This window comes from Ictidomys tridecemlineatus, chromosome 7 (assembly GCF_052094955.1).
Source record: "Ictidomys tridecemlineatus isolate mIctTri1 chromosome 7, mIctTri1.hap1, whole genome shotgun sequence".
Classification (NCBI taxonomy): Eukaryota; Metazoa; Chordata; class Mammalia; order Rodentia; family Sciuridae; genus Ictidomys; species Ictidomys tridecemlineatus.
The window spans coordinates 110,831,006-111,119,363 of NC_135483.1; the positions used below are offsets into that span (position 1 = coordinate 110,831,006).

General features: G+C 35.8%; 1 protein-coding gene, 1 long non-coding RNA gene and 3 pseudogenes across 3 annotated transcripts; 2 read left to right on the forward strand and 3 right to left on the reverse strand.

Annotated features, from left to right (window-relative positions):
• Positions 1–60,670: 60,670 nt before the first annotated feature.
• LOC120883741 (activating transcription factor 7-interacting protein 1 pseudogene) lies at positions 60,671–62,019 on the reverse strand (annotated as a pseudogene).
• Positions 62,020–124,241: 62,222 nt separating this feature from the next.
• Positions 124,242–125,475, forward strand: LOC101954947 (guanylate kinase-like; annotated as a pseudogene).
• Positions 125,476–151,631: 26,156 nt separating this feature from the next.
• Positions 151,632–208,954, forward strand: Spopl (speckle type BTB/POZ protein like). Of its 2 annotated transcripts, XM_013366147.4 has the most exons (11): positions 151,632–151,770; positions 189,036–189,173; positions 189,353–189,474; positions 189,746–189,897; positions 191,317–191,444; positions 196,991–197,168; positions 197,252–197,307; positions 198,685–198,807; positions 200,645–200,787; positions 200,877–200,930; positions 204,658–208,954. In XM_013366147.4, exons 2-11 carry the CDS (start codon positions 189,096–189,098, stop codon positions 204,800–204,802), a joined length of 1,179 nt encoding a protein of 392 aa, XP_013221601.1. In that variant the 5' UTR covers positions 151,632–151,770; positions 189,036–189,095; the 3' UTR covers positions 204,803–208,954. The 2 variants fall into 2 exon arrangements, with proteins under 2 accessions (XP_013221601.1, XP_077873453.1); XM_078017327.1 differs by lacking the exon at positions 200,877–200,930.
• A 16,663-nt stretch (positions 208,955–225,617) lies between these two features.
• LOC144365719 (esterase OVCA2 pseudogene) lies at positions 225,618–226,157 on the reverse strand (annotated as a pseudogene).
• A 24,290-nt stretch (positions 226,158–250,447) lies between these two features.
• LOC144365321 (uncharacterized) lies at positions 250,448–253,900 on the reverse strand. The gene is made up of 3 exons (XR_013423628.1): positions 253,710–253,900; positions 253,398–253,486; positions 250,448–250,569 (listed from the first exon to the last, which is right to left on the reverse strand). It is a non-coding gene; the product is annotated as an uncharacterized LOC144365321 (long non-coding RNA).
• Between the last annotated feature and the right edge of the window lie 34,458 nt (positions 253,901–288,358).

Consider the following 288,358-nt stretch of genomic DNA (forward strand, 5'->3'; position numbering starts at 1 on the left):
GAAAAATAAGATGCAACTAAACAAGAAATAGTATAAAATTAAACTCTCTATTGAAGTATAAAATTATGCCATATAGACAATAAATCTTCACATACTTTGTCATTCTTAAAATTTTTAAAAAACAGTTCCTCTACTTCTAATCTTGGATTTCTTTAGGCTCATTTTTCACATGTTTCTCTACATACTCTTTTGTTCTTTCCTGCAGATAGAAAACCATACAAATTCTGGTGCTTCCCAAATGTATGCATCTAGTACAAACCTCAGATATGATTGCCTGCTGCCTGTCTATACACCTGCTTAGGCATTTCAAATATTCCTAAGATTTAGACAGTAAAATTTTTTAACTCTTGGTCATTTCTTCTCCACACCAAATTGCCCATCTCTAAATTTTTCAGTCTTAACTGTAAAATCTAGACAGCAAAGAATCATCCTTAATAAACTGACATTTTCCCTTAACTCTTCTATATCCAATTCATCTGAAAGTCAAGTCAAATCAACTTCCAAGTATTACTTGACTCCATCCACATCTTTTTTCACTTTTAGTGAAAACTTATTCTCACTAGCATTTAATCTTTTTGCCTCCTCCTTCCTCCAATCCACTCTCCACAGGTGGCTGACCCGTGGATTTAAAGTAAAAATCTCTGTGGTCACTCTTTTTCTTGAAATCTTCAAAGGCTTATCTTGTCTTTTAAGATTAAATCTGAGTCTAAGTCAATTGCATCTGTTTAGATATGTTTAGATATGTTTAGATATGAGGTGTCTCCCAAAAGATCATGTATGCAAGTATTTTCAGAGTTGGGTTGATTAGATTATGAGGTGTGGCCTAATCAGTGAATAAATCTACTGATATGAATTAACTGGACGGTAACTATGAGCAGGTAGGGCATGGCTGGAGGCATGCTTTGGGGGTTTATATTTTGTCCCTGGTGAGCAGAGCCGAATCTGCTTTCTTGTTGCCATGTTCTGATGTGTTTTCCCTAGTTATACACTTCTCCCATGATGTTCTGCCTCATCATGGGTTCAGAGCTCTGTGGTCAGCTGACCATGGACTGAACCCCTGAAACCATGAGTCCCAAGTAAATTTTGTCTTCTATTGTTCTTGTCAGGTGTTTTGGTCACAGCAACAAAGAGGCTGGGTAAAACTGAAATTGGTACCAAGAAGCCGGCATGTTACTGTGACTTATCTGACCATGACGTTCAGAAGCATCTGGAGCTGGTTTATCCAGGGGAAGAGATTTGAAAAGTTTAGAGATGCAAGCTGGAAAAGCTTTAGAATGCTCTAAGAGAAGACTAATGGGCAATTCTGGTGAAAGATCACAAGACCAGAAGGCTATAGAATTAGCTGACCTAGGACTGAACCTTTGAAACTGTGCCCCAAATAAACTTTTCTTTCTTTAAAATTGTTCTTGTCAGGTCTTTTGGTCATAGCAATGAAAAAGCTGACTGAAACTACATCCTTTGGCATCTTTATGTCTCAAATGAAATCACTAACAAAATCTATTATAATTTATTGTAAATTCTTTTTTGCTTTTTTGTATGGTTTTGATTTTGACTTAGTTTTATTGGTTCTTCAGTTTGTTTATTCATCTCCTTCTGGGCTTTAAGTGCCAGGTAGCAAGGATCATGCCTCTTTATATACACAATCTCATTTACACAAAGTAACCCTACTTTATTTTTTATCCTAAATGTACAGATGAGGAACATGTGACTTAGAGAAAATGAGTGATTTCCCTTAGGACACACATCTGATATTATAAAAAACTAGATTGAAACCAAGATCTATTGTAAACTGAGGGTTATATACCATCATCCCCTAAAAACCTCCTAAAAATCAGTTTTACTAAGTAATGTCTGCATATTATCAACATATTAAAATAAATATGAAAGGAAGCCTGCAAAATGTCAAATGTCAAACACTTTTTTTAGTGGTACAATTGTGAGGAAGGTCAGGTAAGAAACTGGCTGCTTGCCTTTTTAGGGGAAGCATACAGAGTATTTTCATATACAAAAACCTCAAGCACCAAGAGCTTTTAAATCCTAGTTCCTCCATTTTAGTTTCCTACTATGTAAACGGTTTTAAGATTTTAAAATTAAATTAGATAATATGTATGAAGCATTAACATAATCTTAAACTCAAATATTATTTATTAATCAGTCTTTTGAAAAACTAAACAACCATCTACTGGAGTAGGGGAAGAGTCATAAGAAGGTGAGTTTTCTGCTTTAAATCAGAAGGTTCTAATAGTGCAGAGATGGGTTGACTGTACCCTAGCAAAATGGAATCTCCAAGTTTTAGAGTCTAAGAAGAATAAATCCCTGGGAAAAAATAACTCCAGAATCTATGGAGAACTTTACAGATGACTTGGTATTTTCAAGTCTCGACTCTCTCAGCTGTAATTGTAGAGATCCTTCCTACTTTATTCTATGTGCTCATTCTCTCTGGCCAGGTCCTTCCAGGACTGGCTCATGACTGGTTCTTTTCTGTAGTCCCTTGAAATTGGTTGTCTCAGGTCTGCCTACCTGAACCATGAAATATCATATAGGGAAATACTGGATTCCCTGTTACTCTAATCTGCACTCCTGCTGGGAATGCTTTACCAGTTTTAGTGATCATGATTTGGACACCTTGTTCTACTGCTCACACTCTGCTCCTCCTCCCCCTTCTCTGTCCATCAATCAAGGGGTAGGTTTTGATAATCACCAGTATACCATGTGTGAGTGTAATGCTGAGATCATGTTAAGTCCCTTTATTCCCTAATGAAATGCACTTAACTTTTTTGCTAATTAACCCCAATTAAAAAGTTAAAATTCTACATATGCAAGACACACACAGTGGATACTTACAGGGGGAAATATTTGGGAATGGGGAGAATTTTCAACATCCCTCCAAAATATAGCTAATATATTCAAAATAGTTAATTAATAGCATAGTTTTTTTTTTAATCACAGAGAAACTGTCATTTCTTTAGGACTAATGTTAAAATCTAGTTAGGAATTAAAATCATTAAAAATAACCACTAAAAATAGTTTTGGAAAAATTTTTAAATGCTCATTTGTATTACTGGCCTAGGGGAAAAGCAAGGAGGGAAATCAGATTCTGAAGCCCTCTCAGTTTTTCTGAAATTGGCATGCTCTTATTTTTGATAATCCTTTCCCTTTCTCTTGTGATACATAATCATCTCCACTGGGGATATTTCTCCAGTCTGTTGTTTGTATTCAGCAGGACTCCCCACCCTTATCACAGACCTTTCCTTCCCTGGCCAAACCCTGAACACACTTCTCTAGCCCCTGGTAATAACTGCTTTGAAATCTTCTTTCTGGGTCAAGTATCACAAGGCACAGAATGGGCCCAGGACCCGGACACTCATGGACTTCTATCATGACTTTCTAATGTACTTATGTATTTTCATTTAACAGTTAGATTCAGCCAGATTACTAACTTTGCTTCTTAATTGTAACTATTTATGGCAATTTAATAAATGACAAGTAGGGCTTATGGAGGAAATGGGACTGATCCCTTTCCACTAACCTCCAAAGATATTAAAACAAATCAATGTACTTGCAAGGGTGGGGCCAAATGCAAATTCTAACTTGGAACAATAGCCCCTGGGAAGAAACCTAATTATTAGAATGGAAGGGGTTTTGAAGCAAGAGTTTTTCTACTCATCACAGCTATGGATGTGTTGAGTGTGCTGATCTTCCCCCACATACTGTGGAAAATTTAATTGTTACTACCATGATTAGTTTTAGTAATGTGAGTATATTTCAAGGGTCATAGCAAAATGAAGGCCTCTGAACTGAAAGAGATTTTACCACTTATGAAGCTATTATCACTGGAAAAAATCAACTTGAGATTCATGGCAGAAAGATATACAGAACCATACATGGGCAGATTTCTTGATGCATTGATTGGAAGTCGGAGTCTCAGAAATAGGGACTAGTATTGTGTTCTCCCACAAGGGACATCAATTTCTGCTCCTCCAGAAAACAAAAAAAGTATCAGTGGTAACAAATGGTTCATGAACATTTAGATACTTCTCTGGGAAGGGTCAAAAATATTTAGGGGCAAAATTACAGATATATTAGAAATATTCTAGTAAATTTGAAAAACAGAACAAAATTCTTATAATTTACAATAATAATGTAAATGTGTTCTTTTTTTAATCTGTAGGTTGGAAAGTTTGTAAATAAGTAGCTCAGGGATCAAAAATCACACAGTCAACTAGTTTGCTTGTTCAGTACTATATTGTTAAGTATTTGAATTTGAAGGATTGACAGGTGCTATTGTTCAAATATGGTTTATCCTCCCCAAAATACTGCAGGAATTTAATCCTCATTGTCTTCTGTTAATAGTATTAAGAGGATGAACACTTAATTTCCTTGTAGAAAGTGGAGGGTACCTTGTACTAGTAAGTTTTTGTCTTTATTGTTGTTTGTTTCTGTAAATGACATACTTAAGGCAGGCTATTTTACCAATAAAATAGGTTAGGGTTCAAGGTCCTGGAAATTAAAGGTCCACAAAGCATTGTGCAGGTTCTGGCAAGGGCTACCACATTGTGCATATATAATCCCCCTATTTTGTTTACAAATAGAACCTTTGGGAAGGGACTAAGTTACAAGAGGTAATTTGGGTGGAGCCTTCATAATTGAATCCTGCGGCTTTCTAAAGAGAGGAATAGAGACTGCCCAGATACGGAGACATATACATGTGCTCCCAGCACAATGTGGTAGCCCTTTCCAGAACCTGTACCATTCTTTTTGGACCTTATAGCTCCAGAACCCTGATCCAAAACCTCCTTTATTTGTAAAGTAGCTTGCCTCAGGCATTTCATTCCAGAAACAAAAAGCTGACTAATACATACAAAGACAACCTCCAGCTTTCCCTGTTGTATTATTCCTTCTTTTCACATATTCACAAATTAAGTCCCTGGCCCAGCTGTTATTGCCTAAATCAAATGCCTTAGAGAACAGAGATCACAGTCCCTATTAAATAGTCATTCAAGAAGTATTAAGGCAAAATGAGATAAAAATCATCCTTGCTGTTTTTGCTCTATCTAGGGACTAAGCTCAAGAAAAAAAAGAAAAAAAAAGAGGAGTTATAATATCCCTGGAGTGTTTGCATTCTAACAAGTTATTTTGATACCATAAAATCTTCAATAACTCCTCAAAATAAGGATTTAAGGATAGAGCTATTTTAAAGATACAAAACAACTAACACTAAAATAGTTCAAGTGCTTTCCTGAGTTCTTCACTGCACCCCAGGAATACCAGAACAGAAGGTGGAGGAACAGGGAACAGGCTTTGATTATGACCAGTTTTATAAAAGGAATAGCAATCACTACTGCCTCCCCAGCAAGTGATAGAAACTCCCAGTCAAATTGTCACCTTCCTCTTCCTCTTAATTTTTGGCAGTATCCACAGTGGAGCTGAGAGGTGTCTCAAAACACAAAATTGCTTTTGCTAGACTTTCTAACAGTAAACGAGAAGATGAACACACATTTGGAAGTGGGGGGTTTTACTTAACCCATTTAAACTTGGTATATATCATTATATAAGAAAAAGAAAGACATACTGCCTAGGAATATGAATACGTTTTTACAATTGCTTCAAGATTCAGAGCATGAATTTTTTAATACTTAATATCCTAAGTTGTTTTCTTCATTTCCACCAAAATAATTCTGCAAGTTCAGAGTTTATTTTTTAGACTATTTTTCCCAAATCAGTGGGATAAAATTACCATATCTTTCATCAATATAAAATAGTTTTACAGTTTAGCACTTGAAAAACAACCCCATCAATCACCAGCAGTAACCTATGTGCTTTATATACCAGACAATTTTAGGCCTTAGATTGGAACCTCACTGATTGGTGACAAAACAGTTTTTTGCCTTTCTACTTTCTGGCATGTCTTCTCATCAATAGGTGTTAAGTCTAAGGTAAAGACAACCTTGTGGCTTTATTCAAAATATTTCTAGGCCTTGGTGTAGGTGGTGAGAAAATCCTATCCAGTTATTAAAAAGTGTAACTACAAATGTTTTCCTGTAAGTACTGCTTGAGGAAAATTCCTTGAGGTCATTATTATCTGTCTAACACCTTCACAAGAAGAAGTGTTTAGTGATCTTATTAAAAACTGGTGGAATCTGCTAAGTAATAAAAGTACATTTTTTAAGGAAATGAAGTTGCTTATTCCTTGCATGTAAGTGTATTAACATGAAAACCAGTTATCCTCCAAACCCCGCAAAAGGAAAAGTCAGTTTCTATTCTTGCATACTACTCTCTGTCAAAGTGTCTGTTTCTGTTCAGTAGTTAGGAACAAAGTTACTTTTGTGAGAAACATGCTGGAATAGTGTTTTAGAACATTATTGTTAACAGATATCAAACTTCAGTTAAGAAATGTGAATGTTACATGAACACACTTAATTTCAATCCATGTTATATTGTGTATGTATACGTATTATTAGTACATATCTTACATTGGGAACTCAAGACAGAGACACAGATCATATATAATGAAAAATATCAAATTTTAAAAATGTTCTCAAGCTAGTAAATATTTTCCTTTTATCTCTCCTAAACTGGAGACCAACCAATTTCACAGTCAGCAGCACTGGAGAAATACCCCATATAAAGAAAGAACAGGGCTAAGTAGCAAGTTTTCTCTCTCATATTTTTTCATTTAAGAAATATCTGTTAAGCATCTTCTCTGTGCCAGGCAGGGTAACTGCTGATCCACTATGGCATATAAAACAGACAGTTCAAGGAATAGTTTGTGATCCTTGGAAACTACATAATAATTCAGGAAGGTCATTCCACGTCTTCTCCTAGGGTCGAAGAGGAAGATCCTCAGGCACATAAAACAAGTTCCACTTCCTCTCCCTTTATGACCCAGTCAGTGTAATACATCTTCCCCAAAAGAAAGTAAACCAGGAATGTAGACTACATTGAAACATGATGAAAGTGTGGAGGTTTTCATGGGTTGCAATTTTCATTAGATTTTTGTAATAAATTATAGAGACAGTGTTAAAAAATTGAACAGTTTATAAATATGAGCTCTCATTAGCATATATTAAATGTTATTTATTAGAATGTTAATAATTTATTAATTTTAAAATTAATTATCAATGCTCTTTACACAATTAAGTCTAATTAATGCAGAGGGATTTTAGAGGGAAGATGTTGTAAAATCCTTTCACATTTTAAAAAATTATTATTAGGGACATAGCGTGAGTCAAGGTTGTGAAACAGCCCTTAAGTACAACTCAGTTATTGGGCAAGGAAAGAGTTCTGTGGAACAGCATTTTCATTGTTTAGTACTAGGATCACTTGGGGCTCAGGAAACAAACTGCTCTCAGGGTAATCACGCAATAAGGTGAGAAACTGAGGGCTGTTGCGTGGCTTTGTGCCAGTTTGAGAGAAACTCCTATAAGGAACTCTAATGTTCCTATTTCTGAATCCTAGAGTTGCAAACTGCCACACTGGACTCTATGCTTCTCAGGGAGAGGAAAGCGTCTCATTCATCTCTGCATATTGACCTTCATAACAACAGCTGACATGAGAGTAGCCCCGTGATTAGTTGTCAGGTGAAAGGACAATTTATTTCCCAAACACCAGGCTTTCTCTTTCAAATAAACATTTTGTCCATCTACTGTATATCAGATATCTCATAGCAAGCTGTTATAGAAGACAGTTAAGATTATCTGTTTCTGCATTTAAAAATATGAAAAGAGTGCCTCCTTAGTGTTATCAGAATAAATGAAATAAAGAGAACTTAGCTTAGTGTCAAATATGGGAACCACTCCAAAATTTTAGTTTTCATACTGTCTCAGGGTGCCATGCCACAGATCAAAACTAGATTTTTTTTTTCTGATGACAGATGCCAGGAATTTTCATAGGTTTACTCCTTTTATTGTACAGTAAAACTGGGGCTAGGGGAAGATAGGAAGAGAAGGAAGACCCAAAATTTAAATATAAGAGTTCGTGTCAGGGTGTCAGTGCCACCCTGTACCAGTACAACATGGAGAAAGCGCACCTCCTTAAATTTTGCACTCTGGGTGCTTCCTCGACTTCCACAGTATTGAGGAACCTCACTGATGAAGATGAGTCACCTGAGAACTATTGAAATTAGCCTTCTTCAGGAGGGCGGGAAGCTATCCTCACTTTGTGGAAGAGGTATAAGAAAATGTTTCTATTTTGAAGACTTAAGAGGAGACTGCTTTTATTTATTTATTATTTATTTTAGGAAACTGCTTTTAATGGGTTGCATAGTGTCCCCCAAAATTCATGTCATCAGGAACTTGTGAATATATGATCATATTTAGAATTCAGGTCTTTCCAAGGTAAGATAAAGTCATAATGGATCAGGGTGGGTCCTCAATCCAATATGACTGTTGTCTTTATAAGAAAGGGGACTCCAGACAGAGACACAGATCATATTGGAGAAGGCCATGAAAAGACAGGGACAAAGATTGGAGGGATGCATCTATAAGCTAAGGAATACTAAAGATAGCCCACAACTACCAGAAGTTACAAGAGGAGAGAAATAATTATTTCCTACAGCCTCTGAATCATGGCCCTGCTGACACCTTAATTTCAGATTTCTAGCCTTCAGAACTGTGAGACAATAAATTTTTGTTGTATAAAGCTACCCATTTTGTGTTAATCTATTATGACATCCCTAGGAAACTACTGCATTGTTTCATCATTAAGTGTGAATCCCTGGAGAGGGAAGGAAGAGCATATTCTGTATCTGCAAATTATAGGACAGAAACAATTTCGACACAGTGTTTTCAGGGCCTTCTCTTTTTCTAAGAGAGAGCTATGCATACAAACTGAAAGAAAAAACCAATAAGTTCTGAAATCATGGGAGCCAAAAGTAGGGGCACCTGTGGGGTACTTAGCATTGATGTGGGAGGTGCCTCCCTTCTTCAATGGAAGTCCCTGGAAGAATCTCACTATGAATGTCAGGTAAGTAGAAGAGCATTCTAGGGCAAGGGCTCATCAGGGACAAAAGTACCAGCAAAGATCAAAAACACAGAAGTTGTATCTCTAAATGATTATGGAAGTTCTCCCTTCTTTGGGCTAACTATACTCTTGCAGGCCCTGGGCAATTTGAAGATAAACAGTACTAAGAAAATTTGATGCATGAAAAGAAAAAGCTATGAAAGATTTTGCAGAAAGGTGACCAACTCTGAAAGACAAATGGAAGCTAACCAAAAGAAGAATAGATGGAAGGACATTTCAGGTGGAAAAGATAACAAAAATAAGGACCTAGACTTGGTAGTGAAATGGCACACTGGACCTCTAAAAAGAACTGAGAAAGACCAACACATAGATGAAGAGCAGGAGTTTCCAGGCATAAGATGAAGTAAATTTCTATGAGGCAGACTGGGGAACATGCGGACTTTGTGAGGGTAGAGGAAAAACACTGGATCTTAAAACCAATGATATACTGGAGATAAACTCCAAAACTATTTCCAAATGTAAACCATTGTTTGTTTCATTAGAACTTTAGTATCACCTGACAACTGCATTGTGGGCTTAATGGGTGTTAGTGTGCTAGCCTAAGAATTATATCAATACTTTTGATAATATTTCTATATGCTCCTGAATTCCAAATAGCCAATTTAAAAACAAACGTACTCTATTTCTAAAAGGCAAGCTAGCTATCCCTAGAAAAGTGCCACACCCAGAGACAGGCTTGAATCTGAAGAAGAAAGACAATTCATCATAAATGATCCTCTGGTACCATAGCTTTCTGAATAGCTGATGAACAAATCTATCACTTTTCTTTAATATTCACATGCTCTTTTTCATTGGTAAAGCCAGAAATGCCACCACAGGTCTTGATAAAATTGAACCAGGAACCATAATTAAAATGGTTTGAAATATTCCCTGATCTCCCTACTCCTAACATGAAGCTGTAATAGAGCCGAGAAGGTAAAAGGCAAGAGAATCCCTTCTAATCCCCTGACCAAACCGGGTGATTCTTGGACAACCATATTTTCATAAGAAACCCTAGAAAATTTCATTCTCTTAGTTTTAATACAAAGGAAGCTACATGCCTATGCTCCCAGACTTGCCAGTAAAAAGCAATGGAGATTGAATAAGGGCGACAGCGGCCTTCCTTGAATTCTCTTCCTGTCCATGAATTAAATCCTCATAGAGGTGAGACTCTCATCACCACACAGCCCCAGGAAAGGACATGACTGATTGAGTTTATATTATAATACCTGGTACCTCTCATGCCTCCAGGAAGGAGACATAAAATAAAGATGCCTGTACCATGAAATCATCAAATATGTTCTTCAGAATTCAAGGACTTAAATTATTCATTGACTAGGGCATTTCTTTTTTTTTGAAGGAGAATTAAAGGTGAAAAAAACCCTAATCTTTCTGTCACAAAATAAAATATCATCCCTAATGTTCAAATTCACCCTCAGAACACAGTATAATCCCATATTATAACCAATTTTGCAAAAGTGAAAGTGTATGCAAAATAATATAAACAAAAGGAAAAGAAAGCAACTGAGTATGAGAAAATAGCTAACAGCAAATGACATTTGGAATGAAAGATAGAAAACCCACACTGTTTTGTTTTATATATAAATAGATCGGGAGCAGAAATTCACTAGAGACATTTGATAATCAATATAACATTACCCTGAAGGCCATATACAACTATAATCTTAAAAACAAAACTCAAGGAAATGGAACATTTAAATTAGAAGGACTTTTAGAAACAAAATGGCAAAAAGAAATGCCTTAATGTACTTCAATATCGGGGAATTTTTAACTTTAGGATTATTTTTCACAACCAGTTTTGCCAAGCAATGTTAAGGAGAGAGGGGGAAAAATGTCTTCAGTCTTTCCTGTCACTGTAGCCTTCGTAATCACCACAACTCAACATGACACCATAACTTGTAAGAAATTCTCCCTGGCATCCATTTAAGTGGACACTAATTGGAAAGTTCAGTGAACAGAAAAAGGCTGTGAACAATATATATTTCAACATGCTACACCCAATCCTGACCTTAAATGACAAGGAGGAGAAAAAAATGGCTCAACACAGCCTCTGCCTTCATTTTTATGCTGTGAAAACATGGTGTGCATTTGTTCCAGAAAACAATGCCAAGCCCATGGTGAGACCTCAATAAAACCCAAAATCCCCATGAGAATCGATCTGCTCCACACACGTCTCTACAAAAGGAGTATCTGTGTCCCCTGCAATGAAGTTAAGGGCTCCATGTGTGAGGAGGCAATGGTAAGACATTCTCAAAGACCTGAGCTCTGAAGACAGGCAAGCAAGGAGGTCAACTTTGCTCCACCTATTCTTGGGAAAAGCACTTCTCCTCCGAGTTTCCATCTGTGAATTGGGCCCAGAGAGGACAGTTGGGTAAGCTATTGTGAGGGATGTTGTTGATGATGTGAATACAGCACAGCACCTACCAAATAGTTAGTGCTGCCTTAATTGTGGTAACACACACTGAAAATCACATTAAGTCTTAAGATCCCTGTTCAAGTTTTCAGAAAATGTATGCCTATCTGAAATATTGTTGGCTTATGTAGCTTGTTATCACTTGGAAAAACTACTCTTGTCTCTCACATTAACCTTATAAGATAAATAGTATGACTATCTCCATTTTGCAAAGGAAAAGACTAAGACACCGTGTGAAAGAATAATTTGCCTACCATGGCACAGTTGTTGACCGATGATACCCTGACACTTTAGTAGGCATTCTGTTTTCAGCTTTTACATGCTGCATCTCTTTCCATTTTATTGAATAAATAAAAGGAAGTAATGGTATTTATTCAGGGAATAATTCTGGGAATTCTAAGAATTTTAGGAGGCTGTTGATGAAAACAATTTTGGGAGAAACTATCCCAAGGCTGCTGGATCTTCTGATGAAACAAGGAGAACTGTAGGAGACTATGGAATGCATTGTTTCTATGGCCCAGCATTCTTTGTAAACGTTGACTTCTGTGAACAGATTCTACCCCATCGTCATTGGGTTTAACATTCATTCAGGCCCAATCAATTACAGAACTTGTTTTCTGGGCACAGCGAGTAACTTCAGAGAAGGACACATAAGGGAAGCTAGTCAGAATCCTCTCCTGGAGCTGCCAGAGTTACAGGGAGAGAAAAGTTTCCTTTCAAGTAAGATTTCAAAGATGTAAGTCCAGGGTATTTAGTGTCAATCTTCTGATTCTTCAGTGTCCATATTTCATGCTGTGGGTCAAAAGTCTATTTTCAATGCAGGCAAGACAGAACAAGGAAAATAAGAGATGCAAAGTGAGATTCCTAGTAAGAACCAGTTCTCTAGTGCTCCGTGGCTCAGTTCTTTTAATCCTCTGAGCTTGCCCCAGTACTCTTCCCAGCCAAGTGAGGTAATATAGTTCTTTTTTTTTTGTAAAAGATAGTCTGCCACTAGAGTCTTAAGGTCCCTGTTCAAAGTTTTCATAAAATGTAGGCCTGTCTGAAATCTTAAATGTAGGCCTGTCTGAAATCTTGTTGGCTTATGTAGCTTGTCATCATTTGTCTCCACCACTGCTCCCTGCATTGGAATGTCTGTTAGTCAGCTTTATGTCACTGTGACCAAAATACCAAGATAATTTAGAGCCAGATGAGAAAGTGCATGCCCATAATCTCAGCGACTCAGGAGGATAAGGCAGGATAATTATAAGTTCAGTTCAAGGACAGCTTCAGCCACTTAACAAGACCCTGACCCAATGTTAAACATTTAAAAAAAAGCGGGGGGGGGGGGGCTTGGAATGTATCTCTGTAGTAAATTACCCCTGGATTCAATCTCCAGTACCAGAAAAAAAAAGAAGAAAAGAATATATATATCATATGTATATAAAATTTAAAGAAGGGAAAATTTATTTTGGCTTATGGTTTCAGAGTCCATGGTTGGTTGGTTTCATCGCTCTGGACCCAAAATGAGGCGGAGTATCATGGCTGAAGGGTTCAGGGTAGGAAAGCTACTTGGCTCATGGTGGGATCAAGAAGCTGAGAGAGGAAAGGAAAAAGGCCACAGGGAAGATGAACCCTCCTTCCAGGTTATGCTCTCAGTAACCCACCTCCTCCAGCCATGCCCCATGTGCCTACAGTTACCACCCAATCCATTCAAACAAGGATGGACTGATTAGGTTTCAATTCTCATAATCTAAACATTGCACCTCTGAATACTTATGCCCTGACAGGAGTTTTTGGAGGACACCTCAACACAAACCATAACAGAATGTGATCTCTATGAGAGAAGAAATCTGGAGTGTGTTTCATTTAGGCTCTATCTCCAGCACATAGAAGAGAGATCAGCATATAGGAAGACTCAGTAAAATGTGGAAAAGTGAGTGGACAGATGAACAAGTAAGTGAAGCATATTCAAAGTCCAGGACTAAATTATCTCCAATGATGCATCTTATGAAGACACACTCTGAAGCTAATGAGGTCAAGATAGCTCAGCAGAACTCTGTGCAGACCAAGCCACTTTAGGTACTCAAAAGAGGCAAACCTCCCATCCCTTTGCATGGAAAGTCAGTGAACAGGGTTTTCTCCAGCCACTAGGAAGCCTCAGGCAGACATCTATTGACTAGGCAAGAGGTCTGTCTACACTTGATGGGCCTTCTCACAGAACCAGAAGCAATTCAGAAGGGTGGGTTTTTTTGTTGTTGTTGTTTTTGTTTTCTTTTGTTTTAAGCCCATATAGGTTGTGTTAAGGATAATAAAAAGAGGCTTTAGAATTGCCTATGTCTTAAATACCATAAAATTCAACTCTGCCTTCTTTACCAGGGTTGTGAGAAATGATCTTGCATACTAGGTAGTAAATGATAGTAAATAATGGATACAGGTTTCTCCAGTGGAAAAGAAGAAAAAGGTGAAAGAATAACTAGAATAACTGCACAAATTTTATTTCCAAACCTACTTTTGTGTTATTAATATTCTCAAGACAAAACAATTTTAACTCAATTGAGATTTTTTTTGTGTCTGTCTGCCATTTGATTTATTGGGTTTTCTTTTGTACTCTTTTTTTTAAGAAGGATACAAATTCAAATAAATGACAATAGACCATGGGGGTCCTGTTAAAGGGATTGTTATGGTGGAGAAGAAATTTACATTTGAATATTTAAAAACTTGATTTCCCACAAGTATTTGTTAAAATTGGCCTTATAAGGTATTTTGCAGGACACTTTCATAGGATTTGAAATTTTGAGAAATGTAAACGTGTTTTTCCTCCCAAAGGAGGAAGAATAGAACCTAACATTTAGGGAGTACATATGTTGTCAGATGCTGTAAGTGTATTATCTCATTTAACTGTTATAACAAATGATGAAAATGTACTAGTTTTATATCTGCTTTTGAGGGAACACTAAGCAACTTGTCCAAGTACACACAGCTAGGAAAGAGCAAAACTGGGATTTTAAAAAAGTCAGACTCCTACACCTTTGCTTGTATCTGGTAAGTCTTTTCAATACTAAGTTGCCTAGGGAGGGATGTTTGATAATAAGAGCACAAACAGAAGAGCCAAAGAAAGCAGAAGCTGTTTTTGCAGGTTTGTTTGTTTAATTATTTGACCCACCTTGGCAGCACATATTGAAGGGCTGATGTAATCTGAAGGAGACCGGGTTGTTGAGGCTCCCAAGCTTATTTTATACATGAACCCTACATCTGCACGAAGTAAAACCATCTCCCAAAATTAACTACAAATGCTTTAGGAGTCTTCCAGACTTTGCTGATGTAGTCCAGAAGATGGCAGGCTCCAGAAAAGGGAGTCTCCTCATATAAAAGAAGACCCCAAAGGCATGATTTTTTTTGTAAGAGAGAGTGAGAGAGGAGAGAGAGAGAGAGAATTTTTAATATTTATTTTCTGGTTCTCGGCGGACACAACATCTTTGTTGGTATGTGGTGCTGAGGATCAAACCTGGGCCGCACGCATGCCAGACGGGCGCGCTACCGCCTGAGCCACATCCCCAGCCCAGGCATGATATTTTTAAGCATATTTTATGCCCTGGATATTATTCTTGGTCCTTAGGACATAATCATAAACAAGACACCCTGGGGCTTACATGGAGGTACACACTAAAAAATAACTAAACAAATTTATCAAACAAACCATTGCAGCTTAGTAAGTGTTAGAAGGTTCAAGAATGGGATGCTATCATAATAAGGAACAGAACCGTGGGAACAGCTACTTTTGTATTTTGTGGTCAGCAAAGGCATCTTTGAGAAAGGGACTCTTGATCTGAATCCTAACAAGAAAAATAAAGCCATGCCAAGAAGGGCATTGTAGACAGAGAATTCAGCAAACAAAAAAAAGGAATGAGCCTATGCTAAGAAACAAAAAGAGACTGGGGTAAAGCAAAGGAGTAAGAGGCAGAGAGGAGGATGAAGGGATATGGGCAGGACCTTGTGGTCTATAATAATCTGGATTTCATTCAGTAGGGACTCAACAGATGCAAACCTCCTGTCCCTTTCAGTAGAATGAGAAGCTCTGTAGAATTTTCTCTGGTGTGACTAATATTTGTTAAAAGATATTCTGGCTGCTGTTTAAAGAATCACTGAGGAGGGCTGTTGAGGAAGGGTAAATGGAAGTCCCCCATACCTTCAATCTGTTTGACATTGCTTTTCAATTTGTTCATAGCATTCAATTGGTTTATTAGATTAGGTGCCTATTGCAGGAACCCAGTTACCACAGGGTTAGATTACAGTGATCTTTTTCTATGGGAAAGTAGATGCATTTGTTAAGGGTAAGCATCCCTAATCTAAAATCTCATATGCCCCCAAATTCAAAACTTTTTGTGTACCACTGTGATGCACAAGGGAAAAATTCCACACTTGACCTCATGTGCCATATTAGTCAAACTATAGTAAACTAAAAGTATTCTATAAAATTACCTTCCTGCATTATGTATAAGGTATATTTGAAACAGAAATGAATTTTATGTTTACTTGAGTCCTGTTTCTAAGGTGTCTCATTATCATGTTATGGTTTAGATGTGAAGTATCCCCCAAGTTCATTAAAACAATTAATTGCTATCCTATGGAGCAATTAATCCATGTGCATGAGCAGAGGAAGTTCATGTGTGAAACAATGCAAGGTTTGGGTTATGAAAGCCTTAACCTAATCTAGTGAATTAATCCCCTGATAGGTAGGGTATAGCTGTAGGTGGGTTCTTGGGGGTGTGCCTTTGGGATTTGTATTTTGTCCTTGTTGAGCAGAACTTCCTGATGATCATGTCCTTAGCCACTTTCCTCTACCATACACTTCTGCCATGATGTTCTGCCTCATCTCAGGCCCCAAGCAATAGAGTCCGCCCTCTATGAAATGAGACCTCTGAAACCATTAGTCCCCAAATAAACTTTCCTCCTCTAATTGTTCTTGCCAGGTCTTTTGGTCACAGCAGCAACAATGTTGACTAAAATACATATGCAAGTTTTCTAATATCTGAAAAAAAATTCCAAATCTGAAATACTGTCCCAAGAGTTTCAAATAAGGGGTACAATAATCTAAGTCCACCAAATCTGCTGTGATAGACTAAGAAAGAGATGAAAGATGACTCTCATGTTTGGACATGGTTCACACTGGTATGTACACAGAGGAGTAAGGAAGGGGGAGGGTTGAAAATTTTTAGAGCTCTATTTTATCTGAAGGAATTTTGACTTTATTTACTAGATATTAAAAGAACTTTGAAAAGATACTTATTCTTTTACTTTGTTTATAATAAAATGTTAGTGAAATATAATTAATGAAAGAATAATTAATAAAGGGCTATGGTTCTTCCTATGGAAATGTCCCATCTCAAAAGAGCATGTGGTGACTTACTACTCTCCTACTGCTGTCTTGATATTCTTAATAATTTTATCATTATGTGTGTATGATTTTTTTTTGGGGGGGGGGAATGTTACTGAGGATTGAACTCAGGGGCACCCTGACACTGAACCACATTCAGAATTCCTTTTTATTTTTTATTTTGAGACAGGTCCTTGCTGAGTTGCTGAGGCTAGCCTTGGACTTGAGATCCTCCTGCCTCCCAAGTCACTGGCATTACAATTGTGTGTTACCATGACCTGCAATAATTTCTTCTTTGAACTCGTGTTTTGTAATGATAGCCTATGGAGCAATTAATCCATGTGCATGAGCAGAGGAAGTTTGCAGAATATGATATCTACTGTTTCCTTGCCATACCATTTGCATATAGCATTTGTGGTGCTCCATGAGCATGGAATTTCAATAGGCCCATGAGCCACAGAAGTTTAAGAAGATGCAAGTGAATACAAAATAAGTGTACATGTAAATCAAGCTTCCAAAGAGTTTTGGTAGTATATGAACATATCAAAAAATGAAGCAAAATTTATTTATTATTATACTATTGATAGATACTGAAGTGTCTTCAATTTGGGACTGTTATGAATTGTGCTACTATGAATATTCTTGTATATAACCTTTAATGTACACATATATCCATTTCTGTGGAGTGTTTATCTACATATAGAATTGCCATGTTATAGGGAATGTATATATTCAGTTCTAGATGATAATAGTCAGTCTTTCAAAGCAAATGATGTAAATTCTCGTTCTCTGCCATGGATGATAAATATTCTACCTGCTTCCATGTCTTTTCCAGCCCTAGTATTGTTGGGGTTTGTTAACTTTCCTGGTGGGTGTGTGGTGGTATTTAATTGTGGGTTTAGTTTGTAGATCCTTACTTTTTAAAAAAGACTTAGCATTTTTCAGACTTTTATTGGTCATTTGTATATCCTCATTTATATAATGCATGTTACCCACATTTTACTAATTTCCTGCTTTTTCTAATTCTTTTGTAAAGTTTTTATATAGGTGATACTGCACCTTCGTTACATGGGTGTATTACAAATATCTTCTACTCAGTAACTGGAATTTTCACTTCTTTGTGTTTCTAGTTTTAAAATAATTTGATTTATTAATATTTTCTTTTTGGTTAATGATTTTTGTGTATGTTCCTTAACTGCCTTATTTTCCACATTTATCTCAATGTCCCATGTGGAATTGATTTTTTATATGTGATATGAGAGAAGTGTCAGCATTTCATTTTTTTCCACATGGATAGCCAATTGACCCAACACTATTTATTGAAAAAACACCATCTTTCTCCACTGCACTGAAGAATTATCTTTCTCATAAATCAGGGGAATATATATGTATGGGTCCATTTCTAGAATTTGTTATGTCTATACTATTGCAACAGTTCTTTTGTTAGATCAGTTTCTCATTCTCATGCTTTTTATGTATCCCAAAACTATTTGTCTATCCTTGCCAAATATCATATTTTCAGAATTCCATTTGATTTCTTGTAGCATAGCTTATTTGAAGTATATATTGGTATCTAGTATTACAGACCTTCAATTTTGTTATTCTCCCTGGATTGTCTTGCCTATTCCTGGCCACCATCAAATGTTTTTAACAAAGAAAAAAAATGATTATTGTAGTATCTTAGGAATTTTATGTCATCAGTGATATTGTGACAGTGATCAAAAAAATGGATTTCTAAGAGCCAAAACACACAAAAAAAATGAATGAGAATAAGGATCTACAAGTACCTTGACATCAGAAATAAAAATTAACAGATCAAAAGATGTTTCAAAAATGGGATCATAAGGACTCTGCCTGATTGAATGTAGGAAAGGAAATAAAGGATGAAGTTAACCACGACTGCAAGGTTTGAAGCCTAGATATCTGTAAGAATGGTAAAAACAATCATTGAAATAGGAAACAGCAGAGCAAGAGTTGGTTTGAGGAATAGGGGGAAAAAAGAGTTCCACAAACAGCATGTGAAATTTAGAGGATTTAAAGAACCATACCCTCAAGCATCCAGTAAGGAGTTGGAGATGTCGGATTGGAAGTTGAGAGAGATCAGGACTAGAGAGAATATCATAATTATATGAACGTATTTCAAAATGTCATAGATTAAATGTGAATTCAAGGGGAGAACACATGGAGAAAAGATAGGAGAAGAAGGGCTGAGGTTGAAGCTCAGTGGTAGAGCACTTGCCTAGCATGTGAGAGGAACAGGGTTTGATCCTTAGCACCACATTAATTAATTAATTAATTAATTAATTAAGGTATTGTGTCCACTTACAGCTAAAAAATTTTAAACAGATAGGAGAAGAAGGGATAATTGATGGTGAAGATAAAAATAAAGATATCCAAAACAGAAAGAGCTAAATGAAAATTGAACCAAGAATGAAGGAAAAAAGGAACAAGGGAAAGAACAAATAGGAAGAGAAAGAAAAATAATTTAAACATGAGTTTATAGAAAGAGTTTAGCTTCATCTTTATTGCAATGTTAGATCCATATAGTGATTCAAGCATCCTACTACAAAGTTATTTTGGCAGGACATTCATGTGGCAGAGCCTTTAAAAATTGTACCACCCTCTGGCTGTACTATTGTTACCATTGCTGCTGCCTTGCCAGCCGAAAGTAGAGGTTTGGGGCCACTGGGTTTCTTGTTGACATGTGTAGAACTGAAGTATAGCAGATGTGGGTAAGTATAGCAGATGTCCTGTTTCCTTACATTATTGGAGTGTTCTTCTGAAGAATTAATGCCTATAAACTGATCAGAGATCATAAAAAAAGTGTTACATATTAAATCATAAAAATAATGTTTTGCTTCCTGATTACACTTGAGAATTTTTATTATATTATCTTTTATTCTATGTAGTCCAATTTGGGGATGTTGATCATTTACAAATAAAGACTATTAAATGTTCTTGAAGCCTGTGTATCAGATTAATTTATACTCTGGAAGCCAGATGAGGTGTTAACTACATTCAGGTTGCACTTCAATGGTTTGAAAGGTAATTGTTTTATATTCCCAGAACTTAAAGGAGACTTCCAAAAATAGAGTAGACTGTCAAACACAGAGACAATAAAACATTTGAATTGTTATTTTCTTAACATTCCTTTCAATTCTGTGATTTATCTAACATTAAAATACTTCACCAAAAATAGACAACAGTGAAAGGTAACATCATAAAGTTCCACCATCGTTGATTAGAGTTGTGTACTGATATTTTTTCTGCTTTAGAAAAAAGTAGAAAATAGGGTTTAGAAAATGTGGAAAAAGTTGAAATTCTAAATTTGGAAAATGCTTTTGCATCTCAATAGACTCTCAGTATAAATGTGATGACCTGAATCATATTCAGCAGCCGTGCTCTTTCCTCTGTTATCTGTCTGATATTTGGGATATGGTATATAACATGTGAAGACACATTAGCCCATATGACACTGTGGTATTGAAAAAAAAGCAGCAAGCACACTCATTTCCCCCTCACTCATTCTTCCTTGAAGCAGACCATTAAATAAGTTATGAAATTTTTCATTCCAGAAGTGCCTATTCTATACTGAGCGGACAGAAATGGTTTTTTTTCTCTGAAGACACAGGGACATAGAAAAAACTCTCTGAACAAATAGGCTGTGCTAAGTTCCCTCTAGTTTATTGTCATTAGATCATAACCCCTTTGGCCAATCATATTTCTGCATAAGCATATATTTTATCACCAAAGTTAGCTTTAAAATACACAGATTTTCCTGGTTGGTTTTTTTGTTTGTTTGTTTGTTTGTTTTAGTTTTTCCGAAGCCCCTTGTGTCATACAAAATTTATGCTAATTATGCTATGTTTTCTTTGTATATAACCTTTTATTATTATAGGGGTCTCGGCTGTGAACCTAATAATAGGTGAGAAATCTTTTCTCCCCAACAGGAAAGAGAAGTTGGAGGTAAATAATGGAAGATTTCTCTTGAGTAGCCTTAGTTTGTGTTTTGCTCCTATAATAACATATCACAGGATGGGTGCTTAGTGTGGACTGTGAATGTCCTCCAAAGGCCCATTTGTTGAAGGCTTGGTCCCTAAGATGTCACTACTGGGAGGCAATGGAACCTTTAAGATGTGGAACCTAATGGAAGGTCCTTAAGTCACTGGGTGTTATAGGACCCTAGCCATTCCTCATTTTCTTCACTCCCTGGATAACAAGGGTTTTTTGTTTGTTTGTTTGTTTGTTTTGCTCTGTCATCTTCTCCCCATCATGGTGTGCTGCCTCACCCTTGGTCCCAAGCCATTGAGCCAACTACCCATGGAGAGGAACCTCCAAAACTCTGAGCCCAAATAAACTTTTTTTTCCTGTATAAGATAATTATATGGATATTTTGCTACTGTGATAGATAACTAAGACATTGAGAAATTTATAAACAATAGAAGTTTATTTGGCTCATACTTCTTATGGGTGGAAAGGTCAAGGCTGAAAGGTTGCATCTGGCAGGGCCTCCTGGCTACATCATAACACATTGGTAGGCGTCACATAGTAAGGAGTCCATACACACATGTGCACAAGAGAAAGAGAGACAAGGTAGGAGAGAGCATGCAAATAAATAAATTCACTCCCATAATAATAGTATGAATGCAAATTTGAGAGCAAAGCAGTCATGATCTCATCACCTCCTAAAAGTCCTGCCTCTTAAGTCTGTTGCACCAGGAATTAAGTTTCCAATACAAGATCTTTGGGGGACATATTCAAATTATAGAAAGTAGCTTGCACTAAAAAGTGCATTCCTTCCTTGGACATCAAGATATAAATAAACACCAACAAATAAGTTCCCTGACAACATTTTTCTCCTCTCCCCATTTTCTTAAGAATAACTGTTGAAAATACAAATAGTGAACACATCAAGGTACACACACACACACACACACACACACACACACACAAATTCCAGTGGTCCAGAGATGCTGTATCATGTCTAATAACTTGATTTCTAGAGTAATTATCTCAAAAGACAGTTACTATTGTGGTCAACATCCAAGATATTTCTACATACATTGACAGTTCTCATGACTAGATAGGAAATCAAAATATAGCATTTTAAAAAATATATTACCAAAACAAAACAAATTATTTGGACAAATAAATAAATCTAGGCCAAAAATTCATAATTACTCTGGCTTATAGATATTTTTACTACTAAAACCTCAAACATCATGCCTTATTATTGTCTTTGCATTCTTGAAGTAACAGATAAGAGTCAAATATGTATTACTTTTGCTTGCCATTCAATTACCTATAAGTATATGATTCATTATTCTGTAGTCAACTTGATTAATGAAAGTCAAATATTTTCAAGTGAGCATTTCAGATTTCCAAAATTAATTTGTTAAAAATAAGAATTAATGTTTAAAACAATCTAAAAGACATTGGGAAACTATCTCAAAATGTTGATTTTCTAACCAAGCAATTGATCCTGAAAAAAAACATTCACAACCCAATTAGCATCACTCATGACTTTATAAAGTCTTTCTTTAATATTTTCAGGAATAAAACAGCTTGAGTTAGATGAAAATTAAAATTCAGAGGTTGAATTCAGCTGTGTACTTGAACATTGTGTAAATTCACTGAGCTCAGACACACATTTGTTTACTTGAGAACTTTTCAATAAGATTCTTATAATATGCTTGCAGCTCCAAATAAGCTGTGAAAATCACAAATTCTAAAACTATGAATATATTTTTGTGAAGTGATACACTGAAATTAACACTATACTTTTTGAATAAAAAGCTAAGGAGATACAAGAAATGTCTTCAATTTTCTTGGCTAAGGAAACACAGCTGAGGCTGTGTCTGTCATGTTGCTGGGTAGCAATTTCTTAAGGTAGCACAAAAGTAACTTCCAGTCAAAGATAAAAGTCATGCTATGCTGAGCATGCTGTGAAGGCTTCTACTTCACTCATTCCTTTGACTTGTGAAACACCTGGCAGTTTTCCTAATATCACCTATTAAATTTTCCCCTACTCTTCAGGAAATCACAAAACCACACTGTATTTTCAAATCGAGTAGATCCCATTTGAATTGTTTCCAATCCCCATTAATCTAATAGAGAGCACATATAAAGATGAAAGACCTTTCTAATTTGATACTAAAAAAAAAAGAGAATGGCTAACATATGACATACTTACTGTGTATTAATCAAGGCAGTAACATGTGACTTTATTTCATGTAATCCTTATACTAGCATACGAGTTATATTCTATATTTCATCAGTGCTTTATGACTTTTTTAAATATACAACTTAAAAAGGGGGAAATATTGCCAAATAAACTATAATTTGATGTTTTCTTATCACTTTGAATTTTTATTTTATACTCGTTGAGAGAATTCTCATGTTATACAAGTCTCTCTGTTGCTTTGCTTTTTTTTTTCTCATCTATTTCAAAGAAACTTGGAATTTCTCCTGCCTTCAGTTGCATAGCTTGGTGGTGATAAGTATTTCTCTTGCTGCACCTCAGTAACAAAATGTAATTCAGGATCAACTACTTGTGGATATCTTCTTTTCTTGAGTATCATAAAGCATTTTTTTTCTTTGCAAGAAAATTTGGCATGATGATCATTCTTTTTTTTTAGGAAATGGTTAACCAATTACTTCTTATGCACTTCTTTTTTTTTAAGAGAGATTGTGTACTTTATTTCTCGTCTTTTTTATTTACATATAACAGTGGAATGCATTAAAATTCTTATTACATATAAAGAGCACAATTTTTCATATCTCTGGTTGTATACATAGTCTATTCACACCAATTCATGTCTTCATACGTGTACTTTGGATAGTAATGATCATCACATTCAACCACCATTAATTACCCCATGCCACCTCTCTTCCCCTCCCACCCCTCTGCCCTATCTAGAGTTCATCCATTCCTCCCATGTTCTCTCTCCCTATCCCACTATGAATCACCTCCTTATATCAAAGAAAATATTCGGCAAATGCCATGATTTTATCCTATTTTTTTGTTGAGTAATATTCTACTGTGTATATATGCCACATCTTTTAATCCATTCATCTGTTGAAGGGCATCTAGGTTGGTTTCACAGTTTACCTATTGTGAATTATTCTGCTATAAACATTGATATGGCTCAGCAGTAGAGCATTCACTTAGCAGGGCCCAGGTTCGATCCTTAGCACTACATAAAAATAAAGGTATTGTGTTGTGTCCATCTACACCTAAAAAATAAATATTAAAAAAATTGATGTGGCTGTGTCCTTGTACTATGCTGTTTTTAAGTCCTTTGGGTTTAGACGTAGGAGAGGTATAGCTGGGTCAAATGGTGGTTCCATTCCCAGTGTTTCAAGAAATCTCCATACTGCTTTCCACATTGACTGCACCAATTTACAGTCCCAACAGCAATGTATGAGTGTACCTTTTCCCCCACATCCTCGCCAACACTTATTGTTGTTTGTATACATAATAGCTGCCATTCTGACTGGAGTGAAATGAAATCTTGAGTGGTTTTGACCCTGTGTCTAATAGAAGAAAAAGTAGGCTCTAATCTCCATCATGTGGAATTAGTCCCCAACTTCCTTAATAAGACTCCTATAGCACAAGAATTAAAACCAAGAATCAATAAGATGGATGGAATCAAACTAAAAAGTTGCTTCTCAGCAAAAGAGACAATCTGTGAGGTGAATAGACAGCCTACATCTTGGGAGCAATCTTTACCCCTCACACATCAGACAGAGCACTAATCACTAAGGTATACAAAGAACTCAAAAAACTAGACACCAAAAAACCAAATAACCCAATCAATAAATGGGCAAAGGACCTAAAGAGATAGTTCTCAGAAGATGATGTACAATCAATGAAAAAATGTTCATCATCACTGGCAATTAGAGAAATAAAGATCATTCTTCTAATGACAAATATTTGTTTCCCAAATATTGAAATTTAAACTCACTGCTCTGCTTCTGCTTATATAATAACTTTTTTTTCCTGAATCTGATTTAAGTAGCAAACTAAACCATCATGTGCAATGACATTAATGCATGTAACTGAGGTGAAGTGATGACACCATGAACAATAATGACCAATATTTGTGCTCAGGCAATGCCAACAACACTTCAGCTGCCATGTGGCAAATTATTATGGGCTAGACATGAGCTGTCCCCAGAAAGTTCAGAGGCAAAATGATTCGATTATGGATCCAAGACCTAATCAGTGGATTAACCCACTGACGTGGATTAACTAGGTGAGAACTGTAGGCAGGTGGGGTGTGGCTGGAGAAGGTAGGTCACTGGAGGCATGCCTCTGGGGTTTATATTTTGTCACTGGTGAGCAGAGCTCTCTACCTCCTGAATGTCATGTCCTAAGCTACTTTCCTGTGCCACTTCAGCCAAGTTGTTCTGCCTCATCTAGGGCCCATAGCTACAGACTCAGCTGACCTTGGGCTGAGACCTCTGAAATGTGAGCCAAAATGAACTTTTCTTTCTCTAAGCTGCTCTTATTGGGTCTTTTGTTCACGGAAATACAAAGCTGACTAAAACACCAATAGCGATCATAACATGCCATCAACTGTACCAATAATATGGGTTTCTGACATGTGACAATGCAAAACACTGTGTTTCTTAGAATCTAAAATGTATGGTGTGTTTAAAGTGTCCCACAAGTATTAAGAGGCCAAGCCAGAATGGTCATTTAGGAAATCCAGCTTTGGGCTCTGCTCTATGAATTGTCACATTATACTACTATTAGAGAAATAAAGAAAATAAATCCATGCCCTTAACTTTTCCATAATGAACGAAAGTTGGAACTTAATATAAATTTTCACCTTAGGTCTGTGGATTTAACTTCAAACCTTTGCTACTGCTGCTACTGCTGCTGCTGCTACTTATATTTTTATTAAGTAGTGTTACCAGTATTTGCATAAAGAAGCAATAGTTTCAGACTGGAGAGTTTATGATCTAAGTTAAACAGGACAAAACCAGAAAGACAAAAGAAGAGACAGTGAGAAGCTGGTGTTGGTTTCAATTTGCTTCATTTTCATGGTGCCAATTTTTGTAACACTCTCAAATCAAACTTCCCATCTCTTTTTCTGCCAATAATTTTTGAAGAATGTAAAGCAGGTAATATGCTTCCTTGCTTTAAGTGAAGAATCTGAGCAGTATACCTATATTCACACAACTAACAAGACAGTGAGATACTCCTAGCTCTGATACACTTAGTAAATGGGTGAATACAATCATCATATCCTGTCACACAAAAAGTCTCCTGCAAAAGCAGAATTAGACCAAGCACTAGATTCTAATTATTTACCTTGAAGTTTAATAAGAAAAAAAAAAGGTAGAGTAATTAAGAGCAGGTACACTGGAGCCAGCCTGTCCCTATGCTGGCTCTGTCACTAACCAGCTTTACAAGTTTGGTCAAGTTATTTAACTTCCCTGTGCCATAGTTTCCTTATCAATAAAGTGTGAATAATAATAGCAACAAAAACATTAAAAAGGCTAAAATTCTCAATAAATTTTAATATAAGATACTAAAAAGAATCATCTTTAAAATAGAAATAGTGAATAAAGAAATTCAGGGACTCTTATTATTGTTTTAAACTAGAATTGACAAGTAGCTCTCCTTCGTTTTTTATATATGCTATTATTCATATATATATATATATATGAATTTTCTACTGAGCCCTTAAAGGTTATCAATTCCCAGACACAAGTCTTTTGCTCACTGAATAATACTTCTGTTTAAATTTCAAGAAACATACCCACATATCATTTCCATAGTCCCAGTACTATTTGTTTATGCACCTCAGCACGTACATCTGATAAATACATGCTTTCTTTCCTTAAGCCATGCAGTCTTCTTCATATTTGTGAGTATACTCAGGAGACTTAGCAGCAAGTGAATGCCCTTTGAATTTCCGCTTTCACCTCTTCCCCTTTTAGAAAAAGAGATAGTTCCACCTCTTTTCAAGATTTTAAAAGTATGTCCACATGAAGGTAGTGTATAGAAAAGCAATATCTGATTCATCACTGTTATTACAGTGCTCCAAAAGGGTAATGGTGAAGAAAAATAGTACAGCTGTGGTGAAGTATCTTAATTCAGCAAGCAGTTTATTTCCCCAATAGGAAAATCTAGGCTTAATATATATCGCATAGGCATGAAACTACAGCTACTGCACAGTTCACTCTTCACATTAATGCTGTGTGGGAGGGCAGTGAATAATCTTGAGCTTCAGAAAATAATAATGCTTTCATTTACAGTAGACTATGTGAGCACAAGCTTGTCTTTCATATCTCTTCTTTGGATAATAGGACTCCTTTTCTTCTTCCCATGATTGAAGTACAGAGTTTTCAGTGATGTAAGCTGTCCCCCTCCACCACCACATACCCACTCACAAGGACCAGCACCTGGTTCAGCCTCATCAAACAGAGAGCCCCATTCTGCAGGGCACAGTGGCTCAAAAATATGCACATCACCCACTTGGTGGTTCTTCAACTTTCCACTTGAGCTAATAGGAAAGATTCTGTTTTCCCTTCTATTAGAGTGTTGGAATCATACATGCTAGATCTCCTTGTGGTCATATTTCCCAGGCTTTGGGAAGAAACTTACCTGACATGCAAGATAATATGGAATAAGAGGGGCAGCATCAAGCAGAAATGAGAACATGTCTCATCCCCCAAAAGCACCCTTTACCCTGTTCCACCTTGTGCCCTACTTGGTGCTATTCCCCTAGATATGAAGAGTGTCCTATGGAGTTGAGACCCAAAGTTAGTCTTGGTGAAGAGAAATAAAAGGCATCCAGGTCACTTCCAAAATCTTATTACAGCCTCTTAGGACCAGGTTCCTCTCATTTTTCCTCCAGTCCTATTAAAAGTCCAGTTTCATCAAGAACTAACTCTGCTTACCTTCTTAGCTAGTTTAAGCTGAACTTCCTTCACTTGAAAATGAAAGAGTTCTGAGGAATATAAACTTTCTATAACATAGCAAAATGCTCTCATATCAATAATTGCATTTCGCATAAAGTTCTATTGTCTATTTTATGGATGGGGAATCAAAGAGGTTAAGGATATGACTGTCACTATAGTGGAGCAGAATGTTAAAACATGAACAACAACAAAAAAAGGTAAAATTATATTTTCGTTTTTTCCATGTGGGTTCAGTGAGTTTTCCTTTGGGTTTTACTATACCACACCTATTTGTCTCCAAATTCAGGTATGGATTTGAGAGGCAAGCATTTCTGAATCATCACCCACTTATTGCTGCTTCATTTAAGCATTCTTCATTTCCCCTAGTCACACTCTAGGGTAAGGTGCCTGAAGAGAAGCTCACTACTAAACTCCTATGGTATTCGCCAATGCTCATTAATAGTTAATATTTATTAAGTACTTACTATGTACCTGGTACTGTTCTAAGCACTGGATTTATATTAGCTCATTTTATCCTCAATAAATTCTTGAAAAAGAGGTATTAAAATTATTTCTATTTAATGTTTGAGTAAAAAGAGGCATAAGGAGATAATGTTACTTGACCAGGACACAACATTAGTAAGTGGAGGAGTGTGGATTCAAATGGAGGAAATTGGGCTGAGGATGTGGCTCAAGGGGCTGAGAATGTGGCTCAAGCGGTAGCGTGCTAGCCTACCATGCGTGCGGCCCGGGTTTGATCCTCAGCACCACATACGAACGAAGATGTTGTGTCTGTTGAAAACTAAAATAAATAAATAAATATCAAAAAAAAAATGGAGAAAATCATTCTGTTCTGAGATCTGTTCCTTTGCTCACACACTCATTATGGTCTTCCTTAGACTCTTGTAGATATTTTATATCACCTGTGTACCTGGGTACCCTTTTTAATCCCCAATCTCACATTTTGGATCTGTATTTCCTATTGCATAATGACTGCATTCTGTGGAACCTGATTGTTTCTCCTCATTTGTCCTAACTGGTCGATCACTCTCTATGCAACTCATCTGACTGAAGGTAAACTAATCTTTATTGCATCTGCCCAGAGAATATTTCTGGCACCTAATCCCAATGTTCAACATAAAATTGAATTGGCTATAATTTTTCTATTCTCAAATAAAATTTCTAATATCTTCATGTACTTAATTTGTATTTGGTTTATTTTAAATTCAACTCCAGGCTTAGTGAGAGTAAATCCGGTTGATAAAAAATCTGGGCATCTATTTATAGTCCTCAAAAGGCATCATAGCATCAATGCACTTTACTTTTTAACATTCAGAATCTTACTCTATCTGCACAAAATTTAATGAATTCAAAGTTAACTCTTGGGTCACTTTCTTTTAATTCAAAATTTTGATCTTAATATTAGGTAAATTAATCAAAATTCAAGAGGTTATGAGCACAAATATACATGGTATATTATCCAAGATGTTCTGTCAGGCACACTACTAAAATTTCTTGAATCCTTTTTCTCAATATGTGAATTTTATAAATGGCATAATCCTATACTTTCTTCAAGTAAAACTGTCTAATTATCTCAAGGGAATTAATCTATCTCATTAACTTTTACTGTATATTTATACATATACCCCTGGCTAACTTTCTTGATCTTCTAAACACAGGTATTTAACATTCTAAAATTATTTTCTGCTAGGTAGAAAATGAACTTCTGAAAAAGATTGTCAATTACTAAAGGAAGATGCTTATTTTCCAATAATTTATTTGCAAGCAAGTTTACTTTATTTTAAAAAGACAAATTGTAAATATGTAGTAAGACTAGATCCCACTGACTTGCAGTAGGAGCCTAAGTTGGCAATTTATATATCGAATCTTTCCTAAGTATAATTAAATGAGTAATGTATGCAGAAGCACCATAGCTTTGAAGCACCATATAAAAACAATCATTTCTCAGGCCAAATTGTTATTAATGACTATACTTACTACTAGCTTTCATTCATTCATTTGTTTAACAAACATTTTGCTTAAAACTCTTTACCAACAAGACATTTTCTTTGAGTGCCTTTTCCTTTTCCCTGCCTACTTCCCAGATTAAATTTGGTCAATCTCTACAGCTCCATAATTCAGTTCATGATCTGAAACACAGCAAATATTGGATAAATATTTATTAAATTATTATAGCCAGTCTCAGCTTTCCAATTCCCTCTACTTCTCATAACTTTTATTTTCTAAATTATGTTTTAAGTTACTCGGTAAGTCCCAATTTTATTCCATAATGACCCATAGCCTTGGAAAAAACATTTTCAATTTGAATTAAATTTGCCAGCATTATTAAGGTAATTAATGAGCATTCATACTTTGAATTTTATATCTTCATTTAAATCCTCATATTCTCTCTCTCTCTCTCTCTCTCTCTCTCTCTCTCTCTCTCTCTCTCTCTCTCTCTCTCTCTCTCTCTCAATTTAATCTTGAAAGGCCTACCATATCATCTTGAAAAGCCATGATGATTGTTTAGATAGGGAGAGACCAGTGCTCCCTCTGCTGGTTCTTCAGAGAAAAAAAAGAAAACTGGAAAACCCTTTGCAGAGTCACACTGATATTCTGGGCAAAGGCTTACCCACTTGAAGGACAATTTTAGAATTTTAAGAAAGTACATAATGACTGAGTTTGTTCTACATCCTGAACTGAACTAAAACTTCACACTAATATTCATGCTTGTCACACGTGAAAGCTAAGAAAAGAGATATTTTAAATTCAAGATTAGAAAAGCTGCTATTTTTTAAAAATGAAAGCTAGGAGAATAAAAAATGTAAAATAAAAATTGACAGCTATGTTAGTCAATTTTTCATCATTGTAACAAACAGATCTGATAAAAACAACTTAGAGGAGAAAAAAATGTATTGGGGACTCATGGTTTCAGGGGTTCAGTCCATGGTCCATCAATTTCAATGCCCTGAGCCTAAGAGGAAACACATCATGATAGAGGGTCGTGGTGCAGGAAAGCTGATAGATTCATGACATCTGGGAAGCAGAGAGAGAGAAAGGAGCCAGGGACAAAATATAAGGCCCAAAGGCATGTTCCCAGTGACTTACTTCCTTCAATCAGACCCTACCTACTTAAAGTTAATATCCAGTGTAGTTGTCCTTTCAAATTATTTATCCATCAAATGGATTAATCCATTTATTAAGTTATCTCTCTCATAATCTAATACTTTCACCTCTGAATATTCACGAATTGTTTCACATATGGGTTTTCGGACAACACTTGATAGCCAAGCCATAATAGCTTTTATTAAAATTAAGTGTGTAAAATAATCAAGATAAATTTTCTTGGTGTAAGTAGACGTAAATTTTGCAATCCCAAGATATGGTGTGTGCAGGGTATTTTAAAATTGTAACAGATTAATGAGCAGTTACTGATTCTCACAGTAAATGCTTGAAGTTAATAGGTCATAAAATATTATCATCATTGTTCCTTCCATTTCAAAGGAAAAAAATCTCTACAATGATATTTAAGTTTTCTTCTGAAAAACTGTCTCAAGACCATTTCTGGACTATAAATGTTAATCAAAGCTAAGCTCTAATGATTGCTTACTTTGACCAGGTTATATAACAAGCAGTTTATGAACATCACATTTAATCCTCATAACAACCCTATGAAGGAGGCACTATTATCATTTCCATTTTGTAGATGAGAAAATTAGTGTGCAATCATTTCTCAGGCCTAATTGTTATTAATGATTGTTCTCCAACATCTAGGGTAAATCATGTGAAAAAAACAAAATCCAAAACAAATACAGGAGATAAATTATTTAGAAACCATACCACACTTTGTAGAATGACATGAAATGTTATATTTAGTTTTATTTTACAAAGTAGAAAGAAATTTTAACAGAAACTATTACTAATACACATATACATCTATGTTACCAACCAAATCATATTTATATTACATATGTTTAAACAAAAAAACAAGATATAAATAGACTCCAAGTTTGGAGAAGGATCTTATATTCCAGAATGCTTTCAACTCTGGTAAAAATATATATCCTATGTTTTGTAAAATTATCATTCACTTACTGAATTTTGCAAAAGTTGGAAAATTCTTCAGGATATATTCCAAATACTTTCACTTCAGTCATGAAATTCTTTGTTATCATTTAGATGTGAGGTGTCCTCCAAAAGCTCATGTGTGAGACAATGCAAGAAGGTTCAGAGGAGAAGTTATTTGATTGTGAGAGTCATAACCCAATAAGTGAATTAATCCTATGATAAGGATTAACTGAGTGGTAACTAAAGACAAGTGGGGCGTGGCTGGAGGAGGTGGGGCATTAGGGGTGTGGCTTTGGTGTATATATTTTGTATCTGGCAAGTGGAGTTTTTCTTTGCTTTCTGATCATCATATGAACTACTTCCCTCCACCACACTCTTCCACCATGATGTTCTGCGCCACCTCCAGCCCTGAGGAATGGAGCCAGCTGTCCCTGGACTGAGACCTCTGAAACTGTGAGCCCCTAAAGAATTTTTTCCTCCACTACAATTTTCCGGTCTGGTCTTTTAGCCACAGTAACAGAAAAGCTGATGAAAACAGCCTTCCTATACCATTTGCAAGGTAAAAATTGGCATCAACTAAAAATTTAGGGGAAAAAAAGCTTTATTTATGCTCAATATGTTTTCCCTTTAGGTATTCAAATACACTTTGTTAAAATTTTTGCTTTTGAAATGACTTGAAATAACATTAGCCATGACAATAACTGAAGCAGAATAAGATTGAAATCAAAGACTTTTTGCTCATTCTAATTTTTAGTCACATTGTCCCATTTGTTTTGACGTATTCATCCATAAGGCTATTCTGGGCTTTTATAGGCAACACAAAAGTTGTTTGGCATCTCTAAAATGATAAGTTCTCTACCCTCCCCAAAATAAAAAATTTTCAGAAAAAAACATTTTATCAAATTAAAACTATATAACAAGAAGCCAATTATTTTATGATACTATGAAATAGCTTCATTGTCCAGTTTTTCACTTTATGCTTATTGTTTATCCAGATGTTTGTACCACTGAGCAATCAACCACAGTTACCAAGTTCTTATAATAAAGCATATTATGAGATGAAAAACTTCAAATTCAGAAAATTCTACTCATAAACGTAAATATTTTCTGAGTATTTTGAAAAATGCCAACTTGGTTAAATTTTGTAGCAATACTTCAGTGTTCTGTGGGAGGCTAATTTGATAATCATGTTTCATTGGATTCAGACTTTTGTTTTCCTTCCATTCCTGCCTCAAAATGGAATTCACAGGAATTGTCATACAGGAAATAAAACTGTGCTGAATTACTTTTAATTTTATTTTATATTTGAATGAAATTAAATTAAATCAAGCCCCAGTGGATTGGCTCATAGGAAGCAGAGTATGGCAGAAAAAATGTGCTGACCAGCATGCAATTTATATAAAGTACTTGTAAAGAATTCTTTAAAAAGTCTATGAAGACTAAGCGTGGGCTAATGTAACAGCATAGAAACTCTGGAAGCCCCAAACACATTAGCATTTGGGATTTGCTTCGGGGTCTTTTCCAGGGACCTCTAAAACATGCTCATGAGAAATATGGGGACCCAGAGAACTGCTGACAAAGTCCATTAGTACAGACCTGGAGAAGGCAAATGGCTGCTGCTATAAGGAAAGCATGAACCCCAGCCACCGTGTGTACATCATTCTCTCACAAAGAACAAAAGCTTTCAGCCTCTGAGAGAGGGACCCAAATCCCTGCCTATCCCAGGAATATGTAAAGACCCAGTCTACATAAAGAACACAGATGAAAGATCTCCTACTCCTGAAAGAAGGTTATGAGCAGTCCCAGGCCCAACCCTAGGATCCATATTAATGCCATTAGAGGTGTCCCATCCCCACTCAGGAGGGCCAGGAAGCCATTTCCTGCACCAGGACTCAGAAAACCCCTTTTCCTTTACTACCATCATCTATCTCCACTGTCAACATAAAGTTATTGTAACAGCCAACAATTTTATTCCTGGGTATTTACTACAAAGGAATGAAAAATGTATGCACTCCAAAAAACCTGTACACAAATTACACAGCAACCTTATTCATAATTGTTAAAAATCACCTAAATACAAAGAATCTAAATGTCTTTATCTGGTAAATGAATGACAAAGTGTTATTTAAATATTTTGTGGAACATTATTTGCCAATAAAAAGCAATGAACTCTTGTTATGCACAACCATGTGGAGAAATCTCAAATGCATTATGTTAAGTAAAATTAGGCATACATGAAAGATTGTGTAACTATATGCTTCTCATAGCATTCTAGAAAAGCAAACTATAATAACAGTGACAAAAAAAAAAGTTCAGTGTTTGCCTGGAGATGAAAAGGTAGGAAATTTGACTAAAAAGAAGTACAAAAAAATGGGGGAGGAGTCAAAAAACAAAAGTTCTATATCTTAACTGTGGTGATGGTTATATACTTTTTCAAGGACATTAAAAAGGGTGAATTTTATTGAATTTAAATTATACCTCAATAAATGTAACTTTAAAAAATTAAGAAACATATATTTAGCCTATCTGTTAAAAAAAAAAAGTTCAGTTCAACCAGCTTTGAAATAATACTTACTATGTGCTGGGACATGTTTTGATGAAAAGGTGTGGCTCTCTGGGCATACAGAGAAAAATAAGATACTTCATAAGGACTTCTTCAGCAATTTATGTATTAAGTACGAAGTCCTAATGTAAATTGAAATACTTAAAATTATACTGCAATGAATAACATCCTTTGAAAACTTGTGGCTGCAACTCAAAAGGTTATTATAAGGAAATTTATTAACCAGAAGCATTTATTGAAAAGCAACATATGGCTGGGGCTGGGGCTCAGCTGTAGAGTGCTCGTCTAGAATGTGTGAGATGCTGGGTTTGAGGTATTGTGTTCAACTACAACAATATATATATGAGACAGGAGTATCACAAATTCAAGGCCAGCCTCAACAAGTTAGTAAGGCCCTCAGACTTAATGAGATAAAAATTAAAATTAACTAGTAAAAAATAACAAGAGCTAGGGATATAACTCAGTGGTAAAATGCCCCTAGGTTAAAGCTCAGAGGAAGAAGAAGAAGATGGAAAAGGAGGAGGAGAGGAAGAAGAACAACAGCAACTGGTACATGAAGACAAAGCCTCTAGGTTTATTCCAATATGAGGCTCCATCCTGCAGCCCCAGGCTCCAGTTGAACTTGCTCTCTGGACAACCCCACCACCAGGCCTACTTCCCCAGATTTTGAGCCTCTCAGCTCCAAATCACTCTTAGTGCTAGATTGGCCCCAGTGGCTTTAGGTTTCAGGTGTTACTCCAGCACCAGCCTAATCCTTAGTACCCTAGTCATCAAATCTTCTCCTGTGGGTACAGCCTCTGAACTGACACCTGGAGATATAGATTCCAGGCCCACCAAATGCCCATCAAGTTCCTGGGACCACAAACTTTTGGCCAGTATACTTGAATTGAACTTCCAAGTATTCCTTGATACCAAGAAGGATCTCCTGGTCTCAGGGATCCTGTGCCTGTTCCAGTATCAGGCTGACCAAGTGGCTCTAGGTTCCCAAATAGCCTCAATACCAGGCAGGAAGACTCAGGCTTCAAGCACAAATTTGCACCATGCCAGATCCTACAGAATGAATCTCTGGGCCTAGTCCAGGACCAGATCACCCCCAGTATAGCAGTAAACCTATACTCAGAAATACTAATCAGCCTACCTAGAATCTTAGGTGCTTGGGTGAACTGTATGTGTGTGTGTGTGTGTGTGTGTGTGTGTGTGTGTGTGTGTGTGTGTGTGTGTACAAAGTCCTAATGTAAATTGAAATACTTAAAATTTTATATATATATTTATATATATATATATAGTGAAATAGAGAAGGTCACTTTCACTTTCCTGGCTGCTCCATGACAAACCAAGAAATCAGATAGGCAGCTTCTCAACAAGGTAAGTAAACAAAAAAAAAAAAAACCAAGGTGAGGGACTTTACTGGAATTTAATACTGGACATGCAAAGCAGATCAGGGACTCAGGAGGTTATATATGGTAAAACAAGCATTTCTTCCAGTAGAGTGGCATCACAGCCACGGCCACCAGCCAGAGCAGTTCCTCTGCAAGCAAAGTAGAGGGATAAGGGAATTAAAGGAACCTGTATTTTTAGGAGGCCTTAGGCGTGTCTGAATGTGGACAGTGCAGACATCAAAGACACTGTCTGACTAAACTAAAAGGTGTGGTGCACAATATCCTTGTGTGGGAAAGAAATTGCATCTCTCCTGGCTGCATACAGAGGAAGGAACCATTTTGCAGCCATGGCACAGGAACCAGAAGCTGGGGAGCTGATTCCTGGCAAACCCTAGTTTGGCCTGAAATCCAAGCCTGGTAAACCCACACTGCACAATATAGAGTGTGCTTAAGTGACCAGGAGAAAACCAAACATGGAGAGAGGTTTACACAGAAGACTACTGATCACAGAAATCCATCCAGCTCTCTCCTTCCTCCTACAATCTGACTGCTTATAGGACCAGCTGGGAAAGATGTATCTGGCTGGAAATTCAAAAGGGTGGGGGCAGGAGAGATTAAGGTTGGAGACTGAACCTGAGACCAGGAAAAGTGGGGTCCACCGGTGATGTAGTATACTAAGAATATAGTGCACTCCACCACATGACTGGAACCTTGGGGTGCAGTCTTCCAGCATGTACTGGCAATTGCTTGGCCCTAAAGGTGCACTAATTTAAAATCTACAGACTAATTGTTTTTAAGCAAAGAACCTGGAGTCTACCTAAGCTTAAACCCCATTTCCAAGTGTTCAACTTGCAGGATTAACTCTCTCACTCCAGAAACACCAACCTGAGGGTGGAACAAGCATCAAGCTCTAGACAACCCTAACAGTGCTGAAAATGGAAACTGAGAGTCTCTTGAACTCCAGCAAAAACAATTATTTTCACCAAGATTTTTTCTTATTTTTATTTTGTTTTTTTCCTTTTTTCTTTTCTCTGATTAATTGTGACCTTGATGATTCATGGACATTTATACATATTCATTTCATATTTTTCTCATTTCTAGTATTTTTGAATAATTTTTATGGATCAAATTTTTGAGGAATAGGATGTTTGTTTAGTATATTTTAGTTTTATTTTCTATTATTTCATTTTTATTTTTGAAAATTTTTACTTCATATATTTTTTCTTCTCATTCATCTCTTTCCCTTGCTTCTCTTTCTCTTTTCTTTTGCTAACAGCCCATCTCTATGGTTCTCTCTTTTACCCTTCCTTTAATTTTTTACTTCTACCATCTCTCCTCCTTCCTCATAATCATCACATCTTACATCATTTCTGTTCCCCCTCTGTCTACTATTTGAAATTGTAGACCCTTTTGCAAACTTACTTTTTTAATGCAATAAATGATCATAAATTTCCTATTTATTGTGACAATTAACATTGTAGATGTCATAGCAAGAAATGTTTGTTTTATTGCTGTATATTTTTTGTATTGGTTATTATTATTTGTCTCCCTCTAGACAGTGAGGTAATGGAAACTTTCATGAACGCTATAAGTCACCAGGGTAGAAATTCTACTGCCTCAGATTCATATTGTTAGATGGGTAAACAAATACACACACACAAAAAAAAAACATGAAAAGGCAAGAGAACAAAGCAATCTAAACAAACCAAGACACTTCAATAACAAAATCCATTGACACCACAAAAAAGAAATGTCAGAGAAAGACTTTAGAGTGTGTATAGCTAAACTGATCTATGAAGTAAAGAATAGTGTAAGGAGTGAAATCAGAGACAATATATAGGAAGTAAAAGATCAAAATTATAATTTCAATGGACTAGACCACTTCAAAGACAAGTTCCAGCACTGAAGACAAAATATATAATCTTGAACATAAAGTTGACCATGAAGAAAAGATGTTAAGAGACCATGGTTAGAACTTGCAAGAAATATGGGATAACCTGAAAAGACCAAATTTAAGATTCACTGGGATAGATGAAGGCTCAGAGATGCAAACCAAAAGAGTGCACAATCTTTTTAATCAAATAATAGCAGGAAATTTTCCAAAGCTAAAGAATGAAATGGAAAATAAAATACAGGAGACTTATAGGGCCCCAAATATATGAAATTACAACAGATCCAAACCACAGCACATTATTATGAAAATGCCTAACATGCAGAGTAAGCATAGAATTTTAAAGGCTGCCAGAGAAAAATGACAGGGCATATTTAGAGGAAAACCAACTCAGATCTCAGCTGATTTCTCAACCCAGAACCCTCATAGCTAGGAGATCTTGGAACAATATATACCAAGGTCTGAAAGAAAATGGATGCCAGCCAAGAATACTATACCCAGCAAAAATTAATCTTCAGAATTCATGATCAAATAAAAAACCTTACATGATAAACAAAATTTTAAAAAATTCACATCTAGAAAGCCTGCATTATAAAATGTACTCAACAAAATATTCATGAAAAATAAAACTGAAAACCAGCAAATGGAGGAACTACAATGGAAGAATAGTCAATCAAAGGAGAAATTAACTCAAATTAAAATCCAGAAATTGATCAAAGTAACAGGGAATAAAAACCATCTCTCAATAATAACACTGAATTTACATGACCTAAATTCATTAATCAAAAGACATAGACTGTCAGATTGGATTAAAAAACAAGACCCGGGCTGGGGATGTGGCTCAAGCGGTAGCATGCTCGCCTGGTATGTGTGCGACCCGGGTTCGATCCTCAGCACCACATACCAACAAAGATGTTGTGTCCGCTGAGAACTGAAAAATAAATATATATAAAAAAAACAAGACCCAACTATATGCTGTCTCCAAGAGACTCACCTCATAGGAAAAGACATCCACAAATTGAAGGTAAAAGGATGGGAACATCATTCACATGGATCTCATAAACAAGAGGGAGTGTCTATCCTTGTATGAGATAAAGTGGACTTCAAGCCAAAGTTAATCAGAAGGGACAAAGAAGGGCATTTTATACTGCTTAGGCAATTATGCATCAATAAGACATAACAATACTAATGTCCCAAAGAATGGAGCATCTACAGACATCAAATAAACCCTTCTCAATTTCAAGAATCAAATAGACCACAACAAAATAATAGTGGGTGACAAACCTATCTTATAGCTAGATAGATCCTTCAAAACAAAACTAAATAAAGAAGCTATAGAACCAAAAAATATGATTAATAATTTAGACTTAACAGATTAATAAATTATTTATTATATATTTATTATATATTATATAATTTAGACTTAACAGATTATTATAGAATATATATAATATTATATATAATATACGATACACATTTTTCTCAGCAACACATGGATTCTTCTCTAAAATAGACCATAGCTTAGGGCACAAAGCAACTCTTGGCAAATAAAAAAAAAGAGATAATACATTTTGTTCTATCAAATCATAATGGAATGAAATTAGAAATCAATAATAAAATATAAAATAGAAGCTACTCTAACACCTGGAGACTAAATAATATGCTATTGAATGACCAATGGATAGCAGAAGGAATAAAGGATGAAATAAAAGAAAACAGGTAAATGAGAAGAGTAATACAACATCAAAGTCTCTGGGACACTACAAAGGCAGTTCTAAGAGGAAAATTCATTGCATTGAGCTCATTCTTTATAAGAATAGATAATCACAAAATAAATAACCTAACAATACAGCTCGAAATCCTAGAAAAAGAACACATCAACACCAAAAGCAGTAGAATACAGGAACTATTTAAAATCAGCGCTGAAATCAATGAAATTGAAAACAAAAATCTATTCAAAATGATGAAACAAGATGTTGGTTATTTGAAAAAAATAAATAAAATTCATAAATCTTTAGCCAAGCTAATGAAGAGAAAGAAATTTTAAATTACTAAAATTCATGATGAAAAAAAGAACTATCACGATAGATACTATTGAAATACAGATGATAATCACAAACTATTTTGAAAATTTATACTCTAATAATATAGAAAATTTTGAAGACATTGACAAATATCTAGAAACATATGACTTACTCAAATTGAATCAGGAGAAATAGAAAACTTAAACAGATCAATTTCAAGCAACAAAATTGAAGATGCCAAAAAGCCTACCAATAAAGAAAAGCCCAGGACCAGACAGATTCTCAGCCAGAGTCCTATCAGTTCTTCAAAAAAGAACTAACCCAAATCGTCCTCAAATTATTTCATTAAATAGAAAAGGAGGAAGCCCTTCCAAACTCATTCTATGAAGCTAGTATCACACTAATACCATGATCAAGTGGGGTTCATCCCAGGGATGCAGGGTTGGTTCAACACACAGAAATCAATAAACATAACTCATCACATCAATAGACTTAAAGATAAGAATCACATGATTATCTCAATAGATATAGAAAAGGAGTTTGACAAAATACAGCATCCGTTCATGTTTAAAACACTAGAAAAACGAGGCTTAGTAGAAATATACCTCAACATTGTAAAAGCTATCTATGTTAAACCCAAGGCCAACATCATTATAAATGGAGACAAATTAAAAGCATTCCCTCTAAAAACTGGAACACGACAAGAATGCCCCTTTCACCATTTCTATTCAATATAGTCTTGGAAACTCTAGCCAGGACAATTAGGCAGAAGGAAAAAAATAAAGGGATGCAAATAGGAAAAGAAGAACAAAAACTATCCCTATTTGCCAACAACATTATTTTATATTTAGAAGACCCAAAAAAACTCCACCAGTAAACTTCTAGAGCTCATAAATGAATTCAGCAAAATAGCAAAATATAAAATTAACACACATAAATCAACTGTGTTCGTATATATCAGTGATGAATCAACTAAAAGAGAAGTTAGGGAAACTATCCCATTCATAATAGCCTCAAAAAAAATGGAAATCAATCTAACAAAAGAGCTGAAAGACCTTTACAGTGAAAACTACAGAACACTAAAGAATAAACTTGAAGAAAAGCTTAGAAGATGGAAAGGACTCCCATGTGCTTGGGTAGACAAAATTAGTATTGTCAAAATGGCATACTACCAAAAATACTATACAAATTTAATGCAATTCCTATTAAAATTTCAATGACATTCTTCAAGGTAGTACAAAAGGCAGTTGTAATATTTATTTGGGAAAATATTATTTTTAATACACAAAAAGTTTCCAAATCACTAGAAAGTTCAAAAAAGTTTTGGCAATAATACTACTAAAATAAAATATCATGAATTCCCTTAATTCCTAAGTTTCACTTTCTATATGTACACAAAGAAATATACACCAAAAGACAATATGTACAACATATCCATTTTTATAACATTGAAAACTCATGAAATCAAGTGAATACTAGATCTCAATTGATAAGCTATTAGCATACCCATATTATAGAATTCATCAAGAGAGCTTTAAAAGAATGAAGTAGATATATCTATACTTATGCTGAAAACTTTTGTATATACATTAGATTAAAACAAAAAAATGGAAGAAATATATACATTCTTCACAATAAAAATAAATTTTTAAGGTATCTTTTTGTACTTCCTATTTCCCTACTTCTCCCTGATGGATTTCAGTGTAAAGTCATTACATGGGGAAGAATGAAGAAGTCGACCCACAGAGACAGGAGATGCTGTGGTGATCCATAGTGAAATGGCAGTGCCTGAACAGGGTGGTCCTGTGAGCTTGGGAGGGTAGAAAAGGTAGAAGATTAATTACCCTCAGGAAAACTGATATAAAATATATATATCAGTATATATTACAGATAATGGGATTCAGTTATAGCACTAAAATAGGGCTCTATAACTATAACAAGAACACTAAATTGAATTCTGTGGTTTAGGACTGAATTTGAAAGTGGTGGATATGAATTTGTAATTTTCAATATATACCAATAGATATAGAATATGTATCAGAAAAAAAATTCAAATATATGTGCATATATATACATACACTTATATGCATACACATTATCTGTATATACTTGTATATACATACACACACTCATTTATACACATATATTTCCTAACTCTATTACTAGGTGCTGGGAGTAGAGAAACTCTAGTAGTAATAAGCACAGCAAATGCTCAGATCCAGGCTTGTAAATGTTACAATGTTAGATTATTCTGAATTTTAAGGTAAGCATACATTTCCTGGTGAATTTTATACTGTCATGTTTTTGTGTTACCAAGTGGTTTCCTTTCTTTCAGTTCGAAGAACCTTTTTTTTTTTTAAGACAGGTATGGTGGTGATGCCCTCTTTCAGCTTCTGTTTGGGAAAGTCTCTATCTCTTCATTTCAAAGAACACCTTTGCCAGCTTTGTTTGGTAATTTTTTCCCTTCGTCACTTTGAACATACCATCTAATTTTCTACTGGTCTATAAGGCCTCATCTGAGAAACATGTTTCTAGTCTAATTAGAATTTCCTTTTGTTTCTTTTGTTGCTTTCAGAATGCTGGCTATTCTGTGTTTGACAGATTGATTATGCTTTAGTATATTCTTTGAATTGAGGCTCATTGGATATCTTTGACCTTCTTGTATTTACATATTTATATCCTTCTCCCAATTTGGAAAGTTTTTCTTTTCATATTTTTTACTTGTTCTTTTTAGGTATACATGACAGTAGAGTGTATTTTGGTATGTTATTTATACATGGAATATAATTTCCCATTCTTGTGCTTATACATGATGTTTAGTTACACTGGTCATGTATTCATTTATGAACATAGGAAAGTTATGTCTGAACATTTATTTCTTTAAAATGAAATTTAAAAGACAACATTATTGAAATAATAGCTACAATCATTTGATAAGGGATACCCAATATAAAAAGATGTACACTGTGATATCAAATGTTTTAAATGTGGAAGGGATGATGAAATGAATGCATAAAAGTTTTTATATGCCAAACTAAGTCAGACTTAGCAAACTTTGAGCTACACTAAGGAAAAAGAAAAAAGACACAATAGAATAAAATATGAAAGTAGAGACATTAATAAATGCTTTTACTAAAAACTAAAATATTCTAAGAGACTTCTATGAACAAGTATGCACAAACAAATTTGATAACCTAGAAGAAATAAATAAATTCCGAAGCACATACAACCTACCAAAACTGAATCATGAAGAAAAAGAAAAGTTGAAATGACCAATAACATGTAAAGATATTGAATCAGTAATAAGAGGTCTCCCATCAAAGAAAAGCCCAGGACTGACGGTTTAATTACTGAATTTTATGAAATATTTAAAGAAGAACTAACATAAATCTTAGCAAAATGTTCCAAACACATCAAAGAGGAAATGCTTCTAAAGTCACTCTAGAAGAACAGCTTCACTCTGATACCAAATTCAGACAAAAACATGGCAAGAAAACAAAATTACAAATCAATATTCCTGATGAACATGCATGAAAAAATACTCAACTAAATATGAGCAAACAGAATTCAGCAACATGTTATAAGTGTCATTCACCCCGATCAAGTGAAATTTATCTCAGGAATGCAAGGAAAATGCAGCTTATGCAAATCAAAAATGTAGTACACCACAGTAACAGAATGAAGAACCAAAACTATGTCATCATCTCAGTAGATGTAGAAGAAGCATTTGACAAAATTCAACATCTTTTCATGATAAAAACTCTCAAAAATTTGGTGTAGAAAGAATGTACCTCAATACAATATAGCCCATAATGACAATACCACAGCCAAAACTATACCTGCAGGAAAAGTTGGCAGCTATTCCTCTACATCAAGAACAGGACAAGGATGCCCATTTGGCTGTTTGTATTCAACTTGGTACTGGAAATCCTAGCCACATCAATAAGGCAAAAGGGTTGGGGGAGGTAGACCAATAGGGAAAGAAGAGATTAAATTGTCTTTTTTCAAATGACCTAATCCTATAGATAGAAAACCCTAAAGATCCCATCCCCCCAAAAAATATTATAACTAATAAACATATTTAGTAAAATCTCAGTAGTAGAAAGTCAATATACAAAACCCAATAGCATTTTTATACACAAATTACAAACCATCCAAGAAGAAATTAAGAAAATAATGTCATGTCCAATAGCTGCCCCCAAAAAATCAAATACTGAAGAATAAATTAAGCCAAGGATATAAATGATTTGTAGACTGGAAATCATAGGATATTGATGAGAAGAAGCCACAAATAATTCAAAAAAAATATCCCATATTCATGGACTGGAAGAATTAATATTATTATAATGCCCAAACTACTCAAAGTGATCTACTGATTCAATGTACTCCCTAAAAAGTTCCAATGCTACTTTTCACAGAGACAGAAAAACATCTAAATTTTATTTGAAAACACTAAAGATTCCAAAAGGCAAAGCAATGTTGTGTAAAACAACTAAGTTGTAGAAATTACTCTACCTTACATCCATATATACTATAAAATTATTGTAACAAAAACAGCATAGTACTGACATAAAAACAGACATGTAGACTAGTGGAATAAAGTGGAGTGGTCAAAGATAAATTCACACATTTACTGCCAATTAATTTTTTTTTCCACATTGCCAAAGAACAGTGAGGAAAGGACAATTTCTTCAATAAACAGTTGTGACAACTGGATACCTACATGTACAACAATAAAACTAGACATGTATGTCACACAAATACGTAAGTCAACTCAAAATGTATTAAACACTTAAATGTGGTAGCTGAAAGTATAAAACTAGTAGAAGAAAAATGGTAAAGCCCTATGATTTTTCTAGGTGATGATATTGGGATAAGAATGCTAGATCTGTTTTTTCCATAGAAGATGGTGAAATAGAGAAGGTAGGGTTCCTGGATGCTCCATGGCATAAAACCAAAAAAGCCGACCAGTAGCTTCTCTGCAAGGAGAGTGAACAAAAAGGGGTAGGGGGTAACTTTACTGGAATCTAAAAGTGGACATTCAAAACAGACCAGGGACACAGGAGGTTCCATATAATAAGACAAAAAAATCCTCAGTGGCACAGCCACTGCCACAGCTAGGCCAGAAGCTCCAGCCAGAGAGGGATAAGGGAATTAAAGGAGCCCACATTTGGGGGAGGCCTGAGGCATGTCGAAATACGAAGTGTTGAGAGACAAAGGATATTACCCAACAAACCTGAAGAACCTGCCGCACGATATCCATGTGTGGGAAAAGAGACCACCATCTCTCCACGCAATGTGCAGAGGACAAAGGAAGGAACAATTTTGCAGTTGTCCATTAAATACACACTGCACAACATAAAGAGTGTTTAACTGACCAGGAGAAAATTAAACATGGAGAGAGGGTTACACAGGAGACAAGGGTCCTGTAAACCCACCTGGCTCTACCCTTTCCCCTCCAATCCAACTGCTTTCAGGGCATGCCACATCTGGCCAGGAACTCTGAAAGGCAAGGGCAGAGATTTAGTTTGGAGACTAAATCTGAGACATGGAAATGTAGGGTCTCCAGTGACGTAGGGAACTAAAAATTGGTTCCCACACCACACAAGTGGAATCCATTGGAGACCCTTGAGGTAAAGTCTTCTGTCATGGACCAGCAATTACTGGCACTGGAGATGAACAGATTTGAAATCTTCAGGCCAATTAGCATTCAGTGAAGAGCCTGAAGCCTGCCTAAGCCTAAACCTTGCCTCTAGGAATTCTGCCTAAAAGATTACCACTCTCATTCCTGCAATCCAGAGAGTGGAGCACCACACTCCAAACAACCTCACCTAAAACTGCTGAGAAGAGAAGCTGGGGATATTTTGAACTCCAACGGAAAGAATTCTTCAACTTTTCACCAAGATTTTTTTTTAATTTTATTCACTGTTTAATTGTGGACTGAATGGTACATAGACATTTATACAAACTCCTATTTTTTTCCTTCTCATGTCTAGCATTTTTGAAGCCAGTTTTTTCACATATATTAGTTGTTTTGTGAACTAGGAAGTTTGATTAGTATATTTTAATTTTGCTTTGTTTCCTTTTTTTTAAAATTTTTGCTTCATGTCACCAGCCATCCATGGGCTGTATGTGTGAACTATTGCACATCGTAGCCATATGAGAGGATAGGCCTGGCTTTGCAGGCTCCCTGTCAGGGAGTGATTACAAGATGCAGGTGTGCCTCCCCATCTAACTCTGCCTTAGATCCCACACAGCACTTGAGATGGGTGTGACTTGCCAAGTTGTCAATTAATCTGCTGACCACAAGACATCACAAATCAAGACTCCACCCTTAAAACCTTATCCCTGCTTCTGATGTCCCAGCTATAAAATAAAGAAAACACAGACTCTTTCCAGCATGGAGGCTGACCATTAAATTCGCAGAGCCATCCTGCCCTTGATTTGAAAAACTTATGTCTAGGTCACATAATTTTTCGCCGTTTTCTTAATGTTGCTGTCAGCTCTTTTAAACACAGTTTGTTTCATCTGTGCAGGTTGTGGGTGAGAACTTTATGGATATTTTTTCCTGTTTCCCTTGATTCTCTCTTTTCTTCTGCTAACAGCCCATCTCTATTGTTCTCTTTCACTCTCCCTTTAATCTTCTATTTCTGTCTTTTCTCCTCCTTCCTCATAATCATCACATTGTATATCACTTTTGTTCTCTCCTTACCCATCATGTGAAAATGTAAACTCTTGCAAACTTGCCATTTTTAATATAGGCAATAAATGATCATATCATTTCTGTTTATTGTGATAATTAATACTGTAGATATCATAGTGGGTACTATTTGGTTTAATGCTACAAATTGTTTGCACTAGTTGTTATTACTTGTCTCTTCCTAAAGAGGAAGTGAAAACGTTCAGAGATACTCTAGTTCATAAAGTAGAAACTATACTGCCTCATATTCATACTATTAGATGGGTAGACATACAAACAACATGAAAAGAAAGGGAACAAATCATCACAAGCAAACCAAGATAATGTAATAACAGAATCCATTGACACCACAAAAAAAGATATGTCAGAGAAGGAGTTTAGAATGTACATAGTTAAACTGATCTACAAAGTAAAGGATGATGTAAGAGAGCAAATATAGGTAGCAAAAGATCACCTCAATAAACAGACATAATGGAGTATTACTCTGCACTAAAAAATGACAAAATCATGGAATTTGCAGGGAAATAGATGGCACTAGAGCAGATTATGCTAAGTGAAGCTAGCCAATCTCTAAAAAATAAATGCCAAATGTCTTCTTTGATATAAGGAGAGCAACTAAGAACCGAATAGAGAGGAAGAGTGTGAGAAGATCACCACTAAACAGGGATGAGAGTGGGGAGGGAAAGAGAGAGAGAAGGGAAATTGCATGGTAAAGGAAGGAGACCCTCATTGTTACACAAAATTACATATAAGAGGAAGTGAGGGGAAAGGGGGAAAAAAACAAGAGAGAGAAATTAATTACAGTAGATGGGATAGGAAGAAAAGATGGGAAGGGAGGGGATGGGAGGGGAGGGAAAGGGAGGGGAGCGGGCATAGTAGAGGTTAGGAAAGGCAGCAGAATACAACATACACTAGTATGGCAGTAGGTAAAAAAGTGGATGTGTAACCGATGTGAATCTGCATTATGTATATAGGGTAAAAATGGGAATTCATAATCCACTTGAATCAAATGTATGAAATATGATATGTCAAGAACTTTGTAATGTTTTGAACAACTAATTAAAAAAACAGAGTTTCTGAAAAAATAAATAAATAAAAATTCTTGAAATGAAGGAAATAAAATAAACCAAATTAAAAATTCAATAGAAAGCATCACCAACAGACTAGATCACTTGGAAGACAGAACCTCAGGCAATGAAGACAAAATGCATAATCTTGAAAATAAAGTTGACTATAAAGAGAAGATGTTAAGAAATAATGAATAGAACTTCTAAGAATTATGGAATAACATAAAAAAACAAATTTAATATTCATCAGGATAGATGAAGATTTGCAGGTGTAAACCAAAGGAATGCACAATCTTTTCACAGAAACATCAGAAAATTTCCCAAGTCTAAAGAATGAAGTGAAAAAGCAAATACAGGAGGCTTACGGAACCACAAATGTGCAAACTTACAACAGACCCACATCAAACCACATGATACCCTAGCATACAGAATATGAATAGAATTATAAAGACTATGAGAGAAAAATATCAAATTACATATAGGGGAAAAAACAATATAAATCTCAACTGATTACTTAACCCAGACCCTTAAATCTGGGAAATCTTAGAATAACATACCAAGCTCTGAAAGAAAATGTATACCAATCAAGAATACTATGTCTAGCAAAATTAAGCTTCTGACTTAAAGATAAAATAAAAACCTTCCTGATTAAAAAAATTAAGAGAATTCACAACTAGAAAGCCTGAACTTCAAAATATTCTCAACAAAATATTTCATGAAGATGAAATTTTTTTTTAATGTGAAAATGAGTGAAGGGAGTAATTAAAGGAATAGTCAATCAAAAGAGAAACTAATTCAAATTAAAAACTAGAAATAAACCAAAATGACCAGGAACATGAATCATATCTCAATAATAATCTTGAACATTAATGCCTAAACTCATCAATCAAAATACATAGACTGGCAGATTGGATTAAAAACAAAACCCAACAATATGCTGTCTCCAAGAGACTTACCTCATAGGAAAAGACATTCATAGACTGAAGGAGAAGGAAGGTAAAAAGCATATCACTCACATGGATCACATAAACAAGCAGGAGTTTCTATACTTATATCAGATAAAATAGACTTCAAGCCAAAGTTAATCAGAAAGGCCAAAGAAGGACATTTCATACTCCTTAAGGAAATTATACATCAACAAGACATAACAATCATAAATATTTATGCCCTAAACAATGCAACATCTATGTACATCAAACCAATTCTTCTCAACTTCAAAAGTCAAATAGACCACAACACAATAATACTGGGTGAATTTAACACACCTCTCTCACTACTGGATAGATCTTTCAAACAAAAACTAAACAAAGAAACTATAGAACTAAATAAAACAATCAATAATTTAGACATAACAAACATATATAGAATATTTCATCCATGAATGAGTGAATACACATTCTTCTCAGCAGCACATGGATCCTTCTCTAAAATAGATCTATCTTATGCCATAAAGAAACTCTTAGCAAATACAAAAAAAAATAGAGATAATACCCTGTGTGCTATCAGATCATAATGGAATAAAATTAGAAATAAACAATAAAATTAAAAATAGAAGCTGCTGTAATGACTGGAGATGAAATAATATACTATTAAATGACCAAAGGATAGCAGAAGAAATCAGGGAGGAAATGAAAAAATACTTAGAGGTAAATGAGATTATTGATAAAACATATCAAAATCTCTGGGAAAGTTCATTGCATTGAGCATAATCATTAAAAGAGTAGAAAGTCAATAAATAAAAGACCTAACATTACATTACTAAGATATAGAAAAAGAAGAAAAAATCAACACCCAAAGCAGTTGAAGACAGGAATAATTAAAGTCAGAGCTGAAATCAATGAAATTTAAACAAAAGAAAAAATTGACAATACAAAAAGTTGATTCTTTAAAAAAATGAATAAAATTAATAAACTCTTAGCCAAAAAAAAAGAGAGAGAGGGAAAAGCAAAGTTACTAAAATTCATGGTAAAAAAAATGTCATGACAGACACTACTGAAATATAAAAGATAATTAGAAAGTATTTTGAAAATTTATACTCCAATGAAATAGAAAATCTTAAAGACATTTACAAATTTCTAGAGAAATACAACCTAACCAAACTGAACCAGAAAGACATACACAATTTGAACAGATCAGTCTCAAGCAATGAAATAGAAGATGCCACCAACAGCCTACCCACAATGAAAGCCCAGGACCAGAGAGATTCTCAACTGAGATCTACAAGATTTCAAAGAAGATTTAACACTAACCATCCTCAAATAGAACTCTTCCAAACTCATACTATGAAGCTAGTATTACTTGATACCAAAACCAAACAAAGATACATCAAGGAAAGAAAACTTCAGACCAATATACCTGATGAATGCAGATGCAAAAATTCTCAATAAAATATTGGCAAATTTCATACTCTCCAAAAAAATACATATTTGAAAAATAGTGAACCATGATCAAGTGGGTTTCATCCTAGGGATTCAGGGTTGGTTGAACCCACAAAAATCAATAAACATAATTCATCATATCAATAGACTTAAAGACAAGAATCACATGATAATCTCAATAGATTCTAGAAAGTATTTAACAAAATACAACACCCTATCATGTTTGAAACACTAGAAAAACTAGGGATAGTAGAAACATACCTCCACATTGTAAAAGCTATTTATACTAAAACCAAGGATGACATCATTATAAATGGAAAAAAAATTTAAACCATTGCCTCTAAGAACTGAAACATGACAAGGATGCCCTCTTTTGCCATTTTTTTTAAGAGACACAGAATTTTTAATACTTATTTTTTAGTTATTGGCAGACACAACATCTTTGTTTGTATGTGGTGCTGAGGATTGAACCCGGGCCACACACATGCCAGGTGAGCGGCTACCCCTTGAGCCACATCCCCAGTCCTCTTTCACCACTTTTATTCACCATTTTTATTTTATTTCAAATTGTCTTTGAAACTCTAGCCAGAGCAATTAGAAGAAATAAATTAAAGGGATACAAATAGGAAAAGAAGAACCCAAATTATCACTATTTGTTGATGACATGATTTTATATTTAGAAGATCCCAAACATTCCACCAGAAAAGTTCTAGAACTGAAAAATGAATTCAGCAAAGTAGCAGGATATAAAATTAACACTCAGCACCATTTGTTGAAGATGCTATCATTCCTCCATTGCATGCTTTTAGCCCCTTTATCAAATATAAGAGAGTTGTAATTTTGTGGATTGATCTCTGTGTCCTCTATTCTGTACCATTGGTCCGCCTGCCTGTTTTGGTACCAGTACCATACTGTTTTTGTTACTATTGCTCTGTAGTATAGTTTGAAGTCTGGTATCGCTATACCGCCTGATTCACACTTCCTGCTTAGAATTGCTTTTGCTATTCTGGGTCTTTTATTTTTCCATATGAATTTCATGATTGTTTTATCTATTTCTACAAGAAATGCCATTGGGATTTTGATTGGCATTGCATTGAACCTATAGAGAACTTTTGGTAATATTGCCATTTTGATGATAAATATATCCATGAACAGGGTATATTTTTCCATCTTCTAAGATCTTCTTCTATTTCTCTCTTTAGGGCTCTGTAGTTTTCATTGTATAAATCTTTGACCTCTTTTGTTAGGTTGATTCCAAAGGTTTTTTTTTTTTTTTTTTTGAGGATATTGTGAATGGGGTGGTTGTCCTCATTTCCGTTTCAGAAGATTTGTCACTGATATACAGGAATGCATTTGATTTATGCATATTGATTTTATATCCTGCCACTTTGTGGAATTCATTTATTAGCTCTAGTAGTTTCTTTGTAGACCCTTTTGGGTTTGCTAGGTATAGAATCATGTCATCCACAAATAGTGATAATTTGAGTTCTTCTTTTCCTATTTTTATGCCTTTAATTTCTTTTGTCTGTCTAATTGCTCTGGCCAATGTTTCAAGAACTATGTTGAACAGAAGTGGTGAGAGAGGGCATCCCTGTCTTGTTCCAGATTTTAGAGGGAATGCCTTCAATTTTTCTCCGTTCATAATGATGCTAGCCTGAGGCTTAGCATAGATAGCTTTTACAATATTGAGGTACGTTCCTGTAAAAATTAAACAATAAGAAAACAAATAACCCAATCAACAAATGGGCCAAGGACCTGTACAGACACTTCTCAGAGGAGGACATACAATCAATCAACAAGTACATGAAAACATGCTCACCATCTCTAACGGTCAGAAAAATGCAAATCAAAACCACCCTAAGATACTACCTCACTCCAGTAAGATTGGCAGCCATTATGAAGTCAAACAACAACAAGTGCTGGTGAGGATGTGGGGAAAAGGGTACCCTTGTATATTGCTGGTGAGACTGCAAATTGGTGCTGCCAATTTGGAAAGCAGTATGGAGATTCCTGGGAAAGCTGGGAATGGAACCACCATTTGACCCAGCTATTCCCCTTCTTGGACTATTCCCTGAAGACCTTAAAATAGCGTACTACAGGGATACTGCTACATCGATGTTCATAGCAGCACAATTCACAATAGGTAGACTGTGGAACCAACCCAGATGCCCTTCAATAGGTGAATGGATAAAAAAAATGTGGCATTTATACACAATGGAGTATTACTCAGCACTAAAAAATGACAAAATCATGGCATTTGCAGGGAAATGGATGGCATTAGAGCAGATTATGCTAAATGAAGCTAGCCAATCCCTAAAAAACAAATGCCAAATGTCTTATTTGATATAAGGAGAACAACTAAGAACAGAGCAGGGAAGAAGAACATGAGAAGAAGATTAACATTAAACAGGGATGAGAGGTGGGAGGGAAAGGGAGAGAGAAAGGAAATAGTATGGAAATGGAAGGAGACCCTCATTGTTATACAAAATTACAGATAAGAGGAAGTGAGAGGAAAGGAGAAAAAACAAGGAGGAGAAATGAATTACAGTAGATGGGGTAGAGAGAGAAGATGGGAGGGGAGGGGAGGGGAGGGGGATAGTAGAGGATAGGAAAGGCAGCAGAATACAATATACACTAGTATGGCAATATGTAAATCAGTGGATGTGTAACGGATGTGATTCTGCAATCTGTATATGGGGTAAAAATAGGAGTTCATAACCCACTTGAATCAAATGTATGAATTATGATATGTCAAGAACTATGTAATGTTTTGAACAACTAATAATAATTTTTTTAAAATTTTTTTAAAAAATAAAATTAACACCCATAAATCAAATGCATTCCTATACATCAATAATAAATCCACTGAAAGAGAAATTAGAAAAACTACCTCATTCACAATAGCCTCAAAAAAATAAAATATTTGGCAATTGATCTAAAAATAGAAGTGAAAGGCTTCTATAATGAAAACTACAGAACACTAAAGAAAGTGCTCTTCAGTTGAAGAAGACCTTAGAAGATGGAAAGATCTACCAAGCTCTTGGATAGGCAGAATTAACATTGTAAAAATGGCCATAGGACCAAAAGCATTATACAGATTTAATGTAATTTCTACTAAAATCTCAATGACATTCTTCATGGAAATAGAAAATGCAATTTTGCAATTTATTTGGAAAAAAAATAAGAGACCCAGAATTGCCAAAGCAATTCTTAGCAAGAAAAATGAAGCAAGAGGCATCATTGTGATCTTAAGTTATACTACAAACCCATAGTAACAAAAACATCATGGTTTTGAAAACAAGCAGATATGTAGACCAATGATACACAATAAAAGACACAGAGACAAATCCATATAGATACTGTTATCTCATATTAGACAAAGGTGCCAAAGGATACATTGGAGAAAAGATAGCCTCTTTAATAAATTTTGCTGGGAAAACTGGAAATCCATATGTAGCAAAATGAAATTAAACCACTATCTCTCACCCTGCCTAAAAAGCAACTCAAAGTGGATCAAAGGCCATAGGCACTAGAAAAGAGACCCTGCACCTAACAGAAGAAAAAGTAGGCCCAAATCTCCACCGTGTTGGGCTTAGAACCTAACTTCTTTTTAACAAGTCTCGTAAAGCACAAGAAGTAAAATCAAGAATAAATAAATGGATGAAATCAAACTAAAAAGCTTCTTCACAGCAGTGGAAACAATGAATAACAACAGAGAGCCTACAGAATGGTAAAAAATCTTTACCACATACACCTCAGCTACAGCATTAATCTCCAGGATATATAAAGTACTCAAAAAGCTTAACACCAAAGAAACCTCAAATAACTCAAACAATAAATGGGCCAAGGAACTGAACAGACACTTCACAGAAGAAGAAATATAATCAATCAACAAATTTATGAAAAGCTATTCAACATCTCTAGCAATTTCAACATCTCTAGCAATTAGAGAAATGCAAATCAAAACTACACTGAGATTCCATTTCACTTCAGTCAGAAAGGCAATTATCAAAAATACAAGCAAGAATATGGGGGAAATGGTGATTGCTGATGAGGCTGCAAATTGGTATAACCACTATGAAAAGCAGTATGGAGATTCCTCAGAAAACTTGGAATGGAACCACCATTTGGCCCAGTTATCCCATTTCTTGGTTTATACCCAAAGGACTTAAAATCAGTACACTACTGTGACACAGCCACATCCATGTTTATAGCAGCTCAATTTACAGTAACTAAACTGTGGACCCAACCAAAGTGCCCTTCAACAAACAAATGGATAAAGAAAATGTGGTGTATCTATACACAATGGAATAGTACTCAGTCTAAAAGAAGATTAAAATTATGTCATCTTTAGGTAAATGGAGGAAGCTGGAGAATATTATGCTAAGCAAAGTAAACCAATTCCAAAGAAACAAAGGCCAAATTTTTTTTTTCCAATATGTGGATGCTAATTCACAAGAAGGGTGGGGAAGAATAGAGGTACTTTGGATTAGACAGAAGGGAGTGAGGGAAGGGTGGGGGAAGGGTATAGGAATGATATTAGAATAAATCGGACATTATTACCCTATGGGCATTTATGATTACATGACCTGTGTAAATTTACATCAGTACAACCAGAGAAATAAGAAGTTATACTCCATTTATGTATGATGTGTCAAAATGCATTCTACTGTCAATTATAACTAATTAGGACTTAAAAATGTATTTAAGAAAAGAATGCTTAATCTACAGGCAATAACAAAAGAAGAGATGGACCAATGAGTTTATATTAAACAAAGAAGTTCTTCACAGACAAGGAAATAATCAATAAATATTTAACCTTCAATGAGAGAAAATATTTGCAAGCCGTATATCTTATGAGGAAACGTCCAAAATACATAAGGAACTCACCCAACTCAATAGTAAAAAATATATAAATAAATAAAAGGCCTGCTTTAAAAATGGGTGAAGGCTCTGAATTGACATTTCTTAAAAGAAGATATGTAAGTGGCCAGTGAGTATAAGAGAAAAATGCTCAACACAGCTAATTATCAGGGAAATACAAATTGAAACCACAATGTGTTAGAATGCCTATTATCAAAACAACAAAAGATAATTGTTGATGATGATATGGAGAAAAGGGGACTCTTGACACTGTTGATAAGAATATAAATTAGTGCAGCCATTATGGAAAACAGTATGAAGATTCCAAAAATTCAAAAATAGAACTATCATGATTCAGTAATACTCACTTCTGGGTAAACCAAAGGAATTGACATTAGTATGCTGGGGAGATATCTGCATTCCAAGATTCATTACAGCATTGTGATAGTGGCCAAGACTTGGAAATCAACCTATGTGCCCTTCAATGGATGAATAGGTGAAGAAAATGAGATACATATACACAGACACAAAATGTAATATTATTTAGCCTTTTAAAAAGAAGAAAATTCTGTCATTTCTTACAACATGGATGAACCTGGGGGATATCATGCTAAGTGAAATAAGACAGACACAGAAAGACAAATACTGCATGATCTCACTTATGTGTGGGATCTAAAAATGTTGAATTAATTAAAGCAGACAGAAGCATGGTGGTTACCAGTGGTTGAGAGTAAGGTAGTGGATGTTGGTTAAAGGACACAAATTTTCAGTTAGAAGGGTGTATTAGTCAGCGTTCTCTAGAGAAACAGAATCAACACAAAGAATAATTATAAAAACATGGTTTATTAGATTGGGTTACATGACCAGAAGCTGAATAGTCCACAATGGTCCTCTGCAGGAGAGAGAGCAGGAGGAACTAGTAGCTGCACAAAGAGGCTGAAGCCTCAGAAAAGTGGGATCAACTGTGCTACCCCAGTCTTAGACAAAAGCTTTTGGAAATTCCCTGGAGAAACACTGGCAAAATCCCCTTTGGAAAAGTGAGGGAGCAAAAGGCCATCGCAGCAGCAATCAAGAACCCGTTCAAGAAGAACCCAGTTTGCATCTATTGCTGCTTCCTTGTTCTTCCAATTGTTATTTATCCAAACCACCATCCTATTGGATGGTACTGCCCACACTTAGGGAGGGTCTCCAGTTCACTATCCCACATGGCAATCATTCTTGGAAAGACCCTCACTGACACACCCAGAAGCCTCTTAATCTTTGGCATCTCTTAAACCAATCAAGTTGACAATTCAAATTAACAATTACAGAGGTAAAAAGTTACTAGATGTATTGTTCAACTATTGTGACTATAATTAACAGTGTCATATTCTTTTTTTAAGCACTGGGGATTGAACTCATGGTGCTTTACCACTGAGCTATATCCTCAGCCCTTTTTATTTTTTATTTCAAGATAGCTCAGGGGCAGAGTACTTGCCTAGCACACATGAAGCACTGGATTCCATCCTTAACACCCCATAAAAAAATAAACAAATAAAATAAAGGGCTGCTGTCCATCTACAACTACAAAAAATAAATAAATAAATAAACAAACAAACAAAAAGAGAGGGTCTTGCTAAGTTGCTGAGACTCTCACTAAATTGCTGAGGCTGGCTTCAAACCCACAATTCTCTTGCTTCAGCCTACTTAGTTGCTGGGATTACCGTTATGCACCACCATGCCTGACTTCCCATATTTTATTCATAAAAATTGTAAAGAATAGATTTTAAGAGGTCTCACTCACCACACAAAAATATAAATCTATAAAGTGTGAACATGCTAATTACCTGTTTTTTGACATTCCACAATGTATATCTATTTCAAAGCAATGTTATAGATGCAAATATATATAATTGTCAACTAAGTAAATAGTTACATGAAATAACAGAAATTATTTCAAACAAGAATTTTTAAAATTTATAACTATGTTCTATAAAAATTATCTATAAACAAAAGAAAAAGGATAACTTGATACAAAAGTGAGAAAAGAAAGCCAGTCTCGGTGGTACACGCCTATAATCCCAGCAGCTCCGAAGGCAGAGGCAGGAGGATCACGAGTTGAAAGCCAGCCTCAGCAATTTAGCAAGGCACTAAGCATCTCAATGAGAATCTGTCTCTAAATAAAATATTAAAAAGGGGTGGGGATGTGGCTCAATGGTCCAGTGTCCCAGAATTCAATCCCTGGTACCCACCCCCTGCAAAAAAAAAAAAAAAAAAAGATTGAGAAAAGAAATTATTTGAGAATTCACAGTAAATGAATCTCTGGATTTATTTAATTTTTTTATTTTTTAATTTAGTTTTGTTATTGTTTTTGTTTGTATTTTGCTGTGCTGGTAATCAAAACCAGGGCATGGTATATGCTAAGCAAACACTGTATGTTTATATATGACCTATAGTCCCAACTCCTATTTTTATTTTAAGTAAATAAGACAAAAAAAATAACGGTAACATGCAAATCATAAACACTTATCAGGGACCTATGAACAAGTGCACTTCCAATGCAATGGTTTTGGTTGGCTTCTCTGATCATGACTTCCCCAACTTATGAATCAAAGTCAATGTTACTATTCCTCAATAATAAGAGCAAAGCTACCATTATTTTTAAAATTCCAACTTGTGTTTCCTGACACTTTGGTTAGCAAGATACCAGACAAATTGAGCAGAACCATTTTAACTAAACTAGTTCTACTTGTTTAGAAAACTGCTTACAAAACAATTTTTAATCTGATGCTGCTGCTTTGTAGGAAAAAATAATTGAGGATTAGGAGAAAAAGTCATTTATTTTAACATGATCCTGATGTCGGAAAAAATATTTTTTAAAAAACTATTCACTCTCTAATGAAAATGGCTTCATAAAACTAAAAAGAGTTAGTAATTTGAGCAACAGCCTATGAGAAACTGGTTATTATCAACAGTCAGTGCCTAGTTTGCTAGTTAATGAGGTGAGAAGGAACCAAGAGTGGTTAATAATCCCACAAAGTGATCATTATCAAATCATTACAGTGTTAATTATGGAATTAAGAGGATTGTATCATGAAAATAGAAATACATACAAAAATCACTGCTTTTATCCTACATGTGTAAAGCTTATTTTCTAAAACTAGATGGGGCTCAAAAGATGGTACTTGTTCTGCAGAAATATCTCCTTTAAAAAAAAAATCAGGTTAAGTGGGTTTAATGAAAGCTTGTAAAAATTAGTTCCTTGTTTTTCCACCTAAAGAAAAAAAATTATCAATATATTGATGTACTTAACTCCCTAGATATATATTCATAGGGCAGGTCATTAGTAAGACAAAATATTTTCTGATTAAATTGGAAACTAAAATCTCTTTATTAGATATATAACTTTGTTCTCATTCGCTTATATTTTCAAAAGCTGTCTTCCCCTGTCTACAATGTTGATACCAATATTCTTGTTTGTTTACATGGCACTAACAGATTTTGTTTAATTATACATTTTAGTGGTAACCTCAGAATAATTGCTTCTTTTCACTGGAGTTTTCTTTTGGTAGGCAAAGTGTATTGCTGAAAATTTAACTGGATAAAGACAATGCATACTCTATGGGCCATGAGAAGATAAATGTCTCCATAAATTTTTTCATTCAAAATGTACTTTTTCCTGAACATAAGGTAAGCCATTTTTATTGGAAAAAATTGGAAAGCCCAAAAAGTATAGAGACAAAAAAGAAAAAGGTCATTATAGTACTACAAATTAAAGACAGCTATTAATAATTTTATTCTTTCCCATTCTTTGAATTCATCCTCTTTAAATATTTAAAATCATAGAAATATGCAAATGTTTTCACTATTCACACTTAAAAATGATTAAGAATATGCATTTTCTATACTGTTTCTTGCTGCATGGAATTGATTAGAATGTATAAACGATAGTTTATTTGATCATTACATTATTAATAGATTTTTAAATATTTCTAAATTTTCACTATTGTATCAGGAAAGATATCGTAGACAGATGAACGGTAATGAAAAGTTCAGGCAAAACTTTTAGCAGACAGATAAAATTCAAATCCTGGCTCAGTTGCTTAGTAATTTTGTGAATAAGTGAATTACATCATTTAAATAAAGCCTGTTACATAGTAGATAAATTAAAGGCTCTGATTATTATTATAATGAAGCTTTTCCTAAATTTTAGAATATTTTGTCATCATAGATGCCCTAAGATTGAACTTCTCAGTTAAATACTGTAAGCATTTTTAAGATTTTCATACATATTATCAAATTGCTCAACAAAATGGCGTATATTTCCCAGTATTACAATATTTTTTGTTTGTTTTTGTTTTGGCCCTGGAGATTGAACACAGAGTGCTTAATCTCTGAGTCACATCTCCAGCCCCTTTTCTATATTTTATTTAGAGACAAGTTTTCACTAAGTTGAGTAGGACCTCGCTAAGTTGCTGAGGCTGGCTTTGAACTGGTGATCCTCCTGCCTTAGCCTCCCAAACCGCTGGGATTACAGGCATGCACCACCAAGCCAGCCTTGTTATTATGTTTTAACGTATAATGGTATATATAAAAATTATACATATATAACTATTACTGAAATAGGCTCATTTTGCCTGCTGCCCAGTATGCTGTCACAGACACTGAATTTTGCAAGAAGAGTCAATTTGCAAGATGGTCAAGGGCAGAGGTAGAAGACCCAAGTCTCAAATCTGCCTCCCTAAGGATAGGGTTTGGGGTAAAGAATTGTTGTGACTGAAATCTTGGGGAAAGGTAACTACTGTACATGCATAGTCACTTTTTAAGACTTTGCATGGAAAAAACATGTTCAGAAAACAGCTGTGCTTATATGATTTGAAGGTGGAGTTTTGGGCTCCCTGATCTCAAAAATTTTTGTGAAGAGTTGGAGTTTTGACAAAAGCACCCTTCAGGACCCTGAAAACTAATCCAGGCAACTGTTATCCTAATCAACATCCAGAGGTGTTATCCTAGTATAGTATAGCTAGCAGGAAATTAATAATATGTGGCTCAGTGTGTAATCTGAATAATTAGTGATTTTTTAAATCAACTTAAAGTAAGTAACAAAGAGGAACTATTGGAGCTGAGTCCAAGAAGTAAAAAGTATACAAAAGGTTGGCCCATGAAAGTGAGACTAGGCCAGCTGTGTTTGTTGGCTGGTAATTATTAAAGTCAGAATCTGTCAACTCATAAAGCTCTTGGAGACCAAGGTTTTATATTGTTGATGGTTATATTCTTGAGAATGGCTCTCGGGTCCTAGAGAGATGCAAAAGATACTTATTGACAATTGTAAACTCTTCCGTAAATACCTAATAGAAGGTTGTAGCCTATCAAGCAAGAGCTCAATTTTATAATTACATTATGTCCAATCTCACTGGTACTATAAGAGAATTATATGTAGCCTGATCTTCAACAACACTGAGTTGTTTTCATATTTCTAATTCAATATGTAAAAATGTTATCTCATTTTAACTTCTAACATTTTGAGCATTTGATAACATTTCACATGTTTTAATTAATCATTTGTACTTCTAAAACAAATTATCTATTCAAGTCTTTTGCTCATAAACATATAGAAATTATATCAATTTATACAACTGCTTTCAATATTAAGGTTATTAATAAATTGACATAAATGTAGTTAAATAACTTCTCAATTTTGCTATCGTTGAATTCCATTCATAGTAATAAAAACTGAGAACTGTTCTACTTTTCTATATTCAAATATTCTCTACTTTTTGAGTTATTTATCTGTTATCCAGAAATTGGAAAATAGTCACTTTTATTCCTCTATATTAAATTGGGCTTGATATTCTACATTTACTTTTTTTTTTCTTGGTCTGGGAGAAGATTCTTGCTTTACAGGCTGAGTTTATTTTACTTCTGGTTATAAACAATGTAGTATATACACACATCTGTCCAAGAAATCTTGCAGAAATGTGGATTTTACACTAGGTATCTTGCACAAGATTAAAAATAAGACCAAAAGGTGGGAACTTTTAAAAGAGGAAACAATCAAGGCTCCAAGATTTCACTGCTCTGGGAAGAAGAGATCACATTCGTTGAATGAGGATCACAAAAAGGTCCAAAACATCCATAAATATCATTGGCTCCTACTGCAAAATAGTATTTGCTACCAGAAACAAACTGGGTAAGAGTACAAGCCCTGGGAAAGGGAAGTGACTTTACCTCCCCAGTCTTTTTCCATTGTGAGAACACAGTGGCACTGGGTTCCTCATAGTAAGCATAGAGTCGGTAACTCCGCAGTAGCACAGCTTCAATCCACCTCCAGGATACTCCATGACAGTATAATGTCATTTTGACTGAACTTGTGCTAACTTCAAGTGTAGCTTCTGAGGTATAGAGGTGCTGGCAGCTTCTGATGTGGTTGTGGGGCTTCTGGTAAGGGTGCCGGTGCACAACTCACAGGGACTCCGTATGCACTTGCAGTGGTTGGTGATGCGCTGTGAGCTGAGGACCTGCTGATCCCAGAGTTAGTCCATTGTTTACAACATATGTGGTAGTTTGAGGCACTCAAACTGTAACACTCTTTTGAAGGTTGACCTGAAGAACAATAAGAGCCTGCATAAGAGTTCCCCGGAGGGGAGCCTGAGGTGGTGGTGCTGGGAGAGTCGTAAAAACCACCTGATGGTTTCCAGGAGCTCTTGGCACAGGGAGTCTTGTGGTCACCTGAGTTATTATATGATGTGTTACATTCAAGGTGGTTGGAGCTGTAGGTAGCAAGTGTGTTGTTTGAGATGGTCCACCTGTTAGCACCTCTGATGCCTGAAGAGGTGGTGGTGGTTGTATGGGTTGCAATGGTCAAGACATAGCTAAGAAGAACCCATGGCTGATACAGGAGTGTGATTTAGCTTTTTTGCATCTCGTAAAGCTCCAGTTTCTTCGTCATCCATTGTGAGATCAATGACACCACTTGAATCACTGCCAGTGGCTTTTCCAGTCTGTGATGTGCTATCGGCAGCTTCTTTATCAACAGAAGCATCTACTGTTTTGTTGGTTTTCAATTCTTGGGGTGATAGTGCTGTTTTGTTCTGCAGAAGATGAAGTACTAAAAGCAGAAATTGGAATTCTCATCTGTATAGGACCACGGTTATTTGATGGACTATAGAGTCCTGATGGGCCTACTGTATGTAAAGTCCTTGTGGCTTGTACAATAGAGTGTGCTGTGGGAACAGCCTGTACGGCAAGCGTTGTTCCTAATGGTTCCCTTGAATACTAGGACTGAGCACAGAAGGACCCTTGTTTGGTTTAGCGGGATTTGGCAAGGATACCTTGCCAGGATTTGGTAAGGATACAATCAACAGTAAATGTTGACAAAGATGTGGGGAAAATGGTACAATCATATGTTGCTGGTGCAACTCCAAATTGGTATCACCACTATAGAAAGCAGTATGGAGATTCCTCAGAAAACTTGGAATGGAACCACCATTTGGCCCAGTTATCCCATTCCTTGGTTTATACCCAAAGGACTTAAAATCAACATACTACAGTGATGCAGCCACATCTATTCTATGAATGGAAGCTCAATTCACAATAGCTAAACTATGGAGCCAACCTATGTGCCCTTCAACAGATATATGTATACAGAAAATGTGGTACATATACACAATGGAATATTACTCAACGTTAAGGAAGAATAAAATTATTTGCAGGTAAATGAATGGAGCTGGAGACTATTATGCTAAGTGAAATAAGCCAGTCCCAAAGAACCAAACACCAAATGTTTTCTCTGATTTGAAATTACTAATTAACAATAAGGGGGGGCAGCTAGGGAAGAATAGAAGTACTTTGGATTAGACAGAGAGGAATGAAGGGAGGGGAAGGGATATGGGGGTAAGAAGGACAGTAGAATGAATCAGATATTATTACCCTATGTGCATATATGACTGCACAATTAGTGTAATTCAACACCATATCTTCATGTACAGAGAATGAGAAGTTACCTCCACTTATGTATGATGTATCAAAATGCATTCTACTGTCATATATAACTAATCAGAACAAATTAAAAAATCTAGGTTCCTTTAAAAAAAAAAAGATCTCTGCTGCAGTCAACACCCAAATTATCTCATCCAGCTGGACTTAAGTGTTTCCTGAAACAATAAAAATGGATGCACAAAGGAGACTGGAGAACTACTGGAATTTTTTTCTACACTTTAATTTATGGTCAGTCCTTTTTTTTTACTTTGCCTTCAACACATCTGTATCATTAGTGGAATGGAATAAGATCAAACATAGGTAACATTTACCAAGCCCTTAAAGTATTCCAAGTATTTTCATTCCCTAAAGATAAAAGGTAGATATTGCTTTCCTAAATTTTCAATTATGGAAACACATTGAGCCATTTAGTGAACTCTCCAATGCCACCTAAGCAATATGTAGTCAAAATAGGACTTGAAACTAGGTCACCCAGTATCAAATATTTGGGGTGAAAAATACTTTTAAGTTGGAAAGAAAAAAGGCACACACATACTCATACACCCACATATGCTTGAGAGATTATTTCTTTTCCAAGAGCATTTTTTAATCTTCACAGATTGTTCCAAAGGTCTACTAAATATTTATCCAGTAGCATATACTGTAACTTAGAGTTTTTATAACTCTAAATTATAAAACTCAAGTTTTTATAACTCTAGAGTTATAACTCTAAGTTATAACTCAAGGGTTAAGTGTGCATTTAAAGTTGGAAAGATGAGAAGGAAGGAATTTCATGATTGGGAGAAGGAAACCTTCAACAAAGGAAGAGTGTAACTCTTAAAATCAGCATACTACAGTGATACAGCCACATCTATTCTATAAATAGAAGCTCAATTCACAATAGCTAAACTATGGAACCAACCTATATGTCCTTCAACAGATGAATGTATAAAGAAAATGTGGTACATATACACAATGGAATATTACTCAGCCTTAAGGAAGAATAAAATTATTTGCAGGTAAATGAATGGAACTGGAGACTATCCTATCTTTGGTTAAATGATAATGTGACTATATCTCAATAGATGACTGGTGTCAAGGAGGATTGTGTTAACACCAGATAATTCTAGATACAACTTAAAGGATGCAGCAGATGCAATAGTTTGAAACAGTGCTAACAATGGCCAATACTTACTAATGCCACCCATGACTGTGTCTAAGGCCCTCCAAAGTAAAATAGTCCTGATTGTGTCAACTTCCACGTAAAGTGACTGAATAATCACTAAATTTGATTGAGTTTTAGATTTTTTTTAATAATAGGGGCTTGCTATGGTGTCAAACTGGCCTCTAATTCATAATCCCCTTGTCTCAGCCCCCTGAATAGTGGAATTACCAGCATGCCACACCACTTCCAGCTAGATTGCATTTTCTCAATAATTAAGAATGGGGATTGGGCTGGGGATGTGGCTCAAGTGGTAGCGCGCTCGCCTGGCATGCATGCGGCCCTGGTTAGATCCTCAGCACCACAAAGAAAGATGTTGTGTCCGCTGAAAACTAAAAAATAAATATTAAAATTCTCTCTCTCTTTAAAAAAAAATAAAGAAAGAATGGGAATTGAGGTTCACAAATTTTAAAACACTTCAGAAAATAATTACAAAACTTATAATAGACACACAGGTAACTAGGCACTACTCAACCTAGATTAAAAAGAAGAGACACTGTGAGAAAGAAAGCCATAGACAGGCTGAAGATGCTCCCATGGAAGTGAAAACAGGGAAGTGGAAAATCAGACTTGTCTGTGAGTCTCCAGGGACTCAGGTTCTCTTCCTTTTCTTCTCCATTAGTGGCTACATGCTGCTCCTCCTCATGACCTCATCCTGGACAAGGGTGGACAAAGAGCTGCTCTCTGCTGACTGCATGATGTCATTTAAGAAGTCTCCAGCTTATCACACTCGTGGCTCCTGCCATTTCAAATCGCATTTGCTCCTTCCTTGCTTGATATTTCTGACTTAATGCACTCCTACTGATTTCTTACTCATCCCATTCTTCCTTCCTCTTTGCCAGCACCCTTCCTCATTACACCCTGATGCAAATGTCATTTACATTGTCATTTGGTGGTGATAAAACCCATGGATTCTCTGTGTGTGTGTGTGTGTGTGTGTGTGTGTGTGTGTGTGTGTGTGGTATATGTTTACACATGTATGTGATATATAACACTGGGCTTACAGATCCTTGCTATGGTCCATATAATATGTATTCACCTTATTATATGACGTGGTTACAATCCTCAGTACAAAACTTATGTTTTGCAAGAAGCATAACATATGTCTTTTTCTGTAACTGAGCTCAATTTCTATTTCAAGTCCCCATTCCGCTGTAGGGGTGGAAACTCAAAGTTAACCAGTTTGTGCCCATGCTCCTCCCTTTCCCTGGGATTTTTCCAAAGTTCTAGAGGTTTATACAGTGTCAAGAAATTGGAATGAGATTTCTAAAAATCTCCCAATTGCCCACACCAGCTCATTACTAAACTCACCTTCACCCCATGCACTGCCCTGGAGTCTGAACAGAATGGACCACATCAGCATTTGGAAAACCTCTGGTTTCCAATTAGAATCAGCTTCCTCTGCATGAATCCTTTTGCTTCTGGTTTCCAGAATTATGCCCTCTCCTCATCCCTTCCAGCCTGGTGGTGGCAACATTTCTGCTGTATCTAGCTCTGGGTTCTTGAAACATATATTGTATCATTACCTTTGCAATCAATCCTTTTGTAAATAATACCTGTTCAAATTTCCTACCGATGTAGTGCCAGCTCTTTCCTGCTGTGACCTTGACTGATTCCCTGTCCTAGATGTCCATTGTCCACATGACAAGTCTGAAGTGTCTTTTATTCTGTGTGCTTCCGTATCTGACAGAGCACAAAGTTTACGATACGCCTCGTATTTTTTCACTTCCCTATACAGTTCTCATAACTCACCCTGCTTCTGTTTCAGTGCCACACTGGCAGTCAAAAATCTCTGTAGTGTTGTCAAGGCCTACTCTACTAACACTCTCTCCCTCTCTGCAACCAGAATGGAAAACTGCAGAGATCCCTCTCTCTGGGGCCCATCCATATCTGCACACTTTCCACCCTGTTCTGCCTGCCTTACATAAGCCATACTGGGGGATAGGTTTGATTGATAGAAGATGAGGTGAATATATGTCATAATACACACATATGTGTTGATACAGGTATTTAAACATCACCACCCTATAACAAATCCACAAAACTGAACATTTACATAGCTATTAGAATAATCCTGCTGTGGATTCTAAGAATAAGGATTTAAACATTCCTACTGCCAAATGCCAGGTACTTCATTCATATAGCAATTTTAGTTGGCAAAGTGCTTTGAATATTAAAACTGATTGGTTCTCCATGAGAATCTAAGAGGGCCATAGAATATACTCCATTTTATAGATCAGGAAACTGAAGTTCAGAGGAGCTATATGGTCTGCCAAATACTCACAGTAATTTATTTATAGTAAATTATTATAATTTTAATCACAATACTCAAACTTGGGTTGCTCCTCACCCTATATCCCTTCTCTCATGAGATGATTGCAAGTGCTTTGCACCTGTACAATATTATTGCCATATGAGAATATTCATGAGAATATGTGTGTAGATTTCTTCAAAGTCAAGCAATGCATCTGTGGGCTTAGGCCACCAGGTTGTGGCTGCCTCCAGGCTGTTTCCAGACTCCCCACTTCCCTCCTTCCCTCCACTCCATCTGCTCCCTTTCCACCCTTTTCACACTCCCTGTCAATTTCCAGAATTACAGTTTCATTCAGAAGACTCTAAGAGGGAAATGAGAGAAAAAGAGCCTCAAGTAGCAAGTTAACTGCACAGAAGTACTGCAAAGTACACAGAGGAGAGGACACGACTGGAGATTGAATGCCCCAAACAGGGTCTGCCCGAAAAGGAGGGGAAGGCAAAAGCAAGAGAAATTTCCAATTTAATTCTAAATCGAAGCACAGGAACTATAGATTGTGTAGTAGTGCAGTGAGCTTAATGAACTAAGTAGAAATGAGAAAGTTTGGGTTATGGTCTCAGTTAGTGGCTTCTCTATTAGGAACTTCAGGTGAATTAATTACTGAGCCTCTGTCTCCTTACTGCTGCATAATTAGATTAGAGCCAAGGTTTCTTCTAGCTCTAACATTTGGTAAGACCTATATCTGATGCTGTAATTTCGTTTTTCTTTTTCTTTTCTTTATTTTTGTTGTTGTTGTTGTTGTTCATTTGTGAATGTGTGAGTGTATTTGTGTGTGTGTACGTCTGGTACTAGGGATTTATCCCAAGGGTATTCTACCTCTGAGCTAACATCCCCAGCCCTTTTTTATTTTGAAAATAGGGTCTCACTAAATTGCCCAGGCTGGCTTCAAACTTGTCATCCTCATGCCTCAAACTCCCCAGTTCCTGAGATTATAGGCATGAGCCACCAAACCCAGAAGTTCTGTGCTTTTCATGGAAGTATAAAAGCTCATCATAACATTCAGCTGCCATTTGAACCTTATCAGGTTTTGATACTTACAAGGAATGACATTTTAAAAAGTAAATAATAATCCTTAACTGTAAGAAATGTTATCTTGAACTCAGTCTTGTTATAATTTCAATGAAATAGGAGGTAAATTTGACTTATTGATTTATTTAGCTGTAATCATAGCAAACGTTACATTCATTTACTCATTTGCTTATCCAAAATTGAAGAAACACCTAGTAGGGACTAAGTACTTACTGTATCTGTCTTTAAGAGCTCATGGTCTTCCTAGTGAGAAATGGAGATAATATAATATGCTAGATCATGCTAAAATACAGGTAACTTAAAGAGGCACCAGGTAGTCCAGTTCATGAAAGGAGAATGAATAGCCCATCAAGACAAAAGGAGCAATTTTTATCATGTCTCAGATAGGGGTGGACATAGCCAAGGAATCACAAGGAAATAATTTTTCAGCCTGTTGAAAGGGCTGAAGATTTTGCTAATTAAATCATGAGAGATGCATATACTACTTGTAGATGAGCCCAAACACAGACGCAAAATTCCTTAGCTGCTTGCTTCCCTTGTGAAGTTTCTCTGATTCTTGTGTGAATCCTACATGTCGGTGCCTAGTACTTATTACAGTTGCCCTTCGGGGGATCAGTTCCAGGACTCCCTTGGATATCAAAATCTGTAGAATACCCATATACCTTATTAAAATAGCATAATATCTACATATATTCTTCACACACCTTCCTGTATACTTTAAATCATCTCTGAATTAACTTCATATCTAATATAATGTACATGATATATCAGCAGTTGTTATACAGTATTGTTTATAGAATAATGAAGAGTGGGAAGGAAGTCTTTCCACAATCTGTACAGACACAATTTTTTTCAAATATTTTTCACTCATAGCTGGTTAAATATGCAGGCACAGAACTTACAGATAAAGAATGAATATCCTGACTTGCTGTGGAAAGCACATATGCCTGAAATCAGAATCTGCTGGCCCAAGACATTCACTGAGAGAGAGAAGCTAATTACCTACCACTAGATCTTACAGCCCCAGAGCCAAATCTAGATCCCAAGTATCTGGGTTCTCATTTTAATGTTCTTTGTATTTCTCCTTCTACTAAACTTTCCTGCACTCCCTGCTAGGGTTTTTAGAGGAACTCTAGAAAATGAAGTCAAGCCTCTCTGTCATTCAGTGACCAGGCAATCAATAACTTAGGAAGCATAATAGACAAAATATCCTAGAATCAACCATGATGATATGACAGTTATCTGCTTGTTCCATACTCTGAAATTTCTGTCTTGACTTGAGAGACCAACAAAGGCAGTGTGAATGAACACTGTGATAAAACCATATGAGGAAGTGGATGGTGGCAGATGATACTGAATACTGACTCATTGTTCATTCAGCAAACATTTCATAAGCACCTAATACATGCCAGGCACTGTCCTAGACAGTGAGAAGCACCAGTGAAAAACAGAACTACCATGATAAGGCAGCGTCCTGGGCTCCTTCTGCTTATCTACTGAGCAAAACAATAAACAATGAAATACATATAATGTTAAGCAATAATAAGTATATGACAAAGGCTTTAAAGGCAAAGAGTGAAGAAAGTTTTCCTAAATTTCTTTAGGGAGCAAAAAGTATAGGAAGAAGAAAGTGTATTGACTCACTTCCAGAAAAGAAAGGTGGTTGGATATATTGAAGTCTTTCACATTTACTTTCCTCTGTCATGGAATCATTCTTAGAAACAGAGTGGGAAGAAGTAGGAGGTACTCTCAAATTTCTTCTGAAAAGTCAAGAAACATCCTCTTACCTCTTATCAGACTGGTTTTGAGAGACATCAGTACTTTCTCCTCTAAACTTGTGGGGGAATCTGCATTTTTATAGCAGTGTGCAATGGCTGTTTTAATAACCTTAGAAGATTTCACAGTCCCCTTTGACTATCTGATTTAATTTATGTATTTGTTTCTTTAGGTACTGGGGATTGAACCCAGGGGCACTTTACCACTAAGCTGCATTACTAGTCCTCTTTTAGTTTTTTTTTTTTTTGAGACAAGATCATGCTAAGTTTCTGAGGCGACCTTGAATTTGCAACCTCCTGCCTCAGCTTCCTGAGTTGCTAAGATTAAAGCCACCATGTCTGACTTGAATATCTGACTTAGAGACCTTTCCTCCCAGAAACACTTATAAGAACCTACATACACAATGTTGCATTAATGTTAAGGAAGTTCACTGAAAATAATTATGATAATGCTATTGCAGACTCTTCAAAAAAAATCACATTTCTTTGCATTACAGAGAGTGGGTTCAAACTGAGAGATAAGCTGCATTCCAAGAGTTCTCATGTTTGTCATTACACATGTCCATTCACATGTGTAACCTGCAGTACTATTAACTGTAGGCTATTAAAGGCCAAACAGGATATTGATCCTCAGAATTTTAAAAAGAACTTTAAATTATATACATATGAACTTAGTTGCTCCTGAAATTCTTAGAATAAATACAAAAATGAAATCCTTAAAATAGTGGTGTTCAACTCTATCCTCATGACAGAATTAGGAGGAGAAATATAAAAAGATTGATGCTCAGGCTTATATCAAACAAATTAAATCAGAAACTCTCAGGTGAGGTTCAGGAATTGGTGGTGTTTAAAATCTCACCATATGATTCTATTGAGGAGCCAGATTACAATCTACCATTTCAGAAATGGAGGCTGATCTTCATGTTTTATGAACCTGGCTTTGCTTAATTAAGAAGAAAAATGTTCAAAACTAAATCCAGCTGATTAGAGAGTTATTTATTTAGCTTATCTGAATGGGAAAGCCAACAGTTCTAACGGTTCTGAATAGTCCTAACAACTCATAGAATATAAGAACAGAAAACACATCAATAGGTATGTAGGTGGTTTCCTTCTATGAACCAACACAAAATAAACAGTTTTGAGCAAAGATTCTTCCTACTCCTTCCTGGAATTCCAGTACCTAATATAGAACTTGGCACATTGGAAGCCTTAAGTAATGTTTGCTGATTAAACCACACCATATTTTTTCCCTCCCTCCTCCATCAAACACTAAAGGCAGGAGAGAGTTCTGATTACTTAGTAGATTATTTAATGGGGCATTTAACTAAACTCTTGAGAAGTAATGTTGTTGAATTCATTCTTTCATTAAAATATTGATTGAATATCTACCATATGCCTAACAATGTAATTGGAGCTGGAGATGATAATGATAACTTAATGCTTTCAAATTGCTTTAAGATACTTACTGGAATTTGGTAACCCAAAATATTAACACTCTAAAACACAGAAGGAGTGTGTGACAGGGTTAAACTAGCACTCCTATCTGCTAGTTCAAATGTGATGTTTTCTGGTAAAGAGCAAAGCATATTATTTTTATTATGTGCAAATTTTAAAGAATAAGACTGATTCTAGAAGCAGACAATAGTGAAATGATCTGTATGAAGAACTTTCCAGATTTATCAGTCAGTTTTGTGTAAGCCAGTATGGGATTCAATGTAGATTTCATGTTTGGATTAAAATGAATTTTATTTTTAGAGCAAAGAATATCAAGTTCTACATAAAAATAATTATTTCTGATACTCTAGGAAAATACATAAGATGAATAAGAGCGGTTGAAAGTAGTCTAGAGGTTTTAAGAAGCATGCTCCTGTAATCCCCGTGCCTTGGGTGTTGAGTCAGGAGGTTAGCAAGACCAGCCTCAGAAATTTAGTGAGGCCCTAGGCAATTTAGCAAGACATTGTCTCAAAATAAACAATAAAAAGAGCTGGAGATATATCTCAACAGTAGAGGAGGTAGAGAGAGAAGAGGGGAGGGGAGGAGAGGGGAGGGGGGATAGTAGAGGATAGGAAAGGCAACAGAATACAACAGACATGAGTATGTCAATATGTAAATCAATGGAAGTGTAACTGATGTGATTCTGCAATCTGTATAAGGCGTAAAAATGGGAGTTCATAACCCATTTGAATCAAAGTGTGAAATATAATATATCAAGAACTATGTAATTTTTTGAACAACCAATAAAAAAAAAAAAAGAAAAGTGCCCCTGGGTTCAATCCCCAGTACCTTCCCCGGCCAAAAAAGTCTCTAATCTCAAAAGAAAACATGCAATTGTTCAGAGATTTCTACTTATATGTTGTTCATGACAACATATAAAATTAAGAAAGGGAAAACTCCCCACTAATTACAAATAATAATCATGTCTCTGACTTTGTCTCCCACCACTCTTCTCATTCTCTAGCTCTAATTTTCTAATAGTTCCTCATGAAAGCCAATAGCCAACCCAACATGCATTTCTAGATGAAATTACCTTTCCGAAATTCTTCATAAAAGGCATTCCCTTCAAAAGAGGCATTCCTGTTGCTCAATAGTCCCTCCCAAAGAGGCATTTCTGACCACCTGATCTAAAATTGAGGTCTTTCACTCTATCCTTCCTTATCTTCTTACACTGCTCTATGGTTTCTTTTGAGGATGTGCCACTTGATAAAGTATATTATATCCTTGTTTATATAGTAATTTTCTTCACTAGATGATAAACTCCATGGTGACCACAATTTGGGCTCTTTTTCATTGATGCATTTCTATCGCTAGAACAATGCCTGTCTCACTGCTTTTGATAGTTGTAGAGGAAGGAGGGAAGGCTACCAAGAATCACATCAGCAAAGATGATGCCTGCTATTAATTATATCCCTCTTGTGCACTGCCCCGCCACAGTTGATCAGACTGGGAATGGACACTTGACTGAGACTGGTTCAATGAGCCCATTCTCCGGGGAATTTTGGATTCCAAGCACATTGATCTGATTTTGTAAATGGAAGAGAGTTATGGAAGAGATCCTCAAAGCTATTTTTCTCACATCTGGCCTGAGAATCAAAGAAGCCATTCTCTAGAAGGAAAACTGAATGAAACAGATACGCCCCCGAGAGGCAGATAAATTGATGGAGGATTACCTGGGTCACTATGGAGCACTAGTCTTTATAGTCCATCTGATCTCTGAATCTTATCTGCATGCCTACCATTAGATTCCATGGAATACCCAGTTATCCCTCTTCCTATTTGGACTTAAACTGGCTAGGGTTGGTTTCTGCTAATGTAACTGAAAAGGTGGTAATACAGCCACTTTGTAGGAAATGACATGCAATTTAGACTTGTGTTTTCTGTTGAATTTGTTTTTAATAGTCAATATGTTTTAGTCAACTTCTTCGAGACCAGAACAACTTTAGGGAAGGAAAAGTTTATTTGAGGGCTCACAGTTTCAGAGGTCCATAGACAGCAGGCTCCATTCCTCCAGGCTTGAGGTGAGGCAGGACATCTTGGTGGAAGAGTGTGGCACAGGGAAGTGTCTCACATGATGATCAGAAAGCAGAGAGAGAGTCTCCAGACACAAAATGTACACTCCATATCCATACCCCACCTGTCCCCAGTTACCACTAGGTTAATCCCATCAGGGATCAATTTACTGATTAGCTTAAGGCTAAGACCCAATCATTTCTCCTCCAAACCTTCTTGCATTGTCTCACATACAAGATCTGGGGGAACACCCCACATCCAAACTATAACACAAGGTTAGAGACTTATTAGTCATACTGCACATAAGCTATCTGGTTAAATTGCCCCTGTCTTTGCATATACAGATGCCCTTGATTTACTATGGCACTAACCCTAGTAAATTGTTTGTAAATTTAACATATCATTAAATTGAAAATGCATTTAGTGCAACAAACATACTGAATATCACAGTAGAGCAACCCAGCACACTACAGTGTATCACTTATTTACTGTGGTCACATAGATGACTGGGAGCTCCTGCTCACAGTCCTGCCCAGCATTGCAAAATAGAATTGTTCTGTGTATTGCTAGCCAGGAAAGAGATCAAAACTCAAAATACAGCTATCACCTTGAATTAATTGTGTATCACTGTTGTACCATCATAAAGTTAAAAAAATTATAATCTCAGCCTTTGTAAGTTGAGAACTCTCTGTATAACACTCCTTTTCAGTTTTGATAATTTGTTTATTCTATTCTCACTATTCCAAATACCTTCACCATATCTCATGCCCAAATTCCCTCCATACATGAGGCTTGGATATAATGCCATCTCTTCCATGCAGTCTTCCGTGTCACCCACCCAAAAAGAGAAAGAAAAATAAAACATACCTAGGTTTCCTTATTTGCACCTTTTGTGTTTCCTTTTATTCCTTTAAATTTTTACAGTCCTTTATGTATACTTATTGTCTTCCTTCTTAGGCATATGAAATTATTTAAGAAAGATATTTCTATTCTTATTTGGCACCATTTCAAGAAACATTTACATAAATAATGTAAATATATAAATTAATTCAGCCTCTTTGAAAGGATAGAAATACAAGATATTAATAATATTTATCAGTATTTTTCTGTTTTTAATAAAAAATCACTTTTTTAAAAGTAAAGCTACATCACACATACTGCTAAAAGAAAATATAGTAGAAAACTTCATCCCCCTGGGTAAAGCAAAGGCATTAAACAGGACACCAAAAAGCAATTATAAAAAATAATTAAATGTGAATACATGACACTAAAAATAGTTTAATTAAGAATGTAGTTTCATTAGAAAACATCATTAAGAAAGCAAAAGTTAATCTATGAAGTAGGAAAAAATATTTGTAACATGCATTAAAGATGGAAACCCAGACATAAAATATCTCCTATCAATCCATTAAAACAAACAAATATTCACAACTACAACAACAAAAGGACAGAGATTCTAATGGGAAAATAGGCAGAAGATTTGGTCAACAACTTCACCAAAAAAAGGATATCCAGATAGCCAGTAAGTTTAAGAAAAGGCGTGCAACATTGCTTTGTCAGCTTTTTCGATACCATAACTAAAAGACCCAACCAAACAATGGTAAGGAGGAAAGGTTTATTTGGGGGCTCACAGTTTCAAAGGTCTAAGTCCATGGACAGCTGACTCTATTCCCTGGGGCTTGAGGTGAGGCAGGACATCACGGCAGAAGAGTGTGACAGAGGGTTGTGGCTTACATGGTGATCAGGAGTGTAAACTGACACAATCATTTTAGAAAACAGTTTGGCACTATCAACTAAGACTTAACACAGGAATACTCTGTGATTCAGGAATTTCAGCTATGGATGCTTGCATGAGTACACCAGAAGACGTGTTCATAGCATCACTATTAATAGCAGCCAAAACCTGGAACCAAATGTCTATCAACAGAAAAGTGGATAAAGACATCCTGATACATTCATACAGAGGCACACTTTATAATAAAGGGAATGAAAAAAATCATTGCTAACCCCCCAAATATGGGTGAATTGCATAAACATAAAGTTGAGTTCATTTGTTTAAAGTAGGCATAACAATTTTCTTTACTATGGGGTCCAACTTATTGTAAAGTTCAATACCAGAAAAACTAATTAGTGGTGTTATAAGTCAGATTGTGATTATCTTTTTGAGTTCATAATAACTGATAGCAGGAAGAGGGAAGATTTTTGAAGTAGTGATATATTCTATTTCTTAGTCTGCAGAGTGATTATACAGGTGTGTTACTTTCTAAAAAACGTGTGTTACTTTTTTGTTAAGATTCAGCAAAATGTTCACTTGTAATTTGTGCATATTTCTGCCTAAAGTTGTACTTCAATAAAAGATTTTTAAGACAAAATTTCTTACACATTATTTGTAGCAACAATCCTATTGCCTTAGGCATCATGCCAAAGGGCTGTGTATGTATAAATTACATATCCTTTAGGTAGCACAAAAAAAAACATTAAAATCAATATTTTTATATAACACCTTTAAGAATTAAGAGGTAAAAATCACACCGTGATTTACTCAGCAGTACAAATAGGAACAATAATAAGTTTTTATTGATTTTGAAATTATGCAGTCCTGTGAGCTTAAATCAGTTTCAGTATGCAAAGCAAGTCGTTTGTTCAAACGACCTTGGTAGTTATGATTAGCAGGGAGTTTGATTAAACAGGAGAATATGTCATCATCTTGCAGTGGAAAAGTTTTCCCCCATTCCCATTTTCCCCCTTTGGTATATTGTAGGGTTTGAATGTATTCCCTAAATTCAACATGTTGGAAACAATTCCCAAATTTATATGTTGGTATTTGGAAGGACCTTTCGGAAGCAATTAGAATTAAATAAAGTCATCAAGGTGGAGCCCCCATGATGGGACTGGTGACTTAATACGAAGAGAGAAAAGGAGACCTAAACTGATTCACTCTCTGTCTTGTCACTCACACTTCCATCATATTATCATGCAACGCTGGCCCGAGGCTGAGCAGGTGCCAGCATGCTCTTGGACCTCCCAGCCTCAGAATCATAAGCCAAACAAACTTCTGTTTCTTATAAATTATCATGTCTTGGGTAATTAGTTAAAGCAACAGAAAATAAACTAAGTATATTTGACTTAGAGTGTTCTGGGACTTTCATTAACATTATAAGCATAATTGGAAAGGTAGATGATGCTTAAAATCCAGCAAGTTAGGCTAGGACTCTATCAAAACTCTGAGAAAGAAACAGAATTTAAGTAATGGCAATTTGTCTATGCCAAGAAACTGCTATATTCTTCTCCATAGAAGAAGGTGCTTTTTCATTCCCTCACTCCACAGAATAATCTCTAGAACTTTGAGGCCTAGAACAAAACATGTTAGGTCTTTCTGGTTTTCAGAATTTTTACTCAGTTATTAGATTTAATTTAAACAGACACTGGTCCAGCCTTGAAAGATAACAGAAAACACAAAGGGCAAAGAACAATGTGCAGCCAGATGCCTCAGAGAAGGAGTGGTTGCTAGTTAAGGAAAGAGTAGTCTTTGAAATGCTATATATTTTTTAAATCCAAGGATGTTAGTAATAGCTCATGCCAGCTACCCCTGACCTCCAAGGCACAAGACTTGTAGTTTGAGTCCTACAAACTTAAACAAAGGGAAACTGTGCCCTTACATGGTGAAAGTTTGAGGGTTGTGCTAATTCCCATATCAGAGTCAGAAGCTGCTTGCCAGTCGCTATGGATTCAATATGTCCCTTCTAAAACTCGGGTGTTAGAAACAAGCAACAGTGTTGAGAAGTGTGCCTTTGGAATGTGTCTTGGTCATGAGGTTTCTGCTCTCACGAATAGATAATGCCACTACAAACAAGGATTGCAGGAGTGAGGTTTCTCTCTTCTGTTCTCCAGCCAAGTGTGGACACAGCCTTCACCTCCCTCTTGACTGTCTTCTTTCTGCCTTGTGAGAATGAAGCAAGAAGGACATATGAGTGTCTTCATATTAAACTGCCAACCTCCAGAGCTGTGAAAGAATAAATTTCTGTTCTTTATAAATTATCCAGTCTGTGTGAAACAGTCTTAGACACCAGTACAGGCAGGAATTTAGTGGCAGAAGTACTTAGATAACTAACTCACAAATAATGTACTTGATAAAATCTCAGCATGAATGCAATGGATTGCTGCACAAACATTATTTCTCTGTACTTTTTCCTCTTTTTCTCTTCTACTCTGAATCCAGTGGTACTCATGACAAGCACGGCATTCATAGAACATGCATACTACTGATGAAGTCACAGTTTATATTCTTTTTTAATGTGTATGGATGTTCCAAACATGATTGCTATCATTATATTGGCAACTAAATGACTACTAAATGCTACATTTGCAAATAATTTTGTTTTTATTTAAAAAGTAATAGTATATAATTATATTTTCCAAAAATTAATTTATCAACCTTAATTTTAATTTTGCTAATTTTAATTTGCTTTATGCTCTTTTAGTAGACATTCTGAATGTTTTTAAATAAGTTTTTGAAAGCTTGACAGTGATTTCACTATTTTCATATTTAATCTTCAATACATTTTAAGTAAAAATATACTCAAATTTATACTTTCAGAATAGCTATCTCATTTTTATTCCTTCTTATCATTACATTATGCCCTCACTTATGAAAAAAATCTCATCATGATAATCTAGCATGTAATTTTCTTGAAATGGAAATAAAAATAAATTTTATGAAACAAATATATATAATTTATGCATATCTGCATTTTATTACTCATTGAAACTTCACCAACTATTTTTTAATAATATTTCACAACTATTCCATGTGTTTTTTCATTTTTAGTATTGTCTTGATTTAGTCTGAAAGTAAAGTTATAACATAGGTACTATTGTCGTTAGATGCAGATGAGAGACTTGGCACAGAAAGGTTGAGTATCCTGCCTACATCCTCATACACCTGATAACTAGGCAGAGATAGAGGTACAAACTAGGTCTCCAGTTACATGACCAATTAGCATTTGCCCTATGACACACAATCACAAAAAAATCTTATCATCTGCAAGAAAATGTCTGGAACTGGAAATCATTGTGTTACGCAAAACCAGCCAGACTCAGAAAGATAAGTTTTGCATGTTGTTTTTTTTTTTTTCATATGTGGAATTTAAAAGAGAGAAAAAATATAACACAAAAGTATGAGGGGGAATTTTAGAGAAGAGGAGGAAGACCATGGGGAGGAGTTAGGGGTAGGTAAGAAAGGGTAGTGAGACAGACATGATCAAAGTGTATTATATATGCATCTACAAATATGCCATAATGAAAATCATTACTCTGTACAATTGAAAAAAAAAGAAAAAAGAAACAGATTAAATGAAGAGAATATGTTTCAGGTTCATGTGCCTATGGGTGGACTGGGATGGCTCCACAGCCCCTCTTGTGAGTCTCTTCCTGGGACTAAGGATAGAAGAACACCAGGCATGATCCTCTCCTGACACTCCAAGGCAAAGGGAGCAAATTCAAAACTTGGTTTGCATCCTATTTTCTAACTTGTGTGAGTTAAAACAATTACATGACTGAATCCAAGTCAAGAAGGCAGGAAGCACACACTATATAAAATCAACCTATAGCAAAGAAGTGAATAGATTATTTTAGTAGAGCTAGAAGCTCAAAGGTACAGTTCTTTCTAACAAATTTCTGCTACATTTTACTATTTTGACTTTGGAACTTCTAGCATAGGCTTATTTTCATGGTTTCCCATGGCTATTTTAAAAATGCTACACTGGGAAAAAAGTAATTTTACCAAAAAAATGTACAATTAAAAGCTCATCACAAATAAGTATGCCACCTTTTATTAAAAAATGATGAAATTAGTGCCAAATATTTAAATAGATAAAAGAATAATATAGTTCAGCAACTGAATCGATCATAAAACAGTATTTCCAAATGCTCAACATCTCTAGCAATTAGAGAAATGCAAATCAAAACTACACTGAGATTTTATCTCATTCCAGTCAGAATGGCAATTATCAAGAATACAAGCAGGCCATCCAACATGGCGGCCGGCAAGGAAGCAGCACTTTCAATATCTCCACATTAATGGGATCAGAAAGACCCATTAAAACAGCTACATTCTACCTACTGAGGAACTTCTAGCAAAATTCCGCTGAAAGGAGACCTGCCGGGAATTAGTAAATTTATTAGAGGTGACAGTTTGTCCCAGACAAGTGAATCTTGGCTGGCCACACTGACGCAGAGGTCCAATCCTGCGACCACCGCCCACGGCCAGCGGCCTGGAGCAGCATGGCGAGAAGGGTCCCCACCTGACCCGGCAGACAGCCCCCGCCATCCCGGCTCTCCAGAAGGCCCCACCCGCTCTGCGAACGGCCACCCCACCCGCCCGCCCGGCTCTTAGCCACGTGGCCTCAGCTGCCTGGCTCTACAAGTGGCCCCCAGCGGCCCGGCTCAGCAAGAAGGGTCCCCGCCCAGCTGGCAGACAGCCCCTGCCATCCCGGCTCTCCTGGCAGCCCCACCCGCTCTCTGAACGGCCACCCCGCCCGCCCGGCTCTTAGCTACACGGCTGCCGCCTGCCCGGCTCTGCAGGCGGCCCCCGGCAGCCCAGCGCAGCGAGAAGGGTCCCCGCCTGGCCCGGCAGACGGCCCTGCACCCTCCCGGCTCTGCTAACGGCTCCCCCCCCAGACGACGTGAAGGGAATCTAGCCAAGCCTTTATGAAATAGCGAACTGGGAACTAAAACCAGAGATTGTGTCAGATCAGAGACAAGCCAGTTCCACCCCTCCCTTCGGACACTCCAGCAAGGAGCCAGGGGCCCGCCATAGCAGAGAGGGGAAGTCACCAAAGTTCGGCCAAAGAGATTCCTTCCCAGTGGAATCGACTTTAGCAGGTGTGTGACTCCCACCCAGATCAGATACAAACAACCAGGAAACTTCAAAATCTCTCCAAGGGCATGACCGTAAGGGCCAAAGGACTCTCGACCCCCAACTCCCCCTACTACCAGTGACGTGGGCGTGACTGTAGGGGCAGAAGGAAGCAGAGAAGACTCCCCACCCCCAACTCCTCCAACCGCCAACTGAGAGGGCACGGTAGGGGCGGAGGGAAACAGAGGACACTCCAGACCCCCAACTCCTCCTACCGCCAGCGGAGTGGTAGTGATTGTAGGGGCTGAGGGAAGCAGAGGGGATCCTCGACCCCCAACTCCCATTACTACCAGAAGCGACACCAATGATCTTAGCTGCCAAATTCTAAAGGTGTGCCCACCAAAGGGGTCCGGAAAAATTAAACTATTGACTCCCAGACCACAGCTCCACAGCACTGGGGCTTAGATGAATGACAGAGAGAGTTCTTAGTCGTTAGGGAAATAGAGCACTCGGTGGGGCTGAAAGTGTAACCAAATCCTTGGGGAACTGCCTCCGGTGAGCAGGACCTGGCTGGCTGGCAGGAGGAAGGGGAGGAGGGGGCAGTAGAAGTGAAACAGCTCTGGACCAACAGGATTGAGAGACTCCCAGGAGCCGCCTTACAGGGATTGCTGTCAACACATAGAGGGCAAAACTCAGCCTGGAGGGCACAGCTTTGCCCACGGGAAGAGAAGAAAACGGATCTCTAAGACCTAATTTTATTTCTTATTTTATTTTATTTTTTTCTCTCCCCTTTTCCCTCTTTCTCTCCCCTTCCAAGTTTTATTGTTCTTTCCACTCTCCTCTATGCTATCTATCTCCCTCTCCTTCTTTCTTTTCAAGAGCACCTTCCTTCCCCTTCCCCCCAACTTTCATTCCAAGCATTACGTCCTCCATTTCATGTAACTGTCTAAATGCAAATAGGTGAATGTTTCGAGGCCGTCTATAGTGCTCCTAAATACCTAGCTACTACCAACACCCTGATCCAATCGACAGTTAGTATCCCCCTTCAGTAGAGCAATCTTCTAAAGTAGCCAAGACATACTAACCCTTATACCTGCATAGCACCTAACCTAAAGTCCTAAGAACAAAAAACAAATCACTATATGCATACAAAATCCGGAAGCCCTTTAGAAATTGAATGAATCAGCTCTAAAGTACAATAAAGCCCAACATCTATAGGCATAATCTCTCATCACAAAGGAAAGTAACATGAACAACATGAAGAAACAAGGGAAAAAAGGACTATAGATAATGTAGGACAACTTAAATCTACAGGAGGACCTAGAAGCATAAGAAACATGGACAGGGAAAGAAATCAAGGCATACCTAACTCAGATGGAACGGAATTTTAGAGAAGACATGAGACAGCAAGTCCAAGAATTGAAAGTATATTTTGAAAATTAACTAAACAAACAAATTCAAACTGCAAAGAACGAGCTTTACCAGGAGATAGAGATCTTAAAAAAAACAAACAGTAATTTTAGAAATGCAAGAAACCATAAACCAGATTAAAAACACTAACGAGAATATTACAAATAGACTAGATCAAGTAGAAATCAGAACATCAGATAATGAAGACAAAGTTTATCAACTTGAAAAGAGTATAGTCAACACTGAAAAGATGCTTAAATCTCACAAGCAATCTATCCAAGAGATATGGGATCTCATCAAAAAAACAAATTTGAGAGTCATTAGGATAGAAGAAGGCACAGAGGTTCAAACCAAAGGAATGGGCAACCTATTAAATGAAATAATCCTAGAAAACTTCCCAGAGATGAAAGATAGAATGGATTGCCAAATCCTGGAAGCCTACAGGACCCCAAACATCCAAAACTGTAATAGACCAACTCCAAGACATATAATTATGAAGATAGCCAACATACAGAACAAGGAGAGAATATTAAAAGCTATGAGGGAAAGGAGGCAGATTACATTCAGGGGTAAACCAATTAGGTTAACGGCTGATTTTTCATCACAGACTTTGAAAGAGAGAAGATCCTGGAACAATGTATTTCAAATGCTGAAAAATAATGGTCTCCAACCAAGAATACTGTATCAAGCAAAATTAAGCTTCAGATTTGACAATGAAATTAAAATCTTTCAAGATAAACGAAAGCTAAAAGAATTCGCAGCCAGAAAACCAGCACTGCAAAGCATTTTGGGCAAAATTCTACAAGAAGAGGAATGGAAAAATAGTGCCCAAAACCAACAGCGGGAGGTATCTCAGTAAAGGGGGAGGAAAACAACCAAAAAGTAAAAACCAGCCAAACTAAAATAAATAAATAAACATGACTGAAAGTACAAATAATATTTTAATTGTAACCTTAAATGTTAATGGACTAAACTCACCAATCAAGAGACACAGGCTAGTAAACTGGATTAAAAAAGAAATTCAACAATATGCTGCCTTCAGGAGACTCATATGATAGGAAAAGACATACACAGGCTGAAGGTGAAAGGTTGGGAAAAATCATACCACTCACATGGACCTCGGAAGCAAGCAGAAGTGGCCATACTCATATCGACTAAAATCAACTTCAAACCTAAGTTAATCAAAAAGGATAAAGAAGGACACTATATCCTGTTAAAAGGAACTATCCACCAACAAGATATAACAATTATCAATTTATATGCACCAAATAATGGTGCAGCAATGTTCATAAAACAAACTCTCCTCAAGTTCAAGAGTCAAATTGACCACAACACAAAAATTATGGGTGACTTCAACACACCACTCTCACCATTATACAGATCCTCCAGACAAAAGCTGAATAAAGAAACTATAGAACTCAATGACACAATCAATAACCTAGACTTAACCGACATATATAGAATATATCAACCATCATCAAGTGGATACATGTTCTTCTCAGCAGCACATGGATCTTACTCATAGATAGATCATATATTATGCCATAGGGCATCTCTTAGTAAATATAAAGGTGTGGAGATAATACCATGCACCATATCTGATCATAATGGAATGAAACTGGAAATCGATGATAAAAGAAGGAAGGAAAAATCCTGCATCACATGGAAAATAAACAATATGTTACTGAATGATCAATGGGTTACAGAAGACATAAAGGAGGAAATCAAAAAATTCTTAGAGATAAACGACAATTCAGACACAACATACTGGAATCTATGGGACACAATGAAAGCAGTTTTTAGAGGAAAATTCATTTCTTGGAGTATTCCTCAAAAAAAGAAAAAAAACAACAAATAAACGAACTCACACTACATCTCAAAACCCTAGAAAAAGAAGAGCAAAACAACAGCAAATATAGCAGAAGACAAGAAGTAATTAAAATCAGAGCGGATATCAACGAAATTGAAACAAAAAAAAACCATTGAAAAAATTGATAAAACTAAAAGTTGGTTCTTTGAAAAAATAAATAAGATCGACAGACCCTTAGCCATGCTAACAAAGAGAAGAAGAGAGAAAACTCAAATTACGAACATACGGGATGAAAAAGGCAATATCACAACAGACACTAGAGAAATACAGAAGATAATTAGAAAGTATTTTGAAACCCTATATTCCAAAAAAATAGTGAAGACATCGATAAATTTCTTAAGTCATATGATTTTCCCAGATTGAGTCAGGAGGATACACACAATTTAAACAGACCAGTATCAATGGAGGAAATAGAAGAAGCCATCAAAAGACTACCAACCAAGAAAAGCCCTGGACCGGATGGTATACAGCGGAGTTTTACAAAACCTTCAAAGAAGAATTAATACCAATACTTTTCAAGCTATTTCAAGAAATAGAAAAAGAAGGAGCTCTTCCAAATTCATTCTATGAGGCCAACATCACTCTGATCCCAAAACCAGACAAAGACACTTCAAAGAAAGAAAACTACAGACCAATATCTCTAATGAACTTGGATGCAAAAATTCTCAATAAAATCCTGGCGAATCGAATACAAAAACATATCAGAAAACTTGTGCACCATGATCAAGTAGGATTCATCCCTGGGATGCAAGGCTGGTTCAATATACGGAAATCAATAAATACTATTCACCACATCAATAGGCTTAAAGACAAGAACCATATGTTCATCTCGATAGATGCAGAAAAAGCATTTGACAAAATACAGCATCCCTTTATGTTCAAAACACTAGAAAAACTAGGGATAACAGGAACTTACCTCAACATTGTAAAAGCTATATATGCTAAACCTCAGGCTAGCATCATCCTAAACGGAGAAAAACTGAAGGCATTCCCTCTAAAATCTGGAACAAGAAGTGGTCTCTATCACCACTTCTATTCAATTTAGTTCTCGAAGTACTAGCCAGAGCAATTAGACAGACAAAAGTAATTAAAGGCATAAAAATAGGAAAAGAAGAACTTAAAATATCACTATTTGCAGATGATATGATCCTATACCTAGAAGACCCAAAAGGGTCTACAAAGAAACTACTTGAACTAATAAATGAATTCAGCAAAGTGGCAGGATATAAAATAAACACGCATAAATCAAAGGCATTCCTGTATATCAACAACAAAACTTCTGAAATGGAAATGAGGAAAACCACCCTATTCACAATATCCTCAAAAAAAATAAAATACTTGGGAATCAACCTAACAAAAGAGGTGAAAGATTTATACAATGAAAACTACAGAACCCTAAAGAGAGAGATAGAAGAAGATCTTAGAAGATGGAAAAATGTACCCTTTTCATGGATAGGCAGAACCAACATCATCAAAATGGCAATATTACCCAAAGTTCTCTACAGGTTCGACGCAATACCAATCAAAATCCCAATGGCATTTCTTGTAGAAATAGATAAAGCTATCATGAAATTCATATGGAAAAACAAAAGACCCAGAATAGCAAAAGCAATTCTAAGCAGGAAGTGTGAATCGGGAGGTATAGCGATACCAGATTTCAAACTGTACTACAGAGCAATAGTAACAAAAACAGCATGGTACTGGTACCAAAACAGGCAGGTGGACCAATGGTTCAGAATAGAGGACACAGAGACCAATCCACAAAATTACAACTTTCTTATATTTGATAAAGGCGCTAAAAGCATGCAATGGAGAAAGGATAGCATCTTCAACAAATGGTGCTGGGAGAGCTGGAAATCCATATGCAACAAAATGAAGCTGAACCCCTTTCTCTCACCATGCAGAAAAGTTAATTCAAAATGGATCAAGGAGCTAGATATCAAATCAGAGACTCTGCACCTGATAGAAGAAAAAGTTGGCTCTGATCTACATATTGTGGGGTCAGGCTCCAAATTCCTTAATAGGACGCCCATAGCCCAAGAGTTAAATACAAGAATAAACAAATGGGACTTACTTAAACTAAAAAGTTTTTTCTCAGCAAGAGAAACAATAAGAGAGGTAAATAGGGAACCTACCTCCTGGGAACAAATTTTTACTCCTCACACTTCAGATAGAGCCCTAATATCCAGAATATACAAAGAACTCAAAAAATTAAACAACAAGATAACAAACAACCCTATCAACAAATGGGCCAAGGACCTGAACAGACATTTCTCAGAGGAGGACATACAATCAATCAATAAGTATATGAAAAAATGCTCACCATCTCTAGCAGTCAGAGAAATGCAAATCAAAACCACCCTAAGATACCATCTCACTCCAGTAAGATTGGCAGCCATTATGAAGTCAAGCAACAATAAATGCTGGTGAGGATGTGGGGAAATGCATACACTTGTACATTGCTGGTGGGACTGCAAATTGGTGTGGCCAATATGGAAAGCAGTATGGAGATTCCTAGGAATGCTGGGAATGGAACCACCATTTGACCCAGCTATTCCCCTTCTCGGACTATTCCCTGAAGACCTTAAAATAGCGTACTACAGGGATACTGCTACATCGATGTTCATAGCAGCACAATTCACAATAGCTAGACTTTGGAATCAACCTAGATGCCCTTCAATAGATGAATGGATTAAAAAACTGTGGCATTTATACACAATGGAGTATTACTCAGCACTAAAAACCAATAAAATCATGGATTTTGCAGGGAAATGGATGGCATTAGAGCAGATAATGCTAAGTGAAGCTAGCCAATCCTTAAAAAAAATGCCAAATGTCTTCTTTGATATAAAGAGAGCAACTAAGATCAGAACAGGGAAGAAGAGCATGAGGAAAAAATTAACATTAAACAGAAACCAGTGGGGTGGGAGAAAGGGAGAGAGAAGGGAAACTGTATGGAAATGGAAGGAGACCCTCATTGTTACACAAAATTACATATAAGAGTTTGTGAGGGGAAAGGGGAAAAAAAACAAGGGAGAGAATTAAACAACAGCAGATGGGGTAGAGAGGGAAGATGAGAGGGAAGGAGAGGGGGGATAGTAGGGGATAGGAAAGGTAGCAGAATACAACAGTCATTAATATGGTATTATGTAAAAATGTGGATGTGTGACCGATGTGATTCTGCAACTTGTATTTGGGGTAAAGAATGGGAGTTCATAACCCACTTAAATCAAATGTATGGAAGATGATATGTCATGAGCTTTGTAATGTTTTGAACAACCAATTTTTAAAAAAGAATACAAGCAACAATAAATTTTGGTGAGGATGTAGGAAAAACATATTGCTGTATTGCTGGTGGGACCACAAATTAGTGCAACCACTATGGGAAGCATTGTGGAGATTCCTATTGACCCAATTATCCCATTCCTCAGTTTATACTCAAAGGATTTAAAATCAGCATACTACAGTGACACAGCCACATCAATGTTTATATCGGCTCAATTAACAATAGTTAAACTAGGTGCCCTTCAACAGATGAATGGATAAAGAAAATGTGGTATATATACACAATGGAATATTACCTTAAAGAAGAATAAAATTATGGCATTTGCAGGTAAATGGTTGAAGCTGGATAATATCATGCTAAGTGAAATAAGTCAATCTCAAAAAACCAAAGACCCATTGTTTTCTCTGATACTTGGATGCTAATTCACAATAAGGGTATGGGGAAGCTGGGGAAAAATAGAGGCCCTTTTTGATTAGGCAGAGGGCAGTAAAAGGGAGGGGAGGGGATATGGGGTAGGGATGACAGTAGAATGAATGTAGTTTTCATTTGCATTCTACTGTCATACCCTGTGTGCATATATTACACGACCCAACCCATGTGATTCTACATCATGTACAACCAGAAGAATGAGAAGTCATACTCCATTTATTCATAATGTGTCAAAATGCATTCTACTGTCATGTATAATTAATTAAACTAAAAAATTAGAATGCCAAAGGACAATTAATACAAAAAATATACAGTATTTCCCATTGAAATTTGTCTGTCAGACTATAAACATTAAAGGGCTTTGTTTTAAGCAAACCTGCAATAAGAGTTAAATAGCTAAGAATTTATACAGTTGTGAAATATGAGCTTAGAGGAACAAGAAAATGTTTATACATGTTTCGTCTCTAAGTCCATATCTTCGGGTGATTGTGTATTTTGAAGTTCTTTTTGTTTTCTCTTCCAAACAGTTACTACGAAATTTGGGGAAAGTAGGTATGCGGCTATACCTACTTTGTGTGGTTCTGCTCAGTTCTGTTCGCTGTGATGAGACTATACACATTTCCCATAAGTACTGCTGTCTTTACATGGATTACAAGTGAAGAGACAGAAACAAGTTTCAGATGACCATTGATAAGCCTATAATGTGAGTGAGAAATAAAATCCTGTCATTTTAAGCAGCTAATACTTAGCCAAACAGAGCCAAACTATAGCACATTTTTGTACTAAACTTACTTATAGAGAAATTCATCCCCAAAGTGAGATGCTTCTGTAACATATAACCCCAAACATATAGCATTAGCTTTACTGCTGGATGGTAGATGACTCTGAAATTTGTTTACAGAAGAAATACAATGACCCTTGTTATGTAATGGCAAACAAATAACCACGGGGAAAGACTGTACTAAATGAGCTTGTGACTTTAAGTAGAGAAACTTGGGAGAGCTAGTAAAGTATTACAAGAAAGAGATCAACTTAGAAAAGAACTGGATATCTTGTGAGAGTAAAAGGAAATAAAGGAAGCACAGAAATCTGTGGGGCCTTCAGTGTTTAAGTATGCAATTGGATGTTATCTACCACTAGTAGAAGATTACATCAAAAAGAGACATTTTGGATGATCAATGTGAATTTTAAAAGTTTCATGGGAAAGGTAAAACCAAGCATTTCACTATAAGCCCATTTTGAAACTTCTAAATCAATCAAGAGAAAAACAAAATCCTTTTTTTAGATAAAGGACAAGGGGAAAATACACTAAAGGCATGACTCCTACATGAAATCTGATAGGTTTAAAGTAACAGGAAATTAATTTCCAAGAAAGATGCATGTATCAAAAAGAATTATTAGTGTGGGTGTTGATACAAAGAAGTAAATAAAATTATATGTACAAAAAGCTATGTAAGATTTTGAGAATTATATTCCAAAAGATCATCCAGCTGGACTCAGAAAGAAGATGACTGAGCTGTTAAATAACTCTTAGTTCTCGCCTTGCTGTGGGCAGTGTGCTTATAGAGGTTAAGTCAGGAAACCAAAGCCACTATGCGGATTGCAAGAAACAAGAGATTTAATATGAGAACTATAGTTGACACAAATGTGGATGGAGTTTAGAAAGTGTACATCTTAAAAGTAGAAGCTGAAGACAAATAGTCACTAATGACTGTTTTCTTGAAGCACGAGCTGACAAGTTGAAACTGCAGGAAGATATAAGAAACCTGTGTATCTATTACCAGAGAGGGACCTGAGGATCTAACAAGGCAGAAGCTCAGGGAGAGCATTATACAAACCTTTGTGGATCTACAGCCAAGCTCATGGAGGCTTGAGGCAGTTGTTGGTTAGCATGGTCAGGAAATCAAGAGGATGAGCTAAAGCAGGAGAGTGAGAACCAGAGGCTCAGGAGATGTCTTCATGCAACATATCTGACACCAAAACCTCCCAAGAGTGACAGCCTCTGAATTTCAGTCCCATGAAGTTTCATCTACTTGGCCAATTCCATCTCACAACCTTAGAGAACAGGAGATTAAGATATTCAATTCCCAGCCTTAGCCCAGGTGCCAAGGTGCCAAGGTGCCAAGTCAACAATAGACAATCCAGCATAGGAAGGAAGCAGGCTGAGAAACTGCTCAACCCAAGAAGAACATTTTCATACGTGGCCAAGGTTGATAATGGAAAAGATAGGAACGTCAGAAAGAGGGACTAAAGGTCATAGAATGCAACAGACTGAAAATCTACTTATAAAGACAGAGACTACAGTGTAAACTTGAAACAGTGCCCACTTCAGTGTGAAAGGATCTTGCTTAATAAGATTTCAGAATTTCCATGGACCAGTAACTGCTCTGTGTGTTTCATTGTTCTCCTTTCCAAATAAAAGGGTCATTGTGGTTATCCTATCCCTTTTCTCCCATCTAATCAGTGCTCAACTTGTCTCATATAATTTTTAATAGTTTGTCAAGCGTCAGCAAACTATCGCCTGCAGGCTGAATCTGGCTGCTGCCCATTTTTGAAAGTAAAATTTTATTGAAAAGCAGCCACACGTTGCTCCTTTGTTTATATATTGTTTATGACTGTTTTGAATAACAAGGACGGAGTTGATAGTTCTAACTAAGGCTGTATGACCGACAAAGCTGCAACCATGTACTAATTACAGAAAAAGTGAAGTCATGATTAAGACCTGTATATTATATAGGGTAGCTGTGTCTCTTAAGTCTCTCCTTTAGCCTAGTAGTTTCATAGATGACTTGATGCTTGTAGATTGATCTTTCTCATTTCTCTTAACTATGGTATATTGCCTAATTGTATGGATGTAATATAGCATATGATCAGTCCCCAAACGATGGGCATTTGAATTCTGCAATGAATAACCTTGCACAAATGTCTTCTTGTTTTTTCCTTCTATGGTTCATTTGAAATAGGTTCCCAAATAGTTTAACAATCTTAAACTCATGCTAACTATAGCTCTAATTCTAGTCCTCATTCTAACTCTTGGCTTATGAATGAATCCAAAAAGGCCTAGAATAAATTAAATATGGTAATTAGTTTAAAATAAGTGATTTTGACTCACTAGACTATGAGCTATCTAATTACCAAAATGCCTGCCATCAATTTTAACATCTTTCTAGCTTATATAACATCTTTTTTAGGTATATTTCTTTATCGATCCTACCTAATGTCATTATTATGCTTAGAAGGCATAAAATTATCCATGCTTTTTATGAATAAGACCTTTTTTATGGTATCAGGTAGCTATGTCTCTTAAGTCTCTCCTTTAGCCTATTAGTTTCATAGATGACTTGATGCTTGTAGACTATTCTTTCTCATTTCTCCTAACAATGGTATATTGCCCCCATTGTATGGATATAATATAGCATATGATCAGTCCTAAATGATGGGCATTTGAGTTCTGCAAAGAATAGCCTTGCATAAATGTCTTGTTTTTTTCCTCTATGGTTCATTTAAAATAGGTTCCCCTAAGTGTGAATTCTATGCCAACTAATAAGTATTGCCAACTTGTCCTCCACTTGACATTACACATTTCTGTGCCTCCACCATCAATATATGAGAATATCTCACTCAGCCAGAAGGGGAAGCTGTCAAGCTTTTGGATTTAGGCCAATCTTATAAACAAGAATGGGATCTCAGTGTAGTTTTAAATGTTTAAGCCCTGTACCAATGATGTTAAGCAACTTTGCAAATGATTAGGGACTGGTTGCATTTCTTCATCTGTTGTTTGTCTACTTAAATCTCTTGCCCACTTTTATACAGGATCTACATATTGTTTTTCTCTCCAACTTAAAAGCTTTAAAAGCTCTTTCTCTTTTCTTCCTTCCTTTCTTTCCTTCTTTTATTTCTTTCCTTCCTTCCTTCCTTTCTTCTTTCTTTCTCTCTCTCTTTCTCCCCCTCTTTAGTATTATAGATAAAACTCAAGGACTTTCGTCTACCAGGCAAGCACTCCAGTACTGAGCCACACCTACAGTCCAACACTTTTGAACTTTTGATATTAAAACTACTATCCTTTGTTTTTGATATAAATTGCAAAATTTTCCCAATTTTGTCAATTTCACTTTGCTCATTGTGGGTTTTCTTTTTTAAGTTTTTTTTTGCCATACAGAAATTTGTTGACGTTATTGTTAATCTTTTATGCTCTCAAACTATCAATAGTTTTCCAACTACTATCCCTCCTAGTAGAGGATAGGAAAGGTAGCAGAATACAACAGTTACTAATAGGGCATTATGTAAAAATGTGGATGTGTAACCTATGTGATTCTGCAATCTGCATTTGGGGTAAAAATTGGGAGTTCATAACCCACTTCAATCTAATGTATGAAATATGATATGTCAAGAGCTTTGTAATGTTGTGAACAACCAATAAAAAAATAAATAAATAAAAATAAATAAATAAATAAAATAGTTTTCCAAGTGCTTTTGTATTTTGAGTCCTACTTAGAAAGGTATCTTATGCCTAGGCTATAAGATATTCACCCATTTTTCCTTTTAGATTTTTTATGGTGTGATTTCTCTCTCTGACATAATTGGTCTACTTTTCCTTTCTAGTTGTGCTTTCATGCTATATTATTTTAATTATAGAGGTTTTATAGTAAATGATATGGTTTTTAATATATTTTAGGATTAGTCACCTTTTATTATTCTTTTCATTTAAGGTCCTCATGTCTATTCTTGCTTTTTTCCTTCCAAATCAACTTTATAGACAAATTTTCTAAAGCCAGAAAATAAAAAGTGGTGGAATTTCTCTTGAAATTGCCTTAATTAATTGAGAAATAACTGTTATCTTTAGGGTATCAAATTTTCCCGTTCAAAACATAATATATCTCCCCCAATTGTTTTGGTGTATTTTACAGTCTGTCAGCAGTGCTTTATGGTTCTCTTTATAGAAGTTTTGAACACTTCTTGCTGTGCTATGTCTAAAGATATCTCTGTGTGGGTTTTAAATCATAAATTGGGCCTTTCATTTTCTTTAATAACTTCAAGTAATTTTTTTTACATATTCAATTTTATATATTAATTTTAATACTGCTTTATTGCTTGTGGTAGTTTTTACATAGATTATTTTGGGGTTTCAGTGATATACTATCTGAAAATAAAGATGATTTAACTAAATGCTTTTATTTATTGATTAAAATTTTAATTCTTACTTATTGATGATCAAATTAATCTGATTAACCAGAGCAAAGAGGTCTGTTTTTGCCTTTCAAAAGCCATGTAAGATTCTGAGTTGGAAGATTGACTTTTTTCTTCCTTTTATTGTTAGTGTGCATACTTTAAGAAAATATGTGACTTCAAGTTTGCAGGTATTTTCTATTACATAATTGGACAAAAGTTACAAATAGAGAACAAGATTAGCTCTAGGTAGAATGGTTAAATGGTTAGTTTGTACTCTTCTATTATAATTAATAAGCCATTCTTAAATCCTCATTTTGTGCAAAGGTCACTTCTCATACTCTGGAACACCTCAAAAGGAATCCACCCAATGTTGGATATCCTTCTTGTTTTTGTCCAATCTGGCTCACATCTAAGGCTAAGCCAGTGTTTAAATACAAACTTTATCTCAGCAATAAAAATATATTTTTACTATTTTATCTAACATGTAATTATAGTTCCCAAAAGAAACCAAAAAATAAGCAAACCAAAATAAACCGGAGCAAATGTGAAGGAAGCACTGATGACTGAGTAACTCAGAATGTGAAATGACCCTTCAGACCTTCCACAAAAAATGATGCTTGTTCTTCCTTAGTCAACAGTCAAGTTCTGGAAAATAATCTAGCTTCACTGAACTTTGTTGTTGTTGTTTGTTTGTTTGTTTGATACTGGAAATTGAATCCAGGGACATTTTACCACTGAGCTACATCCCAACCCTTTTTATTTTTTATTTTGGGGCAGGGTCTTGCCAAGTTGCTGAGGCTGACTTTGAACTTGCCATCCTTCTGCCTGAGTCTCCCAAGTCACTAGGATTACAGGCATGGGCCACTGTACCCATCTAGGAAGAATTTTCTAAGTAGAGTCATAATAGTCATTTAATTCAAAGATTCCTTTAAATTTCCTCCTATGGGTCTTAAAAACAACTTTTCTTCTCCTTATCTGACCTGGAGATTAAATAGCTGTTTAAGAGGTACAGCAGTTCAAAGAATTCATGATTTGGATACACATAATTTGTGTCCTAACTAGCCATTTTCTCTTCCTTGATTTAAGCTGATCTATATATTCCTCCAGCAAAGGAAAAAAAATTAAAGAAACTTCTGAACTGGCTTTATTGAAACTGCTCAACACATTCATTGACAGTCCAGGTTTTGGAATTAGAATCCCTCGGATTTTACTCAACTTTGACAAGTACTATTTTGAAATTGTATTTCACTTTCACCATCTAAAATGTAAAGAATCACATCTACTTCACAGAGTAGTTGCAAGAAATTTATAACAAGATAAAGCACTTAAGAGTTCTGGCCTAAGTAAATGCTCAATAAATGATAACTTATTGTTATTAGAATTATTATTATCATTAGCCTGATGAGAACAATATTTCCAAATTCCATGTCTTCCATTTGTACACATATTTATTTTTCCAAGGACCTATTTTCCCTTTCTATGTCCCTTAACATGTTTCATGGAGCCCCTTTAATACTCAGCTGGTATTTCTTACATGTGTGTTTTGTCTGTCCCAGGACACAAACCCATATGTCCACTTTATTCTCATGACAGAGTGTCACACTCATGGTCCAGAGTCTGGGCCTCTTTATTAGATATGATTATAAGAGTGATGAACACTGCAGAGGACCTTTCTCTGAGAGTATCATTATTGATCAACTGGGTTTCTGTCGTTTTCAGTGATTCATTCTCCTGTGGTAAGATTAGTCATTCTCTCCACCACACTCCCTCTTTTAAGCAAAAATGCCTCTGAACATGAGTAACTTACTAAACCATTCGTATGAACAAATTCTCAGAGAATGAAAGAAATATAGATCTTTGAGTGCATTGGATTTTCTTACGAGAGAGAATTAAAGTTCTCCAGTGTGTGACTTGAGGTGTCAAAAGCAAACCCATGCATTAGATATTTAAAGATGGCAAAGAAGGCTTCCAGTTCTTTTTTGAATTCATCTTGCATGCTTTCTTGCTATTGCTGGAACCCCCACTCCCAGCCCCAAATAAATAAATAGGCAACGGTCTTTACTTTTGAAATCAAGTGTTTAGAAGTATATGTAGAGAAGACAGAATTGTCTTTCTAAACACATGATTTCACCTGAAAAATGTTAGCTCCATGATCTTCCCAGGATTAGGGTTAAAATATTGAGCACAAATATCTCCTGTTATATACATAGTGATGTCATATAGATAACCTACAATTAGTTTAGGCAAACCAAATTGATAAACAATACACAATTTCACATGCATGTATCTCTATGAAGTGTCTAAACAGAATCAAACACACAGACTCTAAAAATTGAATTTAAGACACTAGTCATCCACACATATTAACTCAATCACATTGGTCTAATGGGCACCATACAGGTACTCAATCTGCATAAGTTCAACACTAACATTAAGGAGACAAACAATGGTGAAGGCTAATTTCGTGAGAGTCTCTTTCAACAGTAGGGAGTCTGGGTCTTCATTAAATTAGCTGACTTGAGATCCCAAAGTTGCAAAATGAGCATCTCCACCCTCCCAAAGCCATCACGATGCAGCATGGCCAATTACACTCAACAAGCATCAGCATGTTTGGGCTTTAAAAACTGCAGTCAGTTGCCGTAGACGAGTTGGGCACATTTCCAATGCCTTCCTAAGAATGAAAATAAACATATATTCAAATGAGAGTAAATAATGACCTAATGGGAAATGTTCAGTGAAGCATCTGACAACCAGTTTAGACTGGCACCTTTATCCTTTCAGTTTCATCTGCCCCGCCCAGTTAGTGGCGTGATGAGGTGCCAGTAAGTGTTGAGGTGGGGAAGGGGTTGGTGGTCCCTGAGGAAGTCCAGGTGTTTTGCCTAGACAGGGATTATGACAGTGTATCCAACAGTGGCAGGCATTCTATCTGCAAAAGCCTGATAACTCTATCAGACCTGGCTTGATCGAGCGACTCCAGAGGCCCTCTTTTCATCCTCAGCTTGCAGCAGATCTCAGTGGGCTGAAGGAGTATGAGAAACTGAGATAAGTACTAGCTACAATTATAGCGATATGTTTGTGCTGCTGCAATTAAGGTTGTGTCAGCGCTTCTATTAACCTTTGCATTGCCAGCATTTTCCCATTTGGCATTCCAAGTGAGTAACAGCATTTAAATTAAGAAGGAACACAACCACTGTCTGAGTTACAAGCCCATGAAAAATGGACAGCAGTAGATAGGATGGCCTCTACTTAGCTACTAAACAGGTAGAGCAGGGACTGGGAAGGTTTACGAGAGTGGCTCCCACACCATTGTTACTTTATTCTTTGATGTTGAAATGATTTCTGGTGATGAGGTGGCCTATTACTGCATCACAGAGCATCTGGGCGCTGGTAGGATCTCAAGAATTTATTGGGGCTTTTCCCTTGTCTGTGTTAGTTTCCTTGAATATTTCTTTCAATTAGTTTAGAATGATTTTTAGACCATTTTGAAACAAAATCTACAGAATATGTGATTATCAAATTAGTTTAATAACTCATGTTCAACCCATATCTCATAGATTATATGTTGTTACTTCCCTTTGACAGAAATTGAACATAAAAAATAAAGCACTTGAGGAAGTTGTTCCAAATTGCACAGCAAGTTTATTGCAAGACCAGCCTAAACCCAAACACACTGACAAACATCCAGAAGAGATTATGTGCATTAGTCTTCACTGCTCAGGACCAGGAAGCTAAAGCATCTTTTCTTCTCTTTCCACAGAACAACCTTTAGCCACTTCACCAAGAAAATAAAACAATAAGGCTCTGGCTTTCAGAAAATTTTATTGTAACTACCATTAAGAAGCATTTAGGGGGTTGGGGCTGTGACTCAGCGGTAGCACACTTGCCTGGCATGTGTGAGGCACTGGTTCAATTCTCGGCACCACATATAAATAAATAAAATAAAAGCCTATCAACAACTAAAAAAAAATCTATTTAAAAAAATTATTTATAAAGTATACTATATGTAACACATAGATTTGTTTCGTTACTACCTCCTCCAAAATCTGAAAAGTTTTTCACCAAAATACTTATTCACCCTCCTGTTAAGTTCTTAAATTCTGCTAAAACTGAAAACCAGACAATATTCTCCTAGAAATCAGATTTTTATCCCCCCTCCTATATAATTTGCTTCAAGTCTAATTCTCTTCCCCAAAAAGTTTGGTTTTAGGTATTTAGAAATAACACTAATTTGAATTCAGTTGTTCTTTTTTTATTAGTAGGATTAAAATTTTCTGATGTTAAATTTTGATCACTTTACTCTGATTTGGAATGGTGATTTTTTTCATCCAAACAAAAGCCCAAGTTTATCTGATCCCGTGAGGTCACAGACATTTCCAGATGTGTGTCAAACCAGTTTGGATTGTACAAATCTGAGTTGATTATCAAGATTTCCAAGTCTGTGTTTCAAATGACTTAGGGCTAAATTAGTGATTTCCAAACTTAGTAATGGTAAAAATAGCCTGGGGCCATTGTTAAAAACACAGATTCCCAGACTCTTCTAGAATCTTCAGTTTTAAGTGATTTAAAACTGAAAACTAGGTGATTTCTTTGCTGAGCTACATTAGAGAAACATTGTGCTAAAGGTTAATGTTAAGTGGAAATTAAATGTAAAAAGTACAAATCTTGGTTGACTCTTTTAGGGGCTCACCTTAAGAAATTGAAATTAAATTTTTTCAATTGAACTTTGGAAAATAAAAATATTATGAAATATGTCTATAATTCACTACATAATGTATTTTACAAAGTTTTTGTTATGATTTCTCTGAAGGTATCGATCCTGTTGAAAACTTGTGTTTCCAGCAGCTAAACCAGGTTTATACACTGTGTTTGGCATAGAATGCTTAACTCATTTCATTAAAGAATGAATGTTGAAAATGACTCAAGTCCACACTTCTCCATGAAGTCTTTACCCATTTTTCCAACTACCTGTGATATCCTTCTTTCATATATCTATTTTAAATCTAGCCTACTTCATCCCACAATGTACTTGATTCCATTGTATTCTATTATTTCTGTAAGGCTGCTCCATGTAGTACAAGTATATATGACTTTAGATCAGGATACACTTAAGCAAATATCTTAAGTTCAGTTCTTCACAATGAGGCTATGCCAAGTATCTCACAGAGCTATTGAAGGAATTATATGAGTAATGTCTGCCAAGTTACTTTATTTTTACGTATTTTCTCTTTTTTGATTTTGTTTCATTTTGGGTTTGGGGTTTTAGTACTAGACTATAACCCAGTTGACAGCATTTATCTATGTCTTCTCAGTACTTAATATGACACAAAGGTCACTTTACTGCAAGAACTAGGTTTATCATATTTTCTCTTTACCCTTTCTTTCTTCCTTAAAAAAAAAATCTATAAATCTCTCAAAATTAGGAGACAGGTATTACAGTTTTCAATATTCTTTTGTTTTGATCCTTCAACAGTTACACTGAGTACAAAATATATGTTCAAATAATTGTTGATCTAGAAGACACTGGAAAATAAGAGGAGAAAAAGAAGAGAAGTACTAGGGTTTGGGTCTGGATTGTCCTTCGGAGGCATTGGTCCCCAGTGCAGCAAAATTCTTACGTAGGGATTATGGGGAAGCGATTGAATCATGAGGTCTCCTACTCCTTCAGTGGATTAACACACTGATGCATTAGTAATTGGATGGCATTACGAGAGGGTGGTAGGGCCTTTAGGGATAGCGTCTAGTTGGAGAAAGTAGAGCTGGGTGGGGGTATGTCCTGCTAGGGTATTTCTTGCCTCTGCTCACTTCTCCTCTCTCTGCTTTCTGGCTGCCATGATCAGCTTTCCTCCCCGATACCATCTTCTACCATGATGTTCTACCTCCGGCAAGCCAGTGCAACATTGGACTGAAATCTCTGAAACCATGAGCCAAAATAAATCTTTCCTCCTTAAAGTAGTTTTTCTTAGGTATTTGTCACAGCCTCACAAAAACTAACTAACATAAGCTCTGAAGAAAGAAAAAAATGAAAAAAGATACAAAGGAAAAGAATTACATGTTGGGAAGAGTTGTCTTTCTCTCAGTTATTACCTCAAGCCCCATGGAAGTAGGCCTTGTGCAGATCAGAGTTGACATCCTAAGACTAACAAGCAGAAGCTGTTTCTCACAGCAATAACCATTTGCAATTTGTTCACTTCCAGTAACTTAAGTTTCAGGTACAACAGTGAATTTTTTATTTTACCCATATATATCTTATTACTTACTCCTCAATATAGTTTTTATTTACTAGGGTTTCTATGTCTATTTGCAAAGCTCAAAGTTTTGCTTTTCAAATATAGTTCATGAAATTTTTAATTTTTAATGTCAAAAAAGTATTACATACTACATGTAACCCAGAATTCTCCGTGCACCTAGCTCCAATACTGAAAACAAATGGAAATGAAAGTGACTTTCATTAACTTCAGGATTTCCAAGTTGAATAAATAGAAGAAATAATTAGCAGTAGCCTTATCTTTTTATACATGTGATCCGTAAAAAATCTATAAATCCAAGAAGATAAGTGACTCATCTAATAGCAAATAAATAAAAAGTCGTTACCAATATGAATCATTTATATTTATGTAAATTTTATTAAATCATTACATTGTAGTGATTTCTATGCTCACAAAAGTGAACACAGAAACCTTCAGGTCTAACACATCACTTCCAAATACAAACACCTAATACCACATCCCTCATGGTGCTGCCAGAACATTACGTGGGAGAGGTAATCACTACCTACAGTAAACCAATCCATTTAGTCTGTGAGATATTTCACTTATCTGCCAAACCATAGTATCCTTCATTCTACCTTTTTGTTCCTAGTGCTGATCTTTGAGCAATAAATGAAATATGCTCCCTTTTCTCTTTAATACACTCACTGTTCCTTCCAGCATTTTCTTATCTTCTAGACTTCTAAATATTTCTTGACCTTTGTTCCCTGTAGATATCCAGTAATGAGTCAGCTTTGATGAAGATGATAATGAAGAAAAAATAACAATGAGGACTACCTATATTTGTTGACTATTTTCTGTGTGTCACACATTACAAAAACCATTAGCATTTACTATATGCTTTGTCCAGTGCTATATTAACAGAGAGTAGAAGAGGTGCCTGGCATACATGAAACTTGCAGTGAACATTGACTAACTGAAGGAATTCTCATCAAACTGTTTGAGGTAGGCATAATTGTCCCTTTATCAAAGAGCCAATATATATCAAATGGAATATAGAGTTAGGCATTTTGACTACATAACTTTACATATGCACATAACCACTGTTCTTTATACTTAAAAATGTTCTTTTCTGAAACAGTCATAAAGATATGAACAATGATTTCATTTATTGGTGAGCATTTGTAAAAGTTCTGCATCTAGACATAAAAGGTTGCATTCTCAACTTTTGGCCTTGGGAGTTGATTCCTATAACATACAAAAAAAAAAAAAAAACAATTTTATCTTGACCCCTGACTTCTGTAAGCTACAACTCCATTTTTTTAAAGTTCCTTTTACAAAAAAAAAAAAGTCTCTTATAGTATTATCTACCTTGCTGTCTCTAATTCCTCTTTTGAAATCCCTTCCTTTACTTTTCCCCCATATCTTCCACTAAAATTGCTCTTGTCAAGATCTTCAGGGACTTTCACTGTACTAAAATCCAACAGTCAATTCACAGTCCTAATTTCCCTTGACTTATCCATCATATTAAACACAGATCATCCCTAACTAGATGGTTAGAGTTCATTCCACCATTCTAGCCAGGAAGCATCTTGACTTTGAGCAATGAATGAAATAGAACCCTAAGGAGGTTCAGAAACTGGTGGTGCCTGGTGCTTCTAAAATTAGGAAGTGAAAGTAGGACTGAAAACAAGAAGGTGCACCCAAAGTCTGAGATTCCTCTGTCTCTCCTTCTTGGAGAGGCAACAGATCCTGCCCAACCATGGAATAAGAATAAAGGTTAACATGATAGTGAGCCTCCTTAGTGATGGTGAGCCAGAGGACTAGAGGACTGGGGGATATGGGACATAAAAGAAGCCATAAGGAATCTTATCATAAACCCCTAGTCTAAAATGAGAATGTATTTTTCTCAATATTTCTCATAACTATTTCCATGAACATTTCAAATACAATTTTTAGAATATTAATACGGAGCAGTATAGACCTGGTTAAACAGCTTAGTCCAAAAATTAATGAAAATGACAAGCCTGCATTCAAAGACAAACTATTTAATGACTAATTTTTTTAATTGGTTCTAGGCTGAGTCCTCTTTGTATAACAAGTTTCAGCCTGGAGAAAAAAATTTATGCTGCAGTTTTAAACCTCTGATAATAGAAGATTTAATGGAATTTCAAAAAGGCCATTAATTATAACATGCCAATATAATAATAAGAAGATTAAAATATGTCCAAACTAAACAAGTTCAATACAGCTTAAGTACTTTGTCTGAAATTAAACTTTCCCAACTATATATTTTGATATCAAATCTCAAAAAGTTAAATACTGAAACAGATAAGAAGTTTGTGGAACAATTTTCCATAAAATATGATTGAATACCTTATTCTGACTATAACAACTTTGCAATGACATGAAATGAAAATTAGATCAAGCATAAAATAAATTTGGGATAAAATAATTCCATTATGTGTTTATTTATCATTTCTTGGGCTTTGTAAAGGAAATTTTTGTGGAAATATGAGTTAATTTTGAGATGTTTGTGACTTTTAATTTCTTTCCCACAAAATAAGTTTACAAAGTAGGAAAAAGGATTGGATGCAATATTGTTATAGAGTGTATTAAACCTGTATAAAAACAGATGGTGCATAGAGGAGCTTATTCTGTCGTGGGGAGATAAAGGAAAGGACATGGGTGGTAATACCTATGTTGTTGTTTTTCTTAGGGTGATGCAATGGTGTAGAGAGAATTATATAGATTCCAGCTGTATTTTGGAATTGATATCAAAAAGACTTGCTGCTGAGTGGGGTGTGGGAGGTGAGGAGAGGGAGGAATTAGAGATGACGAACAAGTTTCTGGCTTGAGCAACTGACAAAATGATGATACTATTTACTGAAAGAAGATGGGAGTAGGGCAAACAGGTTTGTGAGGTGAGGAATGACGAGTTCTGTCTGGGACTTCCTAAGTTGGAGATGCTTGTGAGTCATCTAACAGGTGAAATCAGGTAGGATAATGAATTTCAGATTCTGAAGTCATCTCCACCAAGTTAAAGATGTCAGCATCATGCAACATGAAAGCTGATCAGGTTTAACATTATGTGATCACAAAGCAATCATACTGAAAACTGGTGTGGTGTAGGAGGAAAAGTCCAACAAGAAAGCAAAGAAAGGCAGGTATTTTTCCCCTTTCTACTACACAGATGGGGGATACATTCTAACTTTCTTGAACACTCAGTGGTGTGATTGTCTATAATATACACTTAAAATTGAGAAAATTAGATTCAAATTCCTGTTCCAGCTCTTACTACCTTCATAATTTCAGGGGGAAAAAAAAGAGCAATTAAGCTCTCTATGCCTCAGTTTTCTCATCTATAAAACTAATGATAACTATTTCACAAGATTGTCTTGAGAATTCATTTAAACATATATACACACATTTTAAATATATATACACACATTTAAACATATATACACACAGCATAAAAATACACACACACACACACACACACACACACACACACACACACAAACCATCACTTAATGTCGTTCCTAGCATACAATAAATGCTATTTGAGTATTCACTGTTATTATTATTATTATTATAAGAAAGATTAGATGAAAATAGAAACTTTAAAACCTTATTGTAACATACCTTGTTCTAAACAATATTATGCAGAAATCTAATATGTGAAAGAAATAAAGATAGAACACCAGTGGCTGGAAGGTAGGACCTAGATCACCAGTATAGCATTTTCCCTTCCCTCTCTGAGGGAAGACCTTCTGAGAGTCTTTTTTCTAAAAACTATCAGACGAGAAACTCTTTCAAAAGTGAGAGAAAAATAAAGATGTTTTCAGATGTACAAGTAATGAAGAGTCCACCATCCACATAGCCTCACTAAAAAAAACTCTATGCTTTGGCAATAGGAAGAGTGAAGTTGGAAATTCAGTCCATCTTCCCGGAAGGATGCGTCTCCACCCCTCAAGTTCCCTTTCATATGAACAGTCCTCCACTTGCATCAGAGTCCTCACCTCCCACACCCACCCTACTTCTAGCCCACTCAGTCCTTCTCTGAATTAGAGTGACTTAATATGATTGGAACAATCTGAAAGGAGAGATTGAATTGAAGGAGGCCATCTTCTTCTCTTCTTGGGAATCAGGTTTCTTCAGGAAGTACCTTACACTATCTCAACCACATGATGTTACCAGGGCACAGTGAAACCAAGTGGGCAGGCCTCCCCTCACTCATTCAGCACTCTCATGACTTAGTTATTATGATCATCTCATTGTGATGATGATAGGGTGATTGTAAGGGTGATAGGAAGCCCATGTGTCCACTGGTGGACAATTTTCCAATATCACCTCTATTAGCAGTAAAGGTCATTTATGCCTTATACATTTGCCATGATTCTCTACTGGTTCAGAACTTTGATAAGAAATGTGCTGTTTAGAAGTCCTCCCTGGCCCCCCAAACACAGAGTGTGGGACCAAAAAAAAAAAGAGTGAACTCAGAAATAGATCAAATACATTGGCAAGTTCCCAACATAAGAAGGTTCCAAGCTTCCGAATCACAAAAACAAAATGTATTTACAATAAAAGGAAGCTGAATTTTATCCTATAAAAAAATCAGTCATTAGACCCTTTGAATAAAAAAGACATGGAAAGATTGTATACTTGATTATTTTCTAGATAGTTCAGAGTAGGAAAAAAGAGTAAGGAAAACTGGGCTCAGGGTAGAAAAAGAAGTTGACATTTGCTGAAGGCCAAATTCATGTCCTCTCTACCTTTGTCTAACATTGATGTCATGTTTTCCCATCTTATTGCCTATTTTAAACAGGCAGTCATCTGGCTCCATAGATTTTATTGAGTTAAGTCATCAAAGAAAACATGAACCACATTTGGGATCACCCTCAACCCAAACCCTCCTGTTAAGGATTGAACCCAGCATTTCAGGCATGATAGATAAGCACTCTACCACTGAGCTAGATCCCCAGTCCTTTATTTGGGATCTTTATCATAGTGTTTCAAAGATGCTTTACAATTTTCCACTTAAGAAAAAGAATGTATTAATATTTCTCTCTTAATCTCTAAAGTTTACATTTCTATGGCATATTCTTGATAAAGAATTTTAAAAGTCAAAAAACTGACAGTGATAGAGTGATGGCTTGAAAGTCAAAATATATGAGGATATAGAAGGTAGCAGTTGTCATTCAAAAATTCAACTCAACTTTAAATTTTGATATTAAATTGATGTATACGACATTGTAGCACTGTTTTTTTTTTCTCCCTGGAGGCAATATTTTTAGAATACCAGAATATGTCATGCCTGATCATCCCCCTCAGCCATGAGCTGATACTTGGTTCCTAATCACTGAGTCCTTTCCTTTCATGCCATTCCTTTGAGCAAGATGCTTATATCAGAACTAAGACAACCCATATTCACTCTGAGATGGTTAGTGGTGTATGCCAAAACAGTTTTTAGGTTCCATGGTTGTCCATCCCTGTACAAAGCACTGAGAATACTGTGATGGACAAGACAGAAAGGATGTTGTCCATAGTCCAAAGACCTTTTGGGGCTCTTGGAGAGATTAAAAAGCATAAACAACCAAACAAAAGCAGTAGTGATAACAATCCATTCTCACTTCCCAATGGATTCCCCCTCCATCTGGAAATCCCCTGACCTGTTCTCTACCCACGTGATGAGGAACGCTGTTGAGGAAACACAGGTGGAAGAAAAGGATACTCACCTAGTTCCACAAATCAGACAGTAGTCTGGGATGATACCTTCATCATTATAGAATGTTCTACCTCCAAAAGGGATCACCAAGGACATAGATCACTCTTCTCTTTTGTTGTGTTTTTTTGTTGTTGTTTTCTTACACACAGTTCCTTTCTTTGTTGATTATTCATTCTCCTCAATAGAGTTCTTTTCTCCAAAGTGCAAGTCTAGCTATTTCTGAAGTCCAGCTATTTCCCTCTCTATCAATCCCTAAGAAACAAAATGAATTAATAAAGGAATTCTTGTAGTAACAAGAGCCCTATCCAAGCAAGTTGAAAAAAGCAACTGACTTGAAACTCAAGTGCAATAATTTCATGTGTGGCTAGATCATGGTGCTCAAAATATGTCCTCAAGTATTAGGCTTTATCACTCTACCTTTATTTTTCTCTGCATAGATTCTTTCTACACAGTGGCAAAAATTGCCGTAAGGGGCTCTAGTCTTCCATTATCCTTACAGATAATAATTCTGTCCCCTCTCTCCAAAAGGCCAATTGCCTCTTTCTTACAGTGTCAGCAAAATTCCTGGATTGTCCCCAGAAGAAATTCCAGAAGGAAAAAAAATGTATATTCACTTTACACAAACCTCTATAATATTTTCTAGAAGATTTTTACTAAAGGCAAGAAAAATAACAAATATGACTTGGTTATATAATACTATGTGGTTTTTTTTTTTTTGTAGGCTTCCCTTTGGACTTTATAAAGTATAAATGGCATGAAGACAGTCATTCTTAGCTCCTTTTACTGACTCATTTCCCATTGTAATGTTTAGAACCATCCTCACCCAACTTCTTTATTTGGGTTTTCAATGCCAGGATGATGCTCATGGATTTTTCCAATTTTATGGTTGCCATCCTTTCTTCCTAATTCTCAGAGACAATAACAGAATGGAATTACATAGTCTCTCATAGATAATAGATCTAAGGAGAGTGCAGTAAGCTTTATACCTTTAGAAAAAATCTCTAGTCTACCTATCTATGCCTATCGTCTTCTGGTTTTACATAGCAAAATCAAATTATTTAATTTCTTGATGCTTGACCTATTCTTCACTCAAACATTCTTCAACAGTAGTTTCCAGAATCACAGCTGGAAGTCTGTCCCTTGGGACTCAAATACATCAAACTAGTGCCAGAGATTGAAAAACCCTTATAAGGGAGAAAAGAGACCAGGCACTCCAAGGAAGATAGAGATCTACATACATTCCTTTTAGCTGAGTTGGTCTTTTGACTGCCAATCTCTCAGGCTATAGAAGAGCAGTTAGCTCTAAGCAGATTAGCTGGGCACAGTGGCACACACACCTATAATACTAGAATCTTGGGAGGCTGAGGCAGGAGAATGGCGTGTTCAAAGCCAGCCTCAGTGACTTAGTAAGACACTGTCTCAAAATAAACTATAGAGAGGGCTTAGGATGTAGCTCAGTGACAGAGAGCCCCTGGGTCCAATTTCCAGTATAATAACAATAATAATAATAAACTTAGCCCAACACTTCATCTTAGAAGAAAAATCCTTCCTGTGTGGCAGGAAAAAGGCACCAACATTATTACATCAATGGAGAATTACCTGAACAGGATCAAGATTAAAAAAATATTGCACGGCAAAAAATGAATATTTAATATAAAGTAAAAGAACTTAACTTAGAAGAAATAACAACTGAAATGAGATAGAAATACTTCACAATTACTGTCAAGTTGTAAATAAATTTAATGAGAACATAAATTGAATTTTGTAACTGAGCTTAAAAATGACTTGATAAAACAAGAGTATGAAATGAAAAGGGAGTTTGCAGACCTGAAAGCCAAACAAGCAAGAATAAATAATATTGTTCTTTAGCTGTAAAAATCCCTGGGCTCTTCTCTCTTCCTTCAAATAAAATAGAGCTTATAAACTTAGAATATAAAGTAAACTCATTGCTTGGGGAGATTCCCTAGGATGCCACCTGTTTCCTGCCTTGAAGATAGTTCCTTCCTTTCTAATTAGAAAAGATCAAGTCATCTTGAAGACATTGGTGGAAACTTGGGAGGTGTACACACACACACACACACACACACACACACACACACACACACACAATACTAAAATATTCCACTGTACATAGGATGCTTCTCAGAGAGTAAAGAATATAGATAGCAATACTAAATGTAAAAGAAAAAAGGAAAAGAAGAAGAGGGAAAAATTTGAAAGATTAGAGACAAACTAGAAGACATGAAAGACAAAAAAGATTTAGCATAAGGATATTGGGTTATATAGAACCAAATAAATAAAGCAGAAAAAAATCTTTGGAAATATAAAACAAGAAATCTCCGTATAATGAAGAAAATAAGTCCTACAGACTGAAAGAGCACATTATATTCAAAGTAAGCTTGGTGAGAGTAGTCAGTGCCAATTTCTCTTCTAGTTACACTATTATCAAAGAAAAGGGAAAAGTATTTCAGCAAAAAGAAAAACAGCCATTTGCTACCTGAGGAAATAGCACAGACTCCTTTTCCACAAAGATTGGTTCTACAAAGTTTTGAGAGAAAGGCAGTCATAGATATAACATATTAAAATATTTCTATTGTGTTAAAAAATAAATTTTAACAAAACCCAGAAGGTGAACTGTGTATGATGAATAAAGTATGAGATTGCCCAGGTCCTCATCCTTTGTAGCAGGGAAAAAAACTATTAAAACTAAGATGCTAAAAAATGTTACTCCAATTTATTAAAATTGATCTTGTTCCAAATTTTTTTCCACAATCTTGGAAAGATATTTTAGGATGGTCTGGGATTATGGTTAAGTGGCAAAGGGCTTTCCTAGCATGTGTGAGGTACCAGGTTCAAGCTTCAGCACCACATAACAAATAAACATATTCTGCCATCTACAACTACAAAAAATTTAAAGATATTTTAGGAAGTATCTTTTATGTAGAAAGAAAAAAATATTTATTTGAAATTCCTACTTCCATGAGGCTGTGGGGTTTTAGCTGTTGTATAATGTTGGTCAAATGGAAATTTGTTTTACTTTTAATAAACTATAATAGGATCATATTTTTAAAGTATTTTATTTTTGTCTAGAACTCTTTATTTGTACTGTGGATTGAACCCAAGGACATTTCACTGACTTGTATACTCAGTCCTTTTTATTAATGTAATTTTCATTTTGAGACAGGGTATCGTTAAGTTGTTGAGGATCTCACTAAGTTGATAAGCCTGGCCTCAAACTTGCCATCCTCCTGCCTCCTGAGTAGCAGGAGTATGCAGTCACACCCAATTAACTCTCTAGTTCTTACCAAAATATGCCTGGATAAAGCTCATTTAATTCAAATCAAGTTTGTTTCTATGTGGTGGTATTTAACTGATTTTTAAACCATCCTCTTGGTGCTTTTTGTGATGTTTGAATTTTTTCTAATAAGTTTAATTAGTATTTACAAGACAAGATAGAATAATATATTTTATTAAATATAAGACTGTAAACAAGACAAAATGTGAAGAAACTAAATAACAAACAGAAAAAGATTCTCCAAAGAAAATTAGTTGTTTTCAGGAATAAGCAGAAGAATTTGCAAACACAGGACAAGAGTATCACAGCAGAACAAGTCCTGATGATGGAGACTGAAACAAGAAGAAACAAGTTTTTTTTGGTTTGGTTTGTTTAGGTCTCGGTTTTTCATTTGTTTTTTGTTTGTTTGTTTTGTTTTGTTTTGTTATTGGTGTTTTTTTGTTTTGTTTTGTTTTGTAGTAGGGATTAAACCCAATGGTGTTCTAACACTAAGCTGCATCTCCAATTCTTTTTATTTATTTATCTGTTTGCTTGTTTATATATTTATTTCATTTTATTTTTGAGACAAGATCTTGCTAAGTTGCTGAGACTGACAATCCTTCTGCCTCAGCCTCCCAAACACTGAGATTACAGATGTAAACCACCTTGCCAAGCAAGGGGAAACTTTCAAAGGCAAAGAGAGAAGACATGCAATTTGTTTTGAAATAAAAAACAGGGATTACAAGGACTTACCCATGAGTTGACTTTAGCTCATTGGTGGAAATAGTTAGTATATCAGTAAAGTTTTCTTATCCATTGAGCTAGCTGTCTTTGTTGACTCATGTGGCAAGCTGCAGTTTGGAAAGTCCTTGGTTGTTCTTGTTACAGGCATCTGTGCATAAAAGCCCTTCAGGTAGTTTTTGTAATAGTTATCATCATAGACATATGAAAGGCCCTCCTTTACAATTTCATAGATTTATTGTTGGTTTGGATTTTACATCATTTTGACTGACAATATTTACAACTGACAATATTTACAACATTTACAATATTTAATATGTAGAGGGCAATTAATCATTTTTTAGTTGTTGTTATTGTTCTTTCTTTACTTTTTAATAAATGTTTGTTGAGGATCCTGAATTTGAGGCTAGTCTGGGTGGCACAGTGGACTCCCACCTCAAAAACAAAAGGTTTGTTTCATGTCTGCAAAACTTTTCAGTGTTTTTATTTATTTTGGATCCCCTATGAGAATTATGTAAGTACTTCCAGGCAATAATTACATTATTTTCTGTTTCCTTGTTTTTCATCTTACTTTCTCTCATCTTTTATTTTTTATAGTCTTCTGATGTGAAAGTACATTTTCCATGGAACTACTTTGAGGTTATTTTGTTTGGTCTTCGGGCAACCTTTGATATGGACAAAGAAATCATCATCTTCACAGTTGGGAAAATTATGGCCATGAGAGGTTAAATGAATATCTAAGGTCATTCAATGGCAGAGGAAAGACAGTTCAAAGGCTTATTCTTCACAATCTTCAGACCTCAGGCTATGATATCTTTTTCTAGAAACCTATGTGGACATCACAAAAATGTTGTTATTGCTATGTTTTTACAATCTTTTTATAACCTGATTTTCTGTCTAACGGTAAGAACAAAATTTATGGTCATTAATACAACTTAAATCTCTTTCTCCAGATACTAAGCACAAACCTGTTATGAAATTACTATGTATTTAGCATTGTGTTCTGTCTATGAAGAGGCTTTTCTCTTTTCATTCAACTTAAAAGGGGGTTACAAGCTTAATAATGAACTGGACAGAGAGTGTTTAAGGGAGACTCCTTAGAATATACCTGTTTTCTGTTTTGAGTCCAGTAACTTGTCTTAATAAAAAAAGATCCAGGCCTCATAAAGATGCTAGCGGAGGACTGGAATTGTGGCTCAGCGGTAGATCACTCGCCTAGTGCGTGCAAGACCCTGGGTTCAATCCTCAGCAACACATAAAAATAAATAAATAGATAAAGTAAAGGTATTATGTCCAACTACAACTAACAAAATATATTTTTAAAAGATGCTAATGGAACTTCAGAATTTACTTGTGTCTCACATATATAAGCATGTACATACATGCAAGCATATGTGCATACACATCAGGGGAAAGTGGTAAATATCTGATATCAATATTTTAATATAAAATGTTGATTTGTGTATAATCCCTTAGAAAGGTAACATAGATTGAGCAGAAGTACAAGATCATGTGCATTAATTAGTCATCTTCAACTTGCAAACACAAAGGCCAGCACCTGCAAATTTGAAGAATGAAGAATTTAGAAGGATATGAGTAGCTTACAGAAAAAAAATAGAATAACTGCAAATGTTTGCTCAGAAAATAGCCAAGGGCATGTAGGTATCAAGAACCAGTAGAAGGACCAATCAGTGGTTTTACCAGGTTCAACTGTGTGATGAATTAGCTCATTTTTCCTGCTGTTAAGCCGCTCCTTTCTTTTTATATATTTTTTAATTTGTTCTTTACATATATACATAACAGTAGAATGTAAATTTGGGGCTAGAACATCTGGTTGATTCATGTACTCATTCCTTAGCCAAATGACTTAAGAGGGACAGGGGGATTTTAACTAACAGTTAACAAGTCTGCAAACCATGGGCAAGATATAATTCCCAAAAGGAATCCAGGCTACCGGCAGAAGAAAGAAAATGATTCTGGACTGTTAAAAAAATTTAAATTAGGTTAAAGACTAAAATGTTTTATGTATATTTAATGCATTTTATATGAGGAAAGATTTATCTCAGATAAACTAAGTAAGTTAATTTAAGATCATCTCATTTAATCATTACAGAGACTTATTCTAGAAAATCCTCAGTACATCAAATTAGATGTAATTTTATATTATTCTCTCAGTGTGTTACTAAGAGAAGTAGTTGCTTGTTTTATTATTATTAAACCTGTCATTTAAAAACATAAGCAACACAATATAGTTCATTCTAAACTACAGTTTCTTTTATCATATAATTACATTAGAAAACACTAAGCCTTCTGCTACAATAAGATAATACAATTCCTAGGTGTTCAAAGACACATGGCAAACAATGCCTAAAAGGGGAATGTTATCTTACAGTAAAATATGCCTACCTCTGAAGGCTTTGTTTTACCACCGCTAATGTGCTTTCAGAATTCTGACAGAGATGTACTTATAGGAATGCCATTGACTGACAAATCATTACACACCAAATTCCCAGAGAAAAATGACGCTAAGAATTCAAACAAGACAGTGTAGTGCATTTTGAAATAAATTCTGGAAAGCATGCATGGAAATTAAAATGTTTTTTGCAAACTGCCATAACCATTTCCCTTACTATAATGGGGGACTTTGGTAGAATTAAGTATTTGATATCTAAACTCATTTAAAAGATTTGGAATCTCTGGAGATAAGAAAAGAGAACTTACATTTTAAATACGATTTCTTTTTTTTTTTTTTTTTTTTTTGGTCCTGAGAATTGAACCCAGAGATTCTCTCTCTACCACTGAGCATCATTCCCAGCCCTTTTTATTTTTCATTTTGAGAAAAGGTCTGGCTTAGTTGCTTAGGGCCTCACTAAGTTGCTGAAACTGGCTTTGAATTTGCAATCCTCCTGCCTCAGACTCCCAAATCGCTGGGATTACAAGTATGTGCCACCATGCAGGCCTACCATCCAGTTCTTACATATACTTAAATCCTTGAACCAGCACCTGAGGTAGATAGAAATCAAAAGTATATGTGGATTCAAACACCTTAAAACTCACTCTCAAAAAATCTGCTCATTAAAAAAAAGAAGAAACAAGTAAACAAAACACATAGTTATGCAAAATCTATAAAGTCCTACAAAGGACAACATTTACCTGTAGAAACCTAGTTAGTATTTGGCTATACATAGTGTGTTGGAGGCTAACTGTTGAAGGGGTTATAGTCTTCACAGAAAAAGTGCTCAGAAACAAGGAGGGATGAACTAGAATCAGACTCTAGGTGTTGGGAGAGGAGGTAGTCCAGTGAAACATTGCCTTCATCTCACCCCAAGATCATGAACAGCAACCCAATATAAATGAAGTTTGAGACAAGCTTGTTTCATAGGAATCTTTGGATTCTTGAAAAGTTTTATGAAATGTGGGCTTTAATATGCCAAAGTAGAATTAAACTAATTGTATGAGCCTTAAACCAATATTCTAACACATATTTTCATAAGAACTAAATACCAATGTATCCCAGAGCTCAGTCTCTGGATCTCTACTTTTGCCTGTCTTCATTCCTTCCCACGGTATATTCTCATGGTTTTGCATATATCACCTATAATCTGATGATAGTTAAATTGACTACCTCAATTGTCTTACCTAAACTCTAGATACATATTCAACTGCCTATTTGACATGACTGCTTGGATATCTAATAGGCATCTCAAACTCAATATTTCTAAAACTAAACTGTTCATCTCTCTCCAAGACTGTTCTTCTTTCATCTTTCACCATCTTGGTTAATTGCAAATCTTTCTTTTGAATTGCTCAAGCTAAAATCTTTGGAGTCATCTTTAATTTCTCTTTCTTTTTCATCCTTAATTAAATTCTTCAACAAATTTTTTGTTGCACTTTCAAATAACTCCCAGAGTCTGAACTCTTTTCAGTATTTCTACTACTAACACCTGATCTGAGCCACAACCCTCTCTTGCCTGGATTATTGGAATAGTCTCCTGCTTGCCCTGGTTCTACCCTGTCTTCACCCTAATCTATTCTCAACCCCCAAACCCAGAGTATCCCATTTAAAATTAGCCCAAAGATAATGCTCTTCTGCTCTAAATTTTTCAATGTCTCTTTATCTCAGTCATTCTGAATAAAAACCAGAGTGCTTATGATGGTCTTCAGAATGATGTACATAGCTGGTTCCTCATGACCTGTAAGACCTGTTATCCCATTATTCTGCATCTGGTTCATTCTTCCCTCAGGCACTTGGCTCTGGCCTCCCAAAGTGGCATCATGCTCCTCTCTTGGAGATCATGTACAAACTTTTCCAAGATATTTGCATTACCTCCTCCTTTACTCCAAATTATTCCTGATAAATGTCACTTCTCAGTGTGTAACTTCCTAATCACCTTACTTGAAATTTATCCTGTGCCCCCCAGAACTTTTCCTTACCATTATTTCTTGCTTTATTTTTTCTCTCGTGTCATTATTTTCAATATATCTATATTTACCTTTTCATTTTTATTGATTATCTGCCTTTATCCACTGGAATTGAACTCATCAAAGCAATAATTTTTGTGTCCTCTTTTCTTCTTTTCTTTCTCCTTTCCTCAATCCCTCTTCTGTCTTTCTCTTCTTTCTTTCTTTCCTCCTTCCATGCCTCCCTCCATTTTTCCTTTTTTTTCTTTCTTGCTGCTGTATTTTTAGTACCCAGAACAGTTCCTGGAACAAAAGAGGTTTTCAAATAAATGTTTTTTCATTTATTTATAATATTTCATTATTATCTGTTAATAGTTAAAGAAGCATAAGCACCTCCGTGGCCCTGACAGGTTACCAAATCTTACACCCTCTGTGCACTCATTTGTAAAATGTGAGTCATGATTCTTATAAAAGATCTCTTCCATTCTCTGAAATTAAAGTCATGGTCATAGTTCCATAGAAAGGAAAAGAAGCCCAATGAAGCTCTGAGGCAGAGACTCAATATTTGAAGCCTTGTAAAACTGAGCTAGAATTGTTGTGACAAAGGCACACATGGTCCCTGAGATACAGACTAAGTTACAACGTAACTTACTGCCAGGATGGATCTGAGGTTGCACTATCCTGTCTCATAGTCATGAATAAAATCTGTCTCATGTTTTTGTTTTTATATCTTTTTTGCAACTTTGGACAACCCGAGCGGTGTTCACTTCCTCCACTCAGTGTGATTTTGTAAATGCTAGCCACACTACAGAGTTTAAAGATGAGACTTCTGGTGGGAATTGCTTTCAGAGAGCTAGAAATATGACTGAACAATTTTTAACAAAAAGATTCTGAATCTAAAAGTCAAGGGAACTGGATCCTAAATAGGGTTCTATTTTTTGTGTGACTTCAGAGAAACCTCTTAATCTTTATGCCTCAGTTTCCTCATTTGTCAATTATGGATTTTCCATGCCCCACATGATAACTGTGAGAATTACATAAAATAACACACATATAAAACAATTTTAACACTAGGTTTAATCCTCATCACCACATAAAAATAAATAAATGAAGTAAAGGTATGGTGCCCCCCCCAAAAAAAGAATTTTGGTCTTTTAAGTTTTTCAAATGAATGATTCAATTGAATATGTGTTCTTTATCATAAGTCATCTCAATCTTTTTTCCTTTGAAGAACATGGAAAATAATAAATCCAGCTAATTTTTTTAAAAAGTGCTATAAATGCCCTACATGTTTCATCTTCTTAAAGCACTAATCATGTGTTAAGTGCTGAAAATGACAGAGAATTAATTGTGATCTTTGCTCATAAAACTGTGGGATGCAGTTGTATAGATTCACAATTTACCTAACAGGATACAACATGAATACTGGGAGATACTCCAGGAAAGAGGCTGTTGACACAGAGAAAAAGGCATATGCAATTACAGTGTTGAATCCAATCATTGTCATGAGTTCAAGGTAGATATTTATGGATCATCATGGGGATCAGGAGGAACCTGACATTCTGAGTGGGTGGCAGGAGAGTATTTTCTTCAGAAAAGCAAAGTTATCAGAGACAAAGTCACTTCCAACTTAAGAAATTGATATTTTACAAGTTGTATGGCTCATCTATTTAATAGGCCCTAGCATTTGCTGCATGAAGAGATGAAGTATGGTTGCCATGAGAGCACAGTAGATGTTCTGAGTACCACACAGTAGATGTTCTGGTACCAGCACAGCGTAATGAGGACAGGCTGCAATCAGGATATTTTCCTCTGGTTCTATAGCTACTGACAAAATCCATGTTTTCTTTTTCCAGGACCCATTTCAGAAATCAGTGCTGATCAAACAAAGCACACATTCCCTTTGGCACTAAATTTGACTCAGCGGAGTCTGTATGAGGATTCTGGCAAGCAAGAGAATCATTTTTCTAAGCCATGGCCAGTCCCTGGAAACAAATCTAATCATAGTATGCTGTTCCAAGAAGGGAAGTGAGAAATTCTCAGAGATGGGCAGAAGGAAAGATATAAGAATAACCATAAGAAGATTCTTAGGTGAGAAAGTCATATTGGATTAACTTTAAACGCCCTATAGCAGCTACATAGTGCCAAAGTTAAGTACCTTTGAAAAACTAAATGTCTGTGTTAATTCATGAAAGGACAAAAGCCCAGTTAGGGTCAGATAAAATTCTATAATTGTATTCATGTATTTGCAGAATTAGAACATTCAGGCTTCAGAATCACAGGGGACTGGATCACCACTATATGGAGAAACAACTGTTATTTCTGAATGCCATCCATGTGGCATAACCACTGAAATGAAGCACCATTCAGAAGAAGCAAATGTGTATTCTATGTTATGCCCAGTCTGATTTGGACAAGCTCACACAGATAGGTTCTATAAAGGAAGCATTATTGCCATTGTCACAAAAACACAAACCTACTTTTAGAAAGCAAGTACCTTATAAACACACCAATTGAAAAACAAGCAAAGTGAATTTAAAAGCTGTGTGACAATGAGGATATTCTTAAGCAGAAATACCCTCTTCTGTCTCTGCCAAATCTTCTTTCAACCTTTAAACTCTAAAATCTTCCTGTTTCACATCCTTGATTCTGGTCCTTTCAATAATCAGAAAGCTCTTTAGCACTTATACAGAGGAACTTCTACTAAATGATAAAGTCAGGAACTACAATAGCCAGATCCTACAATATTCTGGTAAATGGAAAGCTATTCTTCTGCCATACCATATAACATTTCTAACAGATTTTCAATAATAATAATAATTTATTATATTATGATCATATTTCTATATCTCTGTTGAATATAATATTTTAGCGACTTACAAAGTACTTTAGAAGCACGGTATAGATGGATTTTATTGGTGTTCACAAAAGCAAAACATTTGTACCAAAGTGTTCTTGAGTAGAGCATTATGTTTAATAGATTCCTGATAAATACAACATCTTTTTCTCCCAAACTATTTGTTATACAGATAGCTCTTTGTAAACCAAAGCATTTTCTATTGACATATTTATAAAAATGAACTCTAAGTAGTTTTTCCAGAGCAAATAAGATTAGGTGTGATTCTATTTAGTATACTTTAAAAAAATATATTTACCTTTGATTATGCTCATTTATGCTTCAAGGATTTTTTTCCCCATAAGTCTCCTTCTTATGTTTTCATTTGAAATTTTCTCCAGGCTTTTTTATTTTACATGGCAATTTCTTCCCCTTCAATGTTTACTTCAAGGCTATGCACAAAGTCCTTCCCAAACCACCCCTATCTGGTGCTGTCTACATTTTATATGGAAGAAAAAAATAACCCATGAGTTATTAAGCCAGTAACCAAAATGTTCTTATAAATAATATCATTGTCCATTCCATACCCTCAACCTATGCAACTCTCCTTATCTGTTTTATATACTGGAATCCCACATAAGGTTTTTTGTAAAATAAATTTCATAGCATAAAAATAGTTTGATAACAAGTCATGTTGACTCAACAACTGATTGACAGTGAATATTTCACCTTGATGGATCACTTATTTATTGACAAAGCTACTATTGATTAATGGCAATGATGTTGACAAGTCCTTTGGGGTGTGGAACTATTTTAAAATGTTTTTTTTTAAGAGAGAAGAGAGGAGAGAGAGAGAGAGAGAGAGAGAGAGAGAGAGAGAGAGAGAGAGAGAGAGAGAGAGAGAGAATGAGAATTTATTTATTTATTTTAGTTTTTTTCGGTGGACACAACATCTCTGTTTGTATGTGGTGCTGAGGATGGAACCGGGCAGCACGCATGCCAGGCGAGCCCGCTACCACTTGAGCCACATCCCCAGCCCCTATTTTTAAATGTTTACCGGGAGTTCAATTGTGAATGATGCCATGTGCTCTCTCAATGATTACTGTTCAAAGTAGCATTAGGCAAAACATTTAACTTAGCTTTTACGCTATGATTCTAAAGCTAAGCAAAAAAAAAAAAAAAAAAAAAAAAAGGCTTGTCATTACTTTCAAGATTTGGGTTAGAATTATTGGAGAAGCATGTTCACATGCAGTTTGACGCTTCTCCATACTGGAGTAATTACCCCGCATTGTAGCTGGACTCAAGGGATTTTGAATGCAGTAATGAATTGCTGCAAACCTTCCAAGAAATACAGAACCATATGTCTTGGGGACTGGGTTGGAGGCTGCAGCTATAGATAAGGATATGGGAAGGGAATGCTACTTCTTCTAAAGCCAACTGTGTAAGGTTATGAATTGAAATTCATTGCTAATGTAGATGAAGCTGGAATGCATTTTTCCCATGCTGTTCAGGGTGGAATTTGTTAGAGTAGTAGGAAATTGGCTGCTAAACTTTATAAGTTGCTGTCTAATGATTAAATAACAGAATTCCAAATTCTTAGAATTTTCTTACTAGGCCAGGCACACACCTCTTATCCCAAGAAATCAGGAGGGTAAAGTAAGAGGATCACAAGTTTAAGGTTAGCCTCAGCAACCCGGTGAGATCCTGTCTCAAATAAAAGTGGGAAAAAAAAGTTAGGGAGGTATGGCTCCGTGATAGAGCACTCCTGTGTTAAATCCCCAGTACCCCCACCATACACACACAAAGAATTTTCATACTAAAAGTTCAAATATATAATTTCTATTATCTGGATGATTATAATAAAAAAAACTCTCAGAAGCTGAGGCAAAATTGGAAAAATAAAAAGGCCAAAATATGAGAATGAATCTAATTAGAATTGAAATGTGGTGAATAAAAGAAGCCAGCCATTGAATTACCATATTAATGAGATCTTAGCTAGGGATGTAGCTCAGTGGTAGAGTACTTGCCTAGCGTGTGTGAGGCCCTGGATTCAATCCCAGCACCACAGACAATACCAAACAAAACAAATCATACTTTTCAGCCTGGGGCAAGACCCTGTCTCAAAAAAAAAAAAAAAAAGTCTGGGGATGTAGTTTATTGATAGAGCACTTGCCTACCATGTGTGAGGTCCTATGTTTACACACACACACACACACACACACACACACACACACACACACACTTGCAGTATATGTACACAAACTCACATAAAAAAGAGATATGGTTGCCCCACCCAAGGGGATTCAAATCCATTCAACAAATCAAATATAAAAAAAAAAAACCTTAACTTAATCAAAGAAAAGGATGTGTTTATAGAAGTACAGCTATTTACATTGAAGCTAGAAAGGTTACCAAAAATAAAGATTTAGAAAATTTGATTCAGCACTGTTCAAGAAGAAAGACTAAATCTAGATCACCTGAAGTGAATTCTAGAAATGAATAAGGACAGCTCACCAAAGTTTCTTAGAACCTCTGTACAAACTCTAGGACCTTAAGAAAGAATAGGAAAAAAAAATACATTCACCATCAGCTGACTTCAAGTTAAAGACATAATCTCAGACAGTCTGAATGGACCATCAGTTGAGAGGTTTTATTGCAGATCTGAAGTTTTCTGGAAGAAGAAACCCTGCCTGTGGATGGCTGCTTCAGCTTCTGCCAGCTTTCTAGCCTACCCTACAGATCTGGGACTTGCCTGACCAGCTCCCACAATCAAGGAGGCCAGTACTTTAAAATACATCTTGTAGATACCCACCCCAGCCTCTGCAGGGCCCAGGCACACAGTGGGTCAGTTCCACCCCTTTCCTGGTGGGGCAGACACTCACCAGAGCCTAGCCTCTGGTGCAGGACACGCCTTCTAACTAGTGCACTACCATGAAAGCCGAGATCCAGCCCAGATGGCTCACAACAGCCCATGAGGGATCCAAGATTTTAATAAGCCCAGTTCACCCCTCCCCCAGCTGGGCAGACACTGCCAGAGCCTAGCAGACTACTTTAGGAGGTCAAGCCCAGTGGCCCAGATCCACCCACTCCAACTTATGCAGGTTCCAGACTCAGGATGCAGAAGCCTCCGTTGAGGGATACCAGCAGGATCTGGAAGCCCAACATCAAGGTGAGATACAGACAATCTGCACAGACACTACAAGAATATAGGGAAGAAACTGTAATATCTCAGATCCACAATGCAAGAAAGGGAGACACGTAGACAACATGAAAAACAAGGGAGGAAAGTGCCCCAAACAAACCAGGACACTATAATAACAGAACCTATGGACAGCGAAGTTAATGAAATGTCAGAGAAGGAGTTCAGAAGGTTTATAATTAATAATCTGTGAATTAAAAAATGACCTAAATGGACAAATACAAGCAAAAATTGATCACTCCAACAATGAGATAAGAGAGCAAATACAGGTAGCAAAAGATTACTTCAAGAGAGAGATAGAGACCCTGAAAAAAAAAACAGAAATCCTTGAAATGAAGGTTACAATAAATCAAATAAAAACTCAGTAGAAAGCATAGCCAACAGACTAGATCACTTGTAAGAAAGAACATCAGATAATGAAGACAAAGTGCACAATCTGGAAAATAAAGTTGATCACACAGTGAAGAAAGTTAGAAACCATAAACAGAACATCCAAGAATTATGGGACAGCACCAAAAGACCAAATCCAAGAGTTATTGAGATAGAGGAAGGTACACAGTTTCAAACCAAAGGAATGCATAATCTCTTCAATGAGATAATATCAGAAAACTTCCCAAGCATGAAGAATGAATTGAAAAACCAAATACAAGAGGCTTGCAGGACATCAAATGTACAAAATAAACAACAGATCTACACCAAGGCACATTATAATGAAAATACCTAGCATACAGAATAAGGATAGAACCTTAAAAGCTGCGAAACAGGGGACTCAGATTACATATAGGGGAGACCAACTCATAACTCAGCAGATTATTCAACCCAGACCCTCAAAGCCAGGAGATCGTAGAACAACATATACCAAGCTCTAAAAGAAAATGGATGCCAACCAAGAATCTTGTATCCAGCAAAACTAGGCTTTAGATTTGATGATGAAATAGAAACCTTCCATGATAAACAAAAGAATTTACAACTAGAAAGCCTGCACTATAGAACATCCTCAGCAAAATATTACAAGAGGAGTAAATGAAAAACACTGATGAAAATCAGCAGAGGGAGGGATTACACTAAAGGAAAATCTAATCAGAGGAGAAACCAAGTCATGTTAAATACGAAAAATAAATAAAAATGACTGTGAATAGAAATCATGTCTCAATAACAACCCTGAATGTTAATGGCCTAAACTCACCTATCAAAAGACATAGACTAGCAGATTGGATAAAAAAAAAAGACCTAACAATATGCTGCTTCCAAGAGACATATCTCATAGAAAAATACATCCACAGACTGAAGGTGAAGGGTTGGGAAAAATCATATCACTCACATGGTCTGCAGAAGCAAGCAAGGGTTTCCATTCTCATATCAAATAAAGTAGATAAACTAAAGTCAATCAAAAAGGATAAAGAAGGACACCACATACTGCTCAAGGGAACCATTCACCAACAAGAGTTAACAATTCTAAACATATATGCCCCCCAAAATGGAGCAGCTATGTTCATCAAACAAAGTCTTCTCAAGTTCAAGAGTCAAATAGACCAAAAAAACAATAATTTGGGGTGACTTTAATACACCTCTTTCATCACTAGATAGATCTTCCAAATAAAAGCTGAACAAAGAAACTATAGAACTCAATAATACAATCAATAACTTAGACTTAACTGACATATATAGAATATGCCAACCTGCAAGGAGAGAATATACTTTCTTCTCAACAGCACATGGATTCTTCTCTAAAATAGACCATATACTATGCCACAAAGCAACTATTAGCAAATATAAAAAAGTAGAGATTCTACACTGCATTCTATCAGATCATAATGGAATGAAATTAGAAATCAATGACAAAATAAGAAATAAAATCCACTCCAATACCTGGAGACTAACTAATATGTTACTGAATGAACAGTGGGTTACAGAAGACATTAAGGAGGAGATTAAAAAGTTTTTAAAGGTGAATGAGAACAGAGATATAACATATAGAAATCTGTAAAAGCAGTACTAAGAGGAAATTTCATTGCATGGATTTCTTTCCTTAAAAGAAGAAAAAGTCAGCAAATAAATGAATTAATACTACATCTCAAAGCCCTAGAAAAAGAACAAATCAACACCAAAAGCAGCAGAAGATAGGAAATAATTAAAATCAGAGCTGAAATCAATGAAATTGAAACAAAATGAACAATTGAAAAAAATTGACTGAACAAAAAGTTGGTTCTTTGAAAAACTAAATAAAATTAACAGACCATTAGCCATGCTAACAAAGATAAGGAGAAAGAAAAATCAAATCACTAACATAGGTGATAAAAAAGGAAGTATCACCAGAGACACTACAGAAATATAGAATACAATTAGAAATTATTTTCAAAAATTGTACTCCAATAAAATAGAAAATATCAAAAACATTGATAAATTTCAAAAGTCATTTAATTTGCTCAAGTTGAATCAGAATGATATACACAATTTAAACAGATCCATTTCAAGCAACGAAATAGCAGACACCATCAAAAGTCTACCAACCAAGAAAAGCCCAGGACCAGAGGGATACACAGCCAAGTTCTACAAGACCTTTAAAGAAGAACTAATACCAATACTCTCCAATTTATTTCAGGAAACAGAAAAAAAGGCAGCACCAACAAACTCATTCTACGAGGCCAATATCACTCTGATTCCAAAACCAGGCAAAGACACATCAGAAAAAAAAAAAAATTCAGACAGGTATCTCTAATGAACATAGATGCAAATATTCTCAATAAAATAATGGCAAATCAAATACAAAAACATATCAAAAAGATTGTGTACCATGATCAAGTGGATTCATTCCAGGGATTCAAGGTTGTTTCAACATACAGAAATCAATAAATGTAATTCATCACATCAATAGACTTTAAAGATAAGAATCATATGATCATCGCAATAGATGCATAAAAAGCATTTGACAAAATGCAGCACCCCTTTATATTCAAAACACTAGAAAAACTTGGGATAACAGGAACATATCTCAACATCATAAAGGCTATCTATGCTAAGCCCCAGGCCAACATCATTCTAAATGGAGAAAAAAGTGAAGGCATTCCCTCTAAAAACTGGAACAAGACAGGGATGCCCTTTTTCACCACTTCTATTTAACATAGTCCTTGAAACACTGGCCAGAGCAATTAGACAGATGAAATAAATTAAAGGGATACACATAGGAAAAGAAGAACTCAAACTGGCACTATTTGCTGATGATATGATTCTATACATGATAGACCCTAAAAGTTACACAAGAAAACTCCTAGAACTAGTAAATGAGTTCAACAAAGTGGCAGGATATAAAATCAACACCCATAAATCAAAGGCATTTCTGTATACCAGTGACAAATCCTCAGAAAGGGAAATGAAAAAACTACCCCATTCTCAATAGCCTAAAAAAAAAAAAAAAAAAAAAAAAAAAAAAACTTGGGAATCAACTTAATGAAAGAGGTGAAAAATCTATATAATGAAAATTACAGAACTCTAAATAAATAAATCAAAGAAGACCTTAGAAGATAGAAAGTTCTACTTTGCTCTTGGATAGGCAGAAATAATATTACCAAAATGACCAAACTTCCCAAAGTACTCTACAGATTTAATGCAATTCTTATCGAAATTCCAATGACATTCCTCATAGGAATAGAAAGCAATCATGAAATTCATCTGGAAAAATAAGAGACCCAGAATAGCTAAAGCAATCTTTAGCAAGAAGAGTGAAGCAGGTGGCATCACTATACCAAACCTTAAACTATACTACAGAGCAATAGTAACAAAAACAGCATGATATTGGAAACAAAACAGACTAGTAGACCAATGATACAGAATAGAAGTCACAGACACTAACCCACAAAACTACAATTATTTTATATTAGACAAAGGTGCAAAAAACATGCACTGGAGAAAAGATAGCCTCTTAAACAAATGGTGCTGGGAAAACTGGAAATCCATATGCAACAAAATGAAATTAAATCCCTATCACCATGCACAAATCTCAACTCAAAACGAATTGAGGACTTGGGAATACAACCAGAGAACCTGCATCTAATAGAAGAAAAAGTAGGCCCTAATCTCCAACATGTGGGATTAGGCCCCAACTTCCTTAATAAGACTCCAGTGGCACAAGAATTAAAATCAAGAATCAATAAGTGGGATGGACTCAAACTAAAAAGCTTCTTTTCAGCAAAAGAAACAATCTGTGAGGTGAACAGAGAGCCTACATCTTGGGAGCAAATCCTTACCCCTCACACATCAGATAGAGCACTATTCACTAGGGTATATAAAGAACTCAAAAAGCTAAACACCAAAAAATCAAATAACCCAATCAATAAATGGGCCAGGGAACTGAAGAGACACTCCTCAGAGGATGATGTATAATATCAATCAACACATACATGAAAAAAATGTTCATTAACACTAGTAATTAGAGAATTGCAAATCAAAACCACTCTAAGATTTTATCTCACTCCAGTCAGAATGGCAGCTGTTATGCATACAAACAACAATAAGTGTTGGTGAAGATGTGGGGAAAAAGGTACACTCATACATTGCTGGTGGGACTGCAAATTGGTACACCCAATATGGAAAGCAGTATGGAGATTTCTTAGAAAATTGGGAATGGAACGAACATTTGACCCAGCTGTCCCTCTCCTCGGTCTATAACCAAAGAACTTTAAAACAGCATAATATAGGGACAAAAGCCACATTAATGTTTACAGCACCACAATTCACAATAGCTAAACTGTGGAACCAACCTAGATGCCCTTCAATAGATGAATGGATTTAAAAAATGTGGCATATGTACACAATGGAATATTACTCAATAATAAAAGAGAACAATATCATGGCATTTGCAGGTAAATGGATAGAGTTAGAGAAGATAATGCTAAGTGAAGTTAACCAATCCCTAAAAAACAAATGATAAATGATTTCTTTGATATAAGGAGACTGATTCATAGTGAGATAGGGAGAGGGAGCATGGGAGGAATAGATAAACTTTAGATAGGGCAGAGGGGTTGGAGGGGAAGGGTGGGGCCATGGGGTAATTAATGATGGTGAAATGTGATGATCATTACTGTTCAAAGTACATGTATGAAGACACAAATTGGTGTGAATATACTTTGTATACAACCAGAGATATGAAAAATTGTGTTCTATATATGTAATAAAAATTGTAATGCATTTTGCTGTCATATACAAATAAAAAATGTAGATAAAAAAATAAAACACCAAAAATACATACATCCTGTAGAATATATTGTCTATTGGTTCTGTATTTGTGGCTGAATTCATATATTCATTCTCACACAAACTTTCTCAGGCAACAAATGAAGAACATATTTTCTCAAAGAGAAAGTATATTAAAGAAAGAGGAATACTAGGGTCAATTATATGGGATTCAAATTTAAGAAATAAAAAAAGAATTCTAGGATGATGACGACTAAAAGTCCCTGGGATGATAGCTGTATACTGCTTTAGTCTTTTTTTTTTTTTAATGCTATTGCTGAGACCAAAAGACCTATCATGTACAATTAGAGGAGAAAAAAAATTATTTGGAAGCTCATGGTTTCAAAAGTCTCAGTTCATAGAAGGCTGGCTCCATTTCCCAGGGCTCACATCATGGAGAAGAGTGTGGTAGAGGAAAGTCCTGGGAACATGTTGCAGGAAGCAGAGAGCATTCAACAAGGAAAACATACATACCTCAAAAAAGAAAGTTCCCAATAACCCATCTCCTCCAGCAACACCCTACCTGTTTTCAGTTATCTACTCAGTTAATCTCTATGAGGGGATTAATTCACTGATTGGGTTTAGGCTCTCATAATCCAATCATTTTATTTCTAAACCTTCTTGCATTGTCTCGTAAATGAGCTTTTTGGAGACACCTAATGTCTAAATCATAACAGATACTTATAAACTGAAAATTACTAACAAGTTTCAGATTAGTGTGGATTAACAGTTTGAGAAGAAAACAAAAGCCAGACATATTTTTAAAATAATACTGTAAAGAGTCACTAGTGACTAAGACAAAACACAATTTTCCTGGCATAAAGGCAGGGAACCTTTATTGGTGAACCACAGAAATCTGTCTGTTACAGTACATCATAAGCCTAGGAAGCAGGGACAGCACTGATACTGTTCCAGGGCCTTGCATGTACCATGATGATGCTTTGCCTGAGATTACTGTCAATTTTGTGTTGTGAAGAAGAATGTATTCTTTATTACAATGTGCATAGTAAGGAAAGTCTGAGCAATGAATGCTTTTACAGGGGTTGGTATATTGGCTAAAACAAAAGTTTCTGAATGGGTTACAGAAATGATCCAGGTGAGGTAGACTTCACAGGTAGGGTGGGGCAGAGGCAGATGTCATGCAGCACAGGCTGGATCCCTTTGGACAGCATGTGAGGAACCAGGCCCATGGTGCTGAGAGGGCCATCCAGGGCTAGAAAGAGCACCCTGCTGAAGAGGTTGCTCCAGGAGCATGTCTCTAATTTTTCTTTCCCCTATGACTAATTATGGTCTTCAGAATTGCAAAATAAATTTTTTCTTTTTCTGCAGACAAAAAATTCCCCATATGTTAAAAGTTCAACGTCACTTTCTTCTAATTCTCTAGCTTTTCACAAACCAAGCCATAATACTCTGAAAAACTAAGCATGCTTGACTACCAGAGAAAAAGCCAAACCCACCAAATTTGAAATTCACACCGGAGTGTCCCTGTTCTGGCACCATCTGCCCCCACATACGACTAAATCAGGGTCATTCCAAGTGAATTGGGTTGGCACTGAATAATCATACAGACACAGAAAGTGCCTTTTTCTTGGGGTCCAGAGAAGGCTCCTCAGCCCCAGATCCCACAAGGGAAGCGAGACAGACAAAAGAGAAAAAGCACTCCTGAAACCCTATTTTTTGAGCAGAAGACACCCAAATGAGGCAAGGGATTGGGTTTCAGGGGGGAGTGGGGGTGTAACCTAGTCCCATTGACGCCCACTCCTGGAGCTGTAATTTCTTGCCCAGCTAAAGTGAGGTCCACCTGCTCTCGCACTGCCACCGGAAGCCAGTTCCACACCTCCATCGCGCGCAAGGCTAAGGGTAAGTGCTCAGCTCCTGTTCGTGCTAGCCCCTGACAGTTTGGCAGCGTCTTTGGTTTCAGTGTATCCCATAGGACGAGGGACCCGCGGCCTGGAGAGGAGAATGGCAGAGATTCTACTTTGTGACCAAGGACGTGATGCAGCGTGACATCGCCTATAGGAACTTCATTGAATGAGTTCTCAGGGAACCTGTATGGGACAAGCAAGGCGGCCGTGCCGGGTGTGCAGGCCATGAATCGCATCTGTGTGCTGGAGGTGGACCTACAGGGCGTGCGCAACACCAAGCAGACAGACCTCCGCCCCATCTACTTTTCTATGCAGCCATCTTCACTGGACTTGCTGGAGCAGTGACTGCGCCAGCGCAATGTAGAATCAAAGGAAAGCCTGAGGAAGCTGGCTGCCGCTGGGCAAACATGGGCAGCAGCAGAGAGCCGGGCCTGTTCAACCTGGTGATCATCAATGACAAAATGGATGAGGCCTATGTCGCACTGAAGCAGGCACTGTCTGAGGAAACCAAGAAAGCTCAGGGGACAAGCCATGCCTGAGGACCAGCTGTCCATTCTACAGGTGCTTCCTGTGCCCCACATCTGTCTGGGCTCCAGGTGCTGCCTGGCTGGGCTCCTGAGGATCCACGCAGGACCCAGGATGGATTCCCATTTTGGGGTAGGCATGGCTACTCCTTGCTGGCCACAAGGCAGTTCTACACCTCAGCTGTTGGGGTGGGATTGCTGCCCACCTCCCTCCCTCACTGTGGCTGGAGAACTGAGGTGCCTCCCATCTGCCCTCCCTTGGTTGTCTCTGTCCCTTCCCCTGTCACTCCCGCTGGAACAGGGCTGACATCCTAATAAAATGACAGTTGGCTTAAAAAGAAAAAAGAAAGAAAGGAATGATCCAGAAAACATGCCAGTAAGGAAAAAACATTCTTAGAGGCAAAGGAAAATTAAAACTTGTGTTTATAGAAGAAAATGTTAACAGATTAGAAGAAACTCAATACTAACAAAGTTGTGCTATGTAGAAGGAAGCTCCAGTCTCAGAGCGATAATTTGGGTATCAGAATTTATACAATAAAACCACATTATTTTGATATTAGCATCATGGTTTTTTGCTCATCTAAGTCAAAAACTAAATTTAAAGAACTTCAGGTATGAATCTTGATTGTTAGGGAAAAGAATGCTTTCTGACATTCTGGGAGTCCAGAAAACATCAAGTCGAATGTAATTAAGTAACGAGCTATAAGAAATAAATTAAATCTTTTAGACCCCAGGTAGATATCTGAACCTTTCTTTAGTCAAGTCATAAATCCAGAAGTGTATTACAAACCATATATAATAAATACAGTTTTCTGATGTCAATTGAGTAGTGGCTTCCAGGACTCCAAGAGACTTTAAGACACTTTTCTTCCACATCAACATCTGAGGATTCTAGCAAAAGTTGGAGATACAATGAAGTCGAGGCCTATTTTCTGTTGCTATAACTAAATATAAAAGAGTGAGTAATCTGTAAAGAACAGACATTTATTTAGCTCATAATCTGGAAGTCCAAGGTTGAGGGTCTGGTATCTGGTGAGGGCCTTTTGTTGCATTATGACACAGTATGAATTATCATATGGTCAAACAGTGTGACTCAGTTCAGGTCTCTTTTCCTTCTTACAGCCACCTGTTTCTTCATGGGAGCTCCTCCCCTAATGACCTTAATTAATTCTAATTACCTCCCAAATGTCCTTCCTCTAAATGCCACCAACATATGATTTTGAGATTAATTTTTTTTCAAAAGATGAAATTTGGGGAACACATCAAACCATGGAAAATGCCTTATGTTTTAGTACATTTGTCTTAAAGTAATGGAAGCAAGTGCATTTTGTGTGCATACAGGAATAAAGATGATAGGATCATAAAATAGGCAGACCAAGACATGAGGCAGAGTAGGTACCTTTGCAACTCATAACAACAAAGGAAAATCTGAGACTGTGAAGAACAGGGCATTAGAATACCAGCAAATCTTGAACAACTAGCTATTAGGACAATAGCCAAGTTGAGTGCCCGGAAATCAAAAGATATGGCAGCTCAAGGCGGAGTCACTAAGGGTCTCCATCAGTCAGACAGGGAACAGCATAATGAACCTATTGATTATGATTCTTCACATCAAGCTTCTTGCCAAGAGCAAAGGTCCATAAAAAAAGGCAAGAAAAAGGCTTGGTATAAGCCAGATAGGGAGTTAGAATCAGAGCCAAGTGAATTGTGGTTTAGGGAGTATATCAAGCCTAGCTAGAAAAACACTGCAAATTCATGATCTGGATTCATATGTCAGGAAACAAATGAGGGGGAAAAAAAACTTCCTGCAGCAAAAGCTCATATGCTCTAAGAGCTTCAGGGTCATGCCAATTACAAACCAGCAAAATTATTCTACACTATCTACAGGTAGTGCTAATAAAAATGCTTTAACCTCCTCACCTGGTCAACCTGTTAGAGAATGGTGGTCAGCTTTGTCCAGCTGGGAGGACCTATGTATAACAAAAGTAAGGAAAATGAGATCATTATGGACAACAGGTTCATATCTGGAGCTTCATAAAAGAAGTGACACTTTAGTCCTATTTCAAAGCTGTATATATGCTGAGAGTCCAAGGAACTTTTGTCAGTGAGGTCAGAGTTTCTAATAAATAGGGTTGTTGGAGTTCTATGCTATACATTTCCAAGAACTATGCTCCTTAGTAGGCCAATGAATAGAAACGTCTGCACATTTACTCAGACAGATATTTGTTCAGTGTGATAACAAGATTGCTAGGTTTTTGATCTATGTAACAGTTTATGAAGCCTACTGGAGAGTCATGGAAAGAATGATCAAAGCAAGGACACAAATAATCTATATTTTTTTTTCCTGTAGAGCCTTAAAAAGTCTTTTTTATGCACCTTTCATTATCCTTTGAAAAAACTTGTAGAGGAATAAAAGCAGATTTCTGGAGAAGTCATCAAGAAAAGCCACAAATCAAAAAGACATTTCAAACAGACATATTTTTAATGAACTGACTGAAGGTATTTTTCCCCCTGTTCCATCCCAACTGATCTCAAAGTGAAGGTGGCAGGTATTCTATCAATCAGCACTTCTCCAAATCTAACTGTGCTATCATGCAACTTTCTTTGGTAAGACAAGACTTACCAGCACCAAATGAGTTTTGTTTGGTTGGGTTTTTTGGTGTATGGGTTTGTTGTTGTTGTTGTTTCTTTGTTTTCAGCAACTTAGTACACCTGCTTTCCTCTTATTGCACAGGTATAGCGATGTGGCTTGGAAAACTTAAATCTATCCCTCTATTGCACTTTTAATAGAATATGAAGTCCCTCTTTATAAAGGCTTTTCAATGGCTTTTCTTGATTTCCCAGAGTTGTAGTCTTCAACAACAAAATGAAAAGATTTTTCAATAGGTGGGATTTTTTTCTGTGTAAAAGGAATAGGTAATTTCTTCTATTTAGAGGTTTTGGATGGATAGATTCATCATTTCTGGATAAATAGTCTCCATCCAAAGAGTCAAGTAATTTCTATAATTGTCAATTCTTAATATGACTCTAATTCTAAGTCTGCCAATTACTTTAGTGTTAGAAGACGCTGGTAAGATTATCTGACCTTTCTTCTATGTTCTAATCAATAAGATATAATTGCCCATGAGTTCATTTTATGGAGTGAAGTTTAATACTATGCTAAGGTTTCATGGCTTAAAATAAAAGGACATGAGAATTCGGACACCTGCCTATTGTGTAAGGCTTCGATCTGCCACACTATGCTCCTTCTCTTCTGGAAGAGTGACTAATTTAAGCCATATTATAATATGCCAGGCATGTACACATTAACTCAATAATTAAATTCTGTGAAATTTCCAAGCTAGATTAGATGATTAAACAATGTCTTCATAATAATTCCATAATTTAAACAATAAAAAGTTTTGTAGAGTGAGAACAGTTGTACACATAGCTTTTTTTCTTCTTAAAGCAGTAAATAATAATGAAAAGCATTGCTAGAATTATTTAGATGATCAAACTAATGTATATAATTATATAATTCCCACATATAATGGTAAATATATCATGGTTTAGGATAAAATTCAAGTTAAGAATTGTAATCAAAGAAACAAAAACAATGCAATTGCTATACCACCATATCCAGTTTCTATATATATTCTTATCTTGTTTTAGAATAAATTATTTTTTTCATATTTCATGGAAAAATGCAGGTATTTAAAAAATAGGATTTACAAATTAAGTTTTCAAACATGATAATGGTGTTTTAAAAGCATATTAGTATAAACTGGACATGATTATTATACTATAAAATTATTTTATTTATTCATTTTATATTTATTTATTTAAATACTGGGGATTTAACCCAGTGATACTTAATGCTGAATTATATCGCCAGCTCTTTTTATTTTTTGAGATAGAATCTCACTAAGTTACTTAGGGCCTTGCTAAGTTGCTGAGGTTGGCCTCAGACTTGCAATTCTCCTACCTCAGCCTCCAGAGTCACTGAGATTACAGATACACACCACCATACCTAGCTGTTTTTATTTTTATTTTTTAATAATGTTTGTTTATTTGTTGTTTTAATTTCATACATGTAGGTAATAATGTTTCTGGAGAACATGTTCATACTTACTTATTTATGTAAATATTAATTTATACATAGCCTTGTCCCTAAAGGAAGGTAAATTTTAAAGACAAACCATAACAATGTATTTTTAGATGGTTAGTTTAATTCAAGGATATATTGTAAATACTTTTGTTGGTATAGGTTAGATTCTAATTTGGTTAAAAGAAAAAAGCAAATATTCATAATTAAAAAAAAATAAAGTCTTGGTTTTTTTGTTTACTATAAGTCTGTTGTGGGTCAAGGTGGCTCTTCAGGCAAATGTCCTTCATATAAAGACTCAAGCCATTGAGCCTGCTTTTACTATCTTGCAACAATTTTCAGAGCATATCATTTTTACCTTTGAAAAATATTTTGAATTAGAGGAAGATACTCCACCCCTCTATATTGGATTTATACTCCAGAGAGCATCAGCTGTGGCAGGTTTCAGTGGTTGTGGGCCATAAATCCACTTCGTAAGTGTGGGCCTTGGTCCTTCCCAAGTATTGTGCTCGTCTTGTTGGGTTGTGGACTCAGGGTGTGAAATAGTTGAAGGAGTTGGTGTCCACAAATGTGACATGGATGTCTGGGGCTTGTCCATTCACTGACTCTATCCAGAATCAGGAGAATCCTACCATGTCTGACCTTATGTCAGCTTATGAGACATCTGGGCAGAGGCTTGTGGGATCCTAAAAGGAGAAGTACCACATGATCTCATGCATATGGAATATAAAGAAAGCCCATCTCATAGAGGTTGAGGGTAAAATGATGGTTATTAGAGGCTAAGGAAGTAGGGGAGGGATGTAGCAATGGTTAAAGGTCAATGGATAGGTATTAAGTCACATTTAAGTAAGAAAAAGGGTTCTGGTGTGCTGCTGAACAACAGGGGACTTTAGAAAACAATAAACAATAAAATACTGTACATGTCAAAAAAATGGAAAAAAGAACTTGGAAAATTTTCACAATAACAAAATTATGAATGTTTAAGGAGCTAGATAGGTATAACCTGATTTAAACATTACACTGTGTGTGTGTATCAAAACATTATGTGATACCTAATTAATGTGTATAATTTTAATGTTTTTATGTATCATTTAAAAGTAAATCTAGGCCAGGCACAGTGGCATATGCTTATATCTCAGCAGCTACAGACACTGAGGCAGAAGGATCTCAAGCTCAAAGCCAGCCACAGCAAAAGTGAGGTGCTAAGCAACTCAGTGAGACTCTGAACACTAAATAAAACACAAAATAGGGCTATGGGAACTCAAGTGTCCCTGAGTTCAATCCCCAGTACCACCTCCCCAAAATTTAAAAATAAATAAATAAATAAATAAATAAATAAATCGAAAGGGGCTGGGTTTGTCATTGAGTGGTAAAGGGCTTGCCTAGCACATGCGAGGCACTGAGTTCGATCCTCAGCTCCACATAAAAATAAATAAATGAAATAAAGGTATTGTGTTCATCTACAATTAAAATATTTTTTAATTAAAAAAATCTAAAGAACTATAGATAAATAATAGTTTAAATTAAAAGAAAAATCTTTTTAAAAGCATTCTTTAAATGTATCTGTATAAGGCTATCAATTACAGTTTTTATTCTAAGCCACAAGTATAAATCTGTGGAATGTCTTTAAAAGAGTACTTTAGAGGGAGATTTATACCATTACATACTTATGTTAGAAATTCAAAATTTTTAGTCAGTTGTAGTGCATGTATTTAATCCCAGCAACTGAGACAGGAAGATCACAAATTGAGGCAAGCCTCAGTAACTAAGTGAGACACTGCCTCAAAATATAAAGGTCATAGGTTGGGGGTGTAGCTCAATATCTTTGGGTTTAATCCTCAATACAAAATAAAAATAAAATAAGAGAAGAAGAGAAAAAATAGTCTTAAATCAATAACTTTACTTCACCATAAGGAGCTAACAAAGAAAATTAAGTCCAAAGTAGACAAAGGAAAAAAATAATGCAGATCAAGTCAAGATAAATGAAAAACAAACATTAGTGAAACCAAATGTTTGAGATCAATAGAACTAAAAATCTGCAGTCAGGAATAAAGGAGAAAAAACAATCCCACAAAACCCCATAACAATAATATCAAGAATGAGAAGGGACCTCTCTAAGAATTCCACAATTCTTAGATAGTAAAAGAATAATTATTAAAGGATGTTATGAACAACTTTATACCAATTCATTTGAAAACTGAAAAAAGTGAGTATATTTCTTGAAAGACACTAAAGAAGAAATAGATAATCTGAAAAATCCATATCTATTAATGATATTGCAAGTTCTAGCTTAAAGGCTTTTCTTTTTTTTTTTTTTTGTTTTGGGGTACCAGAGATTTAACCCAGGTAGTCTCTGATTTAACTCAGGGGCACTCGACCACTGAGCCACATCCCTAGTCCTATTTTGTATTTAATTAGAGACAAAGTCTGAGTTGGTTAGCACCGCGCAAAATTGCTGAGGCTGGCTTTGAACTCTTGATTCTCCTGCCTCTAGCTTCCGAGCTGCTGGGATTAAGGCGTGCACCATCACATCTGGCTTTAAAGGCTTTTCATAATGAAAATCAAGTCCGAGATGGTTTTACAGGTGAACAGCCCTTTAAAGAAGAGATAATATCAGTACTATCCAAAAAATTTGAAGAGAATATTTACTGACTCATATGAAATCAGCATTATCCCAATATCAAAACCAGACAAAAACAGTACATGATTAACTCCTAAAAAGAAAAATAGGGAGCTGGTAGTCTCTGATTCCAATAGCTACTATAAAGACACAGAAATCAAAAATACCATGATAGATGAATTTAGCAAGGTTGCAGAACACAAGATCAATATGGAAAAATCAGCATATTTCTACACTAGCAATAAATAATCTGAAAATAAAATTAAGAAAAGAATTCTATTTATATTAGTATCAAAAAGGTGCTACTATATAGCATTTACAAACCTTACTCAATATGGGTCAAAAACCTAAGTTCTTATATTGACACTGGGGGAGGGGGGGATTTTTACCCAAACCATAACATAATGTGCTGGTTGTATAGCTCAGCAATAGAGTATTTGCCCAGTATACCCAAGGTGCTGGGTTCAATTCTCAACACTGAAAAAACAAAACAAAACAAAAAAATTCCAAACCATAATATAAAGGTTAATTTATAAATTTGACACAGAAGAGATTAATAGCAACTAATTTATAATAAAATAGAACAAATATAATATAATAAAAGTTATATGAATATGATCACTCTAAGGTAGCAAACTGCTATTGTACTGTTTCCATCCTTCTTGTGATGATGTAAGATGATGCACTGCCTACATGATGAGATAAAATGAGATAAACGATGTAGATATTCTGACCTAGTAGTTTGAGCTACTACATATGGCTCATTTGAACACAAGTCTTGCAATACTTTGGCAGGAGATATGATAACCAAGATAGCTATTGAGTGACTAATGGGAAGGGAATATATACAGCATGGATATGCTGGAAAATAGGATGATTCACACCCCCAGTGGGGAATGGGACTCCTCAAGATTTTACTATACTATTAAGAAAAGCACACAATTTAAAACTTGTGAATTATTTATTTCTTAAATTTTCCCATTTAATATATTCAGATCATGGTTGACCACAGATAACTAAAACTGCAAAAGGCAAAACCATGGATAAGGAAGAACAACTGAAAGAGTTATAAATCCCATAGTATTTAGTTATTGGTTTTATTTAAATAGCAAATTATGTTTACTATTATATTTATTTCTTAAAATAGATAATAAAAAAGTGCTTGATGTATTTTATCCCTTTAGTAAACAGTTCTAGGAATCATTATTTCTGTGTACATACTACCAATATTTTTATCTGGTATCATTTTCCTTTTGTCTGAAAAATAGCCTTTATTTTTTTTTATAGTATGCATAAGGCAGGTAATGAATTCTTTCAGCATTTATATGTTTTACTTCACCTTTGTTTCTGAAAGATATTTTAGCAGGGCATATAATTCTAGGCTGGCTTTTTTTTTTCTCCTTTCATTACTTAAAAATGTTGCTCCCCTGTGTTGTAACTCACACTGTTGCCAATTTTTAAAATCTGAAATAACTCTTATTTTTGGTGCTCTATACATACATGTTTATCTCTCTATACTTTTAGATTTATTTGTCATTGCAGTTTGATGTTGATAGGCATTGGTATCATTTTCTTCATGATCCTTTCTCTTGGATTTCATCAAACATCTTTGATGTGGGTTGATAGGTTTTATTCAGCTTGAAAAGTTTTGTTTATTATTTCTTAAGGTTTTTTTTTTCTCCTGTTCTCTCTTCTTCAGGAACTCTAATTACCCATATATTAGGCTACTTACTGATTTTTTTTTAATTTTGGGGTTTTAAATTTTTTTTTCTCTGGGTGTTTCATTTGGGATAGTTTTTATTGCTCTACCTTCAAATTTATTAATCTATCAACTTACATCTAATGTTTTTGTTAATACCATTCAGTGCATATATTTGAGATATTTTTGCTTTCATATCAAGAAACTTCATTTGAATCTTTTAAAAATACATTTAATTTCTGCTTAGCTGTTTGAACATATGGAACACAGTCATAATAATTGCTTCAATGACATTCTCTGCTTATTTTATCATCTGTGTCAAATTTGGATATGTCTTGATTGGTAATTCTCCATATTTTGGGTTGTATTTTACTCTTTCTGCATATGCCTGGTAAAATTTTATTGCATGCATACTTTGTGAATTTTACATTGCTGGGTCCTGGACATTTTAGGATTCTTATAAATCTTTTGAGCTTTGTTCATGGATGATGTTAAGTTGTTTCAAAAAGTCTGATTCTTTTAGGTCTTGCTTTTATGATTGGTTTGGCAGGTTGGAAGTAGTTTTCAGGCTAGGGCTAATTATCCCCTTCCGCAAGGCAAGATTTTCTGGAGTACTCTACCCAGGGCCTATGAATTATGAGTTTTTCCAGTGTGGCTGGTAGTAAGAACAAGCACTATTCCTGGGTCTGTGTGTGCTCTAGGCACCGGTTCTAGTTCCTCCAGACAGTGCTTTCTTTCGGTAGTATGTGTACAGTCATGCACCCATCAAAACTCTGCTGAATACTACAACCCCCCCATCCCCACCCCACCCCTGTTTCTCTGTGCAGTTCCCTCTCCTCTTTGTAACTCTGTCCTGTGAACTCTTACTTCCTTGATCTCCATTCTGAACTCTGTCTTCTATTCAGAATATAAATTGGGCCCTACCTCAGTTCCTCTACCATATGTCCTGACCTGAAAACTCATTAGGAAGGTGGGCCAACAGTAAGTCTCATCTCTGTTGTTTCTTGTCTTTCAAGAATCACTGTCCTCTATTGCCTGATAGCCAGTGTCCTGAAAACTATTGTTTCATGTTTTTTTCTTCTATCTGTTGTTACTGATGTAAGGCTAAATACAGTGCCGTTGCTACATTTTGCTCATATATTCTAATCAGAGGTAGCAGGGAGGCTTTGAAATGGCCCATGATCGATGTTTTTCTTTCCTTAGGATGAGAATGAGGGATTTTACTTAGATCATTTCTAGGTATATTTGAATAGCTTTGTCTTTCTCAGATCTTAAAACAAAAGTTGGGGCAAGCACAACCTCATACGGATTCCTTTTCCTGAAACAAAGAATTCTACTGGAGGACATACATTTATAGGTTGAAACCCTAGAACAAGCTCCATTCTAGAAGAGGTTACAGATACAAATGTCTACATAGAGGACCAAAAAATGGGAACTGTAGGTCAAAAGTAGTATGTGATCAGCTGAGGAAATGACCTGGAACTGGAGAGGTAAACCTAGTCCAAAGAGGTAAGCACAATAGTATGACAGCAAATAAAAGTGCCCTGACCTTCTGGCCCAGCTGAATCTCACATTAAGTTTGCAAACTCAACTCCCATCACCCAACTCAATCATATAATTGTTTTTATTACCTTCTGACAAAAATATGTTTTAAAAAATATAGAAATTATTATAGCAATACTATTATTAATAACTTCTTCAAATGAGGTTCATAGTCTGTCAAAAGATTAATCAGGAGAATGCAAAATCATAGAGGTGGGAATGAGTATAATTCTTCTGAAGCAATAAGTATTCTTTTTACTGGTTTTAGAGGTGTATGTGCACAAAGCTTAGCAATATACTCATGTCAAGGACAGAACCTCTTTTCTGACTTCTCAGGAAAGGAAACCCATTTGCTCTACAACCTGTTTCTCCTGTTTTGCAACTTGCTTTGGTCAATATTTTCTTAAGCTAGAAATAAAGCTAACTAACACAGTTGGAAATGAGATACTAATTTAGGAACCTATTGATATAAACTAGCAGAAACATGTTTGGAAATCTGATATCAATGTTTTAAATATAATAATTTCTAAAGTTTAAATAGTTTTGGTTTGATTTTTCACTTCTCTAGAAATTAAACAGTAACTAAAAGCATTATATTAGCATCGGTCATATGAAGGATTCTACAAATTATGACCCAGCTGTGATGCTCATAAAATTCTAACTCCTGAAGCTATTCAAGGTAGTCTATACAAGTACAGACTCAAAATATCTGAGTCATGTTATGTGTGAAAGATGCTCCCACTAATATTCAGAGTTTCCTTGTCTTTTACAGGGCATCAAAAGATTTCAACATGCAAGAGTGAGATAAAAAGTATTAGTGTATACTAATACTTTAATACAAAAAAAATAACAAAAAATATTAACTGTATGAAAAAGAAAGCCATCCTGGATAGGCAGTCCAACCATATTTATCAGGAAGATTAATCTCTCCAACATAAACAGTAAAAAATACCTCTGCTGTGACAAAACCCAGACTTTCAGTGTAGGATTTATGCATCTCAAAGACATGACCTAAATTGCATTTTTTAAAGTCTTTTTCTAAAATCTTCTTTGGAAATCCAGACCCCTTGAAATTATTGTTTTAAAAATTTCAAGTAAAAAAAAAAAGATGACTTTTTTTTTTTTCCTAAGTTTTGTTAGATCAGTGGTTTTCAACCTAGGGGGCTTTTATTGCCTTTCTCCCAGGGGACATTTGGCAATGTCTAGAGACATTTTGATTGCACCAACTAGACAGGTGGGTGCTATTGGTAGAGATGCCACTAAACATCCTAAAATACTGGGTGGTCCTTAACAAAAATTGTTATTCAAAAAGGTCAATAGATCAGATGGGAGATCATATGTTAGATAAGGGCTATAAGATGATATTAAACTTCTGTATAAAATCCAGTTGAGAAGTATCTTTGGTGCTAACTTTTAACATCATTTTTTCAAGAAAAATAAATAAATTAGGCTTATTTACTCTTTAAAACAATAACATCTGAAGCAGGGAGATACGCGGCTGCGATCAGGTGGAATCCCACCAGCGAAGCCCGCACTGACCCCCGGGCTGAATACGGGATTTTAGACGGGGAAGGAAGCGGTACAGTCCCATCCCTCACAGTGGACACTCCACCAAGGCAATCAGCAGCCAGCATCTTGAAAAGCTGAAATATCCACCACCACTCTCCGACAGATCCCAACAACAAAACAGGTGTGTGGCACTCAGCCCATCCCCCATACATCAGGAACTCCCATAAAACCTCTCCTAGGCTTTCCGGGGGAGGGAGTATCAGAGTGAGCCTGCATAAAGACTAGGGGGGGAACTAGAGGCACCAGACCTGCAACCCCCCTCCCCATCTGCAGCCAAAACAAAACCTGTCTAGCTAGCGCTGGGGGAGGGGCAAGCAGGAAAAATCAAAAGGACAGAGTGCCTGGGATCCCAATTGCCAACTGTGGGACCCTGGAGATCCAGGCCGACTGACTCCTGGGGCCTGCCCTGCGGCTACAGAAGATGTGGAAGGGAGTATCAGAGTGAGCCTGCATAAAGTAAGGAAGCACTACAGTTCTATCACCCACAACGGAAACAAAACAATAGAGTGCCGGGGTTCCCAATAGTCACCCTCCACACCCAACAAACGGCAGGCCCAGAGTATAGTTTGAACTGCCGAGAACCATCACTGAGGGGAAATCTGGTCTAGCAGGAGAAACCAAGACTAGCAAGAGAAACTAGGACGCTAGAGGCAAGGCACTCGAGACTGGGCAGCTGGAAACCGCAGGCCCGCCGGCGACAGTTCACCCACTGCCCGCATAGCTGGGCGGTAGGAGAACACCCACCCGCAGGCGACCGATCACCCGCACGCGGCCTGTGATACTGGGCGGCTGGAGACCGCCTGCCTGCCGCGACTGGGAGCTGAAACCAAACAGAGACAGTCCAGTCACACCCCCTCATCAGGACACCCCGGCAAGGAACTGGGGCCGGTCATAGCGAAGTAGTGTCGTCACTGGAGCTCGGACGTCGGAACTTCCTTCACAGCGGAATCCACGTTAGCAGGCATAGTTTAACAACACAAAGGAGAGACATCAGAGTAATACGGAACCAAAACAAATCTATAGAAGAGAGCAGAAACACGACAATCAAATAGAGCTGGAAAGCAATGGGACAACATGAGAAAACAAGGGAAAAAAGGAGTACAAACAATGCAAGACAACTTAATTCTACAAGAGGACATAGAAACATCAGAAGCAGGGATAGGGAAAGAACTCAAGGCATACCTAACTCAAATGGAAAGGAATATTAGAGAAGACATGAGACAGCAAGTCCAAGCAATAAAAATATATTTTGAAAATGAATTAAACAAACAAATTCAAATGGCAAAGAACAAGCTCTACCAGGAGATAGAGATCTTAAAAAAAGAATCAAACAATAATCCTAGAATTGCAGGAAACTATAAACCAAATTAAAAACTCAAACGAGAATATTACAAATAGACTTGATCAAGTAGAAGTCAGAACATCAGATAATGAAGACAAGGTTTATCAACTTGAAAAGAGTATAGTCAACACAGAAAAGATGCTTAAATCCCATGAGCAATCTATTCAAGAGATATGGGATGTCATTAAAAAACCAAATTTGAGAGTCATCGGGATAGAAGAAGGCACAGAGATTCAAACCAAAGGAATGGACAGCATATTAAATGAAATAATTGTAGAAAACTTCCCAGAGATGAAAGATGGAATGGATTGCCAAATCGTGGAAGCCTACAGGACCCCAAACATTCAAAACTATAATAGACCAACTCCAAGACACATAATTATGAAGATAGCCAACATACAGGACAAGGAGAGAATATTAAAAGCTACGAGAGAAAAGAGGCAGATTACATTCAGGGGTAAACCAATTAGGTTAATGACTGATTTCTCAGCACAGACTTTGAAAGCGAGAAGATCCTGGAACAATGTATTTCAAACGCTGAAAAATAATGGATTTCAACCAAGAATACTGTATCCAGCAAAACTGAGCTTCAGATTGGACAACGAAATTAAAATCTTTCACAATAAACAAAAGCTAAAAGAATTTGCAGCAAGAAAACCAGCACTGCAAAGCATTCTGAGCAATATACTACAAGAAGAGGAATTGAAAAATAGTGCCCAAAACTAACAACAAGAGGTATCTCGGTAAAGGAGGAGGAAAATAACCAAAAAGTAAAACTAGCCAAACTAAAATAAATAAAGAAGCATGACTGGAAGTACAAATCATATCTCAATTGTAACCTTAAATGTTAATGGCCTAAACTCACCAATCAAGAGACATAGGCTAGTAACCTGGATCAAAAAAACAAATCCAACAATATGCTGCCTTCAGGAGACTCATATGATAGGAAAAGACATACACAGGCTGAAGGTAAAAGGTTGGGAAAAATCATACCACTCACATGGCCCTCGGAAGTAAGCAGGAGTGGCCATACTCATATCGAATAAAATCAACTTCAAACCTAAGTTAATTAAGAAGGATAAAGAAGGACACTATATACTGTTAAAAGGGACCATCCACCAACAAGACATAACAATTATCAATTTGTATGCACCAAACAATGGAGCTGCAACGTACATAAAACAAACGCTCCTCAAGTTCAAGAGTCAAATACACCATAACACAATAATTATGGGTGACTTCAACACACCGCTCTTGCCATTAGACAGATCCTCTAGACAAAAACTGAATAAAGAAACTATAGAACTCAACAGCACAATGAATAACCTAGACCTAACCGACATATATAGAATATACCAACCATCATCAAGTGGATACACGTTCTTCTCAGCAGCACATGGATCCTACTCAAAGATAGACCATATATTATGCCATCAGGCAACTCTTAGTAAATATAAAGGCGTGGAGATAATACCATGGACCATATCTGACCATAATGGAATGAAATTGGAAATCAATGATAAAAAAAGGAAGGAAAAATCCTACACCACATGGAAAATGAACAATATGTTATTGAATGATCAATGGGTTACAGAAGACATAAAGGAAGAGATAAAAAAATTCTTAGAGTCAAATGATAATACAGACACAACATACCAGAATCTATGGGACACAATAAAAGCAGTTTTAAGAGGGAAATTCATTTCCTGGAGTTCTTTCATCAAAAAAAGAAAAAACCAACAAATAAATGAACTCACACTACACCTCAAAAACCTAGAAAAGGAAGAACAAAACAATAGCAAATGTAGTAGAAGACAAGAAATAATTAAAATTAGAGCAGAAATAAACGAAATTGAAACAAAAAAAAACCATTGAAAAAATTGATAAAACTAAAAGTTGGTTCTTTGAAAAAATAAATAAGATAGACAAGCCCTTAGCTATGCTAACAAAAAGAAGAAGAGAGAGAACTCAAATTACTAGTATACGGGATGAAAAAGGCGATATCACAACAGACACTACAAAAATACAGAAGATAATTAGAAAGTATTTTGAAACCCTATATTCTAATAAAATAGAAGATAGCAAAGATATGGATAAATTTCTTAAGGCATATGATTTGCCCAGATTGAGACAGGAAGACACATACAATTTAAACAGACCAATAACAAAGGAAGAAATAGAAGAAGCCATCAAAAGACTACCAACCAAGAAAAGCCCTGGACCGGATGGTATACAGTGGAGTTCTACAAAACCTTCAAAGAAGAATTAATACCAATACTTTTCAAGCTATTTCAAGAAATAGAAAAAGAAGGAGCTCTTCCAAATTCATTCTATGAGGCCAACATCACTCTGATCCCAAAACCAGACAAAGACACTTCAAAGAAAGAAAACTACAGACCAATATCTCTAATGAACTTGGATACAAAAATTCTCAATAAAATCCTGGCGAATCGAATACAAAAACATATCAGAAAACTTGTGCACCATGATCAAGTAGGATTCATCCCTGGGATGCAAGGCTGGTTCAATACACGGAAATCAATAAATACTATTCACCACATCAATAGGCTTAAAGACAAGAACCATATGATCATCTCGATAGATGCAGAAAAAGCATTTGACAAAATACAGCATCCCTTTATGTTCAAAACACTAGAAAAACTAGGGATAACAGGAACTTACCTCAACATTGTAAAAGCTATATATGCTAAACCTCAGGCTAGCATCATCCTAAACGGAGAAAAACTGAAGGCATTCCCTCTAAAATCTGGAACAAGAAGTGGTCTCTATCACCACTTCTATTCAATTTAGTTCTCGAAGTACTAGCCAGAGCAATTAGACAAAAGTAATTAAAGGCATAAAAATAGGAAAAGAAGAAATTAAATTATCGCTATTTGCGGATGACATGATAATATACTTAACAAACCCAAAAGGATCTACAAAGAAGCTGCTAGAGTTAATAAATGAATTCAGCAAAGTGGCAGGATATAAAATCAATGCGCACAAATCAAAGGCATTCCTGTATATCAGCAACAAAACCTCGGAAATGGAAATAAGGAAAACCACTCCATTCACAATATCCTCAAAGAAAATAAGATACTTGGGAATCAACCTAACAAAAGAGGTGAAAGATTTATACAATGAAAACTACAGAACCCTAAAGAGAGAGATAGAAGAAGATCTCAGAAGATGAAAAAATGTACCCTGTTCATGGATAGGCAGAATTAACATCATCAAAATGGCGATATTATCCAAAGTTCTCTACAGGTTTAATGCGATGCCAATCAGAATCCCAAAGGCATTTCTTGTAGAAATAGATAAAGCAATCATGAAATTCATATGGAAAAACAAAAGACCCAGAATAGCAAAAGCAATTCTAAGCAGGAAGTGTGAATCTGGAGGTATAGCAATACCAGAGCTCAAACTGTACTACAAAGCAATAGTAACAAAAACAGCATGGTACTGGTACCAAAACAGGCAGGTGGACCAATGGTACAGAATAGAGGACACAGAGACTAATCCACAAAGTTACAACTATCTTATATTTGATAAAGGGGCTAAAAACATGCAATGGAGGAAGGATAGCATCTTCAACAAATGGTGTTGGGAAAATTGGAAATCCATATGCAACAAAATGAAATTGAATCCCTTTCTCTCGCCAGCCACAAAAGTTAACTCAAAATGGATCAAGGAGCTAGATATAAAAACAGAGACACTGCATCTGATAGAAGGAAAAGTTGGCTCCGATCTACATATTGTGGGGTCGGGCTCCAAATTCCTTAATAGAAAGCCCGTAGCCCAAGAGTTAATAACAAGAATAAACAAATGGGACCTACTTAAACTAAAAAGTTTTTTCTCAGCAAGAGAAACAGTAAAAGAGGTAAATAGAGAGCCTACATCCTGGGAACAAATTTTTACCCCTCACACCTCAGATAGAACCCTAATATCCAGAATGTACAAAGAACTCAAAAAATTAAACAATAAGATAACAAATAATCCAATCAACAAATGGGCCAAGGACCTGAACAGACACTTCTCAGAGGAGGACATACAATCAATCCACAAGCACATGAGAAAATGCTCACCATCTCTAGCAATCAGAGAAATGCAAATCAAAACCACCCTAAGATACCATTTCACTCCAGTAAGATTGGCAGCCATTATGAAGTCAAACAACAATAAGTGTTGGCGAGGATGTGGAGAAAAGGGCACACTTGTACACTGCTGGTGGGACTGCAAAATGGTGAGGCCAATTTGGAAAGCAGTATGGAGATTCCTGGGAAAGCTGGGAATGGATCCACCATTTGACCCAGCTGTTGCCCTTCTTGGACTATTCCCTGAGGACCTTAAAAGAGCGCACTATACGGATAAGGCCACATCAATGATTATAGCAGCACAATTTGCAATAGCTAGACTGTGGAACCAACCTAGATGCCCTTAAATAGATGAGTGGATAAAAAAATTGTGGCAGCTATACACAATGGAGTATTATGCAGCACTAAGAAATGACAAAATCATAGAATTTGCAGGGAAATGGATGGCATTAGAGCAGATTATGCTAAGTGAAGCTAGCCAAGCCCTAAAAAACAAATGTCAAATGTCTTCTTTGATATAAAGAGAGCCACTAAGAATAGAACAGGAAGGAAGAGCATGAGGAAAAGACTAACAGTAAACTAAGACGAATGAGGGGAGAGAAAGGGAGAGAGAAGGGAAAACATATGGAAATGGTAGGAGACCTTCAGTGATACACAAAATTATAAGAGGTTATGAGGGGCAAGGGGGAGGGGGAAAATAGGGGGAGAGAATTGAACAACAGCAGAGGAGGTAGAGAGGGAAGATGGGAGGGGAGGGGAGGGGGGATAGTAGGGGATAGGAAAGGTAGCAGAATACAACAGTCACTAATATGCCATTATGTAAAAATGTGAGTATGTAACAGATGTGATTCTGCAATCTGTATTTGGGGTAGAAATGGGAGTTCAAAACCCAATTGAGTCAAATGTATGAAAGATGATATATCATGAGCTCTGTAATGTTTTGAACAATCAATAAAAAAATGGAAAAAAACCCAATAACATCTTATATTCCTTAGCACTTCATAATTTACAAAATCCTCTCACATGTATTATCTCATATTCTTCTCATAGATCTATAGTGAAATTACCTTTCCTAGTCCAAGGGCACTGTTGTGCAGGAAGAGGCTAAGAAATTCAAACAAGGCTAAGAAATTCAAATTATGAATGAGAAATCCAGTGCTTTTTGTTGTTGTTGTCATTGTTATCCTTTAGCTGGAATATTCTTGTTAAGAGCACCATATAAACTGTGATGAAAACCTGTAATCCCAGTGGCTCAGGAGGCTGAAGCAGGAAGATCACAAGTTCAAGGTCGGCCTCAGCAACTTAGTGAGAACCTGTCTCAATATAAAAAATGAAAAGGACTGGGAATATAGTTTAGTGGTAAAGCACCCTTGGGTTCAATCCTTGGTACCTCCACCCCCCCCCCAAAAAAAAAAAGAAAAAAAAATTCATTGTATACCTATGAAGGTGTGACTCCAGAGGAAAGATGTCACGTGCTCTAAGGCTAGAGAGAGTGGGAAAGGACAAGGTATGGGCTGGGGAAGGAAGGTGGGGAAGCAAGTATGGAAAGAAAGTTGTGGATAAAAAACAATGATTGGTCTGGCCATTAGGAGGAGCAGACAAATTCCTATGTTTCAGGCAACTGCTTTCATATGAAAGTTCACTCCTATAAGCAACGTAAAACTGTTATGAAAACACAAAACAGATACAAGTACTGCATCCAACTGGACAAACAGAAACCACACTCATTAACTACAGAATTTTACACAAGGAATCCACTGCACAGTTGATGGAAAAACTGAGAAGAGTCTAGGGATTAGCAACCATAGGAAGCTATTTCAGTTTCAAACAGGTAGAAGGGAGGAGGTAGTATTTCCAGAGCCCATGCTTATTCCATGGTAGGCCTGTCCAGAAAGATCGAGCTTAGTAGGAGACTCGGAGAATGATGCCAAAGGCAAAAACAGAAGGGGAGAATATTCTGGTTTCTCCCATCCTCCAGTCACTTGCTTGACCTGTTGACCTGACCAGCAGGAAGCCAGCTGCCACAGGGCTCTGTGCAATAGCCTGCAGGAGCCAGTAGAGATAAAGAACAGAGAAGGAGAAGACAAAGAAGACTCTGAAGGCAAACAGGCCCAGAGTCATCTCATGTTTTTGGATGTTATGGCAATAGAAGAACACTGAGAGTTGGTTTAAGACATTAAGTAAATATTCAGCACTTTAACTAAGTTCTCCTTCAAGGCAAGATGTCTTAAGTGGACCAAACAAATAAGTAAAAAAAACATCAAACTCAGAAGAGGGAGGGAATGTGACAAATGAAACACAGTAACATTTTACATAAATATCCAGATCTTTTAGGGTTAAATGGTTACAACAGAGCAATTTAAAAATGAAAAAAAGCTCAAATTGGTGTTCAGAAAGGAAGTTGGGATTTTGTCATGCCTGTTGTGCATAAGATAGGTGCCACAGTCGAAATATAAGCAAATACTTGCTGAGCTCCTGACAACATGATCATAAAAACATTTATCACTGGGCTGAGACTGTAGCTTATTTGTAGAGCTTCCGCCTCCAACGTGTGAGGCACTGGGATCCTCAGCACCACATAAAAATAAAGACATTGTGTTCAACTACAACTAAAAGAAAATTTTTAAAAAATTATTTAAAAAACCCACATTTATCACCTTTCGTCTCAAAATTGCAGACAATGGCAGAACACAAATATTTTAAAGGTTAGCCTAAATCCTGGAAAGCAAAAGCCAAACTGTTAATGGCTATTTCAACTAAGTAATGGTTAATATTTAAAAGAGATATCATCTGGAATAACTGCAGGGGACATTTTAGCTTTCTTAAATATGTTCTGGATCTGCATGTGGAATGATTAGAAAGCCTGCAGAGAAGTACACCAGTGATGCTGTACAAAAGGGAGGCATTAAAGACCTCCCAAGAGAAAGAGGCACTAAAGCACAAGGAAAGTGGGCAGAAACTGAAGTAAGGAAATTTAAAAGTGTGGTTTCTGATCTCTCTCCTGCTTGTCAGTCCTAGCAAGCAGAGCAAAACTGAAGCATCCAATATGCAGAAATGGACCTGGCTCTTAGAGTTGGGGAAAAGGGACTGACAGCTTAAAGTAGCAACAGACCTAGAAGAGTGCAATGGAAAGAGAACATCTTCATCTCTACAGAGTCAAGCAAATAAATGCTACAGTCCAAAGCAATAGTCACCTGGGGAAAGGGTGATGGAAGGACAGCTCAGAAAGAGACTCCAAGGGTTGGTGATGCTCTGCAATCCGGTCAGGACACTTGATCTGAATATGGGGAGTGTTGGGTGCATACCACTTGCAAATGTGAGCAATTGAGGCAGGGGATGGAGGAGAGAAGCCTGTGGGTTATTTAAAAAAAATGGGCAAGACAGAGATTTAGGTGATAATGGGGTTTGAAACTGAGTTATAGAGACCTAAGAGAAACAGGAGATGATCCAATCAGAGATCCAATCAGGAGTCTTAGAGAACTGTACAAGTGCTTACTCCCTTCCCCGCCTCCCAGAGCAATTTTTTTTCTTTATGCTTTTAAGCTTCAGTATCTCACTATAGGTACAGTGTGCAAGGACCATAACAGCTTCCACTTTTCCTTGTTTGAGAGCTGGAGAAAATGTCTTGGCTCTAAAACACAAAGAAAACTGCAAAATAAATAAGTATTTCAAGAGAAAATTATATAAATTCCCTTTTTCATAACAAAACATTAAAATTTACACAAAGGATAGGGCTATACTTTCCAGTGTTGGATAGGAAGTGGGATAAGGTCTCTAAGAGAATATCTAAGGCTTATGTAACACTTGAATCGGTGCTACTTTTAGTTGGTGTAGTTCAGGGAAGAAAGGTTGAGTGTGCCGAAAGCCTGGGCAGACATGAAATAGAAGGCAAAAGCTCATATCACCATGGCCAAAAATGTAGATGAGAGGCGGGAGACTTGGGGGAAGTGTCTGGGTCAGTTGCAAAGGTTGGCTTGACTGAGGGCTGGGAGGTACAGGCATAGTAACTCTAGAGATGGTGCAGTCTGCTAATTTTGGAAACGGTGGTATTAGGGTTTCCAATCTGGCAACCTGGTCTTTGACTAGCAAAAATCCATCTAGAGGCAATGACTACTTACCTGTTGTATACGGGTATGAATGCAGAATTGAGAAAAGGGAGACAGCAGGGATTGATTACTAGAGTAGGGAGGTAGCAGAAGGGAAATAAGGAATTAACAGTACTTTGTAGGAGAGTAGATCAGTGGAAAATCAGCCAATCAAGGCACAGAGCTTCCAAGGCTCCGAAATTCACTTAGTGTCCAGCTGCAAGGTAATTTCAGGAACACAGCAGAAACTCAACCAAAGGGACTATGCTTCTAGATTGCTGGTCTGAGCACAGGGTCTAATTCTATATGCTTCTTCTTTGAGAGGCCCAGGCCTAAGTCTGAGAGAATCAGGAGGTGATCCAATTAGAAATCCAATCAAGGCAGAGAATTAAGATAGGGAGCTCCCGTTTCTTGAGTTCAGAGGCAAATGGGGTAAAGTGGCCCCAGTGTGAGAAGAAAAAGGATAAAGATAGAGAACTACCCAGTTGGTGGGTCAAGGGCAGAAGTTTAAATAAACTTCTAAACCAGGTATTGCCCTGATAGGGAGAAGGGTGTGTCTCTCAGGGAGGGGACCACAGACCCTGACCTGGAGACATTGTGATGACTGAGCAGAGATAAAAGAGGAGGAGGAGACTGAACAGCTACACTTTTAGAGCCATTCAGGGCTGCTGCAGAGGCTGGTGACCTCTGGCTGGAGAACAGAGTGGAGAGTTCCAGGCTTCCCCTGCAGTTATCTCCAGGGTACAGAGTCAACTGTAACTTCTCAGGTTACCTGAAAGCAGAGAAGGAACAGGGCCAGGGCACCAGAAGAGAGAAAGATTAGCTAAAGAGAGGTCATCAGGGAGTGGATCATGGCAGCAGCAACCACCTCGATCCTGGCACAGTAAGACTTCCAGCAACTGTAAGTAACCTAGGATGAGAGTGCTCAAGGGATGCCCAGAAGAATGCTTAGGGTTCTTGGGAAATCCTGAAGAAATCATTTTTATTGTTTTTCAGATATTACCTTGTGAATAGAGAAGCCACAAGTAGGATGACCAAAGACTTTTCCAAGATGATATATTCCCAATTTTAGATGACACCATTTCTAATTCATTAGGCACTTAATGATTCAGAAGCTAGGGATTACTAGCATTTCAAGAATCCCCAAAATATTTTAAACCTGATTAAAATTAATATTTGAATGGCTATAAACTGTAGCAGTATGCCAACTATTCAACTGCAATTCACCTTTTACTCTTCACATGTTAACAGAATAAAAACAAATCTCTGCTACTGACCTGACACATTATTCAAAAACCCAAATGTTAAATGAATGAGTTTAATTTGAAATGAGGGATCTCTCTGAAACATTTGACAGTATGTGGCTGAGGAGATAAAAGAAAGGGTGTTAATGAAGAACCTAAAAAACTAAAAAATGGTCCTATTTTCAGAATTCTGGGTTGGCCCTCTTCTCAGTTCTCTAAGAATTCTTTGTTAATAACTTTTGAGTGGAAAGTACATCAAACTTAGGAACTTTTTTTTTTTTTCTGCTGTAGGCAACACCACATAAGGATTGTGAATATGTACAATATATGTGCTTGTGTATATATACAATATATATGCTTGAGTTCTAAAGCTGGTTATATCCTTAAAAATTAATATAATGTAATAAAAGTGTCACAAACTAGGAATTTACAAGGAAGGGCAAAAGCCTGAGATGGAGAAAGAAACAGATATGAGAAAATAAAACAAAATTTCATATATGACAAATTACAAATTATTAAACATAGATTTTGGTATTTCCAGGTAAAAGGCCTAATATTTATAAATGCAAAAAAATTAACAAATGAGTTATCCTTTTCTTTACTATTATTTCCAAAAGCCAAAGTCATTTTAAAGATATGATCATAAGTATTAGCTTATAGAACTAATGGCTGAGTTTGGTTCCCTTGATGAAAATATAAGACAAAGGGGATAATGGTTAGAAAAATATGTGGATACCAGCTGACTAGCATAGGAATGTGGTAGACCATATTTGGGAAAAGGTATAGGCAATAATGTCTGGGGGCACAAGTATGAAGAGTGTATCACTTAAGATTCTTAAGGGTCATGTATTTGCTAATAAGTTAATTTAAATGACAGTACAAAACAGAAGGTGGCATGGCAGGGAGTGTTGACTCCATTGTTCATACCCAGCACCCAGCCATGGAATGTGACCATCTAAGGCTTTTAATTTACAAAAGAGAAAAAGGATGCTTCAGTCACTAAAATACCAAAATGGGAAGATGGATTGGCTTTTCAGTTTGGGTAAAGGAGTTCCAAAAGTCTAGAGCTCATGTATACTTAGCAAATTCAGAGAATGTGTTAAGTAGGAATTCCAGATAAGCCACATGCACTGAGGAATATTAATGATTTTCTACAAAAAACGGACCTCAACTGGGTACAGTGGTACACTCCTATAATCCCAGCAAGGAGGCTGGGGCAGGAGGATCACAAGTTCAAAAGTGGCCTCAGCAACAGAGACCCTCAGCAACTTAGAGAGAACTTGTCTCAAAAACAAACAAACAAAAAAAGGAGTGGGCTGGGGATATAGCTCAGTGGTAAAGCACTCTTGGGTTCAATTCCCAGGAATATATAAAGTTCTTTGTGTATTGGTAATATAATTTGAATAAAATGAAGATTTAATACAAGTTTATTGGTCATAAAGCCATCTGCCTGCTTTCTTTTTCCTCTCTCCCTTCATTTCTTCCTGGCACTGGGGACTGAATCCAGGGGCACTCTGCCACTGAACTACACCACAATCCTTTTTATTTTAATTTTTTGGAACTGGGGCATTGAACTCAGGAGCAGTTTACCACTGAGCTACATCCTCAACCTTTTTATTTTTTTTGAGACAGGGTCTCATTAATTTGCTGAGGTTATTCCAACTTGCGGTTCCCCTGGCTCAGAGTCCTGATGACTAGGATTATAGGCCATACAACCCTTTTTATTTTTTGATGCAGGGTCTCACTAAACTTTTCAAGTTGGCCTGGAAACTTGCCATTCTACCACCTCAGCCACTTGAGTTGCTGGGGTTACCAGCTAAAGTCATTTTTTACTTTGCTAAACAATCACAGTTTTATTATTTACTAGCCATGTTCATTCTTGATATTACTACTTACTGTCACTTTATTAGTGGATAAAGTCACTGAATATTGTGAGGAAGGGAGGAATGGCATATCTTAACTAACACTAGGGCAAGGTGATAGCTTAGGGAAGTGACTACGGAAATACCCTAAGTGACAATTTAACATCCTTGTGGCTGAAGTTTATTAAATCAATCCCCAGGCTGAACTGTTAATTGTAAAGAATCCGCAAATATCATTCATATCTTAACTCCCAATTGTAACTCTACCTGAAGGACTTATAATTTGATTCTTTGAACATATTACATTTATTAGTTGCTTAATATTTAATTAGTGGAAAAGGGGTTGACATACTATTCAGGGTTTAAATAGTTAAAAAAATTACATATAACTTCCACTGCCTCTATGACATATTTAAAATAATAAGACTCACAATGAGTTTAGCAAACAGTATTTGTTGGTGTTTAGAGATGGTGAAATGTTTGCACTAATATTTCCTCTTACATTCCCCAATGCTTTTAGTTTTGTTGTTGCTGCTGTTTTTGTGGTGCTGGGGATGGAACCCAAGGCCTTGCACAAGCTAGGCAAGCCCTTTCTGAGGAAGCGCTGTACCACAGTTATATCCCCAGATTTCACTTCCACTTATGTTTTAACTTTTAGAGTTCCTTGGTCTGCATTAACATTCAATCTACTCAACCCAAGGCAACCTTGAACTCTGGTTAAGTCGACCTTATTGCTTTTTGAAAAAGTCTGGTGATGCTTCTATCCCAAGCATGTTGCATCCTAACTACATGAATAATACTGCCAAGTATTAAAGTGAGGGGTATCTGCCTCTTCTTAAACTCTAGTAATCTTTGAGTGAATTTTAATCCTCGGTTTTTTTTCTGTAAAGGAAAAGGAATGGGAGGAATTTCTACCATGAAGTCATATAGAAATTGAGAGGATTAAAGAGAATGATACGTATATATGCTTTGTGCAGTGCTTGTCATATAGTACTTAATTTTTTGTTCCTCTTCTCTTTTTAGGGAAGCTAGGTAAGAAATTCGTTGATTGAAGCATAAAGTAAAAAGAGTTGAAATCTTTGAGTGAACTCCATGTCAGCACTGGCAAAACAGGAACTTGTGGTCCCTAAAACCTCTTTAGTGAGGTTGACTCCTGTCAGCTAGAAAAGTGTTTCGCCCCATGGGCGGGCTGAATAAAAAAGTTCTATTGTCACCCTTTTCTGTAAACTCTAAACGACTGAAGATACTAGGTGGTCCCTACTTCTCTTCAGGCATCTGTTGAAGTACCAACGTCCAGTCCTGGGTTGCTCCAGGTCTTCAGCAAGTCCCAACCATCTCCGCAGACCCTCTCTTCTGGCCTGAGACTTGCAACACATCTCCTCCAGCCGAAAACTGTAGAATTGTTTTGAATTGTCTACCCAGTGTTCTCGATTTTCCATGGCTGTCTCTGTACAGCTGTCTTGTGTTAAGGTGGTTCCCAGAGTTCTAGGATCGCAACAGGAGCTCTCAAAAGTTGTACCTAGGCTTTCTGGAGACTGCTACAACCCCGTGGGAATCGTGCACAGGTTCCCTTCAGCGGATTAGACAAGTTAGGAGGCCTATATGAGTGGGCTTTTAAGCAAGGAAGTTTTCCTACTTGGAGAAAGTAGAGTGCCAGCAAAGCGAGGCCCGCCCTCTCTGGTCTATGGCTGCCTGGGTCGGCTCTGTGCTCAGTGCCGGGCAGAGGCGGCGGCTTCCAAGACCCGGCGGCGGATCCGGGCCGCCCGGAAGTGCCGGGCGCAGGAAGAAGGCAGGAAGAGCCTCGCGAGCCGCCGCCGCGCACGCGCCTTCCCGGGCTGGGCTGGGACTGGAGTCGTAACTCGGAAGCCGGAGCCCGGACGGGCCCGGGGCGGGGTGGGGGGGCGCGCGGGGGCGGGAGCGGCGGAGGCGGCCGCCCCTGGTGGCGGGTTTGTTTATCCCGGAGAAGAAGTTTAGGAGCGGCAGATAGGGAAGGAGGGTGGACTGGGGCGGAGGGATGCGGCTCGGCAGAGGCGGCCGCCACAGGGACTCGCCGCCATCGCCCCCGCCGCCGCCGCCGTCACAACCTCGGCTACCGGGGCCCTCTCGGCCGCCGCCTCAGCCGGAGAGCAGCCGCCGCGAGGATTGCTCGCCGTCGCCCCGCAGGTCCGGGTAGGTGCCCCTCCCCCGTCGGGGTCCCAGCGCGGCCCGGGTCGCTCGCTCCTCCCCCTCCCTTCTCCAGGCCGGGCGGCCTTCTCGGGGCCCTTCGCTGCGCCCGCATCCCTCTTGGAACCGGAGCCCGGCTCCTGCGGCGCGCCTTCGGCCTTCACGGAGGTTGCCTCCAGCCCCATCCTCCGCCCCCCGGACCGCCCTCCATCCGGTGTTTCTTACTTCCTCTGGGGATGTCCTCGTCCCTGCTTGGTTTCCCAGCCTCCGCCTACCAATAGCCCCCTTAATTTTCTCCACGACCTCGCCCCTTTTACTCTTGCCGATCTCGCTTCTCTCATACCTGGGTATCTTCCCCTTTATACCTTCTTTTCTTGCCGGTCCTGCGTACTGCCCTGAGGGAGAAACTAGCCCCGCCGCCCCACAGCGTTCACCTCCATACCTCCTCATCCCAGGCACGGACCCTTGAAAGTATCGTTCTTTTAGCTCCTTTTAGAGTGCGTTCTCAGCTTTCCAGACCACTCAATGCCTCTACCCAGTGGTCTTGTCCTCAATCTCCAAACACACATTTGCCATCTCATAAATTCTCACTTTTATAAGGGTACATTAAGCTAACCGTGTGGTTCAGGGGTCCAAGTCTTGAAGAACCAAATTTGACTCTGCTTTCTTGCTGCTACCCTTTTCCCTAATTCTTTCTCTGGGATCTGTTTTTGTGCACTGATTAACATAAAGGAAAAGGGTAGTAGAATTTTCTCCCTCAAAGCAGTCATAGAGCCCAGCAGAAATAAGATTAATCTTCTGCTTATCTTAACTTTTTGCTTAATCTTCCAAAACCAAGACCGGGAACATTATCATTAAGCCCTCTGCCATCCTTTTGAAGCTCCTGATGCTTTTTTTTTGTTGTCTGTATTTGCATAATCCTGGGCCTAGTTTGCCCCAATATAATACTCTCCTTCCTTATAATGGAATCTTGGTTCTTGGATAGGAAACTGAAGGAGTAAAAGGATTATACCTTCACCATGATGGAACTGGTGGGATATTTCAGATTATCCCATCATTCTTGAGAGAAATGTTGCCTGGTGGTTAAGGGCTCAGATTTTATAGTGTAATTGTCAGGATTTAAACCTCTACTCTACCACCTTCCAGCTCTGGCTTTGGGCAAATTATTTAACTTCTCAGGGCTTTAGTATTCTTGAACAGTAAAATGGGATGGTTCTCATAGGGCAGTAAGGATTGCACATGTTAAATAAAGTACTTAGAACAGTGGCTCATTAATAAATATTAGCTTCTTAGCTTGACCGGACTTGGCTATTAGGTTAATTTTGAGAGGAAGGTGAGAATGGAATGCTGTTTTCTTACTCTTATTTGACACCCTTTCTGGTGTTACGATTATTTCATTACTGTATGAATTAATTTCTCTTTATTTGAAAAAGGCAAGATTTTAGCTCCCTATTTTCTGTTTTTAATTTTGTACTGGGGAATTGAACCCAGGGGCACTTTACTACTGATCTACATCCCCAGCCTATACCATTCAAAGCCAAGAATGCAAACACTAGGAAACAAAGGAACAACTACAACAACAATAACAACAAAATAAAAACTTTATTTTTTTTGTTTTGAGACTGGGTCTTTTTAAGTTGCTGGCCTTGAACTTGTGATACTCCTGCCTTGGCCTCCCAAGTCTCTGGGATTATAGGCTTGCATTACCCAGTGGAGGGCTAGCTCTTGGTTTTCAAGTGAATTGTCGGGCTACAGATAAGTCACTTCTTATTTTGTTTCTCTATTTGGAAGTTGTAAAATTTTAACTTCACTTTGAGAATAAGTGAGAAGTTGAAGTATGTAGCAGATTTGTCATACTGGAAAATGAAGATTTTATGCATAGCAATTTTAGTATTAGAAGTGAAATATTCAAAGCTGGTGGGTATCTGTCTTTTATCTTGAATCATTGCAGGAGAAAGCTTTGTCTTCATTTAGAAGACTGGTACTTTTTCTCAAAACCTGTTATGTTCTTTGACATTCACATACTTTAGCTCAGTATTTATCAGATTTTATTAACTTGTTAAAATGCTGTATTGCCATATTTGCTTTCCTCCTGTGCATCATTATTTACTTAATACATTTTTATACGATTTAAAATGTAAGTAGGTATTATTTACTTCAGTGTTCTAAATAGTAAAATCTGAAATATCAATTTAGCATCCTAGTTACATGTAAAACGGGTACATAATTATCAAAATAAACATGTTTACCATTTATAACCTAAAATCATTTTTGTACTGCCTGGCGCTGTGTACTTTGGGTGATACTGCCTTTGCTAAGGCTGTTTCTTGGCCTAAAATATCCTTTGCTCTCTCCTGGGTATCCATATTCTACCTGTCTTCTACCTTGTACTACTGCATAATTCCTGCCAACATTGCTTTTTTGTTGTTGTTATTGTTGTTGTAGTTGTTCCTTTGTTTCCTAGTGTTTGCATTCTTGGCTTTGAATGGTATAGGCAGCACAGCTTGAAGAAAATGACTTTCCTAGAAACGGACTCTTGAAGTTTATAGAAACTTTGAAGTGGTAGAATAAAATTGACCTTTAGTGCAGAATTGCATTTCATTAGTTTTTTGGTTTTGTAAATATACATTCTCTCCAAAAGTATTTAATGAGCATCTGCTGTATGCTAGGCACTAGGGATACAAGAGAGTGGCCCTTCTTAGTCATAGTCCCAGTAAAAATCAAGTTATATTACTTACTTTTCTATGTACCTTTCATGATACTAGTTGTATACCATTTTTGAGAGAAATGAGTAAATAGTAACCCAAATGAGTTTTCATAGTCCATAATTCCTGTGGGACCCTGGTGGGAAACAGTTCTATCAGGGAATAATAATAATACAAACTCTGCTTTTTTGTAATTTATATTCTAGTATGGCATTGACAAACAGAAAAAATTTAAGTGAGAACTGTTAATGATAATGATAACTGCTAACAGAACACTGCACCAAGCACTGTCAAATTTTATATATTCATTTAAACTCATAGTAAACTTTTAAAGAAGGCTTTGTTAATACCACCATTTTACAAATGAGGACTTTGGAAAACAGATTACTTAACTACCACAAAATCTTAAGTTTATTAAGCAATGCAGCCAGGCAGTATGGCTCTAGAGTCTATTACCCTTAGACCTGACACTTTCTTGTCTGCTTTGTAAAATTCTTTACCTTTTTGAAAATCCTGTTTTTAATGGAACAATGGACTTTTCCTGTCTTTTTAGGTGTTTTTTTTTTAAGATCAATAAAGAAGATATAACTTTTCTAAAGCACTTGGTACCCAATTTTATCTCAAGCCTTACATATGGCCAGATATTGAAGGCATTTATATTTCATCTACTCACTGTTTCCTGAGTTGGATTTGCTTGCTTAGCAAAAATTATTGAATCTGTGTACATCTGTGCCATGTACTTTGCTAGGTTCTGGTGACATATGATAATGAAAAGAGGGCAACTGAATTCGTGGAGACAAAAGTCAGTGGGGAAATAAAGAAATTAAACAAAAAATAATAATTAGATGATAACTGCTATAAAGGAAAATTATTTAAATAATGAAAGCCCACTCATCCTTAAGAGAATGTTTCTCTGAAGAGATAATTTTAGTCTGAAACCTAAAAGGTGAAGGGTAGTTACCCAAGTGATACTGGCTATTTCAATTTTCTAGAATTGGAAGGTTCAGTAGAGACTGGACCTTACCACAGGGTGGTTTATCTGAAATGAGGCTAAAGCAGATCACAATGGCCAAAATCCATGGTAAGCATTTTGTACTTAACCCTAAGGGCAACAGGAAGCCACTATTTAATAACTGAATAAATTACACAGATTTTTGCATGAAAAACATCACTGGACTGCTCTGCAGAGCACAGATTGGAGAGAAGCAAGTGTAAATGCAGAGACCCCGATTTAGACCTGTGCTTATCAAACTTAACTGTGTGAAGGACCAATTCTGTTTGAATTTCCAGTTTGTACTAGTACTTTAGTGACCTATAAAATGTATGTTTTGATCTGTCAAATTGTTATATAAAGTTTCTAAAATTTGTGGGCCAGTATTAGTTCACAGACTACACTTTGAATAACATTGAGTTCAGCTATTAAAGAGTAATCTAGAGGACTGGGAATGTTTCTTAGAGCGCTTGCCTGTCATGCACAAGGACCTGTGTGTTCCATGTGTGGCACCACCATAAAAAAAAAGAAAATAGGTAGGAGATTATGATGGAATCTTTAGTCCAGGATGACAGTCATAGACTTAACAAATATTTGTGAGGTAAAATTGATAGAATTTGGTGATACTTAAGATTAGATTAGGAGCCTAGGGAAAGGAGAAGGCTGATTTCCATAGATAGTTTTTTTTTTTTTTAACCTAAGTTAGGAAATATTGGAGGAGGTTGTATGGTAGTATCAAGAAACGGGGGAAGTAAAGCTCATAGAGTTTAAAAGAGGGAGACAGACAAGTGGAGATGTCTAGTAAGAGTTGCATATGTAAGTTTGGAGCTCAGGAAAGAGATTTGGACTTTAAGTTTGGGAAGTCAGCCTATAGTTTATCATTGAAGCCTTGAAGTAGGAAATGAGTTGCCTAAGGGGGGGAAAAAAACAGAAGATAAGGCAGCTTTGGTCTAAACCCAGTGAATCTTCCACATTTAAACATAGGAAAAAGGAAATGAAACAAAGGATATTGAGAAAGAGTAGCTAGAGACTAGGGGAGATTTTCCTTTGCATTACTGAAGCTATGGCAGTAAACTGTTTGAAAGGGGCAAGAGTGGGCAGTCAACTATTTTGAACGTAGCTGAAAAATCACATAAATTTTGGACTCAAGAATACACATTGGATTTAGCAACATGGAGAAAATTTTGTATTTCTCATTAGTCCATCCATAAACCATTTGATGATGAATTTTGTTTTAATCTGCCAAAGCTACATCCTGAATTTAGAATAAAATTATCATATCTATAGCATGAGCTATATTTTCCTTCCTTAGCTCAGCCCCATGTTTTCTGTTTATAACCATCTGGATATTCTATAAGTATCACAAACTTTTTTCCACACCATGTATTCATTCAGACTATCGTTTTTAAAGATTTCACTATCATACACTGGATTCTAGACTTTTAGGTATGTGATTAGAACTCAAGAGTCTAGGCAGTTAACTATTAGTTATTCTATTGCAAATAGTGCTGTTATATCAATTTATTTGCATGGCCTCTTAGATGCAGAGAAGGGGCACTGGGGAAGACTTTCAAAGGAAAATGACACTAGGGCAGAGTGTTTCTGAAAGGCAGTTTAAACTTAGGTGGAGACAGCAGTGCAGTACTAGAGGAACTTAAAGAAATGATATTTCAGTTATTCTGAAAGCATGCACAGACAAGAATTATTGATACTGTAAGTGACAAAACCTTAATTGGTGTAGTTAAGTTCCCATAGAAAACAGTGAGATAGAAGGGAAAATGATGTTAATAATAGATTGTTACAGCATAGTAAATGAAAGTTCTAAAAGGAAGGTATAGGCTTTAAAGTAAAAGAAGAGTAGACTATCAAAACCTGCTACTGAAATGTTTTGTTGAGTTATTTTAGAAGCATTTTTATATTCTAATCTAAGGTAGTCTTCCTTAAATTTTATGTTAAAAATTATAACTTTAAAAATATTGTTTTATAAGTTATTTATTTATTTATTGCTGCTGGGAATTGAACCCAGGGGCACTTTAACCCTGAGATATATCTCAGCCCTTTGTATTTAATTTAATCTTAATTTTTGTTGTTGTTTTAAGATGGGGTTTCACTTAAGTTTTTAAGGTTGGTCTTGAACCTGTTGTTCCTGCCTCAGCCTCCCAAGTTGCTGAGATTGCAAGGCATGTACCACCCTGCCCAGCTCTTTGTGGTTCTTACTAGTTGACAATTTTTAATATTATATTCTAAATCATGTAATATAACTGAGATTGGACTTTACATAGGCAAAGGCTACCAGATTTAAACAGTTTCTGATCTTAAATAAAAATCACATTACTTCAAACTGTGATTGGAATTGGTCTACATACACCTGAAGAAAAAAGTACAATGGAAAAATACATCTGTGCAATATGAGTGTATTTATAAAATATGTCTACCCTTCTTTGGATTATTGTGTTTGTTTACATTCTATATTAGATAAAAGATAAATATAGTTAAGTATAACAGTTACAAAGGTTTCATTCTCTTAATAGTTAATGCAGATCTGAAAGGTTGTAGTGAACTAAAAAAGTACTAATAAGCTTTTAAAATATAACTTGAGGTTTGTTAATAAAGAAGGAACCATTGTTATTTGGTCTGGGTGTATTTTCTGAAGCAGATTTATTTGTTTTTATCTTGTATAAAATATACTTATACCTCTCCTTCCTTGCCCTGTACTCCAAGTAATTGATTTAAAAAAAATAGACTTAATTATTTTAAAAGCTATGTTAGATTCATAGCAAACTTGAGTAAAAGCTACAAAGATTTCTCAAATAACTCTTTGCGCCCACACATACATTACATCCCTCGTTATAACAATGACATACCAGAGTGGTACATTTGTTACAGTGATGAATCTATTGATGTATTGTTATCACCAGTCTATAGTTTACATTAGGATTCACTCTTGGTGTTATATATTCTATGAATTTGGGCAGATTTATTATGGTATGTGTCATTCAAAGTAGTTTCCTGACCTAAAAGTCCTCTTTGCCCCCTGTTTATCTTTCTCCCATTACAATGGCCATAGGCCCCTAATACCTAATTACTATTTATGTTTTTTACTGTTTTGTATTTTAACAAATGTGATAGAGATGAAGTCATAATCCATGTATCCTTTTCAGAGTAGCTTCTTTCAGTTAGTACAAGTTTTCTCCATATTTGTTTTATGGCTTGATAGTTTATTTCTCTTTAATGCTGAACAATATTCCATTATCTGGATGTACCACAGTTTGTTTATTGTATTACACAACATCTTGATTGCTTCAAAGTTTTAGCAGTTATGAATAAAGCTGCTGTGAACTAGCTGATCTTTTTTATGAAGACAGATTTTTATCTCCTTTGATTGGATGGTATAGTAAGAATATATTTAGTTTTATAAGAAGCTGCTCAACTGTCTTCCAAAATAGTTGTGCCATTTGGCATTCCCACCAGCAATGTATGAGAGACTTCCTTTTGTTCCACATCTGCATCAGCAGTTGGTGTTAGTGTTCTGGATTTGGCCACTATAATAGGTATATGGTATATCACATTGTTTTAATTTGCATCTCCTTGATGACAGATGAGGTGAAGCTTCTTTTCATGTGCTTGTTTTACTGTATTTATATCTTCTTTGGTGTAGTGTCTATTAAGGAAGTTCCTTTTTTTCAGTTGATTTGTTTTCCTATTGCTGAGATTGAAGACTATATATAGTCTTTTATCAGGTATGTCTTTTACTGTAAGTATTTTCTCCCAGTCTGTGGCTTGTCTTCATTCTTTTGCAGAGGAGGAAATTTTAATTTTTATAAAGATTAGCTTATCAATTAATTGATGTCTTGTGCTTTTAGTTTTATCTCTAAAAAGTCACCACCAAATCCAAGTTCATTTGGATTTTCTCCTCTGTTGTCTTGTAGGAGTTTTATAGTTTTGCATTTTACAGTTAGGTGTATCTATGATCTATTTTGAGTTAGTTTTTATGAAAGGTATAAAAAAGTCTGTGTCTGGATTTTTTATTCTTACGCGAATGTTCAGTAGTTTTGTTATGGGGGAAAGGTGTCTCCAAGAGTTCCAGGAGAGAAAGGGGGAACTTGACAGAGGACTAGTGAGGGTTATTAGTTTACATGAGAGAAAAGAATTTATTCATGTATCAGGTAGAGGAATAGACAGATTTAGGAAAGTAGATACATTTTCAAGGGAAAATGTGGGCATTCTCAATGCCTATGAGGTAAAGCAAGGAATACACATTCATGGGAGAATATGGGCCATCTCAAAAGTGAGAGAAATGGTTTTGGGGTTCTCCAGTTATCTTTTAAAGGAAACTTGGTGAGGGGTGGGTATGGGGAAGTATATAGAAATAATATCGGTTTGGTGATGTCAGGATGGTTTCTGTGGTCTGGTCAATCTCAGGATTCTGATATGGTGGTGTTCATCATCTTATTTCCTTGTCGTTTCTTTATGTCTCTTTTCTACTTATTTCTTTGGGTCTAGCACCATTTGTTGAAAGGACTATTGTGATATAATGTGAAATTTAGCTTGTCTCCTGTTTTGTCATATAGCTCCTAGAACACTTGGAATTTCCTGAGTGGTAGAATATCTTTTTTTTCCCCTCATAATGAGCTCCTTTGATAACTTCTGAATATATGCTAATGAGGTTACTGAGAGTGGGCTCCCTTAGATAGCCTAAGGATGGGGCCAGGCACTGAGAGCAGATTGAATGGTTAGAGCGTTCAGCCTCATCCACTTGACCTCTGGGAAGTGTGTGTGAGATAGGCTGAAGATCAAGCTCTGAAAATTTCTTTTTTAAAAATTTTTAAATTTTTTGAAAATTCTTGAATAATATTTGATCCCTTAACCCATGAGATCTGATGCTCTATTTAGATAGTGCCAGAATTGAATTATTTATAGAACATTGAGCTGTTGTCTACTGGTGAATTGGTGTCTGGGAGGTCACCTAAATGAATGTTTTTTGTTGAGCATGAGAGCATACAAGTTTGTTTTTTCCTCTTATAACTGTATTTGCTACATTGTATTTCCTTTGGTTCTCTGTCAAAGATCAGTTGATCATTTGTTCTATTTCTGGGATCACTGCTCTATTCCATTGATCTGTATGTATTCTCTTCCACCAATATCACACTGACCTGATTATTGTGAATTTATAGTAAATCTTAAAGTTGATAGTGTCAGTCTTCCAACTAAGTTCTCTTGTAGTGTTGTGTTGACTGTTTTGGGTCTTTTGACTCTTGACATAAATTTTAGAGTCAGTATCCACAAAATAACTTGCTGGGATTTCAACTAGAATTCATTGAATCTGTAGATCAGTTGGAAAAAACTGACATTTTGACACTTTGTCTTTCTGCCCTTTGATATGGAATATCTCTCCATTTATATAGTTCTTTGATTTATTTCATCAGAATTTTGTGATTTCCACATAGATCTTGTACACATTTTGTTAGATATATATCTAACAAATATTTCAATTTTGGGGGTGCTAATGTACATGATACAGTATTTTTAATTTCAGATCCTACTTGTTCATTGCTGGGTATTTAGGAAGGTAATTGACTTTGGCATATTAACTTTATGTCCAGCAACATTGCTGTAGTCACTAATTAATTCCAGTAGGTTTTTACTGATTCATCTGTGAACAGTTTTATTTCCTTCTTCCCAATCTTTATCCCCTCTGCCCCAACCTTTTTCTTGTATTTTTGTATTAGCTAAGCCTCCCTGTACAATGTAGAAAAAAAGCAGTGGTAAGAGGGGACATCTTTCTCTTCTTCCTGAATTTACTGAAAAGCTTCATTTTTTTACCACCAAGTATGATGTTAACTAGGTTATTTTGTAGTTTTTTTGGTTGATTGGCTTTTTTAAAAAATCAAGCTGAGAAAGTTTCCCCTATTTCCTAGTGTTAAAGATGAAGGGGCATTTAATTTTATCAGATATTTTTTCTGTATCTATTATATGATCATGAAATTTTCCTTATTTGGTCTGTTGATATATGAGGTGATAAATTATATTAATTAACCTCCAGATACTGAATTAGCCAGTATTCCCAGGATAAATTCCACTTAGTTGTGATACCCAAGTTTTTAAAATATATTTTTAGATTTGATTTGCTAATATTTTGTTGAGGAATTTTCTCTCTGTTCATGAGAGATATTTATTAGTACTTTTCTTGTTAATGTCTTTGGTTTTAATATTCATACAATAAATTAGGAAGTATTATCTTTCTTTCAATCTTCTAAAAGAGTTTGTAGGGAATTGATAAAAATTTCTTCTTTAAAAATCTGGTGGAATTCACCGGTGAACTCATCTGAGTTTGGTGTTTTCTGTTTTGATAGGTTATTCATTATTTATTCAGTTTCTTTAGATTTAGACATATCTTGGTGGTCTATTTTTTCTTTTCTTTCTTTTTTTTTTTTTTTTTGGTAGTACTGAGGATTTAACCCAGGCCTTGTGCATGTGTCTCACTTTTTCTTGGTTAGCTTGGCTAGAAGCTTTTTGTTTTTTCAAAAAAAAAAACAAAACCAACAACAACTTTTGTTTTCATTGATTTTTTTTTCTCCTTTTGATTTCCTGTTTTTAATTTTAGTGATTTCTCCTCTAATCTTTATTTTTTTCTTCTACTACTTTTGTGTTTAATTTACTTCTCTTCTAGTTTCCTAAGGTGGAAGTTTAGATGATTTATTAAATTATTTTCTTTTTTAATAACCATTGTCCCTTGATATCTATGGGGGGATTCATCTTAGGATCTACTGTGAATAACAGAATTGTGAATGCTCGTGTCCCTTATATAAAATAGCATAGTAATTTCAGATAATCTATACACATTCTTCTGTGTACTCTACATCAACTCTAGATTACTTATAATACCTGATATGAGGTAAATCCTTTTTTTTAATTCCATGCTAGGGATTGAAAGTTGGTGGTGCTGAACTAATGAGTGACAATCCCTAGCCCTTTTTATTTTTTGTTTTGAGATGGGGTCTCCCTAAATTGCCGGGACTGTCCTTGAACTTGAAATCCTCCTGCCTTAGTCTCTTTGAGTTGCTGGGATTATAGGTGATGTGCCACTATGCACAATGTAAATCCTATATAAATAGTTGGTATACTGTATTGTTAAGGGATAAATGACAATAAGAAAAAAATACTATAATATTCAGTGTAGATGCAGTTTTTCCCCCCAATTTGTGGAACCCATGGATACAGAGAGCCAACTATATGCCTCTGTCATTACTAATTTCCCTCAAACTCTGCTTTTACTGCACCTCACAAATTTTAATAAGCTTTGTTTTCATTTTCATTTAGTTTAAAATATTTTTATATTTCTCAGTTTCTTCTTTGACCCTTGTGTTATTTAGAAATGTGTTATTTAACCTCCAAGTATTTGTACATGTGTCTCTCACTACCTTTCTATTTTATTAATTTCTATTTTAATACTGTTGTTATTAAGTTGTATTTAATAATATAATTTCTATTTTAATACTGTTGTGCTGAGAGCAGATGGTATTTCTTAAGGTGTGTTTTTGGCCCAGGATGTCATCTCTTGGCCATTGTTCCATGTGTGCTTGAGAAAAACATTTATTCTATTGTTTTTGGATAAAGTAGTCTATAGATACACATTATATTCCAGTTAATTGATGGTGCTGTTGAGTTCATCTTATTTCCTAACTAATTTCTTCCTGCTGGATCTGCTCATTTCTGTTAGCAGGGTTCTTGTGTGTTTATATATTTCTATTTACAATTCTATCAATTTTTGCCTCCCATATTTTGATGCTCTGTTGTTAGATGCATGCATATTAAGGATCTAATTTTTTATTTATTTGTGAGAATTGACTCCTTTATCATTATATAATACCCCCTTTTATGCCTAACAAAATAACTGATTTTAAAAGTAAATATTAAAGTACTCCAAGTATTTTTTCAACTGTCATTTGGATGCAACTTTTTTTTTTTTTTTGGTTTAGGGCGAATTCCCTTGAAAGTTAAATAGTTTTCATGCTGTAAGACAAAAAATAAAAATAAATAACAGTGAATATAAACTTGTTTTGAAATTGCTAAGAAAAGTACAAATACAACAAACACTTAAATGAATTGCGTTTCATAACTTGAATTCAATTTTGGGTTGGCATCTCTTAGGATAAGTTTAAACTTTTAAGTTCACAAATTCAACATCACAATTAAGTTTAATATGTCTAGTTTTACTGGAAAAGCTTTAGTGGAGCATAGATACTTAAGTAGAGTAAGTCCATCTTTTAAAACATGAAAATTTTAATTTGAGCATTTTTATCAATGGCATTTGAGAACTGGCTTGAATTAAGTAGTATTGTGGTTTATGCTTTATTGTTGTTCATTTTTATGTTCTAACTTGTCTGGTTTATTTTCATTGTTGTTTTATTTGCCTCCCCTTCCCAAGTCTTTTATGAACAAAAATGTCTTCTCAACTTGTATGGTGAAATCAGTATTTTTTTCTTAAGAGTTTGTTTGAACATGATCCTGGTTTATCCTAACCAGGTTAACTTGAAAATGAGCCTGAGAACTTAATAACTTACTATAGTATAAATGTAGCTTTGCACTAAATTTCCTCATAAATCATTTTAATTAAAAGGAAAGACATGTCCTTTTTATTTTTATTTGTTTTTTTAATATATATTTTTACAATACTAGGAATTGAACCCAGTTGCTCCCTACCACTGACCTATATTCCCAGCCCTTTTTTTCATACTAGGTATTTAACCCAGGGGTACTTTACTACTAAGCCACATCCACAGCCCTTTTTATTTTTTATTTTGAGGCAGGGTCTCACTAAGTTGCTGAAGGCCTTGCTAAATTGAAGAGACTCTCCTCAAACTTGATTCTCCAGTCGTGGCTTCCCAAGTTGGTAGGATTAAAGGCATGAACCACTGCTCCTGACTCCTTTTTATTTTTTATTTAAGACAGGGTCTCAGGCTGGAACTGTAACTCAGTGGCAGAGCACTTGCCCAGCATGCATGAGGCACTGGGTTTGAACCTCAGCACCACATAAAAATAAACAAAGGCGTACTGTCCATCTACAACTTAAAAAGTGTTTTTTTTTTTTTTTTAAAAAAGACAGGGCCTCCTGAGGCTGGCCTTGGATTTGCGATCCTCCTGCCTCAGCCTCCTAAATTCTAGGGATTATACATATGTGCCCTGGTGCCCAGAAAAACACATATAAAATATCTTGAATTATAATTGCTTGTCAATTACCAGATGCATTATTATTTTATGGACCTAAATAGAGAACACTGTGAATTTCCAATTGTTAGATGCTATCTATTTCAGAAATGTTAAAATGTGACAAAATAGATGTCTTAGAATTGGTGAAACATAGAATTAATACTGACTTATTTTAGGATTGTCACTCAAGATCTTCAGAACAACTAAACTCCCAATATGGAGTGAAGTCAGGACAAATTTTGCTCAAGAACTTTCCAAGCACCATATCATAGAGGTTAAGAGCATCTGCAATCTGCATTTGGGGTAAAATTGGGAGTTCATAATCCACTTCAATCTAGTGTATGAAATATGATATGTCAAGAGCTTTGTAATGTTGTGAACAACCAATAAAAAAAATAAAAAATTAAAAAAAAAAAAGAGCATATGCAACCATCCTGCAATTTAACAGACTTTTGACTTTAGGCTGGTTATTTTGTCATGGTTTTCTCCTTTGTAAAATTGAAATGATGATTGTACCACCTCCTAAGGTTATGATAACTAAATGAATTATATTTATATTTAAACTGTACTTCCCATGCAGTTAAGTTTTTGTATATTTTGTTAATTAAAAGTATTCATGCCCAAGGTATACAAGTAGAGGATTATTTAAAGGAAGAGGAAAAGGACCTTATCAAATGGTTCTTTCATATTTTGTGCACACAATAAAATACTTTCTTGATTTGTCTTTTAAAACTAATGTAAGATTGTAGCCTTTACAATTCTGACATCAAAGTTATATTTTTATTTTCATTAAAAATAATACTGTGAATGTTTTCTCTGATATAAGGAGGCTGATTCATAGTGGGGTTGGGAGGGGAAGCATGTGAAGATTAGACGAATTCTAGATAGGGCAAAGGAAGGGAGGGGGCGGGTAAGGGGAGGTGTAAGAAAGATGGTGGAATGAGATGGACATCATTTCCCTAAGTACATGTATAAAGACAGGAATGGTTTGAATATACTTTGTATGCAACCAGAGATATTAAAAAAACGTGCTCCATATGAATATTATGAATTATAATGCATTCTGTTGTCATAGGTAACAAATTAGAATAAAAAATTAAAAAAATAATATTATGTAAAGGTTCTGAGATCTGGTTTCCTTTTTATCTCTGATAATACTGATTTAGTCAGAATATTAATGAGCTATGGTAGTGATCTTAACCTTGATTGGCTTAAGATTTCTGTCAACTTCATAAGGAACTCATTCGTGAGTAATTTTGAAGTGTTTCAATATTGCAGACGTTTAGTTTTAGTTAAAACATACCACTTTTGTCTTGTGGTATATGTGAAGAAAGGTATTACTGAGACTGTTTTTATTTTAATGGTTTTCTATGCACATGACTTTGGTTTGTCTTTAAGATTTAAAGTCTTGTCATATTCCTTGGTAACAAAAATAGCTTAAGTCCCTACTTTGAACTTCTTGATTTTTCCCCCATTCCTCCTATTTTTTACTTTTCCCCCATTGTGTTTTTTTTTAATTGAGGGTAATAGCATTAATTTACTTTACAGATATTTATTGACCAATTATTAAATTCCAATTTCTGTGTTTATAATGATGAATTCACTCTTTGGGCTTTATAAATAGTTTCTTAGTTATTGAGTACTTAGGCATGGTGCTGAGTAAAATACATACACATACATGCACACACCCACACACACTGCCTCTTTGTTTTAATCATCCTAACTACTTTGCTTCTCAACTGTTTCTGCAAAGTAAATGGCAGAGAAGAGAAACTGTTGGAGATGAAAAAGGAGGTATAGATTTTAGTGTGGTCAGGTTGGTGGGGGAAGGGGAGACCTTTGATATTAAAATTCTTTTAAAATTTTTTCAAAAATGAAAAAAAATTTCACTTTTGCATTGTATTGTCTTAATATAATCTTCTTGGTTTTAATACCAAAATGTTTTAAATTAGCATGAGAATAGACTTAAATGTGTTCAGTTTTACTGGGTAAGGTATAGGCAATGGAAACAAGACTTTATTATAAACTTCAAGGTATTGGGGTTGCTTATTTATTTATTAAATATGTCTACTTTTTTTCAGTAAACTTTGAAATATAATAGCCATTCAAAGACATGTACATCATAATATAGCATGTATATCTATTCTGGTTTCTTACCCTGATTATATGTCATTGTGATCAGCCATGTCGTGAGTAGCAGTAGCATATTCATTCTCCTTTTATAGTATTCCATTGTATGACTGTGTATATATGTCATAATTTATCCATTCTCTTGATGGATAATCTAGGTTGTTCCAGTTTGGAGCTATAATGAATAGGGCATTATATAATATTTTTATATTCCTGTACCTGTCTTTGGGTGCACAGATATACATTTCTCTAGGGAATGTATCTAGTAGTATAATTGTTGGGCTGTATATATGCTTTTGTTCATTTTTAGTATATATTCCCCAATGATTATCAAAATTATAATCTTCTAAATAGTGGATTAGAGTTAATTGTCCCACACACTCTGCAACATTTGCTTGGTGTTGTGTCTGATTCTTTAGCTATTCTGGTGGGTGTTAAAGGGGTAGTACATGGTGAGTAGGCTGTTTTCTTTAAATAAACACCATATTCCTTTTCCATGGACACTTCCCATGTACACACACAGTGAAAGTGGAATAGAGGTCTGTGTTTTTCACAAAACCTGTAAGATGATTCCAACCTTTCCAGTTGGTAAGATACAGAATATAAAGTAGTAAGTATTATTTAAGGGAAATAAGACTACCATGAAAATTATAGTGTAGCTTACTTCTTTTTGACAAATAGTACATTTTTACCTAGCTTGCTACAACATAAAAAAAAAAAAAAAGTTTTGAGATTTTGCAAGCTGTTGAAAAGTTTTGTAGCCTGTTTCATTTTATTTAGTAAGTCTGCCACATTGTCCAAACATTTAATTACTGAATGCTTAAATGCACTTGATCTTACTTGAGTGACTACACAGATTGTACGTTATGTTCATTCATAATCTTATGAGGTTTTGCTATCCTTTAAAGAAGGTAAATGCTACATAGCAGAACTTAACTCAGTTTTTAGAAATTGTAAGTAATGTTGAGAAGATAATCTACCATATGCTTACAGCATGCTGTATGTTGTTTTGTATTTTATTTTTTGTTATTTGTGGAATTTTAAAACACTAAAGGGAATGTTAATATGTATTTTTCAATATTATGTATTGAAAACGAGGAATGCAAAAAACGTTTCTGTGTTCTTTTCAGTGTTAGGACTGTGGCTAGACTTCTCATTTCTTGATGAGTGTAGATTACTAGAATTATATGTAGGGAAATGCCATTTCTGTACTTCTGGGGCATATGATTTCATTTATTGAAACTCTTGACTGCAGATAAGCTCGTTTTCTAACATTTTCATGTGACTTTATATTGCTAATATTTTTATATATGACTTCATTTCTTCCATCTGCAAAGTCCTATTCCAAGACAGAGCAGCCACTTGATGAATATCTACTCTAGGTATTCATAAACAGTTACCGAATTTTGCTAGTCACCGGACTCTTAATTAACTTATCAGAAGAGCTACAATGCCATTCATGTCCTTAAAGTGTTCTCCTCCTCTTCTTCCTCTTTTTTCCTTCTTCCCCTGCTTGTCCTTCATCTCTAACTCTCCCTCTTTCACTTTCTTTCTGGTAAACTAAGGAACTTTTCTTTAAGGAGAATTAAGCCATTTTAATGTCTGTGGATAGGTAATGTGTAATTTCTATTATGCTTTAAGGTTTGCTGTTTTGCCCAATTTTCTCCCAGAACTTTTATAAACTTAAGAGTTCCCAAAAGTTTTTCTAGATGAAAAACTAGAAAAATTTTTTCATCTAGAAAAGTTTTTATAGGTCCTGCTTTAGTGTGAGGCAGCCAGTTTGTCTTTTGCCCCAGTGTTACAGGGTCCTAGAAATACTCGATTTTGTGTTCTCCAAGAAAAGATTTCAGATGAGGCACAGAAGCAGTGCATTTTGGGAGCAAGATTATATTAACCAAGAAGTGAAAGTACACTCAGAATATGAAAGTGGGTCATCTTAGCAGGAGCAACTCAGGATTTGGGTTCAGTCTTTTATTGCCCAGTCTTGTTTGAGTTTTGTTCTTACCCATTCCCTAAATCACATGATTGGCAGCTGTGATTGACAGGCTTGTGTTATAACTCCTGGGCCAAGGGCACATGTACTGTCCCAGCATTCCCTTCGAAAGCCAACAATGGGATTCAAAACAGTATTGTTAGTGATATTACAATTTGCCATGGTTTACTACCTTCAGATGTATTGCAGTTTATTACTCCTGCTCTGGGGACATGTTTGAACTAGTTTGAGGTGGTGAGAGGTTTCCTGATAAAACATTTCCTTCTGGCTGCAGCTGAGCTTGGTTTTTGTGTTACCTGGTCTTGAGACTCTTCTCTTGGCCTGCCCCTTATTTCTCCTTTTACACCCCTTTCCTTGATGCTGCTCATATATCCACTAACACCAACATCCTGCTTGATTCAATAGTTGTACTAATATTTATTTTTTTAATGAAATGCTTTTATTGATAATTGCATTATGATAAGCCTGAGTGGGTTTGGGTAGACTTGACTTACACCTTCTAAGATAGTCTATAAAGATGTGAGGTATATGTGCAGTGGTAAGAATTTACTGTAGTAAAACATGGAAGGTACTTACTGAGGACATGTCTCTTTCCCTCTTTCAAGGTACAATGTAGCCAACACTTTCCTTTAATGATAATTTAGGATGATCTCCTTGATTAGAAGTGGATTAGGAAACTAATAATTAGGGGCAGCTAACTCCTGTCTGTCTTGAGTGATGGAAAGATAGACATTTGATGCTTCTGCCCTTATTGGCCACTTTGGATGTATGAACACAGAACATTTTCATTGCTGCTCCCTTGAAGGATTCCTGAAGTCACCAAGATAGCAGTAGACAAGAACATTGGGAAATTATAGGTTATGTGAACTGAAATTTTGACCAAGCAGTCTTCCCATAGAATATGTTGAGTAGCTCTGTTGAATAGAGGTTTGTACCATGAAGGAAATGTTCTATAATCTCTGCTTTCCAGTATGATAGCCTCTAGCTACATGTGTCTACTGGATACTTAAAAATTTGAGTCAAATACAGCTGAGGCACTAAATTTTTATTTAATTTAAATTTTAATAGGTACATTCCTGATTACTGTATTAGAAAGAGTAGTCTAAAAGCTCTTGCTACAGTGTTTTTAGGTATAAATTTACAACTAATTATTTCGTTATTTGGTATGATTTTTATTTGGGACAGCTGTTAAACAGAAGTACATGTTTAGTGAAAGCATATGCTTATAAAGCTGCTGTTCTGCTTCTTTTTAAGATCCTCTACATCAGAATGTAGGTCATTAGGTTAATATGGGATGGAGGGATTGCTGAATGGTTGTGGTAAAAGATCAGTGAAGTGTTAAGAATGCCTGCTAGGGAGTATTTGAAATGTTTCATTGTGTGCTTGGGTTTGGTAAGCAAGGAAACAAAGACATATAGGGATTAATAAGAATAATGGGAAGAGGTCAAGGAATATTGGCAACTAGGTATTGATGACAGAAAAGTTCTGTTGTAAAAAGGTCAACTGAGGTTCATTTTGAGAAAATATTTTTTAAAAAATAAGAGAAAATGTTAAATGGGCAAGATTATTCAGAAAGGTCAAGACAGTTTGATGCTGGTAAATCAAAAGATTGCAAGTATGAAATCATTGCAGGTAATGAAGGGAATAGTGAAGATGATGAAGCAGGGGAACAAGTACTGAAGTCTTCAACAAGGGAGCCCAATTGGAAGAGAGGTGACTAGATGGTAGCAAGGGAGAAGAACATAAGAAAGTATGCTCATGCAAGTTGGCAAACAGTTTCGGTAGAAGTGAAAAATAGGGAGCTGGAAAAAGTAATTGCTCCCAGGTCCGTTTTCTGGACTCTTTACAAATGTAAGAAAAGGATATTATTTCAGCAGTTCCGCTTCATCTTTAGTATTTGGGTCTCTAACCTTATTTTTGTTTCACCAGTGCCTGACCTTTTTAGGTATTTAATAAGTGTTTGTTCAGTAAATGCTAGACAAATGTAAAAATGTAAATTCTAGAACAAGGAGTATTGTTGAGATATTTTAAAGTGATTTGAACTCTAGGAAAGGAACTGTTACTTTGACACCATTATATTTTCAAAGTATGGAGTTAACTACCATAATTGTAATGAAACATTTGTCTTCAGAGAGCTAATACAGGAAATAAATTCTATAAATGTTTACATAAATGGATGAATAGTCATTTCTTGATAGATTTCCAAGAGTAGTGGAGATGTTGGAAGGACTATTTTTAATTTTTTGAGATTAGCAGGATATTGCAGAATTAATGAATACCTTTTATAACTTTCAGCAGTTATTACAAGTGGAATATTTGTTAACTGTTTAGTTTCCTTTCATTGGAGCATTAGACTTTTGAGCAAATTACAGCAGGTTAGTTTTGGAACAGATGAGTAAAGATGATGTCAGCAATTTAAGGTCAAAGATTATGACTATCTTTAAATGAAGCAGGAGAAGAAATAAGAAATCAAAAGACTCATGATTTTATAAAAATTTGTGTGGGTTCTTGGGTATGTCACACTAAGGAAATAAGGTCCATACAATAACCATACAATGGAATCAGTTGTGGTTCCCCTCAACAAATGAATGAATAAAGAAAATATCATATATCTACATAGTAGAATATTATTCAGCCATAAAGAATATTAAATCATGTCATTTGCAGGAAAGTAGAAGTAGTTGGATATGGCAGTATATGCCTATAATCCCATTGATTTGGAAGGCTTACTCAGGAAGATTGCAAATTTAATCCCAACATAGGTAATTCAGCAAGACCCTATTTCAAAGTAAAAAGGGTTGGGGCTGTGGCTCAGTGATACAGCATACTAGGTTTTCATTCCTAGTATTAAAAAAATAAAAAAGATGGAATTGGAAAGTATCATGTTAAGTGAAATAAGACAGAAAAAGACAAGTATCTCCTGTTTTTTCATATGTGTAATCTGGGGGAGGGGAGAGACCACCTGAAAGTAGTAGAGGGATTACTAGGAAAGGGGAGGTGGAAGGAGCGAGTAAAAGAGGATACTATCAAAGCATCGTATATACATGTATTGAAAGGTAATTAAATTTGTAAGCATGATTTGAACATACTCATTAATTTGTATGGTTGAACTGTTGGGGTTTAATTAAATATTTAGCCAAATTTTCCTGGAATAGAAAAGGTTTGGGAAGGGTATGAGGGGAGAGGAAGAAAACAATTTTTTTTTTAATGACTGTTTGGTAGTCAGGTGGGTTTGGACAATGCCTAGATTTAATATTAGTGAATCGTGTATTGTCAACTAATTGTGCAGGAATTATCCTAAATACTTCGTAGATCTTATGTCCTTTAATACTCAAATGTAATCTTTCTGTGAGGAAATTATTCCCTTTTTGAAAATGAGAAAGCTGAGGGCCAGAAAAGGATAAAGTTGTAAAACTATTTTAAAAACGTTTTAAAAACTTTTCAAAGTTTATACACATATCTATCTAATAGGTATATTTTAATGAGTTTTCAAGGGGTATTTAACTGTGTTAGCAATAGCCCAATCAAAATATAAATTATTTTTCTTACTCCAGGAAGTTCCTTCAAAGGTTACACAGCTCCCAAGATGTTTTGGGAAAGTGAATGGAAGCTGTTAGAGAGATGCAGTATGAGAGCAGCAGCAGTAATGGCAGATGTAATATCTGATGGAGAGTCCAAATGATAAAAAATTTAAAAGGCAAGAAAACTCTCAAAAACTGTATTTAGGCAAGGTTAATTCTGCTATCCTTCATAGTTCCAGAGATAATATTACTATTTTGTAAACTAGTTTTATCTCTGAGTTTCATATTGATATTAATAAAACTAATTTATGGAATGCTTCCTTCATACCAGCCACTACTAGGTGTTTTCTGTACATTCCTATTCCTTATATTAATCGTTGTAGATAATTACCATTTATTATTCTTAATAAGAAAATTAAGGCCCAGAGATTTATCGTTACACCTACTTCTAATATCAGAAACTAACCTCTTAGCCGTGATGTTCTCTAGATCATTCTATAAGAGTAAATTAGTTTGAGTACTTTGTCTTTGAAGGCAATGAGTGAAAATTATGTACTTTTAAAAAAATATATAATTCATTATCAGTGATTAACTTAAAATCTAGTCAGTCTTTGCATACTATCTGCCATGTTCTGTACTTGGCAGTGATAGATAGAGACGCCATCTAGATGAAAATATAGTAATCAGAAAGAGTTTAGAATTGGAAAAGTAGTATTTTCAATTAAAAATTCTGGATTCAATTTCTGATTTGCTGGGATTTTAAAAAAATTTTTTAAACCTCTGTAACCGTAGATCATATTGTTTGGTGTTTACATTTCTTTATCTGTAAAGTACACCACTTCACAGGACATTTTAGAAGATCAAATAAAATAACATGTAAAAGTAAACATCTAAAGATTGAAGGAAAATTTTATGATTATTGTACTAATTACAGTAAATTCTGGTCTGTATTAGAGGCATGCACCTAGGGAGTTAAATCCTTTTGCCAAGGAAAGTTACAGAAAAGGATATATTTAAAATGGGCATATACCTGTAATCCTAGCAACTCGGGAAGATGAAAAACAGAAGGATCACAAGTTCAAGGCTGGCCTGGGCAATTAGTGAGACCCTGTCTCAAGATGAAATTATTTTATAAAAGGGCAGGGGATGTAGTTTAGTGGTAGAGCACTTGGCTAGCATGTTTGAAATCCTGGGTTTAATCCAGTACTGTAATAAGTAAATGAATAAATAAAGATGGGCGGATTAAGATGCTGCATAAGGAGAAAAGAGTAAATGGTTATTACTCTTTAAATGAAATAACTTATTTCTGTCCGAGCTAGATAAAGTATTATTATAATTTACAAATTAAAGAATGAATTGACTTTAAAAACTTAAATTGTATCAAAATTTGTGTAGTGTATTACTTAGTTTAGCCAGAAAAAAAAATGTACAGAGAATTTCTTATTTCTGTTTTTTTAGAACTTTAAACCATTGCTGAAATTTGCAGAATTTTGTATGCCAATGCAGAAGTAAATTTGCTCTTAAAGGAAATAGTGAAATTGAATGTAATACTTTGTTAAGAGTATCTGAATTATTCTGTTCCATCATACTTGTGCTTCTTATTTACATATACATATGTACAGATATGTATATATGGGTGACAATATTTGGTTTTAGCAATTTGAAGCTTTTGGGGGGTGCTGGGGATTGCACTCAGGGACACTCAACCACTGTGCCATACCCCCAGCCCTATTTTTGTATTTTAGAGACAGGGTCTGAGTTGCTTAATGTCTCACTTTTTCTGAGACTGGCTTTGAACTCATGATCCTCCTGCATCAGCCTCCTGAGCCCATGGGATTAGAGACGTGTGCCACTGCACCCCACTGATTTGAAGCTTTACCAGCAAAAGTTATGGTTTTGCTTATTCTCTTGAACACATTTGACGTTATCAGAAAATTTTAAGTAGAAGACCTCTGAGAACTAGGTCAAATTATGAGGTCAGGGATTTGTGCCTTGCACATATGTTAACACGTAAGTAATAAAGCAATTAGCCTTCTAGCAACTGGCAGGATATAAATGTAGTTATTTGCAAATAATGACTTTTAAAAATGGTTCTCAGATACCTAGTATGTCTATAATTTATTATGCTATAGGATATGCAGTCAGTCTGGAATGACCTGTAATTGATTTTTTTTAAAAGAAGTTAACTGCATAGTCAAGATATTATTTGATGGTATTAAATAAATCTTAGTCTATAAACCTTTATTAATGTACCATAAAACTGGACCGGACTTAGTAATTTCTTTCTTTTTTCTTTTAATGGTACTGGGGATTGAACCCAGGTTGTTTACCACTAAGCTATATCCCCAGACTTTTTCTTTTTTCATTTTCAGACAGAATTTCACTAAGTAGTTTACTGCCTTGATAAATTGCTGAGGCTAGCCTTGAATTTGGCCATACTCCTGCCTTGGCATCCTAAATCACTGGGATTACAGGATTACAGATGTAAGACAATAAATAAAGGGGAGGAGATGGAAGGAGAGTTTAATATGAGCTGATTATGGCAACTAGAAACTGGTTTCATTTTTCTAAATGGATGTACTCTTTTTTTCCCCTGCTTATAATACTTTTTAAAAAATAAAGTTGTATCATTTTTCACATTACATAAGAGTGAAGAGAGTTAATCACCATCTGACTCTGAGATTCAATTTAGAGTGATCCCCACTCTAAATTGTTCAAAACTATTGCTCATAGTTTTGCTCCTGGTTTCTACTGATGATTTTTTTTATGTTAATCAACTCTAAATGTTACCTATCTCTGAATGATAGTCTTGTTCTTATCCCCTGAACCTCCCAGTTATTAGTTGCTAATTTTACATCATCAAGGTATTTGCATATTGTACTATAATTTCTTTTTTAGTTTGCTTTGGAATCAATTCTAAAAACTGAATCTAGAAATATAATGTGATTATAGAAATGCTTACTGTAGAACAAAGTGGAATGACCCCACAGTGAAGGAAATATAATCCTATGTACATGAAAACTTCACCAGTTGACCAATTTGGGGTGGGTCGGGGAAGCCTTCACCAGTTAAGTTTCCTAGGTGACAAATTGTAGTAGATGCTTTTAATTTCTTTGTTTCTTTTTTAGTTTCTTTTCCTTCCTCTGAGTTTTTCTTTTTCATTTAGTTAGAGCCCTGCTCTTCAAAATGAGGCATCCACATTAAAAAGCTACCCAACATAATTTTGGGAGATACTAGAAATTATCTGTTAAGTTTTATCTAATTATTTTAGAATGCTTTACAAATCTGCCTACTAGCATAATATGTGTGTTAATGTATAAATAAATGTTAATGTATAGATTTACTGAGAGTATATTCTTTTTTTTTTTTTTAACTCAAGGGTGTGCTGTATGAGAAGGTTCAGAGAATTCATTGGTTTAGTAATTTTCAGTATAAGGTAACAACAAAGTATTCATTGCCCGAAAATGTTATTTTGTCATTCACTTGTGAATAAATTTGACTACAGAGTTCTAAGTTAAATTTTTTTTCCCTGAAGACCTTAAAAACACTTATGCTTGTCTTAACAGCATTCAGACTTGAGTCTGATGTTTTCCTTTGTAGATAAGAAGATAAATTTTAGAATTTCCCTTTTTTCAAAAATTCTGACCTTTTACCAGGAGTTGTATAAGTATAGGTCTTTTTTCAGTTATCATTCTTGGCAATTGGAAAGGCCTGTCTATGAACTTGTGTCTTCCTTCACATCATGGAAATAATCTTATTTTTCCTCTTATTGCTATTGTTTATATTTTGACTCTCTTCAGGAACACCTGTTAGATGAATATTGGACTATCAGAATCTGACTTCCTGGTTCCTAATTTCTCATATTTCCTGTATTCCTTAAGTTTTTATTCTGTCTCATCAAAGATAACCTTTACCTTTTTTCTTTCAATTTCATGCTATAGCCATTTTATTATTTATCTTGCACATTCAGTTTATCTTGCCTTTTGTTTTTAATCAAGAATTCTTGTTTCTGAATCACTTTTTTTTCTTATGTTTTATTCAGGTCTATTTTATAAGAAAGAATTTGTAAGTGCATCATTCTGTTCTGTGAATTGTCTCTATTTCTATAAAGTTTTATTATTTGGGGTTCCCCCCACTACTACCATTTTGGGCCTTCTCTTGTATGCCATTAATTTTTCCCAAATGTGTGTTGGCCTTAGTTTTCTGTTTATATTTTAGGATAAAGGACTATGTTGTTAAGTAATGTTATCTGGCTGGCATTGTTTCTCTGCAGTGGTACAGATCTGTTTGCCCAGCAGTCCTCTGATAAGGCTATGTGTATGTTCAGTATAAGTAAGAAAGTATCTCAAAATGATGACTTTCCCTCTAGATTTATTGGATAGTTTAGTGACCCCTGACACACATGCCAAAGTAAGGAGGCCTTTATTTTGCATGGAAAAGTGCTTTAATATTTAATTTGTATTAGTTATCTTTTCTCCCCTTCTCATCTCTAATGTCTGTTATGCTATTCAGAGTAAGTTCCATTTGTATCCTATTTGTCTCTGAGGAATTGACATTCTCACAAGAAACATACCAGACAAATGTTTCACTTTTAGAGGGCGGTTCTTGGACTTTGGCATGAGGTAAAAGCCAAAACCTGCAAGCTTGGGAAAAGCCAGCTGTCTCAGGTAGCCTAAATAGTGTTTCTAAAGTAATTATCTTGATGATTGCCACTTGGCCTTTTTCTGCTCTTTGTGTTTAGTAAAATGTTGTTTTATCTTTGTGTTTCCTTGAAATAATTGTGGATATATCTAATATCTTGGAGTGTGATTTTTCTTCTTTTATTTGTCTGATTTTTTCCCATTCATTGGTCTTGAATTTCTCAAATTTCTAATGTACTAGTATCACTCTTTTCACTTTACAGCTGTGATATGTCTTCATTTTTTTTTAGTATACTAGGAAATAAATGTTCACTTCACTGACTTGAACCATATACTATTTTTAAGTTCCATTGTGGATATAGTATCTGATCCAGGTATCAAGAAATTAGAAAATGGATAGAAGCCTGTATACCTTAGTCCCATAGGAATTGAGAAGAGAACATGGAACACCATGGTTCTGGGTTTTTTAAATCAGGCATTGTTTTTATTAATGAGAGAAAGAATATGTCTTTCAAGAAGTTAGCGCAATCTTGGGCTCAACCCAGGCAAGCACTGCCACATTTTAGATCTATGACCTTGGACTTGTTACTTAGGTTTTTTTTTTTTTTTTTAAACACTCTTAGCTTACTTTTCTATAACACTGGCAGTAATGATTATCTTCTTAATAGAGTTATTTTGAGGATAAAATAAAAATTGAAATCTAGCATAAAAGTTTTTTCAAAAATTTGTTATTTTAAAATTTTCTCTCTTCAAGAAAATGTTAGCTGCAATTTTTAACCCTTTACTTAAAGAATAGGTTTACTTTCAGAAGAAAGGTTGGCCTTGCAGCAAGTTATTGCAAAATATATTTTCATAATGTGCTTCTTTGTTAATATTAAAAAATGCACATGTAGAGAAAAATTCCCTTGTTATAGAAGATGAAAAATTTAGGTGAAGAAGTTTGTTGGTGGCTTGCTGGAATCAGTAGCAAACATACTTGGACAAGTTAGCTATTCGAGGTTTGTCACTTTTAATCAGCAACTGGGATTAATAGAGCTCTTTGCATGATTGAGTTTATAGGAAGTTGTCAGTAATCTTCATCTCATTGTATCATTTTTCTGTGAGTGCATTTCTGTATAGCCACTTAGAATATGTTAATAATTTCCCTCTCCCATTGATTAATATGGCAGGCAGTAAAGTTGGCCCTACACCCAACTTCTTATTCTGTTACATTGAATTCTCTTTGTTAATTCTCAGTTTTCTGAACTACAGATGTTGATACCACCTTTAATCCTTCAAAGTCTTGTCACTTCTGCCATATGATATCTGTGATATATAACTTTTTATAGCATAAATTAATTTTACCTGTTTTAAAACTTTGTGCATATGTCTTTTACAAAGTCTGGCTTTTTTAGTTCAGTGTTTTGTCTGTGAGGATATTTCCATGGACATATTTCTGAAAATAGTGATACCACCTCAGTAAGAAGCTCAGGCAGGTCCTTCAGGAGTTATTCAGAAGAAAGCATTTTCAATAGAAGACAACAGTTCCATGCATTACTGCCCATGAAAATGTAGTGGAACAAGTTGTGGAAGGCACAGACATCAAATGATTCTTACTCTATGTAGGTCTAGGCTAATATGTGTATCTGTATCCTAGTTTTAAACAAAATAAGTTTTAAAAGCAAAAAATGAGGTAAAAATTTTAAATGGAAAAAGCTTTTAGAATAAGACTATTTAAAAAAAGCAAATACTTTTGAACAGCTTTAATAGTACACTTTTGTTTTAAGCTGTTACTATCAAAGTCAAAAAATGTTAAGTATCTTAAGTGAAACTAGGATTATAGTAAACTAGAATTTATTATTGAACAAAGAATTATATTTGTTTATAAATCTATTGTAGCCCAATTTATAGTCTACAGTAGTGTGTAATAATAATCCCAGGCCTTCACTTTCCCTCAGTGATTCACTCAGATTAACCTCCAGTTCTAGAAGCTCTGTTCATTATAAGTGCCCTATAAAGTATGCCATGTTTTATCTCTTTACTGAATTTTTACCATATCTTTTTGTGTGTGTTTAGATAGAGAAGGACTTGCCTTTGTCTTATAATTGCCTGTAGTATTCAAGTACTGTAACATGCTCTATAGGATTATAGCCTAAAGCAATAGGCTGTACCATTTAGCTAAGGTATATAGTAGGCTTTACCATCTAGGTATGTGTAAATACCTTCAGTGATATTTGCACAATGACAAAATTGCCTAACTTTAATAACATTTTTTTAAGAACACATCTCAGTTGTTAAGCAACATATGACCATATATGTATATGACTGTTACTGGGCTTCTATTTTTTCTTCATTGTTCCATTTCTATTTTTTCTTTTTAATGCCAGCAACACTCTTAATTTCAGTTGTTACCCTTTATATTGATATTGATAAGTTGAAATTTTATACTGAGTCCTTCAGCTTTTCAAATATTGTATCTCTTTTCCTTCTATGACTCCACTTACATATATGTTTGATTCTCACTGTATCTTAGGTTCTTTTTCTGTATTTTCCTTTACTTTTCTTAAAGTTTTCTAGCCCTGCCTTTTACTGTTAAGGCTGCTATTATTATATTGTTTCTAATTTCATTATTTTTTAGTCCAAAAATTTCTATTTTTTAATTTAATTCTCGATAAAACTTGCCTGTTTTTTTTTTTTTCCTCCTAGTGTTCATTCATATGTAGCTGTCTTTTGACAACTTGGTAGTTATTGACTGAATGTCAGTTAGTTGGAAAATTGTAAAGGCTTCCAAAGATACCTTTTTTTTCACAGAGAATTCATCCTAGATGTAACATGGAAACTGATAACTTTTATTCAGTTAGGAACTAAAGTGAATCAAGACTAATTTAAATTTGTGTGTGCGTTTGATTTGTCCTTCTACTATAGTTTAGCTTCTCAGGCTTTCCTATTAAAAGCAAGATGTTCTTACCTGAGTCCCTTTCTATGTCAGATCCTGAACTTTATCTTCTTTGCAATATAAGTTTTCTGAAAACTTTGCTGTACTTGAGAGACCTGCTTCAAGAAGGGTCAGACATCTTCAAAGGTACTTTTCACCAGAACTTAGCCTGTCAGGCATCCTGTTTTTATCTCCAGCCCCATAAAGCCAGCAGAATATTTGCTGATAATTTCCTGCACTGGTGGTGATTCTCATTCTGGGCAAAGCATGAAATCTCACTCTTGTATTATGGCTAGAATCAGCAAATGATTTCTGATAGAAAAAAAGTATCTATCATCTGTTAGCTCACCTTCAGAGCGTTCCCTTTTTGGAATCTTGGAACCATTTACTTGGAACCCTAATTACTTGAGCAGTTCAAAATTTCTTTCAACATATATACATTTATTTTTATCCAAGTTTTCTTTTTTCTTTTTTTTTTTAACTTCTCAGTAGAACTTAGTTCTTCTTAGCTATTCTGTCATATTTGGAAACAGAGCACTCCATGATAATCTTTTTGTCTATTTTAATTATTTGTCTTGGTAATTACTACCCTTAACTGTCTGTACCTAAATTATTTATCCTCATATGTCACCAGTGAAATTTTGCTTACTATGCTTAACTCCAGTACAGCTGTCCATCATGTTATGATGGGATTCTGTCCAGATAAACCCATTGTAAAGTTTGAAAATAAATAAGCATTTAAGTAAAAATGCATTTAAAATATCTGTAGAATATTGGTTGTTTACCCTCACTATTGTGTGGATGACTGAGAGCTGTGGATCACTGCTACTGCACAGCCTCAAGAAAAAATATTTTACTATAATTGCTAGCTTAGAAAAAAATCAAAATTCAAAACACAGTTTCTATTGAATGCTTATCACTTTCACACCTTACTGAAGTTGAAAATCCTAAAGAAGACTATCTTTATGTCCGGTACCCTCTGTATTCACATTGTGTTTTGTGTGTGTTTGTGTATGTATGTCTTTGTGTCTATAATCTCATGTCACCAACTATGGAAGAATGAGTAGACAAAAGGAAAGTTTAGTCTCTAAGATCACAGAATTCCTGATAAAAGCAATAATTCACATTGGTCTCAGCATAGAACTCTTGCTATTAAAATTTATCTTGTTTGTAATCATCCTATAAACTTGTGGAATCTAGCTCAGTGACTCTCCTCGGGACATTCTTCCTGTTGTGAAAGTAAATCATTGTCAGTCTGTTCATCCCTCCCTCATCATATTGAAAGTATATTAGTGGAGTCTGTCTCTACTGCTTTATTATGATCTTCAGAGTAGAAAATGTACTCCCTCCCCTATGTTAGTTAGTTTTCTGTTTTGTTGCTGTAACTAATGTAATAACTAAATGCTTGAAGATAGTTTTTTTGTTTGCTTTTATTTTTTGGAGACATAATTCTTTTGTGTCATCTAGGCTGGTCTCAAACTCGTGGACTCAATTGATCTTCCTGCTTCAGCCTCTCAAGTAACTAAGACTATAGGCACACAACTATCATGCCTGGCTCCTGAAGCTGGGTATTTTATAATGAAAAGAGGCTTATTTAGCTCACCATTTAGAAGGCTGAAAATTCAAGATCAAGTGTTTCTAGCTGTTCAGCCTTACCTTTAGCTATCTGGTTTTGGATCACTTTGCATTTATACTGTTTGGAGTTCATTTAACTTCCTAAATGTATGTGTTTTGTTGTTGTTGTTTGTTTTTTTCTTCATTTTTCAAAATTTTAATTTGTTATATGACAGCAGAATGCATTACAATTTATATTATACATATAGAGCACAATTTTCATATCTCTGGTTATATACAAAGTAGACTCACACCATTCATGTCTTCATACATGTACTTAGGGTAATGATGTCCATCTCATTCCACCATCTTTCTTTTCTTACCCCCGTACCCCATCCCTTCTCCTTCCTCCCCTTTTCCCCTTTGCCTATCTAGAGTTCATCTAGTCCTCCCATGCCTCCACCCCCCACCACATTATGAATTAGCAGCCTTAAATCAGAGAAAACATTCAGCACTTGTTTTTGGGCATTGGCTAACTTCACTTAGCATTATATTCTCCAACTGCATCCATTTACCTGAAATGCCATGATTTGATTCTCTTTCAATGCTGAAAAATATTCCATTGTGTATGTATACCACATTTTCTTTATCCATTCATCTACTGAAGGGCATCTAGGTTGGTTCCACAGTTTAGCTATTGTGAATTGTGGCTGTGTCCCTGTAGTGTGATGTTTTTAAGTCCTTTGGGTGTAGACTGAGGAGTGCTCAAATGGTGGTTTCATTCCCAGTTTTCCAAGGAATCTCCATACTGCTTTCCATATTGGCTGCACCAATTTGCAGTCCCACCAGCAATGTATGAGTGTGCCTTTTCCCCCACATTCTTATCAGCACTTATTGTTGCTTGTATTCTTAACAGCTGCCATTCTGATTGGAGTGAGATGAAATCTTAGATTGGTTTTGGTTGACATTTCTCTAATTGATAGAGATGTTGAACATTTTTTCATATATCTTTTTGATTGATTATATATATTCTTCTGATTAATGTCTTTTTAGTTCATTGGCCCATTTATTGATCGGGTTATTTTTTTTTTTTTGGTGTTAAGATTTTTGAGTTCTTTATATATCCTAGAGATTAGTGCTCTATCTGATGTGCATGTGTTTCCAATTGTAGGCTCTCTGTTCACTTCACTGATTGATTGTTCTTTTGCCGAGAAGAAGCTTTTTAGTTTGAATCCACCCCATTTATTGATTCTTGATGTTAATTCTTGTGCTATAGGAGTCTTATTAGGGAAGTTGGGGCCTAATACAACATGATGGAGATTTGGGCCTACTTTTCCTTCAATTAGACAGAGTGTCTCTGGTTTAATTTCTAGGTCCTTGATTCACTTTGAGCTGAGTTTTATGCATGGTGAGAGATAGGGCTTATATGTTGTTTTTTAATAAATGTATAAAATGTTTGCTGTTTTTAAAATAAATTTGGAGGATTTTCAGACTCTATTTCTTTTTTTTAAATTTTAACTTTTAAATTTAAAAAAATTTCTTACATACATGATATTAGTGGAATGCATTACGATCATAATTATCCACTCACAACACCATTTTTCATAACTCTGTATATAAAGTATGTTCATGCCAAATTATGCCATTATACATGAGCTCTCTATTATTATTATTTTTTTGCATTACAATTCTTAATACACCTTTATACCACAATTTATCATATCTCTGAATGTATTTAAGGTATGTTGATCCCAAATTCTCATCTTCATACATGTATTTTGTATAATGATGAGGGTCTCCTTTTACCATCCATGCTATTCCCCTTCTCCTTCCCTTTCCCTCCCACCCCTATTCCCTATCTAGAGTCAGACATTATTTCTTTAAATATTTTTCTACCTTTTTTGGTTTCTTTTTCTCTTATTTCTATTGGGTAGTGTCTTCCCAGGCTCTTCTGTTTGGCTGTTGCTTGTGGCAGCTCCTATTGCTCTAGCAGGCTGTACGTAATGTAGTTTATTCTAAATCCTTTTGATAAATGTCAGATCCCAAAGTCAGGCCTCAGTGGCACAGTGTTTGCTGAGCATGTAAAAGACTCTGGGTTCAATTCCCAGCACTACAGATATAAAATAAAATAGATGTCAGAGCCCAAACTAGTCCTTCAAGAGAGTTTCCAGACTGTCCAAGCACACAACCAGAATTCTTTTAGAATAGGGTCCATATTGTTCTCTCTGGTACCAACACCTTCTACCAAAATTGTTGAAATGATTTTGTGGCTGAACACTGAATTGGGGAGAGGCTATAGTAAGCAGGTGTGTTAAAATGCCATAATGCTTTCTCACTGAAATTCAGTAGCTTCTTTCTTCATTAAGAATATACCAGTGGCCGTAAGTTTTTTATTAGATTTCAGAGTTCCAAAAAAAGTTGATTCTGACGTTTTTTTTGTTTTTTTTTTTTTTTTTTTTTTGCCTGCTTACTCATTGATTTTTGCAGAGGGATAGAGTTTTGGAATTCTCCACCATTTTTTATCACATCTGTGTGCATATTTATTACATCTCTGTGAACTTCTACCTAGAAAGTTAGGGACTCAACCGTATGTAGAAAGAATATGAATTCATTTATTGATATAGTAATCAGTGAAATCTTCTGGGAAGGAGAGGAAATTTGATGGTGTGTGCATGTATGACATGTTTCTATTTTCGAATTATTTGAATTTTTTCTAATAAGATTAGGTAGCTTGTATGTGTATGACATATATTTGCAGAATATTAATTCTAACATATAAGATAGAAAATCTTGTATATTCTTGATTTTCTTTAATAAAAGCAGGCAATATCACACCTAAAATTCCTAAAACATGTATAGGTAGTCCCTGACTTAGGATGCTTTAAGTTATGATTTTTCAACTTTATAATATTGTGAAAGTGATATACATTCAATACTAATCATGCTGTGTACATTTAGTAGTAACCATTTTGAATTTTGATCTTTTCCTGGGATAGCGAAACACAATAAGAAACCCTCATGATGTTGGGCTGTGGCAGCAAGCCACTGTTTCCATTCAGCCATGCAGGTAAATAACTGTTACTCTAGAGTATACTGTGTAATTAAGCTCTCATGTTCAGTAGCTTAGATATTATTTTCAGTAGTATCACACGCATTTTCAAAAAGTCTATAATATTTTCAATATTTGATGGATTTATCAGGATGTAATCCTATTGTAAGTCAAGGAGCATCTATATACAATAGAATATTGAAGCAACCCTTTTTTGTTGATGTGTAGATTGATTGATAGGGGAAAAATATCAGAAATGATCACTGAAACAGACATTGGGAGATCATTTCTTTATTCTTTATACTATTATTTATCTAAACCGTTCAGTTTCTGTTAAGTCCATTTCTGTTTTCTTGATCCTCATTTATAAAATTCAGGCTTGGACAGATAGGTAAGACCTGTTTAAGCCCTATAATATCTGAAGAGCAGCATGATTCTGTGGAAAAAGCATTGCCAGATAAATTGTATTGAACCACTTTTTAATTATCTTACTGCTTAAAATAAGCTTTTGGAACTGTCTAAATCTATTTCCTTATAATTGAGATTATCACCAGCCATCCCATAAAATTACCAAAGAATAAAGTAAGTTCCTAATACTTTATAATACAGTGGCCAAAATGTAGTTTGTTCACCATCATTCTTCATACCCTATCTTTGCAATCTTTTTATTCAGTTTGCTTTTTGTAGTTGATTCTGTCTTGCCTCTTTAGAATAGTGCTGCAGTAAACATGTGAGTGTTTCTAAGAATATCCCCGATGTCATCACCCTGTCTGTTTTTGTTTTGTTTGTTTTTTTTGCTGTCTGCTTGCTGATTATCCTATGATCCCCCTGTTCATTGTATTGTGCTTCGAGCATATCACATGATAGGAACTCTTTAGTATTTGAGTTGTAAATACATTTGGGTGAGTGCATTAGTATAGAAGCCATTATTAAAAAGGGAAGGGACAAACAATCTAATTATAAAGAAGTAATTTAAAAATTGTTCCACTTGAAGTTTTCTTTGATGTTGTACCTAACACTCTATTGAAACCAGTCCCCCAGTCAGTCCCTAGTATTCTTATACTTAACATTCTCCATTTTAGTATATGGCATTGTCATCCTCCCAGTTCCTTAGGTCTCAAACTAGGATCTATCTTTGATTTCCCCCTTCTTTTAATTTTATTCATTAAAAATTCTGTTAATCTAAAATATTTGCTTCAATTGAGGGGAACCTTTCCCTATCTTTTCTGGTATATCATTCATTATCTCCTCAGAATACTACTCTTAACTTCCTAATTAGTTTTCCTGCTTTTATTCCTCCCTATCCTTTATTTTCATGAATCCTTTGTTCTGAATTAATACTATATAAATTACAGGGTTTTTTCCTGTTTTTCTTTTGATACTAGGGATTGAACTTAAGGGTGCTTAAACATTGAGCTACATCCCTATCCCTTTTGGGGGCAGGGTCTCCCTGAGTTACTTAGGGCCTCTGTAAGAGGCTGAGACTGGCCATGAACTTTTAATCCTTTTACCTCAGCCTCCTGATCTGTGGGATGACAGGTGTGCACTGCCATGCCTGGCTAAATTGCACTGTTTTTCCCCTGAGTGAAATTTTTCTGTGAAATCAACGACATTGGACTCCTTTTTCTTGAAGTATTCTCAAATCCTTTCCTGCCCCAGGACATTTGTACTTGCTGTTCTTTTTTCTCAGTTACAGATATCTCTTGGCATTTCTACCTTTTCTTATTTTTGGTTCTTCAAGGAAACCTTGTTACCCTATCTGAAGTAGCCTCTGTGCTATTTAATTGAAAAATTTTTAGCCATTTCATAGCAATTGCACCATCCTCTTTTAATTTACTAGTTTCTTATCTAGCTTAATATTTATTTAGTTATTATACTTTTTTTCACCAAAATGTTTCTTGAACTTGAAGAATATATTGTAATATATATATTAGAATGTATTATAAAGCTACTTTTAAAAATACCAATAGATGAATATTTTATAATGACTTAAGCAAATTTTTTTCCTTTGAAAAAATTTTAAATCAGGTTTTGAATCAGCTGTTTTCTTGTTTATAAGAATCAGATGAATATGTTTTCCTCACTTATGTATTTCAAAACTAAGTCCTGGGCCCACTGATTTTGTGCCTTAAAAATAACTTATTTCAGCCAGGCAGGCGCAGTGGCAAATGCCTATATTCCCATCAGCTTGGGAGGCTGAGGCAAGAGGATCATAAGTTCAAAGCCAGCCTCAGCTAAAGTGAGGGAGCTAAGCAACTCAGTGAGATTCTGTCACTAAATAATACAAAATAGGGCTGGGAATGTGTCTCAGTGGTTGCATATCCCTAAGTTCAATCCCCAGTACCCTCCCCCCCTCTGCCCAGGTTTCATACTTTTACTTAGTATTTTATCCAGTTGACTTATTTTGTCACACTCTTGTAAGAGTTGTTTTGACCTGCAAATTCAGTTTTAAGACGTGAATTTTTTTTGCACATACTTGAAGTGCTATAAAATTCAGAACCATTATATAGAGGTTTTTGTTTTTCCTCTTGATTTATGTGTTTTTGGCTAAAAAGTAACTCAGAGTGAACTTATCTCCTCCACTCAACAGTTATGAGGGAAGCATACATATTTTACACATCTGGAAATGAAATTTTACCTTTAAATACATGAGCAAAAACATGATTTATTGTAAAACTCTTGTGCTATAGCCTTTTCCCCACTTAGAATTCTATAGTGATTATTTTCTTTTTCTTTTTTTTTCTTTTTTTTAATTGGTTATTCAAAACATTATAAAGATTGCAGAATCACATCGGTTACACATCCACATTTTTACATAATGCCATAATAGTAACTGTTGTATTCTGCTGCCCTTCGTATCCTCTACTATCCCCCCTCCCCTCCCCTTTCCTCCCCTCCCATCTTCTCTCTCTACCCCATCTACTGTAATTCATTTCTCTCCTTATATTTACCCATTCCCCTCACAACCTCTTATATGTAATTTTGTATAAAAATGAGGGTCTCCTTCCATTTCCATGCAATTTCCTTTTCTCTCCCTTTCCCTCCCACCTCATGACTCTGTTTAATGTTAATCTTTTCCTCCTGCTCTGTTTTTAGTTGCTCTCATTATATCAAAGAAGACATTTGGCATTTTGTTTTTTAGGGATTGGCTAGCTTCACTTAGCATAATCTACTTTATTTTTCTTAAGGCTTTTAGCAGATAGTAGAAATATGAGGCCATCTTGATTTTCTTTTTAAAGAATACATATTTGTAATTTTTTTCATTTGAATTTCATAAAAATGTATTTCAGTGGTGGTTTCTGATTTTATTTGATTATTGAAAAGTTCAGTTATACCAACCAAGTTCTTTATTCAGTTTAAGAGTATGCTTCTTTAATATTGGATTTATTACTGCTTTTTCATTTGCTTTTGATAGAATAATTACTTGCTGAGTAATTCTGATTTTGTTCTGTCTTCAATATTTTTTATTGTTTTATCATTTTCTCTGGGTTTTATACTGATGTGATGTTTTTCTCCAGTGTTGAATTTCTTCACATACAGATTTTAATATGCTTCTTTGTTTATAGTTTTACATGTTTTTATATTTTCTTTAGCTCTTTTATTTCTCAGTGTCTTTCAGACAGCTTTTTTCAGTCTTGGTTTTTTAATCTTATATTTTTCAGTAGAATAAAGAGAAAGCAAAACTTTCTCTGCATTTTGGTTGATGTCCTTTTTTTCTTTTCCTAATATTTTCCCCTCATTGGAGGCATGTTATTTTCTTCACTTATTAAGTTAAAAGCTGGTTCTTCAGTCTTAAATCCTTTGGTAGGAACGTAATCTTGAAACACTATGACTTCTATAAAGTATGGTATTTATGTAGCTCTTTAGTAGACTTTTCAAGTTGCAAAACTTCATCTTTTCAGTAATATTCTGACCAGGTTATAAGAAAACTTTATGATATAGTACATCTCAGTGAGAAGCACTCTGATAGAGACAGTCTTATCAATGAGCCTGTTTGTTAGAGATAGATGTAGACTTTTGTAGAAATCTTCATGAAAACTGGAATCTGACAAATGAGTAACTATTTATAATGATAACTCCTTTGGTTTTATAATGATAACTCCTTTGGTTTTCATTTGACAAATGAGTAACTATTTATAATGATAACTCCTTTGGTTTATAATGATAACTCCTTTGGTTGTAACTCCTTTGGTTTTCATAAATAGCTCAAGGAAAAGGTGAATCAGATATCAATATCATTAAAGTTTCATGATGTGATCTTAACTCTTAAGCTATGTGGGCCTTGTTTTGTGAATTTTATATATATATATATATAAAATTAAAATGGACATATATTTATATAAATGCACATATATTTGGAAAACTTTCTTGAAAAAATAATGTCTTATCTATAAAAGGTTTGTAGATTTCAAGTGTCATATGTTACAAGGCCTTATGATTTCAGTTCTTAAAAATTATTAAAATTATTTGAAATCCTTAGTCCTCCAAATCTAATTTTGAATTATTACTTATGTATCTTTCTTCTTGATTCTGTCAAACTTTTAAGACTTTATTTTCTTTGTAGGTAGAGTACTCAGCTGTGTGGGTTACTGCATAAATCATAAAAGACTATAATAAGGTGATAATGTCTCGGGAACCCAGCCCACCTCTGCCTGGAGATATGTCCACTGGTCCTATAGCAGAAAGCTGGTGTTACACACAGGTATATGCTCTTAAAAAAAATTTATGTCTTTTATAAGTGTTACAGTATCTTAAGAACATTATTATAAAACACTCTGGCATAGTTATTAGAAGGGAAGGAAGAGTGAATCATATTATATTTAACATATGACGAGTTAAAAGCATAGAATCATTATAAAAAGTGACTTTCTGAATCTCTAGGTTAAAGTAGTAAAGTTTTCCTACATGTGGACCATTAATAACTTCAGTTTTTGTCGAGAGGAAATGGGTGAAGTGTTAAAAAGTTCAACATTTTCATCTGGCCCAAGTGACAAAATGAAATGGTAAGATTTTTGTTTAGTTTGGATTGTTTTTTGTTTTTGATATGATTATCAGCTCATTATAGTTTCTTGTTATTGTTGCTTTTAAGGGGGTGGCTGTTAGTATGATGTTATATTAAATTGGTAATAAGTTCCTAATGGTATGGAGAAATGTAAATAACTGAATATTTACAGGAGTGTTATTTGTAATGTTAACAGATTACTTCAGTATTGCCTCTCTTTTGCATGCTTCAAGTATAATATTCCTCCAAGTGAGCCTATTGTTTTATTTTAGGTGCCTGAGGGTAAACCCAAAGGGATTAGATGATGAAAGTAAAGACTACTTGTCCTTATATTTGCTTTTAGTCAGCTGCCCCAAAAGTGAAGTTCGAGCAAAATTCAAATTTTCTCTTCTGAACGCTAAAAGGGAAGAAACAAAAGCAATGGGTAAGTGATTTGCAAATCCAGTGAAGAAGTCTGTGTAGGGCCCCCTCCCCCGACTAAAATCTACCTAGCCCAAAACATTTAATGTTCATTTTTAAGTTTTAGCACAAAGCCGTAGTTGTTTTGCTAAGTCTTATACTTCATAAGACCTAAAAGGACAGTTAATATTTTTACTTCTTCATGTCTTGAAATTACATTAACTTGTCATTTGAAAATATAGTTGGCTGTTAGGAAAAAGTGCCTTGTTCAGTACCTGGCAGGTATAATAAAGTGTTCAAGAACTACTTCTCCCATTTCTTTTTTTGCCAGGTAATAAAATCTGGCGAACAATGCAGAAGAGATGGAATGCCCCAGTATTTTGTCACTAGAATTTTTTTGAGCAGTGAACTCAATACTGACCAAAAGAAAATCAGTTCTTAGAATCAGGAACTATTAAATTCAGTCCAGCATCCATATATTGTCACCTGGAGCTTCATAATAAAATAATAATAGAATATTATAGAAAATGTAGTATGTGTAATAGGAAAATATCTCATGAATTGATACATTAAAATTTTAAATATTTTCTGAAGTGAATCATAGTGAGTTACTTGTAACTCACTCAAAAAAATGTACACCTTTTAAATAGTATCTTTTATTATTGAAGGAACATATATTTTCACAAATGTCTGCATTTAAGATAGTGGAGTATTTTGGTTATTAGATTACTGGTTTTCTGCCTTGATTTTTTTTTTTCTCCATACAAGATGATGAATACTTTCTATAAAGGATCTTGTTTTTTCATAGTACATACTTGTACAGTACTGTAGGCACTTGAAACATTTATTTTGGATATTTATTCATAAAATTATACTAAAATCATCTTTTGAACTTCAAAAGTTTTTTTATGGGATGAGATAGTTATGTCTAAAGACTTAGTAAATACTACTTTTATCTTTTTTCACCAGTTTATGGTTTTTTTCTGTAGTTTAGTAAAGCTTAAATCAATGGGATGGATATGCCAGGAAAGCTTAAAAGATTTTGAGTGATGTAGAGTATACGTTTTTAAGGGGAGAAGCAGAAACAAGAAATATGTTTCTAATAAAGTTCTGATATTAGATAATGAATAGTATGCTTTTCCAACATATTTGGTTCTATTTTAATTTAGGCTCAAGATTGTTAAAAAGATCTCCATGGGATTCTATTTGCTTTTCTTCTTAAGAGATTCAGAGTCTGAAATTGAGCTCACTGATCATGACCAAAATTTGAGTAGCAATGTGATCTGTTTTCTCAGACTCAATACTTAATGTATGAACACATATCTAGAATTTTATGATGCATGTATTAGCCAAGTGCTATGTTTGTATATTTCATTTACCTTTGCTATCATTAAAAAAATGTCTCTTGGATACTTATTTTATTTAAATTTCTGTTTTCCACCAGAAAGCCAAAGAGCATATCGATTTGTGCAAGGGAAGGACTGGGGATTTAAAAAATTCATTAGAAGGGATTTTTTGCTTGATGAAGCTAATGGTCTTTTACCAGATGACAAACTTACATTATTTTGTGAGGTGGGTATATTTTATATTACAAGAAACTCCATGGTTATATTTGGTGATGTGGTAAATATATAAACTAGATATATATATTAGGTACTTAAAAATTAAGTAATTGATATAAGGTTTCATTTGTAAATGCTTGATCAGAAAATGGGAATTAAATTATCTTAGAAATCACTTTGGGTGCCCCAGTCTGAAAAAATTCTTTCATATCACTAGCTGCGAATTGCATATGTATATGTATATTAAATTTTTCTTTGTTTTGAAGAAAGGACATGCATATTTATCATAGTTTGAAAGTTTTCAAGGTTTTGCTGTCAGTAATTTATACTTATGATTTGTCTTAATGTGAGGTTAGAGTTTGCTTCCCTCATTATTATCATTAAGTAGTTTTGTCTATATGAATTTCTGAAGTTCATCTTCAGAGTGAATTCATGGGTGATATTGTTACCAGTATAGTTTATTGAAATATTTAAAGCAATTGATAATTTGTATAAGAAAGCCAGTTGAAAATGATGTAATCAAGTTATCTGACATAAAATACCTATATATGTAAAGTACATATATATGTAAAGTAGGGATTGATCCATGGGTTCTCTACCCCTGAGCTACATCCCCAGCCCTTTTTATTTTTTATTTTGGACAGGGTCTCTTTAAGTTGCAAAGACTTGAACTTGCAATCTTCTTGCCTCATCCTCCCAAGGTGCTGGGATTATCATTAAATGTGTTAATAAATTAATGTGGACAGCTGAGTGTCTTAGAATGACAATAACTTTCTTAATTGATATGTTAGTTTTTACCTCTTTATAGTGAATGTGCAAAATTTCTTGGTAAGATTATAATTAAGTGTGTGTCAAGTTGTATCATAATCAAATATGTGTCACAGTTGAAATCTGGCTTTAGACATGATATAGTTTGACTTATTTTCACTTGGATAAGGTAAATGAACTATATAATTAGTTACAAATGAATCTTGTAGTTGATATAGCACATACCACAGTCTCTTGAGCAAGGTTTATTATTAAATTATTTGAGGGGAAAAATAAACTAAAACATTTGCTACCAATAGGCAGGTATTCTAAGTAGCATTCTAAATAAATATGGTTTACAGAATTTAAAAATTTTAACACCCTTAATGTAGAACCTTCCAGAATTTTAGCATTTTCTTAAATTTGAATGTTAATTTTTTTAAAATGTCATCTTAAAATTTAAGGGTCCTTAGGTTATTTAATTCAATTTAAACTAAAAGTTTGGTACATGCTAAGCAAATACTCTATGTCTTCTGTGAATGACTCTTTTTAGAAAATAATCCTTTTTTGAGAATTGAAATATTATTTGCAGATTTTTCCTAATTGTATTATACTGGAACCTAGACAACCAAGAAATTCAGAATTAAGGCTGAAATTAAGTTTATGACTTTTTGATATATTTTTTGAAATATTCTTGGTATCCAGATTTTTAATAATACATGCTAGTAACCCCCTAAAAGTAGAACTCACTGTTACAAGCATTTTTTAAGTTGGCATTGATCGGATCCCATTCTACATTCTGAAATATGCACTTTAAAAAAAAAAACTAATTTAGATATTTATACTCTGGGCATCATAATTGGCATAGGTGGGCAAAAAAGTGCTTTAAAATAACATTCTTCATGCCCTCTATCATTTCTTCTACCCCTCTCATGGATGCCCTTCCTTCTACAGCATCTCCAGCACTGCTTGCAGAAGAGGAGGAAGCATTGCACTGCCCCACCTAAAGAACTGCCTCCTCTCCCTCCCCTGCAAGTGGTGCTGTAGACAGGTAAGGCAGGTGGGGCTAACCCTTACGTGCAAGACATAGCTTAATCTTGCAAGGTCCATATAGTGGCTCTACTGGCCAGAGGTAGGTGGATATTTCTGTATCCTCTATCCAGAAGTGATGCAGAATGCAGGAATTGATGAATAAAAAGGGAAAATAGAGAACTGGTTGGATTAATCTTTGAAACCTAAAAGATTTTAACTACTCTTATAATCTGTGGACCCATGCAATTTCATAATATACAGAAAAATATATGGATAAAATAGATATGCAAGGAGCTTTCCATAAAGTTAAATTAATTTTTTGTTTGTTTGTTGTTGGTTGATTGGCTGACTTTTTGTTTTTGTGGTACTGAGGATCAAACCCAGGTCGTTGTACATGCTAAGTAAATACTTTTTTGCACATGCTAGGCAAATACTCTACCACTGAGCCACATCCCTAGCACAAACTGATTTATTTTTAAGAACACATCAGGGTTTTTTTTTTTTTTAATCTTATTTTTTCCCTAGGATATAAAGTGCCTTTCTATTTAAAAATACTTGTGGTTATGGGTGGGAATTGGGTATTTATTTTATTTTATTGGTAAAATGAAAAGTTGACTACACTATTTCTGTTTCCTGAAGGTTAAAAACTCTTGAGACCCAATGTTCTAGAAAACAATATAAAGTTGGACTGTTAAAGGTTTCTTGCTTTAGAACCATTGTGGAGTGGGGTGTAGGTAGTTGATTAGAGTGCAATATTGTAGTATTGTGCAGCTTTGGAAAATCCTATTTTAGGATTAGTTTGAAGAATTCAGATTTTTCAAAAACTGATACTGGTATTCACTTTACATACTGGAGAACAATCAGAGTTTCAGGAGAATCACACAGGAGATTAGATACCTCAAATGTCCACATTCAGTCTAAATTATATTTCAGGGTTGAGCCAGATGCATGTTTGAAAAATGACTATCAAATGAATTAAATCAGAAAAGAGTCTCAGCCTTCTTCCTGAATTTTTAATCTAGGTTCCATATCTAGGTCAATATCTTGACCCCCATATTTAGAAAAACATCTATAAGATTATTGTAATAATTGCTTTTGATCATACTTATGTTATAAAGCATTACCACTAATTTTAAATAATATGTAAAAGTATTGTTTAGAGTGTTCATAACCTGTTTTGAATCTGTAATAGAGAAAACTAAATTTTTATCATTTTTTAAATTTTAGATGTCAGGAAAACAGTGATCAGAAATCTATACATATCAATTTTTAATTAGGTCATTAATTTCTGCTCTATAAATAGTCCCATGAATACTCTAAGGAGTATTCATGGGACTATTTATACTATTTCATACTCTAAGGAGTATGAAATCTTAACTTTGTGTCTTAGTTCAAATACGTGATTGCTGTTGTAGTAGTTAAGTAGATAGGTATATCAATAATACAAATCTTTCTGAAATAGGTTGTTTTATACAGAATATAAATATAATATTAATATGTATGCCTTATAATATCCATATTTTTTCATCCTTTTTTCTATTACCTCGTTTTGCCAAATTTTTATGCTAAATATGTTATTTTGAATTAATAGGCAATAAATAGCATTTAAGAAACTTGGCTAAGTTAAATATATCATCACATTTTATGATTCTGCTGCATACTTTATACAAGTAATTGAATAGATCCAGTTCTTTCTGCCTATAAACTTTAAGAACAATGCTTGATAAGAACAAATAAATACTGTCTGTATACTAAAACACTGATCACTAAACCTTGAATGTTGACACCAACATTTCTGGTTTTGTATATCATTAGCTTATAATATGTAGTGGAACAGAGCAATCAGATAAGGATTAGTGAAGTATTAGTTTCCTGTATTATAATTACTAAAATTGTAGAGAATGTTAATGATTAAAAGCTATGAGATAGAAGAACTTCTATTAGTGGATTTATTTCCATATACAATATCTTGACCCCCATATTTAGAAAAACATCTATAAGATTGTTGTAATAATTGCTTTTGATCATACTTATGTTATAAAGCATTACCACTAATTTTAAATAATATGTAAAAGTATTGTTTAGCATAAGAGCTATAAAAAAGGAATCTGGAGGTTTAGGTCTAGTTTTTTTCTAATATAAACTAGCAATGTGATTTAGGCTACTTCATTAGTTTGTCTTGATCTGACTTAGAAATCTCTGTAAAATAAGGTGAACGGATTAGCTGATTTCCTATGATAGATAAGGTTCCAAAAGATGAATATGTCATGAGAAAAAGTGTTAGTAAAAGTATTTTCTGGGAAATAAGAGTCTTCTAATTTTTTTTTTTAGAATTGTTCATTAATTCATGCAAGATATGTGTTTCCACATCTGAGTGGATCATGACTTCAGACTTTTTACACTGGACTTTTGTTATGATTTGTATGCTAATATGTTGTTAGTAGTCTGATCCAATTTATCCACTTCTAATTTATATTTTCTGCATAGGTTGTACTATGTATATGTGTCCTTAATTATAACTTATAAAAAATGAGTACAGCTATCACTATATAACAAATGACCCTAAAATATAGCATCTTAAAACAATAGATAACTAATATAGGACCTTTTATTTAATTTAAAATAATGGTTCATTTACTTTGAAACATTTGCTTTATTAGTTGAACTAGTATTTTCTTTACTTTATTAATGTAAGTTGAAATTTCCAGTGTAACATAATAAAATACCTTTTCTTAAGAGTGTTGTAAAACAGTTTGGTGTGGTGGCCCACAAGTATTAATACCCAGACTTGGGAGGCTGAAGTGGGAGGAGCACAAGCTCAAAGCCAGTCTCAACAACTTAGTGAAACCCTGTTTCAAAATAAAAAATAAAAAGAGCTGGGGATGTAACTCAGTGGTAAAGCACCCCTGGATCTAACTCCCAGGAAGAGAGAAAGAAAAGAAAAAATGTGGTGTGGAAGTCTGAGTTAATAGTGTTTTAGGATTTTGGTCCAAATGTAGTCATCTTTAATGGAGGTAATTTGGCATATATTATGGTGAAATTTACATAAAAGCAATGTTGTAATCATACCAACTTTTATTTACTGGTTATTTCATAGGTAAATATATTTAACAGTCTGCAAATTGAACTAAATTATGTTTGTATTGCTCTTGCTGTTGATTTTCCGTAGAAGACTTCCATGGACTTGAATAGTTACAATTGTTTTTTGGAGTTATTTAAATCAGTTCTATACTTGAAACTTATAGGAACCACACGTTAAAAACTTCCCAGTTTGTATATAATAAACTATAAGTTTGTAACTTTTACTGTAAAAGTCATTATATTTTTTACATATATTTTAGTTTTACATATATTTTACTGTAAAACATTATATATTTTATACATATAATACATCCATTGTATGTATAAAATATGTGAAAAAGTAATATCTTCTTCCACCTCCCCAAAATATCGTCTCCTTTGAATTGGACATCATACTGTAGCTATTATGTTGAGAAATAGTTTTTGTAATTATAATAAGCTTTCCAATTAATTGATAAACTATTCATTTGCATAAAATGTCACTATTGACAAAGCTCTAGTTTGTTTCTAATATATCTAGTATTATCTCTCTCCTTTATATTCTTAAATTCAGTTCCACAGTATTAGTGTTTTGATCAGAAGTACACTGGATTATCCAAATGATTTTTAAGATAAATATTTTAAGCATAGACAGAGTAACTCATTATTCACACTAATTTCTTAAAGTGTTTTTCTTGCTGTCTCTTTTTTAATTAGGTTAGTGTGGTCCAAGATTCAGTAAACATATCAGGACATACGAATACAAATACTTTGAAGGTGCCTGAATGTCGATTAGCAGAAGATTTAGGTAATCTCTGGGAAAACACAAGATTTACAGATTGCAGTTTTTTTGTGAGAGGACAAGAATTTAAAGCTCATAAATCTGTGCTTGCAGGTACTTTCTACTTTTGGAAATTTTGTTAGTATATTTTTTAAATAAATTTGTGCACTGAATAATGATGTTTAATCTTTTTACAGCTCGATCCCCAGTTTTTAATGCAATGTTTGAACATGAAATGGAAGAAAGCAAAAAGGTAAACATGACTTAAAGGCTTAATATTTAATTTATACTCATGTAAAATAAGGGAATGTATATTTTTAAAATTAACAGTGCACTGTGCATATCCTCATTGCTATACTATGGTAAGTAGGGAAATTTTTAGAAACAAATAGATTGGAGAGGAGATATCTGCTGTAATAGAACAAAAGATGTAGCTTAATGTGAATTGTTCAGTGTATTCCAGGAAATCGCTATCATGATGCCCATGTGGGTAATCGTTATCATGAAGAACTTTTCAGTAACTGGGGACATAGCTCCGTGGTAGAACCCTTACTAAGCATGCACAAGGCCCAGGGTTTGCTTTCCAGCACAACAAGGGATGAGGGAGGAAAAAAATATTCGTTTTCTGGTCCAAAATAGAAAGGTCTCTGGTTAAGATGGATATGACCCCTTTCTAGACTTTTCAGGTTAATTTTGCAATTTGTTTTCTAGCAACAAAAATATCTGCATTCTGTTCAGCACTAGAATATTTATTTGATTTAACAAAAAGGACATAGGACTTCCACTAGACATATGGCCCACCTTTGTTCTTTATGCAGAACTGGAAGCTGCAGTGAAATAATGGCTTTCTTTCCTCTCATGGTTAACCTAGGGAGATGCTGTGATCAACATTCTGATCACTTCTAAGTGAGGAAATAACAGTGGTGTCAAGTATTGTTGGCAGCAAGGGTCAGGAAAGTTTGGTATTGTTTAGTGTTAGATGTTTAACTTTATTGATGTCAGGAGACAAATGAAATATGAAGATTAATAAATGAAAAAGCAACTAGTCCTCTTCGGATGTGTCTCAAGTAAGCAAGGAAATGCCAGTAGATAATATTATATGTCATTTTTGCAAAAGGGAAAGTTATGAGGTAGTGTGCTCTCTTATTATATCAAAAACCTGCTGTCCCTGCTTTTGCTTAATGTTGGTTATATGATCTTAGGCATTGTATTAGGACCCAGAAATTCAACAGGGAAAAAGTTACTAAAGGGCAGAAATTGTACACAGATGTATTTTGTTTGGCTTAAGATTTTATTTGTTTGTTTTTAATTATTGAGAAACTGGTATAATATAAGCTTACTGCTGCCATACGCTCATGGCAGTGCATGACTTGGTCTATCAGGGTATGGGCTTTCCAACTGGTCATGGTTCCCACCCACTTCTCACACAGTATATTCTTTTCTCTTAAACTTGCCTGATTAGTTTGGCTGATTACCTTACTGAAGATTTACTTAGTTTTAGAAATATCTGTATATGTATATTTAAGTGATAAAGTACTTTTATACAGATTTGAAGTTTTAAAATTACTGTCAGAGATTCATTTATATTTATGTATTCTTTAACTTTTTTTTGTGTTGTTTTCAATATTAGAATCGAGTGGAAATAAATGATTTAGACCCTGAGGTTTTTAAAGAAATGATGAGATTCGTTTACACAGGGAAAGCACCAAATCTTGATAAAATGGCTGACAACTTGTTGGCAGCTGCAGACAAAGTAAGTAATTAGGCTTTAAGGAGCTGAAAAATATCCTCAAGCTTGATGTATATAGAAAGCTATCATCAAATGAAAATTCCAAACATCTTGAAATATTGAGTTAATTTATACTCAAGATGGCTCTTGAGAGTTTTATGAAATAGCATACAGTGGGATAATATGGAAATTAGATTGTTTGGAAAATCAATAAGATAATAATACCTTGATTCAGGAAGAACCAGGGTTTTTTTTATTTGTTTTTGTTTTTCAGGGAAGATTAAACTTTAAACACAACTCCTTTGAGTGTATATTTACTCCCTTTAGAAGAACACACAATACTTTATAGATTTTATTGCAGTTTTTAGGTAGTCTTAAGATTTTGAATATGACCTTTGTTTTTTACAAAACAGAGAGAATATTGTCAATTTAATTCTCCATATTTGTAGAGTTGTTTTTTATTATGACAGCATAGGAGGAGGAAAAATAAAGTTTACAATATGATGATTTTCTGTTGTAAAGATGATTACTTGAAGGTAAGGGAACTGCAAATACATCAGAAGATCTTAAAGCCAAGCTTCTCAATCTGAAAATCACATTCAATATATATCTGACTTTTGTATTCATACTATGTAAAGAACTCTTCAAATTCAATTATAAAGAAAACATTATTTCTATAAGTGGACAAAATGTTTGAACAGACACATATTGAAATAAAATAATGAAGTATATTATATGTGTCCAATGCCATTAGGAAAATATAAAGTCATGGTGTACCTTGACATATGTGTTGTAATGGCTAAAAATACCAAGTATTATCAAGGATATGGAAGAATTAGGATTCTCAAATACTGCTCATCAAAGTATCAAATGATACAACCACTTTGGAAAATTGGCACTTTCTTCAAAAGTTAAATATAAACCTACCTATGATCCAGTAAGTCCTCTCAGGGTTTTACTCTAGAAAAATGAAAACATAAGTCCATGTAAGACTTATATTCACATGCATACCAGCTGTGTTTGAAATAGCTAAGACTGGAAACAACCCAAATGTTCATCAACAGTTGAATATATAAATTCTGGTAAAATATTCAATAGAATACTATTTAGCAATAAAAGTGAATGAACTACTGATTTATAGCCATTGACATGCATGAATCTGAAAATAGTTGCGCCATGTGGTAAGAGCCAGACCACTCTGGCTCTTACTGTCTGATTTCATTTATTGAAAACTTCAGAATATGCAGTCTAATAGAAATAGTGATAGAAAGCATATCAAGAGGTATTGCCTGCGATACAGTGAGAGGGAAGGACTACAAAGAGGTAGTGGGAAACGTTGGGGGATGATAGGCATATTCTCTGTCAGGAATGGTTGATGGTTTTATGCCTGAGTATAAAGCTGCAGTAAATGTTATATTACATGTCCACTAATAATTTTTTAAAGAATTTTTAGTGGTAGCGAATATGATTTCTTTGACATTTAATGAATTCATTATGTAAGCTTGAGTAGTGGCACAATGCAATGTACTGAATGGCACATTCTAGGTATGAAATACTAGAGAAGTAAAATATACTCATTAGGAATATTGAATAATAACGCAGCTTGTAGCATAACTCCTACTTGAAAACACTGTATTTTGCATTTAGGTAGATTGAAATTGCCTAAAGCAAACTGGTCTTTCTCCTAAATGGATGCATTTGTTCATATTTTCTTCATTTTAATGAAAACAATGACTTAATGACTTTTCAAATAACTTTAATTCAAATAATAATCTGCTTTATTTTCTAAGTTACAAATATCATGTATTTGAAAACCTAGTAGCTGAAGTAAATGTTTAATGATTATTTTTCTTTTGAATAGTATGCACTGGAACGACTGAAGGTCATGTGTGAAGAAGCTTTGTGTAGTAACCTCTCAGTAGAAAATGTTGCTGATACCCTTGTCCTTGCAGATTTGCACAGTGCAGAACAGTTGAAAGCACAAGCCATAGACTTTATTAATAGGTGAGGTATGCTTGTATTTCATTGGGCATGACACCTTCAACATTTTATCACTGGACTTTTTTTTAAGTGTGTTTAAATCTTCAATGCAGGTGCAGTGTACTTCGACAACTTGGGTGTAAAGATGGGAAAAACTGGAACAGCAAGTAAGATGACATCAGTTTCTGATCTGCATAATGAAATTAAGTGTTTGCATAGCCTTTTGTTCTTCTACCTTAAGTATGAATCCAGATGTTAGTTATAAGAAACAAATCTGCTAGTTATTTTTTAAAAATTATTTAATCACTTAGTGGATTCCTGAGGCTATGCTCCCTTGTAGATCAGCTTCTAATGCACACTGAAATGGATGCCCTAATTTCTTAAGCACATATGCCACATGGTATATACTGAGTCCAAGTATTACTAAGGACTACTAGAGATCTAGCCTCTGCCCCTTCATAAAGCATTGCTAAAAATTGTGAGAAATATTCACTTAGTCCAATTAAATATATCCTTCATATTTGCTTTGAAAGGTTTTACATTTAGTGTGAACTCACTGTTCCTTAAGTTGGTCAAGTATCTTGAATCATATGCTATTAGGTTGAGCTTCCTAATATTCTCAAACTGGTAGCAATTTGATTTTTCTTTTCCCTGGTAAATGTATAAGGGGATGAAGGCTTATCATGTTCTTCTAAGTATAGATCTTTGAATATGAACTCTTGGAACTTATTATACCCTACTTCTTAAAAACTTTCTTATTTTTAAGGTAACTTTTCTATATCTTTGCAATTTTTGAAATCAAAAAGGGAAAGTAGTTGATAGTTTGAAGATTCTGCATTTGTTTTGATTAGTTTTACCTATGAACCCTTAAATTCTATTTTTTTAAATTATCAAAGAGATGGTATATAAAAGCAAAAAAGAGGACAGTGTTAGACATTTAAATGAACTTGTTTGTTCACTTAATTATTTCCCAATACTTCCATATACTTTGATATATATGAAATTGATTAGCTGAAATCCTATTAGTTTCTGAATTTTGTTTCCTGGAAGTAAGAAGTAGTTGACTATTTTTAAATCATTGGTTGTCCTGTATATTGCTCAGTTCATAATTCAATTTCGACATGATATATATCCCTAGGGGGCAAAATAATTTTGAATTTTGGATTTAGAATGTCTGTATTAGCAGCAAAAGACAATTCTTTGATCCTTTCTACTTATACGTTTTCAAGCTTTAGTTTTACTCTGTTAATAAAATACATTTTATAACTTTTTTGATGTCAAAATTATTGGCATATTTAATATTTCATGGAAAAGTCATATTGTATGTACAGACCTCCAATAGATTTTTATGAAATCGATGAATGAAAAGCTCAGGTATATTAAAAATTTTCTGTGGTTATAAACAATTAGGTTTTAGACATAATGACACACTAATAACTTGATTTTGACAAGTAAAAATTTGTTTTTTGATATCTGCTAATTTTAGTTCAACATTTACCTAGCATTTTTTGTCTCAAGCACCATGCTTATGTGCTACAGATAAAAAGGCCTTTGAGGGAAAAATCTTTGTTCTTTAGAAATTTATCCATTGGAGATAGATACACAAATATATCATTTCATTATAATATGGTAAGTAATATAGAAGAGGATATGTACAGACATTGAAATTTAGGGATGGTTTTCCAGAGTTGAATTTAAAAAAAAAATGAACTAGAGTTAGCAGAACTAAGAAGGAAGTAGTAGACATTAATTAAAGACAGAAAGTATAGCATGGACTAAAGTATAGAAGTATGAAGTAGTTGATCGTTTGACAGATTCTTTTATTATTCAATAAATATCCAATTCTCTATGCTTAGTACAGACAACATAGTGGTGAACATGACAAGATGTTTTTCCTGACTTCAAGGAGTTAGTGGCAGATTAAATAACATGTAATTGCAATAAAGTGTGATGATAAAGAATGTACCCCATAGCAGAATATGACAAAGGGTCCTAATCTCATCTAGGTGACAGAAAACATCTTTAAGGAATTATAAAAATTATAAAAATAAGGACCTAAAATATTGATAGGAATGGTGAAGAAAAGAACAAGGAAAAGTATAGCCCCAAAAAGGGAAATAAAAATGTTCAAAGTTTTAGTGATGAGAGAGAGAGAGAAAGCGCGTGCGCGCGCATGTGTGCGCGCAGTATAGAGTTTGTATGTATGTGTAAGGTAGGGTAGGTAATGAGAAAAAAGCTGAGGCAACACACAAGAGCCATGTAACATTAGATTTTCAGACATTATTCCAAGACCAAAGAGTAATGAGCATACAGAAAAGGTTATTACCTAGAGTAGGGCATGATCTGGTTTGCACTTCCAACAATCTCTGCATGCGCATTGGAGAATGGATTTGGGGGAATTTGGAATGATAGAGGTAGTAAAAGGAACACATTTAAATACAGGTGGGCCATTTGGAAAGTTATTAGAATAGTTCAAGCAAAAAGATGAAGGGTAAAATTAGACTTGATTAGTTGACAGTATGACTTGTGAGAAATGAAAGTATAAAAGAAATACCCTGAAGGGAGAATCTATAATAGTTTTTGATTGGTTGAAGAGAGTGAAAAGAAGAGGAAAGGAAGGGTTACTAAATTTGTTACATGAGCAGTTATTTACTGTGATTGCTCAGTGAGATCATATTATATAAGCAATTTAGTACCTGAGTATAAGAAGCTAGAACATAAATTTGGGAGTGGAAAATGTACAGAGAGGAAGTACGGGACTAGTAATAAGGAGCCATTTTTCTCTTTTTAAAACTTAGAAACAGGGAATAATAAGAGAGAGAATGATATAGTCATGTTAACAAGAGTCATGTTACTAAGGCAGCAGTAAGGAGGCTGGATTGAAAGAAGAGCAAAATAGGAGACAGAAGACAAATAAGGAGACTTGTATAATAATCCAAATGTGAGATGATGAAGGTCTTAACCAGGGATTCAAGACATTGATGAATTAACATAGGACTTTAATGATTTAAATTAGAAAAGACAGACTTTGAGATGACTCTTGTTTTTAATTTGAATTACTGGTGTTGGTGGAAGCTTTAGCTGATTAAAAATGAAGGAGGAAGAATTTGGAGTTTGAGGCGAGAGATGATAGTCCTGAACTTGTGCAACATGAGGCACATGCAAATAAAAAGAGCAGGTGAGGGCTAGGTTGTGGTGAGAGTGCTTGCCTAGCATGCACAAGACCTTTGATTCAATCCCTAACACCACTAAATAAATAAATAAATAAAAGAGCAAGTAATTGAGAACAAATCTTGTGGAGAGGCCTAGCGTTTAGCAAAACAGTGATTATCATTGATAATTGTCATTGACAGCAGTCATTGAATATGATTGTTAAAATTGTGAAGAGTGGATGGGGTAGAACAGATAATGCACATTAAAAGACAAAAGCAGATGGCAAAAATCAGAAGTTGAGAAAACCTGCCTGTAAGAGGCAAGTTAAAAAGAGAAAGGGGCTCTTCAAAGAGCTGGTACAGAATGATAGCATAGTTTACAATAGGACTATGGAGACCATGTTGCATATACTTTAGGGTTAGGGTGTCAGTCTTCCAAAAAAAATAGAATAATTACATCTGCAACAGAAAATACCAGTAAGATGAAGATGATATTTTAATAAATTTAAATAACTTGAGTAGATAAAGAGAGAGAGTTTGAACATTTCAAAATTCACCAATTAGGGCTTGGGATATAGCTCAGTTGAGTGCTTGCGTCACATGCACAAGACCCTGGGTTCAATCCCAGCACCACAAAAACAAAAAACAAACAAAAAAACACCAGTTGAAAAAAGAAATGACAATACAAAAGTGCATTTTGAAAAGTATTCTTTAGTAAATGTCACTTTATTTTCTTTTTCAGCCAAGCAACCGACATAATGGAAACATCAGGGTGGAAGTCCATGATTCAGTCTCACCCTCACTTAGTAGCAGAAGCCTTCCGTGCATTAGCATCTGCACAGTGTCCACAGTTTGGCATTCCACGCAAACGGCTAAAACAGTCCTGAAATCTTCCATGAACAGTAGGAAAAAAAAGGAATTGACTTTTACTCCTCCAGGTCCAGAAGGATTCTAATACACAAACCATAAGCAAGAGTTGTTTCTGTTTTCTTGTCCACAGAACAGAAGCTGAAAAAGCATACTGCTTGCATTTCAGGTGGATAATTTATGGTTTATACTTCAGCTTTAAATTAGACTGATTACTTCACTTCAAGGCCTTAAATTATCTTCAATGACTTCTCTTGTTCATATAATAACTTTAATTTTTTTATTGTGCCTTGTCATTTTGACCAAGGCTATGCAGGATTGCACTAGCTCCATAATGCAGTAATATTGATAACTGAAGATATTAAGTTTCAAAAGGATCTTCCATTATTTTGGGGAAAAGAAAATGAATTTTATAAGGTTTGTCCTATGCTATCTCAAAGTTTAAAACTAGATTCTCCTTAAAAGCACTTCTATTGGAGGTTATCAGTAATGTCTCCAGTTTAAGTTCTAGAAATATAGGAGAACCTGCTTACCTGCAAGGTAAGTTATGGCAATACACTGCTTTGATTCTAATTTATTTTTCATTTCAGGGGGCAAATATGCAATGAGTTGGCCCAGATTTTTAGTAAAATTTGTTTGTCTGTATGTTAGCTGTCCAAGAAACTGTGGGTTTATCCAAGTTTACAATGATTGAAAACTGATTGAGGTTAAGATTTCAATAAGCAGAAAGTATGTATTGTGCTGAAGTAATTTTTTCTTAATTTATAATGACCTACCTATATGAAGAATTCTGTACATGTTAAAAGTAAGGATGACCAAATGTAAATTTAATGAGTGGGCCAATTAAGGAAGATATATATGCACTTTTAATGTGTAACTTTTGTATGCTGAATGGTACATATATTTTTTGCTTTGGGGGGATTATTAAGGTATAATTAATTGTGTTTCAATTTTTCAAAGAAATTTGTAAGACGGAGGCAACTGAGATGTTTGTGATATTAATAGATAAGAAAGATATCCACTATAGATAAATTGGTTTGGATTTCAGATATTCATTATTGAATTTATCCTTTTTTTATCACACTTTGGAAAAAGCAACTGAAAAATAAATGAATCCTGGACAGTCTACTCTCCACACAATTAACAGATATTTGTCTTATAGCGATTTGTCTGTGGGAGATGCATAGTAAAGAAGGGAGCCCTTAGACTATGTCAGGCCACACTTTGAGCTTTTTCCCCCTTATTATTTTCTTCTTTGTATTTCAGTTACTGTACTAACATTGTGGATGATTGAAATTCTGCATAATGTGAACAGGATAAACTATTTATAAACTGCTTTTCATGGGCCAGTTCTTTATTATACATGAATCTTAGCTTTAAACACACAGAAATGTCAGTGTTTGATAGTTGTGAGGTCTGTTCTGGTGTATTGTCCTAGAGAAAGAAGCAGGAGTGATCAGTGTCAGAGCACCACATCTGACTTACTGTAGCAGTGACAGTGTGCTTTTTAGGCAAGATTTTTATTTGACAACAAGGGAAAAAGTGTGTCACTGGAAAAAAATTGCATATACCTATATGTTTGCATATATAATTTTATTCTCAAGATTAAATTTCTGTAATTTGTTTATTTAGTTTTTGAATTCAGGACAAAGGAAAAAAATGAAGCTTGAGGTTTTAAAATAGATTTTATTTTTGCTATCTCTGTTAGATTTTGACTGAAGCAATCCTAATATATAAAGAGTGATTCCTAATTGCATCGAACAAACACTATCAAATAAGCATTTGTTATCCACAACAAACCACAGTTTGAAAAGATCATATTTTTCACGTCTTAGTTTCTTTCTGCATTCTTGATTAAGTCTTTGTTGTGGTAACTTAAATTTAAAATTAGAAGAATTCCTTGGAATACAAGCAATGGACTTCATCCTATTTAAGAATATTATGGCAAGTAGAAATTCACTTCCACCATAAGATTGAGCCTGTTAAATTTATAATGTGCAATTTTAAAAATACACATACACACACACACACACACACAAACAAACACACTTTTAATTTTAAGATTTTACCAGGATCTTAGAAGAAAACAAAAATTCCCTCCAGTTATAGAATTATGTTGTCATATATTAAAATATCTCTGGTGTATCCCATTATATCAAATGTACACCACCCCAGCACATTGTGAATTAATTTACTGCTTCAATCTGCACTTCTTACCATAGTGACTAATACCTTATAGTGAACATTTCAGCTTGCCCTTATTCTAGTGTTTGTTGCAAATCCTAAGAATTTTATTATAAGGATTTTTTTTTAGTTTGTTAGCACATTTTGTACCAAAAATGTCAAACACTGTGCTGTAAAAATATCCATGTTTGTAGAAATGTCCACTTTTCAAATAATATAATGCCTACCATTATACTAACAGAATCATATGGTAGTTGATTTATTTTTTTATTTATTATGTATATTTTTGGTATGGGTTCTTAAGGCAATGATTTAAAAAAAAGTATTCTTATGTTAGTGCTCTAAAAGCCTTTCCCCACCCACTGCCCCATTTCTAGACTGCGTACATTTTATTCATAATAGGCACAGTTTTTTGTCCAGAGCAGTCTTGCCTTTCAAACTATCAGCCTGCTCCCGTTTCCCTTTTGACACTTTTCCATATAAAGTATTGAGTGGTTTCAAATATTACTTATTATAAAAAGAACCATTGGATAACTGTTCTTTAGACTAAGATTTAAAGACACTATATTTGTGCCTTTTTCATTTTTTAATTTTAACATGTATTGGTATTTGGAGCACAAATATGAAGGTGCCATAATATGGCTTGCCAATTTTACCTCCTTGAATACTCATGTCATTGTCTTCAAATAGTGATTAGAGAACCTTGCATGAATTACGTGGTCATTTATGTGGAATGCGTGTGTCTGCGCGCGCACGCTAACGCTTGTGTATCTGTACTCGGGCTTGTGTGGAGATATGTTCAGAAAGTGAACCTCTGAAAATAGGACTCAGTTAAATGTCAAAAATTCAGGTTAGTTGAAATCTTACATTTAAGTGTGCTTTATTTTGGAGGATAATTTATTTGACAGGAAATTTTCATTCTCAAAAATGTGTCCAATGTACTGCATGATGAAATGTGAAAACAGTGCCTTTTTAGGACATCAATTTTAAGTGTTAAAATATTAACAAAGATGTCTGAAAAGTTAAGAACAATATTAACTTTTAAGCCAGATCTGAGAGCTTAAATTGTCAAAAGTGTAATTATTAATTTACCCATATAACATTTTATGCATAAATTTAATATTCAAGCAGAATTCTTTAGAAAATTATAGACAAGGGCTGGGGGTGTAGCCCAGTGCTATGGTGCTTGCTAGCATGAGGCCCTGGGTTCAATCCCTAGCACCACCAAAAATCAAAAAAGTTTGGATCATCTTGTTGCTAAAACATAACAGGTATTTTCTTCAGTAAGTTTTGTGAAAGTTCAACTCAACAAGCTTTGCTCACAGCCATGTATAAAGAGGTGAACTAGTCTGACGTGGACATGCATGCTCTTTGTTGGATAAAATAAATATTCACTGTACTCTTGTAAAAGGAGGTGGGTGGGTAAATGGGTTTGTCTTAGTGTTCTCAGATTATAAAGACAGCACTTTCAGCACACATAAGAGTATTTTGCAAACCTTTTTTATACAGATTATGAGCTCTACTTTATTTAAATGTTCATGGAATGATGTAAATTTTAGGTCCAGTTGAACAAATATTGAGTGCCTACCATATGCAAGACTTCCTCTCACTGGGAATGAAATCACACAGTGTCTTCTGTTTGTAGTATGTGAACTTTATGTTTGAAAAGGAACTCTTATATTATAAATCTTTTTCTGTTATTAGAGTTTATCATTGTATACTGTAACCCAGTTAATTTTGCATTCAGATTTTAAAAATGAAGATACAAAAGTCCCATTTTGAAAATATTTCTGCTGAAATTATTTAAATATTAGTTCTGAGGGAAGTTGACTTTCAAGATTCAAATGTATAAAATCTTATTGGACTTTCAGCCTCATTTTTAATCAGTTGATGTTAATGATAAGATACTACTTGTATCTTGTTGCTGAAAATATTTTTTGCATTTCAGCACGTTGAGTTAAAATAAAGTTGTTACTACTTATTCAGAATTAATTGACTTATTTTGTGTTTATTTGAAAAATACCATCTTCTCTCTTTAGTGTATTACGTTGCAAAAGAGCCATGCATTTGATAAAAACAAATTATGTGTAGTATTTGACTGTTCTACTTGGCAAAGCTAGTATTTTAGGGAACCTACTAAAGACCCTTTAATTGTGAGATATTACACATATTTATTTTTAACATGCGCATGCCATCCATATTGAATGACTTACTCAAATACCATGTATGGTAATATAAATTTAAAGATCGCCTTTTCTCTGGCACTTCTGTCCCTTTTTAATTTCAGTTATCCCAGACAACTTCATTATTTGCTTCTATGAAAAGTTAGATTTGGGGCAGACTATTCTGAACCAGCCAAGTAGCAGTAACACAGTTAGGTGTCATTTAGAAAAGCATAGTGAAAGTCTTTAATATACCAGCAACACATCTGAACATTCAATAATTGCCCTTAAAAGAATAACAAGTTGTGAACCTTAAAACATTTTCTGTGCAAGTATAATAAATAGGACAAGGGGCTGGGGTTATGGGCTCACTGGTAGAGCACTTGCTAGAATATGTGGGGCACTGGGTTTGATTCTCAGCACCACATACAAATAAATGAATAAAATAAAGATACATCAACATCTAAAAGTAAATAAACAGAAAAAATGGTAGATCATATTGAAAACTTTTCTAGTGAACTCCATATATTATCTTCCTCTCTGCAGCAGCTAGCCTCATTAATTTTTTGCTTTATAACTCTGGGGTGTGTTTTTCCTTCACCTACTACCTCAAAATGCTTTTGTTTCTAAGAGAAGGCCAAGAGTGGCATTTGCTTCGATCACTGTTTTTAAATAGAAGACAAATTAGTAGGAACTTTCACAAAATGTCAACTGCTGCCTTTTTGTGGTACAAGGAAGGTTTGAGTAAAAAAAAAAAAGTTTGACATTCCTATTGTATTTCCATTTCTTCCTCGCCTTCCGGTCCCCACCCCTTTGTTTTTTTTTATCAAGAATTCCGATGTAGTCTTGTGTCAGTCTGTGACATAACAACCAAACAATTTCAGTATTATCTAATCTTACAGTTTTCCTCAAATTCAAATTAGACCTTAATAGGTATGAGGCATGAGAAAGATTGCAAAATATATGAGTAACAATTATAGCACGTACACATACACACAGTGCCCTGAAGGCTCTTATGCTCACTTTGTTCTAAAATAGATTTACTGCCATAAGCAAAAAGTTTTTAGAATGTAAAAAATTTTGAGGGTCATTATGGAAGTATTATAGGCAAAGGTATAAAATGACACAATTGAAAGAGTAGTAAAATTAGATGCATTAAATGAGAAATAATTAGAAATGATAAAGGGGACATATTTGAAAAGTTTGAGAACTTGCCCCCATATCACAAGAACAAGAATAGGTATGTAAAAATAAAGATGATAAGTAGTTCAGATTCAATCAAGGCATTAAATAGAGTACTGAACACTGTGCTGAACTCTCTTTATGGTGATAAAGTAGAAATGGTCTGTGTCCTCATGAACTGTTTTCTTGAAGAAAGCATTTGTACTGATAGGAATACAAGAGGAATGCCTAACCTGGGGTGCGGGGTGGAAGTCCCAGTTAGTCCTCCTGAGGAATTGATGTCTAAATTGAGACTCAGAATTAGGCAGCTTTATGGGAGCATCATCTAACCCGCTATGTGAAGTCCCGGAGGTTGACCAAGGTTCATAAGGAACATTAATGGATGTGAAAATGAATATGGCTATTTCCTAGGGCATCAAGAGATGGGGCAACTAATGTTAACCAATAAGCTAGAGTCTTGGTTTTTAATAGGCCATATTGAAGGAGTTAGACTTAACCTGTGTGCATTGAAGGACTTTAAAATGGAAAAGGAGGTGTGTCATGATCAACAATCTATCAATCTTCACATAGATTAGGAAGCTAAGAAGAGAGTAGAAACCCTCTTGAGGTTAAAGATGCCTGTGTTCTTTGTAAGGTTTGAGAACATCACAATGTATCAATAGGAAATCTGAGAGGAAATATTGAAAGGATTTGAAAATAAATGGCATTTGGTAGAAGGGAAAGAATGACTCTCAGGTTTTGCATTTGGATACCCGGTGGAGGACATTGCCATTTGCTAATAGAATGGTCACAAGGGTGTGCTCAGTTTGGAAAGCAATATCATTTCTGAGCTTAAGGTTCCTATGGGGCATTCTGTTTGGCTACATGAAATGTGAAAATGGTATCACTTATAAAAGTTAGGAATCATTAATATGTAGATGCAACTCGGACAGAAACAAACACAAGAAAGAGAATCCTACAAAAGAGGATGAATTAATGTCCCTCCCAGAAGCCTGAGATAGAACGTTTCAGGAGAAGAAATGACTAATAGTGTCACATGCTGCTGAAGTGTAAGTGAGATTTTTTTCCAGCAGGAAATGAAAAGATTTTTCAGAATGAGGAAAGTAGTAGAATTGGAGTAAGGAAATGGATGCTCTAAGTGTATAACATAGGATGTTAGGTGAAGAAGGCAAATAGGAAACTGTAGCTACAGGATGGGGTTTAAATTGAGTTCTTTATTTAAATAGGTTTGTTTTCCTTTGATGGGATAGGGGAATAGAATAGTGTCAGTGTATTGAGGTGAGAATTAGGAGTTAGGAAATATAATACAGATGAGATTACTGAGATCCTAGTCAGAAGAGGAACATATCTCATATGGGGAGAATGCCCACAGGAGGGGAAAAATACATAGGTACAGAATATGATTTTTATACCTCTTTTTTTCCTTTAAGCTTATATTATACTCATATTTTATATTCTTTGTAACTGAGTAAAGGGAATAGGTGATAATAGGTTTAGAGGAGAGGTCTGTAAACCTATTTTGTAAAAGATGAGATAGTAAATATTTTAGTTTGCTGGTCCCTCATACTTAAGTGTACCATGGAAGGATAAAAGCAGCTATAGCCAATATACAAACAAATGAATATGTCTGTGTTCCATTAGAACCATTTACAAAAGCAGGCAGCAAGCTAGATTTGACCCTTGTACCGTGGTTTTCCAAGTTGATAGGTTTGAGGTGAGCACAGGAGCTTTGAAATAAAAACAAATGCCGAGTGTCTTCTCTGATATAAGGGGGGTAACTCAAAATGGGATAGGGAGGAAGAGCATGGGAGGAAGATTACCTCTAGATAGGGAAGAGGGGTGGGAGGGAAAGGGAGGGAGAAGGGGAATTGCATGGATGGTGGAAGAAGACCCTCATCATTATACAAAATACATGTATGAAGATGTGAATTTGGTGTCAATATATCTTATATACAAAAATATAATAAATTGTGGTATAAAGGTGTATTAAGAATTATAATGCAAATAATAATAATAATACTCATGTAAAAAATAAATAAATTAAAAATTAAGAAAAAAAAAACGGATGTGGAGAAAAGCACCTACATGACCCAGATGAGATTGGAGGTCATTACAGGGAATGAGCCGAGACCCAGTGTTTGCGTAACTGATGTTTCCAAAGAACTGCAATAGAAGCAATGATAAAATGTGGAAAGTCGTTTCTCTTTTTAAAATGAATTTTAGAAACGGAAATATTCATAGCACACAGAAATCAAAACATAGACGTACTATGTGATTTTAAAATTGGAAAAATAAATTATTCGAGCAACCTAGTGAAATAAATTTATTTATTTCAGATATACATGACAGTACAATGTATTCTGACATACATACATGAAGTATAATTTACTCTAATTAGGATCCCATTCTTGTGGTTGTACATGATGGAGTTTCATTGAACCTAGTAAAATTTAAAAGTCATATTTCTCTCATAATACTTTATTTGAACTGAAAAAGTATTGACCCCAAAACATTTATCTATGTAATGATTCATTTTTAAAGTTAACATACAAACTATATAGAGGTAGTTTTCAAGTTTATTAACATGGTACCAAAAACAAAGGGGATGCTAAAATTAATCCAGGTTTAGGAAGATGAATGTTAAAAGGAATGGCACTGAGTATTAAACTATTGGTAGGAAGTCTAATTTATTGTAACATTTGTTCATAAATATAAATTAAAAGAAAAATGACCACCTGTTATAAATAAAAAGGAAAGCAGGCAAGAAGAAAAGAAGTAGCTGGGGTAGGGAAATAAAAATACACAATTCTTCCTTTGCCATTAATGATGTTTTAAGCTGATCGTTATAAACATTTAAGGATTTTTATAAATAATTAGGAAACTTCATCTCTTTAGAATTTAAAATGTAGTATATATTCTCAAAAGAACAAATACTATTGCATGTGCAGCAAAGTGACACTATGTGTTTCAAGGACAGATAAAAATAGACACTTATGGAAGGCAAAGGTAACATTGTAAAGATTTAGCAGAATAACAAATTCAAGAGGTTGAACGCACCTACAGCATAAGAAACTTATGATCTTATTTGTTAGATTGTACTAGCTAGATATGACCTATTTTGATGAAATTTGATAAAATATCAACAACAACAACAAAAAAAGCTTGCTGGATGGTAAATTAGAGGGTGTTTGTTGTATAGCACATCAATTTGCTAGCCAGGCATAGAAGAGAACAACTATTTCTAAGAAAAAAAACTACTATTTCTAAGGAGAGGATGGGGTGATTCCAGTAACAAATTGAGCAGAGCTGAAAGGCAGTACTTTCTTTGTTGATTTGTGTGCACACACATGCATCCCTGGGCATAAGTGTTCTTTTTTTCTCTCTGCCTGGTGGGGTCTTGCTAGGTTGCCAAGTCTGGTCTCAAAACTTCTGGGCCCAAGTGATCCTAGTAGCTGGGAGTAGCTGGGACTAGAGGTATGCACCACCACATGGAGCTGAGAGATCTTTTTAAATGAAAGTAGGGATCCACATGAGAAAACTAATATATTAGTAATAGGACTAAGTCAGGAAAACTTCTTTAAGCTCTAAATTGCCCAAACTGACTAAAGGAAGAAATTGAAACAATTATCAGGTAATTACCTCCACAAAAGGCCTGGAAAGATGGCTTTTCTTTCTTCTTCTTTTTTTTTTTTAGACTTTTATTTTTTTATTTGTGCATTATAGTTGTACATGTTGATGGGATTTGTTACATTTTTCTGTATGCACACAATATAGCAACATAATTTGGCCAATATCACTCCCCAGCATTTGCCCTCTAAAGATGGCTTTTATATTACAATTATTTTAAACATTCTTAGACACTGATAATTCCCATGATATGTGAATTAAGTTCAGAAAACAAATACTTAGAAACAAGTATTTAAGTACTTTAAATCAAGCTAATATATACATTACATAATCTAAGAAAAATACAAAAAATAAATGAAGTTGTATAAAACTCAACGCAATGTCCTAGAGATAGCAGTAACCTAGTAAATACTGTGATAGTAGGAGCAAATGTGACTCCATTTTGTTTTATGACTTCATCCTGTAAAACAACCATGCCAAGTAGAAGAGTCATGACTGGAGCAAGATGTTCTTTTCCTTTTGCTATAGAAACCTTTAAGAACACGGAACTACCTAATGGGGTATTGTTTCTGTAACTAGGGTAACGGGGCTCTGTTTCTGTAACTGGGGTGACTGGGCTAACTGTGATTGGTTAGGCTTCCCTCCGCTTGACTGCACTGTCCCGCTTCTGTAACCTGGCTTGCTTGCATTGGCTAGACCCCCTGAACATCTCTTTTGCGGTTTTCAGGCTTATAAGGAGTGCCCTTGCAATTGCTCGGGGCTGATCAGGGGAACAGCTTTATGTTCTGGTCAGCCGCCACCAGTGTGCTTCAATAAAGGCTTGATTCCATTATACGTGAGTGGTCTGGAAGTCAGTTTATGCAACCCTGGGATAAAGGTTTAACTATAACAATACTAGTTCCCAGTCTCTTTACCCGTTTACTAAGAGAATATTCAAAAAGACTCAGACATTTCTGTATTATGACTGTTAGAATCCTACATACAATGCTAATAACTAGAAATCAGTAATACTAAGGAAAACAAATCACCTAAGGTTAACCTAGGACTCAGGATGGTTTGATATTAAGATTGGTTTTACTCTATTATCAAAAATAAATTAAAAGTTATGATCAATTGAATTCTATAAAATTCTACTTCCATTTCTCACAAGAAGTTCTTATAAATCAAAAATGAAAAAAATTCTTCATAAAACATAAAGGATAACCACTTTAATACTAGTACTCAAAAACATCAATGATGGCATACTAGAGATATTCCTATTAAAATCAAGGCCAGAATTGGGCATAGTGGTACACACTTGTAAGCCCAGCTACTCTGGAGGCTGAGACAGCATCTAGGCCAGCCTGGGCAACTTTAGGAGACACAGTTTGAAATTTTAAAAAATATAAAAGGCTGGAAATGTAGCCCAGTGACAGCTTGCCTAGCATGCAGGAGCCCTGGTTCAATTCTCAATACCTCAAAGTAAAATAAAACAGAACCAAAACACAGGGAACTTGACAATATGTTTATTACCTGAAATTATTATAGAAATTTTAATCTATTAAACATACTTTTAATAAATAAGCAATATACATGTGGAAAAGGAGGTCATTATGTATAATTCTGAGAAGAAACAAATAGAACTTAGAATTTGACATTAGTTTGTAACAGGAATATCTAAAGACAATTCACAAGGTACATCACTAGCAGAAACCATTCTTCTCAATCTAGTATTCCATAGGCAGAAAATAAAATAGGAAAGGCTTGAAATGGTCTTGAGATATATGGATTCTACAAGAGGGAAAATACCTTACAAAATTATAGTGGCAGGGAAAAAATGAATAGTACATAAAGTAAAAGGAAAAACCATACTATTATGTACCAATATTTAATAAAAATATGCTTGAGGGAAATATAAGGAAAAAACTGATAATAGATTTTGTCTTCAGATTACATATTGGGAATCATTTTTCCTACGTATTATGTTTTCTGAGCTTTTTAGAAAATAAATGTGTATTACATTACTAATAAGAAAGATTAAATATTTTAAAAATGTGTTCTCTGGGACAGTCAATAAACTATATATTTTTTTAAAGCTATCCATAGTAGTCAAGGTATTAAAATCAAGAATAATACATTAGACCAACCACTACCCAGCCTGGGGAAGGTAATCTTACAGTTCATTTGGTTGATTTGTAGTTGATTTGCCAATTTGTACTTTACTGTCCTGAAGACCACCATTACTAATGAGATTCTTAATCATTTGGAAGTGAAGTGAAAAGCAATGCTAGGAAAATGTAGATTCTTCTTATTTTAAAAAAGATTTTCTATAAAATGAATAAAAACTAAATGCTGCTATTTTCATGTGTGAGAGAATTTAGTGCATGAGACTTTTAAAAAAATTAGTGCCTTATTGTACATAATAGTGGGGTTTATTTTCTCATTCATAAATGCACATAGCATAGTTAGCACATCAATCTCTTGATCTGATCCATTCCTCTTGGGCTGAAAGGTTTTAAGCAGAATAAACTGATGTTTCTTGTTAGTTACAGTTGCAAAATTGAGGTTTTATTTGGTACCAGATGCTGGGGATACAATGTTGGCAAAATAAAACAACAAACACAAAGACATCTACTCCTTTCTCTTACCTTGCTCTGACAGATTAGAGGAATAGTCATTGACAGTGCCAAATCTTGCTAGGTGCTTATTAAAAAAAAAAGGTGTGGATTTCCTCTGTTGTTGAATCATTTTCTATTTCACTGATGTTTCTGTTGTTTTTCGTTGTTGTTGCTTATTCTTGTTTTTATATATTCTTCATTTCCTACTTTCTTAGATCATCAATTTTTAAATTTCTCCATTTCTGATAAACATGTGAAGGCATTGTCTTCTCAAACTACTATCTTAATTACATTCCACAATATTTTGTCTGTTGTATGTTCATTATCACCAGTTGGAAATATTTTCTGATATTCCTTGTAGTTTCATTTGGCCTATGGATTTACTTTCTATATTTGGGAGGATTTTTCTAGGTATCACATTTTTATCTGTTTCTTCTTTTAATCCATGGTGGTCAGAGAATATACATAATATATGTCCCTTTCCAATCAGTTAACATTTAGTTATTCTTCCTTTATGGCACAGAACCTGGTCTGTCTTGGTGAAAGTTCTACATGTATCTGAACATGTTTTCTGCAGTTGTTTCATGACATAAATGACAAGTAGAGCTGATTGATAATGCTGTTTAAATCTTCTATATGGTTATTCATAGTTGTCTACTTTCTAGCAATTGCTGAAAATGTTAAAATTTTCAACTTTATTTATGTTTTGGTCTGCTTGTTCCTTTATTTTTATTTTTTATTTTAAAATTCTGTTATTAAATTCTGTTATTTTTTATTTTGAAATTCTGTTATTTCTTTTTATCCTCTTTTTTATTAAGGCCACACATAGGGTTATGTTTTGATAAGTTGATCCATTTATCTTCATAAAATCTTCATGATGGTACTCATTTTGAAGTCACTAATGATTTATGTAGTCACATCTGTCTTGTATTGTTTTCAAATGTATCTTTTCCCATCCTTTTATTTTCTGTCTGCCTCTATCTTTATATTTAAAGTGTGTTTCTTACAAATAGCATATAACTTGAATCTTGCTTCTTATCCATTGTGAAAATCTACATTTTACTTGAGGTATTTAGCACATTTCTAATTAATTCGATTATTGATAAGCTTGGGTTCAATTCTTCCCTCTTGATGTCTGCTTTTTATTTATCTGATCCATTCTTTTTCTTCTCTTCCAGACTAAATAATGAGTGAATCCTACTTTAATGTCCTTAATCTTTAATCTTTCATATTAATCTTTCATATTGAAATTTTTGTTATAATTTTATCTGTTTTTGAATGGACCCACTATTTGTCTTTATCACATCTACCTTCAACTAATATCCTAATGTTTCACACATAGTAGTATTCTATTCCACGTTATGTGCTTTTTTTTAATGATTTACTTCTATTCATGATACTAACTCCATAGTACTTATATTTTTCTTTATTTTAAACAGGCAATATTAATTTAAATACATTTAAATTATTACATATATTTATATGGATAAAGAATTTTTTTACCAAAAAAAATTATTTGCATTTACCCAGGTATTTGCGCTTTTAATGTTCTTTGTTTTTTTCCCCCCTCAGATCTCTATTTCCATGTACTATAATTTCCACTTTGCCTAAAGAACTTCTATTAGCATTTTTTCTAATATAATTATTGGAGAAAAATTCAGCTGTTCTTTCTCTGAAAATGTCATTGTTTCTCCTTTATTTTCAAATGACTGTTTCACTGAAGTAAAATACTAAATTGATGTCTTTGGTTTTTTTTCAGCATTTTAACCATGTTGTTCATTGTGTCTTGGCCACTGTTGTTTTTTATGATTTGTATTATTCCCCTGTGTGTAATATATGTCCTAAACCACCGCCCTGCACTTTGGTTGCTTTAAAAGCTTGTTTTTTAATTTTTGCATTTCAGCAATTTGTCTCTAGGTATGTTTTTGTCTGAATTAATCCTCCTTGGAGATTCTTAAAATTTTTGGATGTATAAGTTGATGTCTTTCATCAATTTTGAAAAAATTCCTAGACATTATTTCTTTAAATATATTTCCTTTCCTATTTGCTCTCTTCTTTCCTTCTGTGACTTCAATTATGTATGTGTTAGGTAATTTGGTATTGCGTCACATATCTCAGATACTCTGTCTTTTTTTTTCTTTTTATCCTCTTTTTTAGTATATTATCTGTTGACCTGTTTCAAAAAGTTCATGGATTCTTGAGCTGCTGATATAACTTGGTAGAATGCTTGCTTTGTATACACAAGGCCCTAGATTCTATCTCCAGCACACACAGCCCCCCCCAAAATAAATAAATAAAATATTATGGATTGTTTCCTAAATAAAGTTCAGTTTGCTGCTAATTTCACCTTATATATTGTAGTTTTCATTTTCCAAATTTCTATTGAATATTTCATTTTCAATTGAAATTTCTTATTCTTTTTAAGCATATTGTTTATCTTCCCACTACATTCTTGAGGATTTTAGTTATAATTTCTGGTCCATTACTAAATCTGATTCTATTGACTCTTTCTGTTTTTTTGGTTTTTTGAGGGGGGAGGTGTCAGGGATTGAACTCAGAAGCACTCAACCACTGAGCCACATCCCCCAGCCATATTTTGTATTTTATTTAGAGACAGGGTCTCACTGAATTGCTTTATGCCTAGCCACATTGCTGAGGCTGGCTTTGAACTCCCAAACCACCTGTCTCAGCCTCCTGAGCCACTGGGATTTCAGTACACCGTGCACAGTTATTGACTATTTCTGTTCTTGAATGTGGGTCACATTTTTTTCCTTCTTAAGTTTTCTTGTAATGTTTTATTTTATACCACATATGAATTAAAAAAGAAGTAGAAACTCAAGTGAATGATATTTCCTTCCAAAAAAGTATATGCTCTATCGTGGTCATATCCTAAAGTGGGGCCGAGTCTATATGATTTGTAATGATTCATTTCTGGGTTTTGTTGGAGCTTTGGGTTAATGTTAACCTTTAAATCTTATAGTCACATAGTATACATCCTCCTCACCCCAATTCACTTTCAAATTACTGGTGTTTTTATATCTATAATGCATCTTTATAGACAACAATATGTGGATTTTACTTCTTTATCCAGTATCCAGTCTAACAAGCTCTACTTTTTTAATTGGTGTGCATACACTGTAAATATATATATTAATGATGTGTTTAAATTCTCACCTAGTATCTTTTTTTTTTATTTCCCTTCAGTTTTTCATTCTTTCCTTGCTCCTTTCCTAGTCTTAAGTGTCTTTTTTTTTAATATTTTTCATATTGTTTCCTCTTTTTTTGTGTGATATATCTTTTGGATTTTTAATGGTTTTTCTAAATACTGCAATATGTCCTTAACAGAAAAAAATTACGGTCCACTTTAATTAATGTTGCATTATATTGCAAATAAACTATAAAAAATACACAACTTTCAACTTCATTTATCTCTTCTCCATCCTTTGTGCTTTTCCCATCACATACTCTATTTTTACTTAAATTAGAAGACATAAAACATCAGGTTGCAGTTATTATTTGAAGGTAGTATCTTTTTAAAAATTAAAAATTAATGAAAAAATATTTTCTATTTTCCCACATACTTACCATTTCAATAAACTTTATCTGTTCTTATGAACCTGAGTTTCCAAACCGTGTTTTTGCAGATATTTAAGAGAGCCTGGCAGAGAGTTTGTAGAAACTTAATGACTGCTAATAAGAAAACTAAGCAAATACATAGGCAAAAGCATTTGCTAACTCCAGCAAACTAAAAGGGTTAAACAGAGATTAAATGCAATGGAAGCATATCATGTAGCTCAGCTGGGAACAGTACTACCTTAACATTATTGTAAATACTGAACATCACCATAGCCAAAGGTTGTGGTTTCATACTCTTATTTAATCTTTTCTTGGATTTATGTCTAACCCCCCCACACACACAAAAAAAAGCTGACAAAAAAGAAGACATTAAATTAAAAATCAAGAAATAGCCAGATCATAAATTTGGAGTTTGGAAAGAGAAAGGTAAGTTCTAAAGGGAAGAATTGAGGGATTGCAGGATTTGCCTCTGGGAATCAGAAAGAAACAGTAATGTAGGAGGCCACTCTTTCACAAAATAAGTTTAGTTTTACTGCCTGACTTTTTATTACATAGATGTATTACTCTTTAGAGAAACAAAAGTTAAGATAATGAGACTATCCCAGTGAGAGCGAAAGCATGGGTACACAAGAAAACAGGCCATGGGCAGATGGGTTATGTGAGATTTCTAAATATGCACAGCTGGATGGTATTCAATACAGTAAGTGATATCCTTAAAGAGAAGAAGGGACAGTTACTCAGGCCTATTTTCACAGAAATAAAGAAGTAAGATCTGAGCAGATGATGGTGCATTTACCATGAAATGAATTAAACTTGCATAGATGTTTGGTGAGAGATTCTAGTAATGCAAATATAAATTTACATGTTTCCATAAAATATGCAAAATCAGATATTTTGACTGCAGTTGATTAAGACTGCTCCCACTTAACACTCCAAATTTTTCTGTGTCACTCCCTAGTGTTTGAAGTAACCCACAAGCATTTTGAGGCTCCAAATAGGGACGCTGAGTTTGGAATGTATATTTCTATGAAATCTATGTACATGAGTGATAGAAATATCCATGTAGAGTTATTCCTATATGTTCTGGTATTATATAGCATGGCATCTTGGAATAATCCTGTCCACCATTCCAACTTCCTGAAATCATGTTAAAAAGATGTAGGGCTAGATTTTATATTGACATAAACAACTGACATTGAAGTATATAACTAATGATGAAGTAATGTTTGAAATGTATGAAGTCAAACAGCTTATGGAATAGTCTTTCAACCCTCAGTTATGTAAAATATCAGGAGGTAAATTAATTTCTCATTAATACCTAGACAAATGGGAATTTGTTCTGTAAGAATACATGCAATAATGAATCATATGTAATTATTGATGCATGATCACTTTTTCTTTTTTGATAGAAATTGTGTGAAATTTGTCGAAATTGCTTTACTAGAGAGCATGAAACCTGTAGAAGTACTGTCAACTGAAATCCAACTTGATGTGAAGTCATGTTTTATGTATCCTAACATAGCTCATCTCATTACCAGTAACAAGTTGTGAAAATGAATGTTTTTACAAAACAGTCAGTACTACAACCCAAATTTGATCAGCCAAATTTTAGAGTGGATTTTGTTTCTATTACCTCTTTAAAGACAATATTTTATAGAACTATCCAGATGAAAAAGTTTTCAAAGGTTATGCAGCCAAAAGATACCGTAGGAAGGAAAGAGTAATATGTGTCAGACAAGTAATAAAAATGTTATGTTGTTTCCAATGATTCTGTGATGTCTGTTTTTATCTGCTTTTAAAAGCGTGCAATTTATTGTAATTTCTCAAAGTAATCCAATTTTCTAACAAATACTAATTTTGTTCTTTTCTTCTTAGAGTTCTACTCAAATTGTATCAACTTCAAACCTCACAAACCCTGTAACGGCCCCCGACAGTGAGATAACGCAGGATAGAACAGTGTTTTCTTGAGGGGGACATTAGTTCACTCCTAATGCTGCTGAGGACTTCCAGTTAATCAGTAAACTGGAATGAATCATTCCACAGATAAGACTGCTTTCAGAAATTGACTTCTTTGCTTTTCCTACCTAGCTATGGAATCTTCATTCACCATAATGGATCAGCTGCATCCTATAGCAGATGTTGGCCAAAGCCTTTGGGTGTCCTTATGCTTAATAACTTTCTCTTATTGAAATGAGTCTGAGAACTCTCAAGCCTTCCTATTTCCTCCAAACAATATGGGGCGTAGGATCTTAAGATACCAAAAGAAAAGTTTATGGTGTTCTCTCTGTTATTGTTCCAAGGACACAGTTAACCTTAATTTTTCTCTTCTTTTTAATGAAAGGTGCACCTAGGGGATTGTTACATTTGTTATTTTAAAAATCAGAAATTGGGCTTGAATGATTTTTGAGGTACAGACAGGGGCACTCTGCAGCAGTGATCATATGTGAAATATTAAAATTGTGGATTCTTACAAGGTAACATTTTACTGCAAATGCCTAAGACTTTCCTCAACTAATTTTGTGTTGCTAGCCTTTAAGAGTCTCTAAACTTCTATAGGTCTTGTCATTAATTACACATTGAAAATTAAAAGCAAACAATCAAGTTTTCACTGTTTTTATTCTCATGCAGTCATAAACAGTAAGCCAGCCCAATAGACCAATTTATAATAGGATCTGTTCTCATTTAAGGGACAGTTGTCATCCTGCAGTAAGTAGTTTTCAGTGATCTTTATTCAAAGTTTTGCAGGTATCAATGTCTTTGTTTCTCAGAGCAAGTACCTTGGTACTTTCCTGGGAGAAAAATGACTTCAACACATAGATAACAAAGAAAAGGTGAACCAGAGCAAATCAGTTTAAGGAAGATTAGTTATTTTAAATTCAGCTCAAATCTCTTCTATCATAGTTGAAACAATCTGGCCCTTTAATAAGAAAATTTACACTTTCTTTCTCAACTCTTAAAAATAATGTTGAGCCAACTTCCTGAGCTAGAATGCACGGGAATGACAAGCCAGGCCAGCCAACATGAACTGCAGAATCTTGCTGATCTGTAAGTTTAGTGTTCTCATGTTCTGTATACCCTCTGCCTTCATCAGACATCTTCTGGCTGGCAAGTTCCATTCAAGGGCTCAGGAAGCGTTTGTTCCTTCTCTTCCTCTCAAAAATGTTTGTTTTCAGCTATGTGAAAGGTCCTTCAAGTGATGATGGTTACATTTATTCCTTTTGTACTTCCTATTATAATAAAATTTATCCCTGTATCTTATCTACATTTAAATTTAGTGATTTTTCTATCATCTTGGTCAAAATTTGTACTTCATAGGGTTTTGAGTCTTTTTTAAAATATTTTTTTAGTTGTACCTGGAAACAATGTATTTATTGTATTTATTTTATTTTTCTGTGGTACTGAGGATCGAACCCAGGGCCTTACACGTGCTAGACAAGCGATATACCGCTGAGCCATGATCCCAGCCCTGGGTTTTGAGTCTTTGAGTAGGAAGCAGAGAATCTCTTCCCAGAATGTTTCAGTTAAAGTGAACTTCTACTAAGTCTTCAGAAGTTTTGTTTTTTTAATTGCTCCCCCTTCTTTTCCTGGTCCCTTCTTGATTTCATTATCATTCAAGAAAGCCTGGGAGAGTAAAAAAAAATCACTCACTAGTTCTTATCCTCCTACTGGCACCCCAAAGTGAACTAGTCTACCTGGACAAGATGACAACTGGAGGCATAAGGCAAGGGGACAGTGTCTACCTAGAGACCACTAGGATCTGATCAGGGTTGCAACAAATAGTATAATCAAAGCATCACACTTACTGAGGAAAGGAGATTTTGTGGGCTAAGACAGAAGTGAGTGATCATGTGCCTAGAGAGAGGGAAGTATTTCTCAGAGCTGTAGTGAACCAGACTTACCCCTATTTCTGAAAGAGGCAGCACCTCAATTCTGCTTAAGATGTCATTTTGAGAAAATACTCACAGTGCAGAAAAACTTGAAAAATCTTGGATGAGATCATGTGTCTCTCCAGCCCCAAGTCTGAGGTCCACCCTGCATTTGTGTGTGTGTCTAATCCATGTTCTTCACTTGCTCCTCCAAATTTTTCTTAATAGTTTGTTTCTTAAGTCTTATGTCCTTACCCCAGCTGCTAGGGAGAATCTTCAGAAGCCCACCAATTTTACTATTTGATTACAACATATTCAGTGTTCTTCTATATCTCTCTTTTCCTCTTTTGTTTTTGCAGTACTGCCCATCAAAGCCAAGGCCTCACGCATGCTGGGCAAGTGCTTCAGTGAGCTACATCCCTGTCCTCATTTTTATTTTTTAAATTTTGAGACAGATTCATTAAGTTGCTCGGGATGGCCTTGAACTTGAGATCCTCTTGCTTAGCCTCCTGAGTGGTGGCAATTACAGGCTTTCTTCACCATACCTGGACTTTTTGTACCTCTAATGTGACTCTGTGAACTTTGCTTTAATTTATTAAGGTACATGTCACTGCTAAATTATTAAAGGTCTTCCATTACTTAGATTGCCAAGATCATTAGTTATACCAGATACAATTATTTTTATACCACACTGTTTATAAACAGCATAATACTATAGGATTTTCTTAAATTGTGAATTTAAAAAGAAAAAAGTGAGAGAAAGCATAATGACTATTAAACAGCAATACATGTTTGAGATCCAATTAGCCAAGGTAAAAAAAGAAAGCTAACAAATTCACAGAATGGCATAAAAGGAAATTACCAACACCTCAAATGACATCTTTCTGAATTTTGATTTGTTAAATTGATCAGATTACAACATCCCAATAATCCTGCTTCTCTCATATTTGCCAACATATTCACGTGTATTGAAAATTGGTAAAGTGACATTGATATTAAAAATTCATTTTTATTTGTCATAAAGAATCAAATATTGTGTATCTACTGTGGATTAATACCACATGGTGTTATAAAGATTAGTTATATAAGGAAAAGTGTCTCCGGCCTCTATCTTCATTCGAACCTAATGATCCTTTTAATGGTCTATTGTCTTCTTCCAGAGTATCTTTATACCAATATAAACAAATAATCATATATATATTCTCACAAAAAGGAGTATGCCATATTCACTTTTATGTGCCCTTATTTTTTAAAATAATTATATATCACTTTCTGTCACTCTCCTCCACCCAGAAATCCATTATAAAAAATGTAACTTGATTTCATTTATTTTTTAATTCAAACCACCACTTTATGTGTGGCAGTCACAGTTTGTCCTGCTTTCCCCAGGTTATCATCTCATCCAGGTCTTTCTAGACTTGAGTCACTTAAGGTGTCCTGCTCCCCTTGTCTTTAGTGCAGGGCAGGCGTCATATAGAGTCCTGGAAACTCTTTTAAGTGCTAGTGGTGAGGAGCATCTTAGCCCAACAATGCAGGTCCCAGGATGGGAAAAAAAAAAAAAAAAACATGTGGAGGGATAGATTACAGAAGTTGCCCCAAGGTTGGGTGGGAAATGTAAGGGCAAAGTTGTTCCTTGATTTTTCACTCTGCAAACTAGTCCAAGAATTTAAGGAAGTCCTGCCATTGGATGCAGCTGCTGGAATGAAGTGGCCACCAGAGTGGGTGAGGGATGGCTTCAGGCTAGCCAGATCCTCAGAAGGTATGACACAACTAGTGTTCCCAAAAACATAAGACTAAGGTGCTCCACAGGATGGGTTCCTTGAGGCCAAGGCCCCAGGAACAGAAACCAGAAAGAAGGATGAAAAATCAGGGCAAAGGGAAAAAAGGATCACCCACCTGACCCAGGATGCACACAAGGGCAGCCTGGCTGAAGCCAAGAAGTCCATCAAAAGGCCCCAGTTTGTCCAGTGCCTGTGCTACTGTTCCGGTGCTTCCTCCAGACACCTGCACACCATGGGCTATTCCAGTGCAGAGAAAATGTGTCTCCTGTTCCGAAATCGGCTGCTTCTCCTGAGGACAGCGCAGGGAGTCTGGCCTGGCACCCTCAAGGTCCGCTCTGCAGGGGACCAGTGCTAGACACTGAAGCACAAAAGAATGAGCTGTGCAGTCAAGTTGCCCCATAGTGGGCTACAGGAGCCCTGTAACATGATTTTACCAAGCATGATTGATGTGTTGGTTTTCCCCCACCAGTTTGAGGTTATTTTTTATGATAATTATTGATACCATCAGAAAAACTTTTTTGTATTGTAAACTGTGTTATAGTGGATAACACTAACATTATTTCTGTGTATGCAGATGTATGATCCAGATTAATTCTCAGAAAATGGATGAATCAAACAAAGAGTGTATTTGCAGTGTGGATGGTTACTGAGCATTGCTTCGCTGGAGCAGTTTGTGCTCCTACCAACATTGAATGAAAATGCTGTTGGGTCACCAGCACCCAGAGAGCTAATTCTTGCTTGGAGGTGTGAACTGGCTGAAAAAATTAAAAGTCTGAAAATAATCAATAAGGAACAAAAAACAAGAGGCAGAAAATAGTTTTAAAAGCTGGGGCCTGGTGGGTCTTCCAGCCCTGATAGGAACTAGAATTGAACAAGGAAAAAGGCCCAAATCCTCTGTTTAAGGGGAAATACACCAAAAGTTTTCAGTGTGGCAGGCTTCTCAAGGAAAACAGAATAAAGATGGAAAAAAAATGTGTTTTGGGGGGCTAGAGAGGTTACTCCTACCTCAGGGGCTGCATTTGAATGTAGGTCTATGGTATGGTGTCAGCTTTAATCTAAGCAATCTATAACTGGTGGATTCACAACAGGAATTCTCAGAAAAACCAACCCACTGCCCTTTGATGGCCCAAACAAATTCATAATTCATACACAACTTTCAACAAAATGCCATTTCCAGAACCACCATTTGACCTAGTTATCCAACTCTATAGCTTATACCCCCCAAAACTTAAAAAATCAGTGTACTACAGTGACTCAGGCACATTGATGTTTGTAGCAGCTCAATTCACAATAGCCAAGCTATGGAACCAATCTAGGTGCCCTTCAACAGATGAATGGATAAAGAAAATGTGGTACATATATACAATGGGATATTATGAGCCATAAAGAACAATGAAATTATGGCATTTACTGATAAATAGATGGAACTGGGAATATCATGCTAAACCAAATAAGCCAATCCCAAAAACCCGACGGCCAAATGTTCTCTCTGATACGCTCATGCTAACTCATAACAAGGGACGATAGGGAGGGGAAGTATAGAAATTTATTGGATTAGACAAAGAGGAATGAAGGGAAGGGAGAGAGGAATGGGAATAAGAAAAACAGTAGAATGAATTGGAAATAAATTTTCTATGTTCATATATGAATACACGACCAATGTAACTCCACATCATGTACAATCACAAGAATGGGATCCTAATTGGAAAGGGTTACACTCCATGTATGTATAACCTGTCAAAATACATAAGTCTACTTATCACTTTTTTTACTAAGATGCAGACCTTATTATCATTTTTCTAGAAATTCTTTGTATAGTAAGAAAATAAGTAGCAAATATGAATTATAAATAAGTTTCCCAGTTTTTCAGTTGTATTTCAATTTTGTTTATTTTTGTTATTTTAATAAGTACAAGATTTTATGACTATTTTGAATTGTGCTGCTTAACCATGGGCATGCATATATCACTGTAGTATAACTAATTCTTCAAAATAAAATAAATACTGAGGAGTGGTACAGCTGGGTCATACAGTGGTTCCATGCCTAGTCTTTCATAAAACCTCCATACTGATTTCCATAATGGTTATACTAATTTACAGTCCCACCAACAGTATAAAAGTGTTTCTTTTTCTGCACATTTGTTCCAGCATTTATTATTTGGTCTTGATGGCTGTCATACTAACGTGTGAGATGAAACCTCAGTGTAGTTTTTTTTTTTTTAAACCAGGAATTGAACTCAGTGACACTGAACCACTGAGCCACATCCCCAGCCCTATTTTGTATTTTATAGAGAGAACAGGGTCTCACTGCGTTGCTTAGCACCTCACTTTTGCTGAAGCTGACTTTAAACTTGAAATCCTCCTGCCTCAGCCTCCTGAGCTGATGAGATTACAGGCGTGTGCTGCTGCACCTGGTAGAATAACTCTTTTTAATGTATTATTCTGTTTTGTGTTGCTATGACGGAATATCTGATGCCAATAAAATGAAAGAGATTTAGAAAAGGAAAAGGCTGTGTATGTTGCATAAAGGGAGACCAAGTGCATGAGGCTCAGGACCACCACCTCCCCCTAGGCCCCACCTATTAGTCTCCATCACCTCATTACTGCCATAATGAAGACCAAGCCTTTAGAAAATGGCTCTTTGGGGGAAACCACATCTAAACCATAGCATTTAGTTTCTAAATTAAGAATGAACATCTTTATGACATTGAATCGTCCACTCAAGAATACCTTTTTATAAATTTAAGTCTTCTTAGGTCCTAAAATGTTGCTTCACATAAGAGTTACATAGTTTTTGTTATTTTCCCCCTAGGTATTATATCTTTATTGCTACAAATAGAAATGGCCTCCCCCCACAATGTATTACATTTCTTGACTTGTTTCTGCTACTTAAGAAATTTATTGATTTCTGTATGTTAATTTTCTACTCTGTTACCTTATTGAATTCTTTTGGTGCTCATAGTATATTTCCAGTTGATTTTTTAAAATTTTCAAAGAATAAAGTTATATCATCTAAAAGTAGTGGTAATTTCTTCTTTCAATTTTACACAAGCAATATATGAATATAATTACATAAAAATGTTAAATAATACAGAAATGTTTTGAAGCACATTTTGAAAGGAATCTTTCCTAATTTCTCTAATCAACCATCTTCCCCAGATGCAACTTCTATTTATCTAAAACTCTTTGTGAATATTTCAATAGAAATGAATATTAAACAATGCATAGTTTCTATTTTCATATTTGGAATATATTTTACATATCTTCTTTCACATAGTTGTCTTTTAAAATGTCTTTTGAAACAACCACAGGCCTACAGAGAAGCTGCAAGCGCAGAACAAAAACTTATTTTCCTAAATTTTTTGAGAGGAAGTTACTAACCTGACACGCCATAACCATGAATACTTCAGTGTAATCAACATCAATATATCTACATTAGTCAGGTCAGAGAAAAAAATCAATATGATATCTGCATAGAAAAGGAGCTGAATTATAAGACATTGGCTAACATGATTATGGAGGTTAAAATCCATGATCTGCTGTCAGCAAGCTGGAGACCCAGGAAAGCTAGTGATGTAGTTTGAAGACCTGAGAGCTAGAGAGCTGATGGTGTGAATTTCAATCTTGAGTCTGAAAGCTTGTGAACCAAGAGTGCCAAGGGTAGGTCAATGTCCCACAGCAAGCAGTCAAGTGTAAAGTGAATTCAACTTGTCTCTGACTTTTATTCCATTCAGGCCCTCAACAGATGGATGAAGCCCACCAACACTGGGGATCCATCTGCTTTACCCAGTTCACCAATTCCAATGCTAATGTCTTCCAAAAACATCCTCGAAGACCCACCTAATGTATTAACCAGTTTTTCATTACCATACCAAAATACCTGGACATGCCATGTGTGAAGAAAAAAGGTTTATTTAGCTCACAGTTGTGGAAGTTTAAGGACATGGTACCCACATTAGCTCTGTTCTAGTGAGGGCATTCTTAGGGATGTCATATCATGGCAGATGACAATGGTCAGATCCCATGGTCAGACAGGAAATGAGAATAGGTGGGTACAGTCTCAGGCTTTTATTTATTTATTTATTTTAATTTATTTTATTAGTTCTAATCAGCAGTACATGACAGTAGAAAGCTCTTCGATTCATTGTATACAAATGGAACAGACTATTTCACTTCTCTGGTTGTACATGAAGTAGAGTCACACCATTCATGCAATCATACATGTACCTAAGGTGATGACTATCTCATTCCACCATCTTTCCAACCCTTTGCCTGATCCAAAGTTCCTGCACCCATCCCATATCCCCCTCTTCCCTATTATGGATTATCATTCACTTATCAGAGAAAACATTCAGCCCCTGGCTTTTTGGGATTGGCTTATTTTGCTTAGCATGATGTTCTCCAACTTCATCCATTTATCTGCAAATGCCATAATTTTATTCACTTTTAGTGCTGAGTAATATTCTATTGTGTATATATACTATAGTTTCTTTATCCATTCTATCTGTTGAAGGGCATCTATATTGCTTCCACAGTCTCAGGCTTTTAAAACATTGCTCTTTTGAGAACTAATCAGGGTCCAGGAGAAATCGCTGAATGCCTTTTGAGGCAATGCCTCCAATTTCTAGAATTTCTTACTAGGCCATCCCTTTTAAAGGTTCTGTTATCTAATACTAACACCCTGGTAACCTAGCTCTCAATACATAGAACTTTGTGGGGACAAGCAATATTCAAACCATAGCAACCAGAAATAATGTTGAACAAGACTTATGAGCATTCTATAGTCCTGTCAAGTTGACACCTACAATTGACCATCATGCCATCTCATATGAGACCTTATTCACATTTCAAACAATTGTCTCAGTGTTCTTTATGGCAAAAGGACCCAGTTCAGCATCAGATATTGCATTTAGTTGTAATATCTCTTTAGTTGCCTTTATTTTCCCTTACCTTTCATGGCCTGGACACTTTAAAGGTAACTGGCCAATTATTTTGTAGAATGTTTCTCAATATTAACAAGTCTGATTATTTCCCTCTCATGGTTAAATTTCACTTACACACAGGAATGTATTGGTAGGAGTATTCCACAAGTGGGTCTGTGTTCTCAGTGCATCTTATCTGGTGGCACATGACTCCCACTTCTCCCATCACTTACTATAATCACTTTGCTTCAATAAGGTGGTGTATACTGGGCCTTTTCACTGTAATGTCATTCCTTATCCTTTTGTAATTAATAAGCATTTCATAAAGAGGCACTTTAAATATACAGTATCCCACTCATCATCAAACTTGATCTGTTTAGATCTGTATGAACATAGTTTTTGATTCAGTTAGGTAAGTTATAATCTCTTACCATTGTCTCAGCACTGGCTCTGATATGGCCAGTAAGGGCTTCATTAAGCTGACTTCTCAGTCCTTTTGTCGTGTTGATAACATTCTTTAAGCACTTCATTGTTCCCTGATACATCAAAATGTTTCAAACTTACCTTAACTTTTCCCACTCCAACCTTATAATTAGCCATTTCTCCAACTAGTTTCATTTCCTTCTAGTGGAGAATAGTATTTAGAAGCCCAGATCTGGGAAGTTGGTATGCTTATTGCTACTAGAGTTTCTCTACTCTCAGCTCCTATTAATAGAGTCAGTATGATTAATAAAATAATATTTTATTTTAGTAGTATTTTGCAAAAACTTTTTTGAACTTTCTTGCTGATTTGAAAAGATTTTTTGTAATAAGAATATTACGGCTTTGTTTCACATGTTGCAACTCTCATTATTTTTTAGTCTGCCATTTTTCTTTTCATTATTTTATGGTGTCTTTACATTTTAAGGGGGGTTAATCTGTCTTTTCCTATAGGTATCTGTTATGATTTAGATGTGGTATCCCCCAAAAGCTCACTTGTGAGATAGTGTGAGAGGGTTCAGAGGGGAAATGATTAGGTTGTGAGAGCCTTGACCCAATCAGTGAATTGATCCTCTGATGGGATTAACTGAGTGGTAACTGAAGGCAGGTGGGATGTGGCTGAAGGAAGTGGCTCATGGGGGTCATGACAATGGGGTATATATTTTGTATCTGGAGAGTGGAGTGTCTTTCTCTGCTTTCCCATTACTATGATGTGAGCTGCTTCCCTCTGCCACACTCTTCTGCTATGATGTTCTGCCTCACCTGGAGCCTCAAAGAATGGAGCCAGCCTTCTATGGACTAAGATCTCTGAAACTATGAGCCCTCAAACTTTTCTTCCTCTGCAGTTGTGCTGGTCAGATCATGTAGTCCCAGCAGCAAAAAAGCTGACTAAATCCCATTGACTTTTGAGTGTCTTTTGTCTTTTGTTTGTTTTGATTTGTTTACAAGTTTCTTTTAGTTTGTTTCTGTTAGTTCTTCTTTTCCTTTCACATTTTAGACTGAATTATGACTTAAAATGCAGAGATCTTAAGTATACAGTTTAATGGGCTTTAGTTATTATGTACATTTTTGTAACCCTACCTCAACCAAGTCCCCTTCCTCCTATTTCTATCACCATGGATGAGTTTCATGTGATCTGGAGCTTCTTATTAATAAACAAATCCAGTATATATTCATCAATGTCTGATATCTTTCCCTCAGCATAATGTGGTAGAAATTCATATTTTGCATGTATTAGTAGTTTAATTCTTTTGTTTCTCATCTGCATTTCACTATATGATTATACAACAATTTATTCCTTAATGATGCATCATTATTGATGCATATTTAAATTGTTGTCATTTGAGAACTATCATGTATGAAGCTGCTATGAAGATTATGGTTCAAGTTTTTGTTGTATAAGTTTGAGGTATTTACATTTTTCTTGGTTAAATGTCTTGGAGTAGAATTGTTGGGTTGTAGGATAAGTGTAAGTTTTACTCTATAGTTTGCCAAAGAGCTAAACTTTGTACTTTCATTTACTCTCTGCAGAAAAGTGTTCAAACTATAGGCATATCTCTGCCAATATTTGCTATTATTAGATTTTTTTAAATTTGTTATTCTGTTATATGTGAAGCAATATCATTTTGGTTTTAACTAATGATACTGAACATTTTTAAGGTGCTATTTGTTGTTCACATGTCTTCTTCAAGAGTCTTCTCCACCTTAAATTTTAAAAATTTTATTTTATTACATATTTATGGTTTTATTTATTTATTTTTCTTTGTATAGTCCGGATACCCTTTGCCAAAAATATGTTTTTTCCCCCTTATCCCCAGTAAATGGCTAGTCTTCTCATTTCCTTAATGATGAATTTTGAAGAGCAAGAAATATTATGCTTTGAAATATTTTTCTGTTCTTTAAAATGATTAGTGTCCTGTAAAAATAAATTTTGCCTATACCATGTTCATGAACATGTTTTGTTTTCTGTTTTCCTTTGAGATATTCTAGTTCTAACTTATAAATCTGAATATCTGGTTCATTTTGTGTTGATTTTTGTGACTGGCATGAGGTGAAGTTCAAGGTTATTTTTTTTGTTTAAATTTCCAGTGAATATTGCTGTTCTGGTACCATTTTGTTGAAAAGACTCTTTCACCCCATTGAATTGCTTGATAATCTTGTTATTTTTGTTGCTTTTTTTAGAATGAAATTCATACAAAGTAAAATTAACCTTTAAAGTATACAATTCAGTGGCAGTCAATAAGTTCACAATGTTCTACAACTATCATTTATATTCTATTTTACAATATTGTCATCACTCCCAATCCCAGACCTATTAGGCAGTCACTTCCCATCTCTGTCCTTCCCTTAATATATCTTTTTTGAAAATCAGTGAACTGATCAATTCAGGTCTTGATTTTTGTCCTATTAAACAATGTATCTATTTATTTGTCAATACCAGGATTTTAAAATTGTAGTTGCTGTACAGCAAGTCTCAAAATAATGTTGTAAAAGTTTTCCAACTTTATTCTGTTTCAAGATTGTCCTTTGCATTCCTATATAAATCTTGAAATCAGCTTGTAATTTTCAACTTAAATAAATCATGTTAACATTTTGATTGAGATTTCAGTAAATCTACAAATAAGTTCAAAATGTGAGGAGGAAAGACATCTTAACAATATTGACCATCTGAAGCTCTGGATATGGTATGTTTATACATTCATTTATGACTTCTTTAACCTTTCTCAACAATGGTTTCAGTGAACAAAACCATTTATATCTTTGAGTTTTCTTTGTGGGAAAGTTTCTATGAATATGTGCCTTTCATAATAAACATAAGCTTATTCAAATTTATTGTTTTAGTATAAAGTGTGTACATTGTATTTTAAAGGTATTTCTCCATTTTACCTGTTATTCAATAAATGTTGTTATGACTTTCATAACATCTTCTTTTTAATTCTTTTAATGCTAATAAGCTCTGTAATAATATCTTCTCTTTATTCCTGAAATTGATCATTTATATTTTATTTCTCTTTATCTTGATCCAATTTCTTTAAGGATTCTTAATTTAATTGATCTTCTCCAAGAATGAATTTTTGGTTTTGACTTTTTGGGTTTGGTTTTTTTTTTTCACTTTTTTTTTTTTTTTGACTTTTTGGTTTTGACTTTTTGGCTTTTTCTTATTGTTTCACTGATTTTCATTTAATCTTTTCCAACTCCTGTCTTCTACCTAGTTTGTAAGGTTTGACTTTTTCTTCTTCATGTAGCTTCTTAAGATGAAGTTAGTCAAGACTTGTTTTATAATCTAGCCCATATTATAGGTAAATGCTCCATCTCATTCTGCAGTTGTCAGGTGCTCTTCTGTACAGTGTGGTGTCCAATGGACAAACATCAAGCTGGTCTGTTCCTTAGATACTAAATGTGTACCTTATGTTTTACTTTTATACAAAGTAAGACATAGGGATTTAATTATTTTGAAATACATCCCCCATTGTTTTAATACCTGTCATAGCTGATTTGAATTGTCACCATTTTATATTCTTGAATTCCTTATAACTTCTTAGGGATCAGATATATACTTACCCAATATGAAAACTGACATAAAAAATCAGTCCCAACAATAATTTGCTAGAAGAGTATTTTATACTATTAAACTTCCTCTTTGCTTCCCCAATATATTCCAGCCTATTTAAAATGCATTTTTTTATATTCTCTGTATTCTACTTTATATATATATTCTAATTATAAAATGACTAGATATATTCAGGGTAATGTTTCAAATCCTTCCACAGCAAACAGACTATGTAACAAGTCATTAAGAAATAAGTGTCAAGGGCAGTGTACTTTTAGAAAAGATATGCCTTGTACTCAATAAATGCTCAGCTGATGAGAAGTAATTTGAATTGACTTGAACTGCTGACATTTTTTTCTTTACTCCTAAACCTAATACTATTCAGAGAGCTAGAACCTTTCTATGACAGAGCACAGTCCCTAGGAAGAACTTGTTCTTACTCACAGTCCCTAGGAAGACATTGTTCTTAATACACCCTCCTCGGTCAACAGTGGGTAGAAAGCTCTGCTCCCACTGAAAGATGGCATGAGCAGTTGGCACTGGCTGTTCAAGAAAGAACGTGGGCATGTGGTGGGAGCTGAAAAGTACTTTTTCTGGCCTTTTTGCCTTTCCTGAGCCATCAGGGGGATTAAACATTTCTCAAAATGCTTAGAGGAGCTCTCTTAAATGTTGATCACGTATTGGTTTGTACTACTGTTCCAGGACATAATCTACCCAAATATTCCTCTTGGGGAATGGAACCATAGCTTAATTATCTTTGTCATTGTACCTGGCCCTCTGCTTTAGCACTTGGGAGGTGTCATGACAAAGCCTTTAGGATTACTGGAAGACAGGGCTGGAGGCCCTGCTAGCTGCCTAGATCCATGTGGCTCTCTCATGTGAAGAAGGGTGTGGTCTATTTAATGCTACATCTGGCTCCAGGACATGCTCACTTTAACACTCTTTAAACAGAGAGTCTGGTGTTCAGAGTGAGTTTTTGCAGGCAGGTAATGGAAGTCCCAATTTAAAAAGGGAGAGAAGAGGCAAGTGTTCAGGTTTTCTCTGCTCAGAAGGCCCAACCTGGTCAGAGTGTCACCAGCAGCTGTGCGCCATCTGTGAGTCAAGGCCTCAGGGAGAAGCTCTCTAACACATGTGCCATCTGCTTTGCTCCACATTGCTGCCTGGCTTTCCTTAATTTCAGGCTCCTCAGCTAAACGAAATTAGGAATCAAGTCTATGCAAATGGTCATTCCCCACTAATCTCAAATCTGTATGAAATGCATGAAGAAAAATTAAAACACTGAGGTTAAGGAGAAGAAAGAGGGGGAAAAAATGAGGTGTCCTTCTTGGGTCTGTAGGGAAAACCAGTTGAATGCCCAGGAAGACTGGATATTTTATTCGTCTTAAAAGATGTCTTTAATTTACAAATTAAAGGGGATAATTGAACCAAATAGCAACTTTTTACTCAGCACACAGGTGGCAAGTGAAATATATACTCAGAGAAGACTTCAGGTTTCAGAACCAGATGATCAACCCAGAAGGCAAGTTCCGGTTGTGAGTGAAGTACCCACGTGTGACAAAAGCTGTGTGCAAACAGCAGAACACACCAATCTGTAGCCTATTGAGTGTTATATTTTTAGCTACTAAGACTTCTCATTATACCATTAATAAATCCCACATCCTTGAGTAAGAAACTCAAACTGTCTATCACTTTGTTTTCCAGTTCCACCAAGTAAATGCTTAAACTAGGTTCTGTTATTTCCATTTTCTTTTTCTCTCCTAAATGCCAAGCCCAGTGTAGGACCATGGGCAGACTATGATGAGCAAACCACAAGAGTTCCTGCTCATGAGGTCACGTTCCAGCCTTGGGAAGCGCAATATCTAACTATGTACACAGCAAATCCAATAAAACTTTATCAGATTCTTTTTATATCTAAAAATTAAATTCTGTGACTTCATTGAGGAAATGAGATTCATGAAAGTAGTTTGAAAATTAAAAGCATTAGACCAATGCGAGTTTTATCATTACCATCCCTAAACCTGAAAGAACTTAAGTTCAAATTGAATTTGCAATTGATTCAGGGTTTTGTTCCCCTTAAAAAAGAAAAAGTTACAGACAGCGTGTTGTAGTGAAAATTTGTGCACAGAGAGAGGTGCATCTTTGTTTATAGAAAAATGACATTGCTCATTTATCTACTGATAGCTGAAGACCTTAAACAGATTTATATGAACTTTGGGCACCATTTGAATATAGTTAAAAGCAGTTTAACTTATGATATTCCAAATATATCCCTTTGAATAAAGCAGTTTCTCATGACTGAAAGTCATGATGATTTTAGTGTATGAATCAGTAACATTAGGAGGAAATTTGGCAATTTTTATCAAATTTTTTAAAAATGAGTATACTTTGTAACCTAGCAATTCAAAACTATTCATTCACTCTTTATAATCAATGTACACACCAAGATGTATGTACAAGGTTGTCTGATGCAGCATTTTTGTAATAAACAAATATAAACCGTCTAAATTCTATTTAATAATAATATCTACCTTTCTTCCTTTTATCATTTTAATCACCATCATTGTTATCATAAAATGATTTAAATTAAGGTAATGCAGACTATAAAAATAATCATACTACTGTGCAGACTTTTGTGTATATGCATATGTTGTTTATGGGTCCAAATTTTTGGATATGATTATAATGGTTACTTTTGTCTATCAAGCTCCTGTGATAATAATCCATTAGCCATGAGCTATACTTCGTGGTGTCCTGGGGATATTTGACTGTTGTACGCTTAGTCCTGGGCAAGATGGAATGTTAGAGGGCTCTCATGTCATATTCCCAAGACACTAAATTTCATATTTTATATCCTTGAAAAAAATAGGTGATTGTGAAGATTTGTGGGTTGGATCACTGCAAATTTTGGAGTCAGACACTAATTTGCAGTTGGAGAAGGATTTGGGTGGCAGGAGAATTTAGATAAGAGAAAAGACAAAGTAATTAACTTACCCAGTCTTTCTTCTCTGATATCATGAATATAGTGGGTTGTTGCCCAGATACACAGACACACACACACACAGAAGAAAGAACATCCAGATTTATTTGACATGCACTTGTGCATAAGGGCCATACAAAATATAAAACTCAAAGAAGGTCCAGATGGTTGAAGCTCTTCATAGAGGAGAGGGGATGGCCGGGGACAGGGCTGGCAGGTGACAGGCAATTTCAGAGGGTAGCAAGTGACTTTTAGGATAAAATGGACCCCAAGTATAGACAGTAGCCAGGAGGAAGGTCCTTAGCCCTGGAAGAGCTGGACATAAGTTCAGGGAAGATGAGGGGCAAAACTGCACTAGGAACACAGGTTGTCTTGTGCAGAAAAAGCCTGTAACTGGAGTGCTTAGAAGAGCAAGTGGAGATAGATGGAGACCTTGTAGTCTTCCCTTCTATGAGTTAATCTTCCCTGGCTAATGATATTTTACAGAGTGACTCCAAGAAAATTATATATATATATAATATATTATATATAAAATATTATATATAATATATATATGTAAATTTTTATTTTTTAAAACTTCCTTCAGTCAGACAAGGCATCTTCAGAAGGAGACCCTCTCTGTCAGCAAAGTATCTTTTTACGGTAGTATCCAGCATCCATTTTCTTATTTCCCTTTTTGTTCCAATTGTGGTCCAGATAGGACCCATGAATTAGTACTGTATCCACTACAGTGCACCTGACAACCAAGGAACATTTTGTAATATAAAATAACTTAAATGAATATGTGCATGTATGTGTAAACACATGTACACATGTAAATGCCAGAAATTTGTGTCTTCTTTACATTGATGACCATAGGACATTGAAAACCAGAAGTGACAGCAATTTTCATGATGAAATTAAATATGTTTTCCTGGGCTAATGATAGAATTTCATATGTAAATGAATTATAATATTTGAATATGATCTAAAACATTAATGGTTTATATATGAATTTAGGTGTTACTTTAACTATTTTGTTAAGAATTCCAGTTGCTATTGCCTCAGCAAAGCAAAGTTTCTGAAGATTAAAATTCATGAAAACTCCCTAAAAACAATATTCACTCAAGGAATTTGGTCTAGTTTGGTAATACTGTCAGTAAAACATAAATTATGTGGAAAACTGATAACAACAACGTAATTAGTACGTTTTCTGAAATCAAGGCAAGAAAAATAAATTCTATGGAATAAATATATGATGATTTATGAGTTATGTATGTCTTTATTTTATTGCTCATCACCAGCCCTTCAACAGAACACCCAGGCAGATTGTCTTTGATGTTTTGATGACTTTCAATAAAGTCAAAACTATAGCTTTCCAATTTGTTTTAAAATTTTGTAATAATGAAGTCAAATTTGTCAAAATAGAATGTATTTTACTTAACTACTTATAGCATGAAATATAAAAATTATTAGAAATTATTAGACACATGCTATGCAGATTTCCTTTTGTATTATTATGTATTATTATTCTGAGCCCTGCAAATGTTAGGGGTAGGCTGGTATGTTATGTTTCCATTAGTGACCTCTCTTCATATGCAATTGACAAATAATCCTAAGTCTTGTAAGTCTTGCCACAGGTGAAATAAGGCGTCCTGTGGGTGGTAGGAAGAGGAGGGCAGAGAACTCAGACTACCCTCTGCACAGCTGTGTGTTCTGCAAAAGTATCATGGTGTTTTAAGTCTCTGAGCCAGGCACATGACAGAATATGAAAATCTCCTCTCTTCTATTTTCACCTAGATGCCTCCTCCTATTTATTTTGTTTTAAAGGTTTTTTTTTTTAACTTGTTGATAGACCTTTCTTTTTTCTAATTTATTTATATGCAGTGCTGAGAATCAAGCCCAGTTCCTTACACAAGCGAGGTAAGTGCGCTTACCACTGAGCCACAACCCCAGCCCCACTCCTATTCATTGTTGATATGCCAATGGTGGGGTTGAATTGTGTCACCTAAAAAGATACACTGAAGTTCTAAATCCCTGTTTCTTTGAATGTGGCCTTGTTTGGAAAGAGGGCCATTGTAGTTGTAACCAAATTAAGATGAGATCATACTGGAGTAGGGTAGATCTCAAATCCAATGATTGGCACCGTCATAAGAAGGTTATCAGGAGCTGGATGCAATTCTTTAATCCCCGTGGCTCGAGAGGCTGAGGCTGGAGGATTGCCAGCCTCAGCAATTTATTGAGGCTATGAGCAATTTAGCAAGGCCCTGTCTTGAAAGAAAAAATAAAAAGGGCTTAGATGTGGCTCAGTGGTTAAGTGCCTTTGGGTTCAATAACTGGTAACAAAAGAAGAAAAAAAGACATTATCAGAAGCAGAGAGAGAGAGAAGGGGAAGAAGGCTGTGTGAAGATGAGGCAAAAATTAGAATTATGCCCCAACGTGTCAAGGAGTGCCAGGAACCACCAGAAAATGGAAGAGGCAAGGAAGGAGTCTTCCTTACAAGCTTCAGAGGCAGCAAGGCCCTGATGACACATTGATTTTAGACTTTGAGTCTCCAGAGCCATGAGAAAATAAATTTCTGTTGTTTGAAGACACCTAGTTTTTTAGTGTCTGGTTATGGCAGCCCTGAGAAACCAATGGAGTTAGTGATAATGGTGTTTTACTCCTGTGAGCCCAACCCTTTCTATTAGAACTACCTTCTCTTCTGTATTCACATGGATGTCTCCTGTTTATCCTTCACATGCCATGCATGGCTTCTAGGAAGACTCCATTAGTACTAGGGCAGGTCTGGCTTCATCCTGTCCAGGGAGTGGGTTGAACGTAGACTATGGCCGGGCAGGCGGAGTTGCTGCTGCTTCTAGCCTTGCATCAAATCATTTTCCCCTTTCAGTTGGAAGGAATTGTGTGCAGGATTGCTGCAGTAGCAAGACCTCCTGGTATGTTCCTGGCATCAAACTGTCTAACTAATCAGACTGGTTGACTCTTGGTTCCTTCCAACTCCACCCTTTTGGAAGGCAACAATCTCGGCAACAACAGCTGCTCTTGGTCACAGAAGGACAAATATCTTGACATTCATTTGTTTGTGGAAGAAAACAGGATTTTGGATCCTTGTGTTTCCATCAGATGCAATGGCCCAGTTTCTTTGGGAGCTCCAGAGTCTGAAATCTATGGGGCCATCTACCTGGCATCTGTGTCAGGAGCAGCAATTACAAAAGGACTCATGTCAGCAGTTGCTTGTGTGGGTAACACTAGGTGTAATCATCCATTTAAGCTCTCAGATTAAGACTTGATTAGGCCAATTGTATTCTGATCGTTTCCCCCCTATGAACAATGGCAGCTGCACAACAGGTTTTTAAAAAATTTTAGTCTAAAATATGAAAAGAAGGTATTGTTTTACTTTTTCTTGGAAACAGGAATACAGATTTGGGCTTGGTTCCAGAATAATGTTTTGTTTCTCCCTGAGTTCCAAAAGCAAGTCTAATATAATAGTTTGTAGAGAAGAAGAATTTTAACCTGAAGGAGTTTGCCCTCATAACAAATTGACATTTCCTTCTCCATACAACACTTAAGCTTGAATATGCAAATGATCCCCAAGTAGGAATTATCATTAGTCATTCTTTCACAATAAAGTAATAGATGAACATTGTGCTATATGACAGACAGCATTGAGATTCATCAAGTCCCAATTCTTTGAATCTCTCAGCTTGTCAAAAAGCAGATGTCTGATTTTGTGGTCCTGCTGGTGAAACACTGGACTCTTTCTCTTGGTGCACAGTTTAGACACCTCCTATAATTTGCTTTGAAATGAACAAAATCTACCATGGCACATGTTTGATTTAGTGGGCAATTTGACCAACAAGATGAAAAGAATTGGTGAGGAAGATGTTGTTTTTGCAAATTAAACTTGGCAAGATACTACTACAAGCAACTAATGAACTTACTCGATCTATCATGGGGATACATCATCAAACTCAGGAATGGCAGTTTTCTTTGCGAATGTTAATAAATTTACAGGAAAGTATGTCATTCAAATAGTAGCATTATAGAGATTCCAGGATGAATTCCAATAATATGGTATGATTCACTTTTAGATGAAAATGTAAGGAGATTGTAATTTAGTATAACTTTTACTGTTACCTACCATTTGGGATAGATACTGTCAAGTTAAGAAATCTTCACATTTAAGAAAGTTGTATTGTTTATTGTGATTGTTGTAGTCTATTTGGGTTTCTATAACAAAAATACAATGTACTGGTTGTCTTTAAGAATAAATGCTTACCGTTCACTGTTCTAGAGGCTGGGAAGTACAAGATCGAGGTGCCGGTAATTCAGCATCTGGTAAGGGTCTACCTTTTTATTCATAGATGACTGAATCTTGTTATGTCCTCTGAATCTTCATTGTGATACATGGAGATGAATAATAATATTATTCTTATCTTCAAGGGAATAATGCCAGGGTTTAAAACATTAACTGGATCACTGCAGAAGAACAGTCAGAATTCTATCTTCACTCATATGATTCTGGAGTTTGCATTTTTAATTAGTCACTGCATAAAACAGCTTAGTGCCCAGAGAAGCATTTATAAAACCCAAAGATTCACTGGATTTCCTTGGACCAGCAACCTAGATGGAGGAGACACAGCCTCAAGGAAGAGGCACAGTGTGTAGATGGCTTTTCTTTCTGGTTTTTGCTTTCTCTAAGCAAGTAGATGTGGGTGTCTCTGAAAGCCCTGTGCCTAAGGAAGAGGAAAGCCTCTGGGCATATGGATTCATGGGATTTTAATCCAAAGCTTTCTGTGGCAGATAATTCTAAATGATTCTTCTAAAATATTCCTAGCTCCCTTCTTGTCACTTTCTGACCTTCATATACTCAATGTTCCCGTCTCCTCAGAGCTGGGTGTGGTCATGTGACCCACTTCATGTGGAGTAAGTGCAAGTTTATAAGAGGTGTTCTGGGAAACCTTTTGCTCTCTTGATGAAGGGGTAAGAAGAGACTGTTGACCCACTGAACCAATCCCATTAAATACTTAGTCTAGTTTTGTTCTATGAGAAAAATAAACCTAGTTTCTAATTACTGTGAGTTGATTAGCTTATTTCTGTTACCCATACACATTCTCAACTGCTCTGGCTCCTGATACTTATCATACTTAAAGATTTTTTTATTCAGTTTAATTACATCAACAATCATACAGTAACTGGCATGAGGTTATCTCCATTGTAAAGATAAAGAAGACACTATCTAGAGTGACAAAGTTCCCCACCACAATAGCTGGAGTAGCAAGCAGTCCAGGCCTTCCAACTCTTGCCTGAGTGCCCTTTAAAACAGTCAAAGAGAGACTGACTGGTAATGAGCAGGATGTAAATGGTGTAGGACTTCCCCTGATCTTTGCCATTTTTACCATGTAAGGCTCAAACATCTTTGCATGTTGATTATTGCATGTATATATGTATGTGTGTGTGTGTGTGTATGTGTGTGTGTGTGTGTGTGTGTGTGTATGTGTATGTATTTTTTTCCTGGTGTTGGGGATTGAACTCAGAGCCTGGTACATAATGGACAAGCATTCTACACCTGAACTGTACCCTGGTCCTGCAGGTTTATTTAAAACCTAGATGGAAAAACATTTATATGCAACAGCTCTCTGAAAGATGAAGGGAATCATTTATGAAATAGAGTTAGGTCCCGGAATGCAATGAATATGAGAGAGAATTCTTCAAATATAAAGAACAGAGGGGTGAAGGAAAGTGAGCATAAACTTCGGTTAGTGAATAACCTAATGAATTAGCACAGGAAAAAAAAGGGAAAAGAAATTTACCTAAATATTCCCAGATGTTCCCTTTATTCAAACCTAAGAGAGCTTCAATTTAAAAATGAATCCTGGGCACAAAAAGGAATGAGAATGAGAGAAAGAAAAAAAATAAATGAGAAGGAGAGAGGAAGAGAAAGAAAGAGGAGAAGATTTGAGGTGTCTCTAAGCTGGAGCAACCATGTGAATTCCTTAATTGGATGTCATCGGGGAGGCCTAAGGAGTTATTGGAGATTTCTTGACTCAGAACAAATGGGGTTATCGACAAATATTACAGAAATGAGTTTAGGAATGTATTAGCTAGAGGTACAAACAAAATTTGGTAAAACAGAGACACACTCAGGGGACAAGGTGCAGTATCTCAGTGAGATGCTTTGAGGGTTCTCAGGCTCTTCTTTTAAAGGAAATTGGTGAGGGGTGGGTCTGAGAAGGCTTTTCAGGATATCAGTCAGGTGATCACAAGACAGTTTGTGGTGGTCTGGTAACTCTTAAGATCCTTAGGCGGATGTGATCTCCATTATTTGCTAGGTAGATGATGTTGGCAAGTACCCTATATTACAGGATTCTGGGAAAGTGTCCTATATTATTATATTAGTGGATTAATTAACAGTGCACAGGGCAATTATCATAAGTAGGTAAATTCCCAGTAACTTTAAGATTGTGAGTGAAAAATTGTAGATTTCCCAGAAATTTGGGAGTGACAGTCCTGGGAGAGAGAACTGGCTTCCCCAATGAAGGTCTGAGGAACATTAGCACAAGCCTTTTAGATAAAAGTTATCTTCTCCTTGTCCTTTCTTTTGTCTCCTTTCTACCTATTTTTAATCTCTTTTTGATTCTACTGCAGAAGAAATCATGAATCAGCTTACATAACTTAAGTATTCACCAACTTTTCCTTCTATCAAAAAAAAAAAAAAGCTTTCAAAAGGACTCTGTTTCAAGTTCACCCACAGACATCTGGAGAAAGGTGAATGATGTTCTACAGTAGGGATTGCAGGCAGTCACTTTTGTGATACAGATAGAGACTTCCTTTTGCAAAGACAGACAGCCTGGTGTTTGGTCTTACTCTGGTCTAAGGCCTGGAACATTCCATTAAAAATCAAACAACCTGACCAAGAGGCACAAGCCTTTGTCACCCAAAGACATACCAATTCAGAATGCACAATGGATATTTAAGTCAAAAGATGGGGCAAGCGAGACACAGTGGTTACTTGGAAGTGAAGGATATGGAAAATGATAACCCCCAGGACAAGGGAATGACAGTCCCCCAAATTGTCTGACCTGTAGGAAGGGGGAACAGGAAGGCAATTAACCCTCTTCCAGTAAATTCTTTCCCAGTAACAATGGACCCGTGGAAAAAAGCAAACTCTCATCCCTTCCTGGGTTCATTCCCTTCCTTTGGTTCATCTCCACCAAAAGCAAACATTCATCCCTTCCCAACAACAGTGGGTCCTGAAGGGAGGAGGCGGATATGGTAATGCTGGGTCCTGGACTTTTACCCTTTCCCACTGCCAATGAATGAGTCCTGGAAGGAGAATGGCAAATAGTGAAGCTCTGGATAACAGTGAGTCCCAGAACAAGAAGAAAAGCAGTGAACATCAATTTCTGAGCTTTTCCCAGTGACAATGAGTTTCAGACTTTTTTTTTTTTTTTTTTTTTTACAGATTTAGGGATCCACTTATGTGCCACATTTATTGTTGCAGTTCTTTTCCTAAACCACTGAAGAGTTTCAGACTTTTTACAATTTCTTTCCTGACTGTCCAAACCAACACGTCCTGCCTCAGTCTGCAAGGTTAAACCATCCTCATTATAAACTATAAAACTCAAACCCCTGGGCTGGGGTTGTGGCTCAGTGGTAGAGCTCTTGCCTGGCATGTGTGAGGCACTGGGTTCAATTCTCAGCACCACATATAAATAAAAATAAAATACAGGTAAACTTAAAAAATATTAAACAACAACAACAACAACAAAAACCCCTCAAACCCCTTCTGTAACCGGCGGCCATTTTCCTACACAGAAAATGAGCCCCGTGAGTGCCTGATTGATTGACTTCACTGCAGAATAAAGGAAAGCTGGCTGATCCATTTGAGGTCTGCTTCCAGCCTGGTTATTTGGGTTTTCATAATGGTGTCAAACCATGTTGGTTATTTATGCTTACAGGGGGACTAAGGCAGGAGGATCCTTACCTGGACAACATTGCTGGACTCTGTTTCTCAAAATAAATAATAAGTACATAAAAATAAAAGAAGGAGGGCTGGGGTTGTGGCTCAGTGGTAGAGTGCTTGCCTGGCATTCGTGAGGAGCACTGGGTTCAGTCCCCAGCACCACGCACACACACACAAAACAAACAAACAAACAAAACCCACTAAATTTTAAAAAATAAATAAAAGAAGGGGTAAAAAAATGAGGAGTTTGGGTGCAAAGGCAGTGGCACAAGTTTGGAAGCTGATTTTCAAGACTGGCTAGAGTGTCATAAAAGAGGGGGATAAAGCTATTCAAATGAGATGCACTAATTGGTCCAGATGACAGAGAGATGGTCAAAGAGCCTTATCTGAAGTAGATGTCCAAAATTCGATAATGAACATTATCTCTGAGAGGTCTCATCTATGCCATGGCTGTGGTATCATATTCATGTATATCTTTTGTCCAATATAACTTTTAGTTAAAGTCATTGGTTTCTGCTGCATTACAAAATATCTCAACAGCTCACTACTTCACAGGTACTGGCAAGGCAGTTCTCAGCAGGGTCAGGCTTCTGGTTGTGTGCAAGTCAGCTCCACATATCTTCCTCCTGAGGCTTAACCTGGACAGGCACTGGCCCTCTAAACATGAAAGGTCACAAAAGCACAAGCCCAACAGGAAAGCAGGTGTAAAGTCTCTGCAGGCATCTTGCCTACTAATGTTCTCCTGACCAAAGCCAGTTACATGGTCAAGTCCAAGACCAATGGGGTGGGGAAATATACTTCTCCTATCAATAAGAGGCACCGAAAAGTTACAAGACAAAGGATGCAGGTGTAAACTCCTATTACAAGTGAATAGAGAATTGGGAAGAATAATTCAGCTCCAGTCTCATGCTTCTAGGCGCCCTTAGAGATAAATGTATTTGGACGCCTTCAAGTCACTTTAAATTCACTGTGGGCAAAATCCAGTTTATGATCCATCTCCTTCTCCCTGCCATACATACACCTACAACCCATTTCTCCTCTGTTGTTTCCTGTCTTGGTGAATGGCACCATCATCCATCCACCCACCTGTGAAAGGCAAACCCCAGAAGTTGTCCTTGACATCCCCCTCTTCATCATCCCTCCTTAACTAATCAGTTACCAAGTCCTATCGATTCATTCTTCATTCCCAATGCCACTATTCTTTGCGTAAGTTGCCATCTCCCTTGGCCTGGGTTATTGCAGTGCATCCTGAGTGGTCTTTTTATATCTATCCTCACCAACCTCTAGTACATTCTTTGCACTATAAGTCAGAATCATTGTTTTTAAATATATATGCATCATCATCATTATTCTGTTTAATGCTCCTCAGTTGCTTCCTAGCGTCCTCATGATGGGTACTGAAGTCTCATTTGTGGTCTATGCTCAACCCAATCTGTTTCTCACTCTGCTGTTTCATTCTATGACAAGCTCTCCCCTTGCTTCCCACATTCTGGTAACAGTCCCTTGATAGATCTGAGCTTCTTTGACTTGGGGCCTCTGCCCATGTGTTCTCTATTCTAGGAACACTTTTAACCACATTCTTTGCCTTTTTAACTTTGATTCACCCTTCCTATCTGAGCACTATTGTCCCTTCCTCAGAGAAGCTTCCTCTGATCATAGAGACCATGACAGAGCCCTCATTGTTCTCTCTTAGCTCAACATACTCTTTTTTTTGTCACTGTTTTTATTATTTTGCAATTGCCCAGGAAGAAAATCTGTGCCATAGGGAACTTTTATGAAAAGAATTGGTTACAGAGGTGCTGACATGTAGGAAACAACTGTTGGGAGTCACTGCTGTCACTGGAGGGATAAAGAAGAGTGTCTTCGAGAGATGTGGAATACCCAGCAGCAGCTGAAATCAGGAGGAGGAAGTCTCCAAGTGGAAAGTAGAGTCACAGCCAGGATGTGGTGGTGGTAGTGGGGGCCCCTGGCTTCTCTCCTTCTCCATCTTCCAATGTCCTGCCAGTGCCTTCTGTCTACTAAGTCTACCAGAAAGACAGAAGGCAGAGCAAACACACAGAGCAGGGGAAGAGAAAGAAACAGCTTTGAAGACAAACAAGCCCAGGTCCATTATTGGCAAGTTATATACTTGTTTATGTGATTGTTTGTATTTCATTTTCTTCCATACTTGACTGATCTGTTTGAGCAAGGGGGATGTTATTTTCACTGTCCATTGACTTCTCAGAGCTTAACATTGGTCCTTAATATTTGTTAAATGAATGAATGAGAGATATCTAAAAATGCCTTAAACTGGGGGTAAATTATCTATTAAAATATTGGCAGTCTGGCCTAGTGGTGCATGCTTGTGATTCTAGGAATTTGAGAGGCCAATGATTCAAAATTCAAGGCTATTCTGGGCAAGTCCAGCCAGAGAGATCCTGTCTTAAAATAGAAATATAAGAATGAAAAGGGCTGGGGGTATAGTTCAGTGGTAGAAAGTCCATGGGTTCAGTCTCTAGAACCATAAAAAAATAAAAATAAAATAAAAATTTGGCTTGCACCGTTTCAAGAATGAGCATACTTTCTCCCTCCACCTCATTGTTACCCCCAATCCACTTTTTTTCCCCCCAGAGTTTTCCAATTACAGCTTTTCACCAACACTCTTATTTTTGGAGAAATTGAGAAATGTAAGAAAAAGTATCATACCAATTGTCTACCATCTCAAAGGCAGATATGCGAGCTCGTGCACCCACACAATACACACACACACACACATACACACACACACACACACACACACACACACACACACACACACAAACTGTCTCTCTCCAGTCAGTCACAGGAGGACCAGGGGCCCTGGAAAGGGTCTTCTTTAGTTTATAGAACCTGTTCTCACCAAAGCAGAATCTGGGAAAATGGACTGATGCCAAGCTCTTGTTCTCCAAGGCAAATGTTTAATTCTGGCTATCATTTCCTCCTCTGAATTTGAGCAATATGTAAAATACAACACAAATCAAAGTGCTTACAATTACAACAATGTTACAAGATGATTTAACAAATGACTTGAACATGTATTTTTGGGTTCTGTTTTAAAGTCCTTTAAACTGTTTTGTAGAAACACTGATATTTCCGATACGCAGTCTTTTGAAAATTATATCTTCAAGGAGGGGTTATTGTAACCAAAGCCTCAGATGTCAGGTGATGGTGGCAGAATCTGCAGGAGAATGAAATAAGCTACCAATGTCCTTTCCAATGAATTCCACCTGCTGGACCAAATTGTATAAGAACTACCCAGGATTTTCTATTTTGGAATTGGTAGCAGAGTTCGGCAAGCAAAGATCAGGCTTGTGGGCTCATGGCTGTTCTCTTTCTTTCTATGTTCTTTCTTTGATGCCCTTAGTGACCAACCTGGGAGAGACAGGGTATTCTCAAAACATTGCAGTTGCTTCCCTATATTTCCCAGCATCCTCACAGATAGGCAAGGTTACAAGATTAGCTATTAGTTAATAAAATGGGCCTTTTCCAGGGCAAGGCTTAGACAAATCACCACAGCACCTGAATTGAACTCATGTAGAGATGCACAGCTTGGATCACTGAGTCACACGAGAGAATGTTGCTCTAAGAGAATTATTTGGACTTACAACAGACACTGTGTGAGCAAGAAAGAAACCTGTATTATGTTAGGCTACTGAGAATTTGAGATTGTTACTGAGCATAAGCTGGCCTATTCTGACTAATAAGTATGGGTATAATAAAAAGAGGAAGACATCCATATTTGATTGTATTGTTTTCCTTTTCTTTTCTTTCTTTCCTTTGAGTATTTAAGGAAAATATATTGGACTGAAAATAACAGTCTAAAAATTGAGTTAATTTGGAATTTGGTTGTGACGGTCATTATTCTAAATATATTGAATCTAAGTCTAATAAATAACAGAAAGAACTCCTTGTTAAAGTGCCCAGGACAAATTCTTTGAAAGTCATTAAACTTTTACTAGAGACCACCTCCTATGGAACATTCCTCGACTGAATTTTCAGGCATCATGTAATGTGTGTGTGCAGAAGAGGTGTATAAAGGAAGTGCTAAAGAAGACACCGAGGATGTTGGAATGAACACCACAATACAGTTAAGGCACCATTTAAGGTTGTGGCAGCCTCACCTTCTGCACCAGAGGGCACTTGTTTGGCCCCAGCGGCTGCTGTGGTTCTGTTTGAATTCACATGGGTGCTAACACAAACCTGAGAGACAAATTTTTGGCCAGGGAGAAATAGAAACAGAGAAGACTCATCTCTCTCCTTTCTTTCCTAGACAAACCTGAGTCCTCATCAGGTCTCTCAGAAGAATGCACTTTTATACAGAAAGTGGCACTCAGCTTTGTGACTGTTCCTTCCCTGCCTCACGCCCTTCCTCCTTATTCCTGCCTACTTGGGTCTGTATACTCTAATAAATATTAGCACATATATTTTGCCTCAGGCTTGACCTCCTGGGAACCCAGCCTAAGACACTATCTAAACATTTTTCTCCCAGAGATAATGATAAACATCAAAAGAAAAATAGGACTTGACAGAAAAATATTTATTGTGCACATGTTTATGTTTGCACTAAATAATATAAAGAAAGGTCAACTACTTGCAAGACTTTGTGGAAGTTTGGTTGAAATGAAATCCAAATGCTGCCATCAGAAGTGTTCTCAGGAGTTGTAATGACAAGTGAAAGACAAGATAAAGAGAATCTGTACATTTCACTAGCAAGCTCTTTACAATTTCACAGCTCATTCACATCATTATATCTATACCTTCATAATCATACTACTTTTACATTAGAAAAAATTAAAAGTAGGAGGTTTAACTTATATGTTCAAAGCCAAACAATAAGAAGGCACTAGTGCATGGGATGAAATCCCAGGTTTTTAAAATTCCAACCAAAATTTCTTCCCAGCTTGCTTTTGTAGATCTAACCCTGTAAAAAAGCATGAAGATGGATGCACATGATTACTTGTGGGAAAACATAAGCACATTGACTAAAGTAAGTAGAAAACCTCAAACATTTGGCCTAATGATTTTAATCAAACCTAAAATTTCTAATATGTTACTGCTGATTAGAAGATAACTGAATTTTTCCAATTGTGCTCTGTCTGTTCTGAGTGACTTGTCCAAATGATCCTACTTAGGAGTTTGCATAGCGATTTAAGGGTATAAAAAAGCAGTCCAGGTTCTTTGTGTTAAATTTTATATGTGAAGTATTAGAACCAAGAAAAAGGAAAAACAATGAAATAGAAAAGGAGGGAACCCTTCCAAACCCTTTCTATGAAGGTAGTATCACCCTGATACCAAAATTGAACAAAAGACACACAAGGAAAGAAAACTTCAGACCAATATCCCTGATGAATATAGATGCAAAAATTCTTAATAAAACACTAGAAAATTGCCTAAAAAACATATTAAAAAGAGTGCATCATGATCAAGTGGAGTTCATCCATGGATGCAAGGTTGGTTCAACACATGGAAAATCAATAAACATAATTCATCACAAAAGTAGACTTAAAGACAAGAATCACATGATTATCTCAATAAATGCAGAAAAAGCATTTGACAAAATACAGCACCCATTCATGTTCAAAACACTAAAAAAAAAAAAAAACTAGGAGGAACATTCCTCAACATTATAAAAGCTATGTACCCTAACCCCAGACCAACAAATGAAAAAATGTTCATCATCTCTACCATTTAGAAAAATGTAAATAAAAACTACAAGCAGATTTCATCTCACTCCAGTCAGAATGGTAATTATCAAGAATGCAAGAAGGGGCTGGGGATGTGGCTCAAGCGGTAGCGCACTCGCCTGGCATGCGTGCGGCCCGGGTTCGATCCTCAGCACCACACACAAACAAAGATGTTGTGTCCGCCGAAAACTAAAAAAAAATAAATATTAAAAAAAAATTCTCTCTCTCTCTCTCTCTCTCTCTCTCTGTCTCCCCTCTTTCACTCTCTCTTAAAAAAAAAGAATGCAAGAAGCATTAAGTTTTGGCAAGGATGTGGGAAAAGGGGTACACTCATATATTGCTGGCGGGACTGCAAATTGTTGCAACCACTATGGAAAGCACTATGAAAAACAGTATGGAGGTTCCTCAGAAAATTTGGAATGGAACTACCATTTGATCCAGTTACCTCACTCCATGGTTTATATCTGAAAGTCTTAAAATCAGCCTACTACAGTGAAGCAGCCACATCCATGTTTATAGCAGCTCAATTCACATTAGCTAAATCATGGAACCAACCTAGATGTCCTTCAACAGATGAATGGATAAAAAAATGTGATATAGATACACAATGGAATATTACTTAACCTTAAAGAATAATTAAATCATGCATTTGCAGGTAAATGGATGGAGTTGGAGAATATCATGCTAAGCAAAGTAAGCCAATCCACAAAAAACAAAGACCAAAAGTTTTCTTTGATAAGTGGATGTTAATCCATAATGGGCAGGGAGAGAATGGAGAGACTTTGGATTATGCAGAGGGAATGAGAGGAGGGGAGGGGATGTGGGAATGGGAAGGATGGTAGAATGAGATGGACATTATTACCCTATATACATGTATGATTATACTGCTGGTGTGACTCTGCACCATGTTCATCCAGAAGAAGAAGAAATTTTGCTCCATTTATGTACAATGTGTCAAAATTCATTCTACTGTCATGTATAACTAATTAGAACAAATTAAAAATTAAAATTAAAAATGAAATCTGCATTATATAGTAAGGTGGTCGCATCAATGTTCATAGGAGCTTAATTCACAATAGATAAGCTATAGAACCATCCTAAGTTCCCTTCAATAGATGAATGGATAAAGAAAATATAGTACATATACACAATGGGATATTACTCAGTCATAAAGAAGAATAAAATTGTGGCATTTGCTGATAGATGAATGGAGCCAGAGACTATTATGCTAAATAAAACAATCCCCCCCCAAACCAAAGACCAAATATTCTCTCTGATATGTGGTGCTGACTCACAATAGGTGGTGCAGGAGGGAGAAGTGGAGGTTCACTGGATTGGATTGGGGGGATGGGGGAAGAAGGGGGAGGGGAATGGGGAAGAAAGGGGCAGGGGAATTGGGGAAGAAAGGAGGAGGGGAATAGGAAAGACCGTAGAATGAATCGGACGTAATTTCCCTATGTTTGTTTATGAATACATGAGCAGTGTAACTCCACGTCATGTTCAACCTCTGTGTATGTAGGATGTGTCAACATATATTCTACTGTCATGTATCTAAAGAGAATTTTTAAAAAGAGAGGAAAAGGGGGGAAAGTGCTGACTTACAATGAAAAAAGACTAAAAATCTCGAATTATTTCAGGAAGAAATTATGAATCTACAATTTTACTGTGCCATTTTTAATGTTCATTTGGCTGCATTTTCAGTTACCTCCCTTTCTGGGAATGTTGTTTGTCATCCACTCTGCAAGAGAGGGAGTATTTTCCTTAGAAATGGATGGGCCAGCTGAAGCTTCAGTTCTTTCACATCCTAAGACAGATGTTGGAGGCATAAGGAGGCTTATTGGTTGCTTTTTTATCCCAGGGACCTTCAGGAGGCAAGATTAGATTAGAGATAGACATTCTCCCTACCAAATGAGGCAGGCCATGGCCCATCGCCCACACTACTGCTGGACAAATTAGAAAGAGACACAAACCTTTCCCATGGGCCCTATTGCTGCTACTTGTGTGGTGGTTATTCTGGTGGTCACCGCTCTTCTCAGACAAAGAGTACTGCTAAAATTCCACTCACCTTAGGGCAATGGACAATACTCTTGGTACCCCTCCCAGCAGAACTGAGAAACACCGTGATATGACTTCTAAGCAGACTTGACTATACACCTGTGGAGAACAGATGCACAACACAGCCTGAAAGTTAAAGTTGCTACTAGAAGAAGTAGGCATATAAAAATTCAATATAATTGCAGTGCTCGTTCCTTGTCAGCTAGGTCCTGAGCTGTAGTCATAGGGCACAGATCATTCAAAGTGGCCCCCTCCCAATATCCACAAGCTCCAGTTTCCCTGGAATTTAGCCCTCCCCATCCTCTTTCCTAAAAGTACTCACAATACAAGCAAAAGAAGGAGGGCTCTCCTCATGGTGCTCATGCCAAGGAACTACCATGCCAAAGGACATTTCTCCTCGTGCAGTGACCTACTTCTCATGGGGTGGGGGACACACACTCTCTTCTCAGGGTGGACTCTCTTACTTTTCCTTTCCTAGTTTTGTTTGTTGAGCTGTGCAATGGCATTTGTAGAGATCAGTGATCCTGTCCCAGTAACAAGGTGCCAAACAGCCTTGTCATCTCTAATGTCTTTCCCTCAGCAGCAAGGGCAAAGAGCAGGTCTTTGATCCTCTCCTGAGTCACTCTGGTCAAACTTTATGAATAATCGTGAGGTTGCAAATTCACTTGTCTCTCTCAATGACATGCATGGTTTTAAAGCACAGGGCAATCTCATCTTGTTCTAAGGTAAAGAATTTATTAACACTTTGGGGTACACTGTACTAAACATCCAACACATGGCTCTATTGTTTCCATGACATTTTAGTTTGGGATATTTATATTTGTCACATTCAAGCCTTCCTCAAGAGCAATATTTGCTTACCTTATCTTACATTTTCCTGACTGAAAAGAATCCTTTCCTGAACAAAGGTAAGAGAGAGAACAATGACGAAATCAAGTTTCTGGTCCAGAATGCCAAAAAATGATACAGAACTACAGCATGACACATTTCCAACTTAAACAAATGGAACCCTCAGTCTTTTCTACTAGTAACTTATATTCATCTGAGTGCAAGCACTGGAGAATGCCTTTATCCCAGTGTCTTGAGAGTGTACTTTTTTTTTTTAATCCTATCAGGTCTTCATCTAGCTCTGTATTTTCTGGTTATTTTTGGTGTTCACCCTGGTAGATATTTCACATTTTGATGCACTCAAATATTTACTTCCTTATAGTAGGGTTAATATTACATAGGTAGAGAAGTCAGGTCTAATTCTGACACTGTGTACAATGTGTGTGTCGATTCTTTATACCTCCCTACTTTTTTTCTGCTCCCTGTTGGCTTATAGTAAAGATTCGTGCAATTATGAAACACAAAGAGGTTGATTTTCCTCTAATACACACTTTGGCAAAATGTTTAATTCAGCTGCCTTTTATTGAAAGGTGTTTGAGAAGAAGAGGGTGATTTCCAAATTAGCATTGTCTGTCACCATCGCCCCAAGAAACAATCACCAAATGACTTTCTGATTTGTACAACTGGACATTTTCTTTGGGTTGCAGCACTGTAGAACTGGCTAATTGACTATTTCAAGATAATATATACAGGGAGTACAATCTCTACTCCATATGATTGAAAAACCTACACACCCATTTTTTTTCCCCTATTATCTCTAGTTCTCACTTTCCTTTCTTGGTTTCAAAACTAGTTTTCCAAAATTTATAAACGTGCTAGAAGATATCTCCAACTCAAACGTTCAAAGCCATGCTAACCACCTTCTTTCATAAACAGGAAGCTTCTGAATAACTTATATTAAAGGTTATTTAAAGTAGCTGTTCATTTGTCAGGTTTCTTAACTCATCTTGGATGCCTCCCTCTCGTGGCTCATACCTACTCTATAATCAAGCCCAGGCATGTTTCCTTGATAGCCATCTCTTGACAGGTTCGCCAGCACTACCACTGAAGTCTTCCTTAGGCTCTGGAGGACTTCTTCAGCTGAGTGATGATTTACCACAAAATTCAGTCCATGGAGATTGGGAGTCACAGTGCTGCCTGGGTTGAGATCTAGTCTGCCACATTCTTTCTGGTCTTGATCAAATTATTTTACCTCTGTAAGCCTCAGTTTATTAGTCTACAAACTACAGAGCATATTAGGATGAGGATTAAGTGAGATTATGCACATAAAATATTTATAATTGTATGTGTCAGATAATAAGTATTAGCCTAACAAACACTATGAAGCCCAAGACCCTGTCTGCCTTATCAACTCTTCCAACCCTGGTGCAGAAGACATGGTGCATAGGGAGTCCTCACTCCTAAAGAATAGATGAATAAGACTTCACTGTCACTGTGATACCTCTTCAATTTATTCTGCACAAGACTTCCAGAATGTGACAAATTATATTATTATTCTTCAAGAATAACCCTGCTTTTCTGCTTTCCCTCTGGGAGCTAGAATTATTCTCTTCCCTATGGTATAGGCTTGATTGTGTGAGCTGCTTTGGTCCATGACATGGGAATGGAGTGTCACCATTGGAATGGAATTTTCACCCATGTGAAAGTGGTAAGGGCCTGGTCATCTCTTTCTAACTCTTCCTTTCCCTCATCACAAGATTAGCAATAGGTTCAGGAAAGGATTCCTCTATTAGTGGAGTTAAGTCAATTCAAGCTGAGCCACTGATAACAGTTATCAGACATGCAAAACAAATGAGAAACAAATTTTTGCTATTGTAAGCCACAAAGATTTCGGGCTTTTTCTTTATCCGAGGTTCTCTTGTCTGATCATTCAGAAACATACATAGAAATATGCTGTTCCCAATTAGCTTCCAAATAAGGGAGAGCTGCCCTTAGCATGACATACAAAATCCTTTCACAGTCCTTCATAATTTGTCCACAAATCGCCTCAGTCTAATTCTCCTGCCTGCCTGTTCTGAGATACTGTATTCTATCAACTCAAAACTTTTTTTTTTTTAATTTGACATTTCCTAAGCACTAGTCTGAGACCTGTTTCCACCTCTGTCTTAGATCATCTCTCCTTGATACCTACACTTAAGAACAACAGAAATACATTTGGATTCCAGTTAGTGAACTTCACAGCAGAATATTAAATACTTTACAGAATCATTTAGAGGACTAAAGAGAAATTGTAGACTGAGCTTCCAGGAATGACTCCAAAGGCATATCACAAGACAGGGCTGACAAGAGAGCCGCTATCTCACCACAACCACCAACTGCCTTTTGAGTTTGAAGTTACCCCTATAACTGTCTGTCAGGGGCTGAAGGTGCCACTGAAGTCACACTCCACACCAGATATACCCAGGGCTCTTTGCTTAATCCAATTCGGTATTATAGAAAGGCAGCTTCTATAGTTTGAATATGGTTTGTCGTCTCTAAAACACCTGTTGAAATTTAATCCCCACTGTCAGATATTAAGAAATAGGACTAACTGGGACCTATAAGAGTTGATTAGTGCTCTAATGGGTGTTATGGTATGTATCTGTAATGTCCCCCAAAGTCTCATGTGTTGAAGACTTGGTCTCTGATGCAGCAAGTTTCAGAAGTGGGGCATTTGGAAGGACCACGAGGGCTCAGACTTCATCTGTGAATTAATCTATCCATAGCGGAATGGACTACTGGGAAATGGTGGAAACTACAGGCAGGTGGGGAATGATGGGAGGAAGTAGGTCAGGGGTGCCCTTGAAGACTCTATTGTATCCCAAGGCCCTTCCTCTCTCTCTCTGTTTCCTGTTTGCCATGAGCTGACAGGCAGCTTACCATGCCCTTGCACCATGATATACCTTACCTCAGGCTCAGCGCAATGGAGTCAGCCAACCATGGACGGAAACCTCTGAAACCGTGAGCCAAATCTTTGCTCTTCTAAATTGTTTTTCTTAGGCATTTGTTACAATGATGAGATGCTAAATAAAACACTGGGTTAATCCATTCATGCAATTGATGGATAAATGAATTACTGGGTTAATGTGTTATATCAAGCATGGGTTTGCTATAAAAAGCCAGTTTGCCTGGGAATCTCTCATACTCCTTGAGTCTTTTGCTTTTTGATACCCTGCATCTCCCTACCCCCCAGGAATCTGACAGAAGAAGGCTATCACCAGATGTGGCCCCTTGACTCTGGACTAGAACTATAAACCAAGTAAATCTCTTTTCTTTATAACTTACCTGGTATGTGGTATTCTGTTATTAGCAGCCGAAAGCAGACCATACAGAATTCTAGAAAAAGGCTGTATTAAATGCTGAGCAGATTGTTACAGACTGGCCAACATACAACTTATTAATTTGATATGGTGCTTCACTTTTAATAAAGAACCTTTGTGTATCTTATGAAGATCCTTTAGGATGTATAGAACAAGGTTCCTGTTCCCATTTCTAAGACGAGAAATCTGAGACTTAGGGAAGCTTTATAGGGAAACCAAGACTAGGACTCAGTGTTCTGAATCCTAGTGTAGCGCTGTTCTGTTACACTCAAGAATCTAAGTTTTCTTAGGTCCTCGGGTCTGAGTATTGAAAATGCCGTGGTGATGGCTGCTTCTGTTTTGTAGCATAAGGCAGCATTATCAGCCATGAGGGAGAGAACCTGGGCGGGAAAGCCCACACTCTTAAAGGGTGGGGAGAGACTACTTCAGGGAAAATAATTAATCCTTCAGTTCCCTGATTCCTATTAGGATAGTGTCTCTCTCATTTGTTATCTTTAAATGAAGTGAAGTAGACGCTATCAGAAAAGTGGAGCTTCCTCCTCCACTTGTTGTGAAGTCGATGGGGGAGGGGTAGAGCAAAAATAGTTTCCACATTTTGATTTTCAATGGAAATTTTCAACAGAAGAGGTGAGTCTTTGTGGTTCACTCAGATACCTATTAAATCATCTTTGCTGTTATACAAAATTTGAGTAGAAGACAGAATTATTGATTTGCCTAGGAAATAATGAAACACCATGAATGGACATGTGTACATGTGGATGAAGAATGCCCTTCATGAGAGCATTACTGTTTTGTTGGACATTTCTAGAAAATGATTCAGTTCCAGTTAAAAAAGAAGTGAATTTTAAATTTCAAGGGTCTGAAATATTTTAATTTCATATCTTCTAAATTGAGAAATTATTGAATCCTAGAATGTTTGAGCTGGATTTGAACCAAATTTAGAGCAAGAAAAACTGTTTCTAACAAAAGTCACAACCAACCCCAACTAGAAGAACAAAACTGTTCTGTATGAGAGGAGGGGAGAAGGCCAAGATAGGTACTCAGGCCTTCTTTCTCACAGTGTGCCCACCACCCTACCTCACCAAGAAACCCACATTTCAAAAGCCACAGTTCAAGGCCTCAAAGATGGTCCAACTGAAGGCCACACAAATAATACCAGAATTCGAATTTGAACCCAGATCTTCCAATTTCTACCTCTGTCCTTGAAAAATTCCTTGGGCAATGTTCTCTTTGGCGAGTTTGCAGTTCTATTTTGTCTATCCCAAATATTCACGTCTGACTCCCCAAGCAGTTTTATAGTTGCCTGCGATTGTTCTATTCATGTGGACCTTGCCTTTAGGTGAGGCGACCTTGCTAGGCTTTAGGGATGTACCTATGACCCTCTTGAAGATAAGAGGAACAGTGTAGTGGGATACTGAAAGAGGAAAAGCCAAGACAGCACGAGGAATGAAAAGCTAGAGACTCAGATTTTTTTAGAAAATTTTAATCTTAGACAACTCCTGCATTGTGACTTTTGTGTCTTTTTCTAGGGTGAGACATGTAAAGGGATGGGGCCAAAATAAGTCATCCATTTGTGTCTTTTGCACTAGAGCAATGCTTGTAATCTTTTAAGGCAATGACTTTCAAACTAGTTTCAAAGTTAAATTCTGAGAGTGGCAAGCATTTGCATAAAAAATGAAGTTAATTGATAGAATTTTCTAAAATCAAAGTTTATTTCTCAAGATATTTTTTTAACCTTTGGTATCTACTGCTGCTTGTCTATTACTACTGAGAGCTAACAGGTGGTAAAAATTAATGAACATATAGCAAGGAATATTTATTCAAAACTTATAAACCACTGATCCTACACAGGTTAGCAGCTTGTTTCTTTGTGGATTCATGGGCTCACAGATTTACTACACCTGTATAGAATAAACTATTAGGTATTTGATAAGGATTATTATTAATGATTCATATAATAACTTTTATGGTTATATTTGCTTAGAATATCTCTGCACCATTTCCCAAAAGTTGTTAATAATGGTAGTTTCTGTGAAAGATAAACTGTCTTGGGGTGAAAGGCAGAAGAGAGACTTATTTTTTCATTTTACATCCTTGTTTATGTGTTGAGATTTTTACCACATGCATCTTTTCAGTTTTCACAGAAGTTGAAATTGAAAACATATACTTTAAACATACCGATCCTGAGATCTCTCCTAGATTCTGATGTAATGTATCTGGGATTGTGAGCTGGGCATTGAGGGTTTAAAACAACAACAACAACAACAACAAACTCTTCAGGGGAATTAGAATGGGTAGCCAAAGCTAAGAACTGTTGCTTTCAGCTGTTATCAGAAATTCTTTATTATTATAGATTGATATTGTATTATTTATAACTGTATTATTAAAGGCAAGAATTCCTAGATTTTTTTTATGCAGGGAAGGGCCTCTTCAATGTCAAAGACTTTCACAATCTCCCATACAACCCTTGACATATTTTATTGTGTATAAGCTGGGAAAATATGACATGTCAGACAGTAACTATGAATTAATCTCAACAAAACCGGTACACATTTGAAAAATAGTAATGTGTATTTAATCAACTCAAAATGTGTCAAAGCCCTAGGAATTAGACCAGACACTATGCAACTTTTAGAAGAAAATGTAGGATCAGCACTCCAGAACATAGGAACAGGCTTTCTACAGAGAGGTGGGGCAGGTGATGATGGTAGTGGAAGGGGAAGGCTGGTACAGTATTTTCATTTTGCTGCAAAAGGAGGAGCTGAAAATGTTGGATATGAGATAGGGATTAGGTAGTAGGGGTTGTTTTGTTTTGTTTAGAAAAAAAATAAAAAAGAGATGGTCAAAACGGTGATCATGAAGGTGTACTGCAGGAGGTCGCCTGGTGTTCTCGCCTGCTCTGTCCTTTGCATCATCAAAGGCAGTCAGAGGTGCTGACCACTGGAAGGATCCATGCAGTCAATTATCTGGGTTATTTTGACAATTATAACTTTGGTGAAAAAGCATTTTCAAGCAGTGTAAGCCCTGCTTAGGGTCAGGAGTCACCTAATGGTGGGATGTGGGCCAGGAGGCCTACAGGATCACATTTCTGATTCCCATTTTATTTTGTTATCCAAACCTAAACATCCACTTTTGCTACTAGATAACTGCTCTTTCACTGAGATATGATTTTATCTATAGAAATATTTTGAGATCAATGTACACATCAACTTTGTATGCATTTAAATGAACCTTTTGTTAAAATGAAGCACTATTGTTTAAATATTAAAAATAAATAAATAAATAGGATCCCTAAAGCTCAGGAAATAATGCCAAGAGTTCCTAAGTGGAAAATCAAATTGAAAAGCTTCTGCACAGCAAAGGAAACAATTAGGAATATAAACAGAGAACCTTCAAAATATGAGGAAAACCTTTGCTAGCTACTCTTCTGACAAGATAAATATCTAGAATATATAAAAACTCAAAAAAAAATTTACACCAATAAAAATCAAATAACCCAGTTAATGAATGAATCAAACAGACACTTCTCAAAAGAAGAAGTACAAATGGCCAATGAGTGTTTGAAAAAAAATGTTCAACATCATTAGCAATTAGGAAAGTGCAAATCAAAACTGCACTGAGAGGAGGATCCAAGATGGCGGGCCAGAGGGAGGCAGTGCTCTGTGTCGCTCGGTGACCTGGGACTCAAGTAGTGAGAATACTGCTTCTCCGTGCCTGTCCAGGGTTCCAGGCCTCAGCATCAGAGTATGTCTCCCAACTATATGCCCGTGCAGGGCTACTGGGGGACCACTGGCGGCAGCACCTATGAAGAACTCTCGGCCACCCACCTTGAGCAGAAATCACAGATGCTGCTCCCATGCAGAACACCCAGCAGCTTCCCATGAACTCCGGCCACCACCCCCATGTGGACCCCCATCTACCAATGTGGGGCTCCCTCCGTCATCACTGTCTTGGGACTCTGCAGGAGCAGGGATAGTCCCCTACATGCAGTAGCCTGCCTGCACCTGGAAACTTCACACAGGCTCTGAGGTCTGTCAACAGCCACATGCTGCAAGCCACAGAGCTCATCTCTGAAATCATCATCTAATGCCACCACTTGGGTCCCCCCACATGACCTGACATTCCCGCAGCTGAAAGCAGGCGCCTCCATTTTGGGTCACCGTCATCACCCTCTTCAGCGGGGGGCAACACCCAGTTTGGAATTCCAGCTGACCAGGTACCCAGTTTCTAGCTCCCCCTTCTTCCCAGCAGCTGCTACCCTAGCACAGTGACACCCTGGTTACCTTTATAATCCTGAGAGGAAATACCAGCTAACAACAGGCAACCCCACCTATTGGATGAGAAGGGAAGCAGGAAAAATCCAGCTTTCCAACCAAAACAATCCTGTTTCTTCCTTCAGGATTTTTTTTTTCTCTCTCTCTCTATTCTCCCACCCTCACACCCCAACATATGTAGGTGAAACCAAGTAATTTGCATAAATTAGGATTTTGAGGACTGGGACATCTGAATAGTATGTTGCACCTGTGTTGTATATTCTTTTTCTTTTCTTTTATCCCACCAATTTCTACTATTTTAACATTTTCTATTTTTCTTAATATATGTGTGTTTGTTTTATGTACTCTACTGTCTTCTCATCTGTGTACCCAAAATTACTTCCTCTCTCTTCTCCTGTTACTAATCTTCCTCGATTTCTTTTTTCATACTTCCTAAGGTATAACAACTCTATATCCTCACCTCCTACCTCCTCAGCATATCATCCTATCCCTCACCCCCGGTTCTTTGTCCACCACCAGAAATTAAACCCTTTTACAAACCTACTGAGTATATTGTAGATAATAATTGAATTTACTATTTCTGTACATTGTGACCAAACTGTAAACATCTTAATAGCAAATATTTGTTTTTAGGGTGAATACTGTTTATATTGGGATCTGATAACACTGTCCTTTACCTCAAAGGAGAGGTATTGGATCCCTACAGGGGCACTAGAGCCTATAGGGTAAAAATAGTAATGCCTTGGATTCACAGTGCTAGAAGAGAAGACACACAAGCAATATTGAAAGACAAGGAAAGAAAGTGCCCCAAACATAGCAAGATACCACATTATTAGAATCCATGGCCAGCACAGCAGAAGAAATTACAGAGAAGAAGTTCAGGATGTACATGATTAAAATGTTCTGCAAATGAAAGCATGATATAAGAGAGCAAATACATGCAGCAAAAGATCATTTTAACAAAGAGCTACATAAACAAATAAAGGAAGCAAAAGATTACTTCAGTAGGGAGATAGAGGTTATAAAAAAATGAAGAGAAATCCTTGAAATGAAAGACAGAATAAACCAAATTAAAAGTTCAATTGAAAGCATCACCAACAGATTAGGTCATTTGGAAGACAGGGACTCAGACAATGAAGAAAATATATAATCATGAAAAGAATGTAGACAACATAGTGAAAATGGTAAGAAACCATGAGCAGAACATTCAATAAATATGGGATAGCATAAAAAAGACTAAATTTAAGAGTTATTGGGATAGAGAAAGGAATGGAGTTCCAAACCAAAGGAATGAACAATCTACTCAATGAAATAATACCAGAAAATTTTCCAAACATGAAGAATGAATTGGAAAACCAAATTCAAGAGGCTTACAAGATGCCAAATGTACAAAATCACAACAGATCTACACCAAGACACATTATAATGAAAATTCCTGATATGAAGAATAAGGAGAGGATATTAAAAGCCACAAGAGAAAGGAATCAGATTACATTAGGGGGAAACCAATTAGATTATGTGCAGCTGTTTCAACCCAGACCCTGAAAGCTAGAAGATCCTGGAACAACATATATTAAGCTCTGTCTGAAAGAAAATGAATGCAACCAAGAATCTTATATCCAGCAAAACTAAGCTTTAGATTTGATGATGAAATAAAAACCATTCATGATAAATAAAAGTTAAAAGAATTTACAACTCAAAAGCCTGCACTACAGAACATCCTTGGCAAAATATTCCACGAAGAGGAATTGAAAAACAACAATGAAAACTAGCAAAGGGAGGTATTACACTAAGGGAAAAACTATCAAAGGAAAAAGCAAGTCAAGTTAAATAAAAAAATAAATAAAAATGGCTAGTAATATAAATCATGTATCAATAATAACCCTGAGTGTTAATGGCCTAAATTCACCAATCAAAAGACATAGACTGGCAGATTGGATTAATAAAAAAGACCCAACAATGTGCTGCCTCTAAGAGACTCATCTCATAGGAAAAGACATCCACAGACTGAAGGTGAAATGTTGAGAAAAATCATACCACTCACATGGCCTGTGGAAACAAGCAGGGGTTTCCATCCTCATAACAAATAGAGGAGACTTCAAGCCAAAGTTAATCAAACTGGATAAAGAAGGATATTTCATACTGCTTAAGGGAACCGTTCATCAACATGACATAACAATATTAAATGTATATGCCCCAAACAATAGAGTGTCTATGTTCATCAAACAAACTCTTCTCAAGTTCAAGAGTCAAATAGACCACAACACAATAATTCTGGGTGACTTTAACATACCTCTTTCACCACTAGATAGATCTTCCAAATAAAAGCTGAATAAAGAAACTACAGAACTCAATTATACAATCAATAACTTAGACTTAACTGACATATATAGAATATGCCAACCTTCAATGAGAGACCCAACAATATGCTGCTTCCAAGAGACATATCTCATAGAAAAACTCATCCACAGACTGAAAGTGAAGGGTTGGGAAAAATAATACCACTCACATGGTCTGCAGAAGCAAGCAGGGATTTCCATCCTCATATCAAATAAAGTAGATAAACTAAAGTCAATCAAAAAGGCTAAAGAAGTACACTACATACTGCTCAAGGGAACCATTCACCAACAAGACTTTACAATTATAAATATATATAACCCCCAAAATAGAGCAGCTATGTTCATCAAACAAACTCTTCTCAAGTTCAAGAGTCAAATAGACCACAACACAATAATTTTGGGTGACTTTAACAACCTCTTTTATCACTAGATAGGTCTTCCAAATAAAAGCTGAACAAAGAAACTATAGAACTCAGTAATACAATCAATAACTTAGACTTAATTGACATATATATAATATTTCATCCTTCAATGAATGAATACTTTCTTCTCAGCAGCACATGGATCCTTCTCTAAAATAGACCATATATTATGCCACAAAGAAACTCTTAGCAAATATAAAAAAAAAGTAGAGATACTACTCTGCATTCTATCAGGTCATAAGGGAATGTAATTAGAAATCAATGATTATTAAAAAAAAAGAAAAGAAAGCTACTCCAACATCTTGAGACTAAATAATATGCTACTGAATGAACAATGGGTTGCAAAAGACTTCAAGGAGGAGATTAAAAAATTCTTGGAGGTGAATAAGAACACTGATACAATATATGGAAATCTCTGGGACACTATGAAAGCAGTTCTAAGAGGAAAGTTCATTGTATGAAAAAGTCAACAAATAAATGACTTAACGCTACATCTCAAAGCCGTAGGAAAAAAAAAAACTAGAACAAATCAACACTAAAAGCAGAAGACAGGAAGTAATTAAAATCAGAGCTGAAATCAATGAAATTGAAACAAAAGAAACAATTGAAAAAATTGACAAAACAAAATGGTGGTTCTTTGAAAAAATAAATATAATTTACCCACCCTTAACCATGCTAATAAAGAGAAGGAGAGAGAAAACTCAAATTACTAACATATGTGATGGAAAAAAAATATCCCAACAGACTCAACAAAATATAGAAGATAATTATACATTATTTTAAAAACTTGTACTCCAATAAAATAGAAAATATCAAAGCCATTGACAAATTTCTAGAGTCAAATGATCTGCCCAAATTGGATCAGGATGATATACACAATTTAAATGGACCAATTTCAAGCAAGGAAATAGAAGATGCCATCAGAAATCTACCAACCAAGAAAGCCCAAGACCAGATGGATACACAGCCGAGTTCTATAAGACCTTTAAAGAAGAACTAACACCACAACTCCTCAATTTATTTTAGGAATTAGAAAAAGAAGCTTCTAAATTTCCAAACTCATTCTATGAGGCCAATATCCCTCTGATTCCAAAACCAGGCACAAAAAAATCAAAGAAAACTTCAGACCAATATCTCGAATGAACATAGATGGAAAATTTCTAAATACAATTCTGGCAAATCTTGTACAAATATATATCAAAAGAATAGTACACCACAATCAAGTGAGGTTCATCCCAGGGATGCAAGGTTGGTTCAACATATGGAAATCAATAAATGTAATTCATCACATCAAAAGACTTAAAGTAAGAACCATATGTCCATCTCAATAGATGCAGAAAAAGCATTCACCAAAAAATACAGGACCCCTTCATTGTTCAAAACACTAGAAAAATTAGAGATAACTGGAACATATCTCAACATTGTAAAAGTTATCTATGCTAAGCCCCAGGCCAGCATCACTTTAAGTGGAGAAAAATTGAAAGCATTCCCTGTAAAAAATGTAACATGACAGGGATGCCCTTTTTCACCACTTCTATTTAACATAGTTTTTGAAACACTGGCCAGAGCAATTTTACAGAAGAAAGAAATTAAAGTGCTACAGATAGGAAAATAAGAACTCAAATTAACACTATTTGCTGACAATATGATTCTATACCTAGAAGATCCAAAAAGCTCCACCAGAAAACTTCTAGTACTAGTAAATGAATTTTTAGCACAGTAGTAGGTGTTATAAAATCAACACCCATAAATCATAGGCATTTCTGTGTATCAGTGACAAGTCTTCTGAAAGGGAAACGAGGAAAACCACCCCATTTACAACAAACTAAAACAACAACAACAACAACAACAACAACAACAACAAACAGCAACTTGGGAATCAACCTAACAAAAGAGGTGAAATACCTCTACAATGAAAACTAGAGAATGCTAAAGAAAGAAATTAAAGAAGACCTTAGAATATAGAACAATCTCCCTTGTTCTTAGGGAGGCAGAATTAATATTATCAAAATGACCATACTACCAAAAGCATTATAAAAATTTAATGAAATTCCAATCAAAATCCCAAAGACATTCCTCATATAAATAGAAAAAGCAGTCATGAAATTCACCTGGAAAAATAAGAGAACCAGAATAGCTAAAGCAACCCTTAGCAGGAAGAGTGAAGCAGGTGACATAACTATAACAAACCTTAAACTATACTACAGAGCAATAGTAATAAAACAGCATAATATTGACACTCAAATATACTGATAGACCAATGGTACAGAATAGAGGACACAGAGACTAATCCACATAATTATAGTTGTATTAGACAAAGGCACCAAAAACATACAGTGGAGAAAAGACAGTCTCTTCAACAAATTGTGCTAGGAAAACTGGAAATCCATATGCAACAAAATGAAATTAAACCCCTAGGCACAAAACTCAACTCAAAGTGCATAAAGGAATTAAACCAGAGACACTACATCTAATAGAAGAAAAAGTAGGCCAAATCTCCATCATATCAGATCAGGCTCCTACTTCCATAATAAGACTCCTATAGCAGAAGAATTAAAATCAAGAATTAATAAATGCGATGGATTCAAATGAAAAAGCTTCTTCTCAGTAAAAGAAACAATTATTGAAGTCAATAGAGAGCCTACAGCTTGGGAGCAAATTTTTACAACTTGCACATCAAGGGTATATAAAGAACTCTAGGGTATATAAAGAACTCAAAAAGCTAAATACCAAAACCACAAATAACCCTATCAATAAATGGGCCAAGGACAGAAGATGATATACAATTAATCAACAAATATATGAAAAAAATGTTCAACATCTCTAGCAATTAGAGAAATGCACATCAAAACTAAGATTTCATTTCACTGCAGTCAGAATTGCAGCTATTAACAACACAAACAATAGTAAGGGTTGGCAAGGATGTGGGGGAAAAGGCACACTCATACACTGCTGGTGGGACTGCAAAATGGTGCAGCCAATATGGAAAGCAGTATGGAGATTTCTTGGAAAATTGGGGATGAAACCACCATTTGACCCAGCTATCCCTCTCCTCAGTCTCTACCCGAAGGACTTAAAAATAGCATACTATAGGGACACAGCCACTTCAATGTTTATAGCAGCACAATTCACAATAGCTAAACTGTGGAGCCAACCTAGATATCCTTCAAAAAATGAATGGATTAAAAAAATGTGGCACATATACATAATGGAATATTACTCAGCAATAAAAGAGAATAAAGCCATGGCATTTGCAGATAAATGGACAGAGTTGGAGGATATAATGCTAATTGAAGTTAGCCAATCCCCCAAAAACAAATGCCAAATGTTTTCTCTGATATAAGGAAGGTAATTCATAGTGGGTTTGGGAGGGGGAGCCTGGGAAAATTAGAGGAACTCCAGATAGGGAGGGCAAAGGGGAGGGAAGAGGCAAGTGGGTAAAAAGTTGGTGGATTGAGATGGACATCATTACCCTAAGTACATGTATGAAGACACAAATGGTGTGACTCTACTTTGTATACAACCAGAGATATGAAAAATTTTACCCTATATGTGTAAAAAAAAAAAAGAAAAAAGAAGAAAGAAAGAAAGAAAGAAAGAAAGAAAGAAAGAAAGAAAGAAAGAAAGAAAGAAAGAAAGAAAGAAAGAAAAAACTGCACTAATATTTACCAGGCCTGGTGGTGCACACCTGTAATCCCAGGAGCTCAGGAGGTTAAGGCAGGAAGATTTCACATTCAAAGCCAGCCTCAGCAATTTAGCAAGGCCCTAAGTGACTTAGTGAGATCCTATCTCAAAATAAGAAAAGAAAAGGATTGGGGAAGTGGCTCAGTGCTTAAGCACTCCTGGGTTCAATCGCCAGTGCCCCAAAATAAATAAATGAAACAAAACAAACAAACAAAACAAACAAACACACAAAATACCACCCCCCCCCCGCAAAAAAAAAAAAACTACACTGAGGTTTTATCTCATATCAGGTAGTATGGCAGTCATCAAGAATACAAATAATAAATGTTGGAGGGCATATGGAGAAAAAGGAACACTTTACACTGTAAGTAGGACTGCAAATTAGTACAGTCATTATGGAAATCATTATGGAAGTTCCTGGAAAGACTAGGTATGGGACCACCATATGACCCAGCTATACAACTCCTTGGTATTCATCCTGAAGAATTAAGTCATCATACTATAGTTGTAATGCATAACCATATTTATAGCAGCACAATTTACAATAGTTAAACTATGGATCCAGCCTATGGAGATTTATTTAGCCATTAAAAAAAATGAAATTATGTCGTTTTCAGGAAAATAGATAGAACTGGAGATTATTATGTTAAGCAAAATAAACCAAATCCAGAAAGTCAAGGGTTGTGTTTTCTGTCATACGCAGAAGGTAGACAGGAAGAAAGGGAAAGAATGATGGGGGCTAATATCAGGAAAATCAAAGGGAAATCAATACAGAAAAGGCATCAAAGGGGTGGGGTGGGAGGTGGGGAGGATACCGGGAAGTGCTGGGGTGAGATGTTGACCAAACTATATTGTTATGTTGTATATTGTGTGAATGTACAAGTAAGTAACAATAAATCCCATCAGTACATACAACTATAATGCACCAGTAAAAACTGTGGAAAAAATAGTGGAATGTATTTAAATATACCTCAGCAGCAATACTAATACTCTCTATAGGTAACTGGTTTCCTATATCTTCTTATATAAGATTTGAGTCTCTCTTCATATAAAGGTCCTTGCAAAATTCCTGGCTCCCTAAAAGCCCACAGCCAACAAAGTAGTAACCACTGAGTTTAGGAATTTCTTTTCCTGAATAAGATTGTAAAGAGACATTTTGGCCCCTTGAGTAGTAAAGAGCAAACAGCAGAGTTTCCGTAGTGTCAACTTTAGTTCTGCTTGTTTTGACGTATTGCTTTGTTTACTTTTCTACTCATGTCTCAATATTTTCTAGAACACAAACCCAATCTTATTACAAGTATTGATTAAATATGCACCAGGCTGTTCTTTCTTGGTGATTTTGCTGGGCTCTTTGCTTTGTGTGGAATGATAGCAGAGCATGAACCCTCCTTCTTCTAACCTATGCCACCTGCAACATGTCCCTGCTCAGCCCAGCTGTTAGGAAACCCCTGTTGCACCCTTTATTAACATTGTGAGGCAATGAGCCCTTTAGATGTTGAAAGCTGGCCTGACTTAACTCTTTGAATATAAAGATCAAGAGGTCTATTGATCCTCTTGTGTTGGAGGTCAATGGAGAAGGAATTTTGGATAGGGACTGTGAGTCTCCTTCAGGATTACTGGCTACTTTAAGGAGCCTTTGAATCTCTTTTGTAAAACAAAAGTATGAATATTAGACCTTCATCAGAAGCTCATTAAATTGCCAATCCTGAATGTTCTTTTATGGCATCCCCAATTTTTGTGTTCATGAACTACATTTACTCTTTTCCACTTCCAATCAAGTTTCATTCAACCAAAATTAACATATGCTAGTCTAAGGAGGATTACTCAGTATATTGTGCTTGCTTAGATGTATTACCACACCATAGTACTTGGCACACATGTTACAAAGCCCTACACAATTTTCTGTCAGTTCTGAAAATTATGGATTTTTTTCCTCCCTTGTGAATATCTGAGTCTACCTTAAAGTTAAAAATCATTAAGGAAACAGAAAAGCATTTTCACCCTTTGAATGTGTAATAAATATAGAGTTCAAGTTTTTCCCATTTTGCAAGCAAGCAAAATTTCAGCCATCAATCAACCATAGTAACTTTTACTTAATTGCATTTTAAATCTTATGTGAGAGTAGTAGCTGAAAAAAGGCTATCTCACCTAAATTGCCACATAATAGGTACCTACTCTTGCCAAAGAACTCACCATATTTGATTCTAAATGTTCATGAAGGATGTTTGTTTCTTTGATAGATTTTTTTCCTTATTCTTTGTTATGGTTTGGATGTGAGGTGTCCTCCAAAATCTCATGTGTGAGACAATTTAAGAAGGTTCAGAGGAGAAATGATTGGAATGTTAGAGTCTTAACCCAATCAGTGATTTAATCCCCTGATAGGGATCAACTCAGTGGGAATTTAAGTGGTAGGGTGTGGCTGGTGGAGGGGGGGGTTGGGGCGTGGCTTTAGGCATATATTTGTTATCTGGCAGGTGGAGACTTCTCTCTCTGCTTTCTGATCACGATGTGAGCTGCTTCCCTCTGCCACACTCTTCCACCATGATGTTGTGCCTCACCTTGTTCCCTGAAGAATGGAGCTGGCCTTCTGAGGACTAAGCCCTTCAAAACCATGAGCCCTCAAATACATTCTTTCTCCTCTACAGTTGTGCTGGTTGGATCATTTAATCACAGCAGCGAGAAAGCTGACTAAAATATTCCTCATCTGTCCTTGTGAAATTCTGTTTATTTGAATCAAGTTTTTCAGCTTTGTTTCTTTATGCTATTTTTTTATATGACCATAAAAGGTAAAACATGTTTACTATAGAGAATTTTGGAAGAAAAAAAATGTATATTTAAAAATCTCTCGAAATCACCGACTCTACACTACACTACTTTTTACATTTGCTTACATATTTTTTTCTCTCTCTGCATAAATGTGTGTGTTTTCACATAGATACACATATAATTTATAAGCAAAATAGGAACCTGTGGTAAATATGGATATTTTTGGATTCTGCATTTTTCTTTCTCTCTTAAAGCCTTCTGCCAACATTTCTTTCCTTGTGCCTCTTTTCCCTCTTCTCTGTACTCACATTCATTGCCCAGTTCCAGGCCTCAATTCTTCTTTTCTGGTTTATTTCAGTAGCCTCTTTATTGTTAATTTTCTCAGTACTTATTTTCCTACTCCCCTAAATCATGGTCAATGCTGTGGTCAGAAGCATTATTCTACAACATAGTACTTATCATATCACTCTTCTATTATAAACACCTTTGACATGTTGCCTTTGCCCACAGAATAAGTCTAAGTACCCCTGTGTTATTGCATGATCTTCACCTCATTATTTAGGACTCTTTCAGTTATATCCATGTGTGTGTGTGCTCGCTCCCTCGCCTCCCCGCTCTGACTTTCATATATTTAATGTTATTGCAGCTTTTCTCAATGTGGACCCCAGACCTCCTGCTCAGAATCACAGGGGAACTTTTGAGCAATACATTCTTAGGTCACAATCTAGGTGCCTTGAATTAGAAACTAGTAAAGACTAAAATCATCTTCCCATCAGTTACATACCTCATTTGATCCTCATTGCATTGCACTAAAGTGAGTTTTATTGTTCTTCCACTCATTACACAAATGAGGAAACATGCAGACAATCAAAAGATATGAAAAGATTCGTCCAAACCACATAACCATGTAAATCTATGAACTTTCTCCTCTACAATACCAGCTTTCCACTGCTTTCTCTAATGAGCATAGCTTTGTGTCACATACCCCTGGTAAACCTCAGATCATTCTTCAAGGTAGAGACTGAACATGATCTGACCGTACACTCACTTTTCAGTGCAGGTGATTGGACAGCACCTTACTGTAAACACTTAAAGAGTTTCTTCTTAACATCTGTGTCATGGCCTGAGCAAGGAGCAGAGTAGAAGTGCGAGAGCATTTGTGTCTCAGGGAACCAATGATGGACAGGAGTGGAAGGATAAACACTCCACCTCCAGTGCCTGGGCAGGGTGAAGGGACACTGAGTAGTGTTCTACACCATCTCATTGAGTTCTCAGCAGAGCTCACAATGAGGGACTTGTCATCTTGTTCCTCCCCTCCTTAACTCTCCTCTGACACTTTCTGGAATCACCTTTCAAACAAATTACTTGAATTCACATCTACTCTGAGAATCTACATTGGGAGCCACATTTAAGAAAAAGACCTAGCTTGAACATGGCTTTTGAATTTCAAGTGACAATGACAAAAATTAATGCTCACAGAGCTGAGAAGTCCAGGTACAGATTTGGCTTCTGATGTGAACAGCTGAACATAAACAAAGAAAATGAGCTTTTGTATATCCCTCCCATTTTGCCTCTGGCCCTCGCTCTACCTTTACATCTCTTTTGTTTTTACTTGTATGGATTTACGCTCTGGAAGCTGTCTTGTGTTGAGCTGTGCTGGAGTCTGAGGCAAAAGAAAAAGTGAGTCCTATCACTACAGATGTTTTTATACATTATTTTAGTGGCTAAAATTTTTTCACAATTAGGTTTATAAAATGTGATTCATACTCTTATTAAAGTAAAATTATTTTACATTGTTTTCAGTATAAAGAAAATGTTTCAAGTTTTAATATATCTACTTATCAATTTTTAAATAGCATTTCAATTTTTTTCTATTATGGTTTAGATATGTCATGTTCCCCGAAAGATTATTGTGAGACACTGCAAGAATTTTCAGAGGTAAAATGAATAGAATATGAGAGACTTATCCTAATCAGAGAAATGGTCCACTGATCCAGATTAACTGGGTGGTTAACTGTAGGCAGATAGGGTGTGGCTGGAGGAGGTGGGTCTCTGGGGTGTGCTTTTGGGATTTATATTTTGTCTTGAGGGGAGCTTTTTCCTCTCTACTTCCTAGTGACCATGTCTTGAGCTGCTTTCATCCAACATTCCCTTCTACCATGATGTTCTGCCTCATATTGGGCTCAGAACTATGGTGTTGGCTGACCATGGACTGAACCTCTGAAACCATAGGCCAAAATCAACTTTCCTCCTCTATACTGTTCTTGTCAGATCTTTTGGTCACAATGTTGCAAAGCTGACTAAAACAGTTTTATATTCTGGAAAAATTAACATAATATAAAAACATGTACAAAGGGCCCATTTTTTCTTTAGCTTCAAGTTTTAAGATGGTCTGTTACTATTTGAAATTTTTATTTTTGTTCATAATTAAATATTTCATTTAAAAATATCAATTAAACTTATTGTATATGGTATATAATAGTTTTATATATAATACATATGACATATATAAATTAAAACAGTATGTATATGTGCATTTGATGGTTTTTTGGTACACTATTAAATTTTGTGCCCAAGGCCAAGACCTCACTTGCCTCACTTTAGTCTCAACCTATGTGTCAGTTAGAGATTGAAGAAAAGACCCTCCTCCAATACTCTTTTATTCTTACATTTGTTAGATACCATCCCTCTAATTAGCCCTGAATAGATTCCATTTTCAGCCTTCAACCAATAACTGCTGTTAAGAAGATGAAATATGATAATTTGCTAGTACATAATTTAGGAAAGATGCCATGATTGACAGTTCTGCTAGCACTCCGTGAGATAAAAATGCAATTGTTTTATAAATAAATATGTAAAATTTATATGTGCACCATATGAAATCTTTTCAGATTACCTGTCTTCCCATGGAATTTTATACATTTCTAATTATTTTGAACATCACATTGCATTATATTTAGATATTTATTCATCTCCCTGCCTTGATAGGCTGTGAACTACTGCAGGGTAAGATTTAATGGAATGGGCTGGGAGAACTAAATACAAAAAAGTGAAGTGCTTTACTGAATACCTGGCATATAATTGCCGAATAATACGACCATTATTATTACTTTTTACTTCATTCGTTTTGGGTCCTGGAGCATTATTTGTTGAATAAAAAAGTTGTTGTCATGCAATGTGTTTTTAATCTGTGAAGTTACAAGCCTCAGGCCTAGAATATACTTTAAAAAAAATAAGTAGGTGATCTTCACTCACGACTGGTTCAACAGAACCAGCCCCACCTCTCTGATGGCAGGATCTCTACAATAGTTGAATCCCACAGCTAGCTTGACCATTCTCTAATCTGGTTAGTAGCTCTGTCCTCTGCTAGTAGGACTATTGTATCCTACTTGTAAGACTGTTGCTCTTAAAGTTTCATCCATGATCTCCAGGCATACTCAACTTAAGTGCATTAGGTAAATATTGAGCTGGAATTCCTCTGTTAAGATTGGACATGAAGTGTTCTCCCAAAGGTCCTTTGTTAATGCAATAGTGTTTGGAGGGGAAATGATTGGATTGTGGGTCTGTAACCTAATCACACCATCCTAGTTTAAATGAACTGAGTGGTAACTCTAGGCAGGCAGGGTATGGCTGGAGGAGGTGGGTCATTGGGGGATTTCCCTAGAGGGGTAAATCTTCCCTGTGGCCCTTTCTCCCACCTTCCCTCTCTTAACTGGATTCCATGAATGGCATAGCACTCCTCTACCATGCTTTTCCTCCATAATTTTGGACCCAGAGCAATGAAGTTGACTTACCATGGACTAAACCTCTGACACCATGAGCCAAAATAAACTTTCCCTCCTTTAAGTTGTTCTTGTCAGATATTTTCATCACAGCAACACAAAGCTGACTAATGCATTCTTTTTATGGGTTGGGAGTTGAAACTCTTCCTATAGAGCTGATAATTTCAACAAAAAGATTTCAACCCAAGACTCTCTTGTCTTCAGGCATAGATTTCTCTATACAAGGGCCAGAATTACACTCCCCCTGGTCATGTCCTCTTAAGACATAACTATTAATTTCTTCTCTCTCCCCTCATTCCCGTCTTTTTTTTTTTTAAACTGGGGATTGAACCCAGAGTGCTTTATCACTGAGCTCAGTCCTTTTTAATTTTGAGACAGAGTCTTGCTAAGTTTCTGAAGCATTCACTGAATTGCTGTGGCAGGCTTCTAACTTGTGATCCTCTTGCCACATCCTCCTGAGTCGCTGAGATTATGGGTGTCTGACACAACATCTGGCTTCTTCTGTTCCTTTTGAACTCTGTATTTGTCCTAGGATTCCTCAGGATACTCAGACTTGGATCCATTAACAAAGATAATGATGCATTAAGCTCATTTCCCCAGTGGAACTAGACATACTTTATCCATGTGGTTTCTCCTTACACACCCAAGGCCAGCAAGCAACCAGTGCCCTGATGTAATCTCCTGGGTACTCTACAAGGCAGAGGGAGAAGACAGTCTGAGACTCTCCATGACAAATCTTGTTAACCATCTTCTTTCTCAAAGACAAACATAGTTTTTGGAATTTGCCTTCCTTAGGAACTCTCTTAGTTTTCTTAGACGTTTTCTATACACTAGCAGCCATCAACAGAAATTGGAGTAGAAAAGAAATAATGACATTTACAATAATGTGGAAAGTGTGAAATTTTTAGAGACAACTGTGACAAATGACTCATGAGAATACATGAGACCAATACATTGAAAATCAAACATGACTGACAGAAAGCACACATTGACATAAATTCATGGAGATATGTGCCAAGCATACATAAGTTGATGAACAGATACAGAAAGTATTGTATGTATACATAACAAAATACTGTTCATCCATAAAAAGAATGAAATTCTATAACTAGAAGAAACATGGATGGAAGTAAAGGTCATTTTGTTAAGTGAAGTAAGTCAGGCACTGAAAGACTAGGGTCACGTGATCTCTTTTACATGTGGAATCTGAAGGAAAAAAAAAAAGGATCTCACAGAAGTTGAGAGGTGAATAATGGTTATCAAAGGCTGGAGAGAGTAACTGGGAGGCAAGAGTGGTGAGAAACTTATTCTATCAGTAACAAGTTATAATTAGATAAGAGGATAAAGTTTTGGTGTTTTGTTGCACAGTAGGATGACTATAGTAAGGACAATACCATGTACTTCAAATAAGCTATAAAAAAAGGATTTGGAATGTTTTCATCATAAGAAAATTATCAGTTTTTTGAGAAGATATGTATGGGGAGATTTAAATGTTACATAATGTATACATGTACCAAAACATCACATGTACCCTATAAACTGCACAATTTTAATTTTATATGTCAATTTAAAAACAAATCCTGCACACAGCTTGTATCTCAGGATATTATAAAGTACTTCTCTTCATGAAAGTTTTGATATATCATATACACTAGAATACCACATAGTTCACTTAGTTCATTATTCCGCTTCTAGTTACAGCTGGACCAAAATCAAACTAACAGTACTGTTCTTGAATAGGTATCCCAAAGTCCAGATTCCTAACTAAATCATAAGAAAGTCATGATCTCCTTTTCCAAATGCTACCATTGCCTCTTTTTTTTTTTCTCAGAAATAGCATTTTATTTTCATAGAAGGCTTTTCACTCTTTCTTCAAATTCCTTTTTTCCCACCATTTATAGGATCTATTTGGTTCAGAGTTGTGCAACTACTATCATTTCTCCCACCAAAAGAAGTCCCTGCCCTTTACCAGTGGGCCTCACTTTCCCTTTTCACCCCCTCCCCTAGGCATAGGCCACCACTAATCTACTTTATGTCTCTAAAACATTGCCTATTCCTGGTGTTTCATACAAACAAACCATACCATATGTGGCCTTTTGTGCCTTGCTTCTTTCACTTAGAATAATGTTCATCTATGTTATAGCATCATCTTTCCTTTCTATGGCCAAATAATATTCATGGAATGGTTTTAGTGCATTCTGTTTTCCATTTATTTGCTAATACGCATTTAGCCATTTTATTTATTTATTTATTTATTTATTTATTTATTTATTTATTCATTCATTCATACATACAAACATACATACATACCAGGGATTGAATCCAGAGGTGCTCAGCCACTGAGCTACATCCCCAGTCCCCTACTCCCCTTTTTTGGTAGTATACATAGTATATTCACATAAATCTTCATATATGTACTTTGAATAGTAATGATCATCACATTCCACCATAATTAATTACCCCATGCCCCCTCCCTTCCCCTCCAACCCCTCTGCCCTATCTAGAGTTCCTCTATTCCTCCCATGCTCCCGCTCCCTATCCCACTATGAATCAGCCTCCTTATATCAAAGAAAACATTCAGCATTTGATTTTTGGGTATTGGCTAACTTCACTTAACATTATCTTCTCTAACTCCATCCATTTACCTGCAAATGCCTGGATTTTATTCTCTTTTATCGCTGAGTAAATATTCCATTGTGTATACATGCCACATTTTTTAAATCCATTCATCTATTGAAGAGCATCTAGGTTGGTTCCTCAGTTTAGATATTGTGAATTGTGCTGCTATAAACATTGATGTGGCTGTGTCTCTGTAGTATGCTGTTTTTAAGTCCTTTGGGTATAGACTGAGCAGAGGGATAGCTGGGTCAAATGGTGGTTTTATTTCCAATATTCCAAGAAATCTCCATACTGCTTTCCATATTGGCTGCACCATTTTGCAGTCCCACCAGCAGTGTATGAGTGTAGCTTTTCCCCCACACCCTCGCTTACATTTATTGTTATTTGTCTTGATAATAGCCACCATTCTGACTGGGAGTGAGGTGAAATCTTAAGAGTGGTTTTGATTTGCATTTCTCTATTTGCTAGTGATGATGAAAATTTTTTCATGTATTTGTTGATTAATTGTGCATCATCTTTTGAGAAGTGTCTGTTCAGGTCCTTGGCTCATTTATTGATTGGGTTATTTGTTATTTGTTTTTTGTTTTGGTGTTAAGCTTTTTGAGTTCTTTATATAACCTGGTGATTAGTGCTCTATCTGATGTGTGAGAGGTAAAGATTTGCTCCCAAGATGTAGGCTCTCTATTCACCTCACAGATTGTTTCTTTTGCTGAGAAGAAGCTTTTTCATTTGAGTCCATGTCATTTATTGATTCTTGATTTTAATTCTTGTGCAACAGGAGTCTTACTAAGGAAGTTGGGGCCTAATCCCATGTAACATCTAATAGAAGAAAAAGTAGGCCCTAATTTCCATCATGTGGGATTAGGCCCCAACTTCTTTCTTCAAATTCTTTTAAAATCTATTAAAAATGTTGATTCTCACAACCTTAAGGAAGTCTAAATCCACTAAATTTGTGGTTTGCAAATGTTTATCAATGCACAATAGAATAAGCTCAAAACTTGAGAATTAGAGTGTAGAAACTTACAGGAAGTTGAAAGAGACATTTTACTTCTATTGAATCTAATAATTCAAAACTGAGGCTTTAATTTTTATGTTTTTATTTTTTTCTATTTTTTTTCAAGTTACAAATTATTTTAATGAGAAATGCATGATTTGCCATTTTGCAGAATACTTGAATTTAATAGTAGCATAGAAAAATATTTACTGCTTCAAAATGAAAAGATTATTTCTCTTTTATTTATGAAATGTATAAATCTCTTGAACTCCATACAAGAAGAGTATTTACTAACAAAGAAAGAAGGTATCTCAAAATAATACAGAAGGTCAAGGGCACTGGGTCTGACATCAATGGAAGACTGCCTCTTCCATTTGCTAATCGTGATTTGGGAAAACTACCTATCTGAGTCTTTTTATTAACTTAAATAATAATAATGTCTTCATTATCAACATCCAATCTGCTTTTTAGTGTTATTCTTAGTTAATAAATTTAAAACAATTGATCAAGTCAAAATGGCAATAAAATAACCAAGATTTTCTTACATTAAAATGTTCCAATTATTTAGATTATTAATAAGAGAATTACCTTCTTGGTTTTGAATAATTCCACCATAAAGAAATAATAAATGGGGCTGGGGATGTGGCTCAAGCCATAGAGCGCTCTCCTGGCATGCGTGCGGCCGGGTTCGATCCTCAGTACCACATACAAAGATGTTGTGTCCACCGAAAACTAAAATAAATATTTAAAAATTCTCTCTCTCTCTTTTAAAAAAAAAGAAATAATAAATGTTTGAGCAGATAGATGATTTTTTTTGTATTATATATATATATGTATCAAAACATCATGGAAAATTATTTTATGGTGCCCCATAAATATTTATACTTTTTATTTGTCAGTTAAAATAGTACTACTACTACTACTTCTACTACTACTATTAATAATAAAATGATCTTCTCAGAGATGGGGCCTGTGCCATATCAATCTTTGCAATGCTTGTTTTACACTAGTACTTGGTGTACAGATAGCACAGAACAAATATGGCAGGTGCTGTGATCCTCAAGGTTTAGCATGCCTGACTCTTCTCACCATCCAATCTCAACATCCAGAGATCTTGTTTTGGCGACCCTTTCTTTGACACCACCTAGTTAGAAATAGCTCATTGTAGTCCATCACTCTCTGGCTCATTACTTGGTTTATTTCCCTCACAGACTTTAAGGGTCAGGGACTCAGAAAACTTATTTTTTATTTGTTTGTTTTTTTGTTTGTTTTGGTACTGGGGATTGAACTCAGGGACACTCAACCACTGAGTCACATCCCCAGCACTATTTTGTATTTTATTTAGGGACAAGCTCTCACTGAGTTGCTCAGCACCTTGCGGTTGCTGAGGCTGGCTTTGAACTCTTGATCCTCCTGTCTCAGTCTCCCAAGCTGCTGGGATTACAGTAGTGTGCCACTGCACCCAGCTTGTTTGTGTTTCTTTTTGTTTGTTTGTTTGTTTGTTTTAGAGAGAGAGAGAGAGAGAGAGAGAGAGAGAGAGAGAGAGAAAGAGAATTTTAATATTTATTTTTTAGTTTTCGGCAGACACAACATCTTTGTTTGTATGTGGTGCTGAGAACCGAACCTGGGCCGCACGCATGCCAGGCGAGCGCGCTACCGCTTGAGCCACATCCCCAGGCCTTGTTTGTGTTTTTGTTTGCTTCCTAGTCACCTCATTTCCCAGGACAGTTAGAGATTTAGTAGTTTTTATTTCGAAAATTTATTTTAAGAAAGTATTAGCTTGCAACTAATTGAAAAAGAAATTAAATAAAGTATAAACTGGTTCTTCCACACAGCAAGTTTGAGAGTCACTGTCTGTGGGGCTTCTTTCCATTTGCACATGTATATGAACTGACATGGTGACTTGCCCCCAAGGTTGACAGTGGTTATACCTTAGGACCTGAATAGTCTGTGGACACCTAATCCTTCTCTCCTGCTATTAAATACCTTGCCTTATAGCAGGATCATACTTTATGCTTCTCAGAGTGCATAGATGTGTGAGTGTTCAACTCTTCCATCTCAGGTGACCCATCTGCAATGTGCCTCTCATTTTGAATGCTTTCCAATAACAGTACAATAGCTGAAACCCCACCTAGTTGTTCTGGGACAGTAGCAAGCAGTTTATTCCTGACTCTCTTGAACAAGGCCAGGATTTTCATTAGTACTGGATTTGCCTTGCTAAGTAAACATGCTTATTTGGTTTTAATATATTAGGCTTTGCTATTCTGAACTAGATTAAATTGTCAATCATTTCCCCCAATATTTCACATTGTTTCCTCTGGGCAGGGGCATGTGTGATGTTACACATGTCTCGCCAATAAAACAGCCCTCTGGATTGAAATCTGTTCAGGACATATAGCAAGATGTCAAATTAATTGTACCGAAATAATGAGTTAGCAGCAAATGCTAATTAAATATTGATGAAAGTCATACTTTCAATTATCTTCATTATGGCACCATGTTTTATGCTGGCATTAAATGTTTGTAGTACGGGTATGGTCTGGTAATTAGCTGTGCACTATGGAAAAAAAAAAGCCCAAGTTATTGCCCTCCATATTAAAAGTGCTCAGAAACTACTTGGAAATGAAAACTCTGAAAGAATGCAGTCCTTTTTTTTTTTTTGGAAAATGTTTGAAATTCTATGAATTCAGTATTCTCTGTTTATAGTATTAGATACTCTATTTAGTTATTTTTTAAAAAAAATGGGTGATTTGGGAGTTAGAAAGCCACTAAAATTCTGGTAAGCTTCTCTGATGTATGGTTTTGACCACTTAGGTTAGCTTTTGACATCTTCTTAAACATCTAGTTGCCATCTATCTTTTTCCTGCCTATAGGCCAAATGCTTGCCTCTGGAAAATATGATCATTATTACCATCACTGAGTTGTGATTGAGATGATTCTCAGATTATAATTCTGGTACAATTGGCATTAGAATCACGGGGTTACTCAATGTGCAGACTCCCAGCCCCGACTATAGCTGAGCCAAGAAAGACAGAAGAGGTCAAGGGTATGGGCAGTGAAGTTTGACATCCAACATCTAAGCAGCACTTTTAACCTTGGATGCATGTTAGAATTGATGAGGGGTCTTTTAAAACATGTTGATTTAATTGGTCTTACGTGGAGTCAGAGAATGTGTGCCTATGTGTGAAACATACACATGTATATCACATAGCCATTCTTAAGTTATTTTAATGAGCAGCTGGGGTAGGGAATCATTATAATAGTTCTTTTGACAGTATATGCAAGAACATTATTCAGCTTTAAAAGGAAAGAAATTTTGACATACACTACAACATACATGAAACTTGAAGACCTTAGACTAAGCCAAAAAAGCCAGTCTCAAAAGTACACTGTGTGATTCCACTTATATGAGGGAATAGAATAATCAAAATCACTGAGATAGGAAAATAAAAATGTTTACCAGATGCTGTTGAGGTTGAGGAGAAGAAGGAACAGGGAGATATTGTTTCAAGGGGGCAAAATTTCAATTGTACATATGAGTTATGGATAGGATAGTGGTGGTGGTTGTGCAATATTATGGATGTATTTAATACCATTAAGTGGTACACTTAAAAAGGATTAAGGTGATACATTTTATGTCATGTGTATTGTACCACGATTTAAAAAATGTAGACAAAGGGCAAACACAACTTTCCTATGTACATATATGAATACACCCCAATGAATCTCCACATCATACAACCACAAGACTGAGATCCTAATTAGAATAAGATATACTCTATGTTTGTATAAATATGTCAAAATATACTCTACTGTCATGTATATCTAAAACGAACAAAATTTTTAAAAAAGTAGTATGTACATTCTGCATTTTTATTTTTCTGCTTGGCAGGTTCTTTTCCCAAAAAAAAACCACATGACACATTCCTTCACCTCCTTCAGATCTCAACTCAAATGGCGCTTTCTCAGTGAGGCCTCCCCCAACCACCTTACATAAAATTGCAGAACCCTCTGCCCAACGCTGTCTCTCCTATGCTTTACATTTTTTCATAGCATTTATGAACAGTTGAGTGCTGCCTAAGAAAGACTTCATAACATAATAAGGGCCCAATAATTAATTAATAATTTCATTTCATAATAATTCTGCAAGGTAGATATTATTACCTCATATTTACACTTGTGAGTGTAAATACCCTCAGAAAATTTAAATGCAATTGTGTGGTAGAGTGTAGACATAAATTAAGTACATCTGGCTTCCAATCTGTTTTCTTCACTCCTTCTGTGGTCTCAACAACTGTTTCTGCCTTTGGCAGACAGATCTCCAAAGAAGATGGGTTAGCTGGTGGACCACGTGGTGTGGTTTTAGGATTACCAAAGGCACGTATGACCACCAAGGACCCCTTCATTTGTCCTACAAGGTAAATGACCTCCCAAATGCTTTTCATGTTTAAACAGGCCCGGGTATCTTCTTACCTGAGAGCACAGCTAAGGAAATGGGGATGAGAAATGAGGGGAGGGGGGCTTGTTATCAGTGAGAAGAAGTAACTGAGGAGGGAGGCAGTGCCCTCTTTTCTAAAGATTGTTCATCTAGATTGAATTATGTAGCTGAAAGCAGGAAAGGGACTAGAGTATTTCTCAAGAAAGTGTTGAGTCCTCTAAAGAGCCAGGACCTTGTCCCACTCCTGCCATTTATCTATTAGTTTGTATGTAAACTGGAGTAAACTCTGACTGTGAGTTGACTTCCACCTTATATATTAATAAATAATAATTATATTATACAAATGTTTTATATTCATTCACTAAGTTGAGATCGAAATGGAAGAAAAAAATTAGAGTTGATTTCTGTCAATTAAAGCTCTGGCCTCTGATATACCTGAGGCCCCTTGTCATTTGTCACTCCTATCTCTCCCTAACTCTTGTCACTCCTCTACTCAGTCCTCCAGTGGTTTCCATGTTGCTTGGAGTAAAAGTTAAAGTCCTCACCTTGGCCTGCAAGTTCATGCATGATCTTGCCTAGGCCTCTTCTTCAGGGTTAAGTCCTATAATGTACTGTTTGTGCCAACTGGCCTTTATGCTCTTCCTAAGAAAACTGAGCAAACGCCCCTCACGATCATTACAGCTTTCAGTCTCCTCTGCCTGAACTATTTCTCCTCATCCCCATATTTATGGCTGGCTTCCTGCCTTGATTCAGATCTGCAAACTATCACCTCCCCAGATATAGCCTTCCTTGACCACTCTACATAGAACAGCACACAATCTCTGCCTCACTTGCTCTCCTCCTCTCCCTGCTGGATGCATCTATCCTGCAGGTATTTAGAGTATATAGGCTCATCTTACAAAGTAAACTCCATGAGAGTAGAGACTTTGTTGGTTTTCTCACATATTTGTTAGAGATCTTGACACACAGGAGGGAGTCCATATGTATGTGTTGAGTGAATTAATGAATGAAATCAAGGAGTGAGTAGGGACAGGGAGTTGATGTTGTTGACCACTTAATCTGTGCTGGATGATGCACCATGTATCCTAACTCCTCTTTAGATGACCATGTTCTTACCATTACACACATAGACTGTCAACACAAAGTCAAAAGGTCCAAACTCACAATCATGCACTTCCCCTTCAACCTGCCTTGCTTCTGGCACAGCCTAGGTCTGTGAATGGCAATTGCTCAGTTTGGAAGCCTAGGCACTCTCCCCTGTGCACTTCCCTTGCTTATTGCCTATGCGCAGTGTATCACACAGTCCTATTGATTTTGCCTCCCAAACACCTCTCAAGTCCATCTGTTTCCCTCCATATTCATTGTTAACACTCTACCAAGGAATAATTATTTTTCAGTTGGATTTTGTAATAGCTTCCTAATTGAGTACCTTTTTCTATGATTGCCCCTCTAATAATCCATTATTTTCACAGAGATCTGAGTAATCACTACAAAATGCAGAACTGATTATGCTCTGCCTTCTCTACTTGCTTAAATATATCAGTGATTTCCCATTGTTCTTAGCATAACACTAACTTCCTAATTTTGCCACCTGCTCCCAGGTTCTGTACCATCTTGCCCTGGCTTTCTTTTTGCCTATTTCTTCTCTGTTCACTATGTAATGGCCACACTGGCCTTGTGCCATATTTCTAATACTCCAGGCACTTTCCCTGGGCTGCCTGTACATTCTCATGACCCCCTTCCTTGCTGATCCTTGCTGAGTTAGTTTCTCATCCTTTAGATTTCAGTACAATTCTATTTTGAAAACGGTTCCCAAACCCCAGAGACTAAACTGATGTGGATCATCATGGACCATGTGGCTTCTCCAACAAAGACTTTGTCATAATTGTAACCAAGGAAAGGTGAAGTCATGCCTGTGTGTACTATTAAAATATAACATCTTAATAGGACATAGAGAGATCAGAGAGCTTCTCCCTGAAGTAGCATCCTCTTAGTCTATATTATGTCTATTTCTCTAGTACTCAGTGTACAGTTGTACTTAGAAAGAACTTGGTAAATATTGCTGGATTAATGAATGAGACACCATTTAATTTGTGGATTCCATGGTGTTAAACTCTGGCTTTGAACATAAAAATGTCCGATCCTAACTACACCAAAGTTCTTTCCAAATATACCCAAACCAAAGGTGCCCAAGCCTCCCAAAGGGCCAGGTAGAAAAGAAGGACTTGCCAAATGCTGAATATAGGGGATGGGAAGTACCTACCTGAGGTGTCAATCACCCCACTCATCAGCTGGAACCTGTTGAGATTCTTGTTGTTCAAGTTCACTTTTGATTTTTTTTTTTAACCTCTCTCAACTTTTGAAGCTGCAACAGAATATCCCTTTGTAGAAGGCATGCTGCCTCCCCAGGAGCTGTTAAATTAAGGGGAATGAAAGCATCATGAAATAGATGCTGTTGTACATCTGAGGTGTGTGTAAGAAAGCTAGACTTGTGAGAGCAGCAGCTGAAACTGGGCCAGGCTGCTAAAGAGCAGCTTGAATTCATGCATTAATTCACCCATGCATCCATTCATATGTTGGCAGAGCCCCTACTTTGTACTAGTCATTAATATGGCATGATATATACAATAGGAGCAAAGAAGAAAGAAACAACTGCAATTGTCCTTGTAAAGCTTATATGTTAGTGTGAAGAAGACAATACACATCAAATATATAACCACCTTAGGTAATAAGCACTGTGAAGACAAATAACATAGGGCAGGGGCAGTTAGTCTGGGATGGAAGTTGAACTGGATTATTTCAGATGAATCATCAGGGAAAGCCTCTTGGAGGAAGTGACATTTAAACAAAGATCTAATGAAGTAAACCATATGAATACAGGAAGAAGAGTTCAAGTAGACAAATTAAGTGACACAGGAAGCAGTTAATGCTTTAATTACAGGAGGCTAAATGCTACCAAATACCACTCAACCCACTACCAAAACTCAGTGGTATAACAGAAAAGACATTTAACCCTTGCTCATGCAGAGGATGGTGTAGTTTGGCCGATGTGTTTCTACTTATTATTGTTTAAGGCATCCAGAAGCCTTCCCTTAGGTGCTCCTACACTTTAGGTCCCAAGTCCCCTGCCAGGACATGTGTTGATGCATCTTTTAGCATATGAGGGAAATGGACCATTTGGGAGGTCTACAGGTTGTATTTGGAAATAGCACAAATTGCTTATTTTCTTTTTCTGTTGGACAGAACTCAGTCACATGCCACTAGTTCCTAATGGCAAAGAAGACAGAGGAAGGCCAGCTGGCTTTGTGTCCAGGAGGAAGAGGATCCAGGTTTGGCAAATTACTTGTGAATTTCCACAGCATATATAAAAAAATATGCAGAATGTCTGGATGACTGGTGCTGAATGAGTAAGAGACAAAAATTTGAGAAGTGGGCAAATGCCGGGGCAGTAAGGTCTTTAGGTCAGGTGAGGATTTTGAACGATGTTATTTTTCTAGTATATTAAGATGCTACCATAGGATTTTTGATAAGAATGTGTGATAAGCTTGGATTTTAATCTATACAAGCAACTTGAAATATCTTTGTAGATGCTACAGTAGGAGACAAGGAAGGCTATATGGTTATTTACGGGAAGCTTGAGAGTCTGTGGCTTGGGAGGCTAAGGCAGGAGGATTGTGAGTTCAAGGCCAGCCTCAGCAACTTAGTGAGGCCCCAAGCAACTCAGTGAGACTCTATCTCCAATAAAAAACAAAATAAAAAAGGGGGATGCAGCTCAGTCATTACATTGCCTCTGGGTTCAATCCCTGGTACCCCAAAAAGAAAAATAAGAAGATAATTCGTGGGGAAGGTAATGACAGCTTAGAGCAGGCCAGAGCCATGATCACGGTGAAGTGCTAAGAAATGGTCTGACTTGGAGACTATTTTTGAAGGTAAAGCCTATGGACATTACTGTGAAGTTGAATGTGCAGAGGGAAAGAAAGTGAAAAACCAATGAAATTTGCTAAATATCTTGTCTGAGAAACTAATTAAATGGATGGGTCATTTACTGAGATGGGGAAGACCCCAGGATTTCCAGGGGACAGACATGAAAAATTCCCTTCTAAAGTCCAAATTGGCAAAGCCTGTTGGACAGCCACACTGGGAGAGGAGGAGGGACTAGGGCTGATGTGGAGGAATCAGTGCGCTGCTGTGTGACACCAGAGACTGACTGCATGAGATCTTCCAGGGTCAGCCACCAAGAGGAGAATTTTTGAGGAGCATGCCTAGGAGTGTTCCAGAACTTAAGGTCAATTCATAGACTCAGAAATAAAAAGACCTTAAAAGATTATTAGGTTCAACCTTTCATTTTTTTCAATGAATTAACAAGTTCAAATGGTTAGGTTGCTCACAGGTCACGTAATCCATGCTGGCAGAATCAGGCAATCACATAGATCTTTGAGGTCCCTGCATAATGCTCTTACATTTATCTTATAATCAAAATAATAATCCCTGGGTTGAAGGATAAGAATGGATCACTGGGATGAGAGAGAGAGAGAGAGAGAGAGAGAGAGAGAGAGAGAGAGGAGAGAGAGAGAGAGAGAGAGAAAGAGAAACAGACAAACCATGCAGGATAATCTATTTCCATATCTGCTTTTCATCCTTATAATAAGGGAGGAGCACAGACAGTGTCTGGCATAGGGCATTAGGTGACTTGTATTGCTGCGGGGTCTTGGAGAAAAATCAACAGAGGCCAATCCTACAGGAATATTACCCTAAACACTTCTGATTATGTGGGGGAAAATATGATGAGATAGGAAGAAAAAGAAAGGAAAACTCATCACATGGAACCTGTATTGCCAGTGAGTGAGGGCTTTAGACTTGAGGTGTGCTTGGGGGAGGGAAGGCGAGGGAGGGCAGAGACAGGATGGAAGTAATGAAGATGGGTGGAAAAAGGTAGTATAGTCTTGGGCAGGCTGAACCAAACTGGGAGAAGGTCAAAATCAGGGATTGAAAAATGAGTATAGATAGTGATAAAATAGACAGCAGGCCAAGAAAGTATTCAGGATGATAAATAAGGTGCCCCTAGTGAAATGAAAGATGAACCTTGCCAGGATAGAAAGGGAGAATATTCCCATCTGCTTTCTGTGCTTAGCACAATGGTCAAATCAGGCATTGTCAAATGATTTTTTCAATTTCTTTTTAATTTATTAATTGATAATTATTTTGTGGGGAAGAGTTTTCCCTCCTCCTTCCTCATTTATTTATCCATTTATGTGGGCATGTACTCATGGGTTACTATGTTTTAGTCAATGGATTACAATGTGTTACAATCATTAATTTTATACTGGAATTGTCTTGGGTTTCACCAATGGAGACTCTTTGGGCTGGCTTTGTGCTCCTTTGAAGTCCTCGTCATTCTTAAGCGTATATCATTTTCTGGCAAAAAAAAAAAAAGATGCTAGTTTCATGATGAATTTTTCTATGAGA

Coding starts and splice junctions, on each gene's coding strand:
- Spopl (XM_013366147.4), top strand. CDS start 189,096: ATGTCTCGGGAACCCAGCCCACCTCTGCCTGGAGATATGTCCACTGGT. Junction 189,475..189,745: donor CCAAGTGACAAAATGAAATG/GTAAGATTTTTG, acceptor GTTTTATTTTAG/GTGCCTGAGGGTAAACCCAA. Junction 200,788..200,876: donor GCCATAGACTTTATTAATAG/GTGAGGTATGCT, acceptor TCTTCAATGCAG/GTGCAGTGTACTTCGACAAC.